At 41.5% G+C, this 288358-nt stretch overlaps 2 protein-coding genes across 3 annotated transcripts in view; both read left to right on the forward strand.

Annotated features, from left to right (window-relative positions):
- Positions 1-26410: 26410 nt before the first annotated feature.
- Positions 26411-154068, forward strand: ARMH4 (armadillo like helical domain containing 4). Of its 2 annotated transcripts, XM_060167061.1 has the most exons (9): positions 26411-27761; positions 34364-34618; positions 36804-37013; positions 46974-46984; positions 57906-57941; positions 62132-62345; positions 145570-145601; positions 152412-152546; positions 152787-154068. In XM_060167061.1, exons 1-9 carry the CDS (start codon positions 26426-26428, stop codon positions 152853-152855), a joined length of 2298 nt encoding a protein of 765 aa, XP_060023044.1. In that variant the 5' UTR covers positions 26411-26425; the 3' UTR covers positions 152856-154068. The 2 variants fall into 2 exon arrangements, with proteins under 2 accessions (XP_060023044.1, XP_060023041.1); XM_060167058.1 differs by lacking the exons at positions 46974-46984; positions 57906-57941 and having other exon boundaries at positions 26426-27761; positions 62130-62345.
- A 133288-nt stretch (positions 154069-287356) lies between these two features.
- SLC35F4 (solute carrier family 35 member F4) overlaps positions 287357-288358 on the forward strand; it is a 281919-nt gene continuing 280917 nt past the window's right edge. The window contains exon 1 of the mRNA XM_060167065.1: positions 287357-287459. Within this exon, the coding sequence (XP_060023048.1) occupies positions 287357-287459 (103 nt within the window). The remainder of the gene's footprint in view (positions 287460-288358) is intronic.

A 288358-nucleotide genomic window follows, 5' to 3' on the forward strand; every position in this document is an offset into this window, starting at 1 on the left:
AATAAAAACTATGACGAAATATAACTGCACACCTACTATGATGATCATAATTTAAAAAATGGAAAACAGCAAATGTCATTGAGGATGTGGAGAAAGCGGAACCGTAGTACATTGCTAGTGGGAATGTAAAATGGTGCAGCTTCTGTGGAAAACAGTTTGGCAGTTCCTCAAAACTTTAAACACAGAATTAGCATATAACCCAGTAATTCCACTTGGTATATATATTCCTTGGTATATACTCAAAATTACTGAAAAGAGTGACTCAAACAGATACTTACATGTTAATGTTCATTGAAGAATTATTCACAGTAGCCGCCACCTAGAGGGGTGGGATAGGGAAGGTGGGAGGGAGACGCAAGAGGGAGGGGATATGGGGATATTCATATGCATATAGCTGATTCACTTTGTTATATAGCAGAAACTAACAGAACATTGTAAAGCAATTGTACTCCAGTAAAGATGTTAAAAAAAAAAGTTACATACACCCCAATGTTCATTGCAGCGCTATTTACAATAGCCAAGACATGGAAGCAACCTAAATGCCCATCGACAGATGAATGGATAAAGATGTGGTGTATATATATACAATGAAATATTATTCAGCCATAAAAAAGAATGAAATAATGCCATTTGCAGCAACATGGGTGGACCTAGAGATTATCATACTAAGTGAAGTAAGTCGGAGAAAGACAAATACCATATGACCTCACTTATATGTAGAATCTAAAATAGGACACCAATGAACTTATCTATGAAACAGAAACAGACAGACATAGAGAACAGACTTGTGGTTGCCAAGGGGGAGGGGAGTGGTGGAGAGATGGATTGTGAGTTTGGGATTAGCAAATGCAAACTACTATATACAGAATGGATAAACAACAAGGACCTACTGTATAACACAGGGAACTATATTCAATATCCTGTGATAAACCATAATGAAAAAGAATACGAAAAAGAATGTACATATATATATATGTATAACTGAATCACTTTGCTGTACAGCAGAAATTAACACAACATTGTAAATCAACTATACTTCAATAAAATAAAATTTAAAAAAAAAGAATTATTCACAGTAGCCAAAAGGTGGAAACAACCCAGGTGTCCATCAACAGATGAATGGGTAAACAAAATGTGGTATATACATATTATACAATGGAATATTTTTCAGCCATAGAAAGAAATGAAGTTCTGATACATATTACAACACGTATGAACCTTGAAAACATTACGCCAAGTGAATGAAGCCAGATACAAATACTGTATGATTCCACTTACATGAAATATCTAGAGGAGGCAAAACTGTGGAGGCGGAAAGTGGATAAGAGTCACCAGAGCTGAGTTGGGGCAGGGGAAAATGGAGAGTCATTGCTTAATGGGTACAGGGTTTCCATTAGGAGTGATGAAAAAGAAAAAGATAGTGGTGATGGTTGCACAGCATAATTGATACTACTGAATTTTACACTTAAAAATTGTTAAAATGGCATATTTTATGTTATATATATTTTACCACACCAAAAAGAACCTATTTGAACCTACCTCAGTCTGAACTACATATAGTTATTAGAAGCTGGTTACTTTCTAGAGACAGTGAGGGGAGAGACAAATACAAGAATTCAGAATCAAGGTAAGGAAGATTGTCCTCCTAAAGTTTAGAATCTAAACCTCTGGGTTTCCAACTTTAGTGTGCGTCAGATTCACCTGATCCAGTTGATTTGTCCCTACCAATAAAGATCCTAATTCGTTAAGTCTGAGGAGGGCTGACCACCAGCATTTTTAACAGGTTCCCCCCAGGTGAGTGAGAGGCAAAAACAGTGAAAAGAATTTGGCGTTTGCTATTGCCTGGAGAGAACCTGACTGCAACATTCCATCGAATCTTTGCCCTTTTAGTACCAAGCTCAAGTTCCTGCTCTCACAGTCTGTCCCGGCTCACAGCAAGGGTTCTGGACTCCCATCTGTGCCCCCAAGCCTGGGGACCAATCAGAGGGTCCGTCTTCTGCTGACTCAGCACCAGGTCACAGTGACTCAGCACCAGGTCTCAACTGTTCCTCCTGATCTGATCTTGTCACCCAGCTCTCACCTTGCTCCCATCTTCTATCCCAGTTCCATAACCGGGTCTTGTTCTGTCACCAAACCCCTGTCCTTTTCTCACCAGTTTTCTCAGGGGAGAATATCCCTGAATCTTGGTCTCAGGACAAAGGTTTTCCTACCTTGGCTCAGATTTTAGTTTTTTGTTTTTTTAATTGAAAACACTCAACCTTCAGCACTTTGTAAGCCCCACTCTATTCCCCAATCCCTCCTCACTCCCATTCCCTCCCTCCACACACATACTTTCCATTTAAATTCCCTCTTTTCCACGCCATCTCCAGGTGTTTGGTGCCTTCCCTGGGGCCCACTTCTGACTTCATTCACCTTCCCATGAACATCCGTGAACAGACTCTGCAGGTCGATCCCAGCAAGCTGTATGCCAGCTGTGGAGTTGTGTCCCCAACATACTGGCACCCAGCCCCAGCCTTATTCTCCAGGACTTGCCTTGTCTTGGATTCTGGTCCTGGGCCCTGCCCACATGCCTGGTGGAAAATCCCATTACCTCCACTGCTTCCTTCCTGCTGCCCACTGAGGGGAAGAGAAAAGGAACTAACAGTTATGGGCCTCTTCAATGTTTTGGGTGCTTTGCTAAGAGGTATTTTGCAGATGGCATTTAATGTAACACATTATTTTAACTTTTTTTCAGGGGCGGGATAAGAATATGACACAGAGAGGTACAGTAACTTGTCTACAGAAAATGCAGCTGGTAGATGGCAAGACTAGGATTCAACTGAGCTGGCTCTAGAGTTTCTGCTTTCTGGCTTTATCTTGCAGGTCTGGACTGTCCTGCAGGTTGCTGGGGGGAGAGGCATGACAGCTGCAGGTCTCCACTGCTCCCTTTCCTCTCAGTTCACTCTCCTGTGCAGTATTGGAGCACACCTGCCTCCTCTCCTGGTTTGTTGAGTATTCACAGTGTGTCCCAGCACCAACAAGAGGTATTTTTTCTCACGTTCTTTCTGTTCTTGTTTACTGCTAATTCACTCTGTGCATGAAAACGTATGTCTTTTAAGTTGCGTGTTCATTGCAACTAAACTCCTAAAAACAGTGAAGTATCTAAAAACTCCTAAAAACACTGAAGTATCTTTTTTTTATGTTCCATAATTAGTTTATTATATTATAAAAAATGTATTTTGGTGTGGGGAAAATTTCAATTTAGTTGAACATTTTATCTGCATATAATCTCTAAATAGAATTAGATAATGAGACAAAACCCACCAACTCCTCCCCCCCAAAAAAACCCCTTCTTATCTTTCAAAATGCCTTATGTAAATCTCCTTAAGATTGAGTTTCCTCAATGCTGTCTTCTTTCTAAAGAAGTATTGAGCTACTTTGTACAGGGCTTGTACATCTCCTACACTTTCCTTCTCATTTCTACCCTTTCTCTGATCCACTCCAAATACATAAGTCCCTGCACCTGGATGCATATCTGCCTCAATGGACATATTCAAATTACATATGAAAACTTCTGTGGTGTGACATTCTCAGAAACTCTAAAATCCTATTAGTCCCGTGATGAGTTAAGTTCAACAAACTTTTTTTTTTTCACACTCATACTATGTCCTAATATTGACATTCAGTACAGTAATCCTCCACTGTAACAGCTCCTTTACTTTGCAGTGAAAATTGATTTGTATATTTTTTGCCTCTGAGTCCTTGTGGGATTTTTTTTTTAATTCAAACAGAAAGTCACAAAAATTATAATCATTCCCATCAGTTCACTCAGTCCCATGTAATTAATTTTTTTTATCTTGATCTTTTGTTAGCACTTTTATGAGTTCATCAGTTTTCCATTAGAGTTCTGAAAATGCTTATTCATTCAGTTCAACAGTATAGTCAGTTACCAGAAACCTGTACTTGTCAGAGTCTTTTCCATGAATTCCTTGAAGATGAAACCCTTTTATGGGAACCCTTTTATAGGAACATATTTGCAAAAGCATCAGAGTACGCCCAGAACTGTCTGTAAATGACAAAAGACTTAAAAATGACCACAGTTAAAGATTTGATGAAAGTTCATAATAATGCAATTGACAAGGAAATTTAGTTATTTCTGAGATATATATTTTAAAGTAATAACTAGAATTATGACTTATAACATTATACCAGAACATATAAGATTTTTAGAAATTTCATTAAAGTCTGAAACATTTATATTAACAGATTTCCATACAAATAACCCAAAGAAAGTTTAGTATTAGTTGTTTTGTTTGTTTGCTTGTTTGTTCTTTTATACTGCAGGTTCTTATTAGTCATCAGTTTTATACACATCAGTGTATACATTTCAATCCCAATCGCCCAATTCAGCACACCACCATCCCCACCCCCCGCCGCTTTCCCCCCTTGGTGACCATAAGTTTGTTCTCTACATCTGTGTCTCAACTTCTGCCCTGCAAACCGTTTCATTTGTACAACACTGAAGTATCTTTAAAAAGCTGGAGAGTATACAGTGATGACCTGCAATCTGTACCTGTTGACCAGCAATATTTTCTATACTCTCAAATTAGACCTGCTTTGATCTCATGGCCAACAGAAACCCACTTCTCACCAGCTAGATATACATACAGAGCAAGAAAGAAACCCCTAGAACTGAATTCCTCAGTCATTCTATTTAGGCGATACTACCCCGGAAGGCAACTGGGTCATTGCCAAAATGCCCATAGTGTAGCTGGAGTTTTTGACTTTTTCTATAAGGAAAGGAGCATCTACAGGATTCTGATGATACTGTTAATTCCTCATATATGTCTGGTCCTATACAAAATTTTCCTGGATTGCTTTATGGAGAGGGCAAATGCAACTTCATCCCAGCAGAATTTAAAGACCAATCATATGTGTAACTATTATAAGGAGGTACATTTCAATTCCAAATAGAATTTAATCAATTTCTATTATTAAAACTAAAATTATTCTAGACACGCAAGCACTAAACCTTGGAAAAATTTTAAAATTCTTTTCATCTCCCAAGTCCAGTCAGTCACCATATTCAGCTGCCCCACCCTTCTCACAAATCACTTGCTTAGAATCCTTCCCTTTTGCCTTGTAACTAAGGCCAGATTCCTTGCCTTGACATTCAAGGCAGCAACAATCTTGTCTCCAGCTTTATTTCCCATGATTTCCCTATGCAAATTATGGTACCAGAAAATGCATGTTCTCACTCCTATGCCTAGTTCATCCCACTCCCCCGACTTGAACACCCTACCCTTGTAACCCTGAGTCCTAATTTTCCTGTCATGCTAGCTCAAGCCCCACTTTCTCTGTGGAAAATTTCCCTATCAATTTAGCGCACAGTTCTCTCTGCTTTCTCTCCTTCTCCTTTGTCACATAAATCGTGCGCACACTCTATTTAGCACAGTGATCCTCACACCTAGTAAGTGTTCAGTGGAGCAGGCAAGAGGATGGGCTCTGGAGCCAGACTTCCTGAGTTGGTATCTCAGCTCTGCTGCTTGCTTGCTGTGTGATCTTTGACAACTTACTTAACCTCTCTGAGCCTCAATTTCCTCATCTGTGAAATAAGAGTATAACTGTACCTCGTAGGGTTATTATCTATAAAGGTATTTATCCTTTTATGCTGATATTCCATCTTCTTCACCTAATGTTTGCTTTTTGAAGGTAAGTATTAGCGACTTATGCCACTCATCCCAACCACCTCAGAGAGAGTTCTGGTTTAGGTACAATGATATATTATGGAGGAATACATGACTGAGAAAAGCACCATCTTGCAAATGTAAGTTGTGGGATAGCACAAATGGAAAAAAAGTCCAGAAGGAGAGGAAACAATGCTTGGCCCTGGAACAGAGGTGGGAAATGCAGGGAAAGAAGGAATGTCAGCAATACTCCTGAAGGAAAGGGATTTTCAGAGCCTTAGAGAGGAGGGATGAAAGGATTTTGGCCAGTGGGTTTGAGGCCCAGTTCATTTCCTTTGGAAATGGAGTACCTTTGGCCACCTGTAGGGACCCTCCGATTCTAGAGTGCTGGAGAAACTAGTGCAGAGCTCAGAGCTTAGGAAGTGGGGCCGACAGTCTACTCACGACTGGCTTGAGACTCAAGGGAGCAAAGGAGGAGAGACTACAGTTTTGCTTTTGGGATGCCCAGCCCTGCTCACTGGTCTTGGAAAGGAGACAAAATCTCTATATGGTAATGTGGACTGTGGATTTGACTGGTGTGTTCCTTGGGTTGAATCACTTAGGGTGCTGTGCTGTGCATAGGAATCGGTGCTGGTAGTGACACCAGTGTGTGTGTGTGCGTGTGTGTGTGTCTGCATTGATGAGGGCATTGCATGTGACAGGCCGTGTGTATGTGGGCGGGGAGCATTCAGGCTGGGGAATGGTACCAGCTGGGAGTAACGCAGGCCAGGGGGATCCATGCTGGGGCAGGGGGGCAAAACAGGCTGCAGAATGATTCAAGCTGGGGAGATACATCCTGGGGAAATTCAGGCTTGGGGGGTATAGGCTGAGGGGATACACACTGGGGAGATAGAGGCAGGGCTTGGTTGTGTTACTTTTCTACGGCTGTGTAACAAATTATCAGAAATTTAGTGGCTTAAAGCAACATCCATTTATTAGAAGTTCAGTCATGGTGAGGCTGAGTTCTCCACTCGGTGTATCACAAGGTTAAAATCAAGGTGTTGGCTGGACTGTATTCCTTTCTGGAGCTCAGGGGCCTCTTTTAAGCTCACATCGTTGTTGGAAGAATTCAGTTCCTTGTGGCTGTAGAACAGAGACCCCCCATTCTTGCTGGCTGTTGGTGGAGGCCACTCTCAGCAACTGGAAGGCACCCTTAGATCCTTGCCATCAGGCCCTCTCCACATGCCCTCTCACATCTCTCATTTCTCTGTCTCCAACCTTTAGACTCAGATGTAAGGGGCTCATGTGATTAGATCAGGCCTACCCAGATAGTCTCTCTATTTTAAAGTCAACTAATTTGGGACCTTAATTACATTTGCAAAATCCCTTTACAGCAGCACCTAAATTAGAGTTTGATTGAATAACTGGGAGAAGGTGTGTGCATATCAGGGACCAGGCATCTTTGGAGCTGTTTTATTGATAGAATTCTTCCTTTCACAGGGGGATATAGGCTGGAGGGATATGGTGAGAAGATACAGTCTGGTGGGGAAGACGCAACTAGGGCACATTCAGGTGGGAGGGGATGCAAGCTGGGAGGGATACAGGCTGGGATGACTACTAGTTGGCAGCGGAATATGTTGAGGGTATGTAGGTTGGGAAGGATATAGGCTGGGAGGACAAAAGCTGAGAGGCATACAAGTGGGGGAGTGGTACAAACTGAGGGGGAATATGGGCAAGGGTATGATACAGGGTAAGGGGAGAATACAACCTGGAAAGTGATAGAGGCTGGAGTGGGATGCAGGAAGCAGACTTTGCACAGCACCAATGCAGAGACTGGGTGCCTGAGAAGTAGCTATTCTGAACCTGAGTGCTACGACAGAGGTGTGCCCAGGTGTGATGGGGGCCTGAAGAAGGGCACTTAGCCCAGCCTGGGTTATCAGAGACAGCTTCCTGGAGGCGATGCTCCAGTTGAGTCCTGAAGAAGAGTAACATCCTTAGTCAGCCAAAGAAGAAAGGTGACAAAAGTGTTCAAGTCAGAGGAAAGAACAGGAGCCCAGGCACAGAGGTGTCAACATATATTATGATGCTTCACTGTAAAGCTAAATCTTCGATTAAGCCATGGAACATGTTTCTCCCACTTTGAAACAGGACCATGCCACTAAAGATAGACTGTATAGGAGAGGAAGAGCCCTGGGCTACAAATCCAGAGGCGAGGATTCCTGCATGGGCTTTCCGCTGGTATCGGGCAACCTCTTGCGGTTTCAGTGTCCTTTTTTTTTTGCAGTACGAGGGCCTCTCACTGCTGTGGCCTCTCCCATTGCAGAGCACAGGCTCCAGACGCACAGGCCCAGCGGCCATGGCTCACGGGGCCCAGCCGCTCCGCGGCATGTGGGATCTTCCCGGACCGGGGCATGAACCCGTGTCTCCTGCATCGGCGGGCAGACTCTCAACCACTGCGCCACCAGGGAAGCCCTCTCGTATCTTTTTTTTTTTTTTTTTATTGTCTGCTTATGATGCCCTTCCTGCCACATTTCCCTCTCCCACGTAGAGCCAATTGCTGAGATTGTGCCTTGGGCAAAGGAATGGGTCTGTAAAACTGCTCATGAATGAACAGGGCATTGCATCACCTGGGATTTGGTTCTAGTCCTCGAGGCAGCTTCAAACGCAGCAGTAAACTGGGATTCAAGACGCTGACATAAAAAAGGATTGGGCCAAAGTGCCCAGGCTTGCATCTTTGAAACAAGGAACAATATACACGCTGGAGAAGACAATACATTTCAAAAGCAGCAGCATGGAATCTAGGAAACAAGCAGAGAGGTATGATATATAAAAGAAGACCAGAGAAATAGAATTTACAGGAAAAATGAAGTCTGACAGGGAAAAAAAGAAGTTTTATATTTTTGATGAACTAAGCAGAATATGATCTGAGTGAAAAATGCTCATCTATGGAAGATGACTGTGGAGAAAAATGTCATAAAATGAACATTAGCTGGCAGTGGTAAGTGCCTTAAAATGCCTTTTACAAAGAGAGAAATGGAATGAAAACAAAACATGTCACTAGGCCTGGAAACCACTTATAGAAAGCTCCTAAAAGTAAAAAGAGAAAAGAAAGAGCATCACATGATCATCCCATTTATCTTTACTAGGAATCTTTTGGGGACAAATTTATTTCTTCTTTTGTGGTGATGCCTCACACTTTAGACCAGTCCAAAAGTAAGTAATTTTTTCTGTATGCGACATATTTTCAATCACTCTGATTCTGAAGAAAATTTTTTTCCCTTTGGCTATTTCTGTACACCAGTTATGGAAGAATTGCTTTGAACTCATTCTGCAAAATGCATGTTTTATGTCTCCTTTATATAGTAGGTCATAACGAAGAATAAATAAAACAAAACCTACTACTCTGGCTATTTCAAGGGATTTGGGCCTGGATAGAATGTGAGTTCTAGATTCAGCTTGAAGCAGTTTTTTTCTTCTTTTTAATCTTATTCTCAGGGTGTATCTTGTTTTCATGTGCAACTTCTCTTTAAATGAATGTGAACTTTACCAATGAAAAGGATTGCAGACTTGTAGTAGGAAGGGGACTTGATGTAGCAATTGGCCTAGTTCTCTGGTTTCAGACAAGACATATACAGGCACAGAATAACCCTTCCACACAGAATGTAAAAAATAATTAAATCCTAAGTCTCAAAGCCACTTACAATGGAATATATCTTCCCAATTTTTATGAGATTAATATATTTCATTCTGAAGCTGGTCAAACTTCCTTTTTGGTTAGTAGTATTTAGTTCTTGCTTCATAGTTGTAAGATGATGGGCGTTACCCTGTTTATTTTGGTAATGGGCTTATGGCCGTAATTAAATAGTCAACAAATACTTTTTGAATAGTAAGGCACTGCCTAGGTGTTTTGGGACATGTGAGACTATATAAAACACACTGTCTTAATTCAGAGAACTTACAATTTTAGGGGGAGAGAGGAAATGGTTACATAACACATGTACTAACTGTATCAGGACATGGACTTTCTGCGTAGGCTTTCTCAGAGTTCCTCTCTGTAGTGGTATCATGAAAGAAGATGATAAAAATCAGTGCCACTTTTAGAAGCACATGAGGAAATTTTATATTATGTATTATTCATAATGTTGTGTGTATAAACTTTTTCTCTCAGCTAAACTGAAGATCTATGAGGAAAGTTAAGTCCGATTTAGATATCGTCACATAAACCACATTCTTTTCATAAAACAAAAACCTTGTTGATTGATTAACCATGGAGCTAAACTCAATGCCAAAATAAATGCATAGCCCACATTAAGTGATGTGCTGCTTATTGCTTGATGACTATGAAACACAGACTCAATTCTGCTGTTTCTTAGACAGGTTAGCCAGAAGAATTAGCCAAAATGTATAAGGACAAGGAATTTAGCCTGAGGTTGAGTGCTATACTGAAGGAGAGTCTTTTTTTTTTTTGCACTGATGTCCATGCCATATTTAAAGCTTAGTAAACCAATGTTCAAAATGTTCAAATTGTTGGCATTATTCTGATTATGAGTCTCAAGAACATCTTCATTGTAATGGTATTGATGCCCCCTTCATCATATCCTGTTCTCTGCTTTTGCTGTCAGTGTGCTGCAGATTGATATAATGTATCCTGAGTGTGATATTAATACCCAAATCATATTTTTAAAATGTAAAATAAGCAACATTTGTTGGAAAGCAAATAATAAACAACAATGTGGTTAGCCATAGTTAATATAGTTGGTAGTTTTCCCACACTTAAAACTATTCCTATAATTTCCTTGTTGAGTGAGCTAATGGGGTTTCGCCAGAAACCCCCAACCCAGCCAGCATAAAATTCGTCCTTTTTTAGAAACCTAGAACAAAAGGGAATGTATAACGTCTTTCACTAATCTATTCCCATCTCTAAGAACTTTCTCTGACAAGAGTGGTTACTTGGACCTGAGCTTTGCAGTTCCCGGTAAAGCCATTTTCTTTAATTCTGTCCTTGGTAGAGGCAGAAAGGAGTAAATTTTTCTTTGCAACATAGGCAGTAGGTATATACACCATATGTCAATAATAAATATCTCATGCTCATTATTTAATATTAGGAATCTATTGACGTCATCGATTTATTTATCATTAGGCATGTAAAAAAGAGAGACAAAGATGGAGCTAAATTCTTTTGTCTGACATTGTAAAAGGCAATTCATATATTTTCTAGAGTTACAGATGCCTTTTTTTTTTTTTTTTTTTTTTGCGGTACGCGGGCTTCTCACTGCCGCGGCCTCTCTCGTTGTGGAGCACAGGCTCCGGACGCGCAGACTCAGCAGCCATGGCTCACAGGCACAGTCGCTCCGCGGCATGTGGGATTCTCCTGGCCCGGGGCACGAACCAGTGTCCCCTGCATCGGCAGGCAGACTCTCAACCACTGCGCCACCAGGGAAGCCCATAGATGCCATTTTGAATAGAGTTATTCATGATGACCAATTCATTTAGGATTAAAGGGTATACTCCACAGGAGACATTAGACCTTTGATGTTCAAATCTCTTAATTTTTTTTTTTTTTTACCGACAGTCTCACAAGGACATGATTTATGGCTGAGAAAGAGAGAGAGACAAGATTTCCTTCTTGTAAATGTTTTCAGCCTTGACTTTATCTAAAAAGTTTCTTTTTAAATGGCTGTACTGTTAGAAATTTTCTTTTTGTACCTGCATCAGTAGCTCTTTCCTCTCTTATCTTGCTTTTTCAAGGCAACAGACAAAATTCCACTTGTCAAAACAGAATCAGAAAGTTCAAGGCCTAAAGAAACCTGACACTTAATAAGAGAATATAGAAAATAACAGATTTTAAAAAGAAGGGATTATAAAGCATATAATATTCTGCTTCCACAATTATAGTAGGTTTCTTGGGGGAAAGAAGAGAAGCAAGAAGATTCATCCGGGTGTTTGCATAATAAGAGTTAAATAATAAAGGTAGGTAAATATTGTGGACTTTGTGTTGACAGTTAAAAGCAACTACAGTGTATAAAAATTTGCTGTTCCAGAAACAGACTGACAGACATAGAAAACAAACTTATGGTTACCAAAGGGGAAAGGGGGTGGGAGAGGGATAAATTAGGAGTCTGGGATTAGCAGATACAAATTATGATATATAAAATAGATAAACAACAAGGTCCTACTGTATAGCACAGGGAACTATGTTCCTTATCTTGTAATAAACCATAATGGAAAAGAATATGAATATATATAATATGTAAAACTGAATCACTTTGCTGTACACCAGAAACTAACACAACATTGTAAATCAACTATACTTCAAAAAAATTCTGCTGTTCCAAAAGTTTGCTTAAAGAAAACCATTTTATTATTGGATTTATTCTACCTACTTGTCTTCCCAGTAAACGGCATACTGAAGACATAATTTAGTATAAGGTAAAAATCTAAGCTCATTAGTACTGAAATAAGTCTGTCAAGTGTTTGAGGGTCTTTTGTTTTTTTAAATTAATTAATCAATTAATTTTTATTTATTTTTGGCTGTGTTGGGTCTTCGTTGCTGCGTGCGGGCTTTCTCTAGTTGCAACGAGCCGTGTGCAGGCTTCTCATTGCGGTGGCTTCTCTTGTTGCAGAGCACGGGCTCCAGGCGGGCAGGCTTCAGTAGTTGTGGCTCACGGGCTCCAGACCACAGGCTCAGTAGTTGTGGCACACGGGCTTAGTTGCTCTGCAGCATGTGGGATCTTCCCAGACCAGGACTCGAACCCGTGTCCCCTGCATTGGCAGGAGGATTCTTCTGTGCAACCAGGGAAGTCCCCTGTTTGAGGGTTTTGAATGCAATGAAAACATGTATCAGAATTTAAACAGCTTATTCTAACATTATTACCATTATTTACTACATCATCATCACCACAACCATCAAATATTTATTGAATACCCAGAGTGAGTAGAGTATACTTAGCAATACTCTTTGATTCTGAAGTCTACTTCTAGGAATTTCAACTTAAAAAATTAAAAGCAAACAGAAAGTCCTCAATAGAGAATTAGAGTCAGGGAGCACCTGGGCAGAGAATATTGGGAGATGCTGCATAGCTCGTGTTCATAAACTTTTAGGAAGGCCAGGAAGATAAGACGGTCTTCTGCAGTGAGAACCAAAATATCCAATATGCAAATGACCACTACTCTAGCAGCTCCTGTCCTTCTTCCATCGCTGGACCTCTTTGTTGGATGCCTTGGGAGCTTATAAGAACAACAAAATCCAAAGAAGGAGTTTTTTGTTTGTTTGTTTGTTTTTGCGGTACACGGGCCTCTCACTGTTGTGGCCTCTCCCGCTGCGGAGCACAGGGTCCGGACGCGCAGGCTCAGCGGCCATGGCTCACGGGCCCAGCCACTCCGCGGCATGTGGGATCTTCCCGGACCGGGGCACGAACCCGTGTCCCCTGCATCGGCAGGCGGACTCTCAACCACTGCACCACCAGGGAAGCCCCAAGGCAGGAGTTTTAAAGTGTTCAAAAATAAAGGGAGGGAAAATCACTGAAAGAAAGGAACTTTCAGAAAGTTGAGGGAAATGTTTTTGAGGAGATTCCAGGGAAACTCAGCCTTCCAAGAAGAATTTTTTCTCGTGTGCCTCTTTCAATTCATTTTGTTCTATTGCCTCACATGCTTGTCACTGGTGTAATTTCAAACGAAAACAAAACAAAACAAACTAAAACATACAAACGAAAAAACATCCTCAGGAAACAGCGGTGCAGAGTCTGGGGAAGTCTTGCCAGCTGGTTTTCAAGAGCCCTTAATGTGAGCCCTTAAGTGGTACTTACCTTGGTGATGTTACCTTGGTTGCAAACAGACACACACAATCCAGCTCACATACATTCATTTCAGCAGTGCCTTATAAGCAACACACATGTGGAATCAAGCTGTCAGGTAGATTACTTGGTACTTGGTAAAGAAAATTAGTTGATATACTGTAGAGCATTTCTACCCAATTTAGTGATAGCCTTACCAAGGACACCACAATGCTCAGGTCCTCATTACCAAGACTCTCTCTTCTGGGTGGTATTTGCAGGGATATTGTCCACTCCTGGCTCTTTGGCTGGTTATCCAGTTCTTCATGTGACCAAAACCTTTCAGACAAAAAGGTTTTTACCAACCAGGACCAGGTAATGACCCAATACTGCAAAGGTTACCAGATAAAATACAGTCAAATTCAAATTTCAGATGATAATTTTTAGCATAAGAATGTCCCAAATACTGAATGGAAATTCTCTATTTTAATTTACTAAATCTGGCAACACCAAAACTGCCTTCCTGAGCTTCCTTCCTTGTTACATTGTTTGGAATTTTGGGTGTTCCCAAATTCTCTTAATGTACACATACGATTTCTTGCTTTACCCATAAAAGGCTAATAACATTCATACTGCGTGGATTTACTGATTAGAGTGTGACTTTTCCTGATTTATAATTTGTGTATATGCTGGGGTGGGAGAATGGATCTTATTATCACTGCCACGTACCAACAGCAGCTGTTGAGATAAATTGCATTAATCAGAGTTGTTTAAAGCAATACAAACCATTGGGGGAAGGATAAAGGACTAATATGAATGAGTTCCAATAAGATCATTTTAACTGCAAGCTGAAATAATTTGTATCAAGGAAAAGAGAAATAGGAATTCTACTATGGGAGAAAGGTAATTTGGGAGAATGGAAAACTTTGAGAATAAGGCAGTCTGGGAAGTGGAGTTCTATAGTTGGGACTTAAGAGTATTACGGTCTCTAAGAAAAACATTAGGATGTTTGAGAGAGATGCAGAATGAGAGCCAGGAAGATGTCAAAGAAACTGAATATTTCAAGTTTGTGTGTAGGGCTGGCTCTAGATGCATGGAGAGCTGTAATCCCTTTCTCCTGCTGGCTTCTCCTATTCTGCTTGGTCCTTTGGTCCACCTGATTGATTTTGTTGTTTTTTTATTAGTACTATTATTTAACTGCATTTGGGTCAAATAGAATCAATTTTGCAGTCTAGCTGGGAATCTCACCACACTATATAACATTATTTTTATGAGATACGGTCTGAATTTCAAAAAACTGACATGAAAATAAAATGTTTTTTTCATATAAGAAATCTCACATTTAATTCTGATCAAGCTTAAAGTGGCATCTACATAAATGAACATGCTTCTGAGTGAAAATCCAACAGCTGCTAGCCCATTTTTCTTAAACAATCCACCAGGCAATCAATAACCAAAAGCCCAAATCCTGGATGTATATATTGCTATATTCATTATATAGAATATTTACTATCTTTCAACGTGAACCCACACCCACATACACCTCCTTGTTGTTTAACAAAAGTCATGTCTCACGGCCAGAAAACATTATTACTTTTTTTTTTTTTTTTTTTTTTGCGGTACGCGGGCCTCTCACTGTTGCGGCCTCTCCCGTTGCGGAGCACAGGCTCCGGACGCGCAGGCTCAGCGGCCATGGCTCATGGGCCTAGCTGTTTCGCGGCATGTGGGATCTTCCCGGTCCGGGGCACGAACCCGCATCCCCTGCAGGGGCAGGCGGACTCTCAACCACTGCGCCCCCAGGGAAGTCCAAACGTTATTACATGTTACATCTTTCACTTGCAGTGGCCTTAAAGAAGTAGATGGGAAGCTTCAGACTTCTGACCCCCGGGTCCACGTCCCTGCATTCCCAGGCATGAAGGCAACTCCTGGGACTCATCACAAGGCCCCTCCAGCCCTGGCCCAGCTGGAGTGTGGTCGGTGGAGGTAAGGAGGGTGGAGGAGGCTCTGCAGCACACTATGCAAAGGGAAGAGCCAGCGGGGCTGAGGGACCCCAGGCTCTGCACTGAACCACAAGCTGGCCTCCTAGCCCCCAGGGAGGGGGGCACAGAAACAGCAGAAGCAGAAAATAAAATGTTGAAACACATCTTGGTTCAGCTGGATGTGTGGCTTATCCATCTGGTGGGTCTTGAATCCATGTAGAAGGCCTGGTCACAGTACAGTGTATTATATTGTATTACACTGAATACACATCAAAAACAGATCTTACAGATTCAGTCCAATCACATGCATTTGACACCTATTTGACTAGCTTTCTGGAAATACAAACATAATATATTTTAAAGAGAGGTGGAGTAGGAAAGATAGTGCATAGTTGTGCATTGTGTTAGATGTGGAGGTCGAAGGTGAACAAGACCTTGCTCTGACTTCAAGATGTTTACAAATAGCTACAAAGCAGACTAAGCTATTATAAAGAAGGGAGTTAATAAGTACAAGAGATGATGTATGTGGAAAGTGCATTGCAAATGTAAAGTGCTGTGGGGTTCTTCTAGAATGGGTCTTTAGATTCTATCCAAAATTAGGAGGATCAGATAAAGGAAACTGAGTCCTTGAGAAACTCAAGAACGAAGGTCATGAATTCCTGGTGGCCACCTTAGCCATAAAACCTTGGGCAACTTGCACAGCCTTCAACCTCAACTTCCTGCTTTGTTAAGTTGAGCGGATTACCAATATCTATATTTGAGGGTTGTTGAGTAGATTAAAAGCAGGTAATGAGTGAAGCACCTAGCATTGTGCCCGGCAGGAGTAAGGGCTCAAGAAACAGTCCTTCTTATTACTCCTTATTTTCGACTTCTCTGATTGAGAAGGGAACACTTGGTGTAGGGCTACTTTAGTGGGTCCTACTTAGGGGCACGGCTGAGGGCTAAGCCGTACAGTTTTCACAAGGAACAACCAGCGGCCTCCAACTTACGCCCCTCGCCCCAGTCACGGACCAGAGAAATTAGGGCTCTTCTAGAGAAAACGGTGCCCTGGTCTCTTCTCTGTAGGCACTAAGGCAGAGCTGCCGCAGAAGCCCAGGTTTCGAAGCGGGGCAGGAGGGCAGGGAGGCTTCGAAGGGGTCGCAGGAGCCCGGACGCTGGTAAGACCCGCGCGGCCCCACGCCTCATCCCCATCGCGGGAGAGGAGGCAGGGAAGTGGGCGCTGAGGGGCGCGGGGCGACGGCCCTCTTGTCCGTGCTCGCCGAGCCGGGGCGGGCACATCTTCCCGCCGCCCAATCCCCAGCCTCAGTCGCGGCCTCATGAATAAGCAACAAAGCGAAGCGCCCTCCTCCTGGCGTCCCAGACAGCGGAGGGAGTCGCCACCGCTGCAGGGGCCGCCGCGGGGATGCCGAGCGCGGGCACCAGAGCTCTCCTCTGCGCGCTGCGCGGCTGAAGGCGCACAGGTGAGGACGGGCCAGGCTTCTGCCACTCGGGCGACCGCGGCTGCAGACCGTGCGCCCGGGCAGAGACGGAGCCGGAGCCCCTGGCGGCTCGGGGCCGCCCCGGTAGCTGTGCAGCCCGGGGAGCGCGGCAGCCCGGGGAGCGCGGCAGCCCGGGGAGCGCGGCAGCCCGGGGCGCGCCAGGTGTGCGCCCTGCGCCCCCGCCAGAGCGCGGTGCCCCGGCGCGGGGGGCGCGGGGGCAGCTCCGGGAGCGTGGGGCGAGGCGTGCAGGCCTTGGAGGACTGGCCTGTCTCCTCGCTCCAGCCCAGCCTCACGGCTCCACACCAGCGAGCGGGCCTTTTGTGCTGGCGGAGCTTGCAGGGCTGGCTGCTTTTGTGTGGGCTTTTCTTTCTTCTCTCCCTCCCCTCTCAGTCTCACAGCGGTGGTAGAGAAGTTCCCGCAGACTAAGATTTGCTCCTTTTAAAGCATCGATTGCAATGACCCCGATGCCAGTCAGTGCGAGCAGCCGAGGAGCTAATGGGGGCTGTGGTGGCCACCGGAATGTGTTGTGTTACTTTGCAGAAAACAAACAGTTGAGTGTTTAGCGCAAGGATGTCACGGAACCTCCTTGCTCAGACCCTGACCGGTCCCCCACGACACGGCAGGAGCATGCTCCTTGGAACGGTCACTTAATTGGAAAGAGGGCCTGCGGGTTAGACTCCAGAATGGTTGCAAGGTGATACCTGGAGGTGCCCAGATGTCGCATGTGCGTCCCGGTCACTGACAGAACCCGACCTGTGTACATTCCCAACATGCAGAGCCTGGCTGGTGAAAAATCGGCCGGGCGCACAAAATATAGAGCCTTCAAGAGTTTGGAGTTCTCAAAGATAAGAAATCTTTGCCTTCCCAAGCTGATGCCGAGGATCTGCCAGGCTCTTGGCACCTCATTTCAGTGTAGAGCTGCTGTGGAGGAGAGGAGAGAGGCTGCTTTGAAGAGTCTGCTTTCTTTCTATGGAAGTTTTAGTTTGAAACTTAAGGGGAAGAGGGAGTGGCTCCCAAAACCATCCCTAGAACTCTGAAGGATTTTTTTTTCCTTAGGGAGCAAAGTGTGTGGCCATAATTTGCATGTCTCCCCTCCTTTTTGTGAATTTCCTTCATCACAAGGGATGCTGTTGGGCTCCAAGGAGTCTTGTTTAAACACCTACAGAGTCAGTCACTGACCCACTTTCTGCTCACTTGCGGGCAGAATCCCACTGTAGCATCTACTGAAAGAAACTCAAAACTGGGTGAGATTTCACAGTATCAGAACATTCACACACAGTAGATTTAAGGGTAGTCTGACTTACTCTTATGAATAAGGTAGAGTTGTTATATTTGTCATATGATGAACTAAGCACTTATGCAGCAGACTTGATATTGGTTGTATTTATTCACAAAACTCCCAAGACTCAGCAAGTCTAAGGTAGCTACAGCAACAGAGCCAATTAGGGAGATGTGGATGTCTTTGTTTTCATGGGAGGCTTCTTAACATTATATTCAGCGTTTCCTGCTAGACCTTTCAATATCATAATTTGGGTTTATGGAAATGGTTTGATGATAAATATAAGTATAGGATCAAAATGCGGACGATGGGCTTACCTGCTATGGAAAATCTCTACTCGTCAACTAAAGGTGTATTTCACTTTTTATTCAGCAGGTGTTTGCCTGAAAACTTGTGTAACGAATTGTATTTTTGTTCATTGAATTTGTTTATTCTCACATAGGGAAGCTGGCTATTCAGAGAGAACCTGCGTTTAATCTCTGTAGAATGAAAGCTCACTCTCTAATTAAGATGTGTAGTCAGTCCTGTTTTTTCATATTGTGTTTACTTGGTGATTATAAGAAACGTATCTGAATCAAGTTTCAGCTTGAAATGTTAGAGATTATGCTTATTCCGTGAAATGTCTACCTGGGGATTACTTTCTCCTTAAATGCCAGCTAGTATTTAGAGATTTTGTCAAGCAAATGAGGTTTGTGAACTACAGAGAACAGAAATGAAGTGTCCCATTGGGTCATTGAAAAGAACTGGATGACGGATGGATAGGAGCTTGTTGACCAAGATGGATTAGGATGGAATTCTGCAAACAGACAATTCCCAGGTCATCTGGTCAACATGAAAAGCGGAAAGAGGAAGCTCCATGGAAATAGCTTAGGAGAAAAAGGATGTTATGGATGTTTCAGACTGCTCATATTTCTGTATTTTGAGGGGAATGAATGGCAATACCACAATAATATGTCTTAAATTGTATGATACTTAAAACATTTTTTCTTCAAACCATTTTTATGTCTATTATCACTTTTGTTGGTCTTTCACCTTTGAAGAGAACAGAATGAGCACTATTATCTCCATTTTGCAAAGAAGAAACTGAGTTTCAGTGATTTGCCCAAAGTAGAGTTGGAACTCGAAGCCAGCTTTAAGTCCAGCTTCTTTCACCAGGGATAGGATTATCGACTGGGAGTGATAAACACAGATATCTTCATTTGTCTCCATCACTAAATTGTAGAGGATAAAGCTTGTGGGCTTGATACGTAGAATTTAGTTGTGGTCTGCAGGAATGGCAAAGCACTTTGCTGGCAGTTGCCAGAGTAATCGTCTTGACCCCAGCCTACTTATCCTCTTCCCTGTCAGCACGATGCCACTTTTCTCCTGTGGGACTATGATTTTTCTTTGTGGTTACTCTATTCTCCCTCCTTCCACTGTGGTTGAACATGCTACTGAGAGGATCATCTGTCATTCCAGCCACTTAATTTATAGTGAAGGATGACTGGGGTCAGATCATCTTAAAGCCAATATATCAGGCCAAGTAGCAGTAGTCAACAGCAGTGAATAGTAGTGAATCACAAATGGGGTACCTTAATGCTGTGTGCCACAGTTGGGTTAATAGGGTCAGAGTCTTGCTAAGCTCTGCTTCAGGCAAATGAGTTAGGCTTGGCAATGAGAGCCTTAAGGATTAAAAACAGAAAAGGTAAGACAGTGACGAAATTATCATTGAGGATCAGGAAAAACACAAAACGGAAAGGTTATTAAGACACAAACGAAGAAGGCAAAGAGCTTTCTTTTCCCATTATCAATCAAAGAATTACGAATTGGATTTTGAAAGGTGAAGGGGAATTGGGAAGCAAGTTAACCTGAAGCTCTGAAACTTGTCCCTTGTTCCTGGTGACCTCTCTCTCTCTCTCTCTTTTTTTTAAATGAAATACACTCTGAAAACCTAAAATATAGCAGAAATGAGAATACAGAAATTATTACTATTATTAAAATCACACACTGGATAAGTAGCCAAAATTGACTAGGTGATGAACAAAACGTACAGTTAGACATGGATAGACTGTGAAATGTCATTGAACATCGTACAGTATAAAATAGAGATTCTGAACATTCTTTTTCGCGTTTTTTTTGTTTTTTTGCGGTACACGGGCCTCTCACCATTGTGGCCTCTCCTGTTGCGGAGCACAGGCTCTGGACGCGCAGGCCCAGCGGTCATGGCTCATGGGCGAAGCCGCGCCGCGGCATGTGGGATCTTCCAAGACCGGGTCAGGAACCCGTGTCTCCTGCATCGGCTGGCGGACTCCCAACCACTGCGCCACCAGGGAAGCCCATTTTTTTTTCACATTTTTAAATGGTTATTTATATTCACTTTACGCCACTGAATATTTATCGAACACCTCTCCTATGTGTCTACCATTATTAGCAATTATATGGCAAAGGAAGCTGAAAGACTAGTGTTTGCATGCAAAGAACATAATTTTATTTGAGGTGATAAGTCTTACAGACATGACGATTTGTGCTGGAGAAGCTAGGAGAAGGGTGGGAAGAGAACGGGCCAGGCAGTTTTGTGACAGCAATTAGTAAACAGGACGTGACCTATGGGACCAGGGTTTGGATACCTGGGGTAAGGAAGAAGGAGGGAGCATTTGGGCTAGTGCAATGGCATGAGCAAAATTTGGGAAGGTGAAATGAGTACGGCACATAAGAGGGCAATATACGCAACTAGCGATGGTGTTTGTACTGGGCACTGGTGGTGTGGGGTTGCATAATAGGTGTGGAGTTTGGCAATTGTATGTTTGGGGTCATTAAATGATGTGTTTTGGGAAGGCAGAGGGTTGCAGTGGCAAAGGCAGGAAACTTGATATCTGACAGACATGATCACCCAGGCAAGTGAATTAACCTCTGTGAGATGGTAGTTTTCTCACCAAAAAAAAAAGAAAAAAAAAAAAAAAGGAAAGGGTAATGGTAGTACCTATCTCATTAGGTTGTTGTAAAGGATTAAATAACATAATTTACATAAGACAGTTAAACACTTGGCATCCCCGGAATGGTAGCCATTTTTGATTTATTATTGTCATCTTTTTTCTTAAGAGTAAACCATCTGGACTGTGTAAAATGGATTGGAGAGGAGAGAGTCTGATCAGGATCATCAGAGGCAGTTAAAATAATGACAATCCAGTGTCCCCAAGAAGGGACAATTCCAAGAGACATTATGAGGGAAGGATCCACAGAGGTTGTGAATCTGGAATATATAGGAGAGAAGAGTTCAAGATGACACCGCAGTTTAGATGAAGATGCTGTGTTTGAGGTGGCATCCAAGTACCATCCAGTAGACAAAGAAAATCTAAGGCAGCTTTCTTCCCCAAACTCCACATCAGCTGTTTAAGGTATTTGTGTTTATCCCCCCAAAAGGAGAATATCAGGCAGATTGTCACTAGTTTTTTGGCATACTCTACAGGCCTCCTGTGTCTTGAGTACCCTTAGGGCAATGCTCATGTTCCTTATATATTATACATGAAACTCAACTTGCTTTGAAAAAAGCAGCTTTGTCACTGAAGAGAATGATTGAACACACTGTTTCCCTTTTGTGTCTGCATTTTGGTAACACACTGAACAATGGCAGCATACATTTTAGTTGGAAAAATATTGACCAAGTGTTTGAAAAAACCTGATTATTAAGTCTAACAAGACGGCTAAGGTGATATTTTTTTATGTTGCCTTTCATTTGTCTTTGAAACTTGAATATGCCTAGACTTGACAAAGAAACAGATTCTGGACTGTATCTATTTAAGATTGGACAAGATAAGGCTTGACAGAACAGCTTATCTGCTCACTGGTGGCAGAAATGCAGTAAATTGTTCAGAGGACTGCCAAGCCATTAGGATACCTTGATAGCGAATGACATAGTGCTATGACTTGCTCAGAAAGAGATGCTTTTTAAGCTCTTAGAAGCTAATGTCCACTATCAGCAACTGGGTGAGAGTTCATTTATCTGAATTAATTTGCACTGACGGATATAGTGAAGAGAAAGGAGCCTCGAAAGTCACAGTGTAAAGAAGTTAGAGACATGTTTTGTTTGTTAAATATTCTGATATTTGAGTTAATTTAAGATAATTAAGACCCAATTTCTAATAAGCAATGAAATCTCCCCTCCCTCCACCTCCTCCAGCAAGGCAGGGCTATAGACATCAGCCAGTATTTACTAAACATTTCCTCTGTGCCAGGCAATTTTCCAGGAACAGGAGACAATGTTGAGGAAAAAAGAAAAGGCCTAGAGCCTTCAAAATGTGATTGCAGGGCTTCCCTGGTGGCGCAGTGGTTGAGAGTCTGCCTGCCGGTGCAGGGGACGTGGGTTCGTGCCCCGGTCCGGGAGGATCCCACATGCCGCGGAGCGGCTGGGTCCGTGAGCCATGGCCGCTGGGCCTGCGCGTCCGGAGCCTGTGCTCCGCAACGGGAGAGGCCACATCAGTGAGAGGCACACGTACCGCAAAAAAAAAAAAAAAAAAAAAAAAAAAGTGATTGCAGATGGTTGTTTAGGTTGAAATATTGTCATTGAATTGACAAGGGTCAGTCTTTCCTTATTTATTCTCTAACATCATGCAACTCCCAGCGAAGGACACCAAACTCATGGGAGTGGCTATGTGAACCTGCTCTGTGCTTGGAGAGACAGAGAAAGACCTGGAACTTGAAGGTCATCTACCAATTCATCTGAATTGCAGACGTGTTCCCTGCTGCCGTTCCTACAGGCTGTCTTTTCTGCTTCTTTTAAAGTTCAGGCGTCGCTTTGAATAGTGGGGAGAAGGAGCATATGGCTGCAATATGCAGACATAGAATATAGGCTTGCAATTCACCCCACTTCTTCTGTGGTAATTGGATTTAGAAAGCAGGTGGCTGACACTTCATTACAGAAGCAAAGTCTTTTTTTTTTTTTTTGCGGTGCGCGGGCCTCTCACTGTTGTGGCCTTTCCGGTTGCGGAGCACAGGCTCCGGACGCGCAGGCTCAGCGGCCATGGCTCACAGGCCCAGCCGCTCCGCGGCATGTGGGATCCTCCCGGACCGGGGCACGAACCTGTGACCCCTGCATCGGCAGGTGGACTCTCAACCACTGCGCCACCAGGGAAGCCCAGAAGGAAAGTCTTTTAGAACAATGGCAGAATTCCTTCACCCCAAAATTCTAAAGCTCAAGGTGTAGATGAAAATGAAACCTTGAAGGAAAAATCTGTTTTGGAAAGGCAGTAGAGGTTGTATTACATCTTTATTGTTTGTCCCCACTACCCTCCAAATCTGACTTGTTCATAAAATTCTCCTCTCAGTTCACATGACTCCAGAACATATAAATAAAATGTGAAGCATTTGTGCAATCATTTGGGTGCCTTGCCTACTTGATGGCAAAGTTGTGGGAAAATGAAAGCATTTGTGTTTTTATTTTGTGTTCTATAGATAAAATATGAAAATGGAATCATGGAGATAGAAAGGAGTTCAAAGATTATTTTGTTTAACTCCTCATTCTGTCAAAGGAGAAACTGCGGCTATTTGTCTAGTATCACATAGCATGTTTTAACAACAATAAAGCTAGAATTGGGCTTCGCTGGTGGCGCAGTGGTTGAGAGTCCGCCTGCCGATGTAGGGGACACGGTTCATGCCCCGGCCCGGGAATATCCCACATCCCGCGGAGCGGCTGGGCCTGTGAACCATGGCCGCTGAGCCTGTGCGTCCGGAGCCTGTGCTCCGCAATGGCAGAGGCCACAGCAGTGAGAGGCCCGCGTACTGCAAAAAAAAAAAAAAAAAAAAGCTAGGATTCATTTTTCTCATGCCTGTCTATGCCCCTCTAAACTCTACTGCCACTCATGATGGCTTGTCTTTTTCAGGTTTTTAATCCAGAAGGATGGGGTCATGGAGACCCAACTTTTAGGCCACACTCTCCATCTCCTGGGGTGTTTAGTAAGATTTCACTGAATGGGAGAAATATCTGTATAGGAAAGGGCAGATCTCTGAACAGATCAGAAATGAACCAGAGAGTTCTCTAGCTTTTATGTATCTTTGACTATGTAGTTTATAGTTCAGCTTGTATTTTCAGAAATCAAAGGTGTAATTTCATCAACTGTGAGCACTCTTGCTTTACAGCTATCATATGTTTTTGTTTTAAGGAAGGAAAATAGAGGCAGCAGGCCAAATACTGCTACTAATTCTGTTACCTGGCTATGAACTGGGATGCTTTATGGCTCATCCAAAGTATGGGGATAACTAATGTCCAGAATGTTCACATGCTATTCCCTCTTTTTCAGATATCTTTCTCATATTCTCTCCTTTTAAAATAATGCTAGCTACCTGTATGTAATTTAATATTTAAATACAATTGCTTCAACCTCTCATCCTACATATGAGGATATGTAGCATCCCTTTCACCATCTCTGAGGATTCTTGGGTGGGGTGGCTTACATTTCTCCTAGTCATCTCTGGCTTCAGTTTTCTTCTGCTTCTAAATTTATGATCCCTGATATGCTGTTCCTTTTCTGCACATGGCATCTCATGACATCTTCCCATTCCTGTATTCTCCCAAAGAATTGTGGATTCAAGATTTCTTTGTAAAAAATTACCCCCGACTTGGTGGCAATAAATATTTATTATTTCATCCCATGTCTGTGTGTTAGGAGTTTGGGAGTAGCTTAGCTGGGTTGTTCTGACTCAAGGTCTCTCAAGAAGTTGCAGTCAAGATAGCAGCTGGGGCTGCAGTCATCTGAAGGCCTGACTGGGGCTGGAGGAGCTGCTTCCAAGATAATTCAGTCATGTGACGCTGGTAGTTGAGCAAGATGCCTCAGCTCCGAATTCATGGATTCCTCTTTCCTCATGTAGAAAAATTCAACCTTCTTTTTCTCTTCAGCTGTCTAGATTATGCCCTGAGCACGTGACCTTTTCTCTATCTCAAAAGGACCTGTAAGACTGAATGGGGTAACATGTGGAAGCTTCAGACTCCTTAAGGGGAAGAAGACCCTATGAAAATGTAAATTTTTTTTTTTTTTTTTTTTTTGCGGCATGCGGGCCTCTCACTGTTGTGGTCTCTCCCGTTGCGGAGCACAGGCTCCGGATGCACAGAATCAGCGGCCATGGCTCACGAACCCAGCCGCTCCGCGGCATGTGGGATCTTCCCAGACCAGGGCACGAACCTGTGTCCCCTGCATCGGCAGGCGGACTCTCAACCACTGCGCCACCAGGGAAGCCTGAAAATGTCAATTTTTATACTTGATGTGTGCACATCACATGCTTAACCCAGATAGTTTAATGATCAGATGTGGAAGAAAGGAAAAGTATAACTTTTATAAAGATAAGGTCTTTATAGTTAGATTTAGAATTTTCATTCCTAGGTTTAATTTTCTAGAAAACCCACAGTATCTAAGAACTTTCTGATGATGGGATAGATAAGACCTAAAACCCTTAAGTTTGGGGGGAAATTAGCAGTTTTGGTATAATTTTAGTTGTCATGAGAGTGTGAGCAGTTTGTAAAAAAATACAATAAATCTTAATCTTACAATAATGTGTGTTCAGTAAAGACTGCTAATTTAAAAGTGTTTTGGTTCTCTTAAAAAAGTTTTTTTCAAAAACACACTTGTTTACATTGTTTAACTAGTTTACCTTTTCTAATCTTTTTTTTTGAGACATGAAGGTTTTACCTATAATTTTTATAGTTGTTGCAGAGAAAACAATTTAAGTATTTTAAAGATAAATTTTAATTGAAAGTCATTTATATACTTTAAAAACTCTTGAATGAAACTGGTATTCAGTATTTTATGATGATATTTAATAAGTTTTAAAACATACTTAAAAGGTTCTGTGAAAGTGATGTAAATAAATGTTAAAATTACTTTTTATTTCCTGGATGTGTTGCTATTTCTGTAGTCATTTGACTCCATGATTAATAGAAGAATTGGGGAGAATATTACAAATGTGACTTCCAGGGTAGTTTATTTCAAGTAGGTATTTAAAAAACAATGAACTTAGTAACTACGTGTACCCTTTGCTAGAGAACTTCAAGTTAAGTCAGCTGAGAATTCAGCAGGGAAAAATGAACTGGGTTATCCGCGTCTCAAAGGTACAAAGAAATAGAACATTCCCTCCTATGTACTGTCTCTGAGCTGGGAGTCAAGGAGATTATTTTACTTATAGTTTAATTTAAAGGGGCTTATTTACAACATATTTATATGACAGTTTGATATGCTTTATTTTTCTGCAGGACTCAATTACTGGAATTGTCAACTCTACCAGTTTATGTGCACGTTTCTCTTCCACTATGAGCAGACCATTTGTACTGCACATTTGTCTGGCTTTCTGTAGCCTTCTACTTCTCAGCTTTGCCACACAATGTCTGGCCTTCCCCAATGTGGAAAGAAGGGAGATAGCACCTGTTCATGAAGAAAAAGGGCAGTCTGAGAGGCTGAACACAGATGACCTAGAAAATAACTCCATTACTTCAAAGTACACTCTGGTCTCTGAAGAACCAATGATAGTGTTAGCAGGACCATCAACAATGTCATTAAGTAAAGTATTCCCTAGTAACAAAGAAACCCCTTCTATAGGAGCTGGGCTCACGCAGCCTGATAGCCCTGGTGTTTACACTGCTACTGAGCCAGTGATCTCAGCAGGGGAAGAAGTGTTTGGTTCCAGCCAGCCAGAGAGAATGTCTCCCGAAAGCCGACTTTCCAAGGCCATGTTAACCAACCCTATCACTCCTACTGCTTCTCTGAATATTGATGAGAAGGAGGAATCCTCCCGTAGTACCATCATTCAGCCCATTGTGGAAGGGACCACCGAAGCAACACAAGGTTTTCTGCACTATGTGGATGATCAATTGTTTGCAACTGAAAATCAGGCAGGAGTTAGTCTGGGACATTCACCTTTATCCTATGTGAATGCTAAAGAGATGCTAACCACCCGTCCAAGGACTGAGAAATTTGATGCAGACCCAGAGCATAAGACAACTTCTTTTCCTGGTGCTGAGCCCACAGCAGGCGCTGAGCCTTCCCAGATGACAGCTGATAATACCCAGGCTACTGCCACCAAGCACTGGCTCGCAACCTCCGAGTCCACCCTGAGTGTTGAGCCAGAAACTGACAGCCTGCTGGGAGCCCCAGAAGTCACAGTGAGTGTCACCATAGCTGTTCCAGCTGTCTCCGTCGTAAGTGTTGAGTGGGATGACACCAAATTAGAGAGTGTAAGCCAGATAAAGACCCCAAAGCTTGGAGACAATACAGAGACTCAGGTGAGAAAGGAAACATCTCAGACAACCCAAGCAACCAGTAATGGTATGGAAGGCATGAAAGGGGGCGAAACTTTGACAGAGGCTGCAGATGTGGCTCTGAGGCTGCCTGAAGGGGAAGCACACAGGGGAACAGCCCTGCTAATAGCACATGGGGATGAGAGGTCATCTGCCTTCACCGATCAAAGTTCCTTTACTCCCACAAGTCCAGTGGAAGGTATGAAAGTCTCTGTGGAAAACCTGGTCCAAAATACTGCAGACTTCATGGAATCCACCAAGGAGAACAATGCCATGCTGTTCTTAGAGACCACTGTTTCCATCTCAGAATATGAGTCTGAGGCATATCAGCCATTGGGAAATACACTTAAAGGTAAAAGAAAGAAAGAAAAAAAAGGAAAATAAGCTTTGTTTAACTTGGAATGTTTCTGTTTGGTTTTATTATTTTTTAATTGACATATAGTTGACACATAACGTTGTAATGTTTTAGATGTTTTATGTTTTTTTTAAAGTGACAATTTAGAAGTAAGTTATCTAAGTTTTAATGAAAAGCAAAAGTAAATAAATAAAAAATGCATTTTTCATAAAAATTACATCCAAATATAACCCCTGCATATAGACCTGTGGTATTCAAATGGGAATAATTTGCGTCATGCCTTGTGCCCACCCCCGTGCCAATCATTTGGCAATGTTTGGAGACATTTTTTCCAGTTTTATTGAAATGTAATTGACATATGGCACTGTGTAAGTTTAAGTTGTGGGGCATAATGATTTGACCTATATACAACATGAAATGATTATCACAATAAATTTAGTGAACTTCCATCAACTCATATAGATACAAAATTAAAGAAATAGAAAAACATTTTTTTTTCTTGTAATGAGAACTCTTAGGATTTACTCTCTTAACTTTCATATATAACATATGGCAGTGTTAATTATATTTATCATATTGTACATCACTAGTAGTTATTTATCTTACACCTGGAGGTTTGTACCTTTTGACTGCCTTCATCCAGTTTCCCCTCCCCCTATCACCTGCCTCTAGTAACCACAAATCTGATCTCTTTTTCCATGAGTGTGTTTGTTTTTGAAATATAATTGGCCTAAAACACTGGGTTAGTTCCTAGTTAGTTAGTTGCACGACATAGTGATTCGGTATTTCTATACATTACAAAATGATCACCATGATAAGTCTAGTTACCAGCTGTCACCATACAAAGATGTTACATATTTATTGACTATATTCCCCACACTGTACATTTCATACCTGTGACTCATTTATTTTGCACCTGGAAGTTTGTACCGCTTAATCTCCATTACCTATTTCTTGAGACATTTTTGGTCATCACAGTAGAGAGCATCTAGGGGGTAGAGGCCAAGATGCTGCTAAACATCCTACAGTGCACAGCAACCAAGATATATCTGAGCCAAAAAATATATATGTGTGTGTATATATATATATATATATATCTGAGAAACCCTGATATAGATTAATATTTTTTAAACCTTTTATTATGAAAATGTGTATATTTACAGGAAAATGTGAAAAAATTAGCTATATGTTTAAGTGATATACTCAACAATGTTGGATACTTATTTATACATTGTTGTAAAAAGTACTCACATTCCTGATATTTCTTACCAAAAAGCCTTAGGTAAATATTTATTTCATAGTATTAACCATATGAGTTCTCTGACTTTGTTTTCCTAAAAAGAAATTCTTCTAGAAATAAGGGGGAAAAAATACCAGTACAGATAAATCCTCTCTGCTGGCTTGATTCTGCACTTTCTACTTCCTCGTGGCTTCTACATCTGTGAATGCTATGAGCTGACAATCCTTGCATTTGTTGCTGAAGGATGATGTTTTTCTTTTATTGTGTGTAGTTGGTCAGATAACAGAATAGGGAGGGAAAGACTTAGTGTAATGTGCATATGCTCATTCCAAATTGTTTTGGAATATGTACAGCTGTTACTCCAACTAATGGAAAATATCAGATTAATAATATGTTTTAGAAAGTGTTATGGAGATTGAATTAAAACGATAAAAGATTTAATTTTACATGTCCAATTAATTTTTTTTTTTTTGTGGTACGCAGACCTCTCACTGTTGTGGCCTAGTTGCGGTGAGCGGGGGCTACTCTTCATTGCGGTGCGTGGGCTTCTCATTGCAGTGGCTTCTCTTGCTGTGGAGCACAGGCTCTAGGCGCGTGGGCTTCAGTAGTTGTGGCATGTGGGCTCAGTAGTTGTGGCTTGCGGGCTCTAGAGCGCAGGCTAAGTAGTTGTGGTGCATGGGCTTAGTTGCTCCACAACATGTGGATCTTCCCGGACCAGGGTTTGAACCCGGGCTCAAACCCGTTTCGCCTGCATTGGCAGGAGGATTCTTTTTTTTTTGTTTTTTTTTTTGCGATACGCAGGCCTCTCACTGTTGTGGCCTTTCCCGTTGCGGAGCACAGGCTCCGGACGCGCAGGCTCAGTGGCCATGGCTCACGGGCCCAGCCGCTCCGCGGCATGTGGGATCTTCCCGGACCGGGGCACGAACCCGTGTCCCCTGCATCGGCAGGCGGACTCCCAACCACTGCGCCACCAGGGAAGCCCGGCAGGAGGATTCTTAACCACTGTCCCACCAGGGAAGGCCATACCATGCCCTTTTGATATTTCTTGCTGTTTCATGAAACTATGAGCATAGAGTGAACATTTATTTTGACATATTTTTTCTCAAAAGTGTTCATTATGCTTTCAAAAATGAGGGCAACATGGAGAATGCATACTGCTTAAAATGATAAAACTATATATTATCTTTTTATGGCAAACATAGCATTGTCTTAGGTGCTAAAGATACAAAAAGGGCAATGAATCCTATCTCTCAAGAGATGTGTGATCTTATTTCAGAAAAAAACTTAAACAATGGCACAAAGAGCAAATATGAATATGAAACACAAGTAAGGTTGTCTTATAACCAGGTATATCAATCCATCAAATGTAAAAATCTCCAGTTAAAAGAAAAAATAGTCCAAACTGTTTGGAGACCAAGAAATGGAACTGCTTGTACCAAAAAACATCCAAACACTATTTTAAAGCAAATAAATTGTTTCTGAGGAAAAATATTTTTAGTAATAGGAAGAACAATGAAGTCATTAATAAAAACTTTGAGAAAACCTTTTCACCTATTTCTAGAATGTTATTTCTCATTGCATAATTTACCAGATTTGGTAATGTGCTAAGTATCTAGGATTAGTATTTAAAAAAAGAGAGATAACAGAGTCTTCTAGAAATTAAGTTTTCACAGTGGCTCAGTATTTGAAATTTCCAGCATAGCCCCTCCCTAGGAAGGGGGCAAATATTAACCCTTATAAATAGTCTTTAATAATGTATTTGAGTGGATTATAATGTTGTAAAGAAAGTGGACCTCTGATAGATACGTCATACCCCACAGGTCTGTTTCATTCTGTTTTATGATTTAAAAGCAAGTGCAGATCTTCTACAGAGGCTACTCCAAGTTGTTCCTTAGGCAATGGCAGGATTTCCTTTCTCATGGCTGAATAATATTCCTCTGTGTATGTGTGTGTATGTCTGTATGTCTGTGTGTTTATCCATTCATCTGTTGATGGGATAAGCACAGTTAGCACAGTGGTTAAGAGCCCTAACTATGTAACCTTAGTCAGGTTCCTTAGCCTTTCTACACCTAAGTTGTTTGTAAAATGAGGTAATAATAGCTGATATGTATTGAATACTTACGAAGCACTGGGCATGTACTATTTTACATGTGTTATCTAATTTAATCTTTGTAAAAATGCTATGAGATAGATACTCTTATTATTTCCATTTTACCACTGAGGAAGCTCAAGGCTCAGAGAAATTAAGTAATTTGTTCAAGGTCATGCAGATAGTAGGTGGCTGAGTCCGAATTGAGACCCAGGCAAATTGGGTCTAGAGCCTGTGTTCTTGGCCACTATGATATATGGCTTCCATAGAATATTAGTACCTACCTCCCCTTAGTACATATGGGAGGATAGAATAAGATAATGCCCGAGATGCAAGAAGAACTACAATCCTGCAGCCTGTGGAACAAAAACCACATTCACAGAAAGATAGACAAGATGAAAAGGCAGAGGGCTATGTACCAGATGAAGGAACAAGATGAAACCCCAGAAAAACAACTAAATGAAGTGGAGATAGGCAACCTTCCAGAAAAAGAATTCAGAATAATGATAGTGAAGATGATCCAGGACCTCGGAAAAAGAATGGAGGCAAAGATCGAGAAGATGCAAGAAATGTTTAACAGAGACCTAGAAGAATTAAAGAACAAACAAACAGAGATTTGAACAATACAATAACTGAAACGAAAACTACACTAGAAGGAATCAATAGTAGAATAACTGAGGCAGAAGAACGGATAAGTGACCTGGAAGACAGAATGGTGGAATTCACTGCTGTGGAATAGAATAAAGAAAAAAGAATGAAAAGAAATGAAGACAGCCTAAGAGACCTCTGGGACAACATTAAACACAACAGCATTCGCATTATAGGGGTCCCAGAAGGAGAAGAGAGAGAGAAAGGACCAGAGAAAATATTTGAAGAGATTATAGTCGAAAACTTCTCTAACATGGGAAAGGAAATAGCCACCCAAGTCCAGGAAGCACAGTGAGTCCCATAGAAGATAAACCCAAGGAGAAACACGCCGAGACACATACTAAACAAATTGGCAAAAATTAAAGACAAAAAGAAATTATTGAAAGCAGCAAGGGAAAAACGACAAATAACATACAAGGGAACTCCCATAAGGTTAACAGCTGATTTCTCAGCAGAAACTCTACAAGCCGGAAGGGAGTGGCATGATATACTTAAAGTGATGAAGGGGAAGAATCTACAATCAAGATTACTCTACCCGGCAAGGATCTCATTCAGATTCGATGGAGAAATCAAAAGCTTTACAGACAAGCAAAAGCTAAGAGAATTCAGCACCACCAAACCAACTCTACAACAAATGCTAAAGGAACTTCTCTAAGTGGGAAACACAAGAGAAGAAAAGGATCTACACAAACAAACCCAAAATAATTAAGAAAATGGTCATAGGAACATACATATCAATAATTACCTTAAACGTGAATGGATTAAATGCTCCAACCAAAAGACACAGGCTTGCTGAATGGATACAAAAACAAGACCCATATATATGCTGTCTACAAGAGAACCACTTCAGACCTAGGGACACATACAGATGGAAAGTGAGGGGATGGAAAAAGATATTCCATGAAAATGGAAATCAAAAGAAAGCTGGAGTAGCAATACTCATATCAGATAAAATAGACTTTAAAATAAAGAATGTTACAAGAGACAAAGAAGGACACTACATAATGATCAGGGGATCAATCCAAGAAGAAGATGTAACAATTACAAATATATATGCACCCAACATAGGAGCACCTCAATACATAAGGCAACTGCTAACAGCTATAAAAGAGGAAATTGATAGTAACACAATAATAGTGGGGAACTTTAACACCTCACTTACATCAATGGACAGATCATCCAAAATGAAAATAAATAAGGAAACAGAAGATTTAAATGACACAATAGACCAGAGAGATTTAATTGATATTTATAGGGCATTCCATCCACAAACAGCAGATTATACTTTCTTCTCAAGTGCACATGGAACATTCTCCAGGATAGATCACATCTTGGGTCACAAATCAAGCCTCAGTAAATTTAAGAAAATTGAAATCATATAAGCATCTTTTCTGACCACAACACTATGAGATTAGAAATGAGTTACAGGGAAAAATACGTAAAAAACACAAACACATGGAGGCTAAACAATACGTTACTAAATAACCAAGAGATCACTGAAGAAATCAAAGAGGAAATTAAAAAATACCTAGAGACAAATGATAATGAAAACATGATGATCCAAAACCTATGGGATGCAGCAAAAGCAGTTCTAAGAGGGAAATTTATAGCTATACAAGCCTACCTCAAGGAACAAGAAAAATCTCAAATAAACGATCTAACCTTACACCCAAAGGAACTAGAGAAAGAAGAACAAACAAAACCCAAAATTAGCAGAAGGAAAGAAATCATAAAGATCAGAGCAGAAATAAATGAAAAAAAAGAAGATAATGCCCATCATGCACTTAGCACTGTGTGTATGGCACATAAGAACTCAGTAAACATTAGTTATTGTAATTAGTATTCCTTTAATTCAAAATGTCAAGTTCCTGTTCCCCTTCAGGAATGCAAATGTGAAAATTAATATACACAAGTGCTTCTGACAATTTTTTAAAAAATATTTATTTATTTATTTATTTTTGGCTGCATTGGGTCTTTGTTGCAGTGCACAGGCTTTCTCTAGTTGCGGTGAGCGGGGGCTACTCTTCATTGTGGTGCATGGGCTTCTCATTGCGGTGGCTTCTCCTGTTGTGGAGCACGGACTCTAGGTGTGCGGGCTTCAGTAGTGTGGCACGCGGGCTCATTAATTGTGGCTCGCGGGCTCTAGAGCACAGGCTCAGTAGCTGTGGCTCATGGGCTTAGTTGCTTCACGGTGTGTGGGATCTTCCTGGACCAGGACTCGAACCCATGTCCCCTGCATTGGCAGGTGGATTCTTAACCACTGTGCCACCAGGGAAGTCCCTGCCTCTGAGCATTTTTGAACTTAGTTTTGTATAATTTGTTTCTGAACAAATTGATTATGTTGATATTCATAAAAGGGAGCTCAGCTGTTGATTTTCCTGTTTTGTTTTAAATGTTATTCTCTTGTTTTTTATATTAACATCTTTATCTCTGTCTTAGATTGATTCATGACTCCTGAAAACAGCAACACTGAAAACATTTATTTCCTGGCAGTTTGTTTCTCTCCCTTCTCATTCCCTGAAATGGCTGTCTGCTTTTTTGTTTTTAATTATTAATTATATAGTAACTTTTTCAGGTATAGGGATTTAGTGTATTTAAAAATGTTGTTTCCTCCCTTTTAAGGCATCATCACTCAAGAGATGACAACAGCTGTTCAAGAAGCAGAAGCCACTTTATCTTCAGTGATGCAAGAGCAGCAGGTTTCTACCCTCGAGGTTACCAGAGGAGATGTCGAGACTGAGGGAGGGAAAGAGTTGCCCTCTGCCACAGCTGATGCTCCTGGTGTTACTCAGCTGTCGAGAAGATGGGAGCCTCTGGCCACTGTGGTTTCAACGACACCTGTCCCTCTGTCTTTCGAAATTACTCCTGCTGTAGAAGGTCTGTAAGGGAGAGAATTGTGCTCAGTGTTTTGGGAGTGGATCTTTTCTGAGTTGATGAGGAATAGAATGAGTGAGGCAGATGGCCCTGTCACCAAGGTGCACACACACACACACACACACACACACATACACACGCATACACACGCATACACACATACACACAATACACAAACATACACACACACATACACACACATACACAGCACACACACATACACACACATACACACAATACACACATACACACACAATACACAAACAGCACACACACATACACGCATACACACAATACACAAACACACACACACACACACACACAACCCTCACCTGGAAGTATATTTTTTCAGCAGGAAAGGTAGGTGAACTCTTTCTTGTTTGGAGAGGTGTGGCACAGCTAAAGGACAAGGGGTTAGTTCCCAAGTAAAATCTCCTGGTGGCTCATCTCTGAGGCCCACGAAGGCCAAGTCTCCTGAGAACTCTCTCCTAGTTTGACATGTCTGGCTGCTAGGTGCCAGGGGGGTGAAACCAGCAAGGACCTGGGGGTGAAACCAACAAAGACGTGGGTTTGAACCCCAGCTTTGGCCCTCACTAGCACTGTGGCTTCAAGAAAGTTTCTTAATGTCCCCAAGCCTTGGTTTGTTCCTCTTTAAATAATGCCTACCTGTCTTATGGGTTATTTTAAGGATTTTGAATAATGTATAAAAAGTACTTTCTATGTAGGAGGCCCTCAGATGCTCTGATATCTTAAGGACAGTGAAGTTTTGGAATCTGGGTGATCATCAGAATCACCTGAGAATACAAAAATTATTATTATTATTTAGTTATTATTTTTGGACTTCATGTCTCTGTCTCATCGTTGGTCTAAGTAAATCCTACTTTTATTTATTAACTGAGTTATCTTTAACAATGTAATAAATACCTTCTAATCCTGCCTGCCGGCCTCCCCTGCAAAAAAAACCCTTAGGATCTTGTCAGTAACCTACAGGTAACCCCATGACCCTTCCCATCTAAACCCCATCCTCCTCTGTTAACTATTAACCTGAATCTTGTGTTCATCATTTCCTTGACTTCCTTTTCTTTTAGTTTTATCGTGTCTGTATGTACTCCTGGTATTATACACTTAAAACTTTTAGATTTTTTACTTTATCAAAACAGTATTGTGCTGTGGATAGCCTTTTTGGGACTTTGTTTTTTTTTACTTAATATTCTAAGGCCTATATTTACTTACCGCAGTTCTTTTGCTTTGACTGCTTGCAATATTCCATTATGAAAATGTATCACAGTTTATTCACCCAATCTTCATCCAGGCTTTTCTAGTGATTTGCATTTGGGTCATTTCCAGGTTTGGCTATTGTGAACACGGCTGCCATGAATATTCTTTTACGTATTCTCCATTGCACGTGTGTAGGAGATTCTCTTGGGTACACCTAGGAACTGAATTGCTGGACAATAGGGCATATGAATATTTCACTTTAGGAGGCAATGCCTAACTGCTTTCCAAAGTGGTTGATTCCATTTATACTGCAAACAGCAATGGATATGAGAATCTGTGGATCCATTTCCTGGGAGCTTTCACAAAGAGTTTCTCAGGCTTCATCACCAAGGAGGTTCTGATTCGGTACGTTGGGATATGTAGAAAGCATGAAAACTGACATTTAAAAAATTACCTCAAAAAAAAAATTACCTCAAGAGATTCTGATGATCCACCAAGCTTGCAAAATACTACTATTCTAGAGTTTCTAGATTTGGGAATATCTGGGGCTAAATTTGGTTGCTTTAAAATTGAGCATATTGCAGACACAGATCTAAGCTTTTGCTCTTTGACTTGATTTTTAAAAGTCATCCTTGGGGTATATATAAATACATTTTTGTTAAATTTTCTACCTTTGGTAATAGGTTATATAAAATCCTACAAAATCCATAATATTGTTAATAGAATAAACAGGAGATTAACATTTGAAAACAAAGTTCTGATTTGAGATAATATATTTTCCTGGAAGATAAAGTATTTGCCTCCGGTGGCTGGATTGGTACAATGTGGGAAGGAAGAGCTGGTCTAAGTGCCAAACTTACTGTATATAAGAATACTGGCTTCATTCGTCATTTCTTGCTTAAGAAGTAAAAGCACGTGTATATATTCCCCATACTGATCATCTTTGGGTCATGTCTCTTGTGTTTGGCAGACCTAATGGACACAGTCACAGGGCCGAATGAGGAGTTGTTCACACCAATTGTGGGTTCTCCAGTGACGCCCCCTGGGATAATGGAGGAAGCACCTAGCACTTCCCCAGCGCTTGCTGATCCTGAGGCATCTTCCGAGAGAACTGCTGCTCCATCCATTAGCTATGTGAATACAGCTGCCTCCTATGGTCTGGACCAACTCGAATCCGAAGGTATCCATGCTTTGAAGGGGATCTTTCCTGGGACAGATTCAGTGAGTCACTGAGCAACTGTTGTCTTTGAGAAAAGATCCAGGATAAGTATATTCTGTGTGTAGTGTAGATCAGGGGTCCGTAGACCATGGCCAGCCAAATCCAGCCTGCCGTCTGTTTTTGTATGGCAAGCTAAAATTGGTCTTCACATTTTCAAACGATTGAAAAAACTCAAAAGAAGAATAGTATTTCGTGACATGTAGAAGTTTTTATAAAATCCAAATTTCAGTATTCCTAACTAACAGCCACACTTGTTCATTTGTGTATTGTTTGTGGCTACTTTTGTGCCACAGCAGCAGAGTTGAGTAGTTGTGACAGAGACGAATTGCCCACAGAGCCTAAAATATTTATGAGATGGCCCTTTACTGAAAAGGCTTGCTGACCCCTGCTCTCCACCAGTAGTTCTCAATTACAGTTGAACATTAGAATCACCTTGGGGAGCTTTTAAAGGATCCTAATGACCGAGTCCTTCTCCCCGTGATTCTCATTCAGTTGGGATGGACTCTGGCATCAACATTTTTCAAGAGTAGCCTGAGATGATTTCAGTGTGCAGGCTGAATTGAGAAAACTGGTTGAATGGAAAACTTGAGTTTCCCCACCAGATTTTCTTGGGTGGAAGTTTTAATGTGGATTGTATTTTCGTAACACTGCTCTGGTTGTTAACGCTGGGTCATTCTCCCTAAATTACGTCTCTGGGTTAGATGTTCCACTTTTTGGAGATAGACAGTCTCCTCATCTGTTAAGGCTGAGAAATTCTTGCCAAATTTTACTTTCCAAGACATTGGCTTTGAGCATGAAAAAAGATGCTTGGAGCACAGCTGCACATCCACAAATGAGAAGTCGGGAAATATAATGAAAGGTCGTTTAATTAATCAGCATTTTGGCAGGTGAACAGCTCCTGGCTGGATTGCAAAATGACCAGAGATTTGTAGTGCTGTTTCTTAAACTAATCGGGAAGACAGGTAAGCTTTTGGGCACTAAATTAGCCATGTGTTGGATTCAATAAAGACATAGGATGTGCTGTTATTTTATATTTTGTCTACTCTGTAACAGAGAAGGTGGTTCAGCCAGGTTTGCAGCAGGCTGTATTGCAGACTTTCAGGGTAATGCTGGTAGTTTTCTGGCGGAGAAATGTGACATTTTAGGAGGAATGTGAATTCCACGGAGTGCTGGTTTAAGAAATGGATCAAAGCGAGCTCAGAGGCCAGCAGCTCTTGCTCTCCACATTAAGATAAAAACTTGGAATGTAGTCTCGTATTAGCTGTCTGCTCTCCTTGATGCCATCTGGAAAGACCAGGTTTCCCCAAATTAACCTGAATTAGAGATGACAGCTTTACCCGGCAGGGCTCATTTAATCAGAGGAAAAAAATTGTGTTTGTGAATAATCCATACTTGTGAAACTGCAATACTTTTCTAAATTTAGTAGATGGTGGCAGTTATATTGAGATGTGTGAGAATTTTCTTAACTTGCCTAAGATGTCCTAGAGTTTTAGTGCTTTTCTTCTACACAGCTCAATTCCAGCTTCTTTTTGAGAATATATTTTGTCAGTTTTGATCGAAGTTATGATCCTTGTCAAGGCTTATGAGAAGACATTTTTGGTTTAAAAATATTCTTTCTGCTATGTTGTTGGGCTTAAGACAAGATTTTGAATGAGCACACCTCTTCTCCTAAATACCGGGGAGTACAATTTATATTTAATTAGTATATGTTAATAATGTCGCAATTAGTTTTATGCTGGTCTATCTAGTCCTCTTAAAGCAGGAGTGACTACACTTATTTAAATCGATAAATCGATAGATTCCTGGATGTATTGGAGGCCTCCATTTTCAGTGCATGTTTTTCCACTTTGTCCAGGAATGTAAGTGCAGCCTGAGGCTTTGACTGGATGAAACATTTTAATTCTTCCATAGCATTGGACCCAGGGGAAGATAGTTTATTCTTACTTAGAACGAGGTTGTATGATGTCAAGTTATCTACCTTTCAAGTTTGAATCTCTGTGTCTGATGTGTTGATAAATGTCAGTTCTCCAGAGAATAGGATATTTGTCTCAGTGAGATATGGACAAGAGACCTGCCCCTTTTAGACACCACACACCCAAGGAGCAAGAACCTTTGTGGAAATTTCTGAATGTTTATTCTTTAAGGGATAGTCAACGTCCCAGATAAGCCTAAAATTTGTATCTGCGTGGTACCCTGTCTTCTTGTCTTCTCCTTCATGTCTCTACAACATAATGACTAAGGGAGTGTATTAGTTTTCTAGGGCTGCCATAACAAAGTCTCACAAACTGGGTGATTTAAAACAGCAGACATTTGTTCTCTTGCAATTTTAGAGCCTAGAAGTCTGAAATCAAGTTGTAGGCAGGGCTGCGCTCCCTGCAAAGCCTCTGATTGAGGATTGTCCCTTGCCTCTTTCAGCTTCTGGTGCCTCAGGCATTCCTTGGCTTGTGGCAGCATCACTGCAGTATCTGCCTCCATCTTCACCTCTTCCCTCTGTGTCTCTGTGCCCAAATTTCCCTTGTCTTATGAGGACATCAGCCATTGGATTAGGACTCACCCCGATAATTACATCTGAGCTTGATTACATCTGCCGGAACTCTATTTCCAAATAAGGTCAGATTCACAAGTTTTGTGGTTTAGGACTTAAACATATTTTCTGGGGGAACACAATTCAACTTGTAATAGGAGGTCTGCTTCTGAGGAGTTTTCCAGCTGGCTCTGAAGGCAGACTTGCTCTGCCTCTGGAACGCCCACTTGAGAGATGTGCATTGGTAGAGTGGGAGAAGTTTGGTGTGGTTTATATTTCTCAGGCATTGAAGAAAGCCTGCTTCTATAAGTGCGTACTGCCTTGTGCCTATTTCAGTACGCCTTTTACCTTGTCAGCAAAAATGCAGTTTGATTTTTGAAGGGATAATGGTTTATCTGTCACCTTGCCTGATACACTTTACTTGTCTGTATTTTTTTTTTTTTTAGGGAATAAATGCTTTGAGGATGATAAAAAATGCATTATACTTACCTCAGGCATAACTCTACTAGGGCTGTATTCAGCATCTTTGAAATATAAACATGACAAAGTGTTCTAACTTTTAATTCAAAAATTGGGTAATGGCAAAGTACATGTATATGTATATATGTGTATATATATACAGGTACATATATATGTACATAAGCTAATTTTTGTTCTTTTTAAATTAATTGTTATTGGAGTATAGTTGATTAACAGTGTTGCATAATCTTATTTTTGGACATGATCTTTGTTTAGGTTGATGTCCTTTTTGGTTGAATGTTAATATCTTCCTCTGCTCTAAAACGGCAACTTAAAATTTCTGATTGCTTATGAAAACTTACTTGGAGTTCTTTCATTTGGGTTAACTGTCTTTAAAATATTTTAATACTAATATCAAATGGACTAAGGCCTTCAATATTTCTTACTGAATGTAATTCTGCTTTGTGAATTTTAGAAGTCCAAATGAAGATATCTATTTACTCTAAACAAATCAGACTTATTTCTGCCTTTCCTATATTTCCACAGAAGATGGAAATTCATCTGTGCTGTAACATTGTAGCAATAATTCTGTAGGGTGGAAGGTTATGGCTTTAACAGTTCAATACTCAGAAAAAAAAATCTACTGTGGGTCTCTTTGTACCAGGTACTAGGTTCCTAAGAACGTGTGGGAGGTAAGAGAACAAAAATGGAGGTGTCTCAGATCTTGTGATTAAGGTGTTGGTAATCCTTCTTCACGTCCCCAGCACTTTCTCCCTTAAAGTTTGGAAGTCAATAGCCGGGCCTTCCAGCTGTGAGAGGTGGGAAACCACTTGGTGCTCCCCATGGTGCTGACCGGACAGACTTGGGAACAGGGTGAATTTGCTTGGGCTCTCTCAAGATGAGCCTGGGTTAATGTATTGCTTTTCTGCAAGACAAGAAGAAACACTAGTGTCTTTGATCTGGAGAATGTGAATTCTCGATCTGACTGGTCCTATTTAATGTGTTTCTATAGGCGTAATAGACTGAGTGGTGGGCTGTAAAATCCCGTGCCGTTATTCCAGACAACTCCCATTTCCTCATCTGTTTCAAAGTGCCCATTTATTACAGGGTTTATTACAGGGTTATTGACATGCCGGGGAATTACCTTTTTTTTTTTTTTTTTACATATGACACGTTATATATAAACATATAGCATATTACCTTTTTAACATATAAAGAGGTTTTAAATTCTTAGTATCCAACAGGAAAGTCATGTTTAATTTTTTTTAATATCTTGATTTTTAAAAAATAAGACCAAATATATCATTTGACTTCAATTTTCTCTTTTCTGACCGTTTTGTCCTTGTTTTTCGAAGACCATTTTGGATGTCCTTATATTTAGGTTTTGAAAGATTGTATTTTTGACATCTTTTCCCAGCGAGGTAGCACACATGGGGCAGAAGGCTGTCATTTTTCTGTCATTTGTTGTTTAATCTATCTCAGTGACATCAATTTTCCTCCCTTCGTGAGTGTGTGTGTGCACATCTGTGTGTTTAATTCCATAGATGTTTTTTCCACAGTCCTCTGAGAGCATGTCCTATATACATTTTCAGCATCTCTTAATTTCCTCTGCTGAAAGACAGTGATATTATCTCTCCTTTCTTATCTGGAATTCTCAGTTCTGTCTCTGTTCTAGGATTCTCTCTACAATAACAGGAATTTCAATAGATAGGGATTTCAGGAGAAAGCCGTGTTTGAAAAGTATGCCTTTGTTCAGATGACTGAGTGATATTTTTTGGCTGTGTGATCTCCTAATTGGTACTGAAAAAAAGGTGCTTAGTTTCTGTCTCTTATTGGTCAATCAGAAATGAATTGGGAAATGCATTCTTTAAGTGGCTTTGTGGAGAAGCCTCAGATATTTTTCTTTAATAGTTCCATTGAGGATTCTTAAGAGCCCATGTAATTTTTATGAGAGAAGTGTTTGCTCTTCAACTGCACTTTAATTCACAAAATCAATTTTTTTTTGTCTTCCCAATAGGCACTCCTTTTCAGAGAATATTTTCTTATTATTTTCTCAATTCTCATATAATGTTTCAGCTCAGAAGGCAGCTAGAATGGATGAATGAGAAAGTGTAGTCAAAGATCTCATCTCAAGTCCATGTTTATGAAGCCAAGTTTATGTGACTTACCTTTGGGAGCTGCTATGTGGACATAATATTAAAGATCCAGTAGAGTGTTGGAAATTTGAACTGTCCACTGTTACTTATGATACTGTAGTATGAAGTTAAGGATGTTCACTCTAATTTTTACTCTGAGTATGTTAAGAATGGATACAAGTTTTGGCTTTTGTTCTTGAAAATGCTTTGGATTTAATTTTGCATCAATAACAGAGGCAATGATTTCAGTCATTGATTACCCCTTATGGTAAGTCACTTTGTTGGCTTGTCCTGAAATCATCATACTTTCTCTGGCATTTATGATAGGTCTCTGTTCTTAAGTACCTGTATGTTCTATAGGCTAGTACAGTAAATTACTCAGCTCTCGGGGTGGTCATCACATGTCTGTTGCTAATGCTCACATAGCCAGTGGTATTTCAAAGAATATTTAGAATCAATATTATGATGCATTACCATAAAGCTTTGCTACAAATTCTGCTGTTAAAGAAAACTGACATTCACTCTAAGTTTTCTGGTGTGCTTTCTTATCATAGGGAATTTATTTATTGGTGTAGTCACAATTAAGTAAGCATTGTTATAGAGTCGATTCTTCCCATTTTTTTCCCTGCATCTTTGTTGCCCAGCACCAGAAAGTTACACTGCTTAGTAAAGCTCACTCTTAGACACTTAGGAAATTTTATATAATGGCTCATGATGACAAAAGGATTTAGCTTTGTACATATTCAGTGGTTTTGTTTATTCATTCATTTATGTGTACACTTAGCAAGTATTTGGTCATTCAGATAATAAAAAGAAGTGAGAGTAGATCTTGTGTAAATTTTAGTAGAAGTTATGATAAATACATAAATAACAGACACACAAGGTAGAAGGTGGGAAAGTATCACAAAACAATTACAGAAAAAGGACTGTGAGAGATAGGAGAGAGAACTTAGCCCCAGCTTAGAGAAATACAAAATTGATATTTATGCTGGGGAGTCTTTTTTTTTAATAAATTTATTTATTTAATTTATTTATTTTTGGCTGCATTGGGTCTTCATTGCTACGCATGGGCTTTCTCTAGTTGCACTCTTCACTGCGGTGCTCGAGCTTCTCATTGCGGTGGCTTCTCTTGTTGTGAAGCACGGGCTCTAGGTGCGTGGGCCCAGTAGTTGTGGCACGTGGACTCAGTAGTTGTGGCTCACGGGCTCTAGAGCGCAGGCTCGGTAGTTGTGGTGCACAGGTCTAGTTGCTCCGTGACATGTGGGATCTTCCCAGACCAGGGCTTGAACCCATGTGCCCTACATTGGCAGGTGATTCCTAACCACTGCCCCACCAGGGGAGCCCCTTCTTGGGAGTCGTGTGTGTGTGTGTGTGTGTTGTTCTTTTGATATTTATAAAAAAATAAGTCATAGGATATCGAAAAATATGGAAAACATTTTAAAGGTTGGTGAATCATCCTTTAGATATCATACATACCACACTACCATTCAATTATTTTATAGGCATGTGATCAAGCATGTTTCTATAATTTTAGCTTTTTGGTTAGATGAATTCTTTCTTTTTTTTCTTCCAGTTTTATTGGGATATAATTGACATACAGAACTGTGTAAACTTAAGGTGTACAGGATGATCATTTGACTTACATATACCATGAAATGATTACCACGATAAGTTTAGTGGGCATCCATCGTCTTACGTAGATACAAAATAAAAGAAAAAATTTTTTTTCCTTGTGACGAGAACTCTTGGGATTTACTCTCTTAACAACTTCCATGTATAACATACAGCAGTGCTAATTATATTAATTATATTGTACATTACATCCTTACTACTTACTTACCTTATAACTGGAAGTTTGCATCTTTTGTCAGCCTTCATCCAGTTTTCTATCCTCTTACCCTCCTCCTCTGGTAACCACAAATCTGATCTGTTTTTCTATGAGTTTGTTTGTTCGTTTCTTTTTGAAGTATAATTGACCGGCTAGGTTAGTTCCTAGTGCACAACATAGGGATGTGATATTTCTATACATTTCAGAATTATCACCATGATAAGCCTAGTTACCGTACATCACCATGCAAAGGTACTACATTATTATTATTATTTTTTATAAATTTATTTATTTATTTTTGGCAGCGTTGGGTCTTCGTTGCTGTGTACAGGCTTTCTCTAGTTGTGGCGAGCGGGGGCTACTCTTCGTTACAGTGCGCGGGCTTCTCATTGCGGTGGCTTCTCTTGTTGGGGAGCACGGGCTCTAGGTGCGTGGGCTTCAGTAGTTGTGGCACGTGGGCTCAGTAGTTGTGACTTGCGGGCTCTAGAGCACAGGCTCAGTAGTTGTGGTGCACGGGCTTAGTTGCTCCGCGGCATGTGGGATCTTCCCAGACCAGGGATCAAACCCGTGTCCCCTGCATTGGCAGGCGTATTCTTAACCACTGTGCTGCCAGGGAAGTCCCACTACATTATTACTGAGGTAAATTATTTCTTAAGAATAGTTTTTAGATGCAGCAGCCAGGTGCTCAGCCTCAGGCCAAACAAATATATGATTTATAGGAAACTGTACCAGGTCTCTCTTGAGGGGATTGTTCAGAATCCTAGGCAAGATGATTGGTTCTGAGTGTTTCATCTGGGCTCATACTCCAGGACTGACAATCCCTGTGAGGAGTGGTCCAAGCAGGGCTTTCCATGTGTGGTGGTTTTTGCAGTTGTCAAAGCAAGCATGCAGCTTGCAACTGCACAATAGGATGTGGAGATTTCAAAGACATTTTAGATGTTTGCAGAAAATCAAGGCATTTTTTAAAAAATAAATTTATTCATTTTATTTATTTATTTTTGGCTGCATTGGGTCTTTGTTGCTGTGCGCAGGCTTTCTCTAGTTGTGGCGAGTGGGGGCTACTCTCCCTTGCATGGGCTTCTCATTGCTGTGGCTTCTCTTGTTGTGGAGCACGGGTTGTAGGCGTGCAGGCTTCAGTAGTTGTGGCACGCGGGCTCAGTAGTTGTGGTGCACGGGCTTAGTTGCTCCGCGGCATGTGGGATCTTCCGGGACCAGGGCTCGAACCCATGTCTCCTGCATTGGCAGGCGGATTCTCAACCACTGCGCCACCATGGAAGCCCCTCAAGGCATTTTTAAAAGCATGATTTTTCAAACATGATTTTTCAATATGAGGCTAGACATAACTATCCTTTTACTGGTATAATCATTGAGAATTTTATTGCATCGGAGTACAAATAATTAAAAACCTTAACAATGTATAAAATAATGTAAGAATATTACCAACTGCACTTTATCAGGCTGTGTTCATACCATGAAATTGTTTTGGCATCAGACTACCTTTTATTATTAAAATGCATACATATCCCCAAAGGAAAAGATTAGAAGAAAAATATAATGCATCAATTTGAATGGCCTTACAAGATTTTAAAAGTGTTCACACTTGGAAATATTAAATTTGTCTTGAAAGAGTTACATTGATTCTGCCTACATTTACCTGTGTTTCTACTTCTTTAGCCATTCTACCTCCTTATTTTTTTAAATTAATTAATTAATTAATTTATTTTGGCTGTGTTGAGTCTTCGGTGCTGTGCACAGGCTTTCTCTAGTTGTGGTGAGTGGGGGTACTCTTTGCTGCAGTGCGTGGGCTTCTCATCGCGGTGACTTCTCTTGTTGCGGAGCACAGGCTCTAGGCGCACGGGCTTCAGTAGTTGTGGCACGCAGGCTCAGTAGTTGTGGCTCGCAGGCTCTAGAGCACAGGCTCAGTAGTTGTGGCGCACGGCCTTAGTTACTTCATGGCATTTGGGGTCTTCCCAGACCAGGGATCAAACCCGTGTCCCCTGCACTGGCAGGCGAATTCTTAACCACTGCGCCACCAGGGAAGTCCCCTTCTAATTGTTTGATATCTCCAGACAAAATATTCTGTGGAAACTTCTTCTATAAAAACAATATAAAGAGGGACTTCCCTGGCAGTCCAGTGTTAAGACTCAGGGCTTCCACGGCAGGGGACACGGGTTGGGGAACTAAGATCCTGCATGCTGTGCAGTGGGGGCCCAACATTGCTCCCTCTGGGTTTTCTCAAGGTATCTGCCTCACGTGCTCTCTGAGGAGCCCTACTTCCTGTTAAAACTCCAGCTCAAGCATAGATGAAAACCCTCTCATTTGTTTCAACTAAAATTAGTAGAAATTTAAAAAATACTTGGCTCCAACCTAAGGGAACACAAAGCAAATGAACCAAGAAAATAAAAGAAGCAAAATGAATTAGGCTCATGAGGTACACATTTCTCTCTGATCGTACCTTAGCTAAGGAGCTTCCAGGGCTCCCAGGCCTCGACTCATTCCATGGTCTGAGAAGGTTTTTAATATTTGGTACCCAAAGCTCTGGAACAGTTTTTCAGGCACCTTGCTAGGCTTTCTGGCTTCACAACTCTTGGCTTGTTTCCTGTTCTGAGGATAACTTATTTTCTCCTTCCCATCCCTGCTCCCATGTGGAATAGCCAAAACAAAGGTGTAAATTTCCTCTAGGGCCCACCACCAAGTAGGGAATCCCCAACTCCACTTACATATTGTCTGTCCTGCTTTCCAGGTTGAAGGACACACCTCCAATCCCTAGGCAACTGACAGCCAGATAGCCGTCATGATTGACACCATGTACATCCCACTCTTTAGAGGAAATCCCATCTCTGTTAAAAGCCTGTCATGATTCACGTCTGGGCAATATCACATTGTTCTCACTGTACAAGAAATATACCTGTATAGAGTCATTCTGTCATATTCTATAGCAAATAATACTCAGTGCTATGCTACTCTATAAACAGAGGGCTATGAAGTTAAAGTTAAAAGAGGACAGGAAGGAGAGACAGAAACCATTCAGCTCAAAGTCGTCTTTCTTTCCCTTCCTTCCTTCCTTCCTTCCTTCCTTCCTTCCTTTCTTTCTTTCTTTCTTTCTTTCTTTCTTTCTTTCTTTCTTTCTTTCTTTCTTTCTTTCTTTCTTTCTTTCCTTCCTTCCTTCCTTCCTTCCTTCCTTCCTTCTGTTTTATATTGGAGTATAGTTGATTTACAATGTTGTGTTACTTTCAGGTGTACAGCAAAGTGATTTAGTTATACATATACATATATCTATTCCTTTTTCAGACTCTTTTCCCATATAGGTTATTGTAGAGCACTGAGTAGAGCTCTTTGTGCTATACAGTAGGTCCTTGTTGGTTATCTATTTTATATACAGAGTGTGTATATGTTAATCGCATACTCCTAATTTATCCCTCCCCCCCACCTTTCCCCTTTGGTAGCCATAAGTTTGTTTTCTAAGTCTATGTGTTTGTTTCTGTTTTGTAAATAAGTTCATTTGTATCGTTTTTTTGTATCATTTTTTAAGATTCCACATATAAGTGATATCATATTATATTAGTCTTTGTCTGATTTACTTCACTTAGTATGATAATCTCTAGGTCCATCCGTGTTGCTGCAAATGGCATTATTTCATTCTTTTTTATGTCTGAGTGATATTCCACTGTATATATATATATCACATCTTCTTTATCCATTCATCTGTCTGTGGACATTTAGGTTGCTTCCATGTCTTGGCTCTTGTAAATAGTGCTGCAGTGAACATTGGGGTGCATGTATCTTTTTGAATTATGGCTTTCTTCAAATATATGCCCAGGAGAAGGATTGCAGGATCATATGGTAGTTTTATTTTTAGTTTTTTAAGGAACCTCCATACTGTTCTTCATAGTGTCTGCACCAATTTACATTCCCACCAACAGTGTAGGAGGGTTTCCTTTTCTCACACCCTCTTCGGCATTTATTATTTTTGATGATGGCCATTCTGACCGGTGTGAGGTGATACCTCATTGTAGTTTTGATTTGCATTTCTCTAATAAGTAGCGACGTTGAGCATCTTTTCATGTGCTTTTTGGTCTTCTGTATATCTCTTCTTTATGAAGCTTCTCAGACCACCCAGCCTGCGTTGATGAGTAGTACAGTAAAAAAATAGCTGTGGTTATGGTCTCAAATGGACATGCCTGAGTTTAAGTGTTAGCTTCATCATGAATAAGCACTGTGATATTGACCAAACTATTTAATTTCTTTAGGCTTCAGTTTTTCCATCTGTGTAAAGCAGAGATATTGGTGTTCCTGTCTCCTATTATGAAGTAAAATGAGAGCTTGTGTATAGTAAATAATGCATGACATAGAGTAAATACATAATAAATATGAACTTTTAATATCATTTATCAATTAAAATTATGTATTGTGATCAAGTATTATTATGTATTCATTGTTATAGTGAAATATTCACATCCTCTGCATGCAACCAATGGGTCAGGGGCCAGGCAGATAGTGTAAGTGAGCAAAGAGGAAGGTGCCTAAGACAGTAGGGAGTGGTGTGTTTCAGGAGAGAGCACACACTCCCTCTGATCCAGACAGCTCCAGATATGGTTGCAAGGAGGAGAATGTGAGTTCAGTGATGCTAGATCTCAGATTTCTTCCGAGGTAAGCTGAGAATTCCCATTTTTATATGAAATATTCTGATTTTTTAAAGTGTCAGAAATCAGTTCTAGTGTTTACCTATCCTATTTCATTTTTATTAGTATCACAACTGAAATGAATCTGTCTTCCCAGCCATTGATCATCAGTTTGTGCTCTTAACTGAATTCTCCGAACCTCTTTAAGGGCAGGGTCAGAGCTTTCTGCCCTAGTGTCTGTAGTACCAGGTGTTGGGCAAGTGATGATCAGCGATGTAGTGGATGGTTTTAGGACCATTATCTTCTTTAACTGATGTGTTTTGATTTGACTCTCCCTACTTGTTATTGTTTTAAATCCAGTGTTTATTTTGGGCCTGAAGTTGAGCACTTTTTATGTGAACAAAGCAGTGGCTCCCAGCTACCTTCTGCTAGAAATCTATTTCTGGTAGGAATTTGCTTAGATTTCTTGCATCCCACTGTGGGATTGAACATTATTTCATTTCCTTCTTATTGGAATCCATACTGATACCTGCACTTAGTCAGGTAAGGCAACTCAGTAAACTTAAATGATTCTTTAAACCCACTTTGAGAAGCCAGAGTGAGAGGGAAGGAAGAAAAGTTAAGGGGGGAGGAGGGAGATCCTTCTCTAGAAACGTTATTGAAGTTAATTTGTACAAAGATCATTTCCCCCTGTGGGCCACGCCTCTCCCCAGGGTGACAGAAGCATGTAGGTGGATTTTCCTTAAGAAGTTGATATTATACTCATTTGAAGTGAATACATAATATAAATTAATAAAAATTATATTGGAGTCCTATAAAGGCATTACTACTTATTTTGAGGAGGAAGATAATGAATTAAAGTTCTGTTCAGCTTATTTCTGTTCAGTCACCATATATTGAGGGCTTATTTCTTGCAAAGCACAATGCTTGATCCTGGGGGGGGGGGTAGGGCACAAAGAAGAATGAGACAGGATCTCTGGTTTCAAGAATATACACAGGTATGATAAAACACATTTCCGCTAATTAATACGTAAACCTCATTTTGAATTACTTGAGTCATGTTTTAAAGGGGATATCTACTTTCATAGGTATTTTTTGCAAAATCAATAGTCAGCCTAACCAACCCATGATTTATCTTTTGAGTGTATGTGGATTCTTAAACACAAGTTTTGCCTATGTTTGCTTAAAGCAAATATTCCTTTAAGACTACTAAGTTACTGCAGAGAAAGGCTTTATTCTGGATGGCTCAGAATTTATAGATACAATAATAATAAAGCTTTTATGTTTCTCTTTACAGCACCCTTGAGAAATAGAGCAATATTGCTGTAGTCTCATTTTCCAAAGGGAAATACATAAGAGTCTGTCATCTGAATCCAAAGTGAGTTGTTTAATGAACAGGAGCTAGACTTGAGAACTTATAATTATTGCTCTAGGGCTCTCTCTATTAAGATAACTCAGTTTAATTTGGGGCAGGATTTATAGAAGATAATGGAGAACACCAATTATATGAGGTCAAGGCTGAAAAGGGATTATGTAATGACCAGTAAATGTGAGGTTAGTTATGTAGACTGATATTTTTAGCTTGCTAACAAGATATAGGAGATTACATTATCAAGAGCAGAATCCTCTAATTTAAAGAAAGTAATATTAAATTAAACAAAAATTTTAAACATCTATCTGAAATGTGGGTTGAATCTAAAATATCTTTCAAGGGGTGTTCGAAGTGTGCAGATTATCTTGTCTCAAGCTTTTAAATTTTCTCACGTATGTACCTTTTGAATATTGTTAAGGATAGAATGGAGGAAGTTTCTAATGATTATATTTACTATTATAGAGTTATTGGGAAGTTTGAACTTTAGTAAAATGTTTTCAAGAAATTTGTATAGATTAATATAGGAGGTTTAAAAAATCACTGTGAGGAGATTTTGAAAAGAGAGAATTAAAGAAACAAATGTTTAAAGCAGAATATTTAATAGACAATAACATTTGAAATTTTATCTAATTTAAAAATGCACCCCAGATTACAGATGCTCTTATGAGTGTTTGAAATTTGGAATTTGAAAATGGTGTTTGGAAAGCCAATAAGCGCTCTCACTCAACTTATTGGACAAATGTAGATGATCTGGTTGCTTTTGGAAGGCTCATTGTTTGGATTTCAGCTTCTGATGAAGACTCTGACAGACCCAACCATAGCGAAATGCCTAGATCTTGGGTGAAACACATGCTTTAGTACATTAATGAAATTGCAAGCAGTCAGAAAAATCTTCAAAGACTGTACTTTTTAGCTCAATCCATCCCAAAGTGAGCTGAAACCCAACAAGTGAGCTGTAAGGAGAAGACAAATTGGAAAGGTAAAGGCACTCTAGGACAGTAGTAATATTAGGAGTCTACATTTGGACTTGTAGCAAGAAGAGGGACCCAGATTGAAATTTCCACATGAAGTCTGTATCTTTAAAAGGGGAATAAAGTAGTTCCAGGTTTATATCACACCCTGACTCCCTACAAAACAGATGTAAATGCTCTCTGGAAAAGAGCATGCCCGATAGAGATGCATAGTTTACCCACAGATTAAAATCAGGCAGATCGGGTCTCATAATAAAAGGTCAATAAACTAACAAGAAAACAAACAGCCATGATTGAGAGTCAGCAGAAAAGTCAAACAGTTGATTGGCATACTCCTTATCCAGGACCTTAGATACTAAAATGATCAGAGTAGAATATAAAATAACCATGGCATAAAAGGTTGAAGGAAAGAAAAGATGAAGTCACAAAAATGAGCAAGTAATAAGAAACTAACAAAAATGACCCAGCAGATTTTTTAAAAGAACCAAATAGGGCTTCCCTCGTGTCACAGTGGTTAAGAATCCGCCTGCCAATGCAGGGCACATGGGTTTGAGCCCTGGTCCGGGAAGATCCCACATGCCGCGGAGCAACTAAGCCCATGCGCCACAACTACTGAAGCACGCGCTCCGCAAAGAGAGAAGCCACAGCAACGAGAAGCCCGAGCACCACAACAAAGAGTAGCCCCCTCTCACCACAACTAGAGAAAGCCTGTGGGCAGCAACGAAGACCCAATGCAGCCAAAAATGAAAAAAAAAAAAAAAAAAGGAACCAAATAAAGCATTTAGAAATAAAAATAGAATTGTTGGGGAAAAACCTTTGATAATTAAATGGTTAAATATGCAATAAGAGAGAGTTAGTGAACAGGAAGATCAGTTTGAAGACATTATAGAGAGAGTAGCACCAAGAGACAGCAAGTGAGATAACAAGAAGGAAAAGAATAGAAAAAGTGGGATCAAATAAAGGAACAAATTCAAATATATCAATAATGACGGTAAATACAAGGGAACCAAATATGGTGTTAGCTCTGGGATTTTTATAGATGTCCTCTTTCAGATTGAGAAAGTTTCTGCCTTTTTCTAGTTTGCTGAAACTTTTTCGTTTTGTTTTGTTTTTTGGTCATTAATGGATATTGGATTTTGTCAAATGGTTTTTCCGAATCTGTGTTTTGGAATTGAGATGACGATATGGTTTTTCTGTTAATACGGTGAATTATACTAATTGATTTTTTTTTATTGTTGGCATATAGTCGCTTTACACTATACTGATTGATTTTTTTTTTTTTTTTTTTTTTTGGTACGCGGGCCTCTCACTGTTGTGGCCTCTCCCGTTGCGGAGCACAGGCTCCGGACGCGCAGGCTCAGCGGCCATGGCTCACGGGCCCAGCCGCTCCGCGGCATGTGGGATCTTCCCGGACCGGGGCACGAACCCGTGTCCCCTGCATCGGCAGGCGGACTCTCAACCACTGCGCCACCTGGGAAGCCCTGACCCATCATTTTATACACACTAGATTGAAAAGAAAAAGTTTGACAGTAGCAAAGGTTGGTGAGGATGTGGAGCTAAGGAAATCTATCTAGACATCATTTAGCATGTTCAACACCTCTATTCCTTTTGACCGAGCGAGTCCACTTTTAGGAATATGCCTTAGAGAAACCAATGAATAGATCCACTAGAGATCATATATGAATGTTCATAACAGTACTATGCATAACAGCAAAAAAATTGGCAACAACTAAATAACCCAAAAGTTTATTCACACGAAGCTAAATAAATGAATTGTGACATGCTTACAAAATGGAATACCATAAATTGGTGAAATTAACAAACCAGTGTTTTGTTAGATGTGTGAAACCTAAAGTCATAATTTTGAGTGGAAAAAAAGTCCCAGAATATAACATTCAGTAATTTTTTCCCCATTACATGCTTCTAATTGTTTTTTTGTTTTTTTTTTTTTGCGGTACGCGGGCCTCTCACTGCTGTGGCCTCTCCCGTTGCAGAGCACAGCCTCCGGACGCGCAGGCCCAGCGGCCATGGCTCACGGGCCCAGCCGCTCCGCGGCATGTGGGATCTTCCCAGACCGGGGCACGAACCTGTGTCCCCTGCATTGGCAGGCGGACTCTCAACCACTGCGCCACCAGGGAAGCCCACATGCTTCTAATTGAAGTATAGTTGATTTACAATGTTTCAGCTGTACAGCAAGGTGACTCATCGTTCAGTAATTTTTTATGGTGTTCAGGGGAAGTAGGTGGTTAAGATGATAGAGGAATATGCAAACAGATGCCACAGTAGTAATATTCCATTTCTTTAGCTGAATGATGAGTTCTCTGGAGGTGATTTCATTATTATGCTTAATAACAGAAATATTATATACATATTCTCTTGTATATATCTAACATTACATGATAAAAATGTAGAAGCACTTAGTTGGCAGAAATATTTAAGATTTAAGAAATGTAATGAAATTTAACATTGTGAGCTGCTGAATTTTTTGGTCATTATTTCAGTAGTTTCTGGGGTTTCTCAATCCCTTTCGATCTCAGGGAGCCATCTGCTGGAGAATTGCTTCATCTCCTCAAAACAAGTTTAATTTTTTTGTCTCTGGCCTTTAAGTTTTGCATCCGATTTGAAGCCAAAGTTAAAAATAAATTTGGAAAATTAAGGCAGTACCATCCCTAGTACTTCAGTCGCTCTTTATGTGTGAAACCATTTTGCTACAGTGGCTCTTGATTATATTGTATAGGGGTTCCCAGGAAAACACTTGCCAACAAGTGTTTCTTCTTTTAAACGTCTGCCACTTGGATGTGTCACAGCCGTTCCATTTACAGGGGAAATGGGAGAAAGACTCATGCTTAGCCTCTTCCCAGAGAATTCACCCTGTTTCTTTTCATGGTATCTTTCCTCTTCTTCATGTGTCCTAATTTGTGTACCTTAGATTTAATTTTAAACTTTGTAAAGGAAAGAAAAAGAGAGGTTTGACCCTGAAACCTAATGAATAAATAGGCAAAGACAAGGATTCAAATTAATCATTGCTGTTCTAAAGAGACAGAAAGTACAGGCAGGAGGAGCCTGTTCTCCCTATAAGTCAAGGATAGAGAGGTCATGTTGGGGAACAAGTGTTACAGGTGGGGTCCTTCCTACTCATATTGTTGGGATGATGTATTCTCAACCAAGGGTTCCCCTTGGACTCATTAGCAATACTCTAGGAATGCTAGCTATGTCTCTATCTTCTGGAAATCTTAAAATGTCTAAACTGTGATAAAAATGGATTGAGAGAAACTGAGCATCTTTGGTGGGAACTGCCTATTAAATGGTAACTGGACTTTGTAGCAGAACCAGATTACTCGGGCCCAGACCACAGGGCAAGCTTTCTCCCGTATCTTCTATTGATTTTGTTGGGAAGATCATGGCCCTGGTCCCGAACAAAATGAAAACTCTTGGTTTATGAAATGAAAACTCTTAGGTTTCTGCCTAAGGAAAACCTTAGGCAGAAATGTTTGCAGTAAATAAAGAAAACAGGCCTGTCCTAGAGAGTCAAAATTTGGGGTTTAACAAACCCATTTGAGGCTCTGCTGTGATATTTGAGCACCCGAGGCAGTTATATCACCAGCGAAGTAGGCTGTAAGTAATACAGAGCTTATAAAACTTGCTCTCCTTAGCCAACTGTGTACATTTGGAGAATAATGCCTGCAAAGCATTTTGACTTCCTCAGAAGAAAAGCCCCATGTAAGTACAAGGTACTGTTATGGGTTATGAAACAGCTGTGAAGAGATTCTGTCAGAGAGTGGCCAGACACATGAAATTGGCTTAGAGATGATACTGTCTAGACATTTTTTTTCTTCCTGCCACTTGCAACAGGCCATTTCTCTGTTTGAGCTGTTGCCACACTACTTAATATGATCAAGCATCTCTTGGCCACGTGGCACGTAACCTGGCATCTCTATTTAATGTTTTACGGTTTTAATTTTAACTGTTTCAGTTCACCTCAAGCCCATCAATCAGAAATCAAACCATGTTCTAGACCCTGTTGCAGGCTGAGCTGCCTAACGTCCAAACACCTGTGTAGGCGCTTTGGCTGACACCTAAGTCGGTTTTCTCACTATTGTTAGGTGTCAGAATTCTTGACATTGGACATGCTAGCCAGTGACTTGATCTTGGTAAGAGTACTACGGAAAAATCCATTAAATCCACGGCAAGTAGCTTCAGTCATTGCCTGACTGTGCATCCTGAATTCAGTGGGATGCCTTGAGCAGATGCTGGTTCAGCACGAGTGACCAGGGGATTTTATGTAATCCGTGTCAGGTGTTTGGGAGTGAGAGCAGTGCGAAGTGGTGGGAGGATTTTGCCTCTCACGGGAGGTGGTTACTCGGAAACCATCATGACTGCCCCTTTGATTGCTGTTAGCATCAGCGTTATTGTTTGGTTTTATGAAGTAATCGGTGTCCAGTCAACCTGGGAAGAAGAAGCATCAGTTACGAGGATGCACTTTCCATTCCAGGGGACATGACTAGAAGAAACTTCTTAGGCTGAACTCTCTGAACCTTCCCTTCCTGGGTTGCAGTGTTCTTTAGGAATTCTCAGGACAAATATAACTTCAGTCTCTGATCACTGTCGCCAGATGTTGATATATGAGGTGTATCTGTTATAAATGGTAAACCAAGAGCATTTTTAAAGGTTCATTTTTTCTTTTTCTGTGCTATCTTTGTATGGAATAATGGTGCGTGTGTGTTTTATGTTGATCCGCATGCTTATTTGGGATTCAGATAAATGAAAATAAAATTTGGGTTTATCTTAACCCCAAATTACAAAATTCAGAAAGCATTACCCTATAGCCTTTAACATATAACCTGGTAGTGTTATTTGAATGAGTTCTTCGTTTAGTTTCAGTTCTTTGAGTCGGGGATCCTGTTATTGTTTTTGGCACAGTTTTATTTGCTGAATGATTATTTCATGTGATTGTCCTTTATGTTCAGAGGTGTTCATAACATTATTATTTCTCTTAGATGCAACTATGGAAAGACTGGCTAAATACAGATGACTTTCTCTTTAGTTTTTATTAGTGGAAGAAGCATGCATACAACTCTGGGTTGTTTTGTACCTGTCCATTTGATATGTTGCCTTTGTGCTTGTCGCAAGATTACTCAGAGGAAAGTGTTACTAATTGCTTATTAAATGCTATTGTGTGTTTCCTTAGATCCAGTTGTTAAAAACCTGGATCTAGCTCACTGACTGCTCATTCCTCCATCAATCCATTCATTCAACAAATACTGAGAGCTACAGACTGCCAGGCACTGGGTTAGTCACTGGTGATACAGCAGAGGACAAGATTGTCCTTCCTTTATCCAATAGTTTTTCACCTTTCTGGGCCAAGCTGCTGTAAAATACTTTATTTTGCTAATATTAGAAAGGTTATCATACCTGTTTTTGTTACTGATCTGTAATAGTAGTCAACATTCTACTGGAAATTGCAGCAGGGTACAGGTGACATTCTACTAAAGATGTTTAACAGCTACAAAATGGTTGTAGCCTCCTAAAAAATAAGAAAATTCCCTGGCAGAAAAAGATAATGAGGGGATAAAACTAGACTAAAGGAGAACTCTCACTCCTGTAAGGCTTGTCTCCCTCCTATTTTCTCTGCACAGTTTCTGAAACTTCCTTTTTCTATAGCTGTCTCCCCAGGCTTGCTCAGGTATTAAAAGTGACAACTAGTAAACCGTATACAGTTCTTTGTGTTGAAGATCAGTGTTGCTGGGACAAGGAGAAGACTTTCCTCTTTCACCCCACACGTCAGACAGGGTCCTTCCTTTCCCTTTCTCAATATACAATTGAATAATTGTATATTACTCAATCATGTGTTTCTGGAGAGAGTATTCCTCAGTTTTATTGTCTGACTTGGAGTTAGACATCTCATGTCGGGCATTTCAGGGCAGGGAGGAGAAGGAAGGCTTTACCATGGGGGGTGAGTGTGGGAGAGATTGTGAGACATGAGGCACGTTGACCTGAGCAAGGTCCTCCAAATCCCATTGTGAAGGCAGCAAACATTTTGTTTGCGTAGACTTGCATAGATGCTGCCCTCTCCTCAGGATGCAAAAAGATGGAGGAAGATGACTTTTGAGGTCCCTTTCATTATTTTTATAGCTCTGTATTCCTCCCCTCAGCTTTACTGAGGTATAATTGACAAATTAAATTGTAAGATATTTAACGTGTACGCTGGTGGGTTGATATACACATACATTGTGAAAGGATTTCCACCATCAGATTAACACATTCATCATCTCACATATTTACCTTTTTTATTTTTGGTGAGAACATTTAAATTCTATTCTAATAGCAAATTTCAATTGTACAATATGGTGTTTTCAGCTGTAATCACCATGTTATACATTAGATCCTCAAACTTTATTCATCTTATAACTGAAAGTTTGTATCCTTTTGCCAACTTCTCCCTATTTCCACCTGTAACGGCAGACCCTGGCAATCACTTTTCTATTCTTTGTTTCTATGAGTTAGACTTTTCTTTTTTTTTTTTTTGATTCCACATATAAGTGATACCATGTAGTATTTGTCTTTCTCTGTCTGATTTATTTCACTTAGCATAATGCCCTCCAGGTTCATCCATGTTGCAAATGACAGGATTTCTTTTTTTTTTAAAGGCTGAATAATATTCTATTTATGTTATAATATACTTATATTACACCTATTTATGGGTATAATATAAATTATATAATATGCATAATACATATAAATATTTATAAGTATATACCACATCTTTATCCATTCATCCATTGATGGCCATTTAGGTTGTTTCCATACCTTGGCTATTGTGAATAATACTGCTGTGAATGTGGGGCTGCAGATGTTTCTTCAGGGCAATGACTTCATTTCCTTTAGATATGTACTCAGCAGTGGGATTGCTGGATCACGTAGTTAGCTCTATATTTTAAAGAGGAGGAACTAACTGAACACATTGAGGACCAAATAGAAGTTGTCCTTGGTGGTTGGTGGTGGTCAGAGCAAGGGTCCCCAACTCCAGGGCCATGGACCAGTACCAGTCCGACGCCTGTTAGGAACTGGGCTGCACAGCAGGAGGTGAGCAGCGGGCGAGCCAGCCAAACTTCATCTGCCGCTCCCCATCGCTCCCCATCACTCCCCATAGCTCCCCATCACTCCCCATCATTCCCCATCATTCCCCATAGCTCCCCATCGCTCCCCATAGCTCCCCATCACTCCCCATAGCTCTCCATCGCTCCCCATAGCTCCCCATCACTCCTCATCACTCGCATTACTGCCTGAACCATCTCCCCTCAACCCCCGCGGTCTGTGGAAATATTGTCTTCCACGAAAGCGGTCCCTGGTGCCAAAAAGGTTGGGGACCGCTGGGTCAGAGGACAATGGTTCAATGATGAGAGCTGGAAATCCATGGCTCGGAGCTCTGGCTTCGCCTTTGCGGTTCTTAGGGGATCAGTATCATATTGTCACAATTATTCCATCTAGTACAACCCTCTTAAGTTTGTGGAGAGGAAACATAACTAAAAGTGATTTATAACATTTTAAAAATAATGAAGTGTTCTTTTTAGCCTATGACAAATTTCTGTCTATAGGAGGAAGGTCAGCAAAATTGTCAAATAGTCTTGATGATCCTTGATAGTTTTCTCCATAATCTGACCCTGTTACTTTTTCTCTATCCACCCTCCAGCTTTATGGAGATTTTATTGACATATAACATATGTAAGTTTAAGGTGATGATTTGATACACACACATACATACACACATGGTAATCATTTTGCTATATATATATATATATATATATATATATATATATATATATATTGCACTTTGCAATATATATATATATCGCAAAATGATTACCACAGTAAGGTTAGTTAACACTTCCATCCCCTCACATAATTACCATTTTTTTTGGTATGGTGATAACATTTAAGATCTCCTGTCTTAATAACTTTCAAGTATATGATACTGTGTTGTTAATCATAGTCACCATGCTGTACACGAGATGCCCAGACACAATCAACTGCTTCTTCCTCCCCCCTCCCCAACTGAGCTCTCCTAGCAAAACTTGGCTCTGGTTAAACGTCTCTGCCTACTCTACCCCTCCACCCATTCCTGCACCCAAGCAGCTGAATGTGGCTGAAGAAAAACACACAATCATCTTAACACGCCTTACTTTAAATTTATGACATCATATCTTATGTGGACTCATAGGATGGCCTGGCAGTCCTACCTCATTTTCCCCAAGAATTCACTCACAGGCTCTTCAAGATGACTATTCCACACTTTTTCCTGTTGCCTCAAACCACCACCATTTCTCTTCTCCTTTTCAGTTTTTTATTTGACTAAGAAAAGAAATATGATAACTTTCACGTATTCCCATCACCAAATCTACCCGCCCCCGGCACCTGTGCCTGCTACGGCGGAGGATGTAGTTGAGCAGGCCGTGCACTGGGCCCCCTCCCCTCTCTGTAATAGCCAAGAAGCCAACCTTATATGGTGGCCGCTACGTGCCAGGCTTAGTTCTAAGTACCTGATGTATTGACTAATGTAATCCTTACAACAGCCCTGTGAGGTAGGACTCATACCAGTTTTACAGTGAGAGAGCTGAGGCACACCAAAATTCAGTAACTTTCCCCAAATCACGCAGCCATAATAAGTTGGTGCGGCTCCAGGGTCCATGTGTGTAACCTCTCCATTATACCTCATCTCTTGGGACATTCCTCCAGCCGCTCTCCCCTCTCTCCTGCGTCATCAATTTCCCCCTCTCTACCAGATCTTACTCATCAATTACAAGCAAATTCTAGTAGCTCCTATTTTAAGAACCTACCCTTGACCCCATATCTCCTTCCAGCTACCCCCTAATGTCCCTGTTCTCTTTTTAAAATTTCTCGTGTTTTCTCTATTTGCTGTGTCTACTTCCATTTTCCTAATTTCTTTGGAAGAACTTCAGTCTGACTTTTGTCCCTACCATTCCAAGGAAACAAGTTTTGTCAGGGTCACTATGACTTCCCAAATGTCAAAGCCAGAGTCTCAGTTTGCTACTCAGTCCTTCAATCTTAGTTTTTCTGCCACCTGTGGTCATTTTTCTGTCTCCTTTGCTGGATCTCCCTCTGCTGGCCAACCTCTAAATGTTCGATTGTCCAGGGCTTGGGCTGGACCACTTCGCTTTCATCCACTCTCATTCTCTTGGTGATCTCAGCCAGTGCCAAGGCTTTAAATATAATTAATAGGTCGATGATTCCTAGGTTTTTATTTCTAGCTTTGACCTTCCTTAGACTTCCAACATTTCCATTTGTATGTCATAGGCACAAGCCACCACACAATTAATATATCTCAAATAAAATTCTTGATTTTGCTTTTTATTCTTTCGTTCCTATTTTCAGTAAAGTGGGGTCTTCCTCCCACATCGCACATTGTAATTATCAGCGAGGCTCTGTCTTCAAATTACATCCCAGATTTGACCACTGCTCTCCCTTTCCCCTGGGTTTTGAAATAGCCTCCTATTGGGTCTCCCTGCTTTGTCTCTTGCTCTGATATAGCCTATACTCTGCCCTACAGCAGAGTCATTCTTTATAAATATATGTTAGATGTGGCCCCTGCCTACCCCTTCCCCCTCATTTCCTGTATTCTCTCTGTCCCTCCTGCCCCCCAGCCCAGTCTTCTTTGCCATTCTTAGAACACAGCAAGCAGACATCTGCCTCAAGGTTTTGGTCTTGCTGCTCCCCCTGTTCTCCTCTGCTTGGAATGTTTAATGACCTAAATGAAACAAGAGAATTCATTATTTTGTTACGATCTCTGTTCAAACTTTACCTTATCAGAAAAACTTTCCTTGATCTCTCCATCTATAATAGTAGTACCGGGCATTTTCTATCTTCTTGCTGGTTTTAATCAGAGTGTCATGTATTGTATATCTATTTGTATATCTCTTTGTTTGATGTACATCTCCTGAGGGACATATCAGCTTCATCAAGGCAGAGACATCATTGCTCTATCCCTAGTGCCTGGAACTAGGTGTTTGATAAATATTTGTTGAATTTTTGGAACAGTGACAGGTATTAAGGCCCACAAAATTAAAGGATATATAAGAATGAGAAAGATTAGAGGTAATATTTTTTTAAGTTAAGAAAACCTGTAAATGATAGATGAAAAGGGATATATGTGGAGAAAATTGTCTGGAAGAGGAAAAGGAAAGTCTCAGAATTCTTGGGTGGCTTTACACCTCCCTCTCCTCTTTACCATCTAAAGAGCGTTCCCTGTTGCAGTCACCACTGTGTTCAGAGCCAACGGGGAGACCAAGGAAAAGGCCTTCAGTGGATTTTGTGGGCCCTTGTCCGGGGCTTCAGAGGTGCCTTCAGGATGTGGGTGGGGGCTCAAAGTATTCCTAGAAAATTAAAATTAATGAAATAAAATGAAATTGGGGGCCTTATGTTTCCTAATCCAACACTTTTTGAAGCGTCACAGATGACACGCTGTGAATTTAACTCTTATGATGATGGTAATGATAATGATTTTTTTCATGTGTTGCTTTTCTGACTGTCCTTGATCAATATTTCATTTCCCAGTCCCCTTTAGAATTGTATGGAGAACGTTGATGTAATGGTTTCCCGTCTCTTGGGTCACTCCTCTGTAACGAGCACAGATACAGGTGTGGATTTATGGACCTCTCACTTAACACTGTTGTGAGTTCTACTCACTAATGTGGAAGAAGAACAGAAAGAAAACTGTGCCAACATAATAATTCTCTTGTTTAGTATTATGAGATAGAAAGAGATTGGAACACTCCTTTTAAATTCTGTTAGTGTTTCAGTGTGCTTTCTAACAGATAAATCTTTAATGATCTCCAGAAAACAGGAAGAGGATGTTTCCTACCCTTGTAAGTATAAATATGGCTTTAACAAAAATCCGTATTACCTGAACTTTGACTCCCAGTAAACATGATGCGTGATAATCATCTGACGTAGCTGTGGTTTTGAAAGTTTAAAATGTGAGAATACGGTGGGCATGTAATCCCGCAAAGCCCATATTGCTCAACTTTAGCTGTAAAATTTGTGTGAAAAGGCCAATCATGATTGTTTTGTAGTGTTTGGGTCATTTCAAAAGATTCATTTGTATGCACTCACTGTATTTCTTCATGTTCCCTTTGCTTTCTTCTTGCCTAGAGGGAGAAGAAGATGAGGATGAAGAAGATGAGGAGGATAAAGATGCAGACTCCCTGGATGAGACCTTGGGTGGTGACACCGAGCTGCCTGGGTTTACTCTCCCCGGCATCACGTCTCAGGAACCTGGCTTAGAGCAGGGAAACGTGGTCTCTTTGGAGGGAGCCACCTACCAGGTGCCGGACACCATCGAGTGGGAACAGCAGAGTCAGGGCCTGGGTAAGAGTCATGTGTGTTTCTTTCCCTCCCATCTCCCCTCATTTTAGTTTTCTTAGGTGACAGCTTTCCTTCATTGGCATAGATTATGGAACAAAATGGATCTTCTGTTTATGGGTGTTTCAGCTGGGAAAAGGTTCTCAGTTCTTTCTTCACTATGTTTATACTTATGCTCTTCAATACTCAGGCTCCAGACAGTCTCCATCTGCCCACGAAGAGCACAGTTACCTAATTTTTGGAAGGAATTCCATCTTTCCTTCCCAGCTGGAGGACAGCTGTCGGCTTTGGGAGGACTTCCAAAATGGGAGGAATTGTGTGTAACCAGTCAGCTGCACAAGCAGCGTGAATGGACTGGAGTCGGAAAACAAATGGATTTTGTCATCCTCTGTCCTTTTAGAATTTCCTCCCTGGGGAAATCCTTCCTTCACTTCTGGGTGAGCTTGCAGCCGTCCCATGACTTTTCTGCTTGTTCTCGTGGTTGCATTTCATCATCAAATACAATCTTGTTTCAGCAGTTAGTGTCCAGACAGCTCCAAGCTTACTCTCTCTTGTGCCTGGCCTGGATGTTCGGTGAGAGTCTCCACGGATGCAGGCTGACCCCAACTCTGACACTCTCTTCCTGTCAGCAGGGACGTTCCTCTGTCTGTCTCCTCTTATCTTTTTCTGGAGAGAGGCTATTAAGCTCTGGGTGATTCTTTGAGGCCTCACTCTCTTGACTTGAGGGGAAGTGACCTCTTCTCCAAAGAAATCTCCTCCCTGAAACTCTTTTAGTTTTTAAAAGGCTCATTTATACCTTAAGTACAGCAGAGGTTAGATTTAAGGGTCATATAACCAGTGTTTGGAGTATTTCATTGAAAACTGGGATGTTGGTCTTCGACTTCACTCTGGAATATCATACTAGTGTATCCTGGTGCCTCGGTTGAAACTTCCAATTCAGAATCTTATTACATATGATTTCTTAAATATTGTTCTCCTCTCCTCCCATGAAAACTCTTTCAGATTAGTGATGAGGAAGGGTAAGTGCATTAAAATGAGTATGGAGTGGGAAAGTCGCATCATCTGTTTATCACACGATCGTGTAGTTTAAAACAAGCTCTCTCGCTTTTTTCAAAGCTCAGACTAAAGTTGGTAAACCTTTAAAGATTTGCAGTCAAAGGGGGAATCCTTTCCCTAATCTCTAAAACTAAGGAAACATGCATAAGGATCTTTAATGTCATCTTCTCTTCCATTATAGAATTCTTTCACGAGCTGTCCTTTAGATTTGGTTAATTAATTTATCCAAAAAATGGAACACCTACTATGTTCCTTTGCAAGGCATTGGAAACACAGAGAAAAACAAGGCAGTGCCTTTTATTGATTAGAGCAGAGCCCACTTGTAAAGGCTTCAGTGCAGGGTGGATGAATTCTATAATAAAAGTAGAGTTATAGGAGGCCAGAGCAGAAATGTAGAAGGGGGCCATTTAGAGTAGCTTGGAGAGTTCAGAGCTGTCGCTTGAAGGATATATAAATAGGAGATAGCTTGCAGGAGAAAGAGGTCAAAGACAGAACATACACAGAGGCATTGGAGGGATGAAAGAGCATGGCATAATACAGATGGGTTGGCAAAGAACGTTGTAAGTGGGTAAAAAGAAGCTCTAGGAGATACAACAGCAGACAAGGCTGGAAAGGTAAGGTAAACAAGGATGCATCACGAAGAGCGGTGACTGCCAAGAGGCTTTCCCTTGTCCTTTATGAAAACCATTCTAGTGATAATGCAATGGAGGAACAGGGGAGGAGCGTGAGATTGGGGAGAGAGAAAGGCCGCTTATGAGACCAATGAAATGTCCATGTGAGAAACGAAGGCGCGAACTAAGGCAGAGGAAGTGGGATGAAGAAAAAGGAGCCAACCTGAGAGCTTTTCGTCACGGGTACTAACTGATTTGGGGGGTTGAAGAAAAATAGAGAGTTGAGGATAATTTCTAGGTTTTTAGCCTGGGCGAACAGGTGGAGAGTGATATCTCTGATGAAGAGAGAGAATAGAGAGAGTGACGTGAACTTGGCGTATTGGGGAGATGATGAGCTAGTTCCGGGCACATTGAATACGAGGAGCCTGTGGGGTGTCCAAGATGGACTTCGATTTTGAGTCTTGAATTCAGGGAGGAAGTCTGCGACTGAGAAATTATTCTGGGATTATCACCCTCTAGGTTGGCATAAAGGTTGTAGTTGAAAGGTACCTGGGATTTCCTGTGGAATATGCTTATGGTAAGGAGAGGAGGTGATAAAGGATGGACTTCCACTGGACAGGCAGAAGGTATCATACATGTGCATACAACGCTGTATTTACTAAATCATTTCCTGAACAAATCCGGCATGTAATTGGGCAGTAATTACTTTAAAAACATATCAAATGAGGGCTTCCCTGGTGGCGCAGTGGTTGAGAGTCCGCCTGCCGTGCAGGACACACAGGTTCGTGCCCCGGTCCGGGAAGATCCCACGTGCCGCGGAGCGGCTGGGCCCGTGAGCCATGGCCGCTGAGCCTGCGCGTCTGGAGCCTGTGCTCCGCAACGGGAGAGGCCACAACAGTGAGAGGCCCGTGTACCGCAAAAAAAACCCTGAAAAACAAAAAAAAATATCAAATGAAACTGCTAAAAGCTTATAAATATATCAAAATATTATAAAACAAACACAAACGCTGGCCTGGGAACATGTGAATAAATATTTAGTCTGAAATGCACCTGTTCTACATGAGCTGGTTGAGATCAATAAAATAAAATACAAAATACCAATGTAACTTATTATAGAGGTTAAACACAAAGACAAAAATCTACACATCAAGTGACTCCTCAGGTAGTGGATTTATAATATGGAAGGATCATGGACAGTTGGACAGTCTTTTAAGTATGGATTGGGTGAATATTTAGGGACTGTACCCCTTTACTGGAGAGAGGGTTGCTTTTGTACAGAGGTACTCTATGGAGGCCATATGGCATCTATTCCTGGATTGTGGTCCAGAAAGCCAATTTTCCCCACTTAGGAAGTTGGCTTACCATTTATGATAATTATAAGCAATTGGAGAGGCTATGAATCTTAGAAAAATCTGTAGCGGTTACAATTCAAGGGTAACATGATCATTTGGGCTCTAGCCTTTTTCAACACAAATTTACCATTGAAGAAGAGTCAAATTTTTAAAAAATTGACTTTATTGAGGTATAAATTATATACGATAAACTGCACTCAGAGTATGCAATTCGATGAGTCTTGACAGTTGTCAAGAGGGAGGCTACACTCATGTGGCCTCCATCTCACTGAAAATGCAGAGTATTTCCATCACTTCCCTTTTGTCCCCCCGATGATTCCTCATGCCCTTTGCAGTCTGTCTCTCACTCAGTCCCCAATCCCTGGTAACTACCGATCTACTCATATTACTACAGATTAGAGTGCATTTTTTGGAATTTTATATAAGCGGAATCGTATAATATATACCTTTATGTACCTGGCTTCTCTCACTTAGCAAAATGATTTTGAGATTCAACCATGTTGTGGTCTGTATCAGTAATTTGTTCCCTTTTTATAGCTGGGTAGTATTCAATAGTATGGATATACCACATTTTGTTTATCTAGGCACCTGTTGATGACCATTTGGGTTTTCCCCAGTTTTTGGCTAATAGCAGTTACATTTTAAGGTGTGTAGGGTAGGAGGCACAGGACAAATAGCCCTATTGTCCCCCTGTCCTGCCTCCTGATTCCAGCCTCCATGCATGGCTAAGGTTTCTTAAATTAGTGATACCAATTGAGTGATTTGCTATGCTTTTTAAAGTGATTTCCCCAAGTCCTGAATTTTTATTTCATATCAGATTTTTCCTTTTAATAAAATTTACCAGTTTCCTGGTTGTCTCCTACCTTTTACTTTCACTTCTTTTCCTGATATCTTCCGTTTGCCAACATGTTTTTAGCATTGTAGTTTTCGTGGGAACCAAAATAAGGAAGAAATCTTTCAAGCCCTTCCTTTTTTTCCACTGTGGGAAAACTGGGTTGGAGCAGTAGTGTCCGGGTCTAGGATTTTATTAGCTCACCAACTTTTTCTTGGAGGGACAGGAGTATTTCCTAGTAACTCAAAATAAGTGACAACTTCTGGATCAATGTTCATTGATACAGTTTCCTAAATGTTCTCAGGTCACGTGCAATAGAGGGAAACCTCCCCTATTTGTGATGGATTTTGTGGTACCAAGAATAACGGCTCTTGCTGATATGATTAGGTTAAGGATCTTGGGAGGGAGAGGTTACCCTGGATTTTCTGCAAAGGCCCAGTGTGATCACGAGTGTCCGTATAAGCGAGAAGTATCAAGTCAGAGTCAGAGAAGGAGATGTGATGACAGAAGCAGAGGTCAGAGTGATGTGGCCATGAGCAAGGAATTCTGGCAGCTTCCAAAGCTGGAAAAGGCAAGGAGATGGATTCTCCCCTTGAGCCTCTAGAAGGAACACAACCCAGCTGACACCTTGATTTTTAGTCCCTCAAGACCCATTTTAGACTTTTAACCTCCAGAACTGTAAGGTAATAAATTTGTGTTGTTTTGAGCCCTTAAGTTTGTGGTAATTTGTTACAGCAAAAATAGGAAACTAATACAGATTTCAATAAGTATTTCATGAGCAGCTTCCTTTTAGAAGTAGAGCTTGCTTGACAGCTGTAGTCTGAGTGTGAGTGTTGTAAACTTAACTATAGTTTTTTCTTAATGAATCACTAAAAATGCAAAGATTGAGACCTTTAAAAAGTAATCCAGTTTAATATAATTATACTTTAATTGGTCATCTTATTCATTCCTATTTTTAAGTGGGTTATTTTTATTTATAGACTATCACATCCTATTTTACAATATGAATGGTATTCCAAAGCAAATGCTAAATCCCATAGAAACCTTTAAAAATGAACAGATTGAAGTGGGTAGTTGGGATTGGCTAAAAATAATACATACTCTTTGAATAGATTATCGTTTCATTTTCTGTGAAGTAACAAGAGCAGAAAACTTAGATGACTTTCTGAGGCAAAGCAGTAGATCCATGGCTTAATTCTGTGCACTTCTGTTTTCTGTATTGTCACATACACATTGCCTGTAAAGCTCTGGAGAGAGAGAGCCCAATTTCTTGATCTTGCTGTTGGGAGGTGTGATTGTGGACTGAACCACAGGGGACAGAGAATCAGGAGTGAAAGTTCCATGTTATGACTGAGGTGCATTGATTGGTAAAGTGCTAGTAGCATATAGGAAGCTCTTTATTTACATATGCAGAATCAATTTCTTTTCTGATCTAACAAGTTTATTTTCTTTTTTTTTAACAAGTTTATTTTCAGATTTATTGGTAAGAACCTGTACAGAGAGCAGGTACTGTGACCCCCCCACACCACTTCTTATCCTTTCACTATAATAAATCACACGATTATTCTTTTAAAAGTATAAAATCAATATGGGCAAAGTTGAGTCAACATATCTTTTTTTTTTCCTTTTGCGGTATGCGGGACTCTCACTGTTGTGGCCTCTCCCGTTGTGGAGCACAAGCTCTGGACGTGCAGGCTCAGCGGCCACGGCTCACGGGCCCAGCTGCTCCGCGGCATGTGGGATCGTCCCCGACCAGGGCATGAACCCGTGTCCCCTGCCTTGGCAGGCGGACTCTCAACCACTGCGCCACCAGGGAAGCCCAACATATCCATTTTAATGTTTAAACATTTGCAATGTAATTAATGTCTGGTGATTCTTTCCTCTGTGCATTCTGTATCTGCTAGGATGCCTTTAGCTATACGTAGCAGAAACCTTAAGTTGACTTAAAGAGTAAAGAAATATATTTTCTCTGAAAACAAGAAGTCCAGAGATGGAGCTCCTGGGTCAGTTGACTCAGTAGCTCAGCTGTCATCAGTGACTCATGTTTTTCCACCTTGCTGCACTGTCCTCCTTGGGATGTTCACTTTGGCCCCAGCCTGGCCTCCGTACAGTTGCAGTGGCTGAAGGAGTTTCAGATGTCACACCTAGACAAGACATTGTTCAGACAAAGAAGAGGACTGTCTTTTTACTGTGTTTCTTCCTCAGGAGAGAGGAAGACTTTCCAAGAATCCCCCAGTAGAATTCTCACCACTGATCGGCTGGGATTAGGTCACATGCTCATTTCTAAACAATCATTGGCAAGGGGAATGTGATCACATGACTGGTGGAATGGATGGGGGCGTGTGTCAATCACTATACCTGTCTATGATATCTGTGTTTTTCTGTTTACTTCTCTTGTGGCTGGTTCTTATCCATGTTTCTTTTATCTTCCAAGAATCCTGTGACTAATCTTGTTAAACTAATATATTTATCTTAAATATGTTTTGAATTCATGAGTTCTGGATGAGGGCCCGAGGGTGGTGGTATTGTTCCAAGAAGAGACCATTTTTTGGCCACTTTATGGTTTGGTTGATGTTCTGAATAGATAAGGCTTCCAAAAGCCATCAATTAGTTAAGGCAGAATTACTATAGCTGTCTTCACGTTTTATTCAAAAGCCTGCATCTAACATTGGGAGGGGTTCCTGATTTAGGAAGTGGAATATTTTTCTCTGGAGGTCTTTAAAAAACATGATAAGTATTCAATTAACAGTATAGAGCTGTTTGTGGAAAGCAGAAGAATGAAGAGCATTCATGTTTCTAGTTTTTCACCAGACATTCATAGAGCTAAGTATGTGCTGTATGTTGTGGAAAGAGTGAGAGGTTGACCTGTAAAGAGATAAATTGCCATGGGGCAGAGAATGGTTCTATAGATGTGAGGCCAGTGGCTGAGCGATTACACAGTGGGGAATTGAATCATCATTTACAACCGGGCGTTTCTTTGAGTGGGCAGCCATCTTTGGGGTGTGACTTTGGGAGTGCTTGTGTGATCTCTAATTTATATCCCCCTCCCCGTTTGAACATGGTGCCTACTCTTCAATATTAAGAGCCTTCCTTTGGATTGCAATAATATATCTTGAGAAGGCCTTACAAAAATGCAGATCTGCTGTCTGGATAGGATAACCCATAAGATGTTATCATGGATTTATTATTATTTATCAGGTTCATTACCTGGTGATTTAGGATGATTTTAATATGAAAGAAAGAGAATGTGTTTTGAATTGGTAGAAAGATAGAATGAACTGTAGGCAAAGGTGAGGGGGTTCGGCCTTAGAGAAACTGAGCATTGGTCTGTGAGAAAGTCAGAGCCTTTGTCCTCAAACGTGTCAGCTCTTCTCTTTCTTCTCCTCATCATCCTTCTTGTTCTTTTAGAACACTTAACATGTAGCTAAGACTGAACACTTAAATATAGTGCAACACAGGCTGTGACAGCAAGAAAAAGATGCTCCATGAAAGATAGTGGGAAGTGTGAGACTTCAAACAACTCTTCACTGCAACAAATGTGAGTGTATTTTGGCATATAACGTGTTAAGCTGTGTATCATGAGGTTGCTCAGGAAGTTGCCGGGCTAACGTGGTTAAATATGTGTAAGGAAGGAGAAGGAAAGAAACCTTAATCCAACGTAACCAGCACTATGTGAGTGGCAGATTGGCTAAAGCCCCCTCACCAGTGCTTCTCACTCTTGGCTGGAACCCCCTGGAGAGCGACACAAGATACTGATACCTGGGTCCCACCCATGGAGCACAGCGGCCCTAGACTGGGTCTGCTGGTTGTTCCCTTGGGGTGAGGCAGCTTCTGTTTGTGAAGGGGCTGGAGAAAGAGGATTGTCAGAAGTGTTCTGTGCTCTAGGAATTGAACCTCCATTAAGTAAAGATTTACATTGCTTGTAATGATCTTTTGTGTATTGGATTAGTGTGCCTTAAAAAAAAATCCAGCTTTTTACAGTCATATTGAGATTAAAGTCAATATCCATGGTTTAGTTTTCCCAGAAAGCCCATGGTCATGTTGATTTCGGATGCACGTAGCAGTAAGTGGCAGCTTGCAGCATGCAGCACGAGCGGTAGCTGGAAGCAAGATCTTAGTTCCCGGACCGGGAGTCCTAACCACTAGACCACAGGGGGCAGTGGCTAGGGCCTGGATCCCTAATTCTTGCCTGCCTTGTCAAGAATGAATTCACGTGAGGAGGCAAAAGGTAAAGAGAAAAGTAAAAAGTTTATTGGAAAAGCAAAGTACATGTGGAAAGATGCACGGGCAAACTCAGAGAGAGAGTCGCGCCTTTGGGAAATACTTAAATCCTTTATAAAAGGGCAGTTTTCCAGGTCTTTGTCTTCCTTCTGGCCAATCATCTTGTTTTGTCCCCCCTGGCTAATTTGTCTCAGGACCCTCCCCTTAGGTGCGCACGCACATTTCAGCCAAGATAGATCTTGACGTGAAGGCGTCTGGGAGAAGCAAGTCTCGCTGTGGCCTGGCATTGTCCCCTGACTTTTGACCTGCAAGGAGCCTTTCTGCGCATGTGTAGTGTCTCCCTTGCCCCAAGGATGGGAAGTATATGGCCTCTTGATCCTTTACTCAAACAAGGTCTGGCTCCTCTCTGCTCCTGCCACAACTGTTATCTTAAGGCGTCCACAAGAGACAAAGCCTGGCTTTTTACCCTGTTTCAGTTGTTACGTCCATTTTGGGGTGCAAACAGGAGGCTGACTGTAAATGCCTAACCTGGAGCCCACCTATCTCCTATCTCAGGAAATGTAAACAGGAGGCTAGTTGTGAGTGTCTGGCCTGAAGCCCACTTTTTCCTGCTTCATGAAATGTAAACAGGAGGCCAGCTGTAAGTGTCTTACCTGGGGCCTGTCGGCCTCCTGCCTCAACATGACAGACTTCTAAATCTGTACCATGGAGGTCTGTACCCTGACCTCTGCATCTGGAATGAGTGAGCATCTCCAGATGTGAGTTTCCTTGAGTAGGCACCTGCCTTGGAGTTACTTGGAGTTCCTTCCTGTCCTCAGATGGTACCCAGGGTTTCTGGGTTTAAGAGTAATGCCATTTACTCTTTCTTTGGAAAGAACTGAATTATTTTTCTGAGACAAGAGGAGCAGAACTCGGGTGTAGACCTCCTTTTTCCACATTAGGCAGGACACACTGATGCCAAAGTTTAAATTAGAGATTGTGATCCCTGCCTCTCCCCACCTCAGGAGAATGAGTGCTTAAGGGATGTTAGGTCTGCAGAGCAGGAAGCCTTCCAAGTCCAATAAATCATTTCTTCATAGATCTTTCCATTTGAGCCGTTGGTTACTTGCAGATTAGCAGTAGTTGGAGATTTCTAGGGGAGAAAATCTGTCCCCATGCCTGTGGTGAAAAATCTGAGAAACTCAGGATTTTAGGTTTTAAATGCATTTATTTCCTGAGTTTTCCATTTATTTATTTTTAACCTGTTATATTGTAGGTATTTTTGTTAGAAGCCATAAATCCTCTTTTTAGCCTGGGGTAGGTTATAAGTAGGTTAAATACATAAAAGTGAATAGACTTCCTTCCCGCTGCCCACTTCCAACCGCGCTCGCAGATATGTTCTGAGGACACCTGTCTTGAACCAAAAATGAAAAAGATAGCTGGCCAAGGCTAAACAAGACCAGGTTCTGGCCTAAAAAGAATGTAATGTATTCTGGGTTTTTTTCTTTCATTTTGGTGTTCATGACATTTCTGATGAGCAATTATGTATAATGGCTACAGTCAAACTTTTATATTCCTTCAGCATAGGAAATGTTAAGTCATTTGGAAGGAGGAAAGGATTGATGGCATGGATGACTTTGTGGGTTGTGTTAAATTTTCTTTTTAGGACTGACAGTTAATGATGTTTCACAGCTATATGTAGGACTTTTGCACCAAGAATTTCAGGCAGACTGGAATTGAGGCTTTGAAATTCATTAATTCCAAGAGTGGTAGAACTCAGATCATTCACACACACACACACACACACACACACACACACACACACACACACACACACACACACAGAGTTCGCTTTGCCCAAGTCAGCTGTGGGACACTGCAAATTCCCTTATTCTCCTCCAAAGATTTCTTTTGAGAAAACTAGTGAGGAGTCAACTCTAAGTCTCAAACGCTAATGAGGGAAACTAGTAGAACAGAGTTAGTGGAGAGCACAGTGGCAGCCACAGCCCCATCTGCAGCTAACTCCCCTATGCATAAACCTTCCCTGGGGATGTTCCTTTGTGGAGGAAGGGAAATCAGTCTTCGTTGTTAAAACATTGATCTTCGTGCCCCGCTGGGTCTCTCCAGTACTTTAGTAGTAGGTTCTGTGTGATCTCAAAGAACTGCCAACCTCTCAAACTGGCCTCAGGAAGCCAGAGCTATTTTTGAAATTCAGAGGATTGGTGGTGCGAATTAAAAATACACCACAGCAGAAGTGAAGGAGAGATTGAATATAAAATCAAGGAATCAGAGATTTTCATCAGGTAACTCAGGGATTCAACAGTTCATGGGTAGGAAGCATTTCTTATAAGTGTATCTGTTTCTTTTATACACCCCTGATATATTCAAGGACCTCCAGGGTCTGTCTGGGGTCTATCTTCCCTCCTCGTTTCTCTCGGCTGCTTTGTCCAAGACCTCTGCCTTCAGCGGGCTGTAATCACTGTCACCAGAACATGCATCAGACATTTCCGGACCTGGCATTTTTTTTCTACCATTATTCTTTTTTCCTGGGATGGTCTTCTCCATTTTCTGTCTGTCTGCCCCCACCCCCCGCCCCGGCTCTCGCTGAAGCCTTTCCTGGCAACCCTAACTCCCACTCAGTCCTCCCCTGTGAAACTCCCCCAGCCGTTCTCGGCAGTAGGGCTCATTTCCACTCCACCATCTCATTTTGCTTAGGACTTTTTGGGAAGTGCACAATATCTAGTACTCAGCATTGACTACTGTTGATTGATTAAAAGGGGGTTCTCTTCCAGCTGGTAGCCATGCTGGACCTGAAGGGGACGGGACCGGAAGGGGCATGTTAAATGGAGTTAGTTGGATTTGTGGAAAAAATGGTAACTGATCAGGTGCTGAGGGTTCTCCATAATGCTTATAACTGAGATTAAACTTAAATATCACATGACAGGTAGGACTTCATGTGATCTTAACTTTCTCTGGTTCTCTCTACTTACTTCAAAATAGTTTTTACATCTACAAAGCCTTTAGTAATGAACTAATTATAGCATGCCTTCAGGTCATCGGCCATAGATAACATTTTGAGGCCAGGTTTTTTTCTGGAACATAATCTAATGTTTTATTTTATTTTTTCCAGCTGTATTGATTAACATAACATTGTGTGCAACGTGTTTATTTGATACGCTTATATACTGCAAAATGATTACCATCATAGCATTAGCTAACACCTGCACTGTGTCGAGTAACTACCTTTTCTTTTTTGTGGGCAGCAATCTAACATTTTAGAATGGCTTTTTAGAATGAGCTTGGAGTGATTCTACACCGTTTAATGAGCAGACCTTGAAAATGCTGGGCCAGCGACCTTCATTACCTTCGAATCTGAATCAGATGAGAATCAAATGATTGCATTCTCGTAGTGATCAATCATTTAAAAAACTTCCAAATAGCTAATTAGGTGCTTTAATAGCGATAAGGCCTTTGATACCTTCTACCGAAGAATAAAAGCAGCCATGGCATCATCTACATGGAAGTGAGAAATTTATTAAACCTGATTCTCTTTGCCACCGTATCATTGCTTCTCTGAGTCAGAGAACTGAGTTGTCTTTTTGTATCTCACTTCTGGCTGGAAGAAACTTATAATATAGTATGTTAAATGTTTTAGGGTTCTGGTTTGAACAAAATTTTTCTCTTTTCATGTCTTTAAGGCCCTTTAAAAGGCCCTGGATCATAGGTTCTTGTATCAAAGCTTTAAAAGAAAAGTAAATTTGGACTTGTTGATTTAGGAAGAGCCTTCTGGAACTAAAGCCAAATATCTCAGCTTCACATCATTCATCTTTATTTCTGTTAATGATCTGTGTGAGATAATAGACGTAATGCTTTCCAGAAGTTGAAGCCCTTATCTGTATTTTCATGATTAAACTATATTGAATTAGAGAATTGGAAAAAAAATCACATTTCATTCATTAGGAATGAATTTCTTATGTGAAAATTCAGCAGTCATTTTTCCTTTGGAGAGCTAAAAAAGGATTCTTGGAACTAAGCCAGAAAATAATCTCTTCATCAGCTACAGTTAATATAAACATTAATAAGGCACATTATATCTGAGGAGAGTACTTTGAACTAATTTCTTTGTAATCACAATGCACTCGTAGGCTCAGCTGGGGAACTAGTAACATATGAAAACATCTAGTAGGCTCTTCTGGGAATTAAACAAGAAATACAGAGAGGACTGCAAAAAAAATTTCAGAAATGAAGAAACTGAGTATAAATTGTCCTCTTTGAAAAATACAGAGGAAAGGAAACAAAGATGATGTTAAAAAGCTTCCGGGGCTTCCCTGGTGGTGCAGTGGTTGAGTCCACCTGCCGATGCAGGGGACAGGGGTTTGTGCCACGGTCCGGGAAGACCCCATATGCCGCGGAGCGGGTGGGCCCGTGAGCCATGGCCGCTGAGCCTGCGCGTCCGGAGCCTGTGCTCCGCAATGGGAGAGGCCACAACAGTGAGAGGCCTGCGTACCGCAAAAAAGAAAAAAAAGCTTCCAATTATGTTAAAACAAAATTGAGAAAGTAGTGAAAACAGTGTCCTTATCTCTTGATTTGCAGTTACATGATGCTAAAGTGAATTAATCCAATGTTATAGGTCTGCTGTGTTAAGAATGTGGAATATTTGTAGTCTCCCCAGTTTGATTTGTCTTCCTTAATTTGGATCAGAGAAAGAATGGATCAGAGAAAGAATGCACTTAACTTTTGCATTTCAGAAAATAGAGCAATTCAGTAATTTCCCCCTCTCTACTGAGATCATAAAAAGAAGATGCTAAATCCTCAAAGCTTAGCTTAGTGATCAGGTGAGGTTGAAGTCAGCCAGTTCATTTCATTTCAGCATTTGAGAATTAATGACCACCGAGTTCTGATTTTCCAACTAAGAACTTTTCTGATTTTCTGTTGGACAGAAAGATTTTTCCACAGAATCTGGCACAAAATATAGATATGTGTCCAACAAAGAAAGCCCAGTTTCAATTCATGTGAAGAATCTTTAAAATAAACTTTACAAACATCCAGATTATCAAGACCCAGGGAAAGAATTTAAAACAGAGGAGTGTTTACAGCTGAGGGAATTGTGATTTATGCTTTCCACCTCTAAGTTTTCCTGCAGGGCTGAAATCTTTCTGAAATAATGGGATTTGAATTTCAAGCTGCTCCTCTTGAAAGAGGACAGCAACTGTTTGGAACAGGATGGCTTTGATGAATCCTTGGGGATAAATGCTCCAAGTAATGTCGGCAGCTTCCAACAGCATAAGGTTTGATATGAAGTCAGCCACAGGCACCAGGGTAACTACCACCTTGTTTATCACAAGCTTGATAAAGTATTGCACATCCTGCAGGACCACGGCCTTGGGCTTCTGAGCCCTGCCATGTGGGAAGCGGGTGGGTGATGGAGGCCATGCACACAGAGCTAAAGTGAAGAGCTGTTGCTAGGTAGGCCTTACTATTCAGGGCTGAGCCACAGAAACCACAGATAGTTCTAAAAACAACTCATTTACTTAATCCACTAATGAAAAGGAGGTAGGGGAAAACCATGGAAAAAATCATGATGCGGGGGAAGTTTGTTGTGTTCTATTTTCTTCCTCCTTCTCCCTGGTCATCATCCTTATAATCCTCGCTTTCCACCCTTCCTTTCAGCACTGGTAGTGGCCACCCAGGACTACCCTGGGATCCAAAGAGGCTTCAGTCTTCTCTTAATCCCTTTCACTATATCAGAACACTCTTTCTTTAAGAACATGGTTTAAAGACTTTGAGGGACCATCAATAATTCATAGTTGTTAAAAGATATATTTTTATTTATTTATTTTAAAATAAATTTATTATTTATTTATTTATTTTTGGCTGTGTTGGGTCTTTGTTGCTTTGCGTGGGCTTTCTTTAGTTGCAGCAAGCGGGGGCTACTCTTTGTTGCGTTGTGCAGGCTTCTCATTGTGGTGGCTTCTCTTGTTGGGGAGCACAGGCTGTAGGCGCACGGACTCAGTAGCTGTGGCTTGCGGGCTCTAGAGCGCAGGCTCAGTAGTTGTGGTGCATGGGCTTAGCTGCTCCACGGCATATGGGATCTTCCCAGACCAGGGCTCAAATCCATGTCCCCTGCATTGGCAGGCGGATTCTTAACCACTGCGCCACCAGGGAAGCCCCCAAAAATATATTTTTAAAGAAGATATAATTATGATTCTTGATATAAAATGAACATGTGTCAAAGATTTTTAAAAGCTTATTAATTAATAAAGGAACCAGGCGGATGCCACAACTTGTTCAAAGGAAAGATCAAAGAATCACAAATTTACGTGGAGTCAAGGACTGTTTCAAATTTTGTTCCAACTAAACCATAAAATTTGCAAATCACTTGTGTATTGTCAAATAAACTCAAACTTTTAAACAACAACAACAAAAAAATTTACAAATGGATGCATGACAGACTTTTTCCGAGGTATGAGGGCTGTTTCTCCACTGGACAATTAATTTTCTCGTCTAGAGAAGAATTATTTGTATGGCTATCAGTTATCTGCAATTTAAAGAGTTGTGAAAGAGTCCAAAGGTGATTCAGAGCCCTAAAGGGAATCAGATAATTCTCAGGGGCTCCAACACTCTATTAAAAGAATATTCAGTAATGTCTTCCTTATCTTAAAGAATACCTTGTAGACTTAATTTGTTTGGAAGCATTTTATTGTAAAAGAATACATGTTAACTGAAAGAACTGAATGGTAGACTTTGGATAAATGGGGATGTATCTGTCAGGGAAGGTCAGTTGCTGTAACAAACAATTCCAGTCTCAGTGGCTTAACAGTAGATTTATTACTTCCCCTCTTCACAGTTCCACTGTCACTAGTTACACTTCCACCAAGTGTCTCCACTATCTTCTTGGGCCTATGTGACCTCAGTGGATCCTCTGCATCCAGCCAGGAGGCAGGAAAAAGAGGAAACTTAGGGAAGCCTGCTTGTAATTCCTCAGCCTGGAATGGACTCATTTTCCTTCCACTCAGATTCTATTGGTGAAAACTAGTCATGTGACCCCACGCGGATGAAGGTGGGGCAGATGGTGGTGGTCGTGGTCATGGTGGTTATTGCAACTTAGCTGAATCAAAACCAGCTTGGTGACCACTTGCATTTTCAGGGGTGTGCTTCCAGGGACACTTCCTCTAGGAAGGCAAACCCCAGAGAACTGAGGAAAACTCAGTTTTCTATTTATAAATTATTACTAGATCCTTAGTGATGAGCAGAACACAGTGTCAGCTCTCCAGGAGCATATGAGTCATGGGGACGAAACTCTATAATGTGAGGCAGGAAGTGACATATGCTGTGGAAAAAAATGCTCTGAAAGTACATAAGGGTGAAATAGTAATTTTATTTATTTATTTATTTATTTATTTATTTATTTAGGCTTCATTGGGTTTTCATTGCTGGGTGTGGACTTCCTCTAGTTGTGACGAGTGGGGGCTACTCTTCGTTGTGGTGCGCGGACTTCTCATTGCGGTGGCTTCTCTTGTTGCGGAGCATGGGCTCTAGGCGCGTGGCCTTCAGTAGTTGTGGCTCACAGGCTCAGTAGTTGTGGCTCGTGGGGGTCTAGAGCGCAGGCTCAGTAGTTGTGACACATGGGCTTAGTTGCTCCGTGGGATCTGGGATCTTCCCGGACCAGGGCTCAAACCCATGTCCCCTGCTTTGGCAGGCGGATTCTTAACCACTGCACCACCAGGGAAGTCCTGAAATAGTAGTTTCAACCAAGGGGAACCATGGAAAGTATTAGAGACAACATGCAGGGCGACAGTTGAAAGTCTAGAATTTGGAGTCACGACATCCTGAATTCAAGTCTTCTCTTTGCTGCCATTGACTCTGGACAAATCTTTTACTTCTCTGAGCCTTGGTTTTCCTAACTCTGAAAAAGGGCATCATAACTGTTAGCTCATAGGGTTATTGTAACTTTACATGTGTAGGTATATACATGCAAAGTGAAGCAGAAGGTCATTTATATGAGATTTTGAAGGTTAGGTCGACTTCAACAGGCAGAGAAGGCAAGGGACCTGGTAAGAAAGACTCCTGGGTTCTGTCCTTTCCTCCGTATTTTCTCAAGGAGCTTGTATACATTGGGAGTTCCCAGTAAGACTATAGGTAAGGAGAGGGAATCCACTGCCCAGCACAAATTGGAAGACCTAGATGCTCTTGAGAGTGCAATAGTTGAATTATTTAAAAATCTGACAAGGATTTCTAGTGGCTTTTGCTGATTCATTCTTTTTTTTTTTCCAGCATGACCCAGTGGTTGTCCACCCAACACTCCATTAACCATTCGGTTTAAAGAGTGTAGTGTGAGGAGATTTAAAGTGATTGCCTGTCTTAGAGACAACACAAATAATTGATCAGAGTTTTTCACTTTTCAGATATTACTTCTTCAAGCTGTAGGTAAGGTTTCTGTGTCTTTCCTATATTTTTGCCTTTAAGGGTTATTTTTCCCCAGGTTAATTATATATTTTAATTTTTGGAACAGGTAGGATAATTATGGAATTCTGTTAGGAAAGAAAAACTCACAACATGACTATTTTCAGGACATTTAGTATAAAGGCAGTAGCATTAAGATGTGAACTTGGAAATTGTAAGTCTTTTGTACGACTTAGTAGCCTCATGCAATTTTATATCCAACTTCTCTGTGTCGTGAATGTCTTAACAATCATTTTATACAGCTGAGCGTAATCCTTAGGAAAAAGCAGGTGCGGTGCTTCTTGACTGTTAACGTGCATCCAGATCACCTGGGGATCCTGATAAAATGTGGGTTCTGATTCAGTAGGTCTGAGGAGGGGTCTCAGATGCTGCATTGCTTCCAGGAGATGTCTATGCTGCTGGTCTGTGGACCACACTGTGAGGGGCAAGGGGCCAATGGGCATACTTTTTATATGGGAAGTTGAGGAAGCCTTACTTGGGAGATTAAGGGGTCTAGAGGTCTTTTTAAAAAGGAGTTAGAATTTTATAGTGTCTGCTTTTATTAAAGCTGCAGTTGGTTGGTCCTCTCTGTCCTCCATTAAGGACAGAATTTTCTAGATCCTTAGACTAGTTAGTTTTGGCTGTGCTTTAAAGTGTTTATTTAATTTATTATTATTATTTTTTTACTCTTAATGATAGCGACAAGGGCATTTCATCTGTCTCTGCCTTAGTATCCTCAAAAGTAAAACCACCTGGCTGTTACCTACTGCAGAGGAGGAATGAGGATGGACTCTGCCACTCTTGGCTAGTGTGTGTAATCTTACTGACAGGTCTTCTTACTGTGAATCCAGCTACTCAGATCATTTCCATGGTTATTATCTGTGCTTATAAGAAGTTTGGAATTTTAGAACTTGCCTGTGGCTCGTAAGAGCAAAGTGCCAAGGAAGCCACTCCCCAGCTCCCTTCAGGTAAGGATCACAGGCTGAATCCTAAAGAAGAGCCACGTGAATGTGCCATTTATCACGGGTGAGTCCCAGTCAGAGCAGATTAGAACAGGGCAAATCCAGCCTTGCTCCTGGGAGAAAAAACATCAAAGTACATACTTCTTCAAATTTTTTATTGAACACCTACCTTTTACATAGCATTTTTAGGGGCACATAAATGTAGAGTAAAATTACCACCAGTTGTTGCTGGGTGCTTGCTCTGTACTCATATTGCAAAGCGCTTGATTTACTTTGCATCATTTAGCTCTCATAGGTAGATATCATTGTTCCCTGTTCACACTTAGGGGAACATCTGGGTGTCCCAGAGGTCAGAATGGCTCCCAAATTTCCATGGTCTCAAAATGGCTGTGACATTTCCAGGTATCACATCCTGATGTGATAATGGCCAGCAGAAAAGAGGGATCATCTCTTCCTTACTATCTTTTAAAAGAAGGAAGACTCCTAAAAGCTGCTCAAAGATCTTCCTTCATCTCTCATTGTCTGTAGTTATATCATGTGCTCATGTCTAAACCAATCACTAGCAAAAGAAATAGAACTACAATGGTCCCATTGCATTAATCTAGGGGTCAAGAGAGTATACATCAAATTCATCCTGTTGCCTGTTCTTTAAATAAAGTTTTATTAGAACACAGCCCCACCCATTTTTTTTTACCTATGGCCTATGGTCGCTTTCACCCTACAACAGGGGTCCCCAACCCCCGGGCCACAGACCAGTACCAGTCCGGCCTGTTAGGAACCGGGCCACACAGCAGGAGGTGAGTGGAGGGTGAGCGAGTGAAGCTTCATTTGCCGCTCCCCATTGCTGACATTACTGCCGGAACCATCCCCTGCTCTCCCCACCCCCATCCATGGAAAAATCATCTTCCACGAAACCGATCCCTGGTGCCTAAAAGGTTGGGGACTGCTGCCCTACAACATCAGAGTGGAGTAGTTGCAACAGAGACCTTATGGCTCTGCAAAGCCAAAAATATTTACTGTCTGGTGCTTTACAGAAAAAGTTTGCTTACTATGGGCTTAGATGAGTCAGAATCCACATCCTGCACCAAGGAGGGGATATTTGGATAGAATTGGGGTTCTATCAACAAAGGAGTGCGTGGCTGTTGGATAGGCCACCAGCAGTGACTGCTGCAAAAGGGCATCTTTCTTCCAATGAAGCAGATGTGCTTTGAAGGACATTTGTGTAGGAAGGTAGCTGTAACCTCAGTGACAGTACAGGGTCCTAGGTTGAGGCTAGGTATAGAGTATTAAATGGGAATAAAAATAGAAAGAAGCAGAAGTGATGTCTCCTAGGTCTTGGCGTGTGGAAGATGTGAACAATCCTTCCAAAATTCAGACCACTGGGAATTCCCTGGTGGTCCAGTGATTAGGACTCAGTGCTCTCACTGCTATGGGCCTGGGTTTGATCCCTGGTCGGGGAACTAAGATCCCACAAGTCAGCAGTGTGGCCAAAAAAAAAAAAAAATATTCAGACCACTAAACAAGTGCCAGGTCCCTTGTAGTTCCCAGAGGTCACATGAAGTTGTGACAGGGAGCAGAGCAGCTCCTAAGCTTTTGTCTTGCCCTGGTGACGGTTTTAAAGTCTGAAGATGAAGGAGACAAGAGGAACTGCAAATCCAAACAACAAGGCAGAACTGATAGCTGAAATGTAAGAGGCAATGTCCATTTCATCTTAAGGTAGGAGGGATTGCTGGGCTTATTTAACCGTACTCTGGACTTCAGCAAAGCAAATGTCAGGAAGCTAAGAAAGTCTTATCTCTGTTCATTAACTCTAAATGGTACAAAACTCAAGATTGGTATGATTGGTACTAGTTCCTAAAAATTTCTGTTAACTAAAATGAAGGTACAACTAAAAATGTACCTGATGAAGAAGAAAAGGGTGGAATTTTAAAGACCAATGTGGTTTCAAGAGGAATTTGGATTTCAGAAGATGTGTGTATGTGAGCAGTGGAGTCATAAAGAGGAGATATGGAGATATGTATATGTATAGCTGATTCACTTTGTTATACAGCAGAAACTAACACACCATTGTAAAGCAATTATACTCCAATAAAGGTGTTAAAAAAAAGAAATGTGGATTCAAACTCTCGTTGTATCACTTACTAACTCTGGTGAACTTGAGAGCATTATTTGACCTCTCTCAGCCTCAGTTTCTCCATTTGTAAGTTAGGATATAATTTTTACCCATACAGAGTATTCTTGGAGGCCAGTGTATCCACTCTTGCTCTTGACCTCATGTTTTTCACTTTGAGACATTGTTGCATCAGTTGTCACTCTTGAAAATCTTTGGATCTTACTTATCCTTATAGGGAACAAAACCTTTTATAACTAGTGTGTCATTAATGGCTAAGAGTGGGTTAGCTCGGGGGCCATTAGGTTGTTTCCTTCAGCCTCCCCACCCCCTGCTCTGTGTGCCTACCAGATACACACTACCACGCACTCTGTGGGGCCCTCATGGGGCTTAAGAATGGTCTGGGGCATTGGCCATGGTGTGGAGAGCTCACAGGGTATTCAGAGGGGACTAAGCAAGGTTACGGCATGGACAGACATCACTGCTGCTGGCCAGTCAGGCTGAGGCCTTGATGCAGACAAAACAAAGTCCTGGTAGGTGGCCCTGACAGGAGGAGCCTGGGTTCAGCAGTGTGTTCTTGGCAGGGCATTTGGTCTGCAGGCAGGCAGCAGTCGCTCTCACGTGACTCCTGGGCACTCAGGTGATGCTCTTTCAAGTTCCCATTTCCCAAGTCTCCTCTTATCAGGTGGTTGGCTCTCTTGCCCTCTTGGTCAGCTTCCCTAGGACCAACTTTCAATCCTACTGGGTTGCATATTTTTTCTTTTTGTTTTTTATCCAAGTAACATTGGTTTATAACATTACATAAGCTGCATGTGCACAACATTGTATGTATACTTCTGTACACCCTACAGCATGCTCACCATCAGAAATTTAGTTTCCATTCATCATCATACAGTTCATCCTCTTTACCCACTTTGCCTTCCCCCCAACTCCTTCCCCTCTGGTAACCCCTACTCTGTTCTCTATATCTACTTGTTTGTTTTTATTTAGTTTGTTCATTTATTTTGTTTGTTTTTACAAAAATTATTTTAAAAATTTATTTAATTTATTTTTGGCTGTGTTGGGTCTTCGTTGCTGTGTGTGGGCTTTCTCTAGTTATGGCAAGTGGGGGCTACTCTTCATCGAGGTGCGCAGGCTTCTCATTTCAGTGGCTTCTCTTGTTGAGGAGCATGGGTTTTAGGCGCGTGGGCTTCAGTAGTTGTGGCATGCAGTTTCAGTAGTTGTGGCTCGCAAGCTCTAGAGCACAGGCTCAGTAGCTGTGGAGCATGAACTTAGCTGCTCCGCGGCATGTGGGATCTTCCTGGACGAGGGCTCAAACCTGTGTCCCCTGCATTGGCGGCAGACTCTTAACCACTGCACCACCAGGGAAGCCCTGTTTGTTTGCTTTTTATATTCCTCATATGAGTGAAATCAAACAGTATTTGGCTTTCTCCATCTGACTTATTTCACTTAGGATAATACCCTCAAGGTCCATCCATGTTGTCACAAATGGCAAGATTTCATCTTTTTTATGTCTAATATTTCATTGTATATCTATACATCACATCTTTTTTATCCATTCATGTGTTGGTGGACACTTAGGTTGTTTCCATATCTTGGCTCTTATAAATAATGCAATATAGCTTTCAAATTAGTGTTTTTGTATTCTTTGGATAAATATGCAGAAGTGGGATAGCTGGATCATATGGTAGTTCTATTCTTTTTTTTTTTTTTTTTTTCGGTACGCGGGCCTCTCACTGTTGTGGCCTCTCCCGTTGCGGAGCACAGGCTCCGTACGTGCAGGCTCAGCGGCCATGGCTCACGGGCCCAGCCGTTCCGCGGCATGTGGGATCTTCCCAGACCGGGGCACGAACCCGCGTCCGCTGCATCGGCAGGCGGACGCTCAACCACTGCGCCACCAGGGAAGCCCGGTAGTTCTATTCTTAAGGTTTTGAAGAATATCCATACTGTGCTCCATAGCAGTTGCACCAGTTTCCATTCCTGTCAACAGTGTATGAGTGTTCCAGTTCTCACTTAACTCTCCTCCTTTCCAGCTTCTCTTGCTTTATTAGCTCCTACACCCATTTTTATCCCTCTTCCATTTTCCAAAACTTTGTTCTCTCTTTCTTTCCAAAGAAATAAATATCTGGGTTGAAGTGAAAATAAACTTAGTCCTTTAATATCACTGAGCTACTTGCATAGGGAAGAAAAGATTGGACTTTCTTTCTTTCTTTGTTTCTTTCTTTCTCTCTCTCTCTTTCTTTCTCTTCCTTCCTTCCTTATTTCCTCTCTTCTTCCTCCCTCCCCCCTCTTTCCTTCTTTCTTCCTTCCTTCCTTTTCTTCCTTCCTTCCTTTCTTTCTTTCTTTCTTTCTTTCTTCTTTCTTTCTTTCTTTCTTTCTTCTTTCTTTCTTTCTTTCTTTCTTTCTTTCTTTCTTTCTTTCTTTCTTTCTTTCTTTCTTTCTTTCTTTCTTTCTTTCTTTCTTTCTTTCTTTCTTTCTTTCTTTCTTTCTTTCTTTCCTTCCTTCCTTCCTTCTTTCTTTCTTTCCTCTTTTTCTTTTCTTCCCATAACACTAGATAGCAGTGATAGAAAGGATAATGATTTGAAGACTTAGGGGGTCACTCATCCCTGGCTTCATTCCCACAGTGATTTCCATATGGATATCTCTTCCATTTCCGTAAGCTTTCAGAGAATAGGATTTGATCATCTTCCCTGGAAACTGATTACATTGCTCAATGATGAGAAAATTTTTCAACAACAAAAATAACATACACTTCTTGCATGTTTCATATGTACCAGGTATTGGCTATGATGCTAACATAGAAAAATTGATTTTAATTTATTATTTTTAATTGATGTGTAGTTGATTTACAATATTATATTAATTTTAGGTGTACAACATACTGATTTTGTATTTTTATAGATTATACTCCATTTAACGTTATTATAAAATAATGGCTGTGTTTCCCTGTGCTCTACAATATATCCTTGTAGCTTATTTATTTTACACATAGTAGTTTGTACCTCTTAATCCCCTACCCCTATCTTGCCCCTCTCTCTTCCCTCTCCTCAGTAGTAACCACTAATTTGTTCTCTCTGTATGTTTCTGTTTTGTTATATTCATTCATTTGTTTTATTTTTTAGATATCACTTAAAAGTAATAACATATGGTATTTGTCTTTCTGTGTCTGACTTATTTCACTGAGCCTACTACCATCTAGGTCTAAGCATGTTGTTGCAAACAGCAGACTTTCATTCTTTTTTATGATTGAATAATATCCCATCATTATATATCAATATATACCATATCTTCTTTATCCATTCATCTGTTGATGGGCATTTAGGTTGCTTTCATATCTTGGCTATTGTAAATAATGCTGCTATGAACATTGGGGTGTGTGTTTTCATTTTCTTTGTATACACCTAGGAGTGGAATTGCTGGATCACATGGTAGCTCTATTTTTAGTTTTCTGAGGACTCTCCATACTGTTTTCTACAGAGGCTGAACCAATTTACATTCCCACCAATAATGTACAAGAGTTCCTTTTTCTCCTCATCCTCACCAACATATGTTAGTTGTAGACTTTTTTTTTTTTTTTGTGGTACGTGGGCCTCTCACTGTTGTGGCCTCTCCCGTTGCGGAGCACAGGCTCCGGACGCGCAGGCTCAGCGGCCATGGCTCACGGGCCCAGCCGCTCCGCGGCATGTGGGATCTTCCCGGACTGGGGCACGAACCCGTGTCCCCTGCATCGGCAGGCGGACTCTCAACCACTGCGCCACCAGGGAAGCCCCTTTAATCCATTTTGGATTTATTTTTGTATATGGCCTGAGAAAATGCTCTAATTTCATTGTTTTACAGAAAACCTGATTTAATCCTCCCAGTAACCCTAAGAGATAGTAATGTTTTCTCCATTTTAACTATGAAGAAATTCAAGATCAAGTTCATACATTCAACAAGTGGCAGAGCCAAGAATTAAACCCACATCTGTATTTGGTTGCGAAAATGCTGCTCTTTTTCAAAATTGAATTATAGTTGATTTACAATATTGTGTGTGTTTCAGGTATACAGCAAAGTGATTCAGATATATACGTATTTTTCAGATTATTTTCCATTATAGGTTTTTATAAGGTATTGAATATAGTTCCCTGTGTTTTACAGTAAATCCTTTTTGTTTATTTCGTATATAGTAGTTTGTAGCTGTTAGTCCTATACTGCTAGCTTATCCCCCCCCTCACCCCCCTCCAATCCCTTTCCCTTTTGGTAACCATAAGCTTGTCTTCTGTGTCTGTTTCTGTTTTGTACATAGATTCATTTGTATTATTTTTTTAGATTCCACATATATGTGATATCATATAATATTTGTCTTTCTCTGTCTGACTGGCTTTACTTAGTATGATATTCTCTGGGTCCATCCATGTTGCTGCAAATGGCAATATTCCATTCTTTTTAATGGCTGAATAGCATTCCATTGTATATATATATATATATCCCACCTTCTTGAACCAATCATCTGTTGATGGGCATTTGGGTTGCTTCCATGTCTTGGCTATTATAAATAGTGCAGCTATGAACATTGGGGTGCATGTATCTTTTTGAAATAGAGTTTTTATCTTTTCTGGATACATGCCCAGGAGTGGGATTGCTGGATCATATGGTTGCTCTATGAAAATGCTGCTCTTAATGTATGGACCCAAATCCCTCTCACAGTTTTGGGAGCCCCATGCTGGAGCTAGCACTTACTGAATTGCAAGAGACAATTGTTAAAGTTTCAGGAATTTTGTAAACCAGTTGTTAAATCCAGCCATTATTAAAAATCAAATTATTATTACATAAATTAAACTTACATTTAAATAAATTTAATTTAGTTATTAAGGTAAAATTAAACTTAAATAAATTATATTAAAAATAGAAGTAAACATACTCAAAACTTTTCATTTCCTAATTATTCTACTACATTTTAGTTCTCTCTGTGCTCTTGAGGTTATTTACATCTATTGTGTCTGTATGGTGGAAGTGCTATATAATGGTGGTCTGCTGTGTCTCTTTTCCCAACTCTGCATTCAGTGATGTCATACTGATAGCTTAGAATTGGCTATGGTGGGAATAATTATACCATAGAAATGGGCAAATGCTAGAAATCAGGGCTTGATTTACTGTTCTGTTGATTGTCTAGAATTAAAGTGATGGAGAAAAACCTTAATAATGCAGATAAAAAGTGTGTTGTGTCTAATGCCGAAGCTGCGAGTGGCTTCAGTTTAATGAATATAATTTGTATCAGGATGAGGAATAGCTGAACAGTAGATTACACATCAGATTTAATGACAGTAAATGTATTGAGAAAAGAGTTAGTGGGATGGGGTGCAACTCCACTTGTCAAATCATAGATGAGTTGCAACCATAGGTTACTTACAGCTAGAAAAGTTTGGCAGAAACTAATGAAAGGGTGGAACCAGAGAGTTGGCACCACACACAACACCTTTGGTATTTATGCCTTGTGTCTCTTTCGCACCTTAATTCACTGGCAAGCATCCCTCGTACCAAATTGAGCTGTGTGACTGACAGGGTCTTCGTGCTCCAGCCGGGTGTCAGGCCTGTGCCTCTGAGGTGGGAGAGCTGAGTTCAGGACACTGGTCCACCAGAGACCTCCCAGCTCCATGTAATATCAAATGGCAAAAGCTCTCCCAGAGATCTCCATCTCAATGCTAAGACCCAGCTCCACTCAACGACCAGCAAGCTACAGTGCTGGACACCCTATGCCAAACAACTAGCAAGACAGGAGCACAACCCCACCCATTAGCAGAGAGGCTGCCTAAAATCATAAGATTACACACCCCAAAACATACCACTGGACTCGGTCCTGCCCACCAGAAAGACAAGATCCAGCCTCATTCACCAGAACACAGGCACTAGTCCCTTCCACCAGGAAGCCTACACAACCCACAGAACCAACCTTACCCACTGGGAGCAGACACCAAAAACAACGGGAACTACAAACCTGCAGCCTGCAAAAAGGAGACCCTAAACACAGTTTGTTAAGCAAGATGAGAAGACAGAGAAACACACAGCAGATGAAGGAGCAAGGTAAAAACCCACCAGACTAAACAAATGAAGAAGAAATAGGCAGTCTACCTGAAAAAAAATTCAGAGTAATAATAGTAAAGATGATCCAAAATCTTGGAAATAAAATGGAGAAAATACAAGGAACATTTAACAAGGACCTAGAAGAACTAAAGAGCAAACAAAAAATGATGAACAACACAATAAATGAAATTAAAAATTCTCCAAAAGGAATCATTAGCAGAATAACTGAGGCAGAAGAACAGATAAGTGACCTGGAAGATAAAATAGTGGAAATAACTACTGCAGAGCAGAATAAAGGAAAAAGAATGGGGACTTCCCTGGTGGTGCAGTGGTTAAGAATCTGCCTGCCAATGCAGGGGACATGGGTTTGATCCCTGGACTGGGAGGATCCCACATGCCGTGGAGTGGCTGAGCCCATGCGCCACAACTACCGAGCCTGTGTGCCTACAGCCTGTGCTCTGCAATGGGAGAGGCCGCCGCAATGAGAAGTCCACTCACAATAGAGAAGAGTAACCCCCACTTGCCTCAACTAGAGAAAGCCCAAGCACAGCAATGAAGACCCAATGCAGCCAAAAATAAATTAATTAATTAATTAAAAAAAAAGAAAAAAGAATGAAAAGAATTGAGGACAGTCTTAGAGACCTCTGGGACAACATTAAACGTACCAACATTCAAATTATAGGGGTCCCAGAAGAAGAAGAGAAAAGGAAAGGGACTGAGAAAATATTTGAAGAGATTATAGTTGGAAACTTCCCTAATATGGGAAAAGAAATAGTCAAGTCCAGGAAGCACATAGAATCCCATACAGGATATATCCAAGGAGAAACACACCAAGACACATATTAATCAAACTATCAAAAATTAAATACAAAGAAAAAATATTAAAAACAGCAAGGGAAAAAAACAAATAACATACAAGGGAATCCCCATAAGCTTATCAGCTGATCTTTCAGCAGAAACTTTGCAAGCCAGAATGGACTGGCAGGACATATTTAAAGTGGTGAAAGGGAAAAACCTACAACCAAGATTACTCTACCCAGCAAGGATCTCATTCAGATTTGACGGAGAAATAAAAACCTTTACAGACAAGCAAAAGTTAAGAGAATTCAGCACCACCAAACCAGCTTTACAACAAATGCTAAAGGAACTTCTCTAGGCAGGAAATACTAGAGAATGAAAAGACCTACAATAACAAATCCAAAACAGTTAAGAAAATGGTAATAGGAACATACATATTGATAATTATCTTAAATGTAAATAGATTAAATGCTCCAACCAAAAGACATAGACTGGCTGAATGGGTACAAAAACAAGACCCATATATATGCTGTCTACAAGAGACCCACTTCAAACCTAGGGACACATACAGACTGAAAGTGAGGGGATGGAAAAAGGTACTCTATGCAAATGGATATCAAAAGAAAGCTGGAGTAGCAATTCTCATATCAGACAAAATAGACTTTAGAATAAAGACTATTACAAGAGACAAAGGACACTACATAATGATCAATGGATCAATCCAAAAAGAAAATATAGCAATTGTAAATATTTATGAACCCAACATAGGAGCACCTCAATATATAAGGCAAATACTAACAGCCATAAAACGGGAAAGCGACAGTAACACAATCATAGTAGGGGACGTTAACACCCCACTTTCACCAATGGACAGATCATCCAAAATGAAAATAAATAAGGAAACACAAGCTTTAAATGATACATTACACAAGATGGACTTAACTGATATTTATAGGACATTCCATCCAAAAACAACAGAATACACTTTCTTCTCAAGTACTCACAGAACATTCTGCAGGGTAGATCATATCTTGGGTCACAGATCAAGCCTTGGTAACTTTAAGAAAATTGAAATCATATCAAGTATATTTTCTGACCACAATGCTATGAGACTAGATATCAATTACAGGAAAAAATCTGTAAAACATACAAACACATGGAGGCTAAACAATATCCTACTTAATAACCAACAGATCACTGAAGAAATCAAAGAGGAAATCATAATATACCTAGAAACAAGTGACAATGAAAACACGATGACCCAAAACCTATGGGATGCAGCAAAAGCAGTTCTAAGAGGGAAGTTTATAACAGTACAGTCCTACCTCAAGAAACAAGAAGCATCTCAAATAAACCATCTAACCTTACACCTATGGCAATTAGAGAAAGAAGAACAAAAAATCCCCAAAGCTAGCAGAAGAAAAGAAATCATAAAGATCAGATCAGAAATAAATGAAAAAGAAATGAAGGAAACAGTAGCAAAGATAAACAAAACTAAAAGCTGGTTCTTTGAGAAGATAAACAAAATTAATAAACCATTAGCCAGACTCATCAAGAAAAAAAGGGAGAAGACTCAAATCAATAGAATTAGAAATGAAAAAGGAGAAGTAACAACTGACATGGCAGAAATACAAAGGATTATGAGAGATTATTACCGGCAACTATATGCCAATAAAGTGGACAACCTGGAAGAAATGGACAAATTCTTAGAAAAACACAACCTTCTGAGACTGAACCAGGAAGAAATAGAAAATATAAACAGACTGATCACAAGCACTGAAATTGAGACTGTGATTAAAAATCTTCCAACAAACAAAAGCTCAGGACCAGATGGCTTCACAGGCGAATTCTATCAAACATTTAGAGAAGAGCTAACACCTATCCTTCTCAAACTCTTCCAAAATATAGCAGAGGGAGGAACACTCCCAAACTCATTACACGATGCCACCATCACCCTGATACAAAAACCAGACAAAGATGTCACAAAGAAAGAAAACTACAGGCCAATATCACTGATGAACATAGATGCAAAAATCCTCAACAAAATACTAGCAAACAGAATCCAACAGCACATTAAAAGGATCATACACCATGATAAAGTGGGGTTTATCCCAGGAATGCAAGGATTCTTCAATATATGCAAATCAATCAATGTGATAAACCATATTAAACAACTGAAGGAGAAAAACCATATGATCATCTCAATAGATGCAGAAAAAGCTTTCAACAAAATTCAACACCCATTTATGATAAAAACCTTCCAGAAAGTAGGCATAGAGGGAACTTACCTCAACATAATAAAGACCATATATGACAAACCCACAGCCAACATCGTTCTCAATGGTGAAAAGCTGAAACCATTTTCACAAAGATCAGGAACAAGACAAGGTTGTCCACTGTCACCACTATTATTCAACATAGTTTTGGAAGTTTTAGCCACAGCAATCAGAGAAGAAAAAGAAATAAAAGGAATCCAAATCGGAAAAGAAGAAGTAAAGCTGTCACTGCAGATTACATGATACATACATAGAGAATCCTAAAGATGCTACCAGAAAGCTACTAGAGCTAATCAATGAATTTGGCAAAGTAGCAGGATACAAAATTAATGCACAGAAATCTCTTGCATTCCTATACACTAATGATGAAAAATACGAAAGAGAAGTCAAGGAAACATTCCCATTTACCACTGCAACAAAAAGAATAAAATACCTAGGAATAAACCTACCTAAGGAGACAAAAGACCTGTATGCAGAAAACTATAAGACACTGATGAAAGAAATTAAAGATGATACAAACGGAGAGATATACCATGTTCTTGGATTGGAAGAATCAACATTGTGAAAATGACTCTACTACCCAAAGCAATCTACAGATTCAATGCAATCCCTATCAAACTACCAATGACATTTTTCAAAGAACTAGAACAAAAAAAATTCACAATTTGTATGGAAACACAAAAGACCCTGAATAGCCAAAGCAATCTTGAGAAGGAAAAGCAGAGCTGGAGGAATCAGGCTCCCAGATTCAAACTAAACTACAAAGCTACAGTTATCAAGACAGTATGGTACTGGCACAAAAACAAGAATACAGATCAAGGAACAGGATAGAAAGCCCAGAGATAAACCCATGCAGATATGGTCACCTTATCTTTGATAAAGGAGGCAAGAATATACAATGGAGAAAAGACAGCCTCTTCAATAGATGGGAAAACTGGACAGCTACATGTAAAAGAACGAAATGAGAACACTCCCTAACACCATACACAAAAATAAATTCAAAATGGATTAAAGACCTAAATGTAAGGCCAGACACGATAAAATTCTTAGAGGAAAACATAGGCAGAACACTCTTTGACATAAATTACAGCAAGATCCTTTTTGACCCACCTCCTAGAGAAATGGAAATAAAAAGAAAAATAAACAAATGGGACCTAATGAAACTTCAAAGCTTTTGCACAGCAAAGGAAAACATAAAGAAGAGGAAAAGACAACCTCAGAATAGGAGAAAATATTTACAAATGAAGCAGCTGACAAAGGATTAATCTCCAACATTTGCAAGCAGCTCATGCAGCTCAATATCAATAAAAAGAGCAACCCAATCCAAAAATGGGCAGAAGACCTAAATAGACATTTGTCCAAAGAAGGTATACAGATTGCCAACAAACACATGAAAGAATGCTCAACATCATTAATCATTAGAGAAATGCAAATCCAAACTACAATGAGATATCACCTCACACCAGTCAGAATGGCTATCATGAAAAAATCTACAAACAATAAATTCTGGAGAGGGTGTGGAGAAAGGGAAACCCTCTTGCACTGTTGGTGGGAATGTAAATTGATACAGCCACTATGGAGAACAATATGGAGGTTCCTCAGAAAACTAAAAATAGAACTACCATACAACCCAGAAATCCCACTACTGGGCATATACCCTGAGAAAACCATAATTCAAAAAGTGTCATGTACCACAATGTTCATTGCAGCTGTATTTACAATACCCAGGACACGGAAGCAACCTAAGTGTCCATCGACAGATGAATGGATAAAAAAGATGTGGCACATATATACAATGGAATATACTCAGCCATAAAAATAAATGAAATTGAGTTATTTGTAGTGAGGTGGATGGACCTAGAGGCTGTCATACAGAGTGAAGTAAGTCAGAAAGAGAAAAACAAATATCGTATTCTAACACATATATATGGAATCTAAAGAAAAAAATGGTTCTGAAGAACCTAGGGGCAGGACAGGAATAAAGACTTAAACATAGAGAATGGACTTGAAGACACGGGAAGGGGGAAGGGTAAGCCAGGACGAAGTGAGAGAGTGACATGGACTTATATATACTACCAAATGTAAAATAGATGAGTAGTGGGAAGCAGCCGCATAGCAAAGGGAGACCAGCTTGGTGCTTTGTGACTCCCTAGAGGGATAGGATAGGGAGGGTGGGAGGGAGGGAGACGCAAGAGGGAGGAGATATGGGTATATATGTATATGTATAGCTGATTCACTTTGTTATATAAAGCAGAAACTAACACACCATTGTAAAGCATTTATACTCCAATAAAGATGTTAAAAAAAAAAAACTAATGAAAGCATTCTGTAAGAATCAATTGGCTGTATAAGATTTACAATAAAGAATATTATGCCTCTTGTGGCTATTTGTACATTGTGTGCTACACATGCTTTTATATCAATAAAATGTATAAACACACACACACACACACACACACACACACACACACACACACACACACACACACACACACCTTTTCTCAGGAGAATTGGTTGTTAAGCATTTACCAGTATATCACTGCCATCCCCACTTGTTTGGTCCTCAGCGGAAATGAAGAACATTTGCAACCATGCTACTTATGGAGTTCTTCCACAGCTTTCTCTTCTCTAAGTGGAATAATCTGTGATTCATTGATCTTTCCCTATAGGTTTTATTTTCCAAGTTTCCTCTGAGTGGTATGGAATCAGGTAGGAACGTTTCTTTACGTGAGGGGTGCAGAACAGGACACATGACAATATTCTAGAGAGGAGACGATCCATGCTGGGTGGGATGGGAGACCGGCCTCGGTGGGGACCGCCGAGGACGGTGCCTGGAAGGAGCATGAGCTGGCAGTTAGGAGACCTGGGTTACTGCCCTGCAGGAGGTTGTCCTTATGAGTTATCCCCTCAGTTATTTCATCGTAAGCAAAAGTTTGAAGTAAGGTCAATTTCAGAGTCCTCTGCAATCTTAAATTCTGCAGTCCTCTTGTTTATCAAGGTATATGAAAGTGTAATAGAACCTCCTCAATCATTCGATTTGGAGGTTTAAGAGATAACAGTTCCTTAAATTTGTATGGCCCTCTTAGAGTTTACTAAACGTTTGAACACACTTTGTCCTAACAATGATATAAACAGAGAATCATTAATATCCCCACTTTACTGCTGAGAAAACTGAGGCTCAGGGTAGTTCATAACTTGTTCCAAGTGCAGAGCTAGTTGGCAGAGAAGCTAGATCTGGGGTTTCCAGGTCACTTTCTCCCTCTCCAATGTCCTTTACCTTTGATCTGCTGAAACAGAAAATCCCACATAGTATTGTCACATTATCTTATGTCTTCTAAGCACAAGTTGAAGAAAAAAGTCTGTTTAAAGGTAGATTGCAGCTTTAGAAAGATGATTTTTTTTCTGGTTAAGTCAATAAGTTCATCCTTTCTGAGATCAAGCAAGGAGGCTAAGAGGAAGCAACGGTAGATTGCTTGCTAGGATAATACTTGCTTTAGAGCTCAAAGGCATTGAGCATGGATGTGCACACACCAGAGTGAGCATCAGAGGACAGAATGACCTGATGAGGAGACAGCAGCTCGGGGTGGGTGGTGTTTGACTTTTTACTTTATTTTAGACAACATAGTCCTGTGTAAGATTTGGAATTTTGTAAGCATATGAGTGTATAACTTGGGATATGTTTGGCTGTAATCACAAGCAATGCTGTCTCTAGTATTTTTTTTCTTCTTTATATAGCATAAGCGGCAGATTGGATTTAGTGATGAGCTAACACAGAGTGACTTCCTTTTTTTAAAAAAATATTTATTTATTTATTTATTTTGACTGCTCCGGGTCTTAGTTGTGGCACGTGGGATCTTAGTTGTGGCATGCGGACTCTTAGTTGCAGCATGAGAACTCTTAGTTGCGGCATGCATACGAGATCTAGTTCCCCGACCAGGGATCAAACCCAGGCCCCCTGCATTGGGAGCATGGAATCTTACCCACTGGACCACCAGGGAAGTCCCCAGAGTGACTTCTTAAGTGAACAAGAGGCACTAGAAAAATAACAGGGTTATATTAGTTTTGCAAAATGGCATAAAGATGTTTCCTTTTACTATTCTAGGTTTCCTGATTTTTTTCCTCACCATTCATTTCGTTTGGACTTGCCACATTTTTATGGGGCAAATTCTCAAAAGGGTGGGAATTCCTTGAAGACAAATATAGACATAGAGGTAGTTTTCAGATACAGAGGAGGTACGCTAGCGGTTTGTTTCCTCTAGGGAGGCATTTGTGTGACAGTCGTCCCCCTCCTCATTCGGCAAGGCTGCATTGAGGGGCGTTGTAGCCAGGAGCCGTTATTGAGGGCTCTGTCCCTGGTTTGCTGTGGGATATGTGAATGAAATATGCACTCAAGTCTTCTGTCTGTAAAATGGAGATAACATTCTGTAAGAATCATTATGCAGGACGACAGGGTGACACCTGAGTGAATGCCCTGGGGTCTAGTCGCAGGCACCACCTGCGACCAGCATGTGAAAAGATGGCTCTTCCTCTGACTTGTCAGTAGATGTCACTGCAGTCAACTAAAGCTCCAGGAAAGTGCTGGCCAAAAGGATTGTATTAGAGGAAAAAGGAAAGGAGTACTAGTAGCTTTTAAAATTTACTGAGCATGTAGCTTTCTTCTCCACCTCGAACTCAAATCCTTTACAATATATTACTGTTTATTATTTTTAGTAACATGTGTCCAGCTATGGGCAAATCTTTTCAGAAAAAAAGTTAATTCAGCAAACCATTCCATTCCATGTTTCTTTCGTTTACCAATTCATTCATTCAAGAAATACTAGGTGCCTATGGTGTTTGAGGTACTTGCCAGGGTCTGGACTTACCATGAGGAACAGTACAGACAGTCTGGCTTCCTGTCGGGTGGGAAAGACAGGCAATTAAAGAGGCAATACCAAAAAAAAAAAAAAAAAAAAGAGAGATTAGTGTTATCACAGGGCAACTAGTAGATGAAAAGAACTAGACGACAAGAGGACCTGAGCGGAGGGGTCAGGATGGTCTCTGAGATAAAATGGTGTTTCAGAAGGTGCCCATATTATACATCAAGGTGTAAATTAGAAAGCCAGCACCTGGATTTCTTCACTCTAAGATTCTCACGGGTTCTTGTGGTTCATTTTATCTCCTTTGTTATCAGTACCATCTGAAATACATAGAAAAATGTCTTCCTTCCTGATTTTATGGTACTTAGATAATTTGACAGATCTAAAAAATTAATTTTTTATAATTAATTAATTTAAAAAAATTAATTAATTAATTAATGTCATTACCTCTCCCTTGAGATATTGAAAACTTTGTGCCTTTTATATGTCAGATACTTTGACAGATACTCTTGATTATTTTATTGGTGTCTGATACTTGGAAGGTAAAACTGAATGTTGAAGTGGTCTTTCCCTTGTTTCTACGTTCACTCCACACTGGGGTGTATGGATTAAATGAAAAGCTTCACATTCCATTAGGGTTTGAAGTCAGCCTAAAGCACAACTGGGAGCTACTTTGGTAACAGTTATGTGACCTGGCTGGAGGGAAGCACTGAGCATGCATTAGATCTCGAACGTTTTAAGCAGATAATAAAGAAAGAAATATTGACAAGGAACATGAAGTTACTCTGTTCAATATTTGCTGTATCTCCAGTGACTCATGAATTACATTTTGAAACTCTAAATTCAATTTATTAAGAATCCCAGATAATGACTTTTTGAGGAATAAAAACAAGTGAGTAAATCTGAATGCCTCCTTTTAAAGAGACTCAAAAATTTGTATTGCAAAGACAGCGGAAATGTGTGCTGGTGAATCAGTAACAACTTTTCTTGCCTTTTTTTCAGTTAAGAAATTGCAAAACTAAGCTTTTTTTTTTTTAAACGTAACTGTGTGGTCTGCACTCATCTGTATTTAATTCATTCAAAAAGCATTTATTTGTCACATTAGAAAAACCATGGCCTCAAGGCTAGTATGACTATATCTATTGATCTTTCCAACTATTTTCCTTGGAATAAAGAAAACAAATGTTCCAGTGTACAGTTCGTAAAACAGCTTGCCAAGAGCTGAGCAGAACAGTGAAAGGCATAGCTGTACACAAGCTCTCTTAATTTACTTACATGTGCCCTCTGCCATTTCCATACTCAGGAAGTTAAGGTGTTTGATAGTATGTTAATTTGTGAAAGGAAACATTGTAATATCATGGGAGGAGCCCTGGGGAAACCTCTTATATTGCTCTGGCTTTGCTTCTAAAGTATGGTGTGGTCTTGGGTATCTTTTAATTGCTCCGAGCTTCAGTTTTTTCATCTACCTAAAGGGGCTTTGAATGGATCTGAGGTCACTACACAGAAGCCCCTTTAATATATATATATATATATATATATATATATATATATATTTTTTTTAATGTTTATTTGGCTGTGCTGTGTCTTAGTTGCAGCATACAGAATATAGTTCCCTGAGCAGGGATCGAACCCAGGCCCCCTGCACTGGGAGAGCAGAGTCTTAACCACTGGACCACCAGGGAAGGCCAGCCCCTTTAATTTTCCTCTGTCCTCACTTCCAGTGTATCGGGTCTGCCTTCCTTTTTGACTCAAAGGAAGAGGTGACTCACCCCTGTTCAAGTCTAACCCTTCCACCTGTGATCTGGATCCTGTTGACTTCTTCCTCCTCTTTGAGCTGATAGGGGTAACAAGCCATTTGGGAACACTCATTGTCTAAGTTGAAAATCAGGGTGTCATCTCTGATTCCTCTTTGTTCACTCAATTCCCACATCCAGTTGGTAGCAAAGTCCCATTAGTTCTTCCTCCTAAGTGGCTATTGGACACGTCCTTTCTTGCCATCCTGCCTTTGTTAGGCTGCCATCCTCTCTCGCCCAGACCATTGCAGGAGCCTCTTTACTGATCTCCTTCCTTACAGTCTCTTCCACTTCCGGTCCATCTCTACACTGTTTTCAGTGAAATCCTTCTAAAACACAAGACCGATTATGTCTGTTGTAGCAGCAGCAACCCCACTGAACAGATACTTATATTCTGAGAGGGTGTTAGGCCATGTGCTGAGAAACAGTCAATTTGAATAAGACAGCATAGTCCCACTGAAATTAACACCTGTGTTGGCTACCTCATTTACCTATGAGATAATACGAGTCTCTTTTGCATGGCCTTTAAGGCTGTGCACATTTTGGCCTCAAACCTGCCATCCTATAACCTTACCTACTGCTACCTCTGCTCCTGCCTTGTGTACTTCACATCCCTGCCACACTGAACGCTTCTTAATCTTAGCGTGCTGTGGTCTGTCATGTGTCTAAGATTTTGCATAACCAGGCCTCTCTGTCTGGAATTCCTTTCTCCCCTTCTCCTCTTTTGGTCTGTGGAATGCTTACTCATTCTGCAATACGTGATGCAGGTATCTTATTTGGGAGAATTTTCATGAGTTGATTACTTCCTTGTTTATACTTGTACTTCTCTTTGCTGATAGTGTTATATTGTATTTGTTAATGTCTGTCTTCCTTATAGGATTGTGAGCTAGTTGAAGGCAACGAATCTTGCCTCATTCATCTTTGTATTCCTAAGACCTATCATAGTATATAGCACATTTTAGCAGCTCAGTAAGTGGTTCTTGATTGACTGAAATAAATGGATGAATGTACGTGCATACATGCATGGATAGAAGTGGTAACTACAGTATTGCTCATCTCAGTGGAAATGACAGTAACTGTGGAAAAAAGAAACTTGGAAGTTACAACTGGCTTGATCTTCTGGGGAAGGCTTTGACATCTGCAGGTAGATCCTTACCTGATGGCCAGGGAATCTTTGGACTAGATCTTTAGGGTCCCCTTAAGCTGTAAGAGTTGATAACTTTATTTTGGCTGTATGACTTCAAATCCAAGAGTTGGAACACTTGGCTTGTAACACTTTTGCCAGCTGGCTGAGAAACAAGGGTAGTTTGCTCAACACAACTTGTCATTGTCTCTTACCTTGGTTCTCTGAAATCTACTTCTGTGTCGGTCAATGACAGATCATTAGGCTCATTCCCAAAGGAACTGGTTGTCAGGTTGGCATCATTAAAACTGGTGAAACGTCTTAGTTTCAGCTGAGCAAGGCAAATATGATGCTATCTGATCATGACAGGCATGGTGACGTGATGTTCCGAGAAGCGAGGAACATCTTTCAAGACTACTGCCTACCTCAGTGTAGGCAATTACTACAGTCAGTCAGTAGTGATCAATATGCAAAGCTTAAGGTAGAAACATTAATCCATCCTTTAATGCAAAAACATCAGCAGCTGAAGGTTTTCTTGGAGGGGGAGGAGTGAACTGATAATCCACCACGTCGTTTCCAAACTTGGAAAGTTGATTTTTATAATGAATTTGCAGACATACCATTTTCAGATATGTGAATAATAAAACGAACTAAAAGCTTTCACAAGATCTTTTTTCAGTATCTGCTTGTCTCACAGTCTTGCTTCCTTTTAGTCCTCTAGCCCCTATGCCACATCCATTATCATCCTGAAAACAAAAATAATTCAGACCACTTAAATGATGTTTCAATGACACACTATCCATTAGCATTCAGAAAAAGCCAGCACTTTCCAAAGAGAAACGTGACACTCTCTTTCACTTATTCTTTCTCTCTTGTTTCTTTACTTGAGGTGAAATTTCAGCTTCTCTTGGATTTCTTATTTTATAAGAATATAAGAAATTTTCATAAGGTGGTTATTTTTGCAGATAATGACCTGACCCCTTCTAAAACCACTTGCTTGGTTGGTTACAAGGAGTAAGGTGGGGGTTAATAGTAGTCCGTTTCATTCATTTTTGTTTGTTTACCGTGATTGTGAAGCAGTATATGCTCAAAGCAAAAATTTTGGATAAAATATACAATCCTGGCATCATGCCCAGGAACAGCTGGGCAGGCTTCTGGCTCTGTACACCAAAGAGCAGCTTTATTTAGAGCAGACCACAAAATAATTGGAGGCCAGAGAATGGTGCAAGCATTTTGCTACCATTTCCTTCGGGTTTCCGTTCAGGCAGTGCTGACGCTCCTCACATGAGTGGTCAGAAGTCCCTCTCTTTTGGTCTCCTACCCCTTCCTCTTTATCACTCTCCTGCTGGAGCTCCAGCTGTACCCTATGGTCGTGGTTGGAAGTTCCATAGTCAAGAGGCTTTTTGTATTCACAGTCATCTCCCTGGTGTCTAGAATAATGCCTGCCATGTAATAGACCCTCGATATATTTTTGTTGACTAAATGAAGTTTGCAGAGGAAAATATTGACCTAGATAAACCACCCTCTCTATTGCCATCACTTTCCCCTCTCAATGCATAACGTTGGTACCTGAGGCTAGAAGGCCCTCTTCCTACCAGGGGAAGATGGGAAGGCACAAAGATGATGAAAGGAAAGGAAACCCTATCTTGCCACATTTCAGAAGTGTTTGAAGAAGTTGGGAAAACTCATCCACAATTCCTTTACTCAGAGGAAACAAATGACCTATTATCTTCCAGTCTTTTTTTTCTATGCATTTTTTTTCCATAGTTGACATTAAAGTTAAAAAAATTTTTTTCAGTGTATTCTAAATTACATTGCAAATTGGTCCAGTAAAATGTATCTGCTTAGATTAGTAGCAACCATGTTTAATTTGTTTGTGATAGTATTTTCCTTTGATTCTAATACCAATGATTTTTGCATTTTAATGCTTCTAAAATCATGGATAAGTCTTTCAGTCAATGTGTTGTTTTTTTTTTAATAAATTTATTTATTTATTTTTGTCTGCGTTGGGTCTTTGTTACTGCACGTGGGCTTTCTCTAGTTGAGGTGAGCGGGGGCCACTCTTTGTTGCGGTGCACGGGCTTCTCATTGTGGTGGCTTCTCTTGTTGTGGGGCACAGGCTCTAGGCGCGTGGGCTTCAGTAATTGTGGCACATGGGCTCAGTAGTTGTGGCTTGAGGGCTCTAGAGCACAGGCTCAGTAGTTGTGGTGCATGGGCTTAGTTGCACAGCGACATGTGGGATCTTCCCAGACCAGGGCTCGAACCCGTGTCCCCTGCATTGGCAGGTGGATTCTTAACCACTGAACCACCAGGCAAGCCCTAAATGTGTATTTTTAATGTCGATGGTAAATCTTATCATCAATGACCTCTTAAAGTCCATGAGTATAGTATTTGGAAATAGTATAGAGTAGAGTTGCTTTTGATTTTTTCCTCATGGAAAAGTGACCGGACTGACCTGCCTCTGTTTTTATCTTTTTTATTTATTTATTTACTTATTTGGCTGCACCAGATCTTAGTTGTGGCAGGCGGCATCCTTAGTTGTGGCTCGCCAGCTCCTGAGTTGCAGCACATGGGCTCCTTAGTGGTGGCATGCAAACTCTTAGTTGCGGCATGCATGTGTGATATAGCTCCCTGACCAGGGATCGAACCCAGGCCCCCTGCATTGTGAGCACGGATTTTTATCCACTGCGCCACCAGGGAAGTCCCTGGACTGATCTGCCTTTACACTTCAAAAAATATTTCTCTGAACCTTTCATAGCCTTCTTGGTCCCTACTTCTCCCTGTTTACTTCTTTTTTTTACATAAACATATTTTTATTGTGGTAAAGTTCACATAACATAAAATAACCATTAACCACTTTAAAGCATCCAATTCGGTGGCATTTAATACATTCACAATGTTGTGCAACCATTACCTCTATCTAGTACCAAGATATTTTAATCACCCCAAAAGAAGACCCATTAAGCAGTCGCTCCCCATTCCTCTTTTCCCCTAGCCCTGGAAACCACTAGATTGTTTTCTGTCTCTCTGGATTTACCTTTTTTGGATTCCCTGTTTATTCCCGAAGGTAACTCTGAAGGACAGGCCTTCTCACCTGACCTGTGAAGGCAGAGAATGCACGGGCCTGGCTGTGGCATATTATAACATGTTTATATGTGCTAAGACACCGGTATCAGGATTGGCCGCTAAACATATATGCTGTTGGCAGTTGTAGAACTGTCCTGGGAATGTTTACAAACTACTGGTCATTTTATGTGAAGTCTATGAACAAGCAAGACTACTAACATGGTGAGAAAGCTTGTGGAGATGAAGTAATGTTAAGAGCAAGGCATGGCTCGGGTCTTCTGCTTCAGGATCTTAGCTTTAAGGTAGCAGCTGAGGCTGTGGTCTCATCTCAAGGCCCAACTGGAGAAGGTCTGCATCCAAGGTCACATGGTTGTCGGCAGATTTCAATTTCCTGTGGGTGATATGACTGAGGGCTTCAGGTTTTTGTTGGCTATTGGCTTGGGGAATGCCCTCAGTTTCTTGCCACATGGGTCTCACCATAGCTCACAGCCTAGCAGCTTGCTTCATTGAAGCCAACAAGGGAGAAGGTCTTTGGGCAAGACATACATGACAGTTTTATGTAACATAGTCACAGATGTGACATCCATCACTGTTACCATATTCTTGGTTAGAAGCAAATCACAGGTTCTGCCCATGCTCAAGAGGAGTATCAGGACACTCAAGGACACAAGTGTTAGGAGGTGGGGGTAATGCGGAACCATATTGCTTTATAAATGGGTCATCCAGTCACTCATATCTGGCAGAGTGACTCATTTCTTTTTTTTAATATATATTTTTATTGGAATATAGTTGATTTACAATGTTGTGTTAGTTTCAGGTGTACAGCAAAGTGAATCAGTTATACATATACATATATCTACTGTTTTTTTAAGACTCTTTTCCCATATAGGCCATTACAGAGTATTGAGTCGAGTTCCCTGTGCTATACAGTACGTTCTTACTAGTTATCTGTTTTATACATAGTAGTGTGTATATATCAATCCAGTCTCCCAATTTATCCCTCCCCCCACCCTCCTTATCCCCTGGTAACCATAAGTTTGTTTTCTAAGTCTATGAGTCTGTTTTTTTTTTTTTTTGCGGTATGCGGGCCTCTCACTGTTGTGGCCTCTCCCGTTGCGGAGCACAGCCTCCGGACTTGCAGGCTCAGTGGGCATGGCTCACGGGCCCAGCCACTCCATGGCATATGGGATCTTCCTGGACCGGGGCACGAACCCGCGTCCCCTGCATCGGCAGGCGACTCTCAACCACTGCACCACCAGGGAAGCCCCTGTTTCTGTTTTGTAAATAAGTTCATTTGTATCATTTTTTAAGATTCCACATGTAAGTGATATATGATATTTGTCTTTCTGTTTCTGACTTACTTCATTCAGTATAACAATCTCTAGGTCCATCCATATTGCTGCAAATGGCATTATTTTGTTCTTTTTTATGGCTGAGTAATATTCCATTGTGTATATGTACCTCATCTTCCTTATCCATTCTTCTGTTGATCGATACTTAGGTAGCTTTCATGTCCTGGCTACTGTAAATAGTGCTGCAATGAACATTGGGGTGCATGTATCCTTTCGAATTGTGGTTTTCTCCGGATATATGCCCAGGAGTGGGATTGCTGGATCATATGGTAGCTGTAGTTTTCATTTTTTAAGGAACCTCCATACTGTTCTCCATAGTGGCTGTGCCAATTTACATTCCCACCAACAATGTAGGAGGGCTCCCTTTTCTCCACACCCTCTCCAGAATTTATTGTTTGTAGATTTTTTGGTGATGTCCCTTCTGACCGGTGTGAGGTGATACCTCATTATAGTTTTGATTTGCATTTCTCTAGAGCTAGTTCATTTCCATCCTTCATTGAAGAGTAAATTAGGTAAAGAAACAGCCTCATTCTGAAGGACAGAGGGGGTATGAGGAGAACTTCTGTGCAGAGGATGCTGAATACTTGCAGTGCTGCCTAGAAACCACAGCAACTCACCATTTGGTTTGATCTCTCAAGGGAAACTGGGAAAAATGACAGTCTTTGAGGAAGATACTAAATGGTGATACTGCCTGATGGGCTCAACCTAAATGCTTGATTGGAGGTGTCTCCTGGAGCCTTGAGGGAACAGAATGGCTGCAATCACAAATAAGGCAATGCAGATAGATTCTCTTAAATCAGTGGCATTGTTGGTTAAAAATTCATCCTCCAAGGTCCAGTGTCAGCCAGACTTAGTCTGAAGAAATTCCTGAACCATTGAGGGGTTCTACTGGATGCATAAAGAGTGAACTATACTCTGGCTAGCAACATACTTTTTGTGAAACATTTTTGGATCCCAGATGACATGACTCGGCTTGATCAACAGTATCGTTTGTCTGATTTTTCCCTGAATTGCTCCTGAATCTTTCAAAATCTATGACACCTAGCACAGTATGACATACATGGCAGGCACTGTATAAGAATTTTCAAAATTAATAAATTAATTCAAAAGAATATTTTACATACTCTGGTGGTAATCATAGGAAAGGATTCTCTCAAAAAGTAATTTTGAGTAATAATTGGTATTATTGGAAGAAATGGTAGCCTTTGAGTTGCTTATTTGAATAGAACAGTATCCATGTGTATAAATAGTCATGTGTCTGTTTTAAGAGCACTCTTGCCCTTTGATAATGTTGACGTCTGCTTCCTCAGTTGGGAGTCGTCATTCTTTTTTTGTTTTAATTAATTAATTTTATTTATTCATTTTTGGCTGCGTTGGGTCTTTGTTGCTGTGAGCAGGCTTTCTCTAGTTGCAGCGAATGAGGGCTACTCTTCGTTGTGGTGGGGGCTTCTCATTTCAGTGGCTTCTCTTGTTGCGGAGCATGGGGCTCTAGGTGTGTGGGCTTCAGTGGTTGTAGCGCACAGGCTCAGTAGTTGTGGTTCGCGGGCTCCAGAGTGCAGGCTCAGTAGGTCCACGGCATGTGGGATCTTCCCAGACCAAGGCTCGAACCCATGTTCCCTGCATTGGCAGTGGATTCTTAACCACTGTGCCACCAGGGAAGCCTGGATTCGTCGTTCTTTGCTTCCAGTACTGTAGTGAATACAGTGGTTGTGAACTTAAAGGGCAAAGATAGTGAGAATCAGAGATGTCTCTTGGTATTATAAACCCTTTGACAGCTACTACCTGCTCATTCTTTGTAGGTGTTTTTAATTAGAGTTTAGCTAAATTTTCATGCTTAGGATATTATGCTAAACTAGTCAGGGAAGAGTGAGTAATAAACAAACGTTTTGGGAAAAGTTAATGAATGCATAAATGTTATGAGTGGCAATTTCTTTATAGATTACTAATCCTGTTCTGGAATTGTTTAAAGCAAAATTTTGATGCCAATATTGTGATGGTTGGACCAACCTACTATTGCTGTTTAAGTAGAGCTAATCTCTGGTTAAAAGTGTATGGATTATCTACACGGACCATTTGCTCCCAGATTGGCTTCCTTTTGCTAATCTAGCTATTTCCAGGCTACTTCCTTGGACTTCTACTTCCATTTGATATACACTGAGGGATTATGAACTAATTTTTTAAATTGCCTAAGAAAAATGTCAATTAAAAAACCGACCAAATTCCAGCCAGGTGGAAGGTTTCTGTTTGTTAGTTTAGTGTTTATATAACTGCTTGCCTCTGTCAGTCTGTGTGACTGAGAGTTAACCGTGCAGCTTGACATGGACATCAATTCTGCTTTCATATTGATCAGGGGAGGCGTGAGCTGGGGAGATTGTGATAGATGGCTTGTACCAGAATATTCCTGGCAAAAGCTATGAGGCTGTGTCCTTCTCCAACTCATTAAATTAAAGCAGAATACTAAAAATGATATGCCAGGCATGGCAAGCCTTTCTTGGGATGCAGATAATCAGATTTTCTGCTCTTTTGGAAAGAGCCATGACCTACCTACTGATCTTTAATAAAATATTATTTTGAAAGAGCACACACATCATCTTTCCCATCTTTATCTTTAAAAATCCTCCGCTTGGACCCATGGCTCTTGATATGGGTTGAATTGCATCCTTCCCCCTAAAAAAAGAGAGATGTTGCAGTCCTAACCCCCAACACCTGTGAACATGACCTTATTTGGAAATAGGGTCTTCACAGATTTAATCAAGTTAAGATGAGGTCATTGGGATGGATCTGAATCCAATGTGACTGATGTCTCTATAAGAAGAGGGAAATTTGGGCACAGCCACAGCCACACAAGGATGCCATGTGGAGACACAGAGCCACAGGGAAGGAGCCATGCGAAGACTGAGGCAGAGATTGGAGTGATGCTACCACAGCCGAGGAACAGCTAGGTCTACCAGAAACTGGCAGAGGCAAGGAAAGATCCTCCCCTTGAGGCTCTGGAGGGAATATGGTCCTATCAACACCTTGATTTTGGATTTGTAGCCTCCAGAATGGAGAGATAAATTTCTGTTGTTTTAAGCCACTTGGTTTGCGGTACTTTGTTGTGGCAGCCCTAGGAAATGAACACATTCCCCCTTGAGCTCCTGCTTTCTTTGCCTCCTTCCCTTCATAGCCAAGTTGCATATTGGCTGGATTGCAACCCCCTCCCAAAATTGTTCTTGCTGAGGTCTTCAGGAACCTTCCAGGAGGGGGGCTAAGCCTACAGACCCTGGAGCCCACTTGACTGGGTTCAAGTCCAAACTCCACTCCCTTCTAGCTGTCTGAACTTGGGCAAATTATTTAAACTTTCTGTGTCTTAGTTTGTGTTTATCAATAAAATGAGCCTATCCTGGGGGCTGTTGTAAGGCTTAAAAGAGTTAATACAGCCAAAGCATTTAGTGTAGTTCCTAGGACATAACTATCACTTAATGTGCATTTATTTCCATTGATACCATTTGCCACATATGTCGTCCCTTTTCAGATCTTACACTGCCTTTCTGCAGCATTGGGCTCTACTGGCCTCTTTCTTCTCTTGACTCTGTCTTCCATTGCCTTCCGGTCATCCTCCCTGCCTCTGGCTGAGCTTCTCCTAGGAAGACACTGTGGCTGGTGGGTAGAGCCCAAGGGTTAGAACCTAACAGATCTGGGCTCAATGCTCAGCTTTGTACTTATTAAAGTGAGTGACTTTGGACAGATTAACCTTTCTGAGCCCTAATGGTTTTTTTTTTTTTTTAAATAAAATGTGGCTAGTCTGACCTCACTGGGCATTTTTGAGGAGTAAGTGAGATAATATAAGCAGAGGGCCCAGTGTAAGCTGGATTCCTATGACTTGGACCTCCACCTCTGGCTCATCCTCTGACCCCCTAGTTTAAAGCTGCCATGTAAGGCCCTGCAGTTGGGGTCCTCCACAGCACCAAGGGGAGTTACGTACTTGAAGTAAAAATGGAATGCAGCAGCCCTGCCCCCGTCCACCCTCCAACTTTTGATGCAGAGATAGATCTGTGGAATATTCTTAAGGAGCTGGGAAAAGTCCTACCACATTGAAACTGGTCATATTTGCCGTTTTAATCTCACTAGCCTCTACATTCAGTGGTTACCAGGTGCCATGGCTTTGCTTTCTTCTACATCTCTTAGAAGCATTCTCCTTTTGAAGAAACCAGACTCTGGCTCTGGAGGGATAGCAGGGGAACCAGACATGATGTCTGATGGGAATCAACAGTTTCAGCCTGATTTCAGAAATGATTGATTCTAAGGCAGCCAGTATGGGGAATCCAGAAGTGGTTCATGTGTGGTGTTACACAGAAAGGTGGGCTACAGGTATGAGAATTGGATTCTGGGAGGTAGGATGTCAGGAACGAGCCTTGGAGGAGGAATTGACATAAACCAGGCAGGATTTTAGGGCCTGGCCGGTGAGCTGGGGCTTGGGGAAGGTCTCTGGTCCTAGACTGGGCAATCAATCAGAATTGAGAATTTGGATCCTCTGGACTGAGCCAGCACAGGGCTAGGGAATAAGGGCTGAGAGGGATGAGCTAGATTCTTCTCTAAGCTTGCTCTGGGCCAGGCTAGTCATGGAGGAACCTCTCCGGGTGGGAGTACAGCCTGAAATTTGGAATGTAAATTAATTCTAAGCCTCATCAAATAGGGCAGAGGGGCTCAAGCATGGGCTCTTGGTGCAGGCTGCCTCTGCCACCATTACCTTGGGAACTGAGGTAGGCCAAGGTGCAACAGTGGTCCCAGCTGGGAAGACCTGGAGAGGGAGAGCCAGGGAAAATAAAGCTAACAGATGCATGTCCATTATTGCTTGTGACCATTAGAAAAACACATGGAGGAAGTCCGGGAATCTGGGAACTCTGAAAACATCTTCCCTTTGTACATTTGCTGTACGAGCTCTGTGAAAAGTCCCTTGACAGCCCCAAATGCCCTAGAGATACCGTTCTTCCTGGTCTTCATTGCTCTGAAGAGCAGTCACCTTTTTCTGCCAGAAAGGTTTTTTTTTTTTTTGCGGTATGCGGGCCTCTCACTGTTGTGGCCTCTCCCGTTGCGGAGCACAGGCTCCAGACGCGCAGGCTCAGCGGCCATGGCTCACGGGCCCAGCCGCTTCGCGGCATGTGGGATCCTCCCTGACCAGGGCACGAACCCGCGTCTCCTGCATCGGCAGGCGGACTCTCAACCACTGCGCCACCAGGGAAGCCCCGGAAAGGTATTTTGAAAATGATATTCTGACTCAGAAATGCTCCGTGTGGTTGCCTTATTTTCACATCTCTTAATACAGATTTACCGGACACAGTTCTATAGGGATAATCTACAAGATCAGTGTCATGGCTGTCCAGTTATTCCTTGTTGGCAATATCTGGTTCTAAGACTCACAAATGCTGCAGTTTCTAGTGAACAAGCCACAGTTTTGGAGGACTATTAGTTATTAAAAGGAAAAGATATTTTCAAAAGCTTTATACCTCTACCAGACCTTCACCAGTCTTTGCTGATGGCAGTCAATTTTTCTGTTAGAATTAGGACCAAATTGCCTTCCACGAGTTTGTTGGAGTTAAAATAAAGAGGCAAATTTGTGCAGGAGGGTGTACAAAGCCAAGAACAAGCTATTCCCTATTAGTGACAAAGAGTTATGAGGAAATAACTGCAAAGCTGACTCATCAATGCTGCTTTTACTACCCTGTTTAGGAGGCTCTAGAGATGAATTACTCAGTCTTTTCAGTGTAGGCAGACGAGTGAAAGAGTGAATGCGACATAGCTCAGGAAAAGTTGAAGATGAAATTGTGGTCGTATTAAATAAGATTCAAAACCGAATTCAATATTGCTTAAAATGGGCTATAATCCAATGAACTTAATACAAAGACGTTGAAAGCATTTTTTCCTTTCACAGATTCTAGGACCATTTTATGTTTCAGTTGGTCTGAATCTTACTTTGTTTTCTGTGTGTTGACAACATGGCTTAAACTGTAAATATCCTCCTGACAGATCCTGTTACTTAGCTTTCCAATTGCTTGAAATCTGGAGCTGTGGTCACAAGGGAGTCCACCAGGCTGTTCATAGCTACCAGAGAACTCACATATAATGCAGGTTCTGGGGTTTTATATTCTACACACATCGAAGGATGCTACCTTTGGAAAAATCAAGAGAGTGTAAACTTTTTTCTATGAGTTAATAGCTTCTGGTTCTAGTCAAAGTCCATAGACTCCAGTTGGTCATTAACTCCCCATAAATGCCTTATGCAGAGAGAGTTATTGCTTCAGAGGGTTTTCAGTGGCATTATTTTTTTTGTGAGTGAATTGGCATTTACAGGGTACTTTTGAGATGATTAGTGTTCTAAACATTAGTTGAGTCATTTCCAACAGACTATTTGGAGTCCTCGCCACAGGCAGCAGCTGAAGAGACATTTTGAATCTGCATTCCCTAGACCTTGGGAAGGCATACTTAATGTAAAAGCCTGGCTATAAATGTTGACTTTAAAATTAGAGCTCACCCTGTGATGAGACTGAGCATCCTTGCCATGGCGCTTCTGAAATCTTGCCCCCCTTTCTACAGTGACCTTACTGTCTAGGGTGGGACAAAGTGTTTGGTAAAGTGGCCTAGTGTCATTCAGCGGGTCCACCAAGAGCGCGACCTCCCAGATTTATACGTACCCTGGGAAACCTGAAACTCTAGAAAGGTCATTTAAATATTTTATGCAGCCTTCTCCTGTTGCTGAAGACTCCCAGCCTTAACCTGTGCTAATGCAGCTCTCTTGTTTTGATCATTTATATCCCACAAAGCCTTCTCTTTGTGTCTCTACGATGGGTTATGTGCTCCACTTTAAACTGTCTGCTCTTTCTACCTCTGTCCACCGCGTTACTCAGCATTTAAAGATTTCTCCTATAGGAATCAGTCACCACTTGCATGAGTCCTTTGGGCTTATCGCTAAGACTCTTCCCAGTTCTTCTCTTTAAATGCTATGGCCTATGATAGAGTATTCCTATGCTTACTTCTTTAATTTACTGCTTTAAAAAAATTGAAGTATAGCTAATTTACAATGACATGTCAGTTTCAAGTGCATAGCAAAGTGATTCAATTTACTGCTTTTTGAGCAAGGCTGCAATGAAAAACAATGGTAGAAAAGAGCTGATTTTCCTACCTTTCCATTCTGGGACAGTTATTAGTACTATCTAACTTTTCTGAAGAAAAATGAAGAACCCGATTTAAATAAGAGATAGGGCAATGACCTGTGACACTCTGAAACTCCACGCATTTGAGTTTATGGGTGTACCGTGGTTGTTTTATTTATTTATTTATTTATTTATTTTTTGCGGTATGCGGGCCTCTCACTGTTGTGGCCTCTCCCGTTGCGGAGCACAGGCTCCGGACGCGCAGGCTCAGCGGCCATGGCTCACGGGCCCAGCCACTCCGCGACATGTGGGATCTTCCCGGACCGGGGCACGAACCCGTGTCCCCCGCATCGGCAGGCGAACTCTCAACCACTGCGCCACCAGGGAAGCCCTATATTTCTTTAAACTTTTGTACTATCCTGTGCTTTCAGACCTGCTCAACCCTTACTTCTCCAGCAAGGTGTTCTGCTCGGTTCAGATTTGAGAGTGAAAGACTGTTCATGTAGGTGGTAGTGCGTGAATGATAGCTGGGTCTTTGTACGTCTGCTGCAGACTGCTAGAGCTGTTTCTTTAACGATCATCTGGTTCAGGTAACACATTTAACGCTAGAGGACACTTAGGCCCTGAGAAGCTAAATAGCTTGGCCAGAACTATAACTCGTAAAAATCCAGCCCTCTTGTCTCTTGACCCAGTGTTTCTGGTCGCCACATCTAGCTGCCACACTTATTTTATTCACTTGATCCCTGTCTGTCAACACACACACACACACACACACACACACACACACACACACACACGGAATATAACATTTTAGGAAACAGCACCGGCTGTAGAGTCAGTCATACTTAGGTCTGAATTCTACTCAGCACTAACTAGTTATAGACTTAATTCATCCCTTTAAGCTGCATTTTTTTCTCATGTGTAAATTGAAGATAATAAGAGTACCAAGCTCAGAGGGTTGTAGTGAAGATTAATCTAATGTGCATGTAAGTTGTTTAACAAATTGTCTGGTACCTGGTAAGTGCCCAATAACATGTCTGTCTGCCCAATAAAATCTCTTTCTGTATCTCCATCCATGTATACCAGGAACTGAGCTAATGCAAAGCAATACCTCTTTTTTGTTTTTAAAATTTTTTATTGAAGTATAGCTGATTTACAGTGTTGTGTTAGTTTCTGGTGTATAGCAAAGTGATTCATAAATAAATATATATATGTATATATATGTATATATATACATATATATATATACACACACACACACACACACACACACACACACACATATGTATATATTCTTTTCCATTATGGTTTATTACAGGACACTGAATATAATTCCCTGTGCTATGCAGTAGGTCCTAGTTGTTCATCTATTTAATATATAGTAGTTTGTATCTGCTAATCCCAAGCTCCCAATTTATCCCTCCCTCACCCCCATTCCCCTTTGGTAACCATAAGAAACTTCTTATTAAAGTAGGAAGGTATCAGACTTCTTATTACAGCTTTTACACCATTTCATTGAACCCTACTTTGGTTATATCAGTTATAGACTATATTGCTTAGGGTAAGTCTGAACTGTTATAGCAAAAACATCCCCAGATAATTCAGTGACTTAAAAAAGAGAGAAGTTTATTGCTTCTTTCACATGGAGCCCAAAGTGAGCATTCCAGGTTGGCAGGCTGTTCTGCTCCATGGGTGATTCAGGGATGCAGGTTCCTTTTTAAGTTGCTGCACTGACATCCACTAGGGTGCTGTCAGTGTTGGGGATGCAGTTGATGGGAAGGAGAAGGAGAGTGTGAAGGAGGCACTTCTGGGCCCCAAAGTCACACATGTCACTTTCACTGACATTTCACTGGCAGCAACTTAGTCACAGGGCCAGCTCTAACTGCAAAAGAATGGAAAATTAGGGCGGCTGGCCAGCACATGCCAGATACGGTTCTGTGGCTATAGAAGAAGGGGAGGATGGATTTTGGTGGACAGCCAGCAGACTTTGCCTTCGAGCTTGATTCTAGGGAGCCAACAGTGCCGAGGGGTTGTGTGGCACGGTGGAAGGAGTTGTTGGTCAGGAGCCTGGGCTTCTCACTCTACTTCTTCTAGAGACTTGCATCGTGACTTTGGCTGAAGCACCTCACCCCTTGCACTTCAGTTTCCTTAGTAGGAAGAAAGACCTGGGATTGATGAGCTCTAAGGTTCCTCCCAGCACTGTGAAACCCTCCCTGACCCGTATCTCAAGGGATCTCCTTCTCCTCTAAGCATCTCTTCACTGTGCATCTCATGGCACACAACTCCTGCAACTTTGTTAGGAGCTTTTATTCCATCTCATGAAGCTATGAGCTTTGTAAGGGAACAAGTATGTCTTTCTGTCCCTACAGCACTTTGCAGGTATCAGAAGATCAAAACATATTTATGGGTTGGCTGATTGGTTGGTTGACAAATGTAAATCGCTGGGAACTCATTGGAAGAAGAAACTGTAGAAATGAAGTACTGCAGACTGATTTTCTCTGGGAATGAAGCAGAGCTGAGAGAATAACCTCTAAGGTTGTTTTTTTTTTTTTCCTATGCTCACAGTTTATGATTCTGTGACTCAGCAGCTCTGAAGTTGGGAGGAATCCCATCTCAGTTCCCTCCAGTGACATTCCCTCTAAAAGTTTTTTTATCGTCAGGTTGAATATCTGGACAAAAGTTTCCATCTCCTCCAGTGTCTTCTGCAAGGTCAACCTCATACATATGAAGCTTTAAAAGAAAATATTCTCACCTCTCGGAATAGAGCTATATTTTAAAATCCTTTAGTGTTTCAGGCAAGGGTCTGAGTACTCACAGGATATTAAAATGCAGGGCCATACAGTTTGCTAAGCTTTTGAATCACATTTTGTACATTTAAATTCTAAAACAAAGCCCTCAGAGATTCACTTTAAAAATAGTGAGTTAAGCATTTATTCTATAAAAATCTGAGTCCCTGTTTTGAAGTCGGCTACCATCAAGTTGTTACTGGTGGGCAGTGACTGAATTGCCAAATAATGTAAAGCAGTGCTTCTCCAAATTGTGTGGAGCATTTGAATCATCGGGGATCTGATTAAAGTGCAGATTCTTATACTCCAATAAAGATGTTAAAAAAAAAAGAGTGCAGATTCTGATGCAGTAGGTGTGCGGTGGCTCCTGAGATTCTGCATTTTTTTTTTGCGGTACGCGGGCCTCTCACTGTTGTGGTCTCTCCCGTTGCGGAGCACAGGCTCACGGGCCCAGCCGCTCCGCGGCATGTGGGATCTTCCCGGACCGGGGCACGAACCCGTGTCCCCTGCATCGGCAGGCGGACTCTCAACCACTGCGCCGCCAGGGAAGCCCAGATGCTGCATTTTTGACAAGTTCCTGCAGGATGCTGTGATGCTGGTCCGTGGCTCAAGCTTTGAGCAAGGATGTAAGGAATATTTCCTATTAACATGGCACTTTAAAGATGCTCTGCTGCTAGTTAAATATGAGGTAATTATGTTGCCTCATAGTCAAGTTATTTGCGTATATGATCCCTTTAAGACGATAAGATCCTGAAACCCAGGGAAGAGCCCTATTTATTTCACCTCACTTTCTCCTATGAATTTAGCACACTGTCATGTATTTCATAAGCCCTTAAACTATTTTTTAAATGAATGATTGACAAGTTTAACTGGATGCTTGTTTTGTTCCAAGTAGTAAGTATATCTATTTGACCTGGGACATATTTTGTTGCTTTCTCTATCAGAATTAATATATGAGAGGAAACATGGCCCCATAGAGGATCACAGTGGAAATATTTTTTTCATAGTGCTTTATTTATTTTCTTCTCCATTGATATATGCATTAGCACACGGCCTGAGCATCCTCAGGGCTCCGGGAAGACACAGCCACCATTTTGATTGAAGTCACGCAGGCTTCCATCACTTTTTCCATTTAGCAGTGGCAGCGTGGTCTGTGCATTTCTTGAAATCCAGGTCCAAGGGAGAGGGTAGCTCCATGGACTGACCCAGGACAGATGGGAAGTAATGAGTGTGTTTGTTTGTCCTGAACAAAACCCAAATGAAATCAAAGGACATAAGTGGTGAGGCATGAATAATTATATTTTTATCTAAATTTTCAGTGTGGTATTTTTGTGTTCAAACCATCACCAACACACTGTATGTAATACTGCAGGCTTTGGTAGCTTGACTGCTAAGTGACATTCCCAAATTCTTTTTTTTTTTTTTAAGAAAAAGAATGTCCTTGGATGGTATGTCGTTGGGAAGCCATATAGATATTAACCTGGTAGGTAGCTAAGTCTTCATTGCATATTTCAGTATGGTTTCAAAGCCTTTCTCATCGCTCAGTTGGCCAACATAGACACTGAGAGGAGTGGAAACTGGCCTTGATAATGCTGTAGAATCTATGTGTCGCCAGTCTCCATGTGCGAAGTGAAATGGGTTATGTAATCATTCACACCAAACCTGCTCAGCTCCATCCTCCACTTTACAGGTAGAGTCACAGCCTAGCTTTGCCATCACTGATGTGCTCTCCCAGCCCATGAGCTCTGGGCCGACAGATCAGGGTTTGACTCCTGGCTCCACCACTTACTGAGTGTCCTCGTCTGAGGTATTTTGCTTTTATATGTCTTGGTTTCCTTAACTGTAAAATGGGGATAGTAGAATCCCTGGTGGTCCAGTGGTAAAGAATCCGCCTTCCAATGCAGGGGATGTGGGTTCGATCCCTGGTCGGGGAACTAAGATCCCACATGCCATGGGGCAACTAAGCCCACCAGCCTCAACTAGAGAGCCCGTAGGCCTCAAACTACAGAGTCTACCTGCTCTAGAGCCCAAGCATCACAACGAGAGAGAGAAAACCTGCACGCTACAACTAGAGAGAAGCCCATGCACCACAGCAAATAGCCCACGCAACGCAACAAAAGTTACTGAGTGTCCTCGTCTGAGGTATTTTGCTTTTTAATGTCTCGGTTTCCTTAACTGTAAAATGGGGATAGTAGGATCAACATTCTTTGAGAAGTACTGAGGGCATTAATTCTCGGTATTAATTTCTTAGCATCCCAGCTCTAAGAAGCTAAACCTTTATGACTCTCTAGAGCTTACAGTCTAGGATATGATAACATATTTATAACAGTGTATGCATAGAAAAATGAAAACCATTACATGAAGACACATGCATGGTTGTCACATCAGGATGGTGACTGATGTGACCTGTGAAACATGTCAACATTCTTAACTAACCAAAGTTATGGAAACTTAGGTAAGAATCCTGCAGTGCTAGAGACAACATAGCATGCTCCCAGACACAGTGACTGCCCTCATGACACCTACATTTCAGTGAGGGGAAGGGAGCAGACATTAATCAAGCAATCACCAGTCTTTAAATTACTATTATGATTAGTACCATAAAGGAGATTAGGTAGCCAGAGATCTGATAGCAGGGGTCCTGACCTGAGGGGGATCAGAGAAGGCTTCCTGGGGCAATGTATTTGTGAATTCAGGCGCATAGGAAAGGGGGAACAGGGGCTGAGAAAGGAGCATTTCAGGGAAAGGGAACTGAATTGTAATGGCTGGAGGCAGGAAGAAGTATTTGAGGACTTGTAAGAAAGCAGGTGTGCCTGGAGTTAAGAGGAAGTACAGGGAGGCTAGTGAACCTAATAGGGACCAAACTCTGCAAGACCTTTCTTCCCAGGGTAAGGATGTGGGATTTTATCCTGTGAGTAGTGGGATGCTGTGGAAGGGTTCTAATGTGCTATTTGAATTCTAAAGGTGTCGCTCTGGCTGTAGGATGGCTAGGGGACGCTATGTAGAGAATGACAATGTAGTAGAGAGGGAGCAAGAGCAGATGAGGGAAGCCAATGAGTAGCTTGTTGCAATCGACTGGGCAAGAGGAAAGCTGGCTTTTGCTGGGACAGGGAGGAAAATGGATGGATTCAGAGTGAGTTAAGAGGTAGAATCAAAAGGTCTTCATGGTGATTGGATCTTGGGAGGGAGGATGGAAAGTGTAAGGGTGACCCATATGTTTCTGGCTGTTGCAGTTGGGTGGGTAGTGGTGTCATTACTGAGATGGGGAAGACCAGGGTATGACCCGAGTTAGGGGCAGAGTAAGTGTGGGGAGAGGGAGAGATTACTGGTTAAATTTCAGGTACATGAAAAGCACTTGAAGGAGAGATATGTCTGGAGCTTAGAGGAGAAGCTGAGCTGGAGCTGTCCATTTTGTAGTCCTCAGTATTAGATGGTAACTGATGCCATGGGAGTAGATGATAGTGCCTAGGGAACAAGTTTAGAGGGAGAAGGATGGTGACCTGGAATGGGACCTGGGGAAGCTTTAGTAATTCAGAGATGAGATAGAGTAGGTCAGACCCCCAAAGGAGGCTAAGGAGGAATAAACTGAAAGGCGAGGGGAAGCGTGGTGTCATAGAAGCCAAAGGAAAGGACTGTTTCAAGATAGAGGACTGAAAATGCGGCTGAGAAGCAGGTGAACCGACCAACAACAGGTCTGAAAATGCTTAGATGCTAAGCTCTGAAATCAAGAGACAGTTCACATTAAGTATTTGTAGAATGCCCCCAGGAACCTAGCACTTCCTCAGCTCCCTCCTTTGTGAAATGGGCATGGCAGTAGAGTTGTTTTGAGAATTGCATGGCATCTGTGCAAAATATTTAGCACAGGGTTGGAAACCAGTAAGCATACAGTAGGTGTTAGTTGGTATAAGAATGACCAAAAGTTTTATGGAGGAAATGAGAGTTAGAGAAGCTGGGGACAGGGTTGTAGATGACATAGGGCCTGGTCTGGCTGGAGCTTGGTTTGTATCTGGGAGGGTGGAAAAGTGCAGGTGGGTCCAAATGAAGGAGAGCCTTGGATGCTGGGAATAATCTGAGTGGGAGATGACCAAGGCCTGGGATAAGGTCAGGGCAGTTGGGGGAGCAGACAACTTTTAGATAGTGTATCAGAACTTTGATAGTGGGCTGGACTAAAATAGAGAAGTTGGAAATAGTTTTGAACATTCAGGCTTAGAATATGCTAGAATTTTCTCTTTCTTTTAGTGTGTTTAATTTTGAGTTGTTAACTATGTAGTTAAGCCTAGGATGTCTTTTAAAGAATGCTCTATGAAACTCAGGTGGAAGCAATAGGCCAGTGTCACCTTGTCTCCTGATGTAGAGTGAACGAAGGCTGAAGGCCAACGGTGGAGCCCAGAAGGACCTCCAGAGGCCAAAGGAGGAAGTTCATATAGACCTTTTTTTTTCTTTTTTTTAAAATTAATTTTTATTGGAGTATGTTTGCTTTACAATGTTGTGTTAGCCTCCACTGCACAACAAAATGAATCAGCCATACACATACAGATATCCCCTCCCTTTTGGACTTCCCTCCCATTTAGGTTACCACAGTGCATTAGGTAGAGTTCCCTGTGCTATACATGTTCCCATCAGTTGCATATAGACCTTTTGAATTCAGAGAAAGAGCATTTAAATCCAGAGTGGTGATGCCCTGGACTGAAAAGGACATGGATTATTTTCTGTAACAAATGATGACCCATTTTATCAAAAGTTGTGGAGAGGCTAAAGAGTTTTCTCTATTCCATAAATGTTATCTATATGAATATATTGGCAATGAAAGTCTAGTTATTTGTTTTCTTTGGCAGAACTGTTAACTTTATAATCTTAGCTGAGCTGGATGTTGGCATCAATTGAACACTTAGTAGTCTTGGCCTGGACCAGTGGCGTGCTAGGATGTGTGGACAGTAGAATGAGTGCAGCCCTCTTGTAAGGGTGGTTCTATGTCAAAGTTTTGTGGCATCTGTCACCTTCCTGGCCAGGCCTGTCCCAGGGAGCCTGACGCTGCTGAGAATATATGACTTTCTTTTTTTTGTTTCTCTCTCTGTCTCTCTTTTTTTTTTTTTTTTTTTTTTTTACTGTGGAGGGACTGTTTGATTAATTTGGTGTTTTCTGAAGTTATCGATTGGCTCTAGACATGGATTTGGTTAGTTTTAGCATCATCTTTTAGTGCTGATCTTCAAACTGCATTATTTGTTTACTGAGCTGCCACAGATTTTGCATGGCTGTAGATCACTGGCAGGAGCATAGGAATAAATATTATTAGATTCAAGAACCTTGGATCCTTTATGGGTGTCTGATTAGCCAAAGCTGCATCCCTGAAAGAGATGTTGCCTGACTTCATGGTATACACAGAACAACAAACCAGGAATCTTTCCTTTATTTGTAAAATTATCCTTAATTAATGTCCTTTATTCCTATTTCATTGCTGTTCGTGACATGATGTCACATAATGTTGATATTATTATGAAGTGGAGGAGCTTAATGCCACTCTACCCAGCTCTGTTCCCTCCTTCTAAGTAAACTTACCTTCTCATTAAAAACCAAGAGCAGGTGGATGCCAGGAGCTGAGGGAGAGGAAAATGGGGAGTTGTTTAATGGATATAGATTTCAGTTTTGGAAGATGAAAAAGTTCTGGCGATCCATTGCACAACAATCTGGATATGTGGAACACGATTGAAGTGTACTTTTAAAAAGGGTTAAGGTGGTAAGTTTTATGTTTTGTGTGTGTTTAATCACAATTTAAAAAAAGCAACAGTGAAACAAAAACAAAAGAAAGAAGCAAACTCAACACAAAGCAAGACCAGGGAAACAGCTGGGCTCTTCTTTCTCTGGTTACTCAGCTGGGCAGCTTGTTCCCTTGCCGCCAGGACTGTTGCCCAGGAGTAACCTCAGGTCTCAGTGTCTGTGCCTGGTCTCCTTATGTTCTTCCCTTGATAGGTTGCTCACTGTGGGAGAGTGCACTCACGTGGTTGATTTGTTTGCCACTGGCTCAACCCAGGTCCAATGCGGAGACAGAGAGAGAGGAAGGCACAGGTTTGAGTACTATAAGACAGGGCTTTGAGGAATATGGTCCCTCTTGGACTTGCTTAGACTGAACTGAACACAAGTAAAGCAGCCAAGAGCTGTATTTCAGCCTCCACAGACTTCGGAGAAGGGTCTGTTTTGTCTCCCTCCTCCCCATGTTACTTCATCTGCAGGGCTGGACAGTGTTATACTAATGGCAGTTACTTTGCCAGTTGAAAAATCAAAACAGAGAGGAAAACCATCTGGAAAATGCTGCACTCGAAGCCAACAGTTAGAACGTGAATGTCATGCTGTGGGACCTGAGATGTAGACAAATTACTGTGAAATCCAGGTTCGAATTGGTTGTTTTGATGCTCTATGTGAGAACCTAGATGGATACAAAAGCCTTTACCAGAAATACCTCTGGGTAGAATCATTCACTCTCTAAGCCATGGGAACTTTGAATCATAAGGGGATCAGACTCAGATTCAGAATCAGGGTTGAGACTTAAAATAAGTGTTGTTCTTCTACTTTAGAGCTACAGTGAAGGTGCTTATGCTGTCGGAAGGGTGAGCTTACTCTGTGGCACCTCATGTTACTAAGTCATCATCCTTGAAAATCCTCAGCGGGAACTAAACTCTCTCCCTGAGCTTTTGCAGTAGTAAAAACACTCCTTAATTAATGCCTTCACTCATTATTTGTGACAGCCATTCTTGCCATCATGGGAGCATAACCACTTGTGTTATTCATCCTCACGAGGTCGTTCCTGTGAGATATAAGCTCTCTGAAGGCAGGGACTGTGTCTTAGTTATCTTTTTATTCATCCTCCAGCAAGTGCCTGGTCACAGAAAAATCTTAATAAATTGTTAAATTGAGTCAAAACAGAGAATCAATGTAGGCTTATCAGATTAAAAGCATTTGGTTGTTCTGGGTCTACATCTTTGCTTCTACTTTGTACCATAAGATAAATGCTACTTTTGATGTGAAACCATCATACCTAAAACTTACTGCTGACACAGACGGGGAGAGAGGGAGAGAGGCTCTTTGAAAAAAATGTGAAATCTGAGTGTCTATGATTATGACATTTTTGTAGTTCAGAAACAAATACGTATATGTTGCAGCAGTAAAAGATCGTCTATTCTCTGTGGCGCAGTTTTTCTTTGATTTTCCTTAAGTTTCTTTCTCTCTCATCAGTGAGGCTTATTAATGCTATTCTGAAGTCCAGTGGGTTGATTTTCTTATCTATGAAGTAAAAGGTTTAATTATGGGCACAGAGCATTTCCAAATTGCATTTGAATGACTTTCTCTCTTCTTACTCAATGTCAATCAGTCACTTAAAAAGGCTACTTTGCTCTCCCTTCTCTAGCTTCCATATGTCATATGTCTCTCTACTGTTTCTCCTCTTGCTTGTTAGGTTTTCACATTCTTTTTACTTTCTTTCAGTTCTTCTCATTTCCAACATGTTCCTTGTGATTTTTTGTTGTTGTTGTGCCCTTCTATTAGAAGTGCCAAGATCTCTCCAGGAGCAGACAGGCATGAAATGCTGACTGCCAAGGTGAACGTTCAGATAATTTGAAGGGCAGGAAAAAGCCATATTGACCAGTATGACAAGGATATCTTTTATCATCACCACACAAACCCAGTTTTCCTTTAAGGCAGCCTCCCATTAATTATGTCCAAATAAGTTTTTTGAAAAGCATGCTATTTAATTTTCTTGCTTCATCTGTCATTGAGTCCGTAGCAACTTGATACAGCCTGATGTCTTTATATTTTTAGAATGTGAGAAGTAAGTATTAGTTAGCAAAGTTCATTTAAACACCTGGCAGATGACAAGATAAAAGATGCAGTTGCTTCGAGGAGGGAGCCTTGGGTTTTTCCTGCTGTGAGCTTTCATTACAACTCTCCAGAGATCCCAGTGTCACCTTTACCTCTCTTGTGAGCCGTCCTCCTGGGCAACATGTATAAGCTCATACTCAGCTGACTGGGGTTCTTTTTTGCAGAATTCTACTGCAGCTAAATTGGCCACTTTAACATCTTCCTGTCCCACTCAAGGCTGCAGACGTTTCCCTTTTCTGCTTAGAGAATATTTCTAAGTTCTGTTTGGTTCTGCTTCAGACCTGCTCACTCATCTGGTTTCCTTGGCTTCCGTCCTATTGTTATTCACCCAGATTTTCCTACTTTAGCCAGCTTTTCTGGATGGATGCCTGTTTGGGGGGGTTTGCTTGGCTTTTTGACCCAGTGAGTCCCTGAGGCCCTTTGTTTCTATCTCTATGCAGTGCAACCTCCCACCTCTCACCCAAGTTCCTAGTCAATGCAACTCATGCCAACCTGGAACCAATGCCCTAGATTCCTACTTGTTAGGAGTAGAGAGAAGTCAGACTCTACTATTAATCTTGGAATATGAATACCTTACTTGAAAGTATATGTAATTAGTGGTAAAGAGCACAGGCTCTGGAGCCAGACCTCCTGGGTTTAAATCCCAGGTCTGGCCCTTACGAGCTGGGTGATCTTGGGCAAATTACTTACTCTTTCTTGCCCAGTTCTGTCATCTGCACAGTGGCGGTAACGGTTGTACCCGCCTTACATGGTTGATATGAGGAGTAAACAAGTTAGTTCATGTAAAAGGCTTAGAACAGTGTGTCTGCTATACAGTGAGCACAATATACTGTTAACTGTTCCTAAGAAATTGAAACCAACATCCACTGAATTCTGACTCTGCTGGAAGGAGGGCAGATGGATAAGATCAATGTTTATCAAAGGGAAGTCCACAAGTTTACTATGAGAAACTTTAAATCTTGTGCTTGCATTTGGATGAGAATGTGAATCCATTAAGATAAGCATATTTTGGATTATTTGGGTGATTCCTCAGAGCTGAGCGTGCTGCGTGATTGCTTTGTGTTTATGATGACGTTCTCATGCAGTGAAGGCCACAACATTGAGGCCGGCAGGCAAGCCCGGCCATGGTTCTTGGAGAGAAGAGGGGAGGGGATGGAGTCTCCTACAGCATGTGTGGCCTGAGCTTGCTATGCTGTCAGGGACCAGTCCTGCAGCAGTCAGTGCAGTAGCCATAGAGCGACTGGTGGTGTCGATTTGGATTTTTACTGGGATTCTGTTTACTTTATGAATTTGTTTTGGTTTTACAGTCATATAAAAGAGCTGTCAGGATTAGAGGTTTAAACCTAATCTTGGGGTTGTGGTTATTTAAGTAACATTAGAATAAAAATAATTTGTTAGCACTGCCATATATTCCTCAAACCTGAGAAAGACAAGACCAGTCTGTGAGTCCCAAATGCCAGTTCACAAATCGTGCTAGTCAGGTTATTAAAAAAAAAATTCCTTGGGGAACTTGTTAGAAATACAGACTCTTGGGGAATTCCCTGGTGGTCCAGTAGTTAGGACTCTGAGCTCTCACTGCCGAGGGCATGGGCTCAATCCCTGGTTAGAGAACTAAGACTCCACAAGCTGCGTGGTGTGGCCAAAAAAAAGAAAAGTACAGACTACTCTTGGGCTGTGTCCTGGAGCTGCTGAGCTGGGCGTGTGGATCTATCTTTGCTGAGTTGCTCAGGTGATTCTGCTAAGCAACAGGTTTGGGCCTCTTCGGAACCGATGACCTCTCAATACTCTTCATAGTCTTAATGAAGAGCATTCATAAGGATTGCTCTTAGGATTCAGTGGATTCAGTGTCTTCATCTTCAAAATTGAGATAATGCTACTTGTTCCTTTCTTACTGCACAAGGGAGTAGGGAGAAGTCATGAGGCAATTTTCACAAGTATTCTGGAAGAAAAGTACAATTTAAGTGTAATGTATTGAGGCCAGAATTGAACTAGATCATCTCAGCATGCAAATCGTTCCCTAGGAACAAAGAGGAGACTTGGGTCTATAGAGAGCATCAACAGGCTGAGTTTGCCACCAGGGTTCCAGTTTCCAAAAGCGTTGGTCCACCTTTGGCATGGAATCAAGCCCTATGGAACCTGGTACGTTACGGTGAGATTTACAGATCAGGAAGTTGGTGGTGACAGAGGCAGGCAGGCTGGACAGGGAGGTCTAGTTTCCTTGGGCTGCCATAACAAAGAACCATACACTGGGTGGCGTAAAACAAGAGAAACGCACACAGTTCTGGGGACTAGAAGTTGAAATCAGTGTCAGCAGGGTTGGTTCCTTCTTGAGGCTGTAAGGGAGAGTCTGTTCCCTGCTTCTCTCCTAGCTTCTGGTGTTCTGGGGGATCCTTGGTGTTCCTTGACTTGGAGATGCTCACTCCAATCGCTGCCTTCATCATTACATGGCCATCTTTTCCCTGTGGGTCTCTGTGTTTTCCCATGGCATTCTCCTCTCCCTGTGTCTCTCTCTTCTTCTTATAGGGACACCAGTCATATTGGATTAAGGGCCCATCCTGCTGTAGTATGACTTATTTTAATTTAATTATATCTGCAAGCATCCTATGTACAATTAAGTCACATTCTGAGATACTGGAAGTAAGGACATCAGTATATCTTTTGTGGGGGACACAATTTAACCCATAGCACCATTTTTCTGTTTACATAGGCTAACACGAGATATTTCTGAGTGAATTCTTTTCCCCAAATTGATTTGAAACGCAGAGGGCATTACCCCTTAGAAACCATGTTATATGTCGTGGTGAGGTCCTTGGGGCAACCATAGCTGCGGATTTCGCTCACAACGTACTGGAAGCAGAATTTCTTCTAAGGGTCCTACAGAATCTAACCAACGCACCAGAAAAGGTTTCAGTGAGAAAATGTGTTCCAGGTTTCAACGTTGGGTGCTAAGAACCTATTTCTCGCCATAAGCTCTTAGAAACTTCACTCTTAGGTTTATTTCTCTCATCTTGATTTTTCTGTGCTTATTTACATTTCTCTTTTTTTGGTGTGTTATTCTCTATTTTGTTTCTGATATTACCTTTTTTTTTTTTTTTTTTGCAGTACGCGGGCCTCTCACCGCTGTGGCCTCTCCCGTCGTGGAGCACAGGCTCCAGACGCGCAGGCCCAGTGGCCACGGCCCACGGGCCCAGCCGCTCCGCGGGATCCTCCCGTACCGGGGCACGAACCCGCGTCCCCTGCATCGGCAGGCGGACCCTAACCCACTGCGCCACCAGGGAAGCCCCCCTGATATTACCTTTAACGTCATTATCATACCTGAAATCCTTTGTGGAAGGAGTGAAGCATGGGGAAGAGAAATGCTCTGTGCTATAAAGTCTTTTTCTCACTTCTGCATTAAAATTTGCTTTTCACAATCCTGTTTTCCCAGCATCTTCTCTGCAATTCTAACTATACCTAGCCATCCAGTACATGAACTTCTCTATTGTGTATGTGGAGTTCTGGTGCGTTCCATAGTATTGAGTCAGAGGGGCTCTCAAAAATGAGAAGTAGTAGGGGCTTCCCTGGTGGCGCAGTGGTTGAGAGTCCGCCTGCCGATGCAGGGGACACGGGTTCGTGCCCCGGTCTGGGAAGATCCCATATGCCGCGGAGCAGCTGGGCCCGTGAGCCATGGCCGCTGAGCCTGCGCGTCCGGAGCCTGTGCTCCGCAACGGGAGAGGCCACAGCGGTGAGAGGCCCGCGTACCGCAAAAAAAAAAAAAAAAAAAAAAAAAAAGAGAAGTAGCATATTCTGATGGGTTGACATTGTGTTTACTTCAAATTATATTGTTTATAAAAGTCTTTGTGCTGGCTGCAGGTCTCAGCCCCCTTCCTCCTGTTCCAGGCTTCTTAATGATCTGTTGTCATCTGTTCAGGGAGGCCCTTAACCTGATATGGCCCTTCCTTTAGAGGCTGAAGAGTTTATGGGAAATGGTTTAAAAACTTTCTATAAAGTCCTTTTCTGAAATCAGGTAGTAGATATTGGTGAAGTGTTATAAAAGCAATGTGTCCAAATATCTTCAGAATAATCAGATCTGAATAAAATCAGTTAAATAGGCTTTTCTTTTTCTCTTAGATTAAAAGGGATGGTTAGTTCAGGTCCTCTGAGAAGCAGAGTCAAGATGGGATTATGTGTACAAGAGATTTACTGGGAGGCCACCAGGGAAGGATAAAGGGAAGAGAGCAGGGGTGGGCTGGGAGAGCTTTCAGATTGCAGTGCAGGTCTGACTTCTGTGAAGGGAGAGGTGGAAGGAAGGAGGACTGGTAGGAAAGGATGCAGATGACAGCTCAGTTCTGAGAATGTTTTGGCCAGGCTGATTGTGAGTTCTTGAGCCCAAGTTGCCCATTAGAGGACCCCTCTGCCCCACAGGCCTGGACCTGCACCAGTACCCACCTCATGCCCAGCCAGTGTCTGAGAGCAGCCCAGGGGACACATGCACACTGCACACTGTGGTGGTGGATCCAGAAGTGGGGGGCAGGTAACCCATACTTCCCTGCAGCAGGAGAGCTAAGCAGGTAATTCCATGGCTTTCACGAGGATCTCTAGGGGTGCATGAACTTGGACGGTAAAAACTACATCCTTATTTTCACTAACTGAATTTTAGTATTTTGTCTAATCATGAGTGGAGCCAGTAGCCATAGTAGTATTAGCAGTAACTGTGTCTTTCTCACCAATAAATATTACAGATAGTTTTATATCAGCATTATGGTTGTCACAGATATCTTAATATGTCAGTTATGCTCATCATTACTTTGAAAGTATGGTGGTTATTAGACCCATCCCTTGATCTTCTTATTGAATGAGAGAGTAAAAAGGCATATTTACTGTTGTGTCACAAATTTAAAAACTAATTTGATAATGGGATTTAAATATAATTGTTTCTTGAGAGTTTTATACATCTTATTTTATGCATTTATAAACATGATTCCAAGAAGGGGTCTATAGTCTTCTCTGACAAAGGAGTCCATTGCACAGAAATGGTTAAGAACCCCTCCTGCAGACAGTATTCAGTAGAACCCTTTTATTTTATTTTTTAAAACATTTGTTTACTTATCTATTTATTTTGGCTGCACCGGGTCTTAGTTGCGGCATGTGGACTTCTTAGTTGCGGCATGTGGACTTCTTAGTTGCGGCATGTGGGATCTAGTTCCCCGACCAGGTATTGAACCCAGGCCCCCTGCATTGGGAGCGTGGAGTCTTATCCCCTGGACCACCAGGGAAGTACCAGTAGAACCATTTTAATTGTATTATCCCAATTATCCTTTACCTCGCTCCAAGTGTATGAGAGCAGTAGCCCCAGTCCTCATGAGAGTATGTTACTGTGGAAGATGATTCATTAATTCAACAGTGTCCCTCGCATGCCAGGTGCTGTGTGGTGCTGAAGCTCCAGCAGTGAGCAACACAGGCACCCCCTCCCTCAGAGAGTTTAATCGACTAACAGGAAGGACAGCCATTAAGCAAGAACAGTTATGGTTATATTACCGTGTGCCATGTGATAGTAACAGCATGGGAGCCACAGGAGGCTCTGGCTGCCCCAGGAGAGGGACCTGTGTAGGAGTCAGAACAGACCTCCCTGAAAAGTGCCCTTTAAGCTGAGCCTGAAGAATGAGAGGAGTGAGTTGGGAAAAGAGGAGGTGGAGACAGAGGTTAAAGTGTGAAGATTTGACAGTGAGACACACTTAACTCGTAAGAGCTGAAATCACACAGACCTTGTGAGCCATGTGAAGACGTTTAGACTTTTCCCCAAAGGCAAGAGGAAGCTTTGAAGGCGTTTTAAACAGGGAGTGATGTGATCAGTTTCCTTTCAAGAATATTACTTGGAAAGAAACAAGGGAGGCCTTTGTGGCACTAAGATGAAAAAAGATGGCAGCCTCCTAGGAAGTACATGGTGGGAGAAAACAACATCAAGTAAGACAATAAAGTTATTCTTGTTTGATTTCTTTTTGGCTCTCTGTGAATGAGTGGGTCTTGAATCTCTACTTGTTAATCTATCACAGACTGCATTACAATTGTGGAAACATCTTTCTTAGAGTTAATATGTTCATAGTAGCTGCAGTTCTCTCCAAAGTCTATTGCAGATGCCTCTGTGTGAACATAAAACCTCACACAAATCTTGGGAAACTATTTGCCTATAATGTTGGGCCATGGAGAAAGTGGATGTTGTTTGGTTAGGTTCTCTTAGTGCACATTTGTTACTTGCTGCAGCGTTGATGGCCTTTAGACTTCTACATTAAGAAGAAAATAAACATCATTAAAAATGTATATGCTTATATTGCCTATTAAACGAAAGGTTTCTGGCTGCTTCTTCATAAACTTGTAAGTGGGTTCCAGGTTTGTTTGTTACTAGGTAAAAACAAATCCATTTTGGTTGATGGCTAATTCAGGGCCATGTGTATTTAGGCGACTCATAAAAGTGTTTGTATGGAAACAAGTCTACGAGATAATCAGATTTTATTTCTAGTGTCTAACTGATGCTCAGAGCTTTGGGATTTAATTACGTCTGTTGAAAAAATACAGTTCAATTTCTCTTCCTCCCTTTTAAACATAACTGCAGTAATTCACAAATATACAAGGCTTTATAGATGTTTTCTGACGAAGTACGTGGTACCTATTAGATACTCAGTAAATGTTGGCTTCTTCTTCTAATTGAAAGAAAACATATCAAATAAAAAACCTACCCAAGACTTTGCTTCTGATTCCTGTGTTTCTTGCCTAGCAGTTGACTTGGTACATTTTGTGATTACTCCAGAGAAGTAAATAATTTAAGTGGGAAATTGTTTTGAGAGGAGACTGCTGTTTTCTAGTCATTTAGGTAGGCTGGCTTGAGCGTAATGTTGGGCATTTGCTCTAGTAGGGAGTGTAGCCGGTGGTTATCATGTGGGGTCTGAGGCATGATGAGTCGAGTATGTGTGGATGGAATATAAGTTCTACCTTTTCCTTTCTCTGTGGCACCTACCCAGCTTCCAGGAGGACCCACATAGCTTCTTTACCTCATCTTCCATCACTTAGTGTGTCCATCTTCTTTTACTCAGCACAGTGTTTTCAAAGTTCATCTGTGTTGCAGCAAGTATCAGTATTTCATTTATTTTTATGGCTGAGTAATATTCCACTGCATGTATATACCACACTTTGTTTATGCATTTATCAGCTGATGGACATTTGGATTGTTTCCGTCTTTCGGCTATTGTGAATAGTGCTGTTATGAACATTAGTGGACAAATACTTGTTTGAGGACCTGTTTTCAATTCTTTTGGAAATTTATATATGAGTGCAACTACTGAGTCATATGGTAATTTTATGTTTAATTTTTTGAGGAACTGATGAATTGTTTTACCCAGTGGCTGCATACTTTCCACTTCTACCAGCAGTGTGTGAGGTTTCAATTTCTCCACATTCTTGCCAACACGGTTATTCTCTCTTTTAATTTTTGTTTTGTTTTGTTTTCAGTATGCCTTCCTAGTGGTGTGAAGTGGTGTCTCACTGGGACTCCGATTTGCATTTCCCTAATGACTAATGATGTTCAGCATCTTTTCATGTGCTTCTTGGCCATTAGTATACATGCTACAACCTGGTTGAACCTTGAAAACATTATGCTAAGTGAAAGAAGCCAGACACAAAAGGTCACGTATGGTATGATCCCATTTACATGAAATATCTAAAATAGGTAAATCCTTAAACACAGGAAGTAGATTAGTAGTTGCCAGAGGCTGGGGGAGGGGAGAATGGAGAGTGACTGCTTAATGGGCATGGGGTTTCCTTTTGGGTTGATAAAACACATTTTGGGATGAGATAGAGGTGATGGTTATGAAACATTGGGAATATGCTAAATGTCACTGAACTATACACTTTAAAATGGTCACTTGTAGGTTTTGTGAGTTCCACCTCAATAAATAAAAAAGCGAAAACGCCTGGTTAGAAGTTGAGTCTCGGCTTCCAGTTCCAGTAGCCGACTTCCAGTTCCAGCAGCACGGTAGACTGAGTGTAGATTTCCACCTCCTGTTGCAAACTGAGAAATTCTGCCTAAAGCAAAACAAAAATGTAAAATATGCAACTGGGCTGGAAGGGAAAGCTGTCGTTGCCGGGGCGGCAGCTTAAGGCTGGAGTGGTAGCTTCCTGAGCGGAGGCTGTGGCGTCTAAGGGGGGACGAGACCACCTATAGATGCTGGGATGAGGGGTGGAGTTTAACACCAGTGTTGGGCCAAGAGACATGACCTTGGGCTGGGGTAGGGCAGGGGGCAGGAACTAAAACCCCTGGGTAAGAAGACATTCTGGGAAAGCTGCCTCCTTGGTGAAAAGGGGTAGGGAATAATACCCGCCTCAAGTCAGGGAAAGCGAAAGGGGCTCTGGTGGGAGAGAAACACGAAAGCCCCAAGCCTACCTTCATCATGCAAGAACCCACAACTCAGAAATGAACGCACAGCACTGTTCCAGGTGGGTGAGCCTCCTGGGTTCAGCACAAGCAAACAGAAACTGCTCATCTGTAGTGACACTCCTGCAATGCGGGCTGCCCAAGACTCCTAGGGGAAAACGGTGTCCACTGAAAAATCCGTCCCTGTGAGAAACTACAGATCACACAAGGAAACATCCCAGCATGAAGGAAAGTAAGTAGACATAACAGACAGGACGGTTAGCATCTCAAGAACTTGGCAAAATAGAAGTATGTTTGAAATGATTAAAGAATAAGGACACTGAGATTGACTCCACTGTTTTAATAAAATGTTTCCCCGTTTAATAAAATGTTGAACAGCTGCTTCCAGGGAGTGTGTGCAAAGTTTGCATAAGGGATTTAAAAGGGGAAAGGTGGGGACGGAGGTCGTCCTCTTGCTGTCTTATAGTGGTCTGGCGAGGCCTTTAGGTTTTTTCCTGAGGATCAATGGCTCAGGGAAACTTTTATATTAACTGCGATACTCAGGGGCCCTTAGCCAAAGATTTGCCTTCATTTTTCTTGAGAGTGCACCTTCGTATTTGCCCATCATTGTGAGGCATGTTGCATTATGAACCGGTAAATGGAACTTTCGGAAACAAACCCCAAAGCTACCTTGAAAACCACGTTAGTACTCATTCAATTAGCGCTCCACTTCTTATTGATTTGATCTGTTGGCTGAGCCACGGCACTCGGAAATCAGTGAGCTTCATGGTGATTAAGTAGAATCGTGTCAGAAAGTTTACATAAGGATCATCAGCAAACGTGAGACTTCAGGGTTACCTGGTCACTAAGCCAACCTTCCCTTTGCCTCATCCTATGATCAAGGCATGGCTATTATCAGTGGAAGTCCCAAAAATTATGTAAAGAGGAGGAGTGCCTGGGGATCTTGTCTTGAAGCTGAAGCAGTCTGTCACTTTACATAACATTGAGAATAGATGGGACTGCAGATGCAGGCCTGGTGGACTTCATGGTTGTGACAGCCTCACCTACACCTTGAGATGGCAAAGGTTAGTTTCAGTGCATCTGGCCAACAACACACACAGACTTGACTTTGCGCTAGAAGCCGGATGATGCTGTACTTTGGGAAGCAGTAAAGTTTCTATTAAAAATAAAGTATGGGGACTTCCCTGGCAGTCTGGTGATTAAGACTCTGCGCTTCCAGTGCAGGGGCCATGGGTTTGATCTCTGGTCGGGGAGCTAAGATCCCACATGCCGTGAGATGTGGACCAAAAAAAAAAAAGTATGAAGACCAAACTCTTCTTTTTCACCAAGGGATTGAAGATTGGGTAGTGCAGATGTGAAGAGAGAACTGTAAGAGTGAGCTGGGGAGAATTTCAGGTCCCCTGAGTGTGGCCTTGTTGCTGTCGAGTAGTTAAACCATAGATCAGAAACCTCAGTGCTTGGGAGAATTTTCAAGGGTGTCTTAGACAAAGTGCAGTGTTTTTGTTTTTTATCCCTTGCAATTGGGTGTAGAGGAGGGGCCTAGACAAGGTGTATTTTCCCTTTGTGAGCAATGTTGTATATCATGCTTGCCTTTTTTGGGAAGAGAAAGAACCACACATGGAGGGATAGTTTCTTCTTCATTAATGCACCATGTACTTCATGTAGTCGTAGTTCATGACAGCCTTCTCATCATACAGTTGATACATGCAGTTTATGGTTTGTCAGTGTGGTTATCATTAATAAATGACCCCAAGAAGATGTACAGTTGATTACAAGATGTTTTCTTTGCAGCTCCCCAGTAGGTATCTAGTGTCATTCCTAAGTTTGCTGTCAACTAAAGACGTCCTTAATATTACTTGAACTTAGAGATTAGGGTATCTGGGCTCTTTGCACCCTTCTCGGTAAGTATCGGGCAGAGCCTTCAGAATTAATTGCTTCTTAGACGCACCATTACTGCTCACTTAGCCCTATGCAAAGAAGTAGGTCATTCTATTCATCAGAAGCTTGCTGTTCTGTAATTATGTGAGGAGCAAATAATTATAGATATGGTTTCTGTGTAATTTTAAAGCAGGTAAATATAGCATCATTAGAGCATAATCTATAGCTGGAAAAACTCGTTTCTTTAAAAAACATGCAGACAACATTTAAACCTTGGTAAGTTTTATTATTCTCAAATGTGTTATGTAAGTTGGAAAAAATCTTTGTTTCTTGGGCTGGAAGAGGCACTTATTAAATATCAAGGAAGAAAAAGAACTGGTCTCCATTTCTTTCTTTCTTTCTTTCTTTCTTTCTTTCTTTCTTTCTTTCTTTCTTTCTTTCTTTCTTTCTTTTTAAAATATTTATTTATTTATTTGGCTGCATCAGGTCTTATTTGCAGCATGCAGGATCTTTCGTTGTGTGCGTGGGCCTGGTTGCCCCACGGCATGTGGGATCTTACTTCCCCGACCAGGGATCGAACCTGCGTCCCTTGTATTGGAAGGTGGATCCTTAACCACTGGACCACCAGGGAAGTCCCCTCCATTTATTTCTCGACACTATAGAAACACCATAATTGAAATTTAGTCACATATGCTTTGAACAAAGGACTATGTACTGATGTTTCATTTTTTATAGGTGGAACATACATCTCTCTTTTCATTGATTAAGATGAAAATCAGGTTTCCCACTTTACTGAAAGATGTAAATGATGCTGAAATTTTGATTATTACAGAGACTGTGTTTATAACCCTTTCAAAATTGAATGTAAGTGGAACTAGCCATAAACTACACCTTGCACAATGCTATATGGAAGGGGTACATTTTTTAAATTCAGGTAGCCTGAAGTCCTTCGATTAGAATTAATGTACATGAATGGAGATGGCTTCTTCCTTGAACTTGGCCAGCTCGCCTGTCTTCCTTGCTTTTTTACTTCTGTTTATTCCGAGAGTTTGTTTTAATGTACAAAATGAATAAAGTTGATATGCCAAAGTGCGGGCCTCCCTATATGGTTGGCAGAATTAGACTAGTGTCTTAGTTTGCATTCGCCCTAAGAGCAAGACGGTGACTTCAGGAAGCGCGGCGAGGGAGTAGGAAGTGAGACGGGGAGGGCGGGGGGCCAGTGAAGGGGGTGATGCTCATGGGTGGATTGTTGCAGGGTCTCCTTGCTGCTGGGGATTCTCTGAGAAGCTGTGTGGAACACACCTCGGGGGTGAGGAAAGCGAAGGGATTTACCTGATGTGGTAGGCAGAATAATGGTTCTTCCAAAGAGGTCCACATCCTAACCCGTGGAACCCGTGAATATGTTACCGTACAAAGAGAACTTTGCCGATGTGAATGAGTTAAGGACCTAGAGAGAGGGAGATTATCATAATAATCTTCTTATAAGAGATACTTCTCCTTATAAGAGAGAAGTAGCAGGGTCAGAGCCAGAGAAGAAAATACGACAAAGGAAGCAGAGCTTAGAGATTTGAGGGGCTATGCTGTTGGCTTTGAAGATAGATGAAGGAGCCATGAGCCAAGGGGCCGCAGTCTCCAGGAGCTGGAAGAGGCAAGGAAACATATTCTCCTCTAGAACTTCCAGAAGGAACCGTCCCTGCAGACATCTTGACTTTAGCCCATGAGACTGATTTTGGACTTCTGACCTCCAGAAATATGAGATCAGAAATCTGTGTTGTTTTAAGCCGTTAAATTTGGGAGAGCAGCAATAGGAAACTAATATATCCACCAACTCACAGGCCTCATTGATTGAGGATGGCCTCTAGGACAATACTTCCTTGGTGCTTCTAAATTTATTTACTTAATTTATTTATTTTTGGCTGTGTCATGTCTTCATTGCTGCGCGGGCTTTCTCTAGTTGTGGCGAGCGGGGGCTACTCTTCGATGCGGTGCGTGGGCTTCTCATTGCGGTGGCTTCTCTTGTTGTGGAGCATGGGCTCTAGGTGTGCGGGCTTCAGTAGTTGTGCCGCGCGGGCTCAGTAGTTGTGGCTCGAGGGCTCTAGAGCACAGGCTCAGTCGTTGTGGTGCATGGGCTTAGTTGCTCCACGGCATGTGGGATCTTCCCGGAGCAGGGCTCGAACCTGTATCCCCTGCTTTGGTAGGCAGATTCTTTTTTTTTTTAATCTATTAATTTAATTTATTTATTTTTGGCTGCTTTGGGTCTTCGTTGCTGTGCAGGCTTTCTCTAGTTGTGGTGAGCGGGGGCTACTCTTTGTTGCGGTGTGCAGGCTTCTCATTGTAGTGGCTTCTCTTGTTGCAGAGCACGGGCTCTAGGCACGCGGGCTTCAGTAGTTGTGGCATGTGGGCTCAGTAGTTGTGGCTCGTGGGCTCTAGAGCACAGGCTCAGTAGTTGTGGCGCATGGACTTTGTTGCTCTGCGGCATGTGGGATCTTCCTGGACCAGGGCTCAAACCCGTGTCCCCTGCATTGGCAGGTGGATTCTTAACCACTGCGGTAGGCGGATTCTTAACCACTGCCTCACCAGGGAAGTCCCCCCTTGGTGCTTCTAGCCACCCCCATGCAGGCTCCTATGACGGATGGACGCCCTCAGGCAGAGAAACCCTCAGCCTGCACAGGATGCGAGTGGTCTGCAGGGCACCTCTGCAGTGGGCCGGGGCACCAGTGGGCTTGGCTGTACCTGGACAAAGGATTTGATCACGGAATGTGTAAACGTCCTCATAACCACTTGGAACTAGGTCTGTTGGGTTGTTTCATACGAACAGTTCAGGTTTCTGAGCCCCTCTGACCATTCCTTTGCTGTGTCTTCTCCTGGCCCATGTTCTTCTGCGTGACCTTTAAATGTTGGGGTTCCTAGGCATTATGCCCTCGGTCTTGTCCAGTCTTCCTCTGTGATGGTTAATTTTATGTGTCAACTTGACTGGCCATGTGGTGTCCAGACACTTGGTCATTTTTCTGGGTGTGCTTGTAAGAGTGTTTTGGGATGAGATTAACACTTGAATTGGTAGACGGAGTAGAGCATATTGCCTTCCCTAATGTGAATGGCCCTCATCCAGTCAGTTGAAGACCTGACGAGCATAAAAAGGTTGACCCTCCCCTGAGCAAGAGAGAATTCCTCCTGCCTGACTGCCTTCGAGCTGGGCCACTGGCTTTTCTTCCTGCGTTTGGACTTGAACTGAAACATCAACTTTCTTGGGTCTCTAGGTGCCAATTCACCCTGCAGATCTTGGACTTGTCAGCTTCCATAATTGCATGAGCCAACTCCTTATGATAAATCCCTTTATATATATATATATATATATATATATATATATATATATATATATATATATATATATCTTGTATTGGTTTTGTTTTTCTGGAGAACCCTGTCTAATATATACTCCATACTCCAGGGGGATTTTCTCTGCTCTTGACTTCTATCAATAGGCTGGTCAATCCCAAACCTTGGTCTTCAGCCTGGGTTTCTCCATATCCCAATTTTAAACTGCCGACAGAAACATCCCCATGGATATTGTATAGATACTTTAAACTCCACATATTCAGAGTGAAACTCATTATCATCCCCCTAGGAATCTGCTCCTGCTTTCTGTATTCCGTCTTTTTCCATTACGTCACCATGTACTCTGATCCCATAGTCAGTATCATCAGCATTGCTCATTCTGAGTTTTAAACTTTCAGGATTTCTGCCATTTAGCTCTGTTGTTCCCCAATGGAGAGCACCCCTGGCACACAGGACTGAGTTGGAAAAATCCTACGGCTAAGAAGGAACTAGGAGCTCTAGTTTATCCTCATTCAAAGACACACACACAAACACAAACACACTGGGCAGGTTGAGGGAGAGAAAAAGACAGATACATACAGAAAGCAACAGAGCCATACAGATAGGCAGATAGACAGAGTCTGACAGAGAGGGAAAAAAGGGAGGAAAAGAAAGAGAGATACAGACTACAATGTGATATAAAGAGGCATAGAGTGAGAGATAGTGGGAGACCCATGTAGAGGCAGAGAGAGAACATTTGTCAGACAGGGAGGAGAATGTAGAGAAAGAAGGAGCCGGACTAACAGAGGTGAGCAGATACACACTGTGCCCCAGAACTTGAAAAAGCCCTACTGTGTGCTGTTATGGTCACCCTGGACCACCTGCCCACACCCCTCCCCAAAGTGACCCACTGGCCTGCTGAACAGGTATATGCTTTAGAGCCATAGGGCCTGGGTTCAAATTCCAGCTCAGCCACTTTTTAGCTACGTGGCTCTCAGCACTTTACTTAAGCTTCGTTTTCTTCATCTGTAAAATGGGGATAGTAATACCTACCTTGCAAGCTTTTTTGCCAGATGCTCAATAATTATTAGCTCTCCCAAATCCTGATATCCTCTGGCTCCCATCCATTCCCCCTTTTTTTTGAATTTTATTTTTTTATACACCTCCCCTCCCTTTTTTTTAAACTTTTTTTCTTTTTTAACATCTTTATTGGAGTAATATTGCTTTACAATGTTATGTTAGTTTCTGCTGTACAATAAAGTGAATCAGCTATACATATACATATATCCCCATATCTCCTCCCTCTTGCATCTCCCTCCCACCCTCCCAATCCCACCCCTCTAGGTGGTCCCAAAGCACCGAGCTGATCTCCCTGTGCTATGCGGCTGCTTCCCACTAGCTATCTATTTTACATTTGGAGGTATATATTAGTCCATACAACTCTCTCACTTCGTCCCAGCTTACCGTTCCCCCTCCCCTTGTCCTCAAGTCCATTCTCTACATCTGCGTCTTTATTCCTGTCCTGCCCCTAGGTTCTTCAGAACCATTTTTTTTTTTTTTTTAGATTCCATGTATATGTGTTAGCATACGGTATTTGTTTTCCTCTTTCTGACTTACTTCACCCTGTATGACAGCCTCTAGATCCATCCACCTCACTACAAATAACTCAATTTTGGTTCTTTTTATGGCTGAGTAATATTCCATTGTATATATGTGCCACATCTTTATCCATTCATCTGTCAATGGACACTTAGGTTGCATCCATGTCCTGGCTATTGTAAACAGAGCTACAATGAACATTTTGGTACATGACTCTTTTTGAATTATTGCTTTCTCAGGGTATATGCCCAGTAGTGGGATTGCTTGGTCGTATGGTAGTTCTATTTTTAGTTTTTTAAGGAACCTTCATACTGTTCTCCATAGTGGCTGTATCAATTTACATTCCCACCAACAGTGCAAGAGGGTTCCCGTTTCTCCACACCGTCTCCAGCATTTATTGTTTGTAGATTTTTTAATGATGGCCATTCTGACTGGAGTGAGGTAATACCTCATTGTAGTTTTGATTTGCATTTCTCTAATGATTAGTGATGTTGAGCATCCTTTCATGTGTTTGTTGGCAATCTGTATATCTTCTTTGGAGAAATGTCTGTTTAGGTCTTCTGCCCATTTTGGGATTGGGTCGTTTGTTTTTTTGATATTGAGCTGCATGATCTGCTTGTAAATTTTGGAGATTAATCCTTTGTCTGTTGCTTCATTTGCAAAAATTTTCTCCCATTCAGAGGGTTGTCTTTTTGTCTTGTTTATGGTTTCCTTTGCTGTGCAAAAGCTTTGAAGTTTCATTAGGTCCCATTTGTTTATTTTTGTTTTTATTTCCATTTCTCTAGCAGGTAGGTCAAAAAGGATCTTGCTGTGATTTATGTCATAGAGTGTTCTGCCTGTGTTTTCCTCTAAGAGCTTTATAGTGTCTGACTTTACATTTAGGTCTTTAATCCATTTTGAGTTTATTTTTGTGTATGGTGTTAGGGAGTGTTCTCATTTCATTCTTTGACATGTAGCCGTCCAGTTTTCCCAGCACCACTTATTGAAGAGGCTGTCTTTTCTCCATTGTATATTCTTGCCTCCTTTATCAAAGATAAGGTGACCATATGTGCGTGGGTTTATTTCTGGGCTTTCTATCCTGTTCCATTGATCTGTATTTCTGTTTTTTGCCAGTACCATACTGTCTTGATTACTGTAGCTTTGTAGTATAATTTGATGTGCGGGAGCCTGATTCCTCCAGCTCTGTTTTTCTTTCTCAAGAGTGCTTTGGCTATTCGGGGTCTCTTGTGTTTCCATACAAACTGTGAAATTTTTCATGCTAGTTCTGTGAAAAATGCCATTGGTAGTTTGATAGGGATTGCATTGAATCTGTAGATTGCTTTGGGTAGTAGAGTCATTTTCACAATGTTGATTAATCCAATCCAAGAACATGGTATATCTCTCCATCTGTTTGTATCATCTTTAATTTCTTTCATCAGTGTCTTATAGTTTTCTGCATACAGATCTTTTGTCTCCTTAGGAAGGTTTATTCTTAGATATTTTATTCCTTTTGTTGCAATGGTAAATGGGAGTGTTTCCTTAATTTCTCCTTCAGGTTTTTTAACATTAGTTTATAGGAATGCAAGAGATTTCTGTGCATTAATTTTGTATCCTGCAACTTTACCAAATTCATTGATTAGCTCTAGTAGTTTTCTGGTAGCATCTTTAGGATTGTCTATGTATAGTATCATGTCATCTGCAAGCAGTGACAGCTTTACTTCTTATTTTCTGATTTGGATTCCTTTTATTTCTTTTTCTTCTCTGATTGCTATGGTGAAAACTTCCAAAACTATGTTGAATAATAGTGGTGAGAGTGGACAACCTTGTCTTGTTCCTGATCTTAGTGAAAATGGTTTCAGTTTTTCACCATTGAGAACGATGTTCGTTGTGAGTTTGCCATACATGACCTTTATTATGTTGAGGTAAGTTCCCTCTATGCCTACTTTCTGGCGGGTTTTTAACATAAATCGGTGATGAATTTTGTCGAAAGCTTTTTTGCATCTATTGAGATGATCATATGGTTTTTCCTTTTCAATTTGTTAATATGGTGTATCACATTGATTGATTTGTGTATATTGAAGAGCCTTGTATTCCTGGGATAAACCCCATTTGATCATGGTGTATGATCCTTTTTTTTTTTTTTTTTTTTTTTTTGCTGTATGTGGGCCTCTCACTGTTGTGGCCACTCTCGTTGCGGAGCACAGGCTCCGGACGCGCAGGCTCAGCAGCCATGGCTCATGGGCCCAGCCGCTCCATGGCATGTGGGATCTTCCCAGACCGGGGCACGAACCCGTGTCCCCTGCATCGGCAGGCGGACTCTCAACCACTGCGCCACCAGGGAAGCCCTATGATCCTTTTAATGTGCTGTTGGATTCTGTTTGCTAGTATTTTGTTGACGATTTTTGCATCTATGTTCATCAGTGATGTTGGCCTATAGTTTTCTTTCTTTGTGACATCTTTGTCTGGTTTTGGTATCAGGGTGATGGTGGCCTCATAGAATGAGTATGGGAGTGTTCCTCCCTCTGGTATATTTTGGAAGAGTTTGAGAAGGATAGGTATTAGCTCTTCTCTGAATGTTTGATAGAATTCTCCTGTGAAGCCATCTGGTCCTGGACTTTTGTTGGAAGATTTTTAATCACAGTCTCAATTTCAATACTTGTGATTGGTTTGTTCATATTTTCTATTTCTTCCTGGTTCAGTCAGAAGGTTGTGCTTTTCTAAGAATTTGTCCATTTCTTCCAGATTGTCCATTTTATTGGCATATAGTTGCTGGTAGTAATCTCTCATGATCCTTTGTACTTCTGCAGTGTCAGTTGTTGCTTCTCCTTTTTCATTTCTAATTCTGTTGATTTGAGTCTTCTCCCTTTTTTTTCTTGATGAGTCTGGCTAATGGTTTATCAATTTTGTTTATCTTCTCAAAGAACCAGCTTTTAGTTTTATTGATCTTTGCTATTGTTTCCTTCATTTCTTTTTCATTTATTTCTGATCTGATCTTTATGATTTCTTTCCTGCTGCTAACTTTGGGGTGTTTTTGTTCTTCTTTCTCTAATTGCCTTAGGTGTAAGATTAGGTTGTTTATTTGAGATGTTCCTTGTTTCTTGAGGTAGGATTGTTGCTCTAAACTTCCCTCTTAGAACTGCTTTTGCTGCTTCCCATAGGTTTTGGGTCATCGTGTTTTCACTGTCATTTGTTTCTGAGTATTTTTTAATTTCCTCTTTGATTTCTTCAGTGATCTGATGGTTATTAAGTAGTGTATTGTTTAGCCTCCATGTGTTAGTATGTTTTACAGATTTTTTCCTGTAATTGATTTCTAGTCTCATAGCATTGTTACTTGATACTATTTCAATTTTCTTAAATTTACCAAGGCTTGATTTGTGACCCAAGATATGATCTATCCTGGAGAATGTTCCATGTGCACTTGAGAAGAAAGTGTATTCTGTTGTTTTTCAATGAAATGTCCTATAAATATCAATTAAGTCTGTCTTGTTTAATGTATCATTTAAAGCTTGTGTTTCCTTTTTTATTTTCATTTTGGATGATCTGTCCATTGGTGAAAGTGGGGTGTTAAAGTCCCCTACTATGATTGTGTTACTGTTGCTTTCCCGTTTTATGGCTGTTAGTATTTGCTTTATGTACTGAGGTGCTCCTATGTTGGGTGCATAAATATTTACAACTGTTATGTCTTCTTCCTGGATTGATTCCTTGATCATTATGTAGTGTCCTTCTTTGTCTCTTGTAATAGTCTTTATTTTAAAGTCTATTTTGTCTGATATGAGAATTGCTACTCCAGCTTTCTTTTGATTTCCATTTGCATGGAATATCTTTTTTCATCCCCTCACTTTCAGTCTGTATGTGTCCCTAGGTCTGAAGTGGGTCTCTTGTAGACAGCATATATACGGGTCTTGTTTTTGTATCCATTCAGCTAGTCTTTGTCTTTTGGTTGGAGCATTTAATCCATTTACATTTAAGATAATTATCAGTATGTATGTTCCTATTACCATTTTCTTAATTGTTTTGGGTTTGTTATTGTATGTCTCTTCCTTCTCTTGTGTTTCCTGCCTAGAGAAGTTCCTTTCGCATTTCCTTTAGTAAAGCTGGTTTGGTGGTGCTGAATTCTCTTAGCTTTTGCTTGTCTGTAAAGGTTTTAGTTTCTCTGTCAAATCTGAATGAAATTCTTGCTGGGTAGAGTAATCTTGGTTGTAGGTTTTTCCCTTTCATCACTTTAAATATGTCCTGCCACTCCCTTCTGGCTTTCAGAGTTTCTGCTGAAAGATCAGCTATTAACCTTATGGGGATTCCCTTGTATATTATTTGTTGTTTTTCCCTTGCTGCTTTTAATATTTTTTCTTTGTTTTTAATCTTTGATAGTTTGATTAATATGTGTCTTGGAATATTTCTCCTTGGATTTATCCTGTATGGGACTTTCTGCACTTCCTGGACTTGATTGACTATTCCCTTTCCCATATTAGGGAAGTTTTCAACTGTAACCTCTTCAAATATTTTCTCCGTTCCTTTCTTTTTCTCATCTTCTTCTGGGACCCCTATAATTCGAATGATGGTATGTTTAATGTCGTCCCAGAGGTCTCTGAAACTGTCCTCAATTCTTTCCATTCTTTTTTCTTCATTCTGCTCTGCAGTAGTTATTTCCACTATTTTATCTTCCAGGTCACTTATCTGTTCTTCTGCTCCAGTTATTCTGCTATTGATTCCTTCTGGAGAATTTTTAATTTCATTTATTGTGTTGTTCATCATTGTTTGTTTGCGCTTTAGTTCTTCTAGGTCCTTGTGAAACGTTTCTTGTATTTTCTCCATTCTATTTCCAAGATTTTGGATCATCTTTACTATTATTACTCTGAATTCTTTTTTAGGTAGACTGTCTATTTCCTCTCATTTGTTTGGTCTGGTGGGTTTTTACCTTGCTCCTTCATCTGCTGTGTGTTTCTCTGTCTTTTCATTTTGCTTAACTTACAGTGTTTGGGGTCTCCTTTTAGCAGGCTGCAGGTTCGTAGTTCCTGTTGGTTTTGGTGTCTGCCCCCATTGGCTAAGGTTGGTTCAGTGGGTTGTGTAGGCTTCCTGGTGGAGGGGACTAGTCCCTGTGTTCTGGTGGTTGAGGCTTGATCTTTTCTTTCTGGTGAGCAGGACCGTGTCAGGTGTACACCTTCCCCCTTTCGTGAAAGGGAATTTATATGTGTCTGGGATAAATATAGCAAATAAAACTTTATTATTGGAAATGAAAATTAAGAATACCCTTGTAAATTAGCAGTTTAGGAGACTTTTCAGCCACAGTATATTTGAAAACCAACCATACTTATAATTGACAAGATACATGGAAATGTTCTTTTATCTGCAATTTCTATTTTACTCTCCCCCTCCTCCCTGTTTTCTAGTAGATAAGCTAGGAGAGGGCTAATTGCTGCTCCTGGAACTCCTGTACAGAAGAGGACACTGGTGAGCATAATGGAGAACTTGCTTTTAATGATCCTTGTCTACTTTTTTTTGCTTTCAGTAATCCCTGTCTACTTTTTTGCCCACATTTACCTCTCTCTGTACAGAAGGAGACCACAGGCATGATTATATTGCTATACTTTCAGACTTGCATCAGTAAAATTTCAAGAAGGAAAACAAACCAGAACCAGTAGGATTAGAATGAATCTGTAGCTGTGGGCTGAGGAATTAACCAAGTGGAAGGGCCTCACATTCTCATGTTCCCCACTATGGCAATCTACCATTAATCTCCAGTTGCAAATGTTTACAGAATTTTGTAGGGGTTTTGGGGGGTAAGATATGTTTTTTAAATGTTACAAGTACTAAAAGTTAGAAATAATTTGGAAAATCCTAAAAGTACTGTATAGGGAATAAAAGTTATCCATAATTCTACAACCCATTGATGACTTCAGTTAACATTTTGAAGTACATCATTTCAATTACACATATAACATTTTTATCCACAAGTGGACTCACATTATACATACTTTATATTTTTTCCATTTGTAATATATTATGCGAACACCATGTCATTATTTTTCTTTAAATAATTTACATTTTTGTGCAATATTTCACTCTGTAGGCATAGCCTAAGGTTTTGTTTCCTTTTGAAAGTGTTTAAACCATTCCTGCTGTTCCATTCAGTGAACAGCATTTAAATAAAATTTTTTATGCATATCCATGATTAATTGTTTAAGGTACATTGCTTCTACAACTGGAACTTTTGATAAAAAATTTAAACTTTTTAAAAAGCTTTTGATATCAATTGCAAATTCTCCATGCAGTTCCAAAAAGTTGTGTCAATTCATACCCCTTTCATCAGTGTGATGTCTCTCTATTAAAAAAAAAAAGAAACTGCAGTTTTTGGTTCTCCTCTTCATAAAGAATCATCTTTTCTTTTTATTAAATATCTTTTCAATATTCTCTCTTCTAGCTTTTGTATTCCCTTATTGATTTCTATTAAGTTTCAAAACCATCATTGTGTTAGATTTATTTTTACACCGCCTGAACATTTTGCTGAAAACAGTTTATAGAATCTTCATGAAAGAAAATCGTGTTTACTCAAAAGTTGTGAACTCATTGAAAAGCAATATGTATTTGCTGAAAGAAGGAAAAAATATTTATTGCCTAATACCGTGTCAAGAACCCTGGTGGATGCCTGAGAAGCACAAGGTGTGATCCTTAGTGGTCGCACGTTCTCTCTTTTTTTTTTTTAACATCTTTATTGGGGACGCATGTTCTTAATTGGAGAAACACAGCCAAGCTCACATACTCTGAAGAGCAGTTTTTTCTCCACCTTGTTTAGACCCATGTCCCCGCAAACACTGTCTCACTATCTCTAGTGTATCACCCCTCTCACTAGCCAAGTAGAGTTTGCCCAGCTCTCTTTCTGTAGTTCCTATTATAAACTACAGAACTAGATCCATCGAATGTGCTCTTTCAGATTACCTGTGCACATATGCACATCCCATGCTAATATGCCTTCCCTCCCCCAGTGAAGAATGACTGCCTTAAGAAGCACCCAAAGCAGGACTTGGAAATTTACTTTAAGCACCTAAGATCTGGACAGATTGTCAATGAGATCTGGCTCGATAAGGCTTAAGTTAAAACGTTTCTCTTGGCAATGAATTTTCTACAGTTGGAAAACCTATCAGTGCCTCAGACCTTGGCGCCATCTGTGCCTCCTTTCTCCAATCTACCCCTGGGCTGCCGTCGACAGGTAGTCAGCCGGCCCCTGCTCACCTCCTCCATGATGTCCTCACACCAGCATTCCTGCTCCCACCTCTCTTTTGCTTTGCTCTTTACGTAATATCCAGCTGATTCCCTGATTCTGGACATCTTGCTTCTGAGGTTGGCGTTCTGCTGTGTGCCCCAGTAATTGGCTCTCCTGCTCTGTCCCTCACTCTCTCAGTCCCTATGTTGCTGCTTGTCATCCACGTCTCATAGACCTGATGTCCTAACCTTTTCTCACTGGAATTAGGTCCCCATATCTTCTACTGATATGGTGTTGAGCACAGTGACTGGCCAACACACTGTGCACTGTAAATATTGTTGAACGAATGAATGAGTTGGAAGCATTCTCTTGCTTGACTTTAACTTTATATCTTGGGCTTAGTCGAGCCATGTTAACACAATACTCATATTTCACGTGTCTTTCTTTTCCCCTTCCTATCCCAGATTTCTTATTTTGGTTTTCTACACTAAGTTCTGTACTAGACACTTTGCACATGTTATTTCTAATCTTCACAGCCATCTCATAAGACAAGTATTACCATCTTCATTTCACATATGAGGAAACTGAGCATCCAAGAGGTTTGCTAATTTCTCCAAAGTCACTCAGTGAATCAGTGGTTGACCTCACTTCTCCATGGAACCACTCCCAGAATCACTGATCCATGGCTTAGTTCTTGAGGGGCCTGCACTGTCTTACTTTGCCCTTCCCTTGACTCTTATTTTATTCTGATTGAGCACCACCGTCTTTGCCTGAATCCCAGTTGAGACAGAAGGAGCTATGAGGGGAGGACAAATCTGAGATTTGTCCTCCAAGGTCTTGACATGAGAGATTGAGGCTGGGGACCGAAGGAGATAGAAGAGCCAAAGGTATCTCCACATCTTCAACCTGAGAGAGCAAAACAGCAGTGGTATCACCAAAAGAAATGGGTAATTGGGAAGCCTTATTCCTGTAGGTTGTTAATCAGATGGTGGTTGGAGTTCCAGTGACTCTTTCCTCCCTGGTTAACCGTGGCAATGCTATTAGTTTTTCTGAGTCTCAGTTTCCTCTTCTTTCCCCTGAGCATCATCTTACCTGACTCTCATGTTTGTCATTGGTTTGCTTATCAAATGATGCAGTACATACGAACATGCTCTGTAAGGGGTAAAGCCGTACACATGTTAGCTGTCATCACTGTTGTCAGATATGTTATTACTAAAGTCAGATAGTAAATGGAGACACCAGCTTCTTGAGTAAAATATGTCTATGCCTGGGGTCAACAGGCTGTGACCACATCTGGCCTGCTGCCTGTTCTTATATGGCCCATTGGAATGTTTTCCAATTTTTTGTTTGGTTGAAAAAAATCGAAAGAAAAATATTTGTGACATAAAAAAATCACATGAAATTCAGATGTTGGTGTCCATACATAAAGTGTATTGGAACAGAGCCAAACGCACTTGCTTATGTGCTACTGTCTATGGCTGCTTTCTCAGTGCAACAGCAGAGTTGAGTAGTTGTGACAGAGATTGTACAGCCTGCAGAGCCTAAAATATTGACTACTTTTAGTAAGAGCTGAGTAGCCCTGGCCTGCCCAGTGCACATTCCTACCTTTGCTCTCTGACACTGATTCAAGTGCAGAATTCCCACTGAGCTTAAAAACTGAGAAAGATGAGAAATAAAGGTAAGGAGAAAAATGTGAATTCCCTGGCGGTCCACTGGTGAAGACTCTACGCTTTCACTGCCAAGGGCCCAGTGGGTCAAAAAAAAAAAAAAAAAAAAATTAAAAAAAAAAAGGAGAAAATGTCAGGTTAGAAGTAAACTTGATATTCTGAAGGTGTTTTCCTCTCTCTTCTCCCAGACCTCCCCCAAAATAATAGAAAATACATTTAGCAAGCAAAAATATTCTCTGTTCCTTTAATGTTATGTGAGGGATATGTTTGTGCTCTTTTTTTTTTTGTATTTTTAAATGAATGAGAATAAAAATAAGACTATCGCTGTCATTATGTTAATACTGTTGACCCATTCACTGTATTTCATTATGTATTATTGTATTTCATACAATAATACCTTCATTGTATCAAATTAACTTAATATATGAAATATAAGTAAGTTACCAAATGAATTTAACACAATGAACTATAAGTAGAAAGGTGGCTATTTACATTTTCTTTTCTTATTTTCTGTAGTGAGAAGCTGGATGGAAAAACTAAAAGACAAGGTAAGAGAAGTATTTTCTTCCTTTGCATTTATCTTAGAGGGCATGGCTTTGTCAAGCACAAGATCTTGAGAGTAATGGAGCTTTATTTCATTATTCTGATTATGGTAATCTATGCAAAGATACAGGGCCACTTCCAGGTGCCCAGCAAGAAAGGAGGTCTTCCCTTTAAGGTCTGTATAATACAAGGGATGCCTTATTCTTTGGAGTGCCATTCATACTTATGGAATGTAATTCCTGGTATGTACAACTGAGTAACCCCATTTACATGTCAAGGTGGAGCTCCTTTTAGGGAATTGCAGGAGTGTAATCCCATTCTAGTGTGCAGTTCATGTCCCAATGCAAGGATCTTTTAAACCTGATCTTCCTATATGAGGAAGAAATACCTTGGATTTTGGAAGGCATTGATTTTTGTGACCCAAGGACATAAATTGATGGACTTGATTTAAGAATAAAACTTTGTGATGGAAAGGGCATCCTTAAACCATAGTGGGAGGTGGGATTAAAAACACCTGAACACCTAAGTACTCTCCTTAGGCTCACTTTTATGTAGTCTATCATAGTGCCACTGCTGAGTGATGAGCTGACCTATCTGGAATGGCCAACTATAGGGAAATATTTTCCTCTCTTGCATTAATTCTGCCATCAACATTTGTGACTGACAATATTAACTTCCTTCCAGGTTTATATTTTTCATTTTCTTTTAATTTTCAACACTCTCTAAGGTTTCATTTTTGGTACCTTGTAATTTCAAACTGGAATTACTCATAAAAATATTGGTGGAATTCTGAACTCCTGCTGTAGTCTGTGTCAGATCCAATTACTATAAGCCAGCTCAGATTTCACTGGGGGTTTAGTTAAATGGAAATCGTTTCAACTGCCAGATAGGAGTTACTTCCAATTCGCCTTTCTTAGAATATACATCTGTTGATGGTATCTCATATCTTTTTTTATTATTTGAGGTCAGTTTCCCCCATATTTGAATGATTAATATTTATTTTGCTACAGTTTAATGTTAAAGGATAAAAGAAAACATTCAACTGCAATTAAAATTGTATAATTATATTAATTCTTCTCACTATTATTTTTCTGCTTCTCAGTAAAATTTAGCCTATATAGTTTTTGAGAATGAGATTATTTTATGTTCATATGTATTAAAAGTGACGTTGAAGAATTTTAAGCCTGTTGACATCAGTGGAGGCCATTTTGGTATCTGCAATGGGTCCAGTTGTCTAAGGGAGGTGTAATTAGAGGACTGAGCAAGATTTGGGGTAAGAGAAGCGCAAAAGTTTAGAACTGAATATATTTACATTCATAGTGCTTCTTGTTATTTTTCAGGGGAAAATATAATGCAATGAAAAGTAAACAGGCTCTGGTAGTTTAATCTAGGAGTCCGTATATCATTGTTTCTATAGAAAATATCCTTCTGAATTACAAAAATGGACCAAAAATAGACTTAAGAAAACAAATGTTGGCATGTAGCCTGTTTTGAAGTTGGCTGTTGCAAAGTTTCTTACCTGTATGTATATATAGCTTCACCACTCCATTTAGAAATCTGTGTAGCTTTGGAGAAAGGCTGTATTTTCTCTTCTTGTGGACCATTCCTTCTTGTCTCAAAGACCTGGCACCCTCTCCCTGCTCCATTTCACCAAGAGAAATAATTTTATGTATGGCCTCAGTTTTCTGGACTATTCTGAAGTTTTTCCAGCCCTCTTTTCATTTTATTCTGTAGTATTTTTTCAGTTATGTTTTAGTTTTAAAAAATTGGAAGAAAAATGGTTGAAACTCCCACCGGGTTGACTTGCTTTATGCTTTGTCTTCATTTTTTTTTTTAATTTAACCATTTTTTAAATTGTAGTTAATTTACAATGTTGTATTAGTTCCAGGTATACAGCAAAGTGATTCAGTTATACATATATATAGATCTCTATTCTTTTTCAGATTCTTTTCCCATATAGGTTATTACAGAATGCTGACTAGAGTTCCTTGTGCTATATAGTAGGTTCTTGTTGATTATCTATTTTATATATAGTAGTGTGTATATGTTAATCCCAAACTCCTAATTTATCCTTCCCCCTCCCCCCGCTACCTCCTTTGGTAACTATAAATTTGTTTTCTATGTCTGTGAGTCTATTTCTGTTTTGTAAATAAGTTCATTTGTATCATTTTTTTTTAGATTCCACATGTAAGTGATATCATATGTTATTCGTCTTTCTCTGACTTACTTCATATGATAATCTCTAGGTCCATCCATGTTGCTGTACTTGCCTTCATATTTTGATTTTTTCTTGGAGGGACTCAGTCTAATCAGTCGCCTCCCTCTGGGAGTGAAATATTATACACTTACTTGATACATACAATCATATGTGTACACACACACACACACACACACACACATATATAATATATGTATACATATCTTCCTCTCTCTCTCTCCCTCCTTCCTTTCGCTTCCTCTCTTCCCCCTCTCCCTCTTTCTCTTCATATGTCTAGCTAGCTAGCGATCATCTATAAAAGTCTCGTGAGTCATTATCTTCAGAAACTATTTGAGAGTGAAACTATTGCCGTTTTGTTGAAAGTCACAGAGCCCCTTAGAACTGAAAGCTAAACTACATATTTAACTGGCTCTTCAGTCAACCCAGAACATCTTCTCAGTTTAGCTTCATTTAATTGGTCCTGATATTGGTTTCCCTGTTAGTTAGCTGGACTCTAGAAAGGGTGGTAGGTGTTCTAAAAAGTTCTGAATTATTCTCTTTGTTGTTATTGTTTAGTCTTCCTATATTAGTTAGGATTAAGATCAGCTGTGAGTGACAGACAACCCCCCCCCCCCACCAATGACAATGGCTTAACCAAGAGAGAACTTTGTTTGTCTCTCATTTGTGAGTCTGGAGGTAGCAATCAGGGGTTAGTGAGGAGCAACATTGAAGGCTCAGCCTCCTTCTGTTTGATGCTCCATGACTTGTGACCTTTATTCTCAAGGTCATCTCGTGGTCCTGGATGGCAATTAGGTCTATACTCTAGCCAGAAGGAAGGAAGGAAAAGGGAGGCTAAGATATCCCTCCCCCTTTAAAAGGGAAGATAAAGGCACTCTGCCATTCTTAAAGGGGGGGGGTGGGTAAAGGCTCTGCTCCCCCCTTGAAGAGCATGCTCTGGAAGTTGCACGTGTCACTAATGTATCGTCTCCTTAGTGAGGCTTATCACATGGTCACATCCAGCTGCATAGAAGGAAGGGAGAAGTAATCGTTATTCTGTGCCCAGCCCAGATGGAAGGTTCTATTGCTCTAGAAGAAGGGGCGAATGGCTATCAAGGGACAGTCCCTATACTCATTCCATCATTAACCTTCTTCCTGTTTAAGTGTCCAAGTTAGTGATGCTTGTTTGACAAATCCTTACCTGGCTACCTATTGATGTATTTTTTCAACATCTATATTGTTTCTCAAAATTGAAGATGCATCAACATTTTATTATATAATACAGGCCAGCCCTGTTGTTATATCACCAGGGTCGTTCTATTTCTTCTAGCTTTAGGAAATAATGCAGAAAATGGATGATCCAGCCTATATTCCATAACAGCAATTCTCATGTGTAGTCTGCACCAGTAGCATTGCATTACCTGGGAGCTTGTTAGAAATACAAAATCTCAGGTCCCTCACTAGACCTACTGAATCAGAAACTTGGGGAAAGGGGTCCAACAATCTGTGTTTTGACAAGTCTTGAAGGTGATTCTGATGCATGTTCAGGTTTGAGAACCGCTGTTGAATAGACATCATAAGGGTACTGAATGCAGCAGACTTTAGGCAGTACAGTGTATCATATGGTTTTCTTATCGTTTTCTTGAAAACCAGTGTTTCTGAACAAATACAGTATCCTGAGAAGGAAGGATACCTTTCTCATAAATATAAAACAAAACAAACAAACCAAAACCAACCAAACAAACAAAAAAAAACAGCTGTATCTAGTAAATTTTATCTTAACAATCCATTTTTTAATTTTCAAACTGTTTATTTGGAAATAATTTCAAATTTACAGAAAAGATACAAGAATAAGGATAGTACAAAGAATACCCCTGTTCCTTTTCTCCAGATGCACTTATTCTTCCCACGTTACCCCATTTCTACCTCTGCTCCTTTTTTCTGAGCCGTTTGAGGAAAGCCGCATACATCATGGTCCTTTTACACCAAATACTTCAGTGTGTATTTCCTATGAATAGGAATATTCTGTTAGCAAACCATAATACAGTTATCAGCTTGAGTACATTTAACATTGATATCATACTTTGTTCTGGCATCTAGATTTCAGTCTTTTGGTTAACAGACCCCAAATCTCCTTTATAAATTCATTTTTCTCCTCCGTTATAGGATCTAGTCTAGGGTCATGTAACACATTTAGTTACCAGGATTCTTTAGTTTTCTTTAATGTGGACCATTTGCATAACCATCTTTTGTCTTTCATGACTCTGATATTTTTTTAAGAATACAGTGCTTTAAAAATAGAATATTCAGTTTAGGTTTATTGGACGTTTCCTCATGATTAGATTCAGGTTATGCATTCTCGGTTGGAATATGCACAGATGCAGTTGTGTTCTTCTCGGCAAGTTACGTGTGGAGGAATGTGCACGTCCAATAATTCTGAACAGAGAAAAGGTGCTAGGCAGAATTTATAACTTAATATGTACGTGTCTTATTTGTTTTCATTTCTACAGGAAACAAGTCATGGGCAATTCTAAAAACAGAGCTTATTTTCAATTAGTCAGTTTTGTATGAGGGATGGTTAAATTATATTTGAAGAGGGTAGGTTGCTTTATTCCCATCTTGTAATTTACTTGTAATTTCAAGGCACAGGCAGATCACACACACACACACACACATGAGGAATAAAGAGAGGAGAGAGATTAATTGAATTTTTGTGAAGTCTACATGATTTAAAGCTCTCGAAACGAGAAGCCTCAATGTGTAAATAAGAAACATGCAAAAAGTGACACATTTTGTAATATTCATATTTTTGGTGTGGGGTTGAGTTACATAGTGTGAGGAGACCCACTCATTGGTTGATCAAGTTGAGCTTCCAAAAGTTCAAATATCATCCTTTGAATGTACAGCTCTGTAAAATCTAATCTACTGTGCTTAAAATTATCATACATCAACATATATGTATGTTTCCATGCACTGGGAATGGTGATGTAAAAAGAAATTCATAGCTCTGGTGAGAGCAATGGAAAATTACAGACTTTTATAAGCCTTTCGTAGATCTAGAAGAAAGTTTGGGTTTCTGTAAAGCATATTAATTTGTTGGAAAATGACTGAGCTTTGTTTCTTGGGGAAAAACACTTAGTATGCTGAGGAACAATGCTATGTTCTCAAATTAATGGAAAAAATTCCACATTCTTCTCTAACTCAAGACTCTGAAAAACAAAACCAGTGAACGAGCTGGCTGTGTACAAGAGGGTGCTGCAGTTTTGTAACGTCTTGTCCCTTTGATTAATTCTAGAAATGTTGGGAAAGCATCATAGCCTGCTTACTTCGGCACTTGTTAGAAAACTTATTTTTTGTCCTTCTCTGTTTGGGCCTCATTCTGAAAGATACTGGAAATAGTTTTTGCTATATTAAAATTTTTAGAAATAGTCAAATAAGTGAACAGACTCATGGTTTTTCCCCCATAAAATAATGTCTATCAAAAGTACTTATTACAGTACTTTTAAAATTGATAATTGTTTATGGTTTTTTTCTGGGTAGCCTTCTAGAAGGGGCCATCGTGGAAGGTAAACCAGTGTCGTGTTCCTCTATGAAAGGCTCTGGTTATTCATCCACCTCTATCCCTTAGGTGTCTTATTGGCCAAGATGCAGGGAGTACCCTTAGGGTGATGGCCTTACCTTGAACTTGGGTTGGTCCTGAGCTACTTACTCAAGCCCAGGGATGTGTGGAGATCACGCTGCTCTCTTAGGACTGAAGTATCCATAGTAACACCTTGGGGATGTTGGAGACCCACATGCGTTTGAAACCTCCAGGCTCTTTTGGAAGTACCAGTGTTGTTAGCAGTGATCTTTGTGCCCCTCTCTGCCACTTTCTTTCTTTGGGGCTGGGGACACTCAGAATTCCCTCCCAACCTTCAACTTTGGCCTTGTCCACTGGGCAGATATTTTCTTTCATATAAACAAAGCCATCCACATTACGTGCAACTCTCTCCTCATCCTTGTCTTTTTTTCCTGGGCTCCAACACCTAACATACTTCCTCTTTCCTTTGCAGGTCCTTCTCTTCCCTGCTGTCTCCAGAAACTCTCACTTTTCACTCCCATACAAGCACATTCCTCTTTCCTTTCTTACTGTGACGCAGCTAAGATTGTGAGACAGGGACTACCAAAGTCAAGGCCCTCCTTCTGCCCTCTTAGAAGCACAATGTTCCATTGGGCAATTCAACTCCCCCTGGAGCTTGACTCAGACTGCTATTTCCAATTTATAGCATTTTAATAGTCCTGGCATTCTCAGAGGCTTACTTCATCCATCTTTAATACAAATTATATTTCTGTCACCAAAACCTGGTGTTGACAAATGTGCATAAGCAAGTGGCTGGAGGTGCCACTAGGTCTGGCTGATTTATTCAGTACTTCTTCTGCGTATTTGAAATATCCCAAAATAGTCACATCTCTCTCTCTGTTGCCTTCTCTCTAAAAAGTAACTTTATTCCAGGTGCTATTTTATAGCAAAGCAGACAGGAGATTTCAAAGTGTCTAAAAACCTGCTGCCCTCCAGCAGAGCTGAGAAACCCAGGGCAGCAGTCTGTTTAGAATCCTAATGTGTGTTTCTTTTCCTGTGCAGGCTGGCTATATGTCTGGGATGCTGGTGCCCGTGGGGGTTGGGATAGCTGGAGCCTTGTTCATCTTGGGAGCGCTCTACAGCATTAAGGTTATGAATCGCCGAAGGCGAAATGGCTTCAAAAGGCATAAAAGAAAGGTATGGAATCAACAACAGCAAAACCTAATCAGTTTCCGAACATCCTTCGCTTTTCCAATTTGCTTAATAAAGCACACGGGGCCTAATGATGCATGAATGGGACTGATGTGCCCAGTGGTTCTGATGAGCTGCTGCAGCTGCTGCCTCGGCTTGGTTTGTTCACGTGTCTTTTAAAGGGGGCCTGTTCCTCAGCTTTGCTCTGCGGCAGGAGTTTAATGCTTCTCTGTTTTCTTTCCCCAGCAGAGAGAATTCAACAGCATGCAAGATCGAGTAATGCTCTTAGCTGACAGCTCTGAAGATGAATTTTGAATTGGACTGGAATTTAATTGGAAGAGTCAACGATCTTATGATTTTATTTTTTATTTGGGGGCAAAAAAAAAGAGGACAACATCCTGCCATGCTGAGGCTGTCAGGCCATCAGTTTCATTATCTGCTGGGGAGTAGATTTTTCGTGTACTGAGCAGAAAAGGCATGCTGTATATGAACTGTAATATGCAGTATCTGTTTTTATTCTGTAGTGAAAATTCCACAACCACGGGCTACAACTCGTAAATATGCAGCATACATGTGTTCAGTAGGAGTTGCTAGGTTAGGTAAATATTTTGTATTTTTCGACATTGTCTTGTCCTTGGTTTGGACTACGTGCGCTGAAGTATAACAAGTATTGCTGCCAAGGCACACTCGACTCTGAAATAGAAATCTTAACAAAGAAGAACTTGTGATGACTGCTCTACCTACTTGAATCCCTAGGCTTGTGGGCCATGCCACATACTACATTTGCATCAAAACTAGCAGCAACTCGGAGTGAAATCTTTTCATCAAGAAGACCTCTCAGCACATTAGGATATATATAGATTTGTTTGTACCTTACATTATGTACTTGTCTCCTGGTTTTTATTATTTTTCCCCTTCCCTCTTATTCTTGGCAAAGAAAAAATGCACTAGAAATAATGCATTAAATTGACTCTCGGTCTTAATGTAAGCTTGCTTTCTTAAATAGTGTAATTGAGTCCGAAAGACCTGTCAATAGATTCTTACATGTTTATCATTAAGAGACGTCCTTTATGTGTATCATTCACTTGTCAAGAAGAAATGAGGAAGAAATGAAGAGGAAAAGGAGGATAGATAAGCTCCCAGAGCATTTATCTCTGCCATTTGGCTCCGTGCTTGTGTGGCTACCATTCTGAATTATTCAAAATGTTGCTTTTCTGCATCTGTGGTCTTGGCCATGCAATGATTGGGCTGCCATGGGTCCTCATTTGGCTTTATTAGAAAAACACATTCTGTGGTAGGAGCAGACTTGGGGGCTAGAGTCCCGGCACATGACGGAACTTATGAAAAAATCAGCCTGTCTCAGGGCATCTCACTTTGGGCGATGCTGGACTGTGTTAGATCATTTCTCATTTCCCTTGGAACGGAATTCCTTGCCCTGTCTTTTGCATCTAGGTATTTGGGACTTTCAGGAAGTAGAGTTTTTGGGTAAAGACTTGGCTCGTTTGCGTGGACGAATAAAGGTTACTAATAATACTGTCCATGGTGCTTTACACTATGGAGAACTTGTTCCCATTTATTGGAACCTGCTCTGCTGTGTTCAAGGCAAGCTGCACAGTTGTTTCTAATAGCCACTGTGTGACGTAGGAGGTATGTTTTTGTTTTTTTTTTTTGCGGTACGCGGGCCTCTCACTGTTGTGGCCTCTCCCGTTGCGGAGCACAGGCTCCGGACGCGCAGGCTCAGCGGCCATGGCTCACGGGCCCAGCCGCTCCGTGGCATGTGGGATCCTCCCGGACCGGGGCACGAACCCGTGTCCCCTAGCATCGGCAGGCGGACTCTCAACCACTGCGCCACCAGGGAAGCCCAGGAGGTATGTTTTTATTCTCCCATTTGACTGAAGACAGAGCTGAAGCAGAGAAGTGAAATGATTATCCAAAAGTATACCCAGGAAGAATGAGGACTAGACCCATGGACTCAAAACCACGCACCCCTATCTTCAGCTCAATGCCCTTTCCACATACTTTGGAGGAACCAATAACATTTCAGAGTCTTTCTTTAAAACCAGAGTTCTAAGGAAATAGCTTCTTGGTCCAGGAACATGTCATACAAGTTTCTGTCTTTGGTAAATGAACGATGTCTTACTAATTTCTCTCTTATGCACACAAATTCTTTTCCTCTCCCACATCAGCTATTTCCTTATAATCACATAACTTTAAGTATCACCTCTAGGGAACTAATAGAGAACTCTTTCTTGAATTCATTCTTGAAGGATAGCTGGCTTACAGGAATGTTTTCATCAAGTAATTTTAATTCTTTTTGCCAAGAGATGTAGGCAAATGGGTGAAATTGATCAAGACAAATGAAAAGCTCTGTACAGTCAAATAGACATGAGCAATCGACACACAAGCTCAGAGTCAGCTTTTAAAAATAGAACTCAGAATCATGACTCTCCAGAAATTTGTAATTTCATGAGTAGAGACATCCTGATACTGCATAGGGTACGTTTGCCCTTTCCAAGAGCAGCCCCTTGCTGTAAGTGTTTCTAAGGTTAGGAGGAGGTGAGCACAATGTAGCATTACTGCCTTTGTGTTCTTGACAGGCTGTTTGCAGGGAAAACACAATAGGCCGCTTCATGCAGCATCATGTAGATGATACTCATGGCCACTAACACCTCAGGCTACTCTTAGTCTGTGGTTTTAATTAGACCATGGTTAATAGGTAACCTTCAAACTATAGTATAATAAAGTCACCGATGACAGACATACAGTCAACTCTATTCTAACAACTAACCTTAAATATTTAAGCTGGCGGTGCTGATAGCTGCAGCTTCAATTGCTAACTCCTTCCGCTCTGAACTGAACTGATCCCATCAGAACGGCAGGTGTCCCACTGCAGGGGCAGGGTCTGTGTCTTATTCTCAGGGGGGTAGGCAGTAGTTCCCAAACTCTGTGGCCCCAAAGCATTGCTTGGGATGCTTGTTAAGCATACATATTCCAAGGCCCCTTCTCAGACCTACAGAATCAGGATCTCCAGGGCAGGAGCTTGGGATTCTCCTGTCCAGGCAAGTTTGAGAACACAGCTAGGAGAGCTCTATGCAGAGAACAGCTTTTCCTTATTTAGGGAGACAGGGAGAGCAGGCCCCTGGGGAGAGACCCTTTTCCTAGTCAGCTATCCAATCAATCACAGCTGCCATAGTGGAGAAAGGAAAACAAGAGGAAAGAGAAAACGGCAGAAGCTTCTAGAGAAAGGGTGGAATGCTGGGACAGCTAGAGGAGGGTTCCTCCTGTACCCCTGATGTCTTTCTCTAATCAGAAGACAGTACCTTTCTTTTAAGCCTCTTCAGTTTTTCCTCTCCCGTAAGTTGCTTCTTTCAGTAGCTGCTGGCTTAATTTATATGCAATATTTGGAGTTAATTAGTATCCCAGGGAAACAGATTCCCTTAGCAGTGCTTTAGCCTTGGCTTCAGCTCATAAACTGCCTCAGATGCAGTCTTGCAGAAACATTTGCTTAAAGTACCTGTATCTCTTACACGGGTCAAAAACGTGGGGAAAAATTTTAAAGCACAGTTTTAGAACATATTGAAAGTAAGATTTAGCATGGTCAATCAAAGCTGGTTCTTTTTTTAAAAAAATTTTTTTTGTTGTGGTAAAAGTCACATAATATAAAACGTGCTATTTAAACCCTATTTAACTGAACAGTTCAGTGGCACTAAGTATATTCACATTGTTGTGCAACTCTCACCATCATCTATCTCCCAAATTTTTCACCTTCCTAAACTGAAACTCTGGTTATTTCATTATTTATTTTTTTTTAAAAAGGCTAAGACTTCAAAGTCAAACTGTCATAGGGAGATGCCGGGTGCTTCTCTCCATGAAGATACCTTCTTCACGTGGAGCCCAAATGAAACCCTTTAGTGAGGTCACATCCACGAGTTGGGGGAGAAGCATCAAATCCTCCACAAGCATCGTGATTTCTGTGGATATAAATAATAATGTTTCTACCAGATGCCAAAAAGCAGCTTTTGGGAACAGGATATATTATTTGGCACAAGGTTTCAGCTGCGTGGCCTTTTGGCAACATAGGCTTTGTTCTGACTACAAGGAAATCTGCAAAGGTAGGTTTAAAACTGAAGGAAAAAAATCTCAGGAGTTCCCCGGGGGTCCAGTGGTTAGGACTCTGCTCTTCCACTGCTGGGGGCATGGGTTTTATCCCTAGATGGGGACCTAAGGTCCCATAAGCTGTGCGGCACGGCCAAAAGAAAGAAACCAGACCACTCTGTTTTTTAGAGTATGTGAAGATACAGTTACAAGTGAATAACTATGGGCAGAAGAAGATGGAAGAAAAATCATAATACAAAGCAGGTATAAAAATGGCACAAAACATTAGAAAGTGCTAGAGGAGGCTGAAGTTATGAATGCACCGTTGCTTGGGAAAATGATAAAGACAAGTGAGGAGAAGAATGCAAATGAGGTAGACCATTAGCAGGGGAAGGGGCCATAAATCCACATGAATCTATAGGTCTCCATCCTCTCCATGCCCTAGGTAGAGCGGACATGGATGGGAGGGAATTGAAATCCAAGTTCAGCAAGATGAAAGGAGCTTGGTTACTTTCAACAAGCTTAAGCTCAGTTAAGTATCTTTCTTAATTATGCAAAGTGTGAATGACTGAATATGAATTTCTAGGAATAGGAAAGAATTTGAAAACAAAATAATAGTGTTGACTTTTACTAAAAGCCCCTTATTTGTACACTTAGCACCTCCCATAACATACATACCTCTTTTGGGGAGGCAGCCATTAGACTGATAAGCTGGGGGTGGACCAAGGAGAGACATCTAATTATTTGCTTTGATAATTATCAACTTTGGCAGTCAGCATAGCTGGAGACATAATTCTGTGGCTTAAATTCTACACGCAGAAAGAATCATCGGCATTTATTGTGTAAGCCACTGTTAGCTGTATAAATGCATGGGCATTATCCTATTTTGGGTATCTAACTCCCTATTAATTAGCTCAACTTTCTATTATGTGTATGTAGGATAAGAGAGAAAGGGAGGAAGGAAAAAAGAAGAAAGGAAGGAAGAAAGAAATTTTCCCCAGTCAACAGCAGCAAAAGAACAAAGAAACAGATCACATACTCCTTTGTTCTACTTTGCTTAAAAACACATATGAAATATTGGGGTTAAAAACCTCTCAAATAGTCCACTGAGTAAAGCAAAGATCATAATAACTTTCCCTCCTCAAAAAGCAGCAGGAGCAATAAACAAATAACCATTAATAATTTACAATATAGTGTATAAATTCTCTCCCTAATATTGTAGTCTCCAGGTCCAAAGTTCAAGACAGATTTTGCTGAGAAGTGAATCTTTTGTGGGATAAGGATGGAGGAACTGAGGAGTCGAAACAGAAGAATTAACTGCAGGGGGGGAAATCCTCTTTTTTTCTCATGTTTCACAGGTAAGGGAACAGAGAGCAAGCAGAATGGAAGGCAAATGGAACACTCTCTTGGATGATTTTATTGCCTTTGAGGTGGGCAGAGAGGTCAGTTGCTCTGGTCTTAAAAATCTGAACCTGGTATCAGGTCAGAAAACTGGGTTTTTATTAACCAGTGTCCTGTGCATCTCAATATTTTCTTCCTAATTCACAGTGATATGAAGGAACCAATTGCGTCAGAGATGTTTCTGCAATTTTATGCCTCACAGCACAGCCATAGAGTTTGTAAAGTTTCAGACTTTTTCATGAACAGATAGACCAAAATATACATGTTGGAAAGTATAAGCACAGTCTTCCAAAACAGAGAGATATTTGGATACCAGCTGATTCAAGCCTTTTCCAAAAAGGAATCTTGATAACAAAACATCCAATGATCAGTTTTCCTTATTTCTCTCTTTGTGTAAGAGATAAAGGAAAGGAGAAGAAATCTGAAATGGTTCTGTAATGGAACTGATCAAATCCCAAAGGTCTGTGTCAAGGGGAGTGAGGATGGTTAGAGAGTCTATCTTTGGTAAACCAAGAGCCCTGTGATGTTATTGCTTCTTATGGAATCAGTATTTACTGAATGCCTTTATTTGTGTCTGGCAGTGTGTGAAGAGCTGGGGGAACAAGGATAGTAAGACACAGTCCATGAAAAGTCCAGAAAGAGTTATGGACTAGTGGGAGAGGAAGTAAATGGGCCATTTCATCAGAGAGACACATGGGATCCAGAAAAGTAGCATCTAACCCTGCCAAGGTTAGAGATGTTTCTCCAGAGCCGGTAGCATCAAACTTGAGGCTAGAGGGTGGAGTAGGGGTTAGTCAGGTAAAGGGGAAAATGGGATGAATGCTCCAGCCAGGGGAACCATGTGTGCAAAAGCCAGCAGTGAGAGATGGAGTAGTTAAGTATGGCTGGAGTGCTGGGGACACTAGGGAAGTGAGGGCTGGGGTTGGTGGTGTGGGAACATACACTGTAAAATATGAGGTTGATCCTGAAGGGTCTGCTAGGTCATGCCAAGTAATTAGGACTTTATTCTGAGGGTATTTAGAAAGTCATGGAAGGGTATTTTTTAATTAATTAATTAATTTATTTATTTAGGTTCTGTTGGGTCTCCGCTGCTACACGCGGGCTTTCCCTAGTTGCGGCGAGCGGGGGCTACTCTTTGCTGTGGTGCGCGGGCGTCTCACCGCGGTGGCTTCTTTTGTTGCGGCTCATGGGCTCCAGGCACACGGGCTTCAGTAGTTGTGGCACGTGGGCTCAGTAGTTGTGGCGCACGGGCTTAGTTGCTCCGCGGCATGTGGGATCTTCCCAGACCAGGGCTTGAACCCGTGTCCCCTGCACCAGCAGGCGGATTCTCAACCACTGCACCACCAGGGAAGCCCATGGAAGGGTATTTTGCTGAGAAGTGATATGATCAGGGTTGAGTTCCTGGGAAGGCTAGACTGGCAAGGTTAGAGTCAAGGGCTGGTGAACCAATGCAGGTGAGAGATGACCGTGGCCTGGACCAAGGCTGCAGGAGTGAACGTGGAAGGGGGAGGATGGGTTCCAGAGGTGTTCAGGGTGGGGAAGCAGTGGAACTTGGGGGTTCGTTAGAATTTTAGGGATGAGAGAAAAGACAATGGTTGAAGCTGACCAGGGTCCTGGCATTTCTGAGGCCCTGTAGATATCTTGGAGTCCAGTGTCCCACCTTCCAGAGAAACGGACCCTGTGTTATCCCAGCAGATGCAGCCTGAGAAAAATAACCTACAAGTCTGCAAAAAATGTGTGGGAAAAAAAAAATGTGTAGGCAGCTTTAACTTTCTACAAAATGTGTGTACATATGTGGTCATTCTTTGTAACTTTTAATAGTAGGTTCCAAGTAAAGAACTTTGAATTTAATAAAACTTAATTAAACATTTGGGGAAACCCTCCAAATCCCTTTAGGTGATTATGTTACTTTGGGTACGCCCCACGTATGGTTATTATCTGGGATCTGACTGACTCCCTTTCCTTGTAAAGACTAACATGAGAGTTTCTTATTCTTTGATATGAAGACCAAAACTCAGGATCTTGTTTCTCTCTCTCTCTCTCTCTCTCTTTTTCTTTTTTTTTTTTGCGGTACGCGGGCCTCTCACTGTTGTGGCCTCTCCCGTTGCGGAGCACAGGCTCCGGACGCGCAGGCTCAGCGGCCATGGCTCACGGGCCCAGCCGCTCCAGGGCATGTGGGATCTTCCCAGACCGGGGCACGAACCCGTGTCCCCTGCATCGGCAGGCGGACTCCCAACCACTGCGCCACCAGGGAAGCCCCTCTCTTTTTTTTTTAGGCAATGAAATCATTTATTATTCATAATAACTAATTTTATACACTTATGGAACTGCTTTCTAATCTTTTTTTTCTATTTTTATTGACATATAGTTGACACACAGCTCTGTATATGTTTAAGGTGTACAGTATAATGACTTGACATACATATACTGCCAAATGATTACCCCAAGTTTGGTCCATTTCCTCATATAGTTAACAAAATTGTTTTTTCCTTGGGATGAGAAATTTTAGGCTCTACTCTCTTAGCAACTTTCACGTACACCACACAGCAGGGTTAACTATAGTTATATTATACAATACATCTCCAGTATTTATTTATCTTATAACTGAAGTTTGTACCTTTCCACCACCTTTATCCAATTCCCCACCCGCCCCTGCCCTGCTCCCCTAGGATCTTGTTTTTCTTGAAAACAAAACCAAGAAGCTTCTCTCAAGGCTGGACCATGTGAAGATGATGCTGGGATTTGGATATGCAGCCTGAAGAATCTCATGAACAATGCAGGTTCCATGTCCCTTGCTGAGTGTTTCTGTGACCTTTTGACAGTTGTCATGGACGATCATCAAGTAGTATATCTTCTTTAGCATAGGAAAAATAAAGCAAGTTTTTCACGGTTGCTATATTAACACAAGGCTCGGTTCTGGAGGGCTCAAGGCAACAATGTCGAATTGAGGAAATGCAGAAAAGCATAAGAAGAAAATAATGATCACTCCAGTCTCACCACCAGAGATAACCATTGTTAACATTTTAGTCTATATTTTTCCAATATTTTTTATATGTAGTTATGATATGTTATATAGACATGCTTTTATAATTTACATGCTATCTTGTTGCCTCCCTATAGCTACAATTTCTCACGGTTGTTTTAAAACGACTAAAGACAAAGAAAAGAGCTCGTGAAAATCCTCCAGCTGTAGTTGAAGGAACAAGCTGTTTTTTTTCTCATTAACATTTATTTGGCATGTCATTGTCATTTTGGCATGTCATTGTCTATGTCATGTCATTGTCTATGTCATTGTCAACGACTGCCCAGTTACCTCAAGACACTTCCATATGATATAAATGAAAACATAGTTGAAAGAAGAAAAATCTCCATAAACAAATGCTGGTGGGCAAATGTCATATTCTTGTGCCCAGAGGGATTAGAGAAGGCTTTTCTCTCTTTGCCTTTGCCACTGAAGCAGAATTGTAAGCTTTTATAATTAGACAGTAAGACCATGAGTGTAGATAATACGTAGTATTGTGAGAAATATTGGGAAAAAAACACACTTATTGATTAAAGGTTCATTCAGGTCAAGTCTTTTGAATTTAATTAGTATTTTTATATCAATTATTATTATAGTGGAAATTATTTCCTTGGGTTTTTCAAAGTGCGTGTGTGTGTGTGTGTGTGTGTGTGTGAGAGAGAGAGAGAGAGAGAGAGAGAGAGAGAGAGAGAGAGAGAGAGAGAGAGAGAGAGGAGGGAGGGAGCTCTAAGTGAGCATAACCTTATGTCTAAACTGGGACACATATGAGACTGAGGGGAAACTATTAATAGTTATGATGGGACAACAGACATAAACTGGGCTGGTCCTGGGCAAACTGGGACCTTAAGGACATCCTGGAGAGAGTGTATCAGACACCCATGGTACCACTCCAAATCCCAGCTCTTATTCCAACCACTGTAGCAGCATCAGTTCTGCAGAGATGTCCACCAGTGTGAGCAGGTACAACCTGCCAGCACCTCAGGTCTGCTCTGACGTCATGGAATGGATTACCCTGGGGCCTTGCTTGGCATTCACACATGTACAGCCTGGAAATGCAGCAGGGCTAACCTGGTAGGTCTTAATCAGTGGGGATGGAAGCCAATGGATAAATGCTCTCACCATTTGTTGTTCATGTAGCAGGTTCTCAGGTTCATTTCCTGAAACTCCTCAGAATGTTCCTTAGGAGGGATCACCCGTTGTCCATTGCAGTGCACCTTGAAAACTCATCCTTGTATTGCCTTTCTTCCTTCCCTGATTCACTCGATCTGCACGCAATACTTTGTCTCAGGCTCTGCTTTCGGGGAACCCAGGCTGCCATAGTTGGGACAGGAATTTTGAAGCGGGCTCACTGGTCGGAGGTAATAAGGACCCCATTGTTGGTGGGACGTGGAGTGGTGATACCTGGCCAGCAGCGTCTCAATTATTAAGACCCATGGTGAATTGGGATGGGGTGAAGGCAGAGGCAAAGTATTGAGTTGTGTGGTAGTTGTGGTCCTTAAGCAGTATGGGAGCTCTGGTAACTTTAAGAATTGAGGTGGCTGGGATTTTAGACTACTTTGGAAGCTTTAGAAAAAGAAAATGAAGAAAATGACAGGCTCAGGTCAGTCCATTATCAACACAGGGAATGTTGTGAAAGATTAAGAGATGCCTCTATGGGAGTGTTTCAGGAGTCTCTCACCTGTGTATTCTGCTGAAATTCTGATACTCAAGGTCACCCTCCAAGCAAGCAACCTAGACCCGCCAAGATGCTGGCCAAGGGTGAGAGAAGTCTGAATGGGTGATGGAGGGGGAAGATGAAGAAGATTATTATGGTCTTGGGATCAGATGCAACAGCAGCAATGTTTTTGCAGAGATTGTGGCTGGCGGCCAGCTTGAAGGGGACTATCTATGACACAGGGAATATAAAAGGAGGGTGGCACAACAAAGTGCAAGAAATGGATGGCGTCAGACACCTCCTGGGCAACGCTCCAAATCCTCTTTCTCCTGCCACCACTGTGGTCACCAGTTCTGTGCAGGCTTCAGGCAGCTTTGTGTGGTGCAGCCTGACAGAGACCAGCCTCGTGCTGTGAGCCTCTCATTTATCTCATACCAGAGTGTCCTGACACCACACCATGGGAACCAGGTCAGCGCTCAGGCATGTGCAACTCACAGGTAGGAGGGAGTTGACATGTGTGAGGCCACCCTTGACCAGTCGAATGGGGATGGATGGAAAAACGCTTTCCTTTTCCTCTCACAGGCAGACTGTTTGGAGTTGCAATTTATAAGGCTCCTCAGAAATCAGGTGAGAGTGGGAGCTAGTCACCCATAACAGTGGCCAACCTGATGATGCGTCCTGGCTAATCCTTTCCCTCCTTCACTCTTCTATCCTCCACCTATACTCCCGTCCTCTGAGATCACATTTTCAAACTAACTACTTCATCGAGGCCTTTGTCTCAGTTTCTGTTTTGAGGAAAACCCAGATTAAGACAGTGAGAGAGAGGGACTTCCCTGATGGCCCAGTAGTTAAGAATCCGCCTGCCAATGCAGGGGACATGGGTTCAAGCCCTGGTCCAGGAAGATCCCACATGCTGCGGAGCAACTAAGCAACTAAGACCATGCGCCACAACTACTGAGCTTGCGTGCCACAACTACTGAAGCCCACGTGCCCTAGAGCCCGTGCTCCACAACAAGAGAAGCCACCAAAATGAGAAGTCCGCAACTGCAACGAAGAGTAGCCCCCACTCACCACAACTAGAGAAAGCCTGCGTGCAGCAACAAAGACCCAAAGCAGCCAAAAATAAATAAATAAATAAATTTATTTTAAAAAAGACAGTGAGAGAGAGAGTAGATGAGTTGGGGGTACAAAGCAAGAAAACACACTGTGATCTGGTATTAAACTGCAGGAGTATTTCAGGACATCAGAACCCAATTTAGTATTATGATATCTCTAATAATGAAGATGACATATTTAGGCCACATGCATCCTTGTCAGAAACTCTGTAACCAGAGGATATAGTGATTTTAGAGCTGGAAGAGTCCTTGAATCTTATTTTTAGCTTAACTCCTTTATTTTAAAGAAAAGGAAGTTTATTTAGGGTGTGGGTATATTCCAGTACATCTGATAAAGGGAATTTTACAGTATGTCAAACCATCCAGTACTAACCAAAATAATGATGAATATTCCCCAAAGTGTAAAATTATGTACCTAAGAGTCTTGAAGACAAAGGAACAGTAAAAACAGGGTCAGGATAAGTTTCAATGAAGGCCATGTTCAAAAAGTACAGAAGGCGGGGATATTTGAGAGAGAACAAACCTTTCCAGTAAAGAGAACTCTCTTGGACTTGTTAAAGTTTTGGCCGTGAAAGAAGGGAACTAATGCATTCTGCATGCCAAGTGTTTGACACAGTCATGTGAGTTGGGCATTATTATCTCCATTTTATACAGCAGGAAGCTGAGACTCAGAGAGGTTAAGTGACTTTGTAAGATGAGTTGTAATACAAATACTTTTGATTGTATTCCTTCCATTCATATCTCCTCTGACAAAGGACAGACCCAATTTCCTCTGTCCTCAGCTGTTCTCGAGTTTATAGGCAGCCTTGTGAGGGCTCTAAGCAGAGTCCATCAGAGGTAGGAAGAGACCACTGATTATTTCTTTTGGCCTCTACACCCCAAAGCGCCTATGAAAGGAATAATTCAATTTTACATTCAAGGCCAATTTAACATGCCTAGTTTCTACCTTTTTCTTCCCATTCCCAGCTAAAAGTTTTTACTAGATCGCTGGTGATAACTTGAGAATAATTTCATTGGAATGGAAAGGATAGTTCCTACCTAGAGTAAAAAGCAAGTTTTTGGCAGGCCAGGTAGTTGTATGAGTCAAAGTCAATGAATATATTTTTACCAATAGTGGCAAATTAAAAAAAATAGCATTCTTAGTGCTTTTGATACGGGATTCATTCATCCATGAATGAATGAAATACATTTTCATTCATTCATTCAAAAATGAAAATGAGGGCTTCCCTGGTGGTGCAGTGGTTGAGAGTCCACTTGCCGATGCGGGGGACACGGGTTCGTGCCCCGGTCCGGGAAGATCCCACATGCCGCGGGGCGGCTGGGCCCGTGAGCCATGGCCGCTGAGCCTGCGCCTCCAGAGCCTGTGCTCCACAATGGGAGAGGCCACAACAGTGAGAGGCCTGCGTACCGCAAAAAAAAAAAGAAATACACTTTCACTTTTTTTGAGTGCCTAGAACTATGCTGTTTACTATGTTTAGGAGTAGCCACACATGGCTATTTAAATTTAAATTAATAAAAATTAAATTAAAATTCAGTTTCTCAGGCATACTAGCCTTATTCAAGTGCCCAAGTAGCCACATGTATCTAGTGGCTACCGTATTGGCCAGAGTGGATGTAGAACATTTTCATCATCACAGAACGTTCTATTGGACAGTTCTGGCCATGCTGGCCACAGTAAGATAAATTCTGGGGATACAGCAAATCGAATAGATATGGTCCTTACTTCATGAGCTCCCATTTTAGGGACGAGATAGATTAAAATATGCAAATAAAATAAAAATATATGGTAATAATGCCCTTATTTTGTAGAGTGCTGTCACCTGAGAGATGTGAAGAAGCCACTGGGAAGAGCAATCATGGCAGAGGGAAGAGGTGCAAACAGCTTAAGAACTTTGCATGTATCAGGGAAGGGGAGTAAAGAGAGTGTGAGGGCTTTGGACATCTGGCAAGAAAACTGGCCATCAAATGATGTCATACAAGGAAGTTTGTGAGAGAAGAACGTCATAACAATATTTGAGAACAATAGTTTTTTTTTTAAAGTTAAAAAATTTTAAATTGAAGTATAGTTGATTTACAATGTTGTGTTAATTACTGCCGTACAACAAAGTGATTCAGTTATATATATATATACATTCTTTTCTAAATATTCTTTTTCCTTATGGTTTATCATAGGATATTGAATATAGTTCTCTGTGCTACACAGTAGGACCTTGTTGTTTATCTATTCCATATATAAAAGCTTACATCTGCGAACTCCAACCTACCACTCCCCCCTCCCCCAACACCCTCCCCCTTGGCAACCACCAGTAGAGAACAACAGTTCTTTTTTTTAATAATTGACAAATAACATTGTATTAGTTTTAGCTGTACAACGTAATGATTTGCAATATGTACATATTGCAAAATGATCATGACAATAAGTTTGGTTAATAACCATCACCACACATAGTTACAATTTTTTCTTGTGATAAGAACTTTTCAGATCTACTCTCTTAGCAACTTTCAAATACACAATGTAGTATTGTTATCGGCAGGACTTATAACTGGAAGGTAGGGAACAATAGTTCTTAATCTATGCTTGAGAATCACCTGAGGGCTTCTTAAATCACAGACAGCTGAGTCCTGCCCCCTGAGTTTCAGATTCAGTAGGTCTGCTGGGGCCTGAGCCTCTGCACTTCTAACAAGTTTCCAGGTGATGCTGATTCTGTTGGTCTGGGGCCTGCAGTTTGAGACTCACTGATTTAGTAGATGAAGACGTGAAAGCTCAGAAAGATGGCGTGGCTAGCCTGAGCCCCCCAGCCAGTTGGTGACCAGAGAGAAGAGGCAGTGGAGGGAAGAGAGAAGAGGCGAGAGAGTGGAAAGTTTGAGATAGTTCTCAAACACATGTCTTGTCTGCTTGCAGTGGGAGGGGACAGACAGAAGCTGCACTCAGCAATTTTGACATGGTTGTAACGACAGGCAAGCAGGAGCTCACCTTGGCGTGGTCTGTAAGGATATTTCTTTCAATATGGCTCATTTCAAAGGAGCTTCTTTTCCTCCAGATTTATTAATCAAGAACACGATGCTGAGGTAAGTATATGCTTGACTCAGCTGATTTTAGACCTCTACATGTTTCTTTAAAATTATCGTGTAGAAAATACCAACCTCTATTTCATGCCTAAGTCACATGCCTTAGAAGTGGTCAGTCATGGATCAGTTTCAGATACTATAAAATATTCCATCACTTTCAAACATGACTGCTCCCCTCTCCCTCGACCCTCTTCCTGACTAGAAGACAAGACCATTAGCTGTAAAGGCCACAGGCTTGGGAGAAAAACATCACAATAACAACACTTCATATTTGAATAGCTACCTGGAGTTTAGCATTGTGTTTCTAAACTTGGCTGGAGCTAACCCGCCCCAGCCTTATCCTCGGAGGTTCTGCTTTAATTGGACTGGGTTAGGTGCTGTCCACCAGTATCTTTAAAACGTTCTTGAAGATTCTACAGTGCATCCAGGGCTAGGAATCTACGGTCCAGAAAAATGCTTTTACATCAGATGGTAGAAAGTTGATTTAACACAAGAGTTCTCAAACTTGAGCCTGTGTCAGAATCACCGGGGGACTTCTTAAAGCACAGGGGCCCCCACTCCCAGACTTTCTCATTCAGGAGGTCTGGGTGGGGTCTGAGTATTTGCATGTCTAACAGGTTTCCGGGTGATGCTGCTGGTCTAGGAACCTCACTCTGAGAACCACTGCTTTAGTAGATGGTTCTCAAATTTAGTAGGAATGAAAGCTCAGAAAGATGACATCACTGGCCTGATTACACCCAGTTAGTGGAAAAGAGAGGCCCCCCCCCCAAAAAGTCTTTAGGCTGAATTCTGGGCCCTTTACCCCCTATGGTGCTTTGTGCCTTTAGATGCTTCACAGTTGACTCTCTTTGCTGGAAGTGAAACCATATGTATCTTTCCCCCAGACTTCTTGTCTGCACAGTGGAGGTGAGGCAGCTTCTAGCTGCATTATGGAGGTGACCATCTACCTTGATGTGTGACACAGTGACTATTGAGTTAGCAGCTGTTCCCAGAATTCTTCTTATGCAGGGAGAGAGAGCTTTGTTAAAGGAAATGCGTTGAAAATCTACTCTCTGTTGAAGCGGGTGCAGGCGCCAAAGCAGCAAAGAAGAAAATCAAACTGCCCTGCTTTTTAGTCTTGAAAAGATGAGGAAAAGGCAGTGAGAAGAGGGCAAGACAGTTGGGTTCCATGTGGTTCCAGTGACAAATCCATGGCGGGAGAGTGTCCAAAGGTCTTTTAAAGACAAGCATGTTTAACGCTTAGTTGCAGTTGTTTGTTATTTCAGTGGAAAGTCTATTAAATATACACATGCCTTTTGAAAAGTGTTTGTGAAAATCAAACCCAGGACTAAGTGTGCTACCGAAATCTCGGACCCTGTACAACGGCACCAGATCAAAGTCACGGAGACAACAGTGGCTTTATCTCTTTGACAAGCAAAGGAGGCCACAGCAGGCTAGTGCCCTCAAGACTGTGTCCTCCCTGAAAGGGTTCAGTGAGTAAAACTTATAGTGTTACAAGCTCAAAATAGGGTTCTTGATAAGGATCGGGGCAGGAGTGGGGTCTACATTCTTCTCTGCTCCTGGAACATTTCAAAACCATCAAGGCTGGTGTCGGGAGGTCCAGAGATGGGCTCTGGTGGTCTCCGGGGTTATCGTACCGTGATCTTCTCTGTGGAATGAACAGTGCTTACAAAAAAAGGAGTGTTAGGGAGTGATTCAAAGGGGAAAAACACCAGGTGCCTGACATAGCTTTAACTAACAAGTGATTTACTTTAAGCAATAAGGTGCAAAGGAATCATTAATGAAAGAAAAGAAAAACATATGGAAAGAAGACGTGCAAGTGAAGCATAAGGTGATGGAGACCGAGCTGGTCTGGCCAGTTTTAGCTATAACAAGTTTCATGTTTAGGTTAGCGTGACCCAGAACACTAACTGGGCTCTATGATGGAGCATAAAGTGAGTTATTTCAGCTGCAGGCAGAGTTCAGAGCTAGGGAGACAATGGGACTCACCAGAGCCTTGGAGGTGATTTGGACTTGACTTCCACAGGGTGTGGAACGGGGGGAGGACTGCAGAGGGGCAGGTGGTATGCTGTAAGTCATCCAGCTCCCACAGGGGTGATCGAGTTTGGCTAACGGCTGGGTGACAAGTGGGAGGATGGGCCTGGCCTGGGTGAGAGAAAGGCTTCCGCTGTTAGGTTTTTAGGCCTCTGGACAGGTCATTCTCAGTGGTCCTGACCATTCTGAGAAATTGGGGTGACCTTGATAGTCTGGGGAGAAAGCAAGGCCCAGTACATAGCTCTGACTATGAACCATATTTGTCTAAATGGCAGCATCTGGCAAAGGACAAAGGACTTGAAATCAGGATCTGGACTCTCTTTCTCCTGTCATTGGTAGCCTTATTTGGTGCTTTCACCAATGTAGATAGTGATTTACCATGTGGGTTCTGGAGTCAGACTGCCAGGATTCCTAATCCCAGCTTTACCATATTGAGCTGTGCTAACTTGAGCAAGAAATTCAGTGTCTGCCTCAGCTAGGGCCCTGGCAGGAAGGAGCTGGTACACTCAAAGAACTGAACTGAAGAGAGTTTAACAAAGAGAGCCACCCTCCCCTCTGCCCCTCCAGCAACCCCAGGTTGAGGAAGGTTCAGGTAACCAGGGATGGATGGTGAAGCCCCCAGGGGCTAACAGCAGGGGGAGCCATGGTCAACTTCCTGCCAGAAGGGAGAAGAGAAAGGAACAGAGTTACCTGAACCTGGGGGGGGCATATTAGCGTGGGGCCCACACTACCGGACCAGAGCTGTGGTCCAGGGGCCACTGCCACAGCTAGTCCAGCAGGAATGAGGAGGGGGGATAAATGCCCATACCTCCCTTCTGCTGGTTTCCTGTCTCAGTTCAGTGCCTGCCGTTGGTCCAACTCAACTGGAACCACAGGGGAAAAAGGCCCTGTTGATGCAGTCACAGAGGCCAGACAAATCAGTGCAGAGCAGGGAGCAGAACAGGTATGGAGAGTCAAACAGTATTACTGGTCCAGCTTCAGTAAGCCTTAATGTTCTCATCTGTAGAATGGGGATGCTAATAGTAAGGACAGTTACCTCACAAGGTCATTGTAAATATTACATGAGATGGTACATGTAGGGCTTGTGTTACTGAACACAAATTCATGTGCCCAGTGCACATGAGGCCAAAAAATACTGAAACGTTGGAGTTTGGAGCAGAGAAAGGTTTATTACAGGGCCATGCAAGGAGAACGGGTGGCTCATGCCCCCCCAAAACCCCAAACTCTTCGAAGGGTTTCAGCAAAGCATTTTTAAAGGCGAGGTGAGGGAGGGATGTCGCAGGGTATGTGATCAGCTCGTGCACACTTCTCTGATTGGCTGGTGTCAAGGTAACAGGGTGGTTCACATTATCAATCCTTAGGCCCCAGATGCTCATGATCATCAAGTGGTTAATTTCTTCCATTTGATGGTATTTTTTAGCATCTGACAAACTCAGGAAATATGCATGAGATACTCTTATCTAGGTACTTCAGAGAGGAACTACAGCAGAGGATATGGGGGTGGGATCTGTCCCAGGAAGGTCCCATAGGTTCCTGCTTGGTTAAACTCGGAGCATGGTGTCTGGCCCACAGCACATGCTCCATTGTTGTTAGCTATTGTTATTATTCCATTAAAGGTAACCACTTAGGCTGCAAGGAAGGGACACTGCTTTTGGGGACTGTAATCCTCATTCCAAGAGGCTTCACCCTCTAGGTCAAGAAGGCTCCTGGTTGCAGAATCATCTAGGTAGGCTTCTGTCAGAGCACAGGTAGCCGCTTAGTCACTGTTGGTGAGTAATGCGCTGAGTCAGAGGAGTGGCAGCAGCCCTCTCTTCTTCCTCACCCTTCTTTCATCCTTGCTGACATTCAATATGTCAAGCTAGATGAAGGCTTAGCCTGTCTGGTGGAGGTGACCAGCTTTATTTATAGACTCGAGCTCTCTGGGGTGAGCAGTCCCAGGGGTGGGGATAGACAATCACTTTGCTTCCCCAAGGAAGGATGAAGTGGTGTGTTCATGGAGAGTCTGGGACTGGCCAAAACTGCAGATTCAGGTGGCTATGGCTTGGGGCTGCCCAGCACGTTTGTCTCATGGACAAACATAAGACAAACTGTGGGTCTGTGGAATCTTCCTCCACCCCCGCCACCAGCAGACCCAGAACCTTGCCCGTCCAATCACAGTACCTTATTCTTTTGGTCCTGAACTGATTCAGGGACCCAGAGATGACAGTTTCCACATTAAAAAAAAAAAATTATTTATTTAGGCTGCGCCAGGTCTTAGTTGCAGCATGCAGGCTCTTAGTTGTGGCATGCATGTGGTTTCTAGCTCCCCAACCAGGGATCGAACCCAGGCCCCCTGCATTGGGAGCATGGATTCTTACCTACTAGACCACCAGAGAAGTTCCAACAGTTTTCTCTTTAAAGAAAGGAGATGTACAACAATCATTTCTTGGTTCCTTTCAGATTTAGAATAAACAATTAAAAAGAAAACTTTAAACATGCCGGTGATTGACCACAGGTCATTTATTTCCCTCAAGGCATATAAGTATGTTGGTTATGAGTGCAGGTTTTGGAGTCCAAAGGCCTGGTTCCCAGTACTGAATGTGACCCTGGGCAAATTTCTTAATCTAAGCTTCTCTTTCCTCATCTGCAAAGTGGGGATAATTATTGTCCCTTCTTCCCAGAGCTCATCAGTTGGTAGTTGTGTAGGAGTTGGAGCAGTTGAAGCAGGGAGGGCATGACATCCTAGGGAGCCAGTAAATAAGACCATGTAAGGAATTGCTTATCATGGTCCCTGGTACACAGTAAGTACTTAAAGATGTGAGCTATTACTTATTATCTCTATTTTTGAAGAACCTAAAGTACATAGATGTCTATGAAGTGCACAAAACCTTTCCGAGCCCACAAATTCTACTTGGGTTTACATGGAAAAGGTCACCGAAATTTCAGCTACTGTCTTCACCCTCAAAATAGAATCAAGGCCAGCGTTCGGATAGTGACTAGAGTTTGACTCAAGATGTAGCATGAATCAAGAAATAGATTTGTCAACGTCAGTAAGATTCAGCCAGAGAAAGCTTTGACTGATCAACCTTGTCTCCCAATGTAAGATGAAGTCACTCTGGCTCTGCCTGGGTCCTGGAAGGAAATAGGTCACTGAGGGTTCAGTCCTTCCTGGCTGGTGTGATGGCCCGAGAGAGACAGGAAGCTGGTTCGGCTTTGGTGGGCAGGAGTGGGTGGGTCTGTGTCTGGTCGCATACTGGGGATGCTCTGGTTGTGTTCCTATCACACTGCCAGGGTGTCTCCCCAAGGCCCAGCCCTACCCTCTGGCTCTCACTTGGCTGGGAGATATGCTCCTGCAGCTGAGCTCCTACCCAGGAGGAGCCAGGAGCCTCTGCTGTAAGGCCTGTGACCGCTGCATTCAGTTGAATTATTCTTAATGTTATAGCTGCTATAATAGGAAGAAGGGAAATAGAGAAAGCCACCTTCACCCTCCCCTCACTCCTATAATCTGAATATTTCACTTTTCTTGTTCCCTTCTGGTTCTTGCTCCTATGACTAGATGGTTTTTATATAGCTGAAACCATGGCAAGAAATTCCATTTTGAATTCTTGCTTCATTACGTTTTGGAGATAACGCTTGTAGACTTTTAATTCCCCACGTCAAGAAAAATTGGTAAGTCCTCTGCTAGACCCCCACCCTCTCTCATCTCCATTATCAGAAAAGTTGAAAAGAAACCTGTATATTTCTAGGGGCAGGTGTTTCACTGATTGGCATTTCTCTCATTTGTTTTGTTTTATGTATAAACTTTAATTTTACTCTCTTCTACTCAGTCTTCTTGCTCTTTGCCTTTCCCAGAAATAGAACCCAGAAGCTTCTGATCTAAATATCAGATCCTTGGATAAACAACAAGGTCCTATGGTATAGCACAGGGAACTACATTCAATATCCTGTGATAAACCATAATGGAGAAGAATATGAAAAATCATATATATGTATAACTGAATCACTTTGCTGTAGAGCAGAAATTAGGAAATTTAATTAAATTGCAAATAACTATACTTCAGTAAAATAAGTTTAAAAAAAATCAGATCCTGTCATCTCTTTAAAATCAAGCTCTCCTGGGAATCTGTTCTCTCATACTGTGTCTCCCAGCCTGACTCTCCCACCGAGAAGTGACGAATCTTGTAACCCCCTTCTGGATCTGGAAATCAGGGCCACCCTGCAGCTGGGGCAGTGGTTCCAGCAGTAGGAATCGTGCCCACCAGAGAGCTACCTGCCTGGGGGTGCTGGGCCCCCTGAGAAAGGAGAGGGGACCCTGGGGTGAAAGGTCCCAGATAGGGATAGGCTCTTGGACAGAGGCAGGAAGGCGAAGGCCTCCTATTTCCTCAGAGGAGAGGAAGACAGTTCCAGGAAGGTAGGGAATCACCCTGCCACCCGGATGAACTAGGCTAAGCTTCTGGGCTCAGAATGAAGCTCACCAAAGCAGACAAAGTGTGCACCCCAAAGCGGTGTCCCATACATTGTCCCTCCTAGCGTCCCCACAGAGGTGGTTATAAACCTCACACTTCAAAGGGACTCTTTTAGTCAAGGATGAATGTCTGTCGGTTTGTCTGAGACATTCCCAGTTTATGCCTGTTGCCCTGGCATACTAATTAATAGTGCCCCCTCACCCTCAAAAGCATAAATAATTTGGCACAAATGATATGGTCACCCTAGTTTTTGAGGACCCCAATAAGATTCTAGGACATCTAAAATTGACTGAGAGAATTGTCACATTTGGTGGGAAAAAGCCTGTCAAGGGGAGAAATGTCTGTCAGCCTGAAGATCAGAGGCAGTGGCAAAGAGGTGGTAGCCACAGTGATGCCGAGACAGGAAGACGCCTGTCCCTCCCCTCCCAATCCTGGGAGCAGCAGGGCCACAGCAATGCAGGCAATGGAGTTGTTGAACAGCGCTGGGATGGAGGTTGGCACTCATCTATTTCCCACAAATGGAGAGAGAGAGAGAAAGGGCTGGCTGAGTTAACGTTCTAAAAAGACTTGTTGGGGTGAGGATCACACATCTCTGGGGTGGTACCCACTGCTTTGACTTTTCCAGTAACCACTGTGTCCTCCAGAAACAAGGGACTCATTCAAATGAGAAAGCAGGCTGCATCGAGTCCTAGCACCACGTCCTTCCCACTACAGACAATTCTCTCTCACGATCTGGCTAGCTCCACATGCCCTCTGCTTCTGTTCACATCCCTCCCCTTGGCTCTCATTGGCTTTTCTGAGTCAGAGGCTACTTGGAACAGTCCTTGCCCAAAACAAAAATGCTGGTTCGTCAGGAAAGTTGGGAAGCTGAGTAGCTGTAGACCCAGCTGGTGCCTGGAAGCCCTTTGAGCAGTGTCCGGCTCTGTTTTTGCTGAGCATCAACTTCCCAGGAGGCAACTCCTATCATTTTTTTACCCTCACAAAATCATCAGAACAACATTTAGCGGCTGCTGGCTGGAGTGGGGCTCTGGAAGCCATTTTCTCAGGCGCCCCATGCTTCTACTTCCCTGCTTCCGACGACTCAACATTCCCAACGCACACTCCACTTCCCCCGCCCACACTTAAAAAATCTGCCCTTTAAAATATCTCCCAAGAAGTAGCAAGCTTCTCTTTTGACCGTGTCTGCTGACGCGGTGTTTGATTTGGGAAAGAGGGCAAGGAGCCATGTGGAAGCATCACTCTCCGGGATGTCAGAGTCTCCTTGGAAGAGCCCTAATTAAGGACTCAATGATTGACAGGTGGTGGAAACTCACAAAAAGCACACTCCACATGCAACAGAAGGCAATGTCTGAGTTGCAAAAAAAAAAAAAAATTGGCAGTTGGAGACCTTGAAAAACCTTTGCAGGTAATGCTATAATTTTGTTCCTTTGTTATACATTTGTAAAAAGGCTCTGAAATGGCTGCCGTATGAACCTAGCACTGATAGGCTTTGACTCTCATAAATACGGTGTAATATAACTTGGTAGCAAATTTATGATTTCAAATTTAATGGAATTTATTTCCTATAATGTACAGTCTTGCTGAAGTATAGTCTTTGAATGTATTCGAGGATGGGAGTCTGTGAACAGGGAAGACTGATTTACTGCTGAGGATAATAAAAGTTTAATGAGAAAGCAGACCCCCCGGAAGACAAAGGCTTGGAGAAAGAAAATTTACATGTGCAATATCCCTCCTGTGCCCTGTATTTGTACATGCTATATCCAATGGGACCATTTTGGGGATAAATATGGTCACATTCCTTTTTTGTTCCTTCACATTCCTTTTAATACTCAAATTACATGATTAGAAAATCCAATCGACTAGCACAAGAGCAGCCTTCTTCCCAGTCCCACCACTAATGACTTCAGATTAATCAGTCTCCCTGAGCCTCAGCTACCTCATCTCTAAAATGGGAATAATACCAAAAACATTCACCTCATAAGGTTCTTGTTCTGATTAGACGAGAAGATACGTGTGAAAAATTTAGCATAGTCACCACTCATGGGAAGTGATAATACATGTATAATCTCTCTCAGGCACAATGGGCTGGTTCTGGTTACATGTGCTCAGAGGACAGAAAACCAGAAACTCAATTCAGGTCCCCAGGGAGAGGGTCTCTTTTTAACGGTTGTTGCTTTTGCTGCCACAAGGTGTCGCTGGTGGTCCCGAGGGCCAGGGCAGTTCTCCCGGGCTTCAGTGGGAGAAGGGAGTTCAGAGGTTGGTTAACAGCGTTCCAAGTGCAGGGAATAGAGAGGAGAGACCTCTTCCCCATTGATACATTCAGCTTTGTTTGTTCCCTGATGCCCTACACCTGGGTTCCAAGTGCTACAGCTCTTTCACAGCACCGTACAAGATAATTTTGTGATGATGGAAGTATTCCCTCTCTGTGTGGTTGTTGAGCACTTGATTACTTCTTTTTCTTTTTCTCCCCGGCTTTGAGAGATAATTGATGCGCAACATTTTGTGAATTTAAGGTGTGCAATGTTATGATTTAATACACATACATATCAAAGATGATTACTGCTAGGTTTAATAAGGATTGTTAAAATATCCATCAACTCACAACATCTTCATTTTGATGATTCGATGTCACTTCTCCTGTAATTACTTCCTACTGAGCCCTTAAAATGTGGCTAGTTGACTATGGAACTGAATTTAACATTTTATTTCATTTTAATTAATTTAAATTGTCACATGTAGCTAGTGGCTACCATTTTGGACAATGCAACTACCATTTTGGACAATGCAACTTTAGGGATATAGCTTGCTTACTCAGCCTAAAAACACATACATATACACATACGCATCTAGCCATTTTCCTGAGGCATATGCCTACATAACAGGGAAAAAAAAGTCAGAAGGGGTTTCAAAGTCAGTCACATGCTATGCTTGAAAATTAGCCCTCTATCAGGACCAAAGAATCAGCTCAGGTTCTTTGGGCCACTCCTGGGTCGGGGTGGAGTTCAAGCTTCATAGTACTTAACAGAGGAGCCAGAAGGATAGAACAGTCTAACAGCCCATTGATGCTGCAAGCCCGGCCTTCCTCTGTAGGACACTGCCAGAACATTTGTCTCTCAAACTCTCCAAGTCACCCTGTCCAGGCACCAGACTGGAGGAAGCCCTTCTTCTATCCTAACACCCACCTGTCCTGCCTCAGTCTGTCTGGCAGTTGAATTTCCAAGTATTTTTGTCTCATGGTCCTTAAGAGACAATAAGAAAAGTAAAACCATCTAAGGTGGGCACATTTTTCTAGGTCTAGGCTGTTCAGTCTTGGCCATCGTCATATTATACCACATTTTTTTTTTTTTTTTTTTTTTTTTTTTTTTTGCGGTATGCGGGCCTCTCACTGTTGTGGCCTCTCCCATTGCGGAGCACAGGCTCCGGACGCGCAGGCCCAGCGGCCATGGCTCACGGGCCCAGCTGCTCCGTGGCATGCGGGATCCTCCTGAACCGGGGCACGAACCAGTATCCCCTGCATCGGCAGGCGGACTCTCAACCACTGCGCCACCAGGGAAGCCCCATCATCATATTATAATACGATCATATTTAAACCTCCTAACAACGCTATGAGGTAGATATTTGTCTTAGCCGAGACGCTTGTGAAAGCAGAGCCTGATACAAAGGCTCATGTGCAAGTAGATTATTTGGTAATGGAATTGGAGGAAGCAGATGTAAGGCACAGAGAGAGTGAAGAAGGACAGAAAGAAAGCATTAATGTGTTGATAAACATTTATCAGCCAGCTCTCTGGAAAAACAACTACAACCCTGACTTGTGACATTTACTATTTTCTTTCTTTTTCTATTTTATTTTATTTTTTAATTGAAGTATAGTTGATTTACAATGTTGTGTTAGTTTCAGGTGTATAGCAAATTGATTCGGTTATACATACATATATACCTATTTTTTTCAGATTCTTTTCTCTGATAGATTATTATAAAATTTTGAGTATAGTCCCTGTGCTATACAGTAGGCCCTTGTTAGTTATCTACTTTATATATTGTAGTGTATATATGTTAATCCCAAACTCCTAATTTATCCCTTACCCCGCTTTCCTCTTTGGTAACCATAACTTTGTTTTCTATGTCTGTGTGTCTATTTCTGTTTTGTATATAAGTTCATTTGTATCATATTTTTTTTTTTTTGGTATAGGTTGCTTACCTGGTGGGATAACCCAGACATTCATCCCTGAGGAATTGAGCTCTTATCTGATTTACCCTTGTCCAGCCATGGTTTTTGTAATTGTCCATTCACAATATCATAGTTGATTAACGCTACAGGAGATTCTCTGGTGAATCTTCTAGATTCCAGACATACTCCTACATGCTCCCATAGTGTGGTAGAAATCCTTGCTCTTCACGGTAATCAGGGTTAATTATCTCCACCAGTAGAGTATCTCCTTTCTTCGTCTGTTAATCCACAGGCAGGAGGAGCCTAAAATGACCAAGAGGTAGTCTCAGGTTCAAAGTCAGAGGAACTTGACTGTGTCTCCTCATTTCCAACCCAGGGAATCAGGATGTACATTTTAGAAGAACCTAGGTTTACAGGGTGAGGAAATGCAAATTCTATAAATGGGTCACTGTGAATATGTTGCCGAAACTCAGCCTCTGTTCACCAGTGCCGATAGAATCACGGAGAGAGAGAGTTCTGGGTGAAGTAGAAAAGAAGAGTGTTATTGCTTTGCCAGGCAAAGGGGGCCACAGCGGGCTAATGCCCTCAAAACTGTGTCCCAGCCTGGAGGGGGTAGTGAGGGGTCTTACAGTGTTCAAGGAGCAGGGTGTGATCAGCTCGAGGACATTCTTCTGGTGGGCTGGGGGTGAGGTAAGTGGGAATCAGCTTCATCAACCTCTGTTTCAACCCATCTGGGGTCTGGGTGCTTGTGGGCAGCATACAGTTAACTTCTTCCACCTGGTGGGGATTTCAGTATCTGCAAATCAGCTCAAAGGACATGGCTCAGAATATTATCTATAGTCCTTGAGGAAGAACTAAAGGTCCTTGACTTTGTTTAATGGCTAAAGTGTTATCCTTTTGTCTTGCTTGACTGTTTTCCTTTCTTTCTGCATTTTTCACTTCTCTGATTAAATTTATTCTTTGGCTAAATTTTTCCACAGACAAAAGGCCAGTGGAGGACATGGGTGAGGGTCTATTCTGGGAAGGCCTCATAGGGTCCTGCTCGGTTACAAATGTGGTAAAAGAGGCCACATGATTTCTATTTCTTAATTCCTTAATACCTGTGTATTCTAGCTATTATGTCAACCATTGGTTTGACACATAGGCAGCATTTTGGATGGCATTGCTCCAGCCCCACAGGAGAGTGCCCCTGAGCTGATGCCTTAGCTCAGCTCAAACAAGCCATTATATCGTTGTAATAGGTGGTGGTAAGACCAGAAGATCCCATGGCCATGTACACATTAGCCTGACTTTTTTTTTTTTTAATTTTACTTATTTATTTATTTATTTTTGGCTGTGTTAAGTCTTCGTTGCTCTGCGCAGGTGTTCTCTAGTTGCGGCGAGCGGGGGCTACTCTTTGTTGCGGTGCACGGGCTTCTCATTGCTGTGGCTTCTCTTGCTGTGGAGCGCAGGCTCTAGGCACATGGGCTTCAGTAGTTGTGGCACGTGGGCTCAGTAGTTGTGGCTCGTGGGCTCTAGAGCGCAGGCTCAGTCGTTGTGGCACACAGGCTTAGTTGCTCCGCGGCATGTGGGATCTTCCCGGGCCAGGGACCGAACCTGTGTCCCCTGCATTGGCAGGCGGATTCTTAACCACTGTGCCACCAGGGAAGTCCCAGCCTGACTTCTTTATCATAAGTTTGGGGTTCTTGATCTGAGGCAATGTTGTGCAGGATACCATGCAGATAGATCAGACATACTGTAAATATTTGGTTGGTAGGGTTAGCAAAGGCACTGTGGGTAGGAGGGCAAACCCCTATCCAGAGTATGTCAATTCTACTATGGGCAAATCACAGCCACTTTTAGGGTAGACGTGGTCCCATGCAACCAAGAGGCTCTCAAGTCTGCTAAGTGGATGCTGCCTTATAGAGGGCTCTGTGTCAGGCATTTTTGCTAGCAGGTCAGCTTCCAATGGTGAATAGCAGACCAGCCTTGGTGAGGGAAGCTGTCTTTCTGACCCCACAGAGAACTCATCCCTGCCAGCATGGAGCATGTGTCTCCAGAAATGGTGCTCTCCAATGGGCATTAGTGAGAAATACAAAGATCTGTACACTTCCATAGGTTTATCCACATGCCTTTTCTCTGGACTTCGTTGTCTCTTATCTCTCAGTCTCACCCCTCCCTAGTTTCTGAACAACTGGCTAAGCTATTTGCCACTGTTCAAAAGTATAAGTATATCAGATACATGCCTACTTTAAAGTCCTTGTTGGCTAATTCCAATATCTGTGTTATCCCTGGGTCTATTTCTATTGCCTCCACCCCATGCACTTATGGAAAGGACACATCCATGATACAGCTACCTTTCAAAATTCTGAACAGGAATCAAAGCACAAATCAGCTATCCTGGGATCTTCAAACTTAAGTTAGATTCCATAACTCCCTCTGATCCCCTCTGATACTCATGTCTAACTTTCTATAGCCCCCCTTTCCAAACTTTCCTTCCTTAATTTAACTCAACTCAAAGGTTTTTTTTTTTTTTTGCGGTATGCGGGCCTCTCACTGTTGTGGCCTCTCCCATTACGGAGCACAGGCTCCGGACGCGCAGGCTCAGCGGCCACGGCTCACGGGCCCAGCCGCTCCGCGGCATGTGGGATCTTCCCGGACCGGGGCACGAACCCGTGTCCCCTGCATCGGCAGGCGGACTCTCAACCACTGCGCCACCAGGGAAGCCCTGTTCTTCCTTCTCATGTTAGGGTAAGCTGTGACAAAGTGAGAGAGTGGGATGGACATATATACGCTACCAAACGTAAAATAGATAGCTAGTGGGAAGCAACCGCATAGCACAGGGAGCTCAGCTCGGTGCTTTGTGACCACCTGGATGGGTAGGATAGGGAGGGTGGGAGGGAGACGCAAGAGGGAGGAGATATGGGGCTATATGTATATGCATAGCTGATTCACTTTGTTATAAAGCAGAAACTAACACACCATTGTAAAGCACTTATACTCCAATAAAGATGTTAAAAAAAAAAAGAACCTCTTTTGATCTTCCTTCCTGGTAACAATTGAGAAGAATATACTTGCCAGATCAATGGCCATATACCAAATGCCAGAGGCTGTGTTGATCTGTTCTAGTGAAATACTATGTCTGATACAGCAGTTGAAATTTGGGTCATCACCCTGTTAAGTTTGTGGTAGTCTGCTGTCCTCTGTCGTGACCTACCTGGTTTTTGCTGGGGACAGTCAGGTGACTTGATGGGGATTGACACTCCTACATGCTTTAAGTCTTTGGCGATGGTTCTAAGTTCTGCAGTTTCACCTGAGATGTGACATTGTTTCTGGTTTATTATCTTGGCTAGGTGTAGGAATAAGCACCCATATAACTCTTCCTATCATTCTGGCTCTAATTCCACAGGTCAGGGAATCAATGTGAAGTTCTGCCAGCTATTCAATCCCAATTATACATTACAAATAAAATTCCATCTATCTTCTGGCCTCCATACACCCTCTATCCCTGCTCTATCTATAGGAATGTGATTGCATTTCAGGTAGCACAGACCTAGATATTCCTCTTTCCCCAGTATATAGTTACCCTAGCAAATGGACGCATGCACCTTTGAGGGTAGGTTTGGGGAAATATTTTCTATACTCACAGTGTTGCTGTTGATACCTTCCTCAACTGGACCTAGCCTCCTCTTAAATCCATCGGTCCTGGGCTTCTATACTGATTTAGATTTAGAAAATAGGTGAGGGACCATGGTTTTGCCTTATTGCAACTTACACAGGTTTCTGCTCTCTGAGTCTTTCATTTTATTGGTTATGGAAGTTAAGTAGTACTCTGGTCTGCTCTCCATTTATCAGTACTCCTTGCAACACTATGATTGCTACAGATACCTGGTGTTCAAGGCATCCCGACTGCCACTCCAAGTCTTGCTGGCCAGTATAATAATTACACCCGTCTTGCCTCTGATAATTAAGCACTGCCATTCCATAATCCTCTTAGTTCTACTTGCTCTATGGAGTCCAGCTCAATGGCAGATTCCCCCCTTTTTTTTTTTTTTTTTTGCGGTACGCGGGCCTCTCACTGCTGTGGCCTCTCCCGTTGCGGAGCACAGGCTCCGGACGCACAGGCTCAGTGGCCATGGCTCACGGGCCCAGCCGCTCCGCGGCATGTGGGATCCTCCTGGACTGGGGCACGAACCCGTGTCCCCTGCATCGGCAGGTGGACTCTTAACCACTCTGCCACCAGGGAAGCCCTCTCCCATTTTTAATAGTGACCTTCAGAGGACAGCTAAACCAAGCTTTTCAAATATTTCAGGGTCCCTCTCAGCAATGCATTCTTTGTTGTCTTAATGAAGGGAGTGTCTCTGGGCTGTCCTGGGTTATAGTCAATTGGTGGGTTTTCAGGTCTCATGTAATATATTGTTCTCCACTTTCCCGAGGCTTCTGATCCTATCAGCACTGTGCCAAGGCATTTCCTCATTTTCTGGAGGTCATTATACTGTCCAAGCTTCAACGAACCATCCTAGTAGCATACTAGACTCAGCTCCAGGTGTGCTGTCGGATCAGTGTACCCTGAGTTACATAAAAGTACTACACAAGCTTTTTCACACCAGTGGTCTTTTTAATAGAAATGAATATCGATGCCAAGACACCTGGGAGGTTGTGAGGCCTTGAAAACCTAAAGATGGAGCCCAGTAAGTTCACTTTCTTAGAAGCAGAAACTTCATCTTACTGAGGGAGATAAGGTTTGACATCAGGCCAGCCCTAGCTGTTGATGGCTGGTAGAGGGGAAGCCTGGACTCTGGGAACTGAAAGAAAAGTGGTCAGTGTCACAAAATGGTCACAGTCATCACCAACTTTTTATATGATATGATCATTTCTGTGATTCATGTAGGGACAGGCACCTGAGAGCTTAGATAACACGTTAAAATAAAACAATAACTTTGAGAATCCTGGACGTATGACCATTGATAATTTGCATACAAATGGAGTCAAATGTTGTAAACCACATTTCTTTCTCTTCCTTTGCTTTCTATTATAATCCTGAAAAATTAGCCTCTGAGGACATAAATTTTGATGTCCAGCTAAGGTGAGGAAGTGTTTTCCTGTGGCTCATCATGCATAGTGATGATGATGATGAAGAATTTTAATAGGGAGTGTACTATGTGCCAGGCACTGTTCTATGCACTTTGCATATATAAATCTATTCAGTCTTCACAACCCTAGGAAGTAGGTATAATATTCTTATCTTCTCTTTACATATAATCCTTCCCTCATCACTTCTTTTTTTAAAATTTATTTTATTTATTTATTTTTGGCTGTGTTGGGTCTTTGTTGCTGTGCACAGGCTTTCTCTAGTTGCGGTGAGCGGGGGCTACTCTTCGTTGCGGTGTGTGGGCTTCTCATTGCAGTGGCTTCTCTTGTTGCAGAGCACGGGCTCTAGGCATGCAGACTTCAGTAGTTGCAGCATGAGGGCTCAGTAGTTGTGGCTCGTGGGCTCTAGAGCGCAGGCTCAGTACTTGTGGTGCACGGGCTTAGTTGCTCTGCGGCATGTGGGATCTTCCTGGACCAGGGTTTGAACCCGTGTCCCCTGCATCGGCAGGAGGATTCTTAACCACTGCGCCGCCAGGGAAGCCCCTCCTCATCATTTCTTCAAACCTGCTTCCCGCTGGTGAACTGAGCAGGATTGATGGGTGCCAGGTCTCTCACCTGAGCCACCTAGAGGAGAAGACACATCACAGCACTTCTGCTGAGTACCCCTAAACCACTGATCAGATGTTTGTTTCCACTTCTCATTCATCTTACCCCTTGGATCTAAGCAAGCAGTAACTATTTAAGTATCGTGGATGCTTGTGTAGCAACCTGTCTGTGGGAGATTGAAGAAGGCCACAAATTAATTAATAATCCTACTGAGAGGTGGAGTCTAACTCGCTCCTCCTTGAATTCGAGCTGGCTTGTTTCACTATACAATGTGGTGGCAGTGTCGCTCTGAGACTTCTGAGACTGGGTCAAAAGAAGCCTTGCAGCTTTCACCTGGGTTTCTGGGGAGCCCTGAGCTGCCATGTAAGAAATTTGACTTCTCCAAGTTTACCATGCCGGAGAGGCCATGGGTAGGTGCTCAGCTGACAGTCTCAGCTGAGGTCAGCCTTCCAGCCAACACTACCAAGACGCCAGACCTTTGAGTGGAGCTGACTCGGGCCCCTACACAAGCCCACCTGCTGGCTGGCTACCACCAAGTGACCTCCACTGAAACCACATGGAAAGGAAGAATTACTCATCTGAGTCCTGCCTGGACTCCCAACCCATGAAATCATGAAATTTAATAAGACGATTGATGTTTTAAGCCACTAACTTTTGGGAGTAGTTGTTACACAGAAGTAGGCAACCAGAGTAGTCTCCAGGCTTGAAGAGTGGCAGAGGTGATAGTGGGGGGTGGTGAGGCAGTGAGGGTTTTGGGGAAGTTTGTGCACACATATTTTGAAGATTTGCTGTTGCCTTTGTAATTACGTTCACCACTGAGCTTCTGGTGAACAAGAGGAGAGAATGCTGATAACTTTCATTTCCAGGCATTAGTCCTACTTGAGGCCTGCTTGCACTTCCTTTCTTGGGGCCATGAAATGCCCCAATCTCCTTTTCTGCTTTAGGTGGTTTGAAGTCAGCTCCTGTTATACATAAACAAAAGAGCCTGAGTTAAGAAATTGAGACTCTGTAAGGTCCCTCCCAGCCCCAGTGTCCCGTGGCTCTGAGGGCTCTGGCTAGACCATGACATTGATTCCCCAGGAAATGGCATCTGACTTCCACTCCTGATGAGAAACCTCCAGCATGGAAAGAGAACCACAGGGTGTCTGCCCCTTCATCCATAATCTTTCCCTAGAAAATTGCTATTATAATTTTGAGAAGAAGCTAAGGTGTGTAAACCCTATTGAAGTAGTGATTTGTGGTTGAAATCCATAATGACTCCTGGAGAGAATGAAACCTGGTGATTACAAGCATCCTCCTGGGTTCTCTGGCTGCCTGCAAGTTGTGTCTTTCATACCCTGCAAGGCAGTGCTTACATAAAGACTAATTATTCCCATATAATCACCCACTGAAAACTTCCTGGCATGTAGCTAAAAAGGAAAATATCACCACTACACAGCAGGTAACATGAGTAAAACAGAACAGATGCTGTGAGAGCAACAAGAAGCCTGAAGCCTCCCCAGCTCAGGGCTGGGTGTGGGAGCTGGACAGCCCGAGGGACAATGCGCGATCTGCTTGTGGCTTAGGGAACAGCTCATTTAGCTTCGCTGTGTCTTGTTTTACTGATGTGGGAATAAGTGGAATAATAGTATCTATCTCAAATTGTGGTTGTAAGCATTTAAATGACCTGGTATGTGCAAAGCGTTAAGTTAAAGGAACTAAAGTTGGTCATCACCATCATCATTGTATTCCATGTCCATGTCAAAGACTGAGTGATCTGATTTTGTCTACAGTGGTGGGCAGGGACCCATTAGGCCTCCCCACGACCAGAGCATCCAGAGGTATGAGGATGGAGAGGATGATACATGCCATGAATGTGGCATTCTGCAAGCACCCTGCTCTGACTCCCCTGCTTGGGGCCCTGAGGGTGCTTTGGCTGCTCTGGGAGAAGGGAGGGAAATGATACCACTAGGCTGAAGGCCACGACACTGCGACTGGATCCTGGCTCTGCTATGGCCTCTCCCGTTGCGGAGCACAGGCACCAGACGCGCAGGCTCAGCGGCCATGGCTCACGGGCCCAGCCACTCCGCGGCATGTGGGATCTTCCCGAACCGGGGCACGAACCCGTGTCCACTGCATCGGCAGGCAGACTCCCAACCACTGTGCCACCAGGGAAGCCCCCTGGCTCTGCTATTGATCAGCCAAGTACCTGGGAACAAATCATTGCAATCCATTGGGCCTCTGTTCCTTTTCTGTAAAATGAGAAGGTGTTAAGCCTCCTTTCTACTTCAACACAATGCTTTGAGGCGGTCCTCTCTTCTCCATGCTTTTAAAGCTACTTACTATTTAATTACAGAATATTCTTATAGTTTGTCTCCAAAATTTGACTTGAATCTCTCCACGTCTTTCCATCTCTGCTGCCACATTCTTTGTCCAAACCATTATCCCCTATCTGGACCACTGCTATAGCCTCCTAACGGAACTCCCTGCTTCTATTTCCTTCCAATCTCTTTCCATGTAACACCAATCTGCTTAAAAATGTCACTCTTTAGCTAAACACCCTCAATATCCTTTCTTTATATTTAGAATAAAATATAAATTCCTTCCATGATCTACAAACTGCTACATGATCTGGCTTCTGCCTATTTCATTACGTCTGATGCACCTTGGCCCCCTCTTTCATTATAATCCAACCAGGGCCTTGCACCAGTTTCTGGAACACATCGAGCTCTTTTCTACCTCATGCTGTTCCCTTTGCCTGAAATGTTCCTTGCTGACCTTCACAGAATTGTCCCTTCATGACCTTCAGTTCTCAGTTTAACTTCCAGCTTCTCAGCCAGGGCCTCCCTAACCATCATAGTTAAAACAGATTCTCCCATTGTTTTTCCATCTTAGCTTCTTGTTTATTTTTTCTTAGCACTTAACCACAATTTTACTTTCTTTATTTGTTTCCTTATTTTAAAAAATTTTTATTGGAGTGTAGTTGATTTACAATGTTGTGTTAGTCTCAGGTGTACAGCAAAGTGATTCAGTTTTACGTATACATATATCCACTCTTCTTTCCCATATAGGCCACTACCGAGTATTGAGTAGAGTTCCCTGTGCTATACAGTAGGTCCTTATTAGTTATCTATTTTACATATAGTAGTGTGTATATGTCAATCCCAGTCTCCCAATTTATCCCTCCCAACTACTTTTTTTTTGTTTTTCCTTCACTAGAATACAGGCTCCATGAACACAGAGGCTGTTTTTCTGTCTTGTTCACCATTTTACTACCAGCACCTAACACAGGGTCTGATTCATACAAGGTACATAAAAAAATATTTGTTGAATAAGTAAATGATGAACTTCACTCTGGAGATAAATCCCTTCAGAATATATGACTGTCAGCCTGAACCCAGGCCCTTTCTGGTTCTGGAAGATTGTTTCTGAGGGAGGCCTGAACTTGGTCTAGGTCAGCATTTCAATTTGTAACACCTGTTGGCTATTTGAAGTCCCAGCTTTTGACAGCCAGCTGGACCATACTCATTTCCTGGCCTTGCAGCCTGTGAGAACTGCCGGAATAGTTTCATGATCCCTAATGATAGACTTCTACATTTAGACCTTTTCTAACTTAGGACTCTTTGGATTGCAAGTAATATGAACCAGCTTCAGCTATTTTAAAAAGAAACAACCTAACCGTTGATCTGGGACATTATTAATTTTAAAGAAAAAAGAGAAAAGGAGAAAGAAATACACTTTGGAGTTGATTCCCTCCTTCCCCTCCGTTGTTCTAGAAACTAAGTCTCTGGAGAACGTGTGAGCACAGGAGAAACACTTACCGGAGATGGTACCAATGGCGACATACACGTGGTAGACCTTCTGTGAGAAGGAGGCTATCCATGCCCACGCTGACCATCAGCACCCCTGCCACCACCACCAGACGCTGTCCAAACTGGCTGCTCAGGACAGTGGGGACAGGAGCTGCAGCAAGAGAGCAAAACAGGGTGTCTTAACTCCCAGGGGTGTAAGCCTTAGCTTCCCTAGGATTCCCTCTTGTTTAATTTTACATTTTCTAATTCTTATTGAAGTGTAGTTGATTTTACAATGTTGTGTTAGTTTCATGTGTACAGCAAAGTGATGCAGTTATACATATATGTATATACGTTCGTTTTTTTAAAATATTCTTTTTCATATGGTTTATCCTAGGATATTGAATACAGTTCCCTGTGCAATACAGTAGGACCTTGCTGTTTATCCATTCTTTATACACTAGTTTGCATCTGCTGGCCCCAACCTCCCACTCCATTCCTCCCATATAGGCCTCCCTTGGGAACCACAAGTCTGTTCTCTATGTCTGTGAGTCCGTTGTAAGAGTCCGTCTTTTAAGCTTTGAACATGGAGGCAATGATGTAAGATACAGAATACATTTTACACAATGGTTCCTTAAGTCAGTTCAGGACTTATTTTAGTATTTGTGCAAACTGGACAACATATTTTGGGGGGTCCTTGAAGGGAAAGCAAGAGTCATAGTGTAAAACATATCTTTCTTCTCAGATGAAAGATTTTGACTCACCAGGAGCCCCTATAAAATTGGATATGCATTAAATTTATTTAAAGTTATTCTGTAATAAAAATGGGCTTTTCCTATGGTGGAAAAAAAAAAAAAGAAGCAACCTGACCTCAGAACCTGACCACCATCTTGTCACTGATGGCAATTCCATGGCTTCCGGTTATATTTGATCTTCTTTTTTAAATTTTAGGCTGCGTCGGGTCTTAGTTGCAGCACGTGGGATGTTCTGTTGTGGGTGGCAGGCTTCTCTCTAGTTGTGGCATGCGGGTTTTCTCTCTGTAGTTGTGGTGCATGGGCTCCAGAGCACATGGGCTCTGTAGTTTGCAGCATGCGGGCTCTAGTTGAGGTGTGTGAGCTCAATAGTTGCTACTCGTGTGCTTAGTTGCCCCGTGGCAGGTGGGATCTTAGTTCCCTGACCAGGGATCGAACCCATATTCCCTGCATTGTAAGGTAGATTCTTTACCACTGGACCGCCAGGGAAGTCCCCATTGAAGTATAGTTGATTTACAATGTTGTGTTAGTTTCTGGTGTATAGCAAAATGATTCAGTTATATATATATATATATACATTCTTTTCCATTATAGGTTATTACAAGATATTGAATAGAGTTCCCTGTGCTATACAATAGTTACTTGTTGTTTATCTATTTTATATATAGTGGTGTGTATCTGTCAATCCCAAACTCCTAATTTATCCGTCCCTTTCCCGTTTGGTAACCATAAATTTGTTTTCTATGTCTGTTTCTGTTTTGTAAATAAGTTCATTTGTATCATATTTTAGATTCTGCATTTAAGTGATATCATATGATATTTGTCTTACTCTGTCTGACTTACTTCACTTAATATGATAATCTATAGGTCCATCCATGTTGCTGCAAATTGCATTATTTCATTCTTTTTTATGGCTGAGTAGTATTCCATTGGGTATATATATACATATATATATATATATATATATATATATATACCACATCTTTATCAATTCATCTGTTAATGGACATTAGGTTACTTCTAGGTCTTGACTATTGTAAATAGTGCTGCTATGAATATTGGGGTGTATGTATCTTTTCGAACTAGAGTTTTCTCAGGATATATGCCCAGGAGTGGGATTGCTGGATCATATGGTAGTTTTATTTTTAGTTTTCTGAGGAACTTCCATACTATTCTCCATAGTGGTTGTACCAATTTACATTCCCACCAACAGTGTAGGAGGGTTCCCTTTTCTCCACATCCTCTCCAGCATTTATTATTTGTAGACTTTTTAATGATGGCCATTCTGACCAGAATGAGATGATACCTCATTGTAGTTTTGATTTGCATTTCTCTAATAATTTGATGTTGAGCATCTTTTCATGTGCCTATTGGCCATCTGGATGTCTTCTTTGTAGAAATTAGACTTGAATTTCTTAAAAGTAATCAGTCTGCATTTTAATAAAGTAAGAGTATTTACTCACCAGTCTCATCTCATTTTTATTTACATTCCCTCTCCAAGATAGGTAAATATGTTTCCTCCCATTTAGCAGGTAGAAAAATTGAGAAATGAAGGTTTTCCAAGTAAATTAATCAAATTTTATACTAGTTTATAAGCTCTTAAAGTCAGATATTGTATATCCATTTTATATTTATATTTTCTTACGTTGCTAAGAAAGAGTCTTGGTATTGAGCTCCAGTGAAATGTAAATAATTGAGAGCGTGAATCCAGGTTAGTGTTTGGGGCTTAGTTTAAATGGGCCAATAGTTGTAATTTTCCTTATTTGAAGTCTGGTTTCTTTTAGTCTAAAATTATAATATTACTTGGCATTTTAGTCTAAAAGTTTCTTTTAGTTTAAAAGAAACCAGGCTTCAAATAAGGAAAACTATGAATATTAGCCCATTTAAATTAGACCCATAACACTAACCTGATTTAATTTCCCCCCACCCCCCCGGAATGAGTACTTGGTGTGAAACTTTTGTTGGGGTTCCAGTGAAAATTCTGCTGGAACATTGAGGAGTGGGTTTGGTATTTCAGGTCAAGAACCATAAATATATCCATGCTCAGAACTCTATAGTCTGCTCTTTGGAATTTAGCCAAAGGAAATAATTCAAAAGTGGAAAGGAAAATATATGTAAGAACTTTATTGTAGCATTGTTTACAATATAAAACAAATATGAGACCAGTTACAGATCCAAAAATATGTCCAAGTAAATTATGGCATATGTCATAGGCTACTGAACAGCTATAAATCAACTATGAATATTATGTAGTAACATTGACATATGGAAGAATGCTTACCAAATATTTTAAGATAAAAAAATGCAGAACACTTGTGTGCCCTGAATTGCAACTTGATAAAAATAAATGTATATGTATAGGGAATAAATAGATTGCACAGAAATGCGAGGAAAGTGTATTAGAGATGTAGGTACATTTTAGAATTTTCCTTTCGTTTATAATATTACACATCAATAAACATTTAATCTTCCAATAAAAACTGTCAAAATTATAAGACAGCGAGAATCTCATTGAGGAGGTTCATGATTAGCTTTACTTTACTTTAGTACCCAAGTAACATCTTCCTTATATGGGAATCGTTTGGTTTGGGTGTCATTCTTCTAGAATAAGCACCAGTTTTTATTCCTTTCTAAATTATTTTCAGGATAATCTACATATTAAGTTTTTCTAAGTTGGTGGTAAAATCTTTCTTAAGGAGTCTCTTTGATTAAAGCATGATACTGAGTGACACAATGTCTGGTGTGCTGGTCTAGGGCTAAGGTTCAAAGCTCTCACCATCACTGTGCTTCTAACCAGTCCAGTGAACTTGGAAAAGATGTTTAACTTTTGTGGGCTATTTCCCTTCATGTGTCAGACCTTCTCAGAATATGATCTTTCTAGATCTTCGTATCATTATATGAATTTTTGAATATAAATTTTAATTTCAAATTTACTTTTCTAATTCCATGCTTTGTTAGATAACATATTTGAGTTCTGAAATTAGTCTTGATTTAAAAAAATTTTTATTTTTAAATATAAATTTTTATTTTAGAATAGTTTTAAATTTACAGAGAAGTTGTGAAGGTAGTATAGAGTTGCCATGTGCCCCTGACCCATTTTCTCCTATTTTTCACGTCTGACATTTCCACAATATGTTTTTCACAACTAAGGAACCAACACAGATACAGTACTATTAACTAAACTCCACCCGTTCATTCGGGTTTCCTTAGTTTTTACCTAATGTCCTTTTTCTTTTCCAGGATTCCATCCAGGATACCACGCTACATTTATTTATTTTTGTAAAATTAATTAATTAATTAATTTTTGGCTGTGTTGGGTCTTCATTGCTGTGCTTGGGCTTTCTCCAGTTGTGGTGAGCGGGGGCTACTCTTTGCTGCGGTGTGTGGGCTTCTCATTGTGGTGGCCTCTCTTGCTGCGAAGCATGGGCTCTAGGGGTGTGGGCTTCAGTAGTTGTAGCATGCAGGCTCAGTAGTTGTGGTGCATGGGCTTAGTTGCTCCATAGCATGTGGGATCTTCCCGAACCAGGGCTTGAACCCGTGTCCCCTGCATTGGCAGGCAGACTCCCAACCACTGCGCCACCAGGGAAGCCCCAGTCTTGATTTTTTCTTTTTAAGATAAGTTTAATGGAGTCCTAACTCTGGGAAGAGATTCCCAAAAAGTCAGATTAAAATCCTAATGTTTTTGACATTTCATCTTTACATTTGCTTCTTTGGGGAGGTTTAATTTTTGACATTCAAATAAGGGGTTTCCTGTGTTCCAGCAGTTGTACTATCTGTATCTCTAGTGAGACGATTCTCAATTTTAAGTGTAAAACACAGATTGCCAGGCTTCAGCCCCAGAGTTTCTGATTCAGAGTGCATGGGGTCACACCTGAGACTGCAGTTCTAATAAATTCCAGCTGATGGCAATTACACTGGTCTGGGGACCACACGTGGAGGACCACTGCTCTGGAGAAATACTTGTGTAGCAGCACAAGGAGGCATGTAGAAAAATGGGCACACTGGGGCTTCCCTGGTGGCGTGGTTGAGAGTCCGCCTGCCGATGCAGGGGACACGGGTTCGTGTCCCGGTCCGGGAAGATCCCACATGCCGCGGAGTGGCTGGGCCTGTGAGCCATGGCCGCTGGGCCTGCGCGTCTGGAGCCTGTGCTCCGCAGCGGGAGAGGCCGCAGCAGTGAGAGGCCCGTGTAACGCAAAAAAAAAAAAAAAAAAAAAAAAAAAAAGGGCACACTGTACTTCCAGCACTATTATGAATTACAAAGTATTAGAAACCACTTCAATGACTACTAGTAGGTGAGTGGTCAAATAAACTGGTAATTCATTCCGTGGTATATTACACAACAAGTAAAAAGAGTGAGGTAGATATCATTGTGTCATTGTGTAGTGGTTAAGAGTTTTAGCTCTGGAGTCAGATTGTCTGTGTTTGGAAACAGCTCTTCAACGTTGAAGACAATGAAGACTCTGCATTATGATTTTAATTTAATATGTTGGAGTCATTTTATTTTACTCATAAAATAAATTTTTAAATGGAAGGATGCCTGTAGCTATGCTCCTAATTTAAAGTGGGTCTGCACTCGTTGAGTTCATTAGAACCAGATCAATGGAGTCAGAGTCAGTGGGAAAATCATCATGAGGTCAGGGTGACAGTTTCTATAATAAACGTTCTGACAAATGTGTATTTTTATATTTAATAAGCATTCATGATCTCAAGGTTATAAGTCAAAGTCCTTGGCTTTATTAAAGTTCTTTGCCTTTTATAACAAACAGACTAACAATTTAAAATGCATGCTGTCAATATTGAAAATAATTATAGATTTATTTCACCTTTATGATGACTGGAATTTAAATATTTACTAACCTTCCTTCCTACCTATCAAAAAAAAAGTCTAATTGTTAAGTCATTGCATTATATTCAGAAAGCACTTTCATCTGAAGGCTCCTGCTATTGAAACTGATGTCGTCTTTTTAAAAAAATTTTTTTATTTTATATTGGAGTATAGTTGATTTACAATATTGTGTTAGTTTCTGGTGTACAGCAAAGTGATATAGTTATACATATTCATATTTCTATTCTTGTTCAGATTCTTTTCCCATATAGGTTATTACAGAGTATTGAGTATAGTTCCCTGTGCTATACAGTAGGTCCTTGTTGATTATCTGTTTTATATATAGAGTGTGTATATGTTAATCCCAACATCCTAATTTATCCCTCTCCCCCACCTTTTCCCTTTGGTAACCACAGGTTTGTTTTCTAAGTCTGTGATTCTGTTTCTGTTTTGTAAATAAGTTCATTTGTATCATTTTTTTAGATTCCACATATAAGTGATATCATATAATATTTGTCTTTCTCTGGCTTACTTTAGTTAGTATGATAATCTCTAAGTCCAGCCATGTTGTTGCAAATGGCATTATTTCATTCTTTTCTATGGCTGAGTAATATTCCATTGTATATATGTACCACATCTTCTTTATCCATTCGTCTGTGGATGGACATTTAGGCTGCTTCTATGTCTTGGCAATCGTAAATAATACTGCAATGAACATTGGAGTACAAGTATCTTTTCGAAGTGTGGTTTTCTCCAGATGTATGCCCAGTAGTGGGGTTGCTGGGTCATCTGGTAGTTCTAGTTTTAGTTTTTTAAGGAACCTCCATACTGTTCTCCATAGTGGCTGTATCAGTTTACATCCCCACCAACAGTGCAAGAGGATTCCCTTTTCTCCACACCCTCTCCAGCATTGATTATTTGTAGACTTTTTGATGATGGCCATTCTGACTTGTGTGTGGTGATACCTCATTGTAGCTTTGATTTGCATTTCTCTAATAATTAGTAATGTTGAGAAGCTGATGTTTTCTTGTCTCAACTTAATTTTGGTCAAGAGTAATGTAAAATATTTGGGGCTATAATTTTTAACTCTACATCAACTACAAGCTGTGTGACTGTGGAAGCTTGTTTCTTCACCTCTGTGCTTCAGTTTGTGAGATGATGATAATAGTACCCACTTCAAGGGGTTGCCGTGAGGATTAAATTAGAGAATACGTATCAGTATTTGGAACAACAATTGGCACAAAGCTGCTACTACTAAACATGGGAAGAGTGCTCTAAGGCACAGCTGGTGAAAAAAAATCAACTTGTAGAAGAATGTATCCAGTATGATACTATTTATGTAAAAATGCTCAAAACAATTCTGAATGCTTTTCATGGGTCCATGTACATGCATGTAAACACAAAGAACAAGATCTGGAAGAATATACTGCAAACTGATATCAGTGCTCATCTCTGGAGAGAGGAAGGAGGAACTGGATTACCTGGGGATGTGGTCAAAGGGGACTTTAGCTTTTTCACTAATATTATTATTTCTTAATTTCATCTATTTTTTTATACAGCAGGTTCTTATTAGTTATCTATTTTACATATATCAGTGTATACATGTCAATCCCAATCTTCCAATTCATCCTACCCTCCCCCCCGCCACCCCCCCCCCATTTCCCCCCTTGGTGTCTATATGTTTGTTCTCTACATCTGTGTCTCTGTGTCCGCCTTGCAAACCGGTTCATCTGTACCATTTTTCTAGATTCCACATACATGCATTAATATACGATATTTATTTTTCTCTTTCTGACTTACTTCACTCTGTATGACAGTCTCTAGGTCCATCCACGTCTCTACAAATGACCCAATTTCATTCCTTTTAATGGCTGAGATATATTCCATTGTATATACATACCACATCTTCTTTATCCATTCATCTGTTGATGGGCATCTAGGTTGCTTCCATGACCTGGCTATTGTAAATAGTGCTGCAATGAACATTGGGGTGCATGTGTCTTTTTGAATTATGGTTTTCTCTGGGTATATGCCCAGTAGTGGGATTGCTGGGTCATATGGTAGTTCTAGTTTTAGTTTTTAAAGGAACCTCCATACTGTTCTCCACAGTGGCTGTATCAATTTACATTCCCACCAACAATGCAAGAGGGTTCCCTTTTCCCCACACCCTCTCCAGCATTTGTTGTTTGTAGATTTTCTGATGATGCCCATTCTGACTGGTGTGAGGTGATACCTCATTGTAGTTTTGATTTGCATTTCTCTAATAATTAGTGATGTTGAGCAGCTTTTCATGTGCCTCTTGACCATCTGTATGTCTTCTTTGGAGAAATGTCTATTTAGGTCTTCTGCCCATTTTTTGATAGGGTTGTTTGTCTTTTTAATATTGAGCTGCATGAGCTGTTTATATATTTTGGAGATTAATCCTTTGTCCATTGATTCATTTGCAAATATTTTCTCCCATTCTGAGGGTTGTCTTTTGGTCTTGTTTATGGTTTCCTTTGCTGTGCAAAAGCTTTGAAGTTTCATTAGGTCCCATTTGTTTATTTTTGTTTTTATATCCATTACTCTAGGAGGTGGGTAGTAATGTTATTTTAATTTTTACACGATAGATTTACTTGGTAATACTTACATAGTTAAAAATTACTAAGACAACCTATTTGTCTTCTCTCAGAGAAAGTCACCTAGTGGGTTGATTATGGATTACAAAAATAATTCACATTTGAAATTCAAAGTGAAGAAAGGAAAAGATTGTTACATATGAAAATATTATCTTAATAAAACTGAAATTTTCTTCTTTTTAATTTAGGGTAATAATTCAGACTGCTGTTAACATTTATTTATTTTAATTGTTAATGAAAAACACCAATCTGAAATTTGCTCTCAGACTTCTGCTTTGTTTTCCCCTTTAGAACTGTTTTAAATTTTTTCAATTTCAAGGAAGTGTGTTTTCCATTCCCCAGATAAGTTGCTTGTCATTAGTAGTTTGGCAGAGAGATACAATATTATTTTCCTTTTGTACTATATTTATTCACAGCCAGGATCAATTTGCATAAATCAACACTGTCTCTTTTACAATTTTTAATAGCTTATGTCATTTGTTAAATTATGAAAAACATTTTGGTCTGCTAGTTCCACTAATGAATTATGTATCAATCAGTTTTCATCTTGGTTAACATTTAAGATATATTGGCAAATTCTCAGTTATAGACCATAGACCTACACTGAAATATTATGCTCTCTCTGCTTTTCTCTCCAGGCGGGAGAACAAACTGATGAAAATATATGTCTGAGAATCACAGTAGGGATAGAACATTGATTAGGCAAATAATTTATGATGCTGCTAAGAGTTTGGGAGAGGCTACACATAGATCTGGGAACTTTTAAAATAGTGGCTGTCAAGCTTTAGTTTGCATCAGAACCTCCAAAGATCTCTTTAAAATGCAGATTCCTATGATACAAATGAACTTATTTACAAAACAGAAACAGACTCACAGACTTAGAAAATGAATTTAAGGTTACCAGAGGGGAAGGTGGGGGGAGGGATAGATTAGGAGTTTTGGATTGATATATACACTCTGCTATATCTAAAATAAAATGCCTTTCCATGAAAAAATAAATAAATACAATGCAGATTCCTGGATCCCATTCCCAGACCGAGGGTCAGAGGATCCTGATGCAGGTAGATTATGAGCTATACATTGAGAAGCATTGCTGGAGCCCCATTGATAGTTACTGCTGCTGCCAAATGTTAGTTTCAAGGCCTGCCCTGGTCCTATATCCTTTTTCTTCTTCATCTGCCCAGAGATTAGGAAGTAAAAGGATACCATTCTGGGGGGAAGGAAACCAGGTTGCCAAGGTACTGAGAGCCTTTGGAGTGGGTGGTTCAAATGTCTCCAGGTTAAGAATCTTTGTGCATCCTTAAAAAATGAAATAAAGAACAGGGCAAGTAGGTCTATAGACTGACTCTGTTTTATTTCTCACATCCTCACTCTAAGCATAAGGTCCCCATTAGAACTTGCAGCCCTTTATGTACTTAATGAGATGAACTTTTTCATTAAAATGTACCTGGCTTCATCTTCAGGAGCTCAAGTTCATGCATTCTTCTGGGTGACAGCTAACTTATTTTGTAAATTAATTTATTATTATCTATCCTAGGTAACAAATCTGCGTGTTAGGTGTGGTCGCCAGAATAATGCCCTCCTTCCTGCCAAAGACACCTATGTCTCAATCTCTAAAACCTGTTATGTTATGTTTCATGGCAAGTGGGAATTCAGGTTGTGGGTGGAATTAAGGTTGCTAATCAACGAACCTTAAGACAGGGAGATTATCCTGGATTTCCATGTGGCCTCAGTGTAATCACAAGGGTCCTTAAAAGTAGAAGAGTGAGGTGGAAGAGGAGATCAGAGTGATGCAATGTAAGAAGGACTCAAACTGCCATTGCTGGCTTTGAAGATGGAAGGAGGGGACCACTAGCCAAGGAGCGTGGGCAGCTTCTAGAAGCTGGAAAAAGCAAGGGAATGGATTCTCTCCTGGCGCCTCCAGATGGGAATGCAACTCTGCTGACATCTTGATTTTAATCCAGTGAGATCCTTGTCAAACTCCTGACACATAGAACTGTAAAATAATAAGTTTATATTGGTATAAGCCACTGGGTTTGTGATAATTTGTTACAGCAGCAAAAGGAAACTAATGCACCTCTTGAGGCCTCTTGGGGCCATAGCACCTTAATCTAAAATAGTGATTTTTTTTCTCCAGGAAACATTATTCATTATGGAAGACAAGTTTAAGAGATACCTGGAGGCACATGGAAGCCTGGTGACTCCCTCTTATCCCAACATACCTGCTGAGAATGTCTATACAAAGACCCCTGTCCAACGACAGTAACCCTGACCTGCTCCCTGGCCTGTAATTTCATTTCTGTGGTTGCCTGTGATTCTAGACTCCTCTGCCTTCCCAACCCAGCAGCCTTTAACACACATCCAGTGCTGTGTTTCTGCACCAACATGTGGAATTCTGTACAAGTGCTTCCTCCAGCGAGAATAGAGAAGGCTCCTTTCCCCTAGGAAAATGGTAGGCTAGGTATAGTGAGGTCAGATATAGGAAGAAAAGAACTTGAAAATCACCACTTTAACCTTCTTGACTCCATGACAAACTTCCAGGTTTGGTGTTTGCTTAATGATTAGGCTACTTAGAAAAAGTTGTTTTCACATGTGTAGAAGTATAGTTCTCCACCAAATGTAAAATAGCTAGCTAGTGGGAAGCAGCAGCATAGCACAGGGAGATCAGCTCAGTGCTTTGAGGTGGCCTAGAGGGGTGGGATAGGGAGGGTGGGAGGGAGGCTCAAGAGGGAGGGCATATGGGGATATATGTATGCATATGGCTGATTCACTCTGTTGTACAACAGAAACTAACACAGTATTGTGAAGCAAGTATATTCCAATAAAGATCTATTAAAAAAAAAGTATAGGTTCTAGTTTTTCTGCCAGAGCTTTGATTTTTTATTAATAAATTGTTAATGCATTTATTCACTTATTTTAAGAAAAAAGTTAATAGCATTATGATCTAATATTCAAACTCTATCACGATCTACATCTGACCAACACGATACCTTTGAAACAGTCTAAATACCTTTGAAACAGTCTAAATTTGTTTGACTTGTTGATGGTCAGTGAAAAAACTAATTATAGGAAAACATCATCTGTCAAATATAAAGAATATATTTGTCCAGATGGAATGAGAGATAGTCACAGTATGAGAAACATATTCAAATCCTTCACTGTGCTTATAGCAGTAACTCATTTTTCCTAAACTGGGGTCTTGCATTTTCATTGCTGTTTTTTAAAAAATTTATTTTATTTATTTTTGGCTGTGTTGGGTCTTTGTTGCTGCGGGCGGGCTTCCTCTAGTTGCAGAGAGTGGGGGTTACTCTTCGTTGTGGTGCGCGGACTTCTCATTGCGGTGGCTTCTCTTGTTGTGGAGCACAGGCTCTAGGCGCGCAGGTTTCAGTAGTTGTGGCAAGCGGGCTGAGTAGTTGTGGCTTGCGGGCTCTAGAGCACAGGCTCAGTAGTTGTGGCGCACGGGCTTAGTTGCTCGGCGGCATGTGGGATCTTCCCGGACGAGGGCTCGAACCCGTGTTCCCTGCACTGGCAGGCAGATTCTTAACCACTGTGCCACCAGGGAAGCCCTTCATTGTCATTTTTGATGAATATGTTTGTACAAAGTTTTGCTCTTCTAGTTTGTTTTCTACTTCATTTTTCTTTGATTTTCCCAAAGTTCTAGAATCTCTCTTCCTGGGGGAGAGATTCAAGCCACAATCAAGGTGCATCTTTTGCTCGCCTCTCTCCCCCTCTGCTCTTCTCCTCCTCGTTACTTTTGCAGAGAAGCTGGACACACTGGTGGCTGTGGGAGGTTAGTAGATTGTTAAAAGTGGGACCCATCCACCCACCGGGACCCCTTCACTTCCTCTCTCCTCCCAAGGCTCTGTCTCCGAGATTTACATATACCAAGTCAGTGATTCAACTCTTCCAAGTGAGGAGAACAGATCTCCCCCCAAATCTGCCTGTCCTAGTAAATACTCAAGTACAATGGCTCCTGCACAACAATGCTGTATATTAAGGAGGAGCTAGAATGAAAATTCTAGGGGTTGGGCGGGTGGGCAGCCCACTACCCTCAAGATGGGCCATGGGCTGTTTATCTTTTTCCAGGTGCCCAGGGGTTGTGTGTCTGCTGTGAGCCCTCTGTGAACGCTGACTACTGACAGGCTGACTCGCTTGGTAGAAGTCAGATGGCTCATTTCTGTTTGGTGACGGCTTGCTTTTTTCTGCCTTTTAGGAAACAGCACTGAGGGACCCGCTGCTGAGCCTGTGTCCCTTCATTCCCTTTGTCCAGTGAGTCTCCAGCCTCAGGGGCTGCTCTCAAGAAGATGCTGCTGGACCACTGAGCGGAGGAGCTCTGAGCAAAAGGCTCTAGAGGAGGGCACGCCCCCTGCCCTGTACTGGCGCTCAAGGCTCCATCTGTGCTCCATCCGCGTTGGCCAGTCTTGCCCCGGGTAAATCAGTGTTAGAGGCCAGCAAGCCACATGTGGGGAGCAAGAGAAGAGTTGAACAGCTGACCAGCTGTAGGCTGGACTGGCTCCCTTGTCCAGCAGCCATCATCCCCATGGAGGGGCTGGAAGAATCCATTACCGCCCAAAGCAAACAAGCCTAGGAGTTAATCCTGAGTTTTAACTTGAAAAGATGGCAGGGCTTCTGCAGAACATCATTCACCCAAGTGAGAAGGTCCAGAGCAAGGAGTGGACTCAGAGCAACTCCCTCCTGTTCTCCTTTGGGATTCGTGCAACTTGGATCACCCGGCGGCACCCAGCAGTCCACACAGCACTGGAAAGTATATGCGTTCTTTCCCTTTTTCTTCCTACTTGGTGGGCAAAAAAGACTGCCCCGTGTGTTTCTGCTCCCTCAGCCTCCGGCATGTAGCCTGCTGCAGGATTGCAACATATAAACAAGAACAGAAGAGCAATCGAAACTAAGATTTTACACAGGTTGCAGCAGCAGAGGGAGGATAGGGAGGTGTGTATCTATAAGGGATGGGTGGAGCTTTTTCTAAAATTTCTCCTGGGAGACAGACCAGCACAGAAGTTTTCTTTTTACAGAGAAGCACTGCTATGTGATTCCCAAGTTTCCTCTTGCTTTTTAATCAACAACTGATCTAATGACTCTCTAGTCTCTTGGGGCTGCTGCCTAGGACTGTGTACATTTTGCTTTCCTCCAGGGGATGCCCAGTACATCACAGGCATCCAGGAGTCAGATAGGGTTAGACAGTTTGGTCAGGTGGCAGGAATGGGCTCCCTTTCCTATAGACGGGGCAGGGATGGGAGTCTGGGACCCAGCCACTCGTGTGCTGACCAGAGCTCCACAGGGCCTTCCGCATGGACTGACCTGGGCTTAGAGCCACCCCCAGAGCCCTAAGTCAGGCCACATCCTCAGGAAGTGGTCTCCATTTGGTTCTCCTCCCTTCCTTGTCATCCCAATAGGCCACCCAGACCTCCAGCCTCTTGTAACCCTGGACACTTGGCCCACTTGGTTCTTTTCTACTAACTCTATGACATAATTTTTCTTTTTGTTGGAGAACCTTGGAATGTGAGAACAAAGTCATAAATTCAAAGAATTTTTAAACTGCTAGGAAAAATATAGTTGTTCAGGGCATAAGCTTTGGCTTAAACAGGACTGAGTTTGAATTCCAGCTCTACAACCAGAAACAAGTCCTGCCATCTCTTTTGGTGGATCGATCAATCCATTCATTCCTTTATTAGTTATTTCCTCAGAAATATTTCTTAAGCATCTACCTGTGCTGGGCATCTGCTGTTCAGGCATCTGTGGTCAAGTCTCTGCTCTAATGGAACTTACAGGGCCCTGGAGGAAGGCGGATGTTAAACAGATACACTGATAATTATGTACAACACCGATAAGAGCTGAGAAAGAAACACACAGGGAGCGATGAGGGTATTTGAACAGGAGAATGTGAGGCAGGGAGAACTGAGATAGGAAGAAGGCAAAGGAATTAACCTGACAAACATGCGGAAGCATTCCAACTGGAGAGAGCAGCATGTACGTGCAAAGATCCTGGGGCAGCACCTTCTGTGGGAGAAGGCCAGTGTGGTTAGACAAAGAGTGACGGGCAAGAGGAGCACACTGGAAGCCGACGCTGGAGATTGGGGCTGATAGACATGGTGAGAACCTTGTACTCTTATCCAAGAGCCCTGAGAGGTTTAAGTAGGTAAGGGACATGATCAAATCTAGTTTTAGTGTTTAAACCATGTCTCTGGCTGACATGAGGAGGCCAGACTAGAGTGGGGAGAAGAATTGTTGGAGAGAGGAAAAGTCCCAAGGAGTGTCAGTTGCCCCAAGGTGTCACGGAACAGCCAGTTAATTTCAGCACTCTCTCCTTGGGACCTGTTTACTCTGTGGCTCTGCTCTGTTCTCTACAATGCAGCCTGCCAGGAATTTCCTCTTTCTCCTCTGGATGTCCTCGCTGTTCTTCTGGGACTCAATGCCCCACCAGTAAGCCAACAAATTATGAAAAATAATTTGCTTTCCTAGAGATGGTATTTAGTCTTGATGCAGATTTTTATGAGTTACAGAGAAACCAGACTGGTACCCACAGCTCACTAAGTATGGGGCCCAGGGCTCAGCCCAAGTGCCAGTAGCCAGCAAATCGAGTGTCTGTTTCCGAATGGGAGACAGATGCAGCTGACTCCTCTGCTCAAGGCGTCTCACGGACGAGTCTGTGTCGGGACTGCAGCCCCACCTCGCCTCCACCCACGCTAATTCCCAGCTGGAGGGAAGACCCAGTCTTCACGCTTGCCCAGGGTCCTACAGAAAGGCCTGCAGTATATCTCCAGGGACCCCCCCCCCAGTTCATTTATATACTTGTTCACGGTGGAGGACCAGGAGGGTGGAGGTGAGACTGAGCTCACGTCAGGAGCTGTGGGCGACCCTGGACCATCTCCTTGATGGTCGACCTAATTCTTCCCAGTACGCCCTATCTCCAACCCAGGTGTTCCTAGATTTCTTCTATTGTAGATCATCTGCCTACCAACCGGGAGAACTGCTAGAATTAGAAGAGGGTAAATCTCCCAGTTCCCTCTAGGAATCAGGCCACCCTAAATAAAGTTACTTCTCCTGCCAGTGTCTTTGATCCTTTTCTCACTTCCTGTTTCGGGTGGCTGGTAGGACTACTCAAGGTGTTTTTTTTTTTTTTTTACATCTTTATTGGAGTATAATTGCTTTACAATGGTGTGTTAGTTTCTGCTTTATAACAAAGTGAATCAGTTATACATACACATATGTTCCCATATCTCTTCCCTCTTGCGTCTCCCTCCCTCCCACCCTCCCTATCCCACCCCTCCAGGCGGTCACAAAGCACCGAACTGATCTCCCTGTGCTATGCGGCTGCTTCCCACTAGCTATCTACCTTACGTTTGGTAGTGCATATATGTCCATGCCTCTCTCTCGCTTTGTCACAGCTAAACCTTCTCCCTCCCCATATCCTCAAGGCCATTCTCTAGTAGGTCTGTGTCTTTATTCCTGTCTTACCCCTAGGTTCTTCATGACATTTTTTCCCTTAAATTCCATATATATGTGTTAGCATACGGTATTTGTCTTTCTCTTTCTGACCTACTTCACTCTGTGTGACAGACTCTAGGTCTATCCACCTCATTACAAATAGCTCAATTTCGTTTCTTTTTATGGCTGAGTAATATTCCATTGTATATATGTGCCACATCTTCTTTACCCATTCATCCGATGATGAACACTTACGTTGTTTCCATCTCCGGGCTATTGTAAGTAGAGCTGCAATGAACATTTTGGTACATGACTCTTTTTGAATTATGGTTTTCTCAGGGTATATGCCCAGTAGTGGGATTGCTGGGTCATATGCTAGGTCTATTTTTAGTTTTTTAAGGAACCTCCATACTGTTCTCCACAGTGGCTGTATCAATTTACATTCCCACCAACAGTGCAAGAGGCTTCCCTTTTCTCTACACCCTCTCCAGCATTTATTGTTTCTAGATTTTTTGATGAAGGCCATTCTGAAGGGTGTGAGATGATATCTTATTGTAGTTTTGATTTGAATTTCTCTAATGATTAATGAAGTTGAGCATTCTTTCATGTGTTTGTTGGCAGTCTGTATATCTTCTTTGGAGAAATGCCTGTTTAGGTCTTCTGCCCATTTTTGGATTGGGTTGTTTGTTTTTGAGCTGCATGAGCTGCTTATAAATTTTGGAGATTAATCCTTTGTCAGTTGCTTCATTTGGAAATATTTTCTCCCATTCTGAGTGTTGTCTTTTGGTCTTGTTTATGGTTTCCTTTGCTGTGCAAAAGCTTTGAAGTTTCATTAGGTCCCATTTGTTTATTTTTGTTTTTATTTCCATTTCTCTAGGAGGTGGGTCAAACAGGATCTTGCTGTGATTTATGTCATAGAGTGTTCTGCCTATGTTTTCCTCTAAGAGTTTGATAGTTTCTGGCCTTACATTTAGGTCTTTAATCCATTTTGAGCTTATTTTTGTGTATGGTGTTAGGGAGTGATCTAATCTCATACTTTTACAGGTACCTGTCCAGTTTTCCCAGCACCACTTATTGAAGAGGCTGTCCTTTCTCCACTGTACATCCCTGCCTCCTTTATCAAAGATAAGGTGACCATATGTGCATGGGTTTATCTCTGGGCTTTCTACCCTGTTCCATTGATCTATATTTCTGTTTCTGTGCCAGTACCATACTGTCTTGATTACTGTAGCTTTGTAGTATAGTCTGAAGTCAGGGAGCCTGATTCCCCCAGCTCCATTTTTCTTCTCAGGATTGTTTTGGCTATTCGGGGTCTTTTGTGTTTCCATACAAATTTTAAAATTTTTTGTTCTAGTTCTGTGAAAAATACCCGTGGTAGTTTGATAGGGATTGCATTGAATCTGTAGATTGCTTTGGGTAGTAGAGTCATTTTCACAATGTTGATTCTTCCAATCCAAGAACATGGTATATCTCTCCATCTATTTGTATCATCTTTAATTTTTTTCATCAGTTTCTTATAATTTTCTGCATACAGGTCTTTTGTCTCCTTAGGTAGGTTTATTCCTAGATATTTTATTCTTTTTGTTGCAGTGGTAAATGGGACTGTTTTCTTGATTTCACTTTCAGATGTTTTATCATTAGTGTATAGGAATGCTAGAGATTTCTGTGCATTAATTTTGTATCCTGCTACTTTACCAAATTCATTGATTAGCTCTAGTAGTTTTCTGGTAGCATCTTTAGGATTCTCTCTGTATAGTATCCTGTCATCTGCAAACAGTGACAGCTTTACCTCTTCTTTTCCGATCTGGATTCCTTTTATTTCCTTTTCTTCTCTGATTGCTGTGGCTAAAACTTCCAAAACTATGTTGAATAAGAGTGGTGAGAGTGGGCAATCTTGTCTTGTTCCTGATCTTAGTGGAAATGCTTTCAGTTTTTCACCATTGAGGATGATGTTGCCTGTGTGTTTGTCATATATGTCCTTTATTATGTTGAGGAAAGTTCCCTCTATGCCTACTTTCTGGAGGGTTTTTATCATAAATGGGTGTTGAATTTTGTAGAAAACTTTCTCTGCATCTACTGAGATGATCATATGGTTTTTCTCCTTCAATTTGTTAATATGGTTTATCACATTGATTGTTTTACGTATATTGAAGAATCCTTGCATTCCTGGAATAAACCCCACTTGATCATGGTGTATGATCCTTTTAATGTGCTGTTGGATTCTGTTTGCTAGTATTTTGTTGAGGATTTTTGCATCTATGTTCATCAGTGATATTGGTCTGTAGTTTTATTTCTTTGTGACATCCTTGTCTGGTTTTGGTATCAAGGTGATGGTGGCCTCGTAGAGTGAGTTTGGGAGTGTTACTCCCTCTGCTATATTTTGGAAGAGTTTGAGAAGGATACGTGTTAGCTCTTCTCTAAATGTTTGATACAATTCGCCTGTGAAGCCATGTGGTCCTTGGCTTTCGTTTGTTGGAAGATTTTTAATCACAGTTTCAATTTCAGTGCTTGTGATTGGTCTGTTTATATTTTCTATTTCTTCCTGATTCAGTCTTGGCACGTTGTGCATTTCTAAGAATTTGTCCATTTCTTCCAGGTTGTCCATTTTATTGGCATAGAGTTGCTTGTAGTAATCTCTCATGATCTTTTGTATTTCTGCACTGTCAGTTACTTCTCCTTTTTCATTTCTATTGATTTGAATCTTCTCCCTTTTTTTCTTGATGAGTCCGGCTAATGGTTTATCAATTTTGTTTATCTTCTCAAAGAACCAGCTTTTAGTTTTATTGATCTTTGCTATTGTTTCCTTCATTTCTTTTTCATTTATTTCTGATCTGATTTTTATGATTTCTTTCCTTCTGCTAACTTTGGGGTTTTTTGTTCTTCTTTCTCTAATTGCTTTAGGTGCAAGGTTAGGTTGTTTATTCGAGATGTTTCCTGTTTCTTAAGGTAGGATTGTATTGCTATAAACTTCCCTCTTAGAACTGGTTTTGCTCCATCCCATAGATTTTGGGTCATCGTGTCTCCATTGTCATTTGTTTCTAGGTATTTTTTGATTTCCTCTTTGATCTCTTCAGTGATCACTTCGTTATTAAGTAGTGTATTGTTTAGCCTCCATGTGTTTGTATTTTTTACAGATCTTTTCCTGTAATTGATATCTAGTCTCATAGCATTGTGGTCGGAAAAGATACTTGAAACAATTTCAATTTTCTTAAATTTACCGAGGCTTGATTTGTGACCCAAGATATGATCTATCCTGGAGAATGTTCCATGAGCACTTGAGAGGAAAGTGTATTCTGTTGTTTTTGGATGGAATGTCCTATAAATATCAATTAAGTCCATCTTGTTTAATGTATCATTTAAAGCTTGTGTTTCCTTATTTATTTTCATTCTGCATGATCTGTCCATTGGTGAAAGTGGGGTGTTAACATCCCCTACTATGATTGTGTTACTGTCGATTTCCCCTTTTATGGCTGTTAGTATTTGCCTTATGTATTGAGGTGCTCCTATGTTGGGTGCATAAATATTTACAATTGTTATATCTTCTTGGATCAATCCCTTGATCATTATGTAGTGTCCTTCTTTGTCTCTTGTAATAGTTTTTATTTTAAAGTCTATTTTGTCTGATATGAGAATTGCTACTCCAGCTTTCTTTTGGTTTCCATTTGCATGAAATATCTTTTTCCATCCCCTAACTTTCAGTCTGTATGTGTCTCTAGGTTTGAAGTGGGTCTGTTGTAGACAGCAAATATATGGGTCTTGTTTTTGCATCTGTTCAGCCAATCTGTGTCTTTTGGTGGGAGCATTCAATCCATTTACATTTAAGGTAATTATCGATATGTATGTTCCTATTCCCATTTTCATAATTGTTTTGGGTTCATTGTTGTGGGTCTTTTCCTTCTCTTGTGTTTCTTTCCTAGAGAAGTTCCTTTAGCAGTTGTTGTAAAGCTGGTTTGGTGGTGCTGAACTCTCTCAGCTTTTGTTTGTCTGTAAAGGTTTTAATTTCTCCATCAAATCTGAATGAGATCCTTGCTTGGTAGAGTAATCTTGATTGCAGGTTTTTCTCCTTCATCACTTTAAATATGTCCTGCCAGTCCCTTCTGGTTTGCAGAGTTTCTGCTGAAATTTCAGCTGTTAACCTTATGGGGATTCCCTCGTGAGTTATTTGTTGTTTTTCCCTTGTTGCTTTTAATATATTTTCTTTGTATTTAATTTTTGAGTGTTTGATTAATATGTGTCTTGGTGTATTTCTCCTTGGATTTATCCTGTATGGGACTCTCTGTGCTTCCTGGACTTGGTTAACTATTTCTTTTCCCATATTAGGGAAGTTTTCAACTATAATCTCCTCAAATATTTTCTCAGTCCGTTTCTTTTTCTCTTCTTCTGGAACCCCTATAATTTGAATGTTGGTGCATTTAATGTTGTCCCAGAGGTCTCTGAGATTGTCTTCAGTTCTTTTCATTCTTTTTTCTTTATTCTGCTCTGCAGTAGTTATTTCCACTATTTTATCTTCCAGGTCACTTATCCGTTCTTCTGCCTCAGTTATTCTGCTATTGATCCCATCTAGAGTATTTTTAATTTCATTTATTGTGTTGTTCATCATTGTTTGTTTCATCTTTAGTTCTTCTAGGTCCTTGTTAAAGGTTTCTTGCATTTTGTCCATTCTATTTCCAAGATTTGGATCATCTTTACTATCATTTATCTGAATTCTTTTTCAGGTAGACTGCCTATTTCCTCTTCATTTATTAGGTCTGGTGGGTTTTTGCCTTGCTCCCTCATCTGCTGTGTGTTTCTCTGTCTTCTCATTTTGCTTATCTTACTGTGTTTGGGGTCTCCTTTTTGCAGGCTGCAGGTTCGTAGTTCCCGTTGTTTTTGGTGTCTGCCCCCAGTGGCTAAGGTTGTTTCAGTGTGGTGTGTAGGCTTCCTGGTGTAGGGGACTAGTGCCTGTGTTCTGGTGGATGAGGCTGGATCTTGTCTTTCTGGTGTGGTGGGCAGGACCATGTCTGGTGGTGTGTTTTGGGGTGTCTGTGGACTTATTATGATTTTAGGCAGCCTCTCTGCTAATGTGTGGGGTTGTGTTCCTGTCTTGCTAGTTGTTTGGCATAGGATGTCCAGCACTGTAGCTTGCTGGTCGTTGAGTGAAGCTGGGTGTTGGTGTTGAGATGGAGATCTCTGGGAGATTTTCACCGTTTGATATTATGTGGAGCTGGGAGGTCTCTTGTGGAGCAGTGCCCTGAAGTTGGCTCTCCCACCTCAGAGGCACAGCACTGACTCCTGGCAGCAGCACCAAGAGCCTTTCATCCACACGGCTCAGAGTACAAGGCAGAAAAAGGAGAATAAAGAATTAGTAGAAGTAGAAAAAAAGAAAGAAAGGAGGGAGGGAGGGACAGAGTGAGGGAGGGAGGAAGGAATGAAGGAAGGAGGGAAGGAAGGAAAAAAGAAAGAAAGGAGATAAAGTAAAATAAAATAAAGTAAGATAAAATATAAAGTTATTAAAATAAAAAATAATTATTAAGGAAAAAAATAAACCAACAAACAAAAAACGGACGCATAGAACCCTAGGACAAATGGTGGAAGCAAAGCTATACAGACAAACTCTCACACAGAGGCATACACATGCACACTCACGAAAACAGGAAAAGGGGAAAAAATCATAAATCTTGCTCTCAAAGTCCACCTCCTCAATTTGGGATGATTGGTTGTCTATTCATGTATTCCACAGATGCAGGGTACATCAAGTTGATTGTGGAGCTTTAATCCGATGCTTCTGAGGCTGCTGGGAGAGATTTCCCTTTCTCTTCTTTGTTCACACAGCTCCCAGGGCTCAGCTTTGGATTTGGCCCCGCCTCTGCGTGTAGGTCGCTGGAGTGCGTGTGTTCTTAACTCAGGCAGGATGGGGTTAAAGGAGCCGCTGACTCGGGGGCTCTGGCTCACTCAGGCCAGGGGGAGGGAGGGGCTTGGAGTGCGGGGTGGGCCTGCGGCGGCAGAGGCCGGCGTGACGCCTGAGGCGCGCCGTGCGGTCTCCCGGGGGAGTTGTCCCTGGATCCCGGGACCCTGGCAGTGGCGGGCTGCACAGGCTCCCCGGAAGGGGTGTGTGGATAGTGACCTGTGCTCGCACACAGGCTTCTTGGTGGCGGCAGCAGCAGCCTTAGCGTCTCATGCCCGTCTCTGGGGTCCGCGCTTTTAGCCGCGGCTCGCGCCCGTCTCTGGAGCTCCTTCAAGCAGCGCTCTTAATCCCCTCCCCTCGCGCACCAGGAAACAAAGAGGGAAGAAAAAGTCTCTTGCCTCTTCGGCAGGTCCAGACTTTTCCCCGGACTCCCTCCCGCCTAGCCCTTCAGGCTGTGTTCACGCCGTCAACCCCAGTCCTCTCCCTGGAATGCGACTTCTGAAGCCCGAGCCTCAGCTCCCAGCCCCGCCCGCCCCGGCCAGGGAGCAGACAAGCCTCTCGGGCTGGTGAGTGCCGGTCGGCCCTGATCCTCTGTGCGGGATCTCTCCGCTTTGCCCTCCGCACCCCTGTTGCTGCGCTCTCCTCCGTGGCTCCGAAGCTTTCCCCCTCCGCCACCCGCAGTCTCCGCCCGCGTAGGGGCTTCCTAGTTTGTGGTAACCTTTCCTCCTTCACAGCTCCCTCCCACTGGTGCAGGTCCCGTCCCTATTCTTTTGTCTTTGTTTATTCTTTTTTCTTTTGCCCTGCCCAGGTACGTGGGGGGTTTCTTGCGTTTTGGGAGGTCTGAGGTCTTCTGCCAGCGTTCAGTAGGTGTTCTGTAGTTGTTCCACGTGTAGATGTATTTCTGGTGTATCTGTGGGGAGGAAGGTGATCTCCGCGTCTTACTCTTCTGCCATCTTCCCGGAAGCTCTACTCAAGGTTTTTTGATTCAGTTTGTGTTCATTGTTTCTCATATTTGAGCATTCTTAAGTATTCCTGGATAGACATCGGCAGAATGATAGGGGGGAAGAAAAGACAGAGAGACTTGGAGTAATTAAGGAATGTTTGGGGTCAAACATTTTTCAGAAGGTGGGTCTCCTGAAAAGGGGAGGGAACCAAAGGGGACGTAAGAAATGTCTTTCTGGACATGATGGCCGGATGCAGAGTCCTTTGTCTGGTGGCATCTCAGTGAGCCCCAAGGCTGTTGGTGCTTCTTGGGGCAGTGTTATTACGGCTGACCAGGATCAGCTATGCCCGCAACGGATATCAAGGGGGTCTTCGGGCACTGAAGTCTTGGTCCAGCACCAGGGTCCTCTGAGCAGACACCATTGCCCAAACCGCCAGCTTCTGCAGAGCAAAAAGAGGACCTGGTAAAAATAGCTAACACATAACTCTTTACCATGTGCTGCCTATTAACTTGCAGTTGTGAAAGAATTTCAGTCTAAAATAGAACCGGGGATATCAAGTGGAGAATCTCACGCATGTGCCCTTGGGAATATAACATTTAAGGACTAAGTGACTGATTTCCCATAAATGCCTGAGTTACAGAAAACTGATAGTGTCAGAATTTTCTTGGATGTTGGGGGAGGGGTTGATCAGAAGTTGTCTCATATCAACCTTGGGGAGTTTTACCAGACGCCTGAACAGGAAGTAACCCAGATTGGGCTGGTCTCACAATGTGGGCTGAATTGAGTTTTGTGTGACTGGATCGATTTTGTCTGTGTGGGAAGTTTTCAAGGCTGGTCTGCTTTGTTTTTGATTTTAACTGACTCTAACTGAACTCTTCCCTCTTCACATCCCCTGCCCATCAATACAACTTGCCCCAAACCCTCAACGGACTTGCTTGCAGCTTGCCACTGTTTGCTTGTCCCAAGTTGCAATTCCTCTGCTATTCCTGAATAAACTTATCTTTTTGAGCTTGCCTCAGTTTACCTCTTTATTTGGGTCAACACAGTTAATATATATAATCTCATGAGGTAACTACAGTTGACCTTTGAACAATGCGAGGGTTAGAGGTGCTGATCCCCCCACCTGCCACAGCTGCAAGTCTGTGTATAACTTAGAGTCTGAGGGTAATTTACAGCTCTTTGTGTTCGGGGTTCCTCCATATCTGTGGTTCTGTACCTGCAGGTTCATACACCTGCGGATCATGCTGTACCATAGTACGTATTTAGTGAAAAAAATCCGAGCATAAGTGGACCTGTGCAGTTGGAACCATGTTGTTTAAGGGTCAGCTGTGTTGTTATTACTACTATTTCACAGATGAGGAAACTGAGGAACAAAAAAGTTAAATAACTCATCCCAGGCAGACTGGCTCCAGAGCCCTGGCCATACTCTCCTGTCTCTGGGTAGTGCCTGAAGGACTCCTGGTCAGATCCGGCTTTTCCCAGCTGCTCTCAGCAGGAGTCCCTGAGGTCCTCTTCCAAGATGGAGCCTCAGCCCAGCTCATTTTCTAAGCCTGGCATGACCAGGAATGTCCATAGCCTCCGTCTAATAGCCTGGAATAGTCTTATTAATGTTAGTAACAATAGCAGTCGTAAGTAACATTTATGGAGCACCTAGTATGTACCAGGCACTTTATAAGCTCTTAATAACAAATCCTCATCACAGATGTACCAGGCAGGTATTAGCAACCCCACTTTCAGATAAGGAAAATGAAGCTTAGGGAAGGTAAGTTACCTGTCCAAGGTCATAGGACTGGTGGGTGGTAAGGGCTGACTCAAGTCAGTGTTTTAAATCTTCACACAGTGTACCTCATGGCTTTCTACCACAAATGTGATCACATCTGTCATGGCTGGGGGGGGGGCCTTGGGTGAAAAGGTCACCTGACAGGGCCATATATTTTGTAGTCAGACAGAGCTCATATTAAATTCTGACTCTATCGGTAGTTGTGTGATTTGAGAGCGTTACTTGACCTCTTGGAACCTCAGTTTCCTCTTCTGTAACCTGGGTCTAATTCTGCCTTCCTCACACTGGGTGATTTTGAGATCTAAAGAGATAATACTGGATTTCCTAAACTTCATGCCTTTATGATTTTTGCTAGTTAAGATTTGCCATAGGTTGACCTAAAGAAAAATAAATATTTTAAAAAGGAAACTATATTACCACCATGAATGAAAAGCCATAAATATACTCTAACTAAAAATTCATGATTCTTAAACAGTTTTTTTCTGTATCTTTAAAATGACCCAGGGTTACAACCAGCAGCACATATGCCATAGAAAATACTAAAATATTGTTTATAAAGTGCATAGGTCAGAGCTCAGCACAGAGTAGGTGGTCATTAAATGGTAGCTATTCTCCTCCTGCCCATCTCCTTTCTTCTCATCCTTTTTTTGGATTGGGTTGGTTTTGTTTTTCTTTTGAGTTGTATGAGCTGTTTGTATATTTTGGATATTAGTCTCTTGTCGGTTGCATCGTTTGCAAATATTTTCTCCCATTTCGTAAGTTGTCTCTTTGTTTTGTTTATGGCTTCCTTTGCTGTGCAAAAGCTTATAAATTTGATTAGGTCCCATTTGTTTATTTTTGCTTTTATTTCTTTCACCTTGGGAGACTGATCTAAGAAAATATTGCTACAATTTACATCAGAGAGTGTTTTGCCTATGTTCTTTTCGAGAAGTTTTATGGTGTCATGTCATACATTTAAATCTTTAAGCCATTTTGAGTTTATTTTTGTGTATGGTGTGAGGGAGTGTTCGAACTTCATTGAAGTTCTGTCCAGCTATCCAAGCACCACTTGCTGAAGGGACTGTCTTTTCTCCATTGTATATTCTTGCCTCCTTTGTCAAAGATTAGTTGACTGTAGGTGTGTGGGTTTATTTCTGGACTTTCTACTCCATCCCACTGATCTACATATCTGTTTGTGTGCCAATACCACCTTGTTTTGATTACTATAGCTTTGCAGTATTGTCTGAAGTCTGGGAGGGTTATGCCTCCAGCTTTGTTCTTTTTCCTCAGGATTGCTTTGGCAATTCTGGGTCTTCTGTGGTTCCATATAAAATTTAAGATTATTTGTTCTAGCTCTGTATACCACAATTTTTTTTTATCCATTTCCCAGTTGAGGGTCACTTGGAATGTTTCCAGATTATTGCGATTACAAATAAAGCTGCCATAAACCTTCACATATAGGTTTTTGTGTGAACATAGCTTTTAGTTTCACTTTGATGAACCTAGGAGTGGGACTGCTTAGTTGTATGTTAGGTGTATGTTTAACTTTACAGAATACTACCAAGCTATTTTCCAAATTGGTTGCACCAGTAGTATATGAGAGTTCCAATTCCTCCACATCCTTGTCAACACTTGGCACTTCCTTTTTTTTTTAATTTTTAAATTTTAGGTATTCTAATAGCTGTGTAGAGGAATACCATTGTGTTTTTAAAAATTGAGATATAATTCACATACCACAAAACATCCTTTTAAAGTGTAGAATTCAGTGGTTTTTATTCAAAAGTAAGAAACCATCACCTTTATCTAGTTCTAGAATATTTTCATCACCCCAGAAAGAAACCCCATACCTATTAGTCACTTCCTACTCCCCTCTACTTACAGGTCCTGAAAACCACTAATCTACTTGCTGTCTCCATGAGTTTGCCTATTTTAGACATTTCATATAAATAGAACCATATATACATTTTGACTGGCTCCTTTCACTGAGCATAATGTTTTCAAGGTTCATCCACATTGTAACATATACTTCATTCCTTTTTGTGACTAATACAGTTGATTCTCCTTATTCACAGTAGTTAAATTCTATGAAGTCACTGCAAATAATGAATTAGCAGATATTGAACCATTGGTCCTAGGAGAAATATGTACATATATATTACATAGGTTTTAATCTTAAATCTGAAAAATAACTCATCCTGGTAGATTCTCCCTCCCTCCCTTTTTTACAAAAGGGAATGGGAGATTCAGCGGTGTTAAGTAACTTCCTTGAGACCACCTCACTAACAGGTACAGGCTAGGTTGGGATACAAACCCTGTCCAGCTGGCCCCAGAGCCAGAACTTCCTGCTGTGTACTGTGCTGCCCCCAACCGGCTAGTCCTCTGGCCACTTCTGCATGAGGCTTGAAATGAGCGTGCACAGAGTCACCTTTTCTTTTTTTAAAAAATTTATTTATGAATATTATTCCTGTTTTTGTTTGTTTTGTTTTGTTTTTTTAACATCTTTATTGGAGTATAATTGCTTTACAATGGTGTGTTAGTTTCTGCTTTATAACAAAGTGAATCAGTTATACATATACATATGTTCCCATATCTCTTACCTCTTGCATCTCCCTCCCTCCCACCCTCCCTATCCCACCCCTCTAGGTGGTCACAAAGCACTGAGCTGATCTCCCTGTGCTATGTGGCTGCCTCCCACTAGCTATCTATTTTATGTTTGGTAGTGTATATATGTCCATGCCACTCTCACTTTGTCACAGCTTACCCTTCCCCCTCCCCATATCCTCAAGGCCATTCTCTAGTAGGTCTGTGTCTTTATTCCCGTCTTACCCCTAGGTTTTTCATGACCGTTTTTTTTTCTTTTTTTTTCTTAGATTCCATATATATGCGTTAGCATATGGTATTTGTTTTTCTCTTTCTGACTTCACTCTGTATGACAGACTCTAGGTCCATCCACCTCACTACAAATATCTCAATTTCGTTTCTTTTTATGGCTGAGTAATATTCCATTGTATATATGTGCCACATCTTCTTTATCCATTCATCCGATGATGGACACCTAGGTTGCTTCCATGTCCTGGCTATTGTAAATAGAGCTACAATGAACATTTTGGTACGTGACTCTTTTTGAATTATGGTTTTCTCAGGGTATATGACCAGTAGTGGGATTGCTGGGTCATATGGTAGTTCTATTTTTAGTTTTTTAAGGGACCTCCGTACTGTTCTCCATAGTGGCTGTATCAATTTACATTCCCACCAACAGTGCAAGAGTGTTCCCTTTTCTCCATACCCTCTCCAGCATTTATTGTTTCTAGATTTTTTGATGATGGCCATTCTGAAGGGTGTGAGATGATATCTCATTGTAGTTTTGATTTGCATTTCTCTAATGATTAGTGATACTGAGCATCCTTTCATGTGTTTGTTGGCAATCTGTATATCTTCTTTGGAGAAATGTCTGTTTAGGTATTCTGCCCATTTTGGGATTGGGTTGTTTGTTTTTTTGTTATTGAGCTGCATGAGCTGCTTGTAAGTTTTGGAGATTAATCCTTTGTCAGTTGCTTCATTTGGAAATACTTTCTCCCATTCTGAGGGTTGTCTTTTGGTCTTGTTTATGGTTTCCTTTGCTGTGCAAAAGCTTTGAAGTTTCATTAGGTCCCATTTGTTTATTTTTGTTTTTATTTCCATTTCTCTAGGAGGTGGGTCAAAAAGGATCTTGCTGTGATTTATGTCATAGAGTGTTCTGCGTATGTTTTCCTCTAAGAGGTTGACCTCAGCTGGCGATGAGCACTGCGGGAGGCTCAAAATTTTCGCTGTTCTGTGCATGTCCATGAATGACCGTGAAAGCGTCGTGAATTTTGGTTTGAGGGTTACAAATAAATTTTAGCGAGTCGGTAAATTTGCACATATAGAATCTATGAGTAATGAAGATCAATTGTATTTCACTGTGGTTTTAATATATGCCTTTGCCAAATTTGGAGATTATTTAGACATTTCTACTTCAAATATTTTTCTGCATCAGTGCCTTCTCTCCTTCAGGGAGTATGATAGGCATACTGGACCATTTGATAGCATTCCACAGGTCCATGAGGCTTTGTTAATGTTTTCTTTTCTTTTCTTTTCTTTTTTCCTCAAATTTTTCTTCTCTGTTCTCCCAATAAGATAATTTCAATCGATCCATTTTTAAGTTTACTGACCTTTTCCTCTGTCATTTCCTCTGTCACTTAAAAATACACCCAGTGCATTTTTTTTTCTTCTGATAGCATATTTTTGGTTTGCAATTCTCCATTAAGAAATCATTTCCATATCTCTGCTGAGAAATCTATCTTCACATTCAGTTCAAGAGTGTTTACCTCTACCTCATGGAGAAGAGTTATAATAGTTGCTCAGGATGACATCTGCTGATTATCTTTTCCCTGGAGAATTGTTCATACTTCCTTTGCTCTTTATATTGGGAGTAATGTCAGTTTAGTTTTCAAAACCTTAACTCTGCTGTTTGAGTCTGCCTCTTGCTTGGGCCACTCAGGGGTTAGTCTGGGACTTGGGTGGTGGTTTATATTGTAGTTTAGTTCTTAGAGTCTGTACTCTGCTTCTTTATGAGTGTCCCTCACACATGCTGCATGGTGGGGAGCCAGTGCTTTGTGCTGGTCTATAAACAAAAGCAGGGCATCCCGTTCTTCAGTTCTCTCCTCTCTGGCTTCTGACATCTCTTTTCCCAATTCCTATGGCCAGAGGATGGGGTTCTCTCAGAGTCTGAGTCTCCCATGCTGTTATGCACTTCTGTATGACGTGGCCCACCTTTGCAGGTGATGTGCGGAAGTAAAAGAGAGAAAAAATAGCAAGGAGGATCCCACTCACACTCCTTGCACACAGATGCCCTGTTTGCTGATTTTACTCTCCACAGAGTCAGGTTTTCCTTAGAGATTTTAGGCGCTGCACTGAGGCCACCACCATCCCTGCAGCAGGCTGGTCTTGGCAGGGTTGGAAGAGAAAAAATAAGTTCAAGAGATAGGGATTCCCCTCACATTCTGTAGCTCTCACAGGACCCATTTCTCGATCCTCTGACCAGGAAAATGGGTTCCTCTCAGGACTTTTGCTGTCTGCGCCTACTCCTCGATTTCCCAATTCAGCCTGACTTCAGGTCAAAACCAGGAGATAAAGGAGAAGAAAACCCCCCAAAACTAAGGAACTCACCACTATACTGATCATTCTTTAAATTTTGACTTCCCTCCCCAATATGCCTATTCTGGTTTACTTTCCAGAGTTCCCAGGTAATAGTTTCCTGTATTCATCCAGTGTTGAGTTGTAATCAGTGAGAGAGGTAGGATGTAGCAGGGCTATTCCATTGCAGCCATCCATGAGTGTTTGACTGAAGGATGCTGTCAGTAACATTTTAACATTACAGTGTTGAATAATAACAAAATAGAAGCCATTGTCACAAAGTCACAAAACATTCATAGAGCATAGGACCATAACAGGTTGAAATGATTTAAAAGTTATAAAGGAGTGCAAATCAGTATAACTTTTGTATGGGGTTGTTCAGCAATATGTATAATGAGCATCTAAACCTAAATATATTTTGGCCAAGCAATTCTATTTCTAGGGGCTTAACCTAATGTAACAAGTTCCCAAAGGTGTATGTATTTATAAGGATGCTTATACAGTATCGTCCATAACAGTAAAAAAAAAAAATTGGCAAAAATTTAAATGGGAAATAACAGGGAAATGCTTAAACAAATTATGGGATAACTATAAAATGGAAGGTTATATGGTAATTAAGAATTTGAGGGCTTCCCTGGTGGCACAGTGGTTAAGAATCCACCTGCTTAATGCAGGGGACACGGGTTCAAGCCCTAGTCTGGGAATATCCCACATGCTGTGGAGCAACTAAGCCAGTGTGCCACAACTACTGAAGCCCGTGTGCCTAGAGCCTGTGCTCTGCCACAAGAGAAGCCACTGCAATGAGAAGCCCACGCACCACAACAAAGAGTAGCCCCTGCTCACCACAGCTAGAGAAAGCCCGTGTACAGCAACGAAGACCCAACGCAGCCAAAAATAAATAAATAAATAAATAATTTTGATGGAGTGATGTTGATGTATACGTTGATATGGGAGATGTTTTGTTAAAAAAAGCCTATTTTATCAATATCCCATATGGATATATATATATATATATATATATATATATATAAACATAGCCTGTTTTATTTAACAAAACATTTCTCATACCAATATATACATTGCTCCATTGAACAAAGCCTCACAGACCTGTGGGATGACATCAAACTATCCAAAAGCGTGTGTTTCTCTATGACATAAATCACAGCAAGATCCTTTTTGACCCACCTCCTAGAGAAATGGAAATAAAAACAAAAATAAACAAATGGGACCTAATGAAACTTCAAAGCTTTTGCACAGCAAAGGAAACCATAAACAAGACAAAAAGACAACCCTCAGAATGGGAGAAAATATTTCCAAATGAAGCAACTGACAAAGGATTAATCTCCAAAATTTACAAGCAGCTCATGCAGCTCAATATCAAAAAAACAACCCAATCCAAAAACAGGCAGAAGGTCTAAATAAACATTTCTCCAAAGAAGATATACAGATTGCCAACAAACACATGAAAGAATGCTCAACATCATTAATCATTAGAGAAATGCAGATCAAAACTACAATGAGGTATCACGTCACACCAGTCAGAATGGCCATCATCAAAAAATCTAGAAACAATAAATGCTGGAGAGGGTGTGGAGCAAAGGGAACACTCTTGCACTGTTGGTGGGAATGTAAATTGATACAGCCACTATGGAGAACAGTATGGAGGTCCCTTAAAAAACTAAAAATAGAACTACCATATGACCCAGCAATCCCACTACTGGTCATATACCCTGAGAAAACCATAATTCAAAAAGAGTCATGTACCAAAATGTTCATTGTAGCTCTATTTACAATAGCCAGGACATGGATGCAACCTAAGTATCCATCGACAGATGAATGGATAAAGAAGATGTGGCACATACATACAATGGAATATTACTCAGCCATAAAAAGAAATGAAATTGAGTTATTTGTAGTGAGGTGGATGGACCTAGAGTCTGTCATACAGAGTGAAGTAAGTCAGAAAGAGAAAAACAAATACCATATGCTAACACATATACATGGAATCTAAAAAAAAAAAAAAAACATGGTTCTGAAGAACCTAGGGGCAGGACAGGAATAAAGATGTAAACATAGAGAATGGACTTGAGGACACGGGGAGGGGGAAGGGTAAGCTGGGACGAAGTGAGAGAGTGGCATGGACATATATACACTACCAAACGTAGAATAGATAGCTAGTGGAAGCAGTCGCATAGCACAGGGAGATCAGCTCCGTGCTTGGTGACCATCTAGAGGGGTGGGATTGGGAGGGTGGGAGGGAGATGCAAGAGGGAGGAGATATGGGTATATATGTATATGTATAGCTGATTCACTTTGTTATAAAGCAGAAACTAACACACCATTGTAAAGCAATTATACTCCAATAAAAATGTTTAAAAAAAAGAGCTTGTGTTTGATGTGATACCATCTCTCTTTCTCTCTCTCTATCCTTTATATATCTGTATCTATATATAAATATACAAATGCCTGGAAAATTTAACAGTCTCAGTGAATGAGATTTAAGATTAGAGATTTTTTCTTTTTTATTCTTTCCTTGTATCTTTCAATTTTCTGTGCTCAACATAAATGAAATGTTAAAGCAGAGTCTGTACTCAAATATCCATGTGCTTCTGTACATTTTCCTGCCTCCCTTGTATGTTTGGGGGTCCGGTTATTAGGTTCTGGCCAATGGAATATTGTTGGAAATGATTCAAGCTGCTCTGAGGCCTGGTCCTTAAATATATGCATGTGGTGAGCTCGAAGGTCACAAATTCCAGATGTAGTAGCTACAGGATGGAGAGCAGGTGGGCTCTGCATCATACCATCCTATGTGAGAGAAATAAGCCTTTGTAATTCAGAGCTGCTGTGGTACCCAGCGTTCATTACTCCAATGTATACAGCAGTGTAACGAGGAATGACTAAATACCATATTGCAGCGAGGAATTACTAGAACACATACAAAAAGAGCTTTGGAATATGGTGAGACTTTGACATATATGCACTAATGTATAAATTGGATAACTAATAAGAACCTGCTGTATAAAAAAATAAATAAAATAAAATTTAAAAAAAAGAGACTTTGAAGTAAAACTCATTTGTCTTGGATGTCAATGGGCAGAAATACTTTGGAAAAGTTTTAAAGATTAAGATAAATCGACTTTCTGTTCCTTTAATTTAGAAGATGTCAGTTTGTTAATTCAGAGAGAGAAATGTAGTGGTCAAATGTAGTCCAATATTCTTTTTGGCTGCTTAGTAGATTCTAAACCTTGAGGAAAGCCAGAAAGGAAGCCAAATTACTAGCGACAGCCTTGTTGGTGAGGCTGCCATTGGGGCAGGAAAACTTGGCTATAATGGCAGGTTGGCATCATGGTTATGTCCACAGCCTAGGGGTTGAGGTCCAGTTGGCCATTTATCAGCTCTGAACATCTGGACAATGCACTTCATTTATCTGAACCCCAGTTTTCTCACCTACTAAAGGGACCGTGATGACAACAGCTGCCTCTTAATCATCCTTTTGTATCACAGTGGGAATTCACAATTCATTCACTCAAACCAGAAATAGTAGCTTTATGGTCTCTGCACTGTTCTCTCTGGAAATTCATGAACTCATGACCTATTTGTAGATGCATGGCTTTCAGCAAGTGGCCACCTTAGCTGGGTGGTGTGTTGTAAAAGCCTCAAAAAGCACAGTTTTGGAGAGTAAATAATGAATGTGAGATGAGGAGGTAGGCAGCCCTGATTAAGAAGAGAGGAGTGAGGGAAATGCAAGCAGTGGGGATGGGGGAAAGTTTGGATACTTTTTATTAGGAAACAAGAAATACGTAAAAGTTTGTCAAGAATGGGAGAGCTTGATAGGACTATTCAGGAAGAAAAGCTATATTTTCAACGTGGGAGAAATTGCTGGGTTAACTCATATGTATGCATGTGAAAGGACACTGATAAGAGGCTTTGTTTGTGGTTATGGATATCTGGGAATATTTGTGTTCACGTTTTCTTGGTAGAAATCGAATACTTGCATCAGTAGAGGTAGAAGAACATTGAGCATTGGTAGCCTGGTACTTGGCGACACAGGGATGACTCTGGAGGAACAAAAACAGTGTTGACTTTGCAGCCACCACAAGAGTGAGACAGAAACTGGTGCGGAGCTTGGGGGATGTCTGTGCAGAGGACAATGTACCTTGAGCTCATCTGGGGAGGGGAGTGAGCTGTGCATCAGAGGAAATGTGCTGAGTCATGTGCTGGAGCCATCGTGAGTCTGGTAGCTGCCTGTTGACTTGCCCATCGGTGTGTCCAGGAGAGTAGAAAGAAACCAGGTGTTTATGAGCCTATCGTCAGCTCCCCCTCAGAAGGGAAGTAAGGCCCAGAGGGAAGGAAGAAGGGAGTTGCTGCCAAGGACTCCATGACAGGAAGAACCACTGGGGATATTCACGTCCCCAATATCCTTCAGCAAATCTGGCATGTTCCCAAGATTTAAGAATCAAAACCAGCATTGGTAGTTAATGTTAGGGAAGAAGCTCATCTGGGTCAGTCTATGGTCCATACAGACACTGGGGCTGGGACACCCAACTCTGGGATGTGCAGAGGCAGTGGGGAAAGAAGAGGAGCCGGGGAAGTGGCAGGATGGGGAAGAATCCCGCTGCATCATGGCAAACTACAGTAACCCAGGGCAGCGTGAGCGGGACAGAGAGGAAGCTCACTGGAACGGGCACTGCTGTTTGCCAGGCTGAAGCACCATGCGGTGAAGCTATTAGCTACAACAGAGAAAGACAGACATACAGGAGCAGGAAAAATCATAGATATCACAGCACGTGACATCGGGTCTCTCCTTTTGGAAAGCGTACGAACTCGTGCATGGGAGGAGTGGACTTAATGAAAGGAGATTGGAGAATAGCGGGAAATTAAAAATCACATCAGGAATAGGGTGAGAATCCCACTGCTCTTTGCCGAAGTCTTCAGTAAATAGCAGCTGTATAGACGACAGTTAGGTAACTTGAAAATGGCACTCAGTTCCCGTATGTGGTGTCTTTAATATTGTCAATGGTATGCAAAAACTGTTGGCGGCTGCAGCAGGAACTGAGGGCATGGTAATTCTTTCTGCAAGGCAAAAAGAAGCAATATAGACGAGAGTGCCTCAGCGTATTAAAAAAAAAATTATCATATGAGATATAACCTCTATTCTCAAGATGTTTATAGGCCGTGTATTCTCGCTCTGGGTTACATTTTAATGGTCTTAAGCTCACATGAGCATTTTTTAACAAATTGAGGTGAAATTCACCTAATGTAAAATTAACCATTTTATTTATTTATTTTTTTAAACATCTTTATTGGAGTATAATTGCTTTACAATGGTGTGTTAGTTTCTACTTTATAACAAAGTGAATCAGTTATACATATACATATGTTCCCATATCTCTTCCCTCTTTCGTCTCCCTCCCACCCTCCCTATCCCACCCCTCTAGGTGGTCACAAAGCACTGAGCTGATCTCCCTGTGCTATGCAACTGCTTCCCACTAGCTATCTATTTTATGTTTGGTAGTATATATATGTCCATGCCACTCTCACTTTGTCACAGCTTACCCTTCCCCCTCCCCATATCCTCAAGTCCATTTTCTAGTAGGTCTGTGTCTTTATTCCCATCTTGCCCCTAGGTTCTTCATGACCATTTTTTTTTTTTTTTTTAGATTTCATATATATATGTGTTAGCATACAGTATTTGTTTTTCTCTTTCTGACTTACTTCACTCTGTATGACAGACTCTAGGTCCATCCACCTCACTACAAATAACTCAAAAGTTAACCATTTTAAAGTGAACCATCCAGTGGTGTTTAGTACATACACAGTATTGTGTAACCATTACCTCTATCAAGTTCCAAAACACTTCTGTCACTCCGAAGTAAAACCTCATGTCATTAAGCAGTTACTCCTTACCCTGCTTTTCCCCCAGACTCCCCTCTGCAGTCTGTCTCTATTTACCTATTCTGAATATTTCATACCAATGAAATCATACAATATGTGAGTTTTGTGTCTGGCTTCTTTGACTTAGTGTAATGTTTCCAAGGTTCATCCACATTGTTGTAGCCTGTATCAGTGCTTCACGTTTTTTTTTTTTTAACAGCTGAACAGTATTCTATTGTATGGATATAACACAATTTGTTTATCCATTTGTTGGTGGACATTTGGGTGTTTCCACCTTTCAGCTATTGTAAATATTGTTTCTTTGAATATTTGTGTACAAGTACTAGTTTGAGTACCTAGTTTCAATTCTTTTGGTTATATATTTAGGAGTGGAATTGCTGAGTCATATTGTAATTCTATGTTTAAATTTTTGAAGAGCCGCCAAACTGTTTTGCACAGCAGCTGCAACATTTTAGATTCCTAGCAGCAATGTACAAGGGTTCCAATCTCTACATCCTCGCCACCACTTGTTATCCTTGTTATTTTCCACATTTTTGATGAGAATCATCTTAGTAGGTATGAGGTGGTATCTCACTGTGGTTTTGATTTGCATTTTCCTAATGAATAATCATGCTCAGCATCTTTTCATGTGATATTATGTATTTTGACAAGGTAACCAAAGCTACTTAGGAATAATGATGCCAGGTCATCTGAAAGACATTATCAGCTTGTCCCTGGAAGGGAGTGGGACCTGAGATCACAGAACAAAGGACTAGTCAATTTTGAGAGGAGGAGAAAGAAAAGAAAGATAAGGGCAGGCTTGGGCGCGGTTTGAGTTTGGGGCAGGGGAGCAGTTGTGTAAGAGAATTTGGGAGAGGAGACACCTAGGCAATCATGGGATGGACTGAGGGCCTTGTGTATTGGTGAGGTTGGAAAGATGGCAAAATGAGCTTGCATGATCCCAGAGAGATAAGTGTGGTGGTAGGACCAGCCTCCCTATTTCACAATTTCTCTAGGAGTGACTACTCTGCTGATGAATAAATGACCTGCACCGCTCAGGGACAGGTAGCAGAACTATGGACTGGTCATCAGAAAACCTCTATGCCTGGGAGCATGTGCGAAAGCAGCCTTTATCTGAGGTAAGAAAGATGAGAGAGCTTTGAGAAAATCAAGACTGTGGGGTGGTGCAAGCCTCGTCTTTAAAACCACAATTTTGGGGTAAGTAGAATGAACTAATCTTTTAAGGATTGTTTTTAAAGGTAGAATTCTTGGCTATCGCTTTGGAATATGTAACATTTTTTCATATTTATCTGCCATCTCACACTTAGCAAAAAACCCATTTCATCAAGAAAATTGCTTTGGAGCCAATTTCCGGAAATAGGATTTAAACTCCCTTAGGGGTTACTTCCACTCAGTAGATGATAATCTTGAGCCTTGACCTGGGAAGGTCAGACTTCATCTTTACTCAATTCACACCCCTTCTGGTCTCTACGTAAAATGAAAGCTGTGCTGAGTGTTGTAGAATGTTGGCCATAATGGCTTTCATGGTCAGAATGAGCATCCTCTGTGGCTACTTTTCATCCCCATCCTTTGCTGAAACTGCTCTCTCAAAAGGGAATGATAGCTTCTTAACTGGCAGATCCAGTGGCCTTTTCTTAGTTCTTACTTAACCTGTTTAACCTGGTTACCGTTTATTGATCACTTTCTATATGGCAGACACGTTGCTAAGTACTTTATATATTTGTAGTGTGGTTGTAAACTTAACTCACTGTATAACTTGGTTGTTTAGAGAAAAATGTAATATCTTTATTTTATCTCTAAGAAGTTTGGCCTTCTTTTCAAGCCCCAACTCAAATGATTTAACTGTCCAAATCAATCTCAGACTTCGTCCAATTAAATAGTTCCCTTAGGTAGCATGGAGTCCTTGTTGGATTAAAATGCTCAGCTTCTCAGAGAACCTCTCTCCCTCTGCTGCTCCTTTTCTAGGGATATGCAGGGAGGGGCAGCTTTCCGTAACCCCAGGGCAACATGGAAGAACGAGGGTCCTTACAGGGGGTGTCCTTTTCTCTTCTGGCCTCCTGGCCAATGTCCCTTGTCCACCTGTTTGATCTGGTGACATAGGTGGCTAAAGTCCGTGGCTGTTCTCTCTTGCCCTGGGCAGCCTGTGGTCCTTTTCCCTGGCTGACTTAGTCTGCCTCCAGTCTAGCTGACTGAGAAACTCCTTTGAGATCTGCTGTAACCCCCATTTGGTCCCAGCTCAGGAGGTCGGCTTTGGAGTCTTTCACCACTGTCATGGAGATCCTCCCTGGATAGCTTCCAAGGCAGAATCTCAGCTGTCGTAGAAACCTACCAAAGCAACATGGAATTCCAGAGCAGCTTGGGAAAGCTAAATCTTTCCCTCAGTACTACCCTCATTCATTGGATGCACCTCTCCCTCTCTGGGGTAAAGCCCGGAGAGAGGAGTCCTGAAGCATGCATCTCCCCACTTTGCTCTGCTACTCCCCTCCAGCTTCCTCTTCCCACAATCCTCTGGTCCTGGAATGAAGTTGGCTGTCTCCCCTTCCTCTTTAATCTGGACGCCATTTACATAAAACTAGGGTCTAGTCCTGAACCTGCTTACACATCTACGGTCTTATTGCAGAATCCTAGTTTTGAAGAACAGAAGTTGAATATTATCTCAGTCTTACTTTTGCATCCCTTCTGTCACAAACCTTCACCTGCAACAAATCCCCATCAGTCGAATGCCTCGGGCACCCGGCAGTCTTGCTGCTAAAGTGTGATCTATGCAGCAGCAGCATCTCTAGCAGAGTTTGTCAGGAGTGTGTAACGTAGACTCTACCCAGTTCCACTGAACCAGAATCTGCACTTTAACAAAATCTTCAGGTGGTAAGTGTGAACATCAAAATTTGAGAAGCAGTGGATTAGGACAAAGGCTATGTCATCAAAGGCAAAAGAGAAAATCACCTTAATAAATTTGAAACATTTTTCCAGCTGCATATGTATCGTTTGATTTCATTTAGTCACATCTCATCTCATCAGTCATCTTATGTAACCACAACAGTCCCATGAGGCGGACATATTTTTCTCCGTTTTACAGCACAGCAAACAGGCTCTGGAAAGTTAAGTGAGGTGCTGGTGATCTCACAGTAAGTGGACCAGGGAGCCGACTCTGAGCCTCGTCTGTCTGACTCTGCAGATTGTGTTCTCAAGCAGACCACAGCATCCCACTGGACTGTTCACCACACTCCTCTTAACATTTTTTCCCCTCTTTGTCACTAAACATGACCTCCTATTGTACCCTTTTGTTTTCCCCTCTGTCAGCTTGAGAGTTCCCTGGCTGCCTGTCTTTGGCATCTGGGTTTTCTTAGTATTGAACTGTTTGGCTGCTGGATTTCTGCCCCTGCCTGCTCTACAGTGTTCTAGGCTGTATCTCTCATCTGTAAATATTCATGTCTCCTCAGGCTCATGTCTTTTTGTACCATGCAAGATTGAATATTGGACCATCTTCTGTATTCTTGCTCTGCGGTGACAAGGAGAGTATCAATACGAAAGATGTGTCTTTCTTTAACTGGCCTCCAAGGTGGGTCTTATTGGGAAGTGGAGAGAGAGGGGAGAGAGCATTACAGATGAGAATTTAATGGGAAAAGGTTCCGAAGGAAGAATGTGCATGTGATGTTGGGGAGACGATAATTTATTGCTGTCTGCCTAGCTAGGATCTGACGTGATGATGCATTTCTCTGATTTCTGACTCAGATGCACTTCTTTACCCTTTATCACCTGTCTGGTTGTTGACCCCCCCTCCTGCCCAGACCTTCAGCTTCAGTATATTCCTGGTTCTCAGAGTCCCAGCTTCCCATCTCCGAATTCTTTCATTTACCATCATCACCAAACTCCCAGAGGAAGAGCCAGATCTTTCATTCTTTGTGATATCTCCTTTTTTTCTTGTCCCTTTCTTTTAATTCTGCCGTCACTACTATCATTTGGGCTTGTATATTTGGTTATTTATGATAAACTAGTAAGTGACCTTTCTGTCTTCTGTCTTTTCAAATCTAAACTGGACTACACATTCTGAATTTCCTGGACCTGGTTCAGGGCAGCTGCATTTCAAAAGTGGGTAAAATATATATTCATTTCCTACTTTAGAGGTGTCAATTTTGCACTACTAAATATAAGGGTAGAGCTCCATTCTTTAATGTTATACACTTAAGGTCTTCCCAAATCCAGCATCACTGTGTCATGTCTTATCATATCTCAATATGGGCTCTCCGTTTAAGATAGGATGGCTTGAACAGTGTTCCTTCAACATTTCAAGTATGTGCCTGTATATGGAGGCAGAGATTCCACAGCAGAGATCCAGAAGATTGCTCAATATTAAGAGTCTAGTGCAGGGCTTCCCTGGTGGCGCAGTGGTTAAGAATCCACCTGCCAATTCAGGGGACACGGGTTCAAGCCCTGGTCCGGGAAGATCCCACATGCCACGGAGCAACTAAGCCCGTGAGCCACAACTACTGAGCCTGCGTGCCACAACTACTGAAGCCTGCACGCCTAGAGCCTGTGCTCCGCAGCAGAGAAGCCACCGCAATGAAAAGCCCACACACCGCAACGAAGAGTAGCCCCGGCTTGCCGCAACTAGAGAAAGCCCACGCGCAGCAACGAAGACCCAACGCAGCCAAAAATAAATGAATAAATAATCTAATTAATTTAAAAAAATTATTAAAAAAAAGAGTCTAGTGCAGTTTCCCAATCATGGCATTATTGACACGTCGGGAAAGATAATTCTTTGTGGTAGGGGACTGTCCTGTGCATTGTAGGATGCTTAGCAGCAGCCCTGGCCTCTATTCCAGATGCCAGGAGCACACCCTCCCCTATTTCTAAAAACCAAAAAATATCCCAGACATTGCCAAATGTCCCCTGGGGAAGGAGAGACTCCAAATCCCCCCCTAACTGAGAGACACTGGTCTAATGTAATAAAAGAAGATATGAACCAACGGAACTGTCAGTTTTTGCAGAAGTGTTAGAGATGGGAGCTATTTTCTGGGTCATAAAAGTCACATCGCAGGATGTTTTCCAACTGATTTAGAATATTAACTTGGAGGACACCATTATAAATATGCCTATATTCTATAAGAGCTTTAAACTCTGTCTCTGTAGCCTCATCCCCGTTGTCTGGCTGTAACAGCCTTTATAAAGAAAAATACATCTGATCCATGCCTACTTCTAGCTGGTAGTTTCATGGTCATGTTCTTTAAGTTTAAAAATGGTCCTTTGAAATTGAGGTCTGCATTCAGCATGTCTGTAATTCAGAGATACAGTAAAGAACAAAATTGAAACTTAATATACAAATCTTTGCAGAGGTGCTTTCATAGTTCTCCACGTTTTTTCCAAGTACACATACTGCTGATTTAATTCAAACTTATTTCTAAATCAGTTTTTGATATTAAGAATTGGCTTTAATATCATTACTTTCAAAATCAAAATCCTGGGCTTCCCTGGTGGCGCAGTGGTTGGGAGTCCGCCTGCCGATGCAGCGGACACGGGTTCGTGCCCCGGTCCGGGAGGATCCCACATGCCGCGGAGCGGCTGGGCCCGTGAGCCATGGCCGCTGAGCCTGCGCGTCTGGTGCCTGTGCTCCGCAACGGGAGAGGCCACGACAGTGAGAGGCCCGCGTACCACCAAAAAAAAAAAAAAAAAAAAAAAAAAAAATCAAAATCCTAATTTTAGATTGGATTTTTTTTCTTCGTGAAACAAGCGCAAAGCATTTGGAATACAGGAATGAATTAGTAATTATTATGATTGTACAGAAATTTGTTCAGTTGGTTTAAATCCCTGGAAGAAACAGTATATATGGACATGGTAAAGTATTAGTAATAACAATAAATAGGACACCACCTGAACTGTAAGGATATGAACCCTAGAACTGATTGGATAGGTACACCGCTCTACGAATACCCATTCTTAGTCTTTGTTATCTAGACTCTAAGAAAGGTAAAACTAGTAGGGGCCATTTTGTGAATGAGAAAAGTGGGGTCTGGAAGATTTGATAACTTGTTATCTTTTGCCTAATCCTGAAGTAGAACCCAGTTTAATGGCTTGGGGGTGAAATGAGCTTCTTCCTACAGTTTCTCCAAGACCCCTCAGTGTGTGTACTGGGTGCTTTGACCACTCTTTTAAGCCGCCAATACCCCCTTCAACAAGGACAGACAATGCCGCTCTTTTATATCTAGTACTTTCAATTGAACAAATGGATAGCTCGTTGAGCTGTAGAAATAATTTCAAAGAACTTACTGTTAGGGAAAATCCTATTCCCTAGTTCTCATGTTTCTATTCGTTCATTCTTCAGTGGGTATTTACTGAGATCTATGGATTTGGGACTCAGCAGTGAACAAAATAGAGAAATCCTTGGGGAGATTACATTCTATTTCAAGAAGGAACATCTGACTCCAAGAAGGAAAATAATGGAAAGGTAAGTTCTAACCTTCTCTCTATCACCCTCACTCACTCCTCCCCAATCCTATATGGTTGTTGAGACTGGGAAGTGGGTGTGAATCGTGCGCCAAGTCTCCCTTTTCTCTTTCGGAAGCACGTCTTGCCGCTCCTTCCTGTAGACTGCTCCCCTTGGGGCACTGTGTCTCTATGGTTAGGGGTTGGTAATTCAATGCTCAGGGAAAAGGATTCAAAGCCCAGTTGTGACTCCAGACCCCAGTTCTCTTCTCCGTATCAGTAATCAAGCTGGTGAGTAATCAGACTGACAGGTTGATCCTCCATTATTTTTCTGTCTCTTTCTTAGTTGGTTCAGAAGTCAGAGAAGAAAAAGAGGTGATTAATTATCAGCCTCAGACTTTCTGCACTCAACTCTCAGTCACAAATTGATCAAGTAAGAGCCACAGCTCTGCTATTGGTTACCCATGAGGGAGCTTTTAGGGAGGACCTGGCCCCATTAGGGGACAACAAACATTTTACTGCTGTGTTCAAGCAGGTGACAGGTGCTTAGAATGCCTCATCCTATGGGGTCCTTCTGACCAGGAGTTCTTACTGTGTACTTACTGTAACAGAGTCAGCCAGAATGACTAAGTTCAAATCCAAAGAGCCAGTAGTCCCTCTATGCCGGGAGAATGAACTGTGGGACATAACATGTGTACTGCTTGCTCTTTTATGCAATGTACATCTTCGTGTTCTGAAGGCAACATCTGTTAGACTTGCTGATTTTACAGATGAGGAAGCTGAACCCAGAGAGATGCATGTTTCAAAGTTTCCTAACCACTGTCCACCCTCCCCATCACCCTTCCCCCTGCAACTTGGTTAACAGGGATCAGAGGGTGAACTAGACCCTGTCTCATGTTCTTTCCACAGCATCACAAACTGTTCTCCTAAGAATAAACAAGGTTGGAACAGTGCTTGGAGATTATTTTGGTATTATAAAAAAGCAATTAAAAAAATAACTTTCTCCGCTTACAAAAGTAATATACTTCACTTTGACAAGTTTAGAAAACATAGACAAGATGAAAGGAGGAAGTAAAAATAACCCATAATCTCTCCGCTCACTCCACTATAAATATTTGAATGTATATTCTTCTAGTTTTTAATGTATGTTGAAACAAACACATAAAATACATTAAGATAAAGTTGTACTGTATATACTGTTTTGGAGGGCACTGTTTTGTCACCTAATAATATATTTTGGAAACCTTTGCATGTCATTAAATAGTATTTGCATGGCATCATTTCTGTGGTTTCTTTTGTATTTTATTGTGTGGGTATGATTAATCTCCCAGCGTTGAATGTTCGGGCTCTTTCCAATGATTAGCTGTAATAAACAACAGTGTGACAAATATCTTTGTAGTTAAGTCTGTAGACACTCGCCTTTACTATACACCTGAGGAAACTGGGGCCAAGGAGGCATAGCGGCCTCACTTGCCTGAGTTCACATGGCTACGAAAGCCAAGTTTATGGACTCCAGATCCTGTGCTTATTTCACTCTATCACAGTTTCCCTCTGACTTCCAGGACAGAGTCCAAGGGTTAGTGCCTCCTCTGGGTCCCAGGCTGTTGTGTAGCATGTCAGAGTGTGTCAGCCTGGTTCATTCATTTATTCAACAAATATTTGTTGAGCATCCTCTGTGTTCCAGGCACTGGTTCTACCCCTGGGGGTGGGCAGTGAACAAGACAGATGGGTCTTTGTTCTCATGGAGACCGTTTTCTAGCTGGGAAGACAGACAGTAAGTAAACATGTTTATAAACGAGAGAATCTCAGATAGCGCTAAGGGCACTTAAGAAAATAAAGCAAGGCTGTGTATTTGAGAATGGTGGGGTTGGAGGGTGAGTGGATGCCGTCGGCGCATTTGCTGGGTCTGTGTGCCCATGCCCTGCTTCTGAGCATTTGCCCTCACACAGCCCGCACCCGGGACTCTCTTCAAAGGTCTGCCTTTGTGTTTCTGGAGTCACGTCGTAGGCAGGCGCAAGAGCTAGGAGTGCTGGGCGTTTCTGTTCACAGGACTCTTCTCCAGCCAGCTTTACCCAATGACTGACCGGTGCAGGGGTGTGCAAGCCCAGCTCCCTTGCAACGAGTCCAGGCAAACTCTCAGGCCTAATGGACACCAGAGCTCCTGTGGGATCAGGCTGAGGCCGGGACTCTGCCTCAATTCACACCCTCGGCTGGCTTGTTTTGATGTCTCATCCTGTGTCCCTGCCCCTCCCTCACTGGTTTCCCCAGGCGGTGCATCCCTAACAAATCACCTGTATGTGAACCCGCGTCCCAGGGTTTGCTTCTGGGATACTTAACCCAAGAAGTGGGGATTGCTTGTTTAGATGGGTGAGCAAGGAAGGCCTCCCTGAGGAGATGCCGTCTGAGCCGAGATCCAAGGAACCAGAGAAGCCGGTCATGAGACCAGCTGGGGGCAGAGCGTTCCAAAGGCCATGAGGTGGGAATGAGCTTTGGGTGTCTGAGGAACAGAAAGGAGGCCAGTGTGACTTCAGAGTGAGTGAGGGAGAGAACGGCAGGGGAAATATCCCCACCTGTCGCCTCAGGGTCTAGAGGCCAGCCTGCCACTGATACAATCTTCCTCAGGCCCCCGTGGCAGAGGCAGGAGTTAGGGGAGTTGTAGCAACATGTTCTTCCCCAGCACTCCACAACAATCTATGGAGGGAGGGCTGAAACTGGGAAAAGCCCACCTGAAAGATATTGACCCCGAGAGAAAATTGAGACCAGCTTGTGTTTTTCTGCTGCGGTGCTTGAACAGCATTTTCATTGCTTAAGAGTTGCTCGCAGTGATCAAACACATCCAACAACTAACTAGAGGGCAACAGAGATCCCGGGAGGATCCGACTCGGTTTCTGTGCAGACGTGGTGATTTAAGCAAAGAAAAGCGTCACTGCAGTGTCTGGTAAGAGACGATATGATAATAATTTCCATGTCTCGGGAATCTTCTCATTTCAAGTGTAACTGTGTGCCAAGATTCTTCATGAAGTGTGTGAGTGTGACCCTGGCCGGGCAGTGAAAGCAGATGGAGGACGGATGTCCCCGTTAGGAAAATCTTGCCCAGGCGAATGTTTGCATTCTGGCAGATGGACCGGCCTGTGAAGTTGGGGGTCAAGACTGCTGTGTGTCTCGGGTGGGAAAAAGAAAAGGCCTTCCTAAGGGAAAAGCAGGAAGGAAGGAAGGTTTTTTTTTACAGGCTTGAGCCTCACTGAAAATTGGTTAATAAGGGCACCCTAAAGCCTCAAAGCATGGAGCCTGGCTCACTTGGGACTTGGCCATGAAAGCTCCCACCCATTAAATTCATCTTCTTTGTTGATTTTTTGGTCAGAATGAATCAGTGACCCTCATAATTCATGCAAGTGGACTTTGCTTTAAATTTATAGAAATAAAAAAATAATATAGATGAAGAGTGAGGGTAAACCCCTAGTGACTGGGGCAAAATATCATGTTCTTTAAACAGACCTATTCTGCTCAAATTGTTAAGGTGTTTTAATTATCTTTTCATGCCAAGACTTTATTTCTTGCTTCAGGTGCACTCAAGGAGAGATAATTGCTGCAATTTCTTCCTGATTCATGTTGTACTTTGTCCTTAATGCAATTTTAAAAGGAAGGTTTTAGCAGCATTTGTGTAAAAAAATTCAAATATGTGTGCTTAAAAATATGGATGTAGATTGATTATCTAGGTCTAAAGTCCCCTAAGTTTTTTTTCCCATTTGGTTTTATTTCATTTTGTCAATACCTGTGTTAAGCAATCTGCATTGATTTCAATGAAGAGATGCTCTCCAGCTACCTTTTCAAATAAATGGCGTCATGCCAGAGCCGAAAGGAATCTTCTATCAAACCCTTCTTGGCTGACTTAGCCACTCAACCGACTGGCATCAGTGTTGTGCTCTTATTTTTAGTAAGAGAAGAAGCAGCATACAAGAGGGAAAGGTATCTCACTGATTAAACAAGGAGACCGAGTAACTAGCTTTATTCACCCCACAGCTTAGGGGCTCTGTGCTGTAGGGAACCTAACAATCTGTGGGGTCTTTGAATGAGATACCAAACTCACTGCACGAAACTCCAAAAGTAATAGGAAAGAACTTTGCTTCATTGACCTTCTGAGGTCGATACCAGCAGGGAAATGGGGGAATGTCATTTTCCCATGGTAGAGAGGATGAAATCTGTATTGCCTCAGAAACGCAGAGCTTCTGTTTAATCTACATCCGTGATTTCTATTCAGCTGTGAGTGTGACACATTTTATTATATGCTGTCCATAATTGTAGCCAGAGAAAAGTCAAGCTGCATGTGTATCTTGAGGGGAGAAGTAGGCAGGAAGGGAGAGAGAAATGAAGGCTAGTCTTGGGAACTGCCCGGCAGAAGACCTACCCCAGATGGGTTCAAGCCCATCATGTCACCATTCTTTAGATTTACCAGTGAATTTTATTCTTCTTCCTTTATGTACCTTATTTTTTTCTCTCTTACCCATGTAAGAGGAGAGAAAGAGGACAGAATATGGGGGTTGGGGCCAGCAGAGGTAGTTCTCAATCATATATTTCATGGTACAGACTGCTGCTACATACTCTTCGGTCGTCACCATTTGGGGCAGGTAAATAAGTTGATGAAATACTAACCTTGGTAAGAAACCTTAGCACCCCTTTGCATCACAGGAATTCTAAACCTTCAGTCCCTTGATCATTCTTTTTTATTATTATAAAATAAATTCATGCTAATTGTAAGATATCAAATAGACAGACCGACATAAAAAAGAAACCCTTCACCATCTCCCACCCTCAATTCTCATTTCTTCAAAGTATTCATTGCAAAGTTTCTTTCTTCAATTTTCTACATACATCGGCAATGAACACCTTCAACTTTTTTAAAAAATTAATTTTTATTGGAGTATAGGTTGCTTTATAATGTTGTGTTAGTTCTTTCTGCTGTACAGGAAAGTGAATTAGCTCTATGTATACGTATATCCCCTCTTTTTTGGATTTCCTTCCCATTTAGATCACCACAGAGCGTTGGTCTACATACATATTTTTAAGCACACATATTTGAATTTTTTTACACAAATGGGATTATACTTTACACGCTATTAGGTGACTTGATTTTTTCCCCAATCATAGTTTTGACGTCTTTCCGTATTCATGTATATAAATATATATGCAGGATGACTGTATGCTTTATCCAGAGACACTTGTTGAGTGACTGGGAGTGCTATTGTTAATCCAATGGGACAACAGGTATGAACTGAACATGTTCTGGGTGTTTGGTCCCACTATCTACAGATCATGGTTTGAAGTCAATTTCTGTTAGTTTGTCTGAAAAATGCAATGTTTTGAGAAGGAATAAAGAGGTGGAGGAGTTCTTCAGAGAATAAGAACCAGAGATATTCTCATCATAAAAACCGTGTAAAGCTCTGGCTAAACAAACAACTAACACTGCCGAACTCTAGGAAGTGGACAATTTTTTTTTTACTTGTATTGTGTATTTTAGTTTTACTATTATTATTTTTTTACTTTCTAATCATTCTTTTTAACATCTTTATTGGTGTATAATTGCTTTACAATGTTGTGTTAGTTTTTGCTTTATAACAAAGTGAATCAGTTATACATATACATATGTTCCCACATCTCTTCCCTCTTGCGTCTCCCTCGCTCCCACCCTCCCTATCCCACCCCTCTAGGTGGTCACAAAGCACCGAGCTGATCTCCCTGTGCTATGCGGCTGCTTCCCGCTAGCTATCTATTTACATTTGGTAGTGTATATATATCCATGCCACTCTCTCACTTTGTCCCAGCTTACCCTTCCCACTCCCCGTGTCCTCAAGTCCATTCTCTATGTCTGCATCTTTATTCCTGTCCTACCCCTAGGTTCTTCAGAACCTTTTTTTTTTTAGATTCCATATATATGTGTTAGCATATGGTATCTGTTTTTCTCTTTCTGACTTACTTCACTCTGTATGACAGACTCTAGGTCCATCCACCTCACTACAAATACCTCAATTTTGTTTCTTCTTATGGCTGAGTAATATTCCATTGTGTATATGTGACACATCTTCTTTATCCATTCATCTGTTGATGGACACTTAGGTTGCATCCATGTCCTGGCTATTGTAAATAGAGCTGCAATGAACATTTTGGTACATGACACTTTTGAATTATGGTTTTCTCGGGGTATATACCCAGTAGTGGGATTGCTGGGTCATATGGTAGTTCTAGTTTTAGTTTTTTAAGGAACTTCCATACTGTTCTCCATAGTGGCTGTATCAATTTACATTCCCACCAACAGTGCAAGAGAGTTCCCTTTTCTCCACACCTTCTCCAGCATTTATTGTTTCTAGATTTTTTGATGACGGCCATTCTGACGGGTGTGAGATGATATCTCATTGTAGTTTTGATTTGCATTTCTCTAATGATTAATGACGTTGAGCATTCTTTCATGTGCTTGTTGGCAATCTGTATATCTTCTCTGGAGAAATGTCTGTTTGAGTCTTCTGCCCATTTTTGGATTGGGTTGTTTGTTTTTTTGATATTGAGCTGCATGAGCTGCTTGTATATTTTGGAGATTAATCCTTTGTCAGTTGCTTCATTTGCAAATATTTTCTTCCAATTCTGAGGGTTGTCTTTTCGTCTTGTTTATGGTTTCCTTTGCTGTGCAAAAGCTTTTAAGTTTCATTAGGTCCCATTTGTTTATTTTTGTTTTTATTTCCATTTCTCTAGGAGGTGGATCAAAAAGGATATTGCTGTGACTTATGTCATAGAGTGTTCTGCCTATGTTTTCCTCTAAGAGTTTTATAGTGTTTGACCTTACATTTAGGTGTTTAATCCATTTTGAGTTTATTTTTGTGTATGGTGTTAGGGAGTGTTCTAATTTCATTCTTTTACATGTAGCTGTCCGGTTTTCCCAGCAGTACTTAATGAAGAGGCTCTCTTTTCTCCATTGTATATTCTTGCCTCCTTTATCAAAGATAAGCTGACCACATGTGCGTGGGTTTATCTGGGCTTTCTATCCTGTTCCATTGATCTGTATTTCTGTTTTTGTGCCAGTACCATACTGTCTTGATTACTGTAGCTTTGTAGTATAGTCTGAAGTCAGGGAGCCTGATTCCTCCAGCTCCGTTTTTCTTTCTCAATGTTGCTTTGGCTATTTGGGGTCTTTTGTGTTTCCATATAAATTGTGAAACTTTTTGTTCTAGTTCTGTTAAAAATGCCATTGGTAGTTTGCTGGGGATTGTATTGAATCTGTAGACTGTTTTGAGTAGTATAGTCATTTTCACATTGTTGATTCTTCCAATCCAAGAACATGGTATATCTCTCCATCTATTTGTGTGATCTTTAATTTCTTTCATCAGTGTGTTATAGTTTTCTGCATACTGGTCTTTTGTCTCCTTAGGTAAGTTTATTCCTAGGTATTTTATTCTTTTTGTTGCAATGCTGAATGGGAGTGTTTCCTTGACTTCTCTTTCAGATTTTTCAACATTAGTTTATAGGAATGCAAGAAATTTCTGTGCATGAATTTTGTATCCTGCTACTGTATCAAATTCATTGATTATCTCTAGTAGTTTTCTGGTAGTATCTTTAGGATTCTCTATGTATATAGTATCATGTTGTCTGCAAACAGTGACAGTTTTACTTCTTTTCTGATTTGGATTCCTTTTATTTCTTTTTCTTCTCTGATTGCTGTGGCTAAAGCTTCCAAAACTATGTTGAATAATGGTGGTGAGAGTGGGCAACCTTGTCTTGTTCCTGATCTTAGTGGAAATGCTTTCAGTTGTTCACCATTGAGAATGATGTTGGCTATGGGTTTGTCATATATGGCCTTTATTATGTTGAGGTAAGTTCCCTCTATGCCTACTTTCTGGAGAGTTTTTTTAATCATAAACGGGTATTGAATTTTGTTGAAAGCTTTTTCTGCATCTATTGAGAAGATCATATGGTTTTTCTCCTTTAATTTGTTAATATGGTGTATCACGTTGTTTGATTTACCTATACTGAAGAATCCTTGCATTTCTGGGATAAACCCCACTTGATCATGGTGTATGATCCTTTTAATGTGCTGTTGGATTCTGTTTGCTAGTATTTTGTTGAGGATTTTTGCATCTATGTTCATCAGTGATATTGGCCTGTAGTTTTATTTTTTTGTGACATCTTTGTCTGGTTTTGGTATCAGGGTGATGGTGGCCTCATAGAATGAGTTTGGGAGTGTTTCTCCCTCTGCTATATTTTGGAAGAGTTTGAAAAGGATAGGTGTTAGCTCTTCTCTAAATGTTTGATACAATTCACCTGTGAAGTCATCTAGTCCTGGGCTTTTGTTTCTTGGAAGATTTTTAATCATAGTTTCAATTTCAGTGCTTGTCATTGGTCTGTTCATATTTTCTATTTCTTCCTGGTTTAGTCTCGGAAGGTTATGTTTTTCTAAGACTTTGTCCGTTTGTTCCAGGTTGTACATTTTATTGGCATACAGCTGCTTGTAGTAATCTCTCATGATCCTTTGTATTTCTGCAGTGTCAGTTGTTACTTCTTTTTCATTTCTAATTCTGTTGATTTGAGTCTTCTCCGTTTTTTTTCTTGATGAGTCTGGCTAATGGTTTATCAATTTTGGTTATCTTCTCAAAGAGCCAGCTTTTAGTTTTATTGATCTTTGCTACTGTTTCCTTCTTTTCTTTTTAATTTGTTTCTGATCTGGTCTTTATGATTTCTTTCCTTATGGAAACTTTGGGTTTTTCTGTTCTTCTTTCTCTGTTTGCTTTAGGTGTAAGGTTAGGTTGTTTATTTGGATTTTTCTTGTTTCTTGAGGTAGGATTGTATTGCTATAAACTTCCCTCTTAGAACTGCCTTTGCTGCATCCCATAGGTTTTGGGTTGTCGTGTTTTCACTGTCATTTTTTTCTTGGTATTTTTGATTTCCTCTTTGATTTCTTCAGTGATCTCTTGGTTATTAAGTAGTGTATTGTTTAGCCTTCATGTGTTTGTATTTTTTACAAATTTTTCCTGTAATTGGTATCTAGTCTCATAGCATTGTAGTCGGAAAAAGATGCTTGATACAATTTCAATTTTCTTAAATTTACCGAGGCTTGATTTGTGACCCAAGATATGATCTATCCTGGAGAATGTTCCATGAGCACTTGAGAGGAAAGTGTATTCTGTTGTTTTTGGATGGAATGTCCTATAAATATCAATTAAGTCCATATTCTTTAATGTATCATTTAAAGCTTGTGTTTCCTTATTTATTTTCGTTTTCGATGATCTGTCAATTGGTGAAAGTGGGATGTTAACGTCCCCTACTATGATTGTGTTACTGTCACTTTCCCCTTTTATGTCTGTTAGCATTTGCCTTATGTATTGAGGTGTTCCTATGTTGGGTGCATAAATATTTACAATTGTTATATGTTCTTGGGTTGATCCCTTGATCATTATGTAGTGTCCTTCTTTGTCTCTTGTAATAGTCTTTATTTTAAAGCCTATTTTGTCTGATATGAGAATTGCTACTCCAACTTTCTTTTGATTTCCATTTGCATGGAATATCTTTTTCCATCCCCTCACTTTCAGTCTGTATGCATTCTGAGGTCTGTAGTGGGTCACTTGCAGATAGCATATATAGGGTTTTGTTTTTGTATTCATTCGGCCAGTTCATGTCTTTTGGGTGGAGCATTCAATCCATTTACATTTAAGGTAATTATCGATATGTACGTTCCTATTACCATTTTCTTAATTGTTTTGGGTTTGTTTTTGTAGGTCTTTTCCTTGTCTTGTGTTTCCTGCCTAGAGAGTTTCCTTTAACATTTGTTGTAAAGCTGGTTTGGTGGTGCTGAATTCTCTTAGCTTTTGCTTGTCTGTAAATGTTTTATTTTCTCTGTCAAATGTGAATGAGGTCCTTGCTGGGTAGAGTAATCTTGATTGTAAGTTTTTCCCTTTCATCACTTTAAATATGTCCTGCCAGTCCCTTCTTGCTTGCAGAGTTTCTGCTGAAAGATCAGCTATTAAGCTTATGGTGATTCCCTTCTATTTTATTTGTTGCTTTTCCCTTGTTGCTTTTAATATTTTTTCTTTGTATTTAATTTTTGATAGTTTGATTAATATGTGTCTTGGCATGTGTCTCCTTGGATTTATCCTGTATGGGACTCTCTGTGTTTTCTGTACTTGACTGACTAGTTCCCTTTCCATATTAGGGAAGTTTTCAACTATAATCTCTTCAAATATTTTCTCAGTCCCTTTCTTTTCCTCTTCTTTTTCTGGGACCCCTATAATTCGAATGTTGGTGAGTTTAATGTTGTCCCAGAGGTCTCTGAGACTGTCCTCAATTCTTTTCATTCTTTAGTCTGCAGTAGTTATTGCCACTATTTTATCTTCCAGGTCACTTATCTGTTCTTCTGCCTCAATTATTCTGCTATTGATTCCATCTAGAGAATTTTTAATTTCATTTACTGTGTTGTTCATCATTTTTTGTTTGCTCTTTTGTTCTTCTAGATCCTTGTTAAACATTTCTTGTATTTTCTCCATTCTATTTCCAAGATTTTGGATCATGTTTACTGTCATTACTCAGAATTGTTTTTCACGTAGACTGCCTATTTCCTCTTCATTTGCTTGGTCTTGTGGATTTTTACTTTACTCCTTTATCTTCTGTGTGTTTCTCTGTCTTCTCATTTTGCTTAACTTACTGTGTTTGGGGTCTCCTTTTTGCAGGCTGCAGGTTCGTAGTTCCTATTGTTTTTGGTGTCTCCTCAGTGGGTAAGGTTGGCTCAGTGGGTTGTGTCAGCTTCCTGGTGGAGGGGACTGGTGCCTGTGTTCTGGTGGATGAGGATGGATATTGTGTTTCTGGTGGGCAGGACTGAGTCTGGTGGTGTGTTTTGGGGTGTCTGTGAACTTATTATGATTTTAGGCAGCCTCTCTGCTACTGGGTGGTGTTGTGTTCCTGTCTTGCTAGTTGTTTGGCATGGGGGTGTCCAGCACTGGAGCTTGCTGATTGTTGAGTGGAACTGGGTCTTAGCATTGAGCCGGAGATCTCTGGGAGAGCTCTCGCTGATTGATGTTACGTGGGGCTAGAAGGTCTCTGGTGGTCCCATATCCTGAAATCGGCTCTCCCACCTCTGATGCTCAGGCCTGACACCCACCTGGAGCACCAAGACCCTGTCAGACACACAGCTGTCAAGTCAAAGTGCTGAGACACCAAGGTTTGCAGCGAATAGAGGGTTTACTCGCAAGGCAGTCCAGCGAGGAGCAGTAGAACGAATCTCAAATCTTGCCTTCCCTGAAGGCAAGGGGCTGACACTACAATTTTTGTCTTTGAGTTATATGAATGGAAAACTGGGGGAAAATGTTAAAGGAAGACACATTCCCCATAAAAGATATGAATATTTTAACAGTGTCAGCAAGGCAGTGAGATGCACCAGAGAATGAATGAAGATCTCCTTCAAGGACACAGGGGACTGACAAGAGAAAATGTGTAGATTTAGGGCTTTTCCTGATCCTACTCCTATGTAACTTTAAGTCTACCCTGCAGATGATAGTTTACTCCTCACCCTTCACGTACAGAACTTTGTACACATTGGGGTTGGGGTGGGGATTGGGAAGATTAATACTGGCTTTGTTATCCCAAACTCAAGCAATTTCTTTAGGGCATTTTTGGTTTTCTGTTGTGCTTTGTGCTTCATTTGATGTAAAGTCAGTTTGGGACTTGGGGTGTTTTGTTTGGTAGTGAAACAGCTGTGAGATAATTGGTTACCAGAGAGTGGAGGAGCCACAGACCTCCAGCAATTGGAGCTTTCACAGTCAGGACAAAGCGATGTGATGTTCAAAGGGGAGGATGGGGTATCACCAATCTCTGTTTGATGCAGCAGATTGTTATTTTCCCCCCAGCTACGTGGAAAGGACTCATTTCATTTTTATGTGACTTGAACTTACAGTTTCTCATTTCTAACAGACTATTTTCCAAATTCACATCACCAAGCCAGCTGGCTGGCACATCTGCACATACCTTGTAGAGAATCTGCCTAGTCCTGTGTCTTTCCTTTTAGTTTGATCTTTGTCAGACAATATAATTTTGTGGACATTGATTAGAGGTCCTCTTTTAACTCTATAAATAGAAAGGGTTGAATTGAAATATGACAAATTCAAAATTCAAGTACGATGATGTAAGAAGTATGGAGAAAAGCATCGGAAAGTTATTTTTCTCATCTCTGGGTATCTAGTCTGTGAAACTGGACACCACCAATGAGGTGTACTAAAAGAAGCACTGGACTGGCAGTGAGGTCTAAATTCTGATTCTGATTTTGATTCTGACACCGATTCACGGTGTAATCTTGAGCAAGCCTCTGGGATTCAGTTTCCTTCTCTGTACAGAGGGGTAGAAACAGTTGACTTTGTCAACTGAAAAAAATGCACCATCTAAAAGGTGAGAATTATGTTTTATTTGGTGGACATACTGAGGATGTAAGCCTGGGAAACAGCCTGTCAGATAGCTCTGATGGACTGTTCAGAAGAGGTAAGGGAGAAGCAAGGATATACAGGAGTTTTTGCAACAAAAACCAAGTAATCAGAAGATTACTGTGATTTAAAGAAAAACCAGACACCTCAAGTTAGTGAATTTAGCACTTTTCTATGTATGGGGAGATGCATGAGTCAGAACTCATTGAAATCATTCATTTGATATGCATCTTAACTATCTAGGGGCAATATCCTAGATCTTTTTTTCCATCCTGAATCCTCTCAGGGTGCACAATCAGGGGAAGCTGCGATGGCTGATGGCTTGATGGACACAGCATCCTTTGTTTACTGATGTGGCAGGCAACATCCTTCTCCACAATTTCTAGGGTTTCCTTCAGGTCTAACATTATGATTTTGATACTTCATTTTCTTACAAAGTGAAAAATCACAAAAACATTTTTCTTGACTTCACATTCAATTTTTTATTCTAATTTTTTCCCCTTAATTACCATTTCAGAGTTTCCCTGGAGGAGGCATCCTTCCGGTTCTGCTACTCTTCCTTTCTTTATGGTCTTGACAGGCACTGTTAGACTTGAGGTGGGGGCAGATCAGGAGACTGCCTTTTAAACATTATCGGAAGGGGGCTACATCCAAATATTTCCCACTTTGGCCTACCTCTGAAATTCCATCCTCAGGAGTTTTTTTCTTGCAGATAAAGCACCTGAACTCTCTTAATGTACATATGCCCTGGGGAGGCAACACATCAAGCCTGTCTCAGCTTAATGGGAATGCTTTTATCTGGGTTTTCCCAATGAGCTGGCTAACTGACTTCAGCACCTTGGAGCAGGAGAGAAACAATGGTAACATTTTTATAGGGCAGAGGAGTGAGTGATACATCAAAAATCTGTACAATGCCTGCTGGTGTTGCTACCAGGTGGGAATCAGAGTCAGAGACAATGGGGAGCTCAGGAGGGAGGTGGATGAGAGATTAGTGGTGGGGAAAGTTGTAGGCAGCTGCGAAGAAGGAAGTCAGCAGACACCAAGGGCCCCCAAAACAAATTTGCTGCACAATTTTCCTTAGCTTGGGTCTGTCCATGTTACTCTGTATGAAACTAGTGTAGTTCTCAGTGAGCATTCGAGAACCGAAAGGCAGGGAAGGGAATCACATTATATTAACTTGTGACACTTTTTCATAGCTCCTGCAGAGTCTCTTTGTTTGCATTTTGCCTGAATTTCAGACCTATAATTAGAGTTGAGAAGAAAATGTTCTGCACAGGGAGTTTTGCTAACACCACCATTTTTACAGAGGAAGATTTTTTAGAGGTGAAGAATACAGTAAATCTTCCCCCATCCCTTTATAAAACATACTCCCTGTTAAGAATCTAAGATGGGTAGGTTGCTGCAGTTTCTTTCTAAACGAACTCATTTCTGTTAAGGGGGAAAAGAACACCTAGACTCTGCCAGTGTTGTTAGTACCCACCCTGCAGCTTCTGTGAGAGTGTAGGGTCAGAGGTGCATGCCGGGAGACTCACTTTTCTTCAGGGCTGTGCTGGCGGAGGGGAGGTTTCATTTATTTGATGTGTCTTTGTTTCACACTGTTCTGACATTTTGTAACCTGTGGCTTTCTTCTGGAGGAAATAGATTACACAGTGTATTTTCTCTCTTCAATCATTCTGTTTTTAACCTTACAAGTAACTCTGAATGTTACAGCGATGGAGTGGTTAAGAAAGTTTGGTGGACAGTGTTATACATCAAATCTGTGTGTTTCCTAAAGCAGTGGTAGCCATGAGAGGATTTTGAAGAGGATGGATGCAAAAGTGAGGAACACTCCTCAACAGTTACAGATCTTAGTGTCAGTATCTCCTGAATGCCAGTGATTCTTTCCTTCTTAGTGGACTTGGTCCCACCAAAGATGCCACATTAAAGATGAAAGTATTCTATTTTTACTCTACTTTGCTTTGTTTACTCTTCTTTCATTAATTCTTTCACTTTGTCCACTGGACAAGGAGAGATCAAGGGACTAGACCAATTTGTTTAGCCAACCATTGAGGAGAACATTGCAGATGAGGAAATAGAAGCTCATCTTCTACACCTCTAGATACCATATATTCCTCAGTCCAAGCCCACTGCTCTTACAGAGGTAACACAATGTTTTACACCTCAAAACTACTTACATTTCAGTACTAGTTCCTGTGCAGGTTTGGATCAGTTTTTTTTTTCAGTCTGTTTTCTGCCTATTGTTCCCATTTGTTAATTCCTATTGTTTTATCTTCCATTTCACTGATTTTTTCCTCTGTGTCCTCCATTCTGCTGTTGAACCCATCCACTGAGCATTTATTTGTTTTCAGTTATTCAATAACTGAAGTAGCGGAGGAGACAGAGGAAAAAGTCAGTGAACTGGAAGATAGAAATTACAAATAGTTGTAAATTTCTATTTAGTTCTATTTCTTTGCGGAGGTTTTCCATTTTTTTCATTTAAGAGTATTCATAATTGCTTGTTGAAGCATTATTACCATAGCTGCTTCAAAATGTTTGTCAGGTAATTCTAACACCTCTGTCACTTTGGTGTTGGCATACTTTAATTTTTTTCATTCAGTTTGAGATCTTCCTGGTTCTTGATATGACAATAGATTTTCAGTTGAAACAGGCTTTTTAGATTATGTTATGAGACTCTGAATATTACTTAAACCTGGCTTTATCTGACACCACTCTGGCAGGGAAGGGCCTTTGCCTCATTACTGCCAGGTGGAAGTGGAAGCCCAGGTTTCCCACTCAGCCTCAGTTGACACCAGAGGGCGGAGGCTCCTCATGACTGTTGGATGGGAGGCCCAGCTCCCCATGTGCTCTTCATTAACTGACACTGCAGTGGAGGTGACCTTGTTACCACTGAGTGATGGTGAAAGTCCTGACTGTCCACTAGGCCACCTCTGATACCACCCCAGCGGAGAAAAGAAGGGGTATCTTCTGCCTGGTGAGGGTATAAGTACAGGCTCCCCACGTAGTCCCCACTAACACTGTGCAGGGTGAGTAGAGGAAGAGAGGGGAGACTTGTTACTGGCACAGAAAAAAGTGCTGGCTTCCTATTTGGCCTTTTCTGACACCACCCTGGTGGGGGTATTGGGCTGCCTCATTAGAGTGGGCTGAGGATAGAAGCCTAGGTTCTCCACTTAGCTTTTGCTGGTATAGGGGAGAGTGAATCCTCAGTTTTTTTCTGTGGAGCTATGTTGGAGCAGACCAGTTACTATCTGAAAGTTTTCTGTCTTAGATCACAGATTTAAATGTAAAACCTAAAATTTAGAATGCTTTTAGAAAAAATGTAGAACACATTGGGTGTCTAGGGCTAGACAAAGAATTCTTAGACTTGACACTAAAAGCATGATCCATAATAGGAAAAATTGATACATAGGATTTCATCAAATTTAAAAACTTTTGTTCTGTGATTATGTTAAGAGATAAAAAGATAAGCTCTAGATTGGGGGAAAATATTTGCAAACCACGTATTCACCAATGGATTCATATATAGAATACATTTGAAAAAAAAAAACCTCTCAAAGTTCAACAGTAAAAAGTCAAACAATTCAATTCAAAATGGGCAAGACATGAAGAGACATTTTACCAAAGAGGATCTATAGATGGCAGATAACACTTGAAAAGACATTCAACATTATTAGCTATTAAGGAAATGCAAATTAAAACATCAGTGAGACATCACTACATACCTACCAGAATTGCTAAAATAAAAAATACCAACACCACCACATGCTGGTGAGGCTGTTGAGAAACTGGATCACTCATAAATTGCTGGTAGGAGTGTAAAATGGTACAGCTACTCTTGAAAACTGCTGTGGCAATTTCTTACAAAGCTAAACGTGTAACAACCATACAACCCAGCAGTTGCACTCCTGGGCACTTATTCCAGAGAACTGAAGAGTTATTCTCACATAAATACCTATACACAAATGTTTAGAGCAACTTTATTTATAATAGTCAAAAACTGGAAACAACCCAGTCCTTTAGTGGGTGAATGAATAAACAGACTAGTACATTCATATCATGGAATACACTTCAGCCAAAAAAAAAAAAAAAAAAAGAAATGAACTGTTGGCCTACACAATGACCAGATGAATCTCTAGAGAATTATGTGAAGTAAAAAAAGTCAATCTCAAAAGTTTACATACTGTATGATTCCATTTATACAACATTCTTGAAATGACACAATTATAGAGATGGAGAACAGATTAGTGGTTGTCCAAGGCTAGGGAGGGCATGGAGGCAGGAAGGAAGTAGATGTGGTTATAAAAGGGCAACATGAGAGATCCTGTGGTGATAGAATTGTTCAATATCTTGACTGTATCAATGTCAATATCCTGGCTGTGATATTGTCTATAGTTTTGCAATATGTTACCCTGGCCGGAACTGGAGAAAGGATACAGGGGATCTCTTGGTTTTATTGCTTACAACTGCATGTGTATATACAACTGTTTCAAAATAAAAACTTTAATTCAAACACACACACACACACACACACACACACACACACACACACACACACACACACACACACACACACCCCTAGTAAGTCAGACAAAGAAGGCAAAGGTTTTCCAGACAAAGGTAACCAGTCAGAAATTCTGGGTGTGAGGCTGAGAGATCAAGCGGTTCTAAACCTTGGGTCCTTCCGAACCACCAGAAGGAGCCTCTGATTATGACCCAGATCCTTTGAGAAGTAAGGCATTGTACATAGGAGAGTCTCTGTAAAACTGCAGGCTTGCACCCAAGGCAGGGATTATTACAATCAAGTGTTACTACCACTCTTCCAGGGGCTTGTGTATTTCAACGGAAGTAGGACAGCTTGCAGAATGGCAAAGCCCTGATCCACAGAAAGGGCTCAGCTAGTCAGACCCCCAGATGCAGTGTTGGTGGGGTGCTGCTTGGAGGGGCCATCTCGGGGGCAGGTTACACCTGCTGTGCCTTTAAGAAAAGGTAGAGCTGCTGGCTTTGGGGATGCTGCCTTCATTCTCCAGGCTGGTCACTTGGCAGTGTTTCTTGTCATTCTCTCAGTTTGTGGCTCATTTCAGCATTGCTTCTCCTCTACTCAGCCGGACAAAAAAGAGGCCAGAGGGAGGCTGTGGGATTGAAGCGGGACGTCACCCGTCTCTGCTGGAGGTGACGGGAGGATGCAGATGGAGCACATCTTTGGGGAACAAGGGTAATCTCAGACCAGGCCCACTTGCCTTCTTGTCCCCTCTCTAACCCGTCACTATGCCTTTTGCTACATATATCCACCGTCCCCCACCCTATTCCATTGCTACATTAGTTTTCTTTTTTTTTTAAAGAAATGGTTAAGGGTATCTTCCCAGAAGAAGGAAATCATATTAGCTGTTCAGTTTATTAGAGATTTCCCCATCTCTCACTTTTGATTTGCAAGAGCAGTGCACAGCATGGACAGATGTGTACCTATTTAGATATTTCCCCAGGTAAACTTGTTTCCTAACTTGCTTTCTAGCATCAGAATGCTTTTTCATCACTACCTTTAGCGTTGGAAAGTTGTTTCTCCTCTTAGTAAATATACAGCAGCAGCTGGAAGTGGAAAAGGCTGTGTGAGTGTGTTTTCATGATCGTGTAAGTGGTGGGAAAAAGTTTCATGTGGTGTCTGCTTGTAAATTTTCTTAGTGAAAGGATGCATCAAAATTCTTTTCTAAAGAGACAATGGAAATATCCTAACAGTTGGCAGCCAGAGCATTGCAGGGCAAGCATTTATAGGTCATGTGTCAAACACTGGAGAGGTGCTGCAGGTATAAAAAGGTTGGTGACACAGGCCCTGCCACAAGGGCTTTATGGTTCGTTAGTAAAAATGGTAGCTGGCCTGTTTGGAGCATCTGCTGTGGGCCAGGCAGGGCGTTAGTAGCATTACTAAGTGCTCTCAACCATTCTGCAAGGTAGTGAGAAGCATTCCTGCTTTACACATATGGGAATTGATAGTCAAAGAGATGAAAGAACTTGCTTATGCTCACAGAACTAGTAAATGGTGATGTTCATTTATGAACCAGATCTGCTTATGCCATACTATCTTTAAACAGAAAAGAGAGAGGAAAAAAAAGCAGTAAATGGGCAGGTTCCACGGGCCCTCAATATCTGTGGGTTCTGGAATTCAATCTACTATTGGTTGAATCCACAGATGCAGAACCCTCAGGTACGGAGGGAGGGCCAATTGTATTAGGCCACTTGATATAAGGGACTTGAGAGTCTGTGGATTTTGTTATCCTCGGTGGGTCCTGGAAGCCACCCCCCACAGATAGCTAGGCAGACGACCGTCATAAGTGCTCAGGAAGCGGCAGATAATTGAGGCAGTGAGAGGGGGAGAGATGGTTATGCCAGGAGTGAGCACTTCATAAATATGAATTGTGAACTCGTTTTCAGGTCTAAGCTAGGGGGTATTTTTGGTATTGTTTTAATTGGCTGTGGATGCTCTAACAGCAAGCCAACTCAGGCATGTCTATATACTTTGTAATACAACACACATTATCCTGTTGACAAAACATGAATAAATGTTATCCTTCCATTTCCATTTAAAGGAAAAATTCCTTCGAACTTGGCTCAGAACTCTCCAACTAGAAGAAGTGTTTCTCTATCTATTTTACACCAGGTCCTTCCTGCCTGTCTTCTTCCTTCCTTCCTTCCTTCCCATTTCCAAGGAGGATCTGTCCTTGCCAAATCTTGGTCTTTGCAGTCAACCAGTCCTCTGAAACGTAGAAAAGACAGAGTGTGCTCCCAAATAAACTACTACCAGTAAGTCGTTATTCAAAGAATCTCCTCATTCCTTGGGACTCCACATAGGCTATGGAGAATATATGGGAGAATCAAACAACAAACAAGCCTGAGATTTGTGGACAGGGCAGAAATGATTAACATGGGAATGTTCAAACAACTCACCTCCTTCTTCCTCTATGACAAGCCTCCTCCAAACAGGAGCTCAGTTCCCCTCCTCTTCGCCCAACTAAGGAGGGAAGATCCTTTCTTGCCTCTGGAGAAGCTCTGTCAGTCCACAAAAAGAAGGAATGGGAGCAGGGCAAAGAAAAGACGCTAAAAGCATCAGGATGGGATCTTTGGAGAGACGTGGAATGGGGAAGCCCTGTGGTTGGGTGGGCGTATGTATTTGGATCTTCTTCACAGATTTTAAGGAAGTTGAGGCAGGTATTTGAACAATTTTCTGGTTACTTTAGGTTGTTGGTGGGTAGAGTTTCTGTATTTCCAGGAACCAGAGCCACTTCTGGTTGCCCTGCCAAGCTTACAACATTCCGTGACTACGAGACCAGCAAGGATCAGCTCACCTGGCTCTCTGGGTGGTTGGAGGGAGGTGAGCGAACAAAGTAAATCAACTCAAGAGCAACCAATGTGGAAGGATCACCTGTCAGTGAACTACGAGGTTAAAGTTTTCAAACTGCCATTTTTAGAGGAAAAAAGATGTGGAATATCAGCAATTTCTTATGTTTCAATCACATGTATTCTCCTAATCTTAAATCCATTTCTAGAATGTTTTAAAAGGACTATGAAACTGAATATGTGGGAAGGAATGGACTTGGATGTCAAAAGATAGTTGAATTCTGGAGCTTTTTCTTAGTAGATGTATGGACTTGGGCAAGTTAGCTCAACTCTTGAGTCTCAGTTTTCTCATCTGAAAAATAGATATAATAACATCTACATACCTCATAGGGATGGAGTGAGAGATGATAAGGCATGTAGAGCTTTCAGTCACATTGTCGGCCCTCAGATGTTAGTTTGTCCACTGAACCCACTGCATTGAAGTCTTCAGCTTTTATTTGCCTGAAATGTTGGACAATAGTTTGTTTCTCCGGAATTTCACTAACTCCAGCAACTCAGAATAGGTTGCTTAAGAGAAAGAAGGAAGCTGCTGGCTCATCCAGCCTAATGCCACACTTTACACACGTGAAAATCCAAGCCCGGATACATTTCCATAGGTCACAAAACTAAGCCAGTGTCAAGATCCCTGCTGCCCAGGTCCAAGCTGCCAATTCCAGAGGGTTGACTAAGTTGTGAAAGAGAGTTGGTCTGACCTTGCATTTCACTATCCTTTCATCCACCCAGCAGAAACCCAGGGTGGGGAGGAGAGGGACAAAGAGAACCCTGAATGTGCCCCAAGGTCAACTTTACTTTCAGGCACAGATAATAAAGGCTCTATGTATAATGAAGGCTCTCCTTCACCCTAGGAGACCTGTTGCTGCCCCAAGGCCTAGGCTGGAAGAGCAGATTGATTTCTTCTCGCCATCAATTATTTGTAGTTGCCTGGGGAGCTATGTTGAGGAGTATTCTTTGACCATTTCCAGGTTCAACAAGACAGGGTTCTATGATGGATGAATAATATCTGCTTTGGGTGTGGAAAGGGAAAGTAGCAGCATGAATTCCTGGACCCTATCTCCAATGGATTCTGCTGAATCAGAATCTCTAGGGATGTAGCTGAGGCATCTGCCTTTTAAATAAGCTCCCTGGGTGAAGTTTGAAAACCACTGACCTAGTGGACAAGCTAAAAATCCCTCTGAGTATGCCCTGGGTAGGTTTCCTGGGACCTGTCTCAGTGGGTTCCCTGAAGTTAATGAGACGTGTGATGTAGGAGAAAAGATCTCACAGCAGTGAAGCCTGAGCAGATGCCGCTTTGTCCAGATCCTCCTCAGTCTGCCATCAGTCTAGCCGGGACTGTCCTTGAGGCCTGAAAAAGCACCCAAAGGCACTGGGGTAATCACAAGAAAACGGCAGATAACATTTATAGCAAACTGGTTGTCATGGGTTGAATTGTCTTCCTCCAAAAATTTATGTGTTGAAGTTCTAATCCCTCGTACCTCAGAATGTGACCTTGCTTGGAAAATAGGGTTGCTGCGGATGTAATTAATTACGATGAGGTTATATTGGGTGTAGGGTGGGCCCCTAACCCAATATGACTGCTGTCCTCGAAAACGGGGAGACTTGACACAGAGGTAGACCCATGCAGCGGGAAGACAGTGTGAAGAGACACAGGGAGAAGATGGCCATTTCAGGCCATGGAGGGGGCCTTCACGCATAGCTCTCAGAAGGAACCAACACTTTGATTTTAGACTTCTAGCCTTCTGACAGTTTCAGAACTGTGAGACAGTAAATATTCTGTTGTTTAAGCTAGCCAGTTTGTGGTTATTTGTTAAGGCAGCCCTCACGAATTAACACACTGGTCTAAGGACATTAGGTACTATTATCATGCCAACTTTAGAGATGAAAGGCCACAATATAGGGAGGCTTCAGATAACTGCCCAAGGTCATACAGCTAGATGGTGGAATGAGGATAAAACCCAGATTTAGCCCTTCTCTTGCCCTGGGATTGCCTCTCATGGGAATAGCTTGCAACTTCCTGATACTGAACCTGCTTTGCCCATTCCTGCCTCTCTGTCCCCCTGCATGGCATGCTATGCTGACCTGGGTTCTTATAGCCAATAACCAGTCCACCTCTGGGTTTTGCCTCATTTCTGTGCTGTCACTGCCCTGAGGGATAATGAGTTACGTCCGCCTGAGCTTCCACAATGTTGATGTGTGTCCTTGTTCAACAAGACGAATAATCTCCTGAAATAAGCATGATAATAACTGAAGAAATGAAAGGAGTACAAAGTATGCTAGGAAGATGGTCTGTGCCTAAAATATTAGAACATGTGAAAATGGAATCACCTTTAATTTTTCTTCTTTTCAGTGGAGAGGGAGGATTATATCTGTAATATCATTGTTTATATTGCCATATATTTTGGCAGGCGGACTCTCAACCACTGCGCCACCAGGGAAGCCCAAACCTCAAACTTTTAAAAAATAGAAGTATAGTTGATTTACAATGTTGTGTTAGTTTCTGGTGTATAGCACAGTGATTCAGTTATATATATACATTTTTTATCATATTGTTTTCCATTATAGGTTGTTACAGAGTATTCAATATTGTTCCCTGTGCTATACAGTAGGACCTTGTTGTTTATCTATTTTATGTATAGTAGTGTGTATCTGCTAATCTCAGACTCCTAATTTCCCCATCACCCTTTCTCTGTCTGGCTTACTTCACTTGGTATGATATTCTCTAGGTCCATCCATGTAGCTGCAAATCTCATTATTTCATTATTTTTTATGGCTGAGTAATATTCCATGGTGTGTGTGTGTGTGTGTGTGTGTGTGTGTGTGTGTGTGTGTGTGTATACCACATCTTCTTTATCCATTCATCTGTTGATGGACATTTAGGTTGCTTCCATGTCTTGGCTATTGTAAATAGTACTGCTATGAATATTGGGGTACATGTAACTTTTTGAATTAGAGTTTTCTCTGGATATATGCTCAGGAGTGGGATTGCTGGGTCACATGGCAACTCTATTTTTAGTTTTTTAAGGAACCTCCATAGTGTTTTCCATAGTGGCTGCACCAACTTACTTTCCCACCAACAGTGCAGAGAAACCTCAAATTTTTAGTGGCTTAACACAAGGGAACTTTATTTCTCCATTATGTAACAGTCTGATGTGTATAATCCTACTCAGCAGAGAGCATTCTTACTTATGGAAATCCAGACGCTAAGGTTCCTTCCATCTTGAGAATCTTCTTTCTTCTGCTTCCAGTTAATGGAAAATTCTTAAAATGGCACATCTCTTCTACTCACATTCCATCGGTGAGAACAAGTCTGATGGCCACATCTGGATACAAGGGGTACCGGGAAATAATGGTTGGACAGTCACTTCCCAGCAATGAATTCACACCCAAAAGGGGGAGCATACATTTTGGGGGGTTAGCTAGCAGTCTCTGTCACACTATCTTAGTGTGGGTGAGAACCATGGTATTATCATACTTATTCCCTGCCAAATTGCCTCACTCCAGTCCAGCAAGCAGAGTTTTCAAAGCTGTCCTTGAGTTTGGCTGGACCCTGTACTGTTCAATCTCCACCATCAGACCTACGCCAAGCCTTTGGAAGTGCTGGCAGTGTGTGACGGGAACTGTTGTAGAAGGGTCAGCAGCAAGTTGTGCATCAGGGTCCCCATCCACTGCCTGCAGCAGCCCTTCCCTGTTCTGCAACTTTACTCTAGATAATTACAAGGCTGGAGAAGGACACGCTTATTTCTTCCCCTGTTGGCATGGCTAAAATAAATATATTTTGAAATCACATCCTGGTCATGCTTGCTTCTCTTTCAGCACCTATGACTGTTTCCACATCAGCCCCAACACAGTGCCTTGTTCAGACAGGTTCATACACGTGTTGAATGAATAGACAAACTAACATGAATGTCTTAACAATGTCCAAGGGGAACTGTATATCAGGGTCCTAAACGGTTTATACGCCAACTAACCCAAGCCTCCCAAATAAGCTTATTCGTGCAAACGTGACATGGGGACCAGCCAACGCAAGGGAGACACCCCAACCCATGTTCTTGGATATCAGTGCTCATGAAATAATGCTTTTGATGGGTCTTTTCCAGTCACTCTTCGCTAAAAAGAGGATTTTTTTTCTTTGCAGCTGAGGCGGATTGTTACTTAGGATTGTAACGAAGTGTATTGATTTTCCAAGTTGGGCTGGGCTGGTGTGAATCACTACTGGATTCTTAGTTGCTCTGCCCTTGAGCACCTTGGGCAGCCAGGACCCTGTGCACAGAGCTGAGCACATCAGAGCCCAGTACTGTCTCTCACCGCTTAAGCTAGAGGCGCGGAGACCGTGGTTGTCAGCCTGGGTTATTGGGTTGGATTTGAGGGAAGGGAAAATATGAAGTGGTAGAATCCTTAAGGGGGAGACACATGGATACTGAATAGGTACTTTAATGCCTACTTAGAATTCAGTGAACAAAATTTATGACCAGATAAAGAAATCAGAAAGGCAGAAGTACAGAAAGTGTTTGTGAGAAGAAAATAGTATTGTGAAAACATTCCCATTATCCCGAAGATTGGCCTAAATGAAACGTTCACCTATTCAACTCATCCTCAGTTGTTGGTGAAGCGGAGCTGCTTTCATTTCCTTTAAGCCTCGGAGGCATCTGGGAGGTAATTTGCAGTGAAGTCCCTGGGGGAGGTCAATGCACTTAGATGCAGGTTCTCCGTGGAATCCAGAATGGAAGGGGTGGGGTTGGGGTCCTGCCTAGCTGTTCTCCCCTGCCTTCTGGGAAGCCTGGTAGATGAGGTCAATGAGGGGGCACCAGAGGGTGGGGGAAGGAGAAGGTTGGCTGCTAGTAACCATTTTAGAGATCTACCAGGGAAACTGAGATATTTAATAGTAGATGCCCATCTATTGATTGGGACCAGAAACCTATGCTTCCAGACACATCTAAGAGTTAATAGTGGTACCTTCCATTGATTTATGGGAAGTAGTTTCTAGGCAACTGTGAGCTTGTTTTTGGTGACTTTCATCTCCCCTTCTATTTGTTTAAACACCTTTTAATATTTTCATCAGAAATAATACCATTATAAATTAATTTCTCTGCCCTCAATTCTAAAATGCAAATATTCCTGAAAAGGGTCACAGGCATAGCCGAAACACACTAAAATGATCCTGGCTTATTAGATGTTTTCTGTCAATAGGAGGAAATGTTGAAGAATGTTGGGAATTGGGAAGTGGAAGGAAAATCAAGGAGACACTGTGGCTTCTGGACTGGAGCCATATGGTAGCTGGGAAGCCTTTAATGTACACCTCAAACCTGTGGAAACATGTACATAATTACTTACGTAAGTACAATGCCTTGGTCATTTGACGTATTTTACTCTGCAATATGAATATGATGACTCTTTCCAAATGTATGGAGTTTTCACCCTAACACACAAGGCTTAGAACTATTTGACAAAAGCTTATTTACACTCTGAATAAGCTTAGAGTTGGGTTTGCTTGGAAGTTAAGTTAATGATAAACATCTAATGTAAAATAAAAGCATGCAAATTGGTACAACCTTTTGGGAAGACAGTATCTATTAAAAATTTGCATGTGCATACTCTTTGGTCCAGCAATCCTACTTCTGGGAATTTTTCCACCAAAATATTCCCAGAGTTATGCCAGGATATTGCATAGGATGTTCCCTTAAGTGCTGTTTATAGTGGTGAATAATTAGAAGTAATTCAAATGTGCTTTTTTAGGAGATTCGTTAAATAAATCAAGCAACAATCATAAAACAGAATACCAAGAGACTTAAGAAGAGTGAGGCATTTCTGTAGTTACTGATCCAGAGAGATGTCAAAGCTATATTATTACATGAACAGGCAAGTGCAATCTGATACAATTCTCTAGATGGCTGTACATTCTCAGAAAAGGTCTGCAAGGACACATACCAAATTGTTAAGTGGTAGTCATCTGAAGGGGACGAGGAACTTCTACTTTCTCTTTTCATTATTTCTGTGCCGTTTGAGTTTTCAATAACATCTATTACTTTTGCAATAATTTTTTTTTATAGAAACTATATCCTGCCAAGGTGTGGCCTCAGTTTTGTTCACAAGCCCTCCTCACCAGGGGAATGCTCTTTCTTCTCATGCCTGCAGTGCTAGGTGTGTGCACTGCTTCTATTTCTACATCCTTTCTGATCTCCTGCCCTCTGCTGTGTGCTGTGGGTACAAGGTCTCCTCCTTACCAAGTCACTGTCAGTGCCTCCATCCTTTGAGATTTGATGTTTTGCTTCAAATTCTTTTAAACTTGCTTTCCTTTCCTCACATGCCCTTTCCCTGTTCTTGTTTTCATTGCGTTCCTTCTCCCTCCTGCAGTTTTCTCTACCCTCTGCTATCCATTGTCTTTTTCATGTGGACTTTTCTTTCTCTCTGAAGAATTCCATTTTCTAAAAGCTATCTTTCCCTCACTGCTGTTGTTTACTGCCACCCACTCCAAACAGGGTGGAAAGCTCTCCTTCACCTACTGTAACTGAAAGTCTGAACTCATCTGCTTTCAGCTGCTGGCATTCATACCACCAGCTAAAGGGTTCAGTAGTTTTGCAGTAATTCCCTGACTTTCTAACTCTGCACTGTCAGAGAGGCAACTGAAACACTGTCACAGGCAGCATGTAACCTGCTAACTGTCAGAGGAATAGCAAGTGGGCGGGGTTGACCAGCCTTCAAGATGGCCCCTGGGATCCTTACCTCCTGGCGTTCCCACCCTCTGTAGTTCCCCTTGGACCTGTGTGACCAATAGAGCACTGTGGAAGTCACTGTGTATGATTTCTGAGGCCAGATCATGAAAGACATTGCAGCTTCCTCCCTGGGTTCATGGATTGATAGATGTCCAGTTGTAGATATCCCAAAATTTATTGAACTAATCCTCTATTATTGGATATTTAAATTACTTCATATGATTTGCTGTTAGGTTTGCTGTGGTGTGATTTGCTGTGGTAAATTTCCTTTTACATTGAGTTTTACCCACTTACACAAATATATTTTCAGAAAGAATTCTTAGGTGTGAAAGTGGGGGTTAAAGAAAATACACATTTTAACGCTTTTGCTCTGTATTGCCGCAGTACCATTTACTGAGCTCTTAACTACTTTTCCTGATCTTAGATTTATCAGGCGCATCTGTGGGCTTTATCCTAGTTTCTCTGCCAATGGTATAATTCGCCTAAAAACAACAGATACGGATGCATATCTGGTTCTGGGGAAAGCCAGTTATCATGCTGTGAGGACACTCAAACAGCCCCAAGGAGAGGCCCACATGTAGAGGAACTGAGGCTTCCTGTCAAACACTGGCACCCACTTGGCTGCCATCTTGAGACACCTTGGAAGTGGATCCTCCAACTCCAGTTAATGATTCAGGTGGCCGATGTTCCAGCGGACATCTAGCTTCATGAGAGACCTGAGTCAGAATCATCTGAACAACCGAAGTCTTGACTGACTTACATGAAGTGATGAGATAATAAATGATTCTTATTGCTGTAAACCACTAAGTTTTGTGGTTATTTGTTCTTCAGCATTAGATGAATAATATAAGAACCATGTCCCAAAGACATGAACTAGCCCTCCTCAACAGTCTTTCTATGTTTACTTTTTGTGAAGTTAAGGCTGTAGAAAGAAGTAACCTAAGAGCACAGGCTTTGGTGATAGACCTGATTCTGATCCCAGCTCCATGAAATCCTAGTTTTTTGACCTTGGATAAAGTTGTTTAACTTCTCTCAGCCTCAGTTTCCTCATTTTTAAAATGGGGAGCCCCAAACCATAAAACTCCTAGAAGAAAACATAGGCAGTATGCTCCTTGACATCAGTCTTGGCAACGATTTTTTTTCTTGTATTTGACACCAAAAGCAAAAATAAACAAGTGGGACTACATCAAACTACAGCAAAGGAAATCATCCAAAAAATGAAAAGGCAACTAAGGAATGGGAGAACATATTCGCAAATCCTAAGTCTGATAAGGGGTTAATATTCAAAATATGTAAAGAAGAACTCACAAAACTCAACAGCAAAAACCCCCAAACAATCTGATTAAAAACGGACAGAAGGGGGTGGGATAGGGAGGGTGGGAGGGAGACACAAGAGGGAGGAGATATGGGGACGTATGTATATGTATAGCTGATTCACTTTGTTATACAGCAGAAACTAACACACCATTGTAAAGCAATTATACTCCAATAAAGATATTAAAAAAAATGGACAGAACAGAATAGACATTTTTCCAAAGAACACATACAAATGGCCAAAAGGTACATAAAAAGTGCTCAGCATCATAAATCATCAGGAAAATGCAAATCAAAACCACAATGAGATATCACCTCACACTTGTTAGAATGTCTGTCATCAAAAAGACAAGAGGTAACAAGTGTTGGTGAGTATGTGGGGAAAAGGGAATACTTGTACACTATTGGTGGAAATTTAAATTGGTGTAGACACTATGGAAAACAATATAGAGGTTCCTCAAAATATTAAAAATAAAATTACCATATGATCCAGCAATTCCACTTCTGGGTGGAATATATATCCAAAGGAAACAAAATCAGTATCTTGAAGAGATATCTGCACCCTCATGTTTATTGAAGCATTATTTACGATAGCCAAGATGTGGAAACAACCTAAGTGTCCATCGACAGATGAATGGATAAAAAAAAAGTGGTTTATGTACAATGGAGTATGTAAAAAGGAAGAAAATCCTGCCATTTATGGACAAAATGGATGGATCTTGAGGGCATTGTGCTAAGTGAAATAAATCAGACAGGGGAAGACAAATATTGTGTGATCTCATACGTGGAATCTAAAAAACCAAACTCATAGAAATAGAGAACAGCCTGGTGGTTGCCAGTGACAGGGATTGGAGGTGGGGGAAAATGGGTAAAGGTGGTCAAAACATACAAACTTTCAGTTATAAGATAAATAAATTCTTGGAATGTAATGTACAGCATGGTGACTATGGTTAACATTACTGTATTGTATATTTGAAAGTTGCTAAGAAAGTAGATCTTAAAAGTTATCATAAAAAGTTTTTTGTAGATATGCGAGATGACAGATGTTAACTAAAATTATTGTGGTGATCATTTCACCATATATACATATATTAAACCATTACATTTTTCACCTTAAACTAATACATTGTTACATATCAATTACACATCAATAAAACTGGAAAAAAGGAAAATGGGGGAGAATGATGGTATCTGCCCAGCAGAGCTGTAGATTAAAGATGTTATATGTAAAAAACAAAAGTATCCCAGATCCCATCACAGGGTCAATGTTTAGAAAATATCATCTTTAAAGAAGACAAAGAGATCCAACAGCAAAAGCAGAAAACTCCTCTCAATGTTTCTCTCCTTAATTCTTTTCTGGTCAGATGTATATAAAGCTAACAAAAATTTGGATTCAGTTCAATTTTGTTTTGCTTCTAAATTCATTGCTAATTCACTGTCTTGCTTTTGTGTGAATGGACTTATTCAAAACTTAGAATGGGACACAGGAGTCCTTGAGAATGTTTTGACCAGTACATTAAATCAAGAGGAATATGAGAGTGGTGCTTGCCTTCCGTTATGGATAGAGCAACACCGTTCAGATTTTCATTATGAAAATGGACACCTTCTCAATGGACTAAGCATTTTCTCTGAGTCAGAGCATGAGAGACAGGTTGCCATTGCTTTTCCTATTACTGTAAATGCACATTAGTGGAACTTTACCAACAGATACACCTTCCAGAGATGCTGTACACTTTTACGGTGGAATGAATAATTCAAAGCTTGTGTAGACCCCAAATTCCAGGCTTAAATTGTTAATGAATCTATCAGTGTGACAGATGCATCAAAATAGAAAACTACTAAATATTTATAATGATTCCTTATTAAGTTACTGAGTGATTCCACTTTCCCAAGCTAATAACTTGAGCTGTAAAGGCAGCACTTTTTTTTCTTTGCAAGAATATCCTTCCATCTCCCAACCAGTTAATTAAGTTGTTTAGGAAAAGAACTTGTAAGGTTCATGTCAAATGGCAGAATCAAAAGATTTATTGAAATTGATAATATGCTCAGGAAAATCTGTTGCTGGGTCAAAAGAAGGTCTGTAAGAATTAGTTTTAAAAAACCCATCAGGATAGATCACCAGCACTACTGATAAGCACTAACTTTATTCAGAGTAAATAATTTGAGAAGTTTTTACATAATTATTTTTCTTACCGGGGATTTTCTGTTAGTATACTTTAAACAGCTGTCTATAAACCTTATTTTAGGGGAGTAGACTAATACTTAAAATAGACATTAATTAAATTATATTAGTTTTTTTGTTGTTGTTGTTTGTTTGTTTTTGCCGGCCTCTCACTGTTGTGGCCTCTCCCGTTGTGGAGCACAGGCTTCGGACGCGCAGGCTCAGCGGCCATGGCTCACGGGCCCAGCCGCTCTGCGGCATGTGGGATCTTCCCGGACCGGGGCACGAACCCGTGTCCCCTGCATCGGCAGGCGGACTCTCAACCACTGCGCCACCAGGGAAGCCCTTGACCCAGTTTTGACCAAAGTAGACTCTGGCAGACAAGGTTAGTTTTCCACCCAGACCCACTTTGTATCAATCAGGGCTCAATTAGAGAAACAGAACCACCAGGAGGGGTGTGTGTGTGTGTGTATGATATACGTATGATTTTTAGAATAGAGATTTCACCTTATGTAATTGTAGGGGCTGGTTAAACAGTCTCCTGAGAGGCTGTCATCTCATATCTGATGGTGGATCCTGAAGTCTGCATGCAGAGCAGGCTGTTGGGAAGGGAGGATGGATAGAAAGTGGGGGAAAACAAGGACCAGCTGGAATCCACGAACATGAGCTGGAGCCCACGTCAGTTCTCACTGCCTACCGCCTTGATATCATGGGTGTCCCATAGGAGGAACATGTGGCCTTCGTCATGGAGCTAAACAAACACCTGACCCAGGAGTGGGAGACGATACAGGAAGAGCCAAGGCAAATGGAGTCTCCTTGGAGTTCCCTTACCCAAGGGTAAGTTATAGGCCTGGTCACTGTCCCACATCAGTGAAGCGAGCCAGCAGATAAGCAACAACATGTGTGAACTACAAAAAAACGCCTGACTCCACCTCTGAGCATAAAAAATAAAGTGCCACTGCTCCACTTTCAGCCTCCAAATCTTGTACGAAGCATATTTTTGGCCCTCCCTAACCGGAAACTTAGGTGGAAGGGAATTCTCAGATATGAAGTCCGGTCTAGCCGCATCTCCATATTACAAAGCTTCCGCAACCATGGATCCTTTATACCATTTGTTTTTTCTTTGTGCCTGCTCTCTCTACCTGCTTTCAGTGTGCTTTAGGCTCTCAACCAGCACCTGCAGCTCTTCTTTTGGAGGGATGAACTCGGGCTACTGGAGTGGCTTTCCCTGGAAGTGCCTGTGAGTTTCCTTTTCTCCAGGCAGCCCTTGACCTGTGACTGACCCATTGTATCAGTCCTTGGTGTATCCCAGTTACTGGGGTCTTTGCTTTGGATCTAAGTTTCTCAATAATAAAATTTATCTCTGGCATCTTATATGGCCCAGTGGCTGAAATTTTTTTTCCAGAATCTTATTTTTCCTATGACAAGGTCCCTGAGAGAGGCTGTGACTCTCTGAAATTGATGAACTGTCTTTGTGATGACCTGATCTATACCTCATTTGATAGACACCCTAGGTCGTAGATCCTAGGTCCCCCATTCTTTTCTTGTGAGCTGATTATCCGGGTCTGGACTCACCATAAGACTTACCTCTCATATGCCCTTCCCAAGACTATGAACTCTGACTTGGGCTTATATGTTCAGATCTCAGCCTTTGACCAACCACCAGGCTTTCTGGATCTGCTTGTCAGAGGCTTCCCCAGACTGATCCTTCATGTTTCTGCCTGAGCCCCATTTCTGACAAAAAAGAAGGAGCTGTCAAATAACAATTTTTGATAAGTGAAGAAATACAGAAGTCAAAGATTGAAGAATAAAAGACAAAAAATATTTATTTAACAGTGTTCAGATATTGTTCTAGATGTTGGACACATTGCACTGAACTAACCAAAGTCCCTGCCCTCATGGAGCTTATCTTCTATGGGGAAGAGAAAGACAATAACAAAAAACAAATATATGAGGTAGAAATAAGGGCTAAAGAAAATAAAGCACAGTAAGGAGACAGAAATAGGACAGTGAGCATGTGCTGTTTAGAGACGGTGGTTTGGAAAGTCCTCTCTGATGGGGTCACATTTGGGCAGAGACCTGAAGGAAAAAGTCAAAGGGACCTGGGGGAGGAACTTTCCATGTAGATAGAACACAAATGTAAAGGCCCATTAACATTCGAGACTAGGCAGGGAATTACTGCAGCTTACATTAATTGATCACGCGGCCTCCTGCTAAGCACTTTACATATATTATCTCCTTGAATTCTAAACTGTTAATGTTATGATGAATGTTGCTATGAACATTTTTATGCACATGAATTTTTCTCCATTTATTTCAATCATTTTCATCGGGTAAATTCCCAGAAGTAGAATTTTAAGTCAAAGGATATGAATACTTTTATAGCTCTTGATATTTTATTACCAAATTGCCTTCCCGAAGGACTAGACCAACAATTTACATTGCCATCAGGAATGTCCAGTTTAGTAAGGAAGTAAGTATTGAAGCGGCGTGTTTTGTTGTGAATGTCCACACTCAGAGGGACGGTTTAATACTTCCCCAAGTATAGGGTAACAAGATGTTGTTACCTGAAATTTTGTGCTTAGTAATGCCTCCTTTAAGGAAAATTTGCTCCCAGGGGACATTTAATCAATATTCCCAGTATAAACCTATACCAGCTTTTAGAGTCCTGAAGTGAGATCAGAAGAAGTTCAAGTTTGGCTTTGCCTTTTAATAGCTGGGTAGTTTTGGGTGACTCTCTTAACTATGCTGGGACTCAGTTTGCTCATCTGTGAAATGGTGATTTGTACTTGGTAAGGATATAAAGAGAATAGAATTATATAGGATATATGGAAGCAGTTTCTAACTCTGGAGCATGGTACACATTATTTACTAGGCATTCTCTGTCATTGTCCTGTAAGCAGATATGAAGCACAGCGTTTATTATGAGAATATTTTAGTGGTTCTTTTTCTGTGTGACTTCTTCTTCTGGTAAGAGAACTTCAGTTTCTTTGGGGCACCGCCCCGCCCCCTTCACCTCTCACTTCCTCAGTCCAGGTGGCATATAGGAAGCTGACTTTGCACTAGGCTTCTGAGTTGAGTGCATGACCTAGACCTAAACCAATCAGTACATTACTCTCCTCCTGACCCCAGTGATTGGTCCAGGGATGGGCATGTGACATAATGAGACGTAATCCTGGAATATTCACTGTAACACCCAGGAGAGCATCTTCCTTTTCCTGCCCTGAGAATAGGTTCAGTATCTTGCCACTGTGGAAGAAGAGCTTGCATAATGTTGCAGCCAAAGCAGGAAAAAGGAGAGCCAAGAGATGCAAAGAGAAAGCCCTGTCATCAATGTCTGAGCCCCCTAGTTCAGCCCTGTTTGCCCTGGACTTGCTAGTGACATGAATTAACAAATTCTTTTTGCTTAATGCAGTTTCAGATGGATGATCCTTAATTTGAAGCCCAAAGATTTCAGAATTATACAAACCCTGTACATTTGTATAGCACACTTCTGTTCCCAAAGTGTTTCACTATTATGTTAACTGTTGGTTTCTCCCAGCATCCTTGTAAGATAAGCACGGTAAGTGCTATCATACAATTTTTTTTTTTTTTTTTTTTTTTTTTTTTTTTTTGTGGTACGCGGGCCTCTCACTGTTGTGACCTCTCCCGTTGCGGAGCACAGGCTTCGGACGCGCAGGCTCAGCGGCCATGGCTCACGGGCCGAGCCGCTCCGCGGCATGTGGGATCTTCCTGGACCGGGGCACGAACCCGTGTCCCCTGCATCGGCAGGGGGACTCTCAACCACTGCACCACCAGGGAAGCCCTATCATACAAATTTAAAGGTGGACTATCTGGAGCGCTGTGTGTGGTGGTCCTGAGCCAGTTCAACACTCAGGTTAGATCTGCTACTTCCTACCTTTCAACCCTTTCCCGAAAGTGGTTTTAAATCATGAATTCTAATTTACAGAAATATTGAAGGATATTCCTAGAAAATCTACTGAGAAAACTCATAACAGAGATTAACTGCTTGTATAAGGCAACATGGGGGTATGTATCAAATAACAATATTTATTTCCCGACTGAATAAGTTGGCAAAAAGAAACAGGGATCTTACTGAATTTGCTGATCTCACGTTTCTTTCCTTTAATATAATAGAAATGTTGACATGCAAACTGAGTAGTTGAGTAACTGCCAGATATTTTAAGTGCCTGTTGTCTCATTTGAAATGGACGAATGGTTGCATCATATGCTTATATATTAGAAGAGGCAGAAGGTGTTTTCATGGGTCTGTTTCTTGTGTCTCTGTTTCCTTCTGGTTTTTGCCCAAGAAATTCATTAAGGTGTTTAATGATCTGCTTGAAGCACCCACGAACACATCTGGTTAACGTAGTTACTAGCTTTCCATTTCTTAGGCAATAAAATACCCCAATCCCATGTGTCTTAAGCCCAGAAGGAAAATCATTATATGTCCTGAAGCGAAGGCATACAATGAATCATGTTTAACTTACAGAATTCAAGCATTTCAGTGTGGTGATACAGCCTATACACAGAAAAATGCAGAAGGTTTGCCTAGTTGTGTTATTGAGACCATTGCATTTTTACTCTGCCACCACTAATATTCTTGTTTTCCTAGTTTTGGTTAAAGTGTCAGGAAAACCCAAGATGCTATAAATGCTAATTGCTATTAGTGTCTATAATGTTTCTCTTTAGAAAAATTAGTGTCTAGGGATGCTTCTGGAAACATGATAGGTATGGAGATTATTCATGATTTTGCTGCCAGTAGTTTCTTTGCTACCTGGAGAAGGTATATTCAATGCCATTTAAATTTCTTAGCACTTCAGTAGTCGTCTATTAGCATCCATAGAGTCAATATTGCTTTTAATATCGGCATTATTACCTGAAGATTCTAAATGAGACTGATTGGAACTCATTCCCAAACCCAAATATTCAGAAGCCCGTTACCTAAGCTCTGTTTACAGAAGATGTCATTGGTGAGGGCTAAATTTAGAAGCAGGGCAGCAATGCCCTGGTTGACTGCTCTCTTGAGATAATTTGTAGTTGAAGAGCAGTAACTAAATTATTTTCCATTTCAGAGATGTTTATTTATCTATTTTTGTAAGCAAGAGTGATGCACGGAGTAACCAGCTATCTAAATAACATCTCCTTGCACAAAGTGGACGGGGTGTGTTTTCAATGAGCCCCAGGAGACCTGGTTGGAAGCAGAGGTGGATCTGCTGAAGCGTGCATCGCTGATCTGTGATCGCACGTCAGGGCTGAAGGAGGGCTGATGGTCTGACTGCCTCCTGCCTGGACCCAGGAGTTATAGTTCAGTCTCTTCGTTCCTTCCTTGCAAGTGAAAATTTTATTAGAAAGGGTGGTTTGTGTACTTGCCCTAAATCCTTTTTGGTTCTCCTTGTTTTATGACCACAGTGCTCCACTGTAGATTTTCTCCTGTTGCAGTGCCTTCTCTTTGTCATTTATCACGCTGACAGTTTAATAGAATTGCAGGCCTGGCAGATGGGGCTGGGATGTCCTTTCCCACACAACGCTAAGGAGCTTTAACCCTATCAGGGAGTCTTTTGACACACAATTGCAAGAAATGGTGCTAACAATCCTGATATGACAAAACAGCAAGCAGAAGGAGAGTAAAAAGGTACATGCATCAACTTCATATGGTTTTATCTTCAGTGCTTCTGGCAAAGTTTATGAATAGGAGGTCCTCAGGATCCCTAGGGGGCCAATGTATAGGCAGCTACGCTGGTTCACTTAGTTAAGTTAGTAAAACTCATAAGAGGGGATGAAATGAATTTTCTGGAAATACCATAGTAGAGTACAGGTTGTCTTCCAGAGAACAGCAAGACAGGATGAATGTGAAAAGAGGCACAGCCTTCTCAGTTAAAAGAAAAAGTTACCACTCACTGAGAATTTGCTATATTCCAGACAAGATCTAAATACTTTACATACATTATTTAATCTATTTGCCAACCTTTTCAGGCAGTTATTATCATAGCAAACCTTTTCTGAGCCTTTCCATATGCCACTGTGATAAACACTTTATAGGCATTAGCTCAGTTTTTCTTCTCAGTGACTTTGGCTCTCAAATCTCTCTCCAGGGCTTCCCTGGTGGCGCAGTGGTTGAGAGTCCGCCTGCCGATGCAGGGGACACGGGTTTGTGCCCCGGTCCAGGAGGATCCCGCGTGCCGCGGAGCGGCTGGGCCCGTGAGCCATGGCCACTGAGCCTGCGCGTCCGCAACAGGAGAGGCCACAACAGTGAGAGGCCCATGTACCACAAAAAAAAAAAAAAAAAAATCTCTCTCCAATATCTATTCACTTCTGCTAGACTCTACTGCCCTCACCCTAGGCCAGGCCACCAACAATATTTGAAAACACTGTTACATAAAATGAAGAGCTTACAGAAAAGGTCACAATACCATCAGGTGCCCACATTTTAAGTGCATATACATACATATCCTTACGGGGACTGCCCTGATCAAGATAGGGAAAATATCTAGTGGTCTAGGAGGCTCCCTCATGTCCCCTGCCAGTGGATACCCTCCCAAAGGGTATCGTTATTTTGACCCCTATCACCATACATTGGTCTTGCCTGTTCTTGAACTTCATATAAATGGACTCATACTGTATATGTCTAGAGTCTGGCTTCTTTCATGTAACATTATGTCTATGAGGTTCATTCATGTTGTTGCATAGATCAATAGTTTATTCTTTTTCTCTATTGTGTAGTTTTCCATTATACAAATCTACAACAATTGTTTGTCCACCCACAATTTTTTCTTGCCTAAATTACCAATTAGCCCCTTAATTGGTCTACAGGCATCTCCACTTGCCTTCTAATCTTTTCTCCACTCCATAGCCAGAATGGTTTACTCTGTCCCTTCTAAGGGAGATATGCACACTGAATCTGGCAAGCACTAGTATTCTGACTAGCATTCTGGGTTGAATTTTGGGATAAAGAGTCCAATTTAAAGTTTCAATGCAACATACACTTATCGTACAGCCAAGGCATGGCTTCTGCTCTTTAAGAGTACACAGGAAGTCCACAGGAAGACAATTGTATAAATTAATAAATTCCATTCAGTGTGGTGGGCTGTACCCAATACCAGGTACAGGGAGATCACAAAGAGGATGAAACCCTCTTCAAGATTCCTGTCCTTGGCTTTGAGTCCACTCTCACTGAGATACCTTCTAATTACTGATTGGCCTCCAAGATGTCTGTATATGTGGAAGTGGGTCCTAAATAGGAGGTGGAAGTAGATGAGTCAAGAACATCATTGTTAAAAAAATACATTGGGGAACTTCCCTGGTGGTCCAGTGGTTAAGACTTTGCCTTCCAATGCAGGGAGTGAGGGTTCGATCCCTGGCCAGGGCACTAAGATTCCATATGCCTCACGGCCAAAAAAACTAAAACATAAAACAGAAACAGTATTGTAACAAATTCAGTAAAGACTTTAAAAATGGTTCACGTAATTTAAAAAATCTTAAAAAAATACATTGGGCTTCTGGGTTCACAGATTGGTTTGTTTTGTTGCCATGTCCTGTGCTTGGCTAGTATGATCCCATCCTTGAGATACTGGCCAATTGTGTGTATATGGAGAAGAGAGTGTTTCTGCTTTAAGATGCTGAGAATCAGACCCTACAAATGCAGTGCTGCCAGGTGACATCATTTAGGTACCAGGTAGCCTCCCTTTCTGACATCTGCAGTTCCATAGCTTCCAACTGTATTCAGTTCAGCACACTGCACAAATTAGGCATCCAATTCATAATTTTCAATTTGACCTGACAGTGAAGTATAATAAAAGGCTTACCTGCTTACTTAGAACAGGTGTTGAAGAGAAGACAAATGGTCAGCTCCTTAGTTATATAATAAGATATTTTTCTTTAGTTGATGATGCCAGGAAAATCTGTCTATCCCTGAAATTCTCAAATAACTTTTATTTTTTTCCAGTCCTGTCAAGAAGGTGAGCCCCTCCTTTATGGCTAGATTAAGTTTACCAAGTGAAACCATATAAAAAATTGAAATTACTGGTTGATTTTATTTGTCATTAGTTTTTGGTGAGTGAAAAGTTAATTTATTTCCATGACTGTAAATAGTTTTGCTCTGAATTTGGTATAAATTCAGCAATAGAGTTTAGAAGTTTGTTTACTGAAATATTTACAGAAAGGTACCCAAATATAGTTCAACAAATCATCTTAAGGAGAACATGCCAGGGCAAAGTTGAGCAATGATACATATTTTACATTGCTTTTTGTTGTTGTTTTTGTTCTGCTTTTTTCACTGACTGTTGTTTTATATATCTAGGCACTAATAGATCTAAATAACTCTCTCTTAAAGGTTATCATGTTGGTATACATAATAGTTTGTGGAGCCATTTCTTCTCTTGTTGGGGACTTGAGTTTTTATCCTTTTACTGTTTAAATAGTGCTGCAAAGGCACTATATGTGCAATTGACTTTTTTTCTTTCTTTTAAGCTTGGAACATGAAATTATCAATTTCTTCTAATGTGAAATTACCAGTTCAAAAGCCATGAACTGTTTTAAGGCTCTTTTCCTCAGTTTCAGATTGCTTTCCATAATAGCAACGAACAGTACCTTGAATAATACTTACGTATACCTGTACACTATGCTAAACATTGAGTTTTATCATTTTTATTTATTTTACCACGTGTCAGTATAATTGTACAAGGGATTTGATGTGGTCTACCTCCATTCACTATCTTCCTATGAGCTGGCTAATAAAACTTTGGCTGATGAATACAGGTATATCTCCTAACTATATTTAGGGTTGTGGGTGTATGATACAGTTAGTGGTCAGTTATCTGAATTTAAAATTGAACCAAAATACTTTTGAATTTTCATGAAGAATAAAAAGGATCCCAGTGATTATTTTGTTTTGGGAAGAGGTTTGAACTGTCATGTACTTAAACTGAAATTTACTCAGCACCTACTTTGAGGGGTTGGTTTGTTCTGTTGACATGGAAACGTGAGAGCTCTCCCATAAACCTGAGAACTCTGTTTATTTCTTTTTTTTTCTTCACATCTTTATTGGAGTATAAATGCTTTACAATGTTGTGTTAGTTTCTGCTGTACAACAAAGTGAATCAGCTATATGTATACATATATCCCCATATCCTCTCCCTCTTGAGCCTCCCTCCCACGCTCCCTATCCCATCCGTCTAGGTCATCACAAAGCATCGAGTTGATCTCCTTGTGCTATGCAGCTGCTTCCCACTAGCCATCCATTTTAAATTTGGTGGTGTATATATGTCAGTGCTACTCTCTCACTTCATCCCAGCTTCCCCTTCCTCCCCTTGCCCTCAAGTCCATTCTCTACTTCTGCTTCTTTATTCCTGCCCTGCCACTAGGTTCATCAGTATCGCTTTTTAAAATTTCATATATATGCGTTAGCATATGGTATTTGTTTTTCTCTTTCTGACTTACTTCACTCTGTATGACAGATTCTAGGTCCATCCACCTCATTACAAATAACTCAATTTAGTTCCTTTTTATGGCTGAGTAATATTCCATTGTATATATGTACCACATCTTCTTTATCCATTCATCTGTTGATGGACTTTTAGGTTGTTTCTATGTCCTGGCTATTGTAAATAGTGCTGCAATGAACATTGTGGTACATGACTCTTTTTGAATTATGGTTTTCTCAGGGTATAGGATTGCTAGGTCATATGGTAGCTCTATTTTTCGTTTTTTAAGGAACCTCCATACTGTTCTCCATAGTGGCTGTATCAATTTACATTCCCACCAACAGTGTAAGAGGGTTCCCTTTTCTCCACACCCTCTCCAGCATTTATTGTTTGTAGATTTTTTGATGATGGCCATTTTGACCAGTGTGAGGTGATACCTCGTTGTGGTTTTGATTTGCATTTCCCTAATGATTAGTGATGTTGAGCAGCTTTTCATGTATCTGTTGGCCATCTGTATGTCTTCTTTGGAAAAATGTCTATTTAGGTCTTCTGCCCATTTTTGGATTGGGTTTGTTTTTGTGATATTGAGCTGCATGAGATGCTTGTATATTTTGGAGATGAATCCTTTGTCAGTTGCTTCATTTGCAAATATTTTCTCCCATTCTGAGGGTTGTCTTTTTGTCTTGTTTATGGTTTCCTTTGCTGTGCAAAAGCTTTTGTTTCATTAGGTCCCATTTGTTTATTTTTGTTTTTATTTCCCTTACTCTAGGGAGTGGGTCAAAAAGGATCTTGCCATGATTTATGTCATAGAGTGTTCTGCCTATGTTTTCCTCTAAGAGTTTTATAGTATCCAGTCTAACATTTAGGTCTTTAATACATTTTGAGTTTATTTTTGTGTATGGTGTTAGGGTGTGTTCTAATTTCATTCTTTTACATGTATCTATCCATTTTTCCCAGCACTACTTATTGAAGAGGCTCTCTTTTCTCCATTGTATATTCTTGCCTCCTTTATCAAAGATAAGGTGACCATATGTGTGTGAGTTTATCTCTGGGCTTTCTATCCTGTTCCATTGATTTATATTTCTGTTTTTGTGCCAGTACCATACTGTCTTGATTACTGTAGCTTTGTAGTATGGTCTGATGTCAGGGAGCCTGATTCCTCCATCTCCGTTTTTCTTTCTTAACATTGCTTTGGCTATTCGGGGTCTTTTGTGTTTTCTATTTCTTTTTTTTAATTTACCATTTTTTATTGAGATATAGTTGACATATAACATTATATTAGACTCTGGTGTTCAATACAATGATTCGATATTTGTATATATTGCAAAATGATCACCTCACTAAGTCTAGTTAACATCCATTACCATACAGATACAAATTTTTGTTCTTATATTGAGAACTTCTAAGATCTGCTCTCTTAGCAACTTTCAAATATACAATACAGTATTATTAGCTACAGTCACCATGCTGTACATTACATCCCCAGGACTTATTTATTTTATAACGGGAAGTTTGTACTTTGAATCACCTTTACCCATTTTGCCCACTCCTTACTCCATTTAGCTCTGTAAAGAGCAGAGAGTAACAGGGCACCTACAAAGCAAGTTTGCAGGGACTAAGACCTTAAAGCTTGGCCTCTGTCTCTTGCCGATTGGCTGTTAGTGTCCTGTGGTCCAGGAAAGAGGATGTATGGACATGTTGGCTAAGAATAACATAGCCTCGTTCTTTTTGAAGGAAAAAGCTGCCAAAAGCTGGGAATTCTAATAAAAGATGGAAAATGAGCATGGGTTATGAGTTAGGCATTTAGACATAAGGAGCTTGAATTGAGTCACCCACAAGTTATCTCAGTTAAGTTTTATAAAGGAGATGAAGTTTCTGAAGTAAGATAAATGACTTCTTGGGAGGCAGCATGGTGTAATGCTAGAGAATGTGGGCTTTGGAGACAGATAGAGCTGGATTTGAATCCTGCCTTTTCCCCTTACTAGTTAGGTGACCTTGGGGAAGATACTTAGGCTCTCTAAGCCTTATTTTCACAATCTGAATAATGGAAATCAAATCTATCTCAAAGAGTACTTGTCAAGTTTAAATGAGATAATGAATATAATAACTGACACATAACATGTGCTCAGTGTATGTTGGGTATTAGTTTTTTCCATGGATAAATGTAGCCTCATAGCTTCATGAAGATGCTGATGGCTGCCCAAAAGGGGGCACTAGAAGACAAGTGGTTGCTTCTCAATCTTGTGAAGGTGGCTTCAGAATAGGAAAGGAGCTTGAGTTTCCTCTCTGCTGTCCTTCCACAGAACCTCTAGAAAATTTCCATACACAGCTGGCAGAGATCTAAGATGGGGTTCCCAGCTGATAAAAAGCATTTAGAGCCATGATTATTTTTTCCTAACTTTAAAAACGTCCAATTCTATCCTTTAAGGGTTTTTCTTTCTTTTAAGCAAGAAACAGGGTAATATAAGCTAAATATAACCTGCAATAAAAACTATTCACTGATTTTTTTGTAACGAGTCAAACTTTAGAAAGCCATGTTGTCCCCACAGGTTTGTAGGCTGCTAAGACCTTGAAGGAGTGCACAGGGAGAACATTTATTATTTGTGGAGAAAGAAAGATGACCTGGAGTTCTGCGCTCCACATACTGTATTCACTGGATGAATACGACAACTTTTGTGACTTTTGTGAAAAATGTCAATCGTGGATACTACCTCTAATACCAAGGTACTAATCCAAGTCACTGTGTCTCAGACACAAAACAAGGAAATTGTAATCCATGCTTAATCCCTCACTGGAGGTGGAGTATTGAATATTGAAAACTGTAATCAGCTTTGAAACTTCAAACGAATTGTTCCTGTCACATCTCACCTGCCAAGTGGTTCTGGGGCCTATGGATTGAGGAGTAGAATTATTTTTGGCTCATCTTTTAGCTGCCTGAGGTGTGTTAATGGACTTGGTGATACGAAGCCACACCCCCTGGGTGCTGAGCTCAGCTGTGCAGCCAGCGTGGGAAGGATGTGAGGAAGCTCTTCTCCTGAGACCAAAAATATCATCTGATCAATGGGTCTAGATGTAGTTCTTCAAAAACGGGAAGCCCAGTGGACATGCTTGATCTCAGACCCTCCCTCCAATATGGCATTGTGGAATTGCCACGAGCTCTTCAGGCCACGTGTCCCAGATCTCTTTCCTCATTAATTAGAAGTGAAGAGATGAGAAAAAAATGCACTTAGACAAGGACATGAGAAACACCTCTCAAACTGACTTTATCTTAAAATTTTAGAATGTCATGAATAATACATGACAACATGGATTTTGGAAAATGATCCTCATAATCATATTCTTATTTTTTCAAAACTCCAGGAGTCCTTTGTTTTTACTATAATATATATAAGAAACCATAAAGTCATAGACCTTTTCTATAATAATCTGGGGATTATAGACCCAGAAAGAGTCTCAAGCAGTCAGTCTGAGTTATTTTATTTACATTATTATTTCTGCTCTAAGTTACCACACTTGGGATAGAATGTAAACTCCATGGGGGCAGGTGATTTGCCTGGTTTATCACAGTATTAAAACTGCATCAAAGAGTACCAAGCAGAGTACCTGCCTAATGAAAATTTGTGGAAGGAGTGAATGAATATCTATTTTTTAAATAAAAGATACCATCTTAGTGAGGCATCTCAAAGGCAACTTCAGTTTTCCTATTGGATCGACTGGGGTGTGTTTAAAATATATATATTTTTTGATGGTTTTGAAGTCAACAGGGGAAGTGACTTTTTACCCATCAAAGAGATCTACAGTCTCCAAATACTGGGGAAACAGTGATTTGATACATTCCTCTGACTGATCAGGCCCCAGCATCCCTTGTTTTTACTCATGTTAAACAAGTTTATGAGAGGAGATGTCCAGCCTTCCCTAGAAACTTGTTTTAATTGATTTTTTTTCTCCTGCATCTAAACCTAAACTATCCTGCTCCGAAGAGCTTGCTTAGTTTTATTTGCTCTTCAGTGGAGAAGAAGAAAGAGCTTGTCAATATATTTTAACATTCATATTTTTGGGAAAACTGTTATCTTGTCCTCCTATTTTTCTCCTCTAACATTAGTCAACAGTATTTAATGAAGTCTTAGGAGCCCAGCAGGCTGCCTTCCCATGTCTTCATGCCTTATTTACAAGACTTCTGATAACATTTTTTCATTCTTTTTAAAATCTCCTCCAATTGTCCACAGGTTGCTTAAAATATGTGAATCCACAAAACTAGGCATACAGTGGTGAGTGCATGAGGAAAATCAGCTTGTGTGTAGGTTTTTCAGGGGGACCTAGACTCCCTTTTATTCATATCCAGAAAAGGGGATATTGATAAGTGAAGCCCCATGCAGATGTGGCACGGGGAGAGGGGGTTACAAGCAAGGAAGATGGGGTAATAAACATGATGTTTTCCAAAATATCTCTGCTGGCATATAATTTTTCTTTCATAGAAAATAAATAGCATGTTTTAATCAAACTTTCAAAATGTTGGAAATTTTCTTGCTTTATTTTGCTCTGTATTAGAGAGTTATTGCCACAATTATGTTGTGTAACAAACCATCTCCAAACTCAGAAGCTTACAAAAGCAAAACAAGGGGGAGAGGATGAACCCTCCAGCTGCTGAGACCCAAGAAGATGCCAAGAGCTGCCGGAACTGTCCTTCCTGAAGCTAAACTTTTAATTCCATCACTGAACATCCTCTACTGATTGATTTAGTGTTACAGATAAAGGTGATTTCACACCTGATTAAAAGCCAAAATATCTTAAGGAAGAACAGATGCTCTGATTACCATTGGTTTTGTTTAATTGGATTCCTGAAAATAAGAAGTACCTAAGAGAGTTATTGTTAGAGCTTTGACAGAAAAGTCTTCAGCATTTGTCAATATTCTCAAAATGCCAAGGAAGTATTCTAGTGGTTGCTAAATCTAGAGCATTTAGAAAAGCAGCTTAAATAGTAAAAGAACCTGGGGATAAAATTTGGAAGTTATTTTTAACCATTACTATTATTAACTCTATTACCTGACCTTTTAGTTGGAGAACCTTCCTTTCTCCTTGTATTTGTGATTTTAAAGTTAGAAATTAGTTGGAGTTTGCAAATACTATAGACAACCAAATAACAATTCTCCCTAAAAATTTAAAGAAGAAAATTCGTGTAGAAAATAGATGAGCTTACGGGCTTCCCTGGTGGCGCAGTGGTTGAGAGTCCACCTGCCGATGCAGGGGACACGGGTTCGTGCCCCGGTCTGGGAGGGTCCCACATGCCGCGGAGCGGCTGGGCCCGTGAGCCATGGCCGCTGAGCCTGCGTGTCCAGAGCCTGTGCGCTGTAACGGGAGAGGCCACAACAGTGAGAGCCCCGCGTACCGAAAAAAAAAAAAAATAGATGAGCTTAGAGAAACTAAAAGCTAAATACCTGAAATGAAGCTATATTAACACATTCCATGGGGTCCAGGAAAGAAAAGGCCAAGTTAATACAAAGTTGATCTTCATTTTGGCCCCCTCAATCCTGACTGTGCATTGGAATCACCAGAGGAAAACTAAAACATACCAATGATGAGGCCCCACCCCAGAATAATTAAATTAGAATTCTAGAGGGTGGGGACGCAGTCAAAACAGAGGGAGTCTATTAACAATTTCACCTGAATTGTTAAGTCCTCTTAAATTATGTATCTGTTTGTGCCCTGTACATGGATGTGTTAGTTTACTTCATTCTTTTTTTTTCATTTCCAGACCACAGTTCATGCTTCTTCACCTAAATTAGAAGGTTCTTCCCAATTCCAGAGGTTAAAACCCTAAAATGATGATGTATTTTGTTTGTGGAGGTTAAATGCTAAAATGACAATGCTATTTTAGGATACATTCATTCTGGTGCTGTCACTTTTGAGTGAACGGCCTATAGAAGAGTGACCATCCCAGGGACCTTCTCACCTCAAGACCATGAGAATGTGACAGAAATGCTATTTTACAGATGTTAAGCAGACGTCGTCCAGTTTCCATCTTGAATCAGTTGGCTCTTGCCGGATCATGCTTTGTGACGAAACATATCTCAGAGGCATGCAGCTATAAGCGTGTATGTGTCACGTGTCTGTGGTCACCTTGGAGACAGGTGCATATGCACTGGGCTCTGCTGGGTGACTCTGCCAGAGCCAGGTCTGACTGTGAAAGGCTTGGTACTTACACTAGAAAACTCACTTTCATCTTGTAGACGATGGAGAACCCGTAAAGGTGTTTTTCACTACGATAGTGATGTGATGACAGCTGTGTTTTGGAAATATCCAAAATGGTGTGGAACACAGGTTGGAAGAAGATGAGACTGGAGGCGAGGAGCCCCATTAGGAGACTGGGCATTGCTCCAGGTGAGAGATAGGGAGGCCCGGATCAGAGCAGTTCCCAGTGGGGATGCCAAGGAGAGTGCCTCCCCTCACCTAACACTTCTGTTGGCTGCCCACCATCTCAGATGGCCCTGAGCACCCTCTCTCCCTCAGACGTCTGACCTGAGGCCTGGGAGGATTTGGCTCTGGTCCTAGCTCTGTCTTCACACATCTTTGTGTCACTGGACACATCACCAAAACTATCTGGACTTCAGTGTCCTCATTTAAAAGATGCCAAACACACTAGATGATTTCCAAAGTCTCCTTCTGCCCCAAAGGCCTATGAGCTATGCTTCAGGACCTATCTTTAGTCTCCCCAGAGAATGCTATGTTTTCTTAATATACATCTCAAACTGGATACAGTGAAAAGGGCTTCAGACTGAATGAATACTTCTAGTGTTCAGTAGATAGCTGAGCAGAAAGAAACTTAAAGACCAGTGAGCCCATGGATTCACGTTTTCTTTACAGCTGTGGAATATTTTCTTCAAATGAAATATTATGCAGAAACTTGATGTAAAAGATGAGAAGTTGATAACATGAGGCTGATCTGGAGGAGAGAGCAAGGAACCCTGCCTTAATCGATGTGGCCACACCTGTGTTGGGGGGCAGGGTGGGTCCCAGAGCTCAGACTTGATGGTTTGGACCCTGGGCAGAGCCAGGCTCAGGATGGAGCATTAAGTTGTCGAGCTCCAGGGCAAGGAATAGTCTGGGTCATGACTCCCACGATCATATAGTTCGTGACAAAGTTGGGATAAATCGAGTTCTCCTGACTCTTTCTACTGTTATATGACAAGACAAGATCTTCAGACTAATCCTGTCTTGAAAAGTGCAGTGTCAAATACCTCGCAAAACTCCTTGGACTATGAGATGTGGCTACACCTACTTTAAGGTTTTTCCCACACCAAAGTTATGATAATATTCTAAGGGCATAAAAGGTTGGTGGTATCAATTGCCCACATGTCCTTGTTTAGGAGAGGATCTTGACTTGTTTTCTGAGGAAAATTTTGACCCTGCCTGGATGGAATGGCAGAGATGCTGTGCGCTTCAGTGTAGGCACGAGTGCAGTCAATACATTAGACAACGTCAAACATATCTTTAGACGTGTTGCTTGTTGAAGAGGGACATGGATCTTCTTTTAAGGAGTAATACAGAACATTTGGGTCCAAGGCCTTGTCTGTGATAACCAATATTAATTACTTAATCAACCAATGAATGATACAAATATCTATTAAACACTTTCTTTATGCTAGGCATTGGGAATACAGTGAGGGGCAAAAGCAGAGCCGGGAGCTGCCTTGTGGAGCATACAGTCTATTGGGGGAGACACACAGATAAAGAAATCTTTCCTGAAGAAGCAGCTTCTAGCTTGAGATGTGAAGGAAAAGGTCCAGACAAAGGCAGGGGCCAAAGGATCGAGGGAGACAGCGTTCCAGATAGAGGGAATAGCCCGTTTAAAGATCCAGAGTTGGGAGAGAACATGACTTTTTCAGCAATCTCAAAGAAGTTTGTTTGCGATGGCTGAGATGAAGGGAACAGTCAGAGAGCTGAGGCTGCAGATGTAGATGGAGGCCAGTCTGTATTCAACCATCAGGGGTGTGGAATTCATGCTAAGAGCCCTGTGTAGCCATTCAGGTATTTTTTTCTTTCTTTTCAAAATTATTATTACTTTTATTAAAGTACAGTTGATGTATAATATTATATAAATTACAGGTGTACAATATAGTGATTCACCATTTTTAAAGGTTATACTCCATTTATTGTCATAAAATATTTGCTATATTCTCTGTGTTGTACAACATATCCTTATAGCTTATTTTATACCTAATAGTTTGTACCTCCTAATCCCCTGCCCGTATATTGCCCCTCCCCCTTACATTTAGGTGTTTTAAGTGGAGTTTTGTTTTAGAGAAAGCAGACTGGCTGTGGTTTGGAGAACGGATTAGGATAAGGCAAACAAGTTAGAAGGCTGGGTGGTAAATCCAGGCTGAAATGAAGGTCACCTTACCTTGAGGAGTGGCATTGAAAAAAGAGAGAAAAAGGCCAATTGGGACCTACTATCTACAGGATTTAGTGATATTTACCAGTTTCTCATTTGAGAGAATCCATATTTACAGAGACTTCCCTGAAGGACAGTAACCTGTGAGTCTCCAAACTTTGGTTTTGGGTTAGTTAAGAATTATAAGAGGGTGCTGTAATAGAAGTGCATTATCAATGCGATTTTACTCAAGAGTGCTTTAACATTGGGCCATCAGGCTGTATGTTTGCATATCTTCCTATGGAGAGTTCTTCAGTCTACTGTTTAGAACATTACATAGGAACCTCTTTAGGAACATACCTGGGAAAACTTACTATCAGGGTGCACAACCAGTGATGACCTGTGCTTCTCCTGACTGTGTTTTGAGCTCTGACTGGGATGAGTGGTATTAACAACCACAAGTTCCTCTTTGGTTGGTGTCTAGGAAGCCCCAGATCAAATTATTGCTACTTTTAGCAAAGTGTATTAGCCCTTGTGACATTTATTGATCTCATTCTGGCTTCATTTTCTGGTTTCTATTTTTAATTTTACTTTCTTCCCAGTTCCCTACTTGTTTATTTTTATTATTTTAAACCTTTCAATATAGTATCTTTGTAAGTCACTTCCATTCCTTCTTAGAATGAGATTGAGTATAAATAATTATAATAACGTGAAAAGAACTTGGATCTTTGTGCCACAGAAAACTTAGGAAGTTAATATTGGATATAGACACTTAAGGGTTTAATTGTGAGTTGAGAATTTAGATTCAAGTTTTTGAAATTCTAAGGGTTTCTCTTCACTTATAAAGCAAAACTGAATTTCTTGGTCCTTTTTCCTCTGGATAATAACTTGAGCATCACCAAGTTTTTCCTTCTGATTTAAGCTGAATTTCTGTTTTTGTAAGGAATAACTTATCTTCACCAGTAATTCTATAATTTTTCATATGGGAAAATCTTTTAGTATTTTCAAAGGTTCATTTAAAAATATAAATGTGGTTATATTGGGTTAGTTTTATTCTGAGTCACAGAAATAAATCTCTCCCTCTCTCCTTTCCTTCAATAGTCAGACTCTGTATATATACTAGAAATATGGATTTAAAGATGTATTTGTATCCCAAAGAAACTAGAAATCTAGTAGGGGAGGGAAGTCAAACAGATTTTCACTATACAGGGTGATAAATGCCCCCAAAGGTGGTAAGCACAGTGAATGCCTTAACTTTCCATGTCCCTACTTTTTTTTTTGTCTTGGTTGTGGGAATAGCCCCGCTGAGTCAAACTCACTGCATTTCTTTGTTCTCTGTCTGATTGTACCAATGTTAATGCAGACCCAGCCTGTGTGGGTGTCCAACTTCTTGCTCCCCGTTTTAAAGTCAGAGGTCTGGAATTACATGTTATGCAAACAGCTGTAGCTTCTAGTCAGACAAAATCTCATCGTTGCGGGTAAACTTTTTTTTTTTTTTTTTTTTTGCGGTACATGGGCCTCTCACTGTTGTGGTCTCTCCCGTTGTGGAGCACAGGCTCTGGACGCGCAGGCTCAGCGGCCATGGCTCACGGGTCCAGCCGCTCCGCGGCATGTGGGATCTTCCCAGACCAGGGCACGAACCCGTGTCCCCTGAATCGGCAGGCGGACTCTCAACCACTGCGCCACCAGGGAAGCCCTGCAGGTAAACTTTTAACGCCAGAATTTCTTTAATAAAGTTACTTCCCTGTTGCCTCTGTTAACCCATGATTAGAAGATTGCTTTGCTGATCTGGGACCAAGGAATTCTTTTAAAGGATGCATTCTTCAGAAAGGACATTCTTATTAAGTCTCCAATCAATCTGCTTTGCAACACTGGCATTGGTTTGCATTGGTGGATGTGGTAGAATCCAACAGTGGTCATTTTTTTTTTTTTTTTTTTGCAGCCATCCCATCAAGAGGCAGAATCTATTTCTCACCTGTTGAATCTGGGCTAGCCTTGTAACTTGCTTTGGCCAATAGCAATGGCAGAAGCAATATAGTACAAGTTCTGAGTCTGGGCCTCAAGAGACCTTGCAAGCTTAACTTTACTCTTGGGACTTTCCTGCTCTCTTGAACAAGCCTGGGCTAGCCTGATGGAGGATGAGGTATGTGGCCCAGTGATCTCTGTCTCTCCATCCCCTAGACATGTGAGAGAGGCCATCCTAGACTATTCAGTCCCCAGCTGATCCACCTGCTGGCCACAGATGCATAAGTGAACTCAGCCAAGATCAGCCAAGTATAGCCAGATCAGTAGAACCACCCAGCTGACCAATGAGTCATGAAAAGTAACAGGTGGTTGTTATTTTAAGCCACGAAGGTTTGGGGTTGTTCAATGTGCAGTAAAAGCTAGACAGTAGTAGTGCAGTTTTGACGTCCCTGCAGTGGCTTGCAGGTAATAGTGGACTTCAAAGCAGAGTAGAAGGAAAGAAGGAAGGAAGGACAGAAGGAAGGGAGTTAATGAAAAAGGAAGAGGAGGAACATGCACTCCTCGTCTTCTGTATGTCCAGCTGATGATTTTTTTTTTTTTTGCAGTACGCGGGCCTCTCACTGTTGTGGCCTCTCCAGTTGAGGAGCACAGGCTCCGGACGCGCAGGCTCAGCGGCCATGGCTCATGGGCCCAGCCGCTCCGCGGCATGTGGGATCCTCCCGGACCGGGGCACGAACCCGTGTCCCCTGCATCGGCAGGCGGACTCTCAACCACTGCGCCACCAGGGAAGCCCCAGCTGATTATTTTTTTAAAACCTAAATTAATGAAGAAATAAGTAAACAAGTCTTATGAACATTATAATAGATTATACATAAAGGTGGAGAGTCAAACCTCCTAATTAATTATGATTCCAAAAAAGATTTGTTAAAATGAGCCGATGCTATTTATGGCAGTGAATTTTGAAAATATCAACCCGATAAGAAAATACATAATTCTGTTCATGTACTCATATCTACAGGCAACACAAACCTTTATTTACCCCTACACCCACCACCTAAAAGATGAGGGGTAACAATTTATTTATTTATCCTCACTCCTAACACCCAAAAGATAAGGGGTAATAATTCAATTCAACTGGATGCCAAACTGGATAAATAACCAGGTACTGATTATACCAGAAATATAACTCAAATAGACTCCAGATAATAGACATCTTTGGTTTCAATTTCATTTAACAGAGCCCTTGATGGACAGACTGTGCTCTGTCTGCTGAGCCCAGGGCTCAACTAGGGGAAGGTAGAAAGACAAGGAAGAAAAGTGCATGACCTGCCTGGGAGGGTCGAGGAGGGAAAGGGGCTGTGGAAGTCATCAGAAAGCCATGTAGGAGAAGGTGGCACCGAGCAGTGATGGGGAAAGGACGAGGCACTGAGAACTGGGGGGACGGGGATGTTGCCAGCAGCTCGCCGAGGAGCCTTTGAACCATTGACTAGCCTAGCCTCAGTTTCCTCGTTTATAAACTGTACTGAGCAAGTTGTCACATTCCTGGTCTTGAGACAAGTTAGCCTTGTGTGAATGAGTGTATGTGCCTTGCCCCTTCTTGAAGAAAGTGATCCTAATGACAGGGTTTCTTCATTACAATGATCCCTTTGGTCCTTAATGTGTTTTGATCGTCTGGTGTACGCCAGGCCCTCTGAGAAGCACAGCCACACAGTGGTGAACAAAATGCAGTCCCTGCTTTCGAGGAACTTAAGTATACAGTGTGGAGAGGACCACGCAGTGTGGGAAGAGCTTCTGGCCCCTCCGGGAAGGGGGATGCTCAGAGAAAGTGGCCCAGAAGAGAAACTTCTCTAAAAATAGCTGAAGGATGAGTAGCATTAGCCAGATGAAGAGGCATTTGTCACTGCTATTCAAGCATGGATGATCTTATCACTTGGTCCTGCCCAGAAAACTGTGTACCTAGAGTACTCCATTAGCTTAAGAATCTGAAGATTTCAGGACTACCTTGAGCTGTTACGAAACTTATTATATACTCGTTGTCATGGAGCCCTGTTTTATTATTTATGAGAACATGGAGAGCCAGCAGAGTTAGAGACCTTTAGCCAGACTTCATCATATCCACTGGAAAAGGGATAATTGCAATTACTGCAGAGATTAATGTGTAGGCAGGCAGCCCTCTTAAGCACAGCGCACATAAAGGCCCAGCCACACTGGAGAACAAAGAGCTGAAATGGGTTTTAGCATTTGTTGTGTGTGGGGGTGTGTGTGTGTGCGCGCGTGCCCATTCATTTTAAGACTAGCAAAACCATATTTCAGAAAATTTGGAAAATGAGAGGCTTCTCCTAATCCTACTACTCTAACAACCACTTTTTGCATTTTGAATATCCTAACAATACTTTTCCTGACGGTACCAAGGCATGTACTGAACTGACCATCCTTTGGCTCAAGACCAACTGATGTATGTGGGCAAGAGGCTGCGTAAGCGATAGCTTCTCAGTGCAGTCCCTTCCGAATAGAATGGAGAAGAATTTATAACCCAGCTCTGATCTACTAGGCTCACAGGTTTGCCCAGTGTTGCATCTGGACCCTGCACTTTCAGGTTGTACGTGCTTGATTCAAGCGGATGCACTTTCATGTGTCAGCATCAAGGAAGAAGCCCTGGGGCAGGAGGCTGGAGGTGCCTGGCATTGGCAGGAGGTGAGGCGCTGTCAGGCTGTGTCTGTGTGAAGTTGATGGGAATCCACACAGAGTTGGTCATTGCCAAGGTGAAACAAGAGGAAGTGAATTGGAGTATAAAAGGTATTTGATACGACCTTTTAGCTTTCTCTTTCTGGTCAGTTAGGAGCCTTCTGTATTATCTGGGTAAGAGGAAAAAAATAAAAAGACAAATGTCAGTACTGATGATCTGCATTATCTCAGGGTATTTGAAGAGCAAATTTTATTGATGGGAATCACTGACCCTGAAAATAATGATGAAATCAAACCTTGTAAACATATTTCTTACAAATTAATAGTTCTTGAGGCTAAAGGCAAAGTTGTTCCTGGGATTGTTTTTGGCAATAATTATTCAAGATGTGGGTGTATTGAACTGTGTGGATGTGTTCTGGGCTCTCTTTGTCTTATTTATGCATTCTAACGAGTTTTAAATTTTCTATTCTCTCTGATTTTCCATACCACTCATCATGCTTCTTTCCAACAATTTATGATGTCTTCAGTATTGCTTATTGATAAGTTGCTTCAGGAACTGGTGAAACTTAAAACATGCACAGTATGCCCTTAGAAAACAAAGATACAGAGAATAAGATTTGAAAATTAAATGTAGTATTTATGGAAGGATTCAAACTTTTTTGCTTTTATTTTTTTAGTAACTTCACTTTTTATGTGTCAATATCATCTTGAATATTGATGGTCCTTATGCCAGAGGGAAAGAGAAAATTCTGAGTGCCATGTGTTAGCTCTGGCTGATGGTTTAGAACTAGAATCAGTCACATAGCCCCCATATGACCACAAGGGGGCAGGGAGTGCCGTCCTGCGGAATGCCTAAAATGGGGGAGAAACGTAAGTATCTGGCAAACGGTACCAATGACTACCACAGCAACTTGGCATTTTTAACAAGCAATGTTACAAAAGCTTTGCATGATAGATACTATGTAGTAGGTCTGAGGTTGTGTTGTGTGATAAAAAAAATATGCAGTAGGTTGGAGGTTGTGGCATGCATGACATTTTTAGATGTTTAAATTACAGGAAGTCTTACATGTAAAATGAATATACAGCAGGTTTGAATGTATAACTACCAACACAGCTGTTTAAAAATGTTACAATAATCTTTATTAGCTTTAAATTACTGTAACTCTTCTCTGAGTCCCTATTCCCCATAAGAATAGTGGAAAATGCATTGTCAGTATTACTGGGGCTCCCCTGCTGCAGGGTTATGCAGTCAGGGGAGATCTTTGGCTAAGCTCAACCATCATCGACCCTCAGGGAGACACCTTGGTCCTCAGCCGTCTGGTCACTGTTGAGATGTATGATAGTCAAGCCCACATTCCATCTCTCCGAGGCTGGTGGCTCTCTGCTGCTTCTGGGCTGAGCTTGGAGGCAGCAGAGTCTCTGCAGAGGCTGGGAAGCCCAGGGTTAACGGCCCAGACTCCCTCCCTGTGTTCTCTCTGAGGCCATGCCACTTCCCTGGAGCACTGTCATCAAGCAGAATTCGACTCCCTCCCATGCCTGGGGACGACCAGCGTTTGTCCCTGTTTCAGTCTGAAGCAAACTCTGTGTCCTCAGGCCTTCTCAAAGGATAGGAAGAACTGCGGACCCCGAGCCACTTCTCTTTCTGCAAAGCACTTAAATTCTGCAGCCCGCCTGTTCCATTGGTTCACAAAATTTGCCTCATGTGCTTATTCTCATGGTTGGAAGGTTTAAAGGATACTTGTAAAAGCAACTGCCACAGAGGAGTTCTCATTACTGTGAATGAAGTGTTAAAGTGCGAATTAGCTTTGGTAATAAATAATGGACAGGGTGGAGCAAGGGCTGGACGAAGGAAATTAGTATTTATTATGTACCTACTACGTGCCAGGACTTGGTAAGATATTTTCATGTTATCTCACTTAATCATCACAGCAACACTACTAAGTGGATGGTATGAGCCCATTTTATAGAGGAGAAAACTGAATCTCAGAGGGTTCTATGTATACACACAATAAAACAGTAATAATAGTCGGCATTTATGATGCTCATTAGATGCCAGACACTGTTATCACCTCTTTATGAATGTAAACTCATTTAATCTTCACAATATTTCCATGAGGCAGGTACAATAGGTACGATATTCTTACTTTACGGATGAGAAAATTGAGTCATAGAGTTTAAGAGACTCATCCAAGGCCACTGGATAATGATGAGGTCAGATCTGACCCCTGGCAGTCTGGCTCCACAGACTATGCTCTTGTCTAAGATTGAATAGAAAGGCAGAGTCAGCATTCCAAGTGTGGGTCAGCTGATGACTTGGTGGTTAAATACTCAAAACAGCTTTCCAGAAAATGGAATATGCAGACCATACTCATATTCTTCCCAGATGCCACTACTATCATCTGGTTGGTCAGAGGCCAGATGCTTTCTTTTTAATTGAAGTATATGCCAGATGCTTTTAAACACAAAAACCGTGCAAACTACATGGGGTCAACTCTTTGTAAATAGCGCTGATGATTGTACAAGGCAGCACGGCCCTTGGGTATTAAAGCTTAAACATTCTTGGCTCTCCAAGCAGCCAAGTTACTCTTAGCTCAAGGAGGTAGGTGCATTATATTGGTTTCCCAGAGGGAGAAAAATGATCCTTTTCCCTTCTTTCAGCGTCTTTCAATGGTAACTCTGAATAATAGGTGGTCAAAAAGATTAAGTGACTTGTTCCTGCCATGAAAGAGGGCCCCGGACTGCTGATCAGAGTAAGGAAGACTAGGTTCCATGGATTTTTTTTTTTCTTCGGTACGCGGGCCTCTCACCGTTGTGGCCTCTCCCATTGCGGAGCACAGGCTCCGGACGCGCAGGCTCAGCGGCCATGGCTCACGGGTCCAGCTGCTCCGCGGCATGTGGGATCTTCCTGGACCGGGGCACGAACCCGTGTCCCCTGCATTGGCAGGCGGAGTCTCAACCACTGCGCCACCAGGGAAGCTCCCATGGATTTTATTTTACGAATCATTCCAAAGTATAAAGGCTGATGTGGTGTTTTAAAACAACTTTATGATAGACTATATATCTTGAATAGAACTTATTTATGCCCAATGATCATGTTTAGTTTTTAATATTACTTGGTATAGTTATTTTAGTATCAGACAGAAAGATTTTAACTATCACATGAACTACTTTACAAATAAGTTTTTTATAACACAAATAGCCAAGTTCTGTATATTCAGTTAATATAAATATCTAATCTGACTTGATCAGATGATCAAAATAAATATGGTCCAGATATCAGAACCCACTTGGAATCACAGACAGATGCCCTGTGCTTAGTGCACTAGCGATATTTCTGAAAAGGTGCATACAAACCAAATTTTTGTAGGTCGAGTTATGATTTACTCAGAAAATTGATTTACTATTTGATTTACTAGGGAAATTGGCTATGTGAAACTGGCTACTCTGAGGAAACATTTTGTGAATCAACTAACTTACCTTCAGCCTTTATTTGTTTAATTATGTCTTTCCTCAGTTTTTCAGAATAGATTTTTGGTCTGCTGATAATTCGCATTTTGTAAATTTGAATTTTTGTACTGTATTGGGTTTGTGGAAACCGGCAGACTGAGCAAACATATTGAAAATACTTTAAAAAATTCTCCTTTCAAAATAATTTCCATAAATTTTTAATGATGTCTGAAGTGACATTTGAAAGGTTCAATCATTTTTTATGCACCAAAGAGTGCTTATCACTAGCAGAAATGTACTTTTCATTGTTGATCAATTTATAATTGTAGAACTTTAATTCCATTAAAAAGAAAGTGTGTCCTAGATTATGGCATCTGCTTGCATTTACTTTTTTAGTCACCCTATTACAGAGTCATTTGTAAATGCTCTGCTATTTTAAAATTAACTTTCAGGTCAGCCTGAGATTTTTTATAATTTCTTTTAGGAAACATGGACTTTTGTGGGTCTAGTATTTACATTATTTAACTTTATGCTGAATTTGCTGTTTGTATGAATGAGGAGATCTGGTTAAATACATTTCTACTTCTCTGGAAATTTCTGAAAACAAAGCAAAACTAGGAAGAAGGCAACAACTTACACAATGAGTATAATTTAGAATTTAAATACATTAATTATGATAAAATATAAATGTGAATAGGACAAAACCACTTGTCTTTAAAGTCTACACATATTCATATTCCTGTTACATTAGAAGGTTTTTGCTTGAGTTTCTTAATTTCTCTCTTGTTGAATTTATATATTAATATGCTATGGATTATGATGTTATTAAACACATATTAGAAGTAATATAGGCAAATTTGTTTCATAGAAGCTTCAACCAAAAGGAGCAACTTATGTTAATGTGATCAACTCATTTTACCATGTGCAATGTACACATTTTATATAAGCTGTGCCACAGAAATAAAAATAATAAAAGTAACAAAAGTGTGTTGAAAATTGCTTTGGGGCAGTTGGTGGAGTTTAAAGGCACAGTCCTTTCATTTTTGCTTTAAATAGTCAGCTCCCCACCATTGCAGTAGAGTTGCTTTGTCCTTTAAGTTCATTTTGACCTTTTAGTTCCTTCCACCCTCCCATCTGTCCTGGCCCAGAAAGCAGGTGTGGGAGGAAATTGGTTTCTGTATGAACTCTCCTCCCAGCCACAATCATCTCAGGTTCACTCCACCCTCACGATCCTGTGCTAAGCTTTGTGTCCACACGAAAACCCTAACGCACGTCCCCATGAAAACCCAAATTTAATTCTGCATTTTCTTATGCTTAAAATGAATTCATCTTCAAAAAAAAAGTTTGCCTATTTCTTCCCCCTTAAAGACCCATACACAGTTTGGAAAATGCTTGAAGGCAGAATGATGTGATAGGTCCTTGGGAGGTTTCTGAGAGGGCACAGAAGTCGACTGGTTTTTGTCCTTTCTCCCCCCCCCCTTTAGAAATGTGAAAGCTGGCAGGCGTGTCTTAAACTCACTCTGGACGGCAGGTGGACATAATGACCTCTAAGCTGATGAGCTCACACCCCACCCTCACTTGCACATACCGGTTTAGTTTCTGAGGTGAGACTTTCAGGCTTATTTTTCAGGAGGTGGTGACTGCGAATAGAGGAATAGACTGTGAATCGAGGAATCGTCCCCACTGCTCACTGACTTTAACCTGGTGCCTCTCTGGCCAAGACAGAAGAGTCACACCTGAGGGGAGGTGTTCACTCTGAACCCACAGCTTCAAGGACGTTCTAGACTCAGGTGGAAGGAATATCTCTGGATTGTAGCTAAAACTTTCCCCCGCCCAGAGATATGTACAGGTTGAAGGGCTTCCCCCGATGTTTTGGCAATAAGAAGAAAATCATTTCTCCTCGGGGCATTTGGAATGGGCAAAATAAACATGCTGTGCACAGCTGCAGCTCCCAAGCCTTTAATGATTTCACTGGGCGGATGGAGGGTCTGGCCCGACACGGAATGTCAGACTTGGAGGCTTGATCTCTATAAGTATTTGTGTCCACGATACCTGAATAATCACTCCAAGTACCACCTGCTGGGGCCTCATTTTTCTTTTCATTTCTTAAAAAAAAAAAAAAAAAGACTCCCCGTCGTCTAGGCAAGTGGAGAGAACTGATTAACTCCAGGGAACGCTTGCAGATCAGCAGACCCCTGGTGGTGCAGACGCCAAGCGTAGACGAAGCCCTGGGGGCACCCCAAGGTGTCATCTCCCCAAGCGACAGCGTGCACCTCTCACATTAATAGCCCTTGGTTCCGCTTGGGTCTCTCCCATCCCCGGCCCTCCTTCCTGAGCCCTGGCCACCATCTCACCTTCTCCTCTCCTTCCACGCCCTGGACCAAGCGTCCCTTCTGGCAGGTGGGGTTGGGGAATGTTTAGTCTTCCGGGAAGGGGTCAACAGGGTTAATGATGAAAGTCCGCGCAGGTGGGGCCGCCCCGGGCAGCGGTGGGTGTCGGAGATGAGGGGGCGCTGTTCGGGCAGCAGTGCGCGGGGTGGCGGGCGGGAGACCTGCCAGGCTGACAGAGAGGCCGGCCCTAGTGGGGGCCGCTCCGCCGCCGCCGCCGCCGCCGCTGCTGTGATGCGGCGCCGGTGCTGCGCCGGGCGGCGGAGTCAGAGCCTGGGCGCGGGAGCACGAGCTGCAACATCAGCACTGGCGGCGGCACCTGCACCAGCTCCCGGGCCCCGCGCTGCGCTCTCCGACCCGCCGCGCCCGGGGCCGCCGCCCCGTGCTCTCTATGGATGTCAAGGCGGCCCCCAACGGGGTGGCCACCATCGAGGACCGGATCCTGCGGATCACCGGCTACTATGGCTATTACCCGGGTTACTCCAGTCAGAAAAGTAAGATGCCGCGGGGCTGGCTTGCTCCGGGCGCCGGAGGGGTGGGATGCGGGAGGGCGCGCCGTCCGGACACCTGCAGCCCTGCTGGCGTGGCTAAAGCCAATCTCCTGGCAGTGGGGCTACCGGGGCTAAAAGTGTGTTCGCTGTCCTCGGTGCTGAACCATGAGAGAGAACGGGTGTCCGGACTGTTGGCGCCTCGGACTTTGGAAATAGTGGTAGCCTTGGGGGCAGAAGCGCAGAGGGAACCCGGTGAGCGCTCCTGACGGCCGTCGGCCGGCTCACCCCAGGCTTATTCACGACCGAGCAGGCTAACGTGGCCGTTTACTTAGCGAGACTCAGCCCTTGGGGCTGCACTGCCCCAAAGTCCCTACTGGGTGCCAGGCTGCGGGCTGGGCGCTGGGGAGGCTCGGAGGTGGAGCTGGCGGCGGAGGCCGACCCAGACGTGGGTCCCGAAGCCGATGGGTCAGACTGTTCACTCCAGGCTGTTGAGACGTTGCCAGCGCGGGAATTACTCTTGTTAAAATGTTTCTGGGAGGCTGTCCACCTCGGGCAGAAAAGGAACCTGGCCAGGGCTCCGAGTCTGGGAGCTTGGAGCCAGAGACCCGTGAAAAGACTGGGGGCTGGGGTGAGTGAGAGGGGGAGGCGCGACCGGGCCACCCCCGCAGCTGCCCGTCGCACGTCGCGGCTACCGCTGAGCCGGAGCGGGCCGCTCTGCGCGGTCCGCCTTTTTTCCGGCTAAGCGAGGTCATGCGGTGCGGACGCTTTCACGTTTCTGGAGCAGTTTTGCGGAGAGGGCGATGAGGTGCGCTCTACTCTGTCCCTCTCTCCCAACACACGAACCCACTGGCTCTATTTGCTGGGATTAGTTCTGCCGGCGACCCAAGTGAAGCTCGTTTTAC

The sequence above is a fragment of the Lagenorhynchus albirostris genome, chromosome 1, assembly GCF_949774975.1.
Source record: "Lagenorhynchus albirostris chromosome 1, mLagAlb1.1, whole genome shotgun sequence".
Classification (NCBI taxonomy): domain Eukaryota; kingdom Metazoa; phylum Chordata; class Mammalia; order Artiodactyla; family Delphinidae; genus Lagenorhynchus; species Lagenorhynchus albirostris.

Excerpts from the sequence above, each read along its gene's own strand:
- ARMH4 (XM_060167061.1), top strand. The coding sequence starts at position 26,426 with ATGAGCAGACCATTTGTACTGCACATTTGTCTGGCTTTCTGTAGCCTT. Across the intron at positions 57,942-62,131 it reads ACATTGAGGACCAAATAGAA|GGAGAAGAAGATGAGGATGA; the intron begins GTTGTCCTTGGT and ends TCTTGCCTAGAG. Across the intron at positions 62,346-145,569 it reads ACAGCAGAGTCAGGGCCTGG|TGAGAAGCTGGATGGAAAAA; the intron begins GTAAGAGTCATG and ends TATTTTCTGTAG.